Here is a 243,041-nt window from a genome sequence, read left to right as displayed (position 1 = left end):
CCCCCCCCCCCCTTGACTGCCCCCTCCAGAACCTCCCTGCCCCTTTTCCTGCCCCCTGGCCCCCTACCCCGCCACTCAGAACATGGTGTTGGGCTCTGTGCGGAGCCGGACACGTGGCTGCGCTCCCCAGCGCAACACACAACCCGGTCCCTGGCCCTGCACAGTGCTGCCCGAGCGGGGCGCGGGGCTGCAGGGGAGGAGCTGCCGAGGCTGATGCAAACGGCCCGGCCGGCTCAGAATGCGGGGGCGGGGAGGGAGGAGGAGCTCTACAGCTGCTCCGGAATCTAGCCCGGCAAGCTACAGGGGGAAGGGCTCTGGCTGCCAGAGCCCCAGGCGAGAGGCTGACTTTCCTGCAGCCCTCCCAGCCGCACCTCGCTCTGCCTGGGGGGAATCCCGGACATTTTGAGTGATTTACAAATTCCCCCCCGGACGCTATTTTTAACACAAAAAGGAGAACATGTCCGGGTAAATCTGGACGAATGGTAACCCTAATTAAACCCTCGTGGAGCCTGGATCATGCAGGAATGGTGCACATTTATCTGCCTTTGGCTTTGGTATCTGGCAAAACATTAGGGCCAGAAGAAAAATGTTGAATGCAATCTTTGCCCAACTGAGAATGGGGTTTCATTACTATCTGTTTTCCACGGGAAAAGATCAAGTTTGGCAGAATTTTCTGCTGCGGAAAATCTAAATGAAACATTTAATTTTGTCAACAAAAAACAAAACTCTTCTTTTCATTTGGGGTCAACCTTAATCTGTGCCATAGTGCCTCCTGGGAGTTGTAGTTCTGGGTCCCTGGTGCCCGTGTCCTATATGGGCCTTGTACCCTGGCTGGACTATAGACGTACAGAAACCTTTTATTTCAATGGACAGTGTCAAAATGAAACATTTCCATATTTCTGAATCAATGAGTTTTGGAAATGTTTCTTCCAAGGAAAGTTTCAATATTTCACCTTTTTGTCCCAATCTGGGATGAAAACAAGTATAGAAATATTAGAATTTTCCACGAGACGGAAAGTCCAGTTTTTAATCAGCGCTATGGAACGGTCACCCTTGTGTTTAGTATGATGAACACTAATTCTATTGTCTATCCTTCCCTCAGTTATCCAGTGCACTCCCTTAGCCTCAAGCAAAGCTTAATAAACCTAGAGAGCAATAGGTCTCACTTAGCCAATCATTTTGACTAAATTCAATGTGCAACTGGAACCGCATCAACCCAATGCTTGGACAATTCCCTCACCTCTTTTTTAGCGGGATCCACGCCTTCTGGAAGTTCATCCACTGTCTTGTTGATCAGCACCTCTCTGGGATAGGCTCCATTTCCATTGGTCACTGCCGAAACTACCGAAGGGGCATTGTTATTCTGATAGTTGCTAGTGCTGTTGACGTTGCTTTTGGGGTGTGGTTTATATGCAGGTGAAGTTCTCTCCGTTCTTGAACCAGCGGGGCTGGCAGGTTTACTGTCTGCGTTTCTCTTGTTCAGATTGGCATTGTTAAGATCCTGTGGGGTACAAGAAAGTCTGTCAGTACAGTAACATTGGGCAGGTGCAATAGATCTGTGGATGACTGTGATTTCCTGGGATGTTTATTCCTGCCAGGGGCAGGTGGGTCTTTTCTTAGTATGCGATAAGTTGGGTTAAAATATTAAAGGGGGGGGGGAATCATTGCTAAGGACCCTCAAGCTGTAGAGAGAACTTGTAGCCCATAATATTACTTAATATAGCAGCTTCCCATCAATCATCAGACATTACATCATGGCCTTGGAACCCAGATGCAACGGTGATTGTAAACTTTATAAATATCCAGTCAATACTGCTTACAGTAACCTGACTTCTTTACTAATGATGCCTTGGCAAAGGCCCGTGTGAGCCATAAAGGAAAAGGTCAGAAGTTTTCTAAATTGTCATGCTCATCTACTTCCTCTCCCCAAACTGTCGTCTCTCCCTGCACGGTTCAAAACTGGCTGTCCAGTAGCTTCTCCCTGCCCTCCTTCTAAGAGTCACACTGATCCAATCAGGGGATGTAAACAATACCATGTGACCAATCACGGCTAACCAATCCAGCTAAATTTTTTTGTTTTGCAGTAGCACCCAGGACCCCATAGTGCCAGGTGCTGTACAAATATAGAACAAGACCAACCCTGTGGAATCCATATATTTATCTTTGGTACTCGGCATCTCTTTGCCATCATTAATAGCAGTGTATAGTGCTGAGATTGCACTGCAAATACAAACTGCTCCACCAAAGATCCCTGCCCATTATTATTATTATTATTATTTGCATATGTAACTTATATAGCGGCTGTCCAGAAAGCCAAGCCATGCTGTCATATGCCTTTGTGCTGCTGTGGTTGAAGCCCATGGGAGCTATGTGTAGTACAGAAGGTGCAGATCATTATACCTATTTCACTGAGAGTTACACAAAGACACACAGGTCATACTTTGAGAACATACAATAACCTAGACACTGTGGCTTCACATTTCCTGCTCTAACCAGTGGTTTACATTATCAAACCCCAATAAAAATAAATAACATAACAAATGGAAGAAAGGGGAAATTGATACTAATGAGTATAAATGACATGTTAGAAACTGTAGAAAATTGATAAGGGAAGCAAAGGGACAGTAGGGCTAGGTCTACACTATCCGCCTGAATCGGCGGGTAGAAATCGATCTCTCGGGGATCGAATTATCGTGTCTCGTTGGGACGCGACAATTGATCCCCGAATCGACGCTCTTACTCCATCAGCGGAGGTGGGAGTTAGCGCCGTCGACGGGGAGCCGCGGAGATTGATTTTGCCGCCGTCCTCACAGCGGGGTAAGTCGGCTCCGATACATTGAATTCAGCTAGACTATTCACGTAGCTGAATTTGCGTATCTTAAATCGACCCCCCCCCCCCGTAGTGAAGACCTGCCCTAGGAGAAATCTATGGCCAGCAGAGTTAAGGCCAACAAGAAGAAGTTTTTAAAATATATTAGGAACAAAAAGAATCCTGACAATGATACAGGTCCATACAAGATGGAAATGGCACAATTATCACTAATAATTCAAAAAAGGCAGAAGTGTTCAAAATATTTCGGTTCTGTATTTGGGGGGAAAAAAAGATTATATACTCCCATCATCTGATGATGATAACACTCTTTCCATTCCGCTAGTATCTCTGGAAGATGTTAGACAAAAACTCTTACAGTTAGACATTTTAAAATCAGCAGGTCTGAATAACTTGCACCCAAGAATTTAAAAAGAACTAGCCAAGCAGCTCACTGGACCATCAATGCTGATTTTCAATAAGTCTTAGAGTACTAGGGAAGTGCAAGAAGATTGGAAGAATGCTAATGCTGAGCCAATGTTTGAAAATGGTAAACGGGATGACCCGGGTAAAATGCAGCCTGATATCAATCTCAGGCAAGATAATGGAGCAGCTGATGCATATAATTCTTAATAAAGAACTAAAGGAGGGTAATGTAATTAATACCAATCAACATGGATATCTTTTTTGATCAGATTACGTTTGGTTGATAATGGTAATAGCGTTGACATAATAGAATTCTGTAAGGCGTTTGAGTTGGTACCGCATGACATTTTGCTTAAAAGCTAGAATGATATGAAATTAACATGACACACATTAAATGGATTAAAATCTGACTAACTGATAGGTCTCAAAATGTAACTATAAATGGGGAATTGTCATTAAGTGGTTGTTTGTCCAGTGGGGTCTCGCAGGGATCGGTTCTTGGCCCTAGGTTATTTAACACTTTTATCAATGACCTGCAAGAAAACATAAAATTATTACTAATAATGTTTGCAGATGACACAAAAATTGGGGGAGTGGTAAATAACGAAGAGTACAAGTCACTGATTCAGAGCAATGCAGATCGCTTGGTAAACTGGGTGCAAGCAAACAGTATGCATTTTAATATGGTTAAATGTAAATGTATACATCTAGGAACAAAGACGGTAGGTTGTACTTATGAGATGGGGGACTATACGTGACTCTGAAAAAGATTCAGGGGTTATGGTGGATAATCAAGTGAACATGAACTCCCATTGTGACTCTGTGGCCAAAGAATCTGTTGCGATCCAGGGATATATAAATTAGGGAACCTTGAGTAGGAGTAGAGAGGTTATTTTACCTCTGTATTTGGCACTAGTGGAACTGCTTCTGGAATACTGTGTCCAGTTCTGGGGCCCACAATTCAAGAAGGATGTTGATAAATTGGACACGGTTCAGAGAAGAGCCGTGAGAATGATTAAAGATAGAAAACCTGTTTTATAGTGACTGACTCAAAGAGCTCAATCTATTCAGCTTAACAAAGAGAAGGTTAAGGGGTGACTTGATTACAGTCTATAGCTACCTATGTGGGGAACAAATATTTAATAATGAGCTCTTCAGTCTAGCAGAGAAAGGTGTAACTTGATCCAATGGCTGGAAGTTTATGCTGGACAAATTCAGACAGGAAACAAGGTGTAAATTTTCACGGTAAGAGTAATTAACCATTGAAATAATTTACCAAGGCTCGTGGTGGATTCTCCATCACTGACAATTTTAAAATCAAGATGGGATGTTTCTCTAAAAGATCTGCTCTAGGAATAGAGGGGAAAGTCTCTTGCCTGTGTTATACAGGAAGTCAGACTAGATGATCACAATGGTCCCTTCTGGCCTTGGCATCTAGGACTCTTTTGTTTACCTACAGCAACTGGTCCTTTTTACTCAGGTAATAGAAACAAGCTTTTAGCCGTGGTAGCACAGGTAAAATCTAGCTGTTCCAGCTACAAGTTCTGTGTCCACTCACCACTGCGATCTCTGATATAGCAGACACATCTCCTAAGCTATTCTTCATCTCCTCGTAGGACTTGCCATCCTAAAGGTAAAGAGAGTTATAAGAATCAGACTCAGCGAAAAGACCACTTTTATTTCAGTGAGCACGTTCAAACTGCGGTTACAACGTACTCCTGCTCCTCAAACCAGCATCTAGGTCAATACCACATGAGTTGGGATGCAGAATCCAGGGCCGGCTCCAGGCACCAGCTTGCCAAGCAGGTGCTTGGGGAGGCCACTCTGTGCTATTCGGCGGCAATTCGGCGGATGGTCCCTCACTCCCACTTGGAGCGAAGGACCTTCCGCCGAATTGCCGCCGCAGATCGCGATCACGGCGCTTTTTTTTTTTGCCCCTTGGGGCAGCAAAAACCCAGGAGCCGGCCCTGGCAGAATCCCAGGAACTGCGGCTGCAAGACAGGAACTACATGCAGCGTTGAGAGCTGCATCAGTCGCCAAGTGAATTAAGAGCTCAGGCTGCATCACTGGGTGCCATAGTATGGAGGGAAAGGCATGGTTCTTGTGTAGAATGCACTTTATACCCTGTGCTATGGCCTCCATTTATCTCCTGCCTATCTGTCAGGGGATGGGTGGGATCTGGGAACAAACACAGTGGCACAGGTCCTTGCACTGCCTCTGGGGGGTCCCCTGGGACCTGCTAGTTTTGGGATCCTAATCACCTGCCCCTTTTGCAAGGGTGGGCAAATCCAATCCCCATTGAAGAGAGAATTTGTAGTAATTCCCCTCAGTGCAGAATTGCAGCAATTCCCCATCCCCTGGACAGGAATAACCAGTGTAGGGGAACCACATGGCCCTGAAAGCCATAGGAATGCCAACTCTCATGGCATCTGGTGTTTTCCTTAAAGCCCCAGCTCCTGGAGTCATGGGATTATGTGAGAATCTCAGCTGTCATTTAAAAAACAAAGTTTTTAGCCTTTGTGGTTGCCAGGAAAAGCTTGAAAATATATGATTCCTAAAGACTCCAACACCAGAAGGCAAATAAAAAGAACCCAAGATTTATTACTTTTTACAATCTTATGATTTTTAAGCCAATCTCATGATTTTGAATGCTTGGGTTTAGCTGAAGCTATTTGTAGTTTCCCCCCATTTCACTTACCAATATCTTTTCAACACTACTAAATTTCACTTGCTATTTCTACTCCATGTGCACTCTATCGCCATCAGGTGGCTGGAGTCTGGCTTCACAACATTGGAGGGCAGTGTTTCAGCAAGATTGTGTTCAATTAATTAAAAAACCGAAACAATCTGCTTTTATGAAAACTTAAAAACACGACAACAGACAATCCTCTGAACAATCTAGATGTTGGGCCTAAATTGCTTGTCTTTAATGAGAGCTAGGCAAGTTTGGAGGATTTGGGGTTTTGATTAAAATATTCATATTTTCAACTATATATTCCCCCCCCCCCAAAAATTTGCATTTAATTGAAAAGCAATTTCTTAAAGCAACTGTTTCACTTAGTTCTATTTGTGATGCACCCCAAATGACATTCTCACTAATTTTTATGCTACATACAGTAGAGAATACGTAGACCCCTAGCTACTGATACTTCTATGCAATATATATATATTCATTCAGACAGACAAGATACACAGATTTCCCAGTAACTTACGCTCCACTTATACGGATCCCAAGCACTGAACCAGCCTGTGAAGGTGAGTGGTTCATAGCCTTGCTTCACCATTATTATTGGTGTTGCTAAATCTCTTCCAGCTGGATGGGTCTTCAGATAATCTTTGGCTGAGGAAATAGCCTCATTTCTTTCATATGTATTGGAGGTTTTGCCAATCCAAAGGAAAATCTACAGTGGGAGAAGGGAGAAGACAAGTGAATGGTAAGAACCACTGGAGATCTGGATGGTTAGTCTCCCTCCCTATTGATAATTGTGATAATTGGATATCAGAGCAAGGTACATGACTGGGGCAAAGCACAACGAACCCACTTTGTTGGTAGTTCACTGCACCGGTCAAATTATTTCCTGGAACCAAATTATATATTAAATGATGGTCTGGCAGGTGTCCTGAGAAGCATGTGTAGCACCATATAAGCGGGTACCATATAATGCTGGCCTCAGCAGCAAAGTGGGTTCCCAGATGGCACCGCTCAGGGCTAGAAAATATGCAGTGGGCTCATTCGTCAGTCACAAAAAATGCCGTTAGTCACTCTAGAGATGGGTCTAAACCAAGAACCAAGAAATCAGCCTCTTCGGGATGTCAGGTTCTGATTGGAATGGCTGGTTCTGAAACTGTCCTTGTGACTGATTCTGGATTGACTCTGAAGTCAGACGGGGCCTGTTTTCCTGCTCTCTACACAGCAGTAAGACTATGAGGAAACCACATAGGATTCCAAATGACTACATTGATTAACTATGTACAGACATACAAGGTCGAGCTACCTACGTACACTGTGGCTCTGGCAGGGGTCTGTTGTCTACAACTATAGAAGACTGGGAGGCTGCACTAGCAGGATACTATCTAATTCCTACACACCACATCCGACTTGGTTCTGAAACAGCAGACAGCCCGTGCGAGCAGCACTCTAGGGGTATGTCTACAATGCAGCTGGGAGTGAGCGTCCCAGCCTGGGTTGACAGACTCGCCCTAGGTCCTCTTGAGCTAGTAGACTAAAAACAGCAACATGGACGATGCAGCAATGGCTGGCCACTCACGTCCTAGCCCGCGCAGCCCCTGGTCCAAGCTCAGGTGGCTAGCCCAAACCACAGGCCATGCGGCAATGCTCACGCTGCTGTTTTTCTCTCGCTAGCTTGTACAGAATTAGTGAGTCTCATAGGCTTTAAGGTCAGACGGGACTGTCATGCTCATCTAGACTGACCTCCTGCACGTGGCAGGCCCCAGAACCACACCCCCCACGCCTGTAATACACCCAGAACCTCTGGCTGAGTTACTGAAGTCCTCAAATCCTGGCTTAAGACTTCAGGTTACAGAGAATTCACTATTTACACAAGTTTAAACCTGCAAGTGACCTGTGACCCATGCTGCAGAGGAAGGCAAAACCCCTCCAGGGTCTCTGCCAATCTGACCCGGCCGAAAATTCCTTCCCAACCCCAAATATGCCCATCAGTTAGACTCTGAGCATGTGGGCAAGACCCGGCAGCCAGCCACCAGGGAAAGAATTCTCTGTAGTAAATCAGAGCCCTCCCAATCTAGTGTCCTATCACTGGCTGTTGGAGATATTTGCGGCCAGCAGTCAGAGATCGGCTACATGCCCTTGTAGGCAGTCTCACATCATACCAGCTCCTCCATAAACTTACCAAGCTCAGTCTTGAAGCCAGTTAGGTGTTTTGCCCCCACTGCTCCCCTTGCAAGCTTGTTGATGTCTACTTGAGTCTACCTGCTCCCGTCCCAGCAGCAGTGGAGACATCCCCTAATGTCCAATGTCAAACCCAAATCCCAGCGCTGGTCTGGCCTAGAATTCAAACCTAATCTGGAGTCAGAGCTGAGTGCTGAGTTTTTAGTCCAACTCTACTCCCTTCTGTCCCCTAAAATTTGGGCCAGGCTTTGATCACTGACTGTAGCACATGGAAGAGGATTTGGGGGTGGGGCTAGCGCATCAGTGACACTAATTGCTTAGCAGTGTGACAAAGAGAACACGTTCCTGTACATGTGTTGGCAAAGCTTTGCCTATGGGGCACCAGAACCGTCACCCAGCCCCGCTGTGAATAGCTGCTTCTATAGGCTCACTGCAATCCCACAGTAGGCAGAGGATTCTCAGAATTGCACCGTAATTCCCTCCCTCCTGGCAGGGCACCTAGGAAGCTGCAAGAGCAACATCTCACCAAACCGCCAGAGCCTGAGCTCAGTGGAGCCGACACGTACTGCTTGGAGTGAGAGGTCAGTCTAGATGGTCTAGTGGACCCGTCTGGCCTTAAAATCTACTGGATTTTAGTACGGGCTTTGCCACTGATCTCAAGGAATCTGGGAGCTGAGCTCCCTCTGGCCCCTTTGAAAATCCCAGGCGTGGTGCCTGTTTCTTATCCGCCGAATGGGTCTAACGCTGTAATTTCTCTTCAGGGCAGTGTGGAAATGTGGTTAGAGCACTGCCCCGGGACCCAGGAGACCTGGGTTGTATTCCCAGCCTGCTGGCTGACTTTGGGCAAGTCACTTTGCCTCTCAATGCCTCAGTTTCCCCACCCGATCTTCTAATGAGACTGAGCTCCTCTGTAAAGCGCTTTGATATGTTGGCTAGAAAGTGTTGCAAAAGTGGCAGGTATTATTAATTACGCTGGCCTACATTACTGGGGTGTTGTATAAATATTGGCAAAGCACTTTGAGATCCTGGACGGAAGATGCTGTTCTGAATTTCATGCTGAATACTGTATTAAAATAAGTCAAGTCAACAAAAGTGCACAGCTCCCATTATGGGGGGAGAGGGGGAAGGGGAGAGAGAGGAGGGAATTCCACTGACCTCTTCCCAAGTATCTAGTAACATGACATCATCTTCATCCAAGTCATCCTGGCAGAAGCCCACCACTTCCGTCATGATAAACCGCCCTGTCTGGTTGGAGCACTCAAACAGGCGGGGCTGGTATCGGACAGTTGCCTCTTGGAATCTTGGCAGGACGAGAAGAACCAGGAAATGTGAAATCTTTTCCCATGTTTGAGTCCAACATGCATCGCAGACACTAGTTGTGGCCACTAGGGGTCAAACTTGTACATGGCAACACCCATCAGCTGTGTCGGGCGGGGGGGAGGAGGCGGAAGGAGTTGCTGGAATCTTTTTGGGAGTTGATCCCAAGGGTTCAGAACCCCTTTCACCCCCACCAAAAGTCAAAGCAAAATTCCACCCGAACCACCAAGATGTGCCTGCTTTCAAGTTGAAGCCACATGAACCCACCAGGTTTTAAATAGCTCCCGCGGAGCCCTGTTACCTTGCCCAGATTCCGCTTAGGTGGAATGGAGAGGTTAAGTTTGCTCCAAACAGGTTTAGCTTCCTGAAACTCCCAGGCAAACGTTTGTAACAGTCACAGCCCTTCTTCTCGAATCCGACAGAGGAACCCAAGCCTCAGACCAGTTCAGATCAGGATTTCAACCCCCGTTCCCTGAGAAGGGCCAGACCCAGTGCCCATTGGGATGAATGGAAGTCTTTGCATGGACTTCACTGGGCATTGGGTCACATCCAGAGCTTGGGGATGCTCTGTTCTGGGATTCCGTGTTGGCCCATTCTAGTGAGGGGGCCTAGTTTGGAAATCCTTACCCAGTCTTCCTGCAAAGACCTGACTCTCTGCTTAGTTACAGCCGTACAAGCCCACTGCAGCCCTTAAAGAATTACCTCTTGTCACTGGCATAGGGGGCTTTTCCTCCCAGTGCTGCCCAGAACTCCACCGGCTCTTGCCCCTCCAGAACGGTCTGCTTGTCCCGTTTGGAGACGATGTTGGCCACTATCTTCGCCATCTCTCTCTCATCCCCGCTGCAACCCTGCACAAGATTAGAGGGTTCAGGAGGGGCCTGGCAGAATAGACCTGTGAGCTGATGGTCTGTACATCACTTCCCTCTTCTGGAGAGAACTAGAGCTGCCCAAATGTTTGGGATTATTTCCCCCCTCCAGTGGCTGGGCCAATAAGGGGATTTGTTAATTCTGCAGGGAGAGATTCTTTCCTCTTGCACTTGGCAGAGATGTCAGTCGCTGTTATGACTGTCGTTTGCAGGCATCTAGGCCCAGACCCTCCAAGGCATTTAGGCACCTAACTCCCACCAATTTCTCAGTACCTTTGAGGATCTGGGCCCTAGGGACCGATTCTCCCAGTGGACCCATTGAAACTGATGGGACTACTCGCGTAACGAGGTACCAGTCGACAGGAGTGAGGATGGCGGAATTGTGCCTTGTATAAACATTGTGCAGTTCCTTTCATCCGCTCGCTTACCTTCCCACACCACAGGTAGCAGACCTGGTTGGTCGTGAGCAGGAAGACGTCGTTGGAGTTGAGGGAGGAGGCCCGGGCTGGCACCTCGATGGTTTTGGTGTTGATCTCATCAGTACCTCTCACTTGGAAGAGACGGACCACGGGCTCGGGCTCGTTATTCTGTGTGCGACTCGTGCCTCCCTACAAAAATCCAGATCGTGTCATGAGGTGTGATGGGTGCGAAAGCCCAAGAGGCCTCTGGTGAGAAGAGCAGACTCGGGTGTCTTGCCCTTAAAGCTGCCAGAATGGAGGGATCAAGGGTCCTATCCAAAGCCCACTGGACTCCCTGGGAGCCTCTCTGCTCCTTCAGCAATCTTTGGCCCAGGCCCCAAATCTCCCACCAGGAAGACAGCCAGCATGCTACATGCCTGCTGTGGGCATTTGCCAGTAACACAGGGGCAGGAATGGGGAAGGCCGAGGAGGGAGTCTCCAGCCTGCCTTGCAGAGCGGGAAGAAGCTGTTTCCCTGACTAAGCACCTTGTGCAGAAGACAGTGCCCCAAGCATGGTGCTCTGTGCTATAGGTCAGTGCAGGTGCTTTTTTCAAAGTGAAGCTGCTCATCTTTCCCTTGCCCCCTCCCTCTTGCTTTCCCTGGCCCTGTGCTATTGGCCATAGCCTGTTGTAAAACTAGGCAAATCTCTAGATGAGTTGATGTAGCCCCTGGAAGATCTCTCCGTACCCCTAGTTGAGAACCACTGAGCCACGACACAGACTTGCTGTGTAACCAGGGGCAAGCCGGCTAATGAGCTTCCAGCAAAGCCAAGCGTTAGGCCAGCACTGAGCAACCGCGGGCTCTCCCCGTGCCTCCATTTCATCTGTCACTTGTGACACAGGGCCCAGGAGCGCCAAGCAGGCTTAGCTGTAACTAGAGAACCTATGAAACAGGCTAACACTTCACAGGCACGTGGCAGGGACAAGGTTTGCAGGGGACCTTGAGGCTGGATCCTGGAAGATGCTGTCAGACAGCCTACGAACATTTGCTGTGATTTACAGCAATACGTCTTGTGTTTAATTCCGCAAAGCCTCCGGGGATAGAATTTGAATGCACGACACCGTACAAAATAATTAGAATCTAGAGATGGAAAAGATCTGAGGGCTTAATCTAGTCCAGTCTAGCCCCGTTCCCGATGAGATATTTACTAGTGCTTTGCTCAGCCTCGTTTGAAACGTGCCAGGTGGAGAGGGGAAGCATGCCCAGCGGTTTTTCAGTTCCCTGTGCTGTCACAGACTTCCTGCTTGTGACCTTGGGCAAGTCACTTAGCCTCTCTGCAAAATGAGGATAATAGCCCTGCCCTCCTCCTCACAGGGAGGTTGAGAGGTTAAATCCATTAACAACTGAGCAGGGCTCAGATATTATCTCAACAGGGGCTGAATAAGTTCCTACGACAGAAGTATGGATTTCCAGCACTTCTGTTTGGGCTGTGTCATAGTCTTCCAAGAGACCTGTCAGGCTATTTCAGTCTAAACAGTCCCATTCCTCCTGGGGATGCCCCCATCTACCATCCTAAACAGTTCCTCTTCCTTCCTGGTGTAAGCTCTGCCTACGCGGCGTGGTGCTCGGTCCCTCTCTTAGTGACGGCTAGGCCAGTTAGAAATCGATCAGCTGGTTGCAGGTTTGGCTAACGGAGGGGTGTCTTTCAGTTCCGGCAGCAGGGGCTCGTACACTAAGGTCCAGAGATCCCAGGTGTGACCCTCATCACCGACCACCCACCTAGGGGCATCAGCGTTCTGGAGTCAAAGTCGTTATTACCTCATAAATAATCAGGCTGCCCTTAAAGATGGCAAGGAAGTGCTGAGGTTCCCTGCCCATCGTCACTCGAACCTGCACCGGCTCGTTCCCGTATTTTTTGTCCAGCTCCACGGCGTTGAATGCGCAGGCAGTGATTTCATCCACGGACGCATGGCGGCCCTAGGATCGAAGGAGAGATACCTGGTATCGTCGGTCAGGAGATGCTAAGCGCATGGAATGTTTCATGGTTACAAACAGCCCCAGGCACTCAAACATAATGAGGCAGGACCCCAACAAGACATGAGATTTTAAAAATAATCCATGTGGAATTCTTTTGATTTGGTTTTTGGTCTTGGAGCCTTTAGGGTTCATGTTTTCATGAGGGATAGAAAATATTTTTTAAAAAAGTGAAAGCCGAGATTCCCGTTCCCGTGACTCACGCCCTGGGGCTGGGAAGAACATCATGAAGTATTGCAAGATTCGCTATCAAATCACGAGAGTCAGCAACACTGCCACTGCGGGTTATGGCAGTGGAGAAAAACCACAGGCCTGAGTCTCCGCTTCCTTGCATCTTGTATCATGTACCCCTCTGCAAAGCGAGGGTGCCTGCAGCCATTTCTGGGGTGGAGCGTGGCAGCCGGCCACACGCTCTGCATTCACTTGGCGCACAAGCAAAGAGTCACACAAGGTGCGAGGTCCACCGGATTTATGAAAAGTGTGCGCGCGTTGAGGAATGGTAATTCTTTTGGGCCAATCCTTGCTGTTGCTTTGACAAAATGGAGGTCATTCAAGTGAAACCCTCTGTCCCATCTGCCAGAGGAAAACATCTGTAGTCCTCTCAGGCCTGGGACAGTACAGAACATTTCCTGATGGACAGCATGGTGGCGAATGCTATACCTCCAAAGGGTAGCGTGCCCCACCCCTTTCCAAGCTCTACCATGCTTTTCAGCAGCCTTGGATTGTCTCAGGGCAGCAGTGTGTTTATGGCTTCCTTTCAGACAGCCTCCACTGGGCTCGCATTCTGAGGAACTGCAGTAGAAGCCAGTGCTGCCACTCGCAGCCTGATTCGATCAGACCCTTCAGTGCAGGGCCGGCTCTGGCTTTTTGGCCGCGCCAAGCGAAAAACAAACAAAAAAACAGCGATCTGTGCGCCGGAGCGTGGGTGCAGGGGGACCGGCTAGCGGGGGGAGGAGGGGAAAGGGGCGGGCGGGAGAGAGAGAGATGGGGGGCGGCCAGGGCTACAGCGGGGAGCTGTCACGTGGCCCCTCCCGCCACGCCGCCTGCCGCGAGGGCTCCATTCCGGTCGGTGGGGAGAGAAGGACGTGGGCTGCCCTACTGGGCTTGCTGCAGGGTACTCCCCTCCTCTGTGCTGATGCCCCCTACAGGGCGGCTGGAGCGGAACAATAAAAAAAAAAAGCGGCCGTGCCACCCTAGGATTGGACGGAATGCCGCCTCGAACAATCTGCCGCCCCAAGCACCAGCTTGCTTGGCTGGTGCCTGGAGCCGGCCCTGCTTCAGTGAAACATGCTAGTCCTCCATGTGGAAGGATGCAGAAGGTCCCACCACTGGCTCAACTGGGGTTCTAAAGAGCAGGACAGAGCCAAAGATGCTAGGCTTTCCAAAGAGCGAGTGAGCGTTTGGGGGTTGGGTTATTTTTGTATTTTCTTCAGTTCTGAGCTTCTGTCAATTATATCCAGCCCTTTCCTGCTTGCCTTTTACTTACTTGCCACATATAGATAATGTAATGAGTTCTGCCCGAGGTCAGGTACGTATAGAGGACCAGGTAACAATCTCCTCCGTAGAACTGCCCGTAAGTCCTGGGATCCACTGGTTGCATGTGCAGATCCTCAATCCTCCACACCTGCATAGAAACCGCCGGGTCAGAAAGGTGGATTTTGCATGTGCAAATGTGAGCGTGTGTAAATATACCCAAGCCACTTCTTCGGGGGCCCACTGAAGTTCAGGCCTGTAGGCTTTATATCAAATGCTCACTTCACCGCTGGATTACTCCAGTTTTGGCTGCGTGAGTCCACGGATTTCCTCAGCCCATTCTATCAGCGCGTTCTTGGCTGCTAACAATGCGCAGTGCCTTACCTTAGCTAGACGAGCAAACCTGCTGACTCCTTTGCATCACTGATGCAAAGACCATAGGGGAAGATGTCCCTCCTCCCCCCAAAGAATATCTGGGGGAGAGGGGATTTATAATAGCTCTTCTGAATAGTCACGGCATTCTGGGAGTTCGTTCTGGCTGCAGCCACACTGGCTTAGGGCAGATCTGCACAGCAGCTGTATGTAAAAATGGCCGAGGCTTGGAAATATGCCAAGGACTGCAACCCAGGTAAGAGAAACGTGATTTGGAAAGTGATTGCTCACCTCAACTTTCCCGGAGGCGTCATCTGCCATTCTCTGTTCTGCAGCTAGCTCTGGTCTGGCATGTAACTGAGAGACATCGAATTTCACTTGCTCCACCTTGGCTGTACACATACGAAGAATACATGTTAACCAAACCGTATGAACATACAGGTTAAGTACTGTAAAGTGCCCCATATTTACACACAATTATAACATACATGAGAAAAATCCTGGCTTGTAATGAGCTGAAAACCATCATATCATGAGTAAGTAGACAACAAATCCTGCATGTTGACAGGGGTTAGACTAGATGACCCTTGTGATCCCTTCTAAACCTATGGGTCTATGATTCAAAGTACATGTCTATTGTTAATGGAGCTTGGGTGGTCTATTGTTGACCTCCTAAGAGGCCAATAATAATAGAATTACTCAATCACATTGTATATTCAAAAAGTACACCCTGATTGGCTCCAATGAGTTCCATTCAAAGTATTATTCACCTAGAGTGACCAGGCGGCAATTGTGAAAAATTGGGACAGGGGGTGGGGGTGGGGGGAAATAGGCACCTATATAAATTAAAGTCCCAAATATCGGGACTGTACCTATAAAATTGGGACATTTGGTCACCCTATATTCACCTCCCAAACAAACAATTCATGATATTTCCTCCTTTTAAATGTTATTTTCAAAAGGAAAAATGGTTAAATTTCTGGAGGTAATGACGGGGGGAGGGGGGGTGCGGAGGGGAGATGGACAATGATGAAGACATCCAATATCTATGTAACTACGCATATTCACTTCACGTTTCTGTCAACATCCAGGTCTGTTGTCCCTCAGCTCAACATTTTCCCTTTTGGAACAATACGCCATAACATTCACCTCAGCAAAAGCCAGTGAGCCAAATTCTGCTCACGCTTATACTAGCGTAAATCCAGAACAAGCCCATTAACTTCAGTGGAGTCATAGATTTATGCCAGTATAAATGAAAGCAGATTTTCATCTAAAATCTGCTTATTAGATTCATAGTTACTGATTTCTGAAGTTAAAAGGGTTTTTTTTTTTGTAAATATTTGTGATTCGTTTCCTAACTGATTTCTTGATTGCCACAGTTTACATTTGACATGGCTGACGGTTTGGCCATTTTATTATGTAAGCGTACAGTATCAGCAATTTTTGTTATTGCTAAATTGCTGAATCCTTTCTATTTTACCAAAGAAGATGGAAGATACGTGGTTATGGAAGAATGGGCAATCAGGCTTTAAAGGTACTGAAGTTTGAAACAATCAGTGTACAAGATATTCTTTGGGCATCATTTTTCATAAGGAAAGCAGACAGAACTCAAAATCAATGACAATAAAGCACGCTAAATGTCAGCCACTGCTGGCTTGGAGGATTCACAGATTCCAAGGCCAGAAGGGACCATTGTGATCATCTGGTCTGGCCTCCTCTCTAACGCAGGCCAGAGACCTTCCCTCAAATAATTCCCAGAGCATCTCTTTCAAAAACATCCAATCTTGATTCTAAAATGATCAGTGATGGAGAAGCCACCATGACCCTACGTAAATTATTCCAATGGTTAATTACCCTCACTGTTAAAAACTTACGCCTTATTTCCAGTCTGAATTTCTCTAGCTACAACTTCCAGCTGTTGGATCATGGTAGACCTTTCTCTGCTAGACTGATGAGCTCATTATCAAATATTTGTTCCCCATGGAGGTACTTATTGGCTGTAATAAAGTCATCCCTTAACTTTCTCTTTGTTAAACTAAATAAATTGAGCTCCAGGAGTCTATAACTATAAGGCATGTTGTCTAATCCTTTAATTATTCTTATGGCTCTTCTCTGAACCCACTCCAATTTATCAGCATCATTCTTGATGATCTCACCAATCTTGCTAGTTGTGTAGACTTTGCCAAGCCCTTGAGTTTCCTCCTTTTCTGTCCACCTCTTGAAGAGCTGTTTAAACATTGCCGACTCTGCGCCGTCATTCACCACTTCCACGTTGGTGGTAGCAGAATAACCCTTGGCTTGGATAAAACCCTGTGGGGGGGATTCCAAAAGGACTTCACTTAGCACATACCAATCTCTGTACAGAAGTACAACTGGCCTGAATGTTGCCTGGACCTACACCAACCCCGCTGATCCAAATACCCCCAAAACCCTTAAGAGGTTTGGAATGTGAATCCCTGAGCTGGACCTAAATTTTGTAACTGGCCTTTATAATACAAGGCTGCACCAAAAATCCAGATCTAGACACCCACAAACTCTGAGATATACAATATCCAGGACTGCCCAGGGCAGCATGGGCCCATGTCTGGTTAGGAATGGCCCCCCTTTCTCCCTGCTTCATAGATATATAGCACTCCTGATGAGCCACCAGGAGTTGAGAGGAAGAATGATCCAGTGGTTTGGGTGTCAGCCTGGGGCTTGGTAGACCCAGGTTCAATTCTTTGCCCTACTACGGATTTCCTGTGTGACCTTGGGTGAGTCACTTAGCCTCTCTGTGCTGCAGTTCCTCATGTACTAACTTGTGTGAAAACTACAAACTGCCTTGTCTTCGGTAGGATTTCACTTCAAGTCAGCGAACTCATGAATACACCATCTTCCCCAGTGAAGACAAAGCCCTAAACCCCGTAGGCTACTTTGAAAATGTCAACTACAAATTCCCATTTAAGGCCTATTCTAAAACCCACTGAAGTCAGTGGAAAGACTCTTCGTGGACTGGGCTCTTAGGCACATAAATAAGTGGCCTCATCCCCCACAGCTCCCATTTAATTCATCCAAGCATGACAATGTTGGTTTAAGTCCATTATTACTGTATTGTCTTCAGTTAATATGCGAGAAAACAGGCCAGCTCCCATCAATCAATGCTCCATTGTAATGATCAGCAACGTCCAGGATAGCTCTTAGCTACTTCCCCTAACAGATTGTTTTAAATACAGGACTCACCACAGCTCGGCTGAATGCAGCTCTCTTTTCCTCCTTGCTGGAGTCTTTTCCTCTCCAAACATAGATCTTAAAACCACCTTGGTCTAAAATGTGACAGTCCTGAAGTGAAGCAAAGGAAATAGATAGATCAAAAATTCTGCTGGGGCCAGGTTTCTCCCCTTATCCAAAGTGTCACTTGCACTCATGTCTAGACTAGAAAATGTTGTGCCCCTTTTCCAGCAGTGGTTCAGGTGCACGGTTGCTAGCAGCCGCGTAAGACCTAGTATAGGCAGTTGCACTATTCCTGGAAAAGGGATGCAATGTTTTCTGCATTGGACCCAGCTCAAATTGATCCTTGGAGTATCTGACACTTGTTCCAAACCCAGCAATGAGTCCTTTGCACACAGCAGCAACCAATCCGTCAGTTCCCAAAAGCATGGGGGGAGAGAGACTAGAAATGCTGGCCCTGAAAGTTCAACCTTCAGCCCACTGTGCTAGATTAATGAGTGGTATTGATTTGTAGAGTGCCTGCTGGGAGCTAGAGGAGTACGAAGCCAGGCCTGACTTGGACCTGTCTTGCACCAGTGTAGGTCTGGAGTGACTTCCCTGAAGCCAGAGGAGTACAGTGGTGTAAAAGCAGTGCAACACCAGAACTAGGCTGTGCTAGACAGGGCCGGCTCCGGGCACCAGCACAGGAAGCAGATGCTTGGGGCAGCACGTCAGGGTCTTCGGCGGCAATTCAGCAGCGAGTCCCTCACTCCCTCTCGGAGGGAAGGACCGGCTGCCGAATTGCCGCCGAAGAATGAAGCGGCGCGGTAGAGCTGCTGCCAAAGTGCCGCCGATCTTGGCTTTATCTTTTTTTTCTTCTTCTCTGCTTGGGGCGGCAAAAAAGCTGGAGCTGGCCCTGATGCCAGATCAGAACTAGGCCATGTGACTCTGCCTCAAATCCCTGACAGTTTAACTGCATCCTGGCACCCTACCAGGTAACAGTGACGGAGAACTGAGCTGCTTGTTTTTGAAGGAAAAGAGAAACAACCCAGAAGAACGCAGAACCTTTTCATCAGTGCTTAATTTGTGCCAGGGCTTGTCAGGGCTGAGCCCTGGCACCTCTAGGCTTGGCAGTTTGTAGCCCCGGCACCTCTGGGCCTGGCAGTTCGTAGCCCCGGCACCTCTGGGCCTGGCAGTTCGTAGCCCCGGCACCTCTGGGCCTGCTGCATCAGTTATGAAAGTAAAAAAATTGCTTGAGCCCCGGCACCTCTTTCATTACAAATTAAGCACTATTTATCATTTCTACTCAGAGGTGACATATACATTAATCCACCCTCGATAACACCTTACGCTTCTACTGCAAGAAACAGAGGGAGGGAGGGAGGCGCGAACCCTGGTTAGTCAGAGGGGTTGGTGGCAGCTGACAGACATATTGGTTTCCCTCATGGTAACCCCCCGATCTTGCGGGCTGGTTTGTTTGAAGAAATTAGAGGGGACAAATTCACTATCATATTTTAGCCAGATCCTCCCTCATGTATACGAACATGAACTATTAACCATCTCTGTTCTGACAGTGCCTTGAGATACTTGACTGTTCCTTTAGTGACTGCCAAGGTCACATGTCCATGGGTGGTGAGGGCGGGCAGGTCACCATCTCTCATAGCGGCTTCAATCCACCTTCACCCATCAACCACCAAAAGCAGACCTCAGACAGCCGGTGGTTCCTGATAGTTTGAGATACGGAAGGTCTCTAAGGCCCAAGAGCCTCCAAGGTAGTTAGGCACCTAACTGCCATACTCCGCCTTCGTTATTATTTGTTTGATCATTTCACTTACAGGCTTCAGGCAAGGACCCAGGTACCACTATGCAGGTGCTGTGCAGGCAGGGGACAAGAAGTGACAGTTCTCATCACAAAGAGCTTACAACCTTAGCATCCCCCCCCTTATTTCCCCGCACCTTACCTCGTGCTGGAGGAGATCTTGTGTGAGGGGCCGGGTGGCTATCTCCTGCACCACCAAGTTGTCGTCCTTTTCGTAGACACTAGAGGAGGCAATGGGCAGAGAAAGATTCACAGAGGGCTGCGGGAGAAGGGACTCTCCTCTTGGGGGACACTCACTCATTCCCAGGGCTTGGGTTTGGAGGCCTAGCCCAGACTTACTGGTAGAGCCGGACGTTTGCTTTCTGCAGCTCATCGGCTTTCTCATCAGGCGTGGCGGTCCCGAGCGCCCCACGTCTCTCCCCGAGCACTGTTTTCATGATCTGCATGAGGTCCGGCGAGTCCTTCTCATTGTCAATTATGCCAATCTGGGCACGGCCGCCTCTCTCATCATCCCTGATGCTACGAGCCAGAGCCAGTCCCTGTAAGAGAGAGGTCCTGATTTAGCCAATGAAAGGACTCGCCTTTCACCTCTGTAGGTGCCGGGTCAAGACTGACTTTCAATGCTCACACAGGACATTTCAGTCCAATTTATTATCTTGGTCAATGCAGTCTGGCTGGGCAACCACAAAGGAGAATGGGGGCACGAGGCACCCAAACGATAACTCCCATGATGCACCACGGCAGCGTTTCCAAATGGAAACGTTTTGGTTTTTAACCAAATCTTTACATTCTCTGTAGAAAGACATTTTTTGGTGAAAAAAGCTATTGAGTTGAAAACCCAATTTTCCATTGAAAAACAGTTTAGACAGAACGTTTTCAAGCAGCCTTGGAATTCTAGCATCCAAGGAAATCTGGACATCACCTCTCACTGCAAACCCTCCTCCTGCTGCCACGTTTCTCATGCCTGGAAATCTGCCCTGCAGCCCCTTCTGCCCCATTGCTCCTTGGGGAACCTGCCTCCTCTCCACCTCTGCTGAAAGCATCAGCTGCTCGCCTTACCCTGACCATGCTGCTACCTTCTCCATGGTGTCCCCAAGGTAGGGTTACCATACGTCTGTATTTTCCCGGACACGTCCGGCTTTTTGGTTCTTAAATCGCCATCTGGGAGGAATTTTTAAATACCTAAACATCCAGGATTTTGCCATTATTATTTTTCCCCAAAGAAGAGTTGATCATTCGACAGAGCGCCCGCTTTTCCCCCCTAGCTCCCAGTGCATGCGCCGCAAAACAGCTGTTTTGCACGGCTGGGGCGGGGGGGGAGGAAGGGGAACGCGGTGCGCTTGGGGGAGGAGGCAGGGCTGGAGCGGGGATTTGGGGAAGGGGTTGGAATGGGGGGCGGGGAAGGGGTGGAGTTAGGGTGGGGCCAGGGACCCCCGTGGAATGTCCTCTTTTTTGAATGTTCAAATATGGTAACCCTACCCCAAGGCCCAGCTCTCAGGGTGCCACAACATGCAGAAAGATGCTGCCTGCCTTTTCATACATATAAAGGGGTGCCATGATTTCACCCACAACCTCAGGTATCTCCCCTATGTCCTCAGAACCTGGTTCATAATTGCCTCCTGGTTTTTGATGGCCTTCCATTGCATTGACAACCACAGAGAGGCAGTGTGTGGTCCAGTGGGACAGGACGCTGGACGGGAACTCAGGAATAGAACCTAATCCTCCCTAACACTACCATGGTCCTGCAAGATAATCATGGCCATGTCACATCACCCTCTGTGCCTCAGTTTCCCCATCTGTAAAATGGCGATAATGATACCGTTGTAAAATATTTTGAGATCTATGGAGGAAAGCTGATACATAAGAGCTTGGTATTCTTATTTCTACTTCTGCTTTTCTTCTGCTACTTTTTCTTCTGTCACTTTGCACTAGTCCACACTACCTTCTTTTAAAACAAATTTCCCCACCCCTGAGAACTCTAGTGTACATAAAGTTCCTGACTTTTTAAGCACTAGGTCACATAGACCTAAATGATGTCTAGAGAGGCTAAGTGAGTTGCTCAAGGCCACACAGAGAATCTACAGCAGAGCCAGGAACTGAACCTACATCCCCTGAACCTGTCCCATGCCATAACTGCAACACGATTCTTCCTCTCCTGTAGCAGCCGTTGATGGGACTATAGCCCTCTGATAGGGTTTTAACTACTCATCAGTGTATCACTCGTTTTGTGCCGGGGAGGCTGCTATTTTGCAATCATCAGTGGTCATATTTCTCTTCATTTTTCAGGCTTTCAAAATGCCCCAAATAAATCCAATGGCGTTTTCCGCACTGACCCTGGATTTCTCCGCAATGTTGCAGTCGGGACCATTCCACTGGATCAGCACTTTCCCCAGGTCCAACAGAAACACATCCCCCTTATTGAAGCTGTCCCATGAAAGCTCCACCTGTCACGAGATAACGAAACCGAGCGTGTTACTGGGGAACAGTGATCGTCAAGGAAAACTGGCTTCTGGGGAAGGAACTATACTCTGATATTAACAACATGCTTATTGTTCTCTGCAAAATCATTAAACTATTCATAACACGATCAGGGATTTATCATTTATTATCCTGCTTGAAGGGAGAGGAACACCAGGCATTTTTTAAAATTCAAGGAAGAATATGTGTGCGCACGCCCATGTGCAGATCTCCTTGTTCTTCTTTTAAAACTTCTAGTTTTCTGGTAACAGCAATAACCTCTGTGCAGGACACTGCATAGGAATAAATGATTGGCTGGGCCTACCGGCCAACAGCTTAGAATCATAGACTATCAGGGTTGGAAGAGACCTCCGGAGGTCATCTAGTCCAACCCCCTGCTCAAAGCAGGACCAACCCCAACTAAATCATCCCAGCCAGGGCTTTGTCTAGCTGGGCCTTAAAAACCTCTAAGGATGGAGATTTCACCACCTCTCCAGGTAACCCATTCCAGTGCTTCGCTACCCTCCTAATGAAATAGTTTTTCCTAATATCCAACCTAGACCTCCCTACTGCAACTTGAGACCATTGCTCCTTGTTCTGTCATCTGCCACGACTGAGAACAGCCTAGCTCCATCCTCTTTGAAACCCCCCTTCAGGTAGTTGAAGGCTGCTATCAAATCCCCCTCCCCCTCAACTCTTCTCTTCTGCAGACTAAATAAGCCCAGTTCCCTCAGCCTCTCCTCATAAGGCATGTGCCCCAGCCCCCTAATCATTTTTGTTGCTTTCCACTGGACTCTCTCCAACTTGTCCGCGATACTCCAGATGTGGCCTCACCAGTGCCGAATAGAGGGGAATAATCATTTCCCTCGATCTGCTGGCAATGCTCCTACTAATGCAGCCCAATATGCCATTCGCCTTCTTGGCAACAAGGGCACATTGTCAAGCTCATATCCAGCTTCTCTCTCTCTCTCTCTCTCTCTCTCTCTCTAGGGTAGCAAAACCCACTGTAAGTTATTGAACGTTGTTTATTCTGGTAGGCAGGGATTTTCAAACTGTGATGAACAATCAGTTGAGCAGAGTTGATCGGAAAATGGATTCCCCCCCCCCCACATGGAAAAGTTTCAGGACTAAGAGAAAGAGCACAGTCCCTGCACCAAGGAGCTTACAGTGGTGATGAGTAATAATGCTGGTGCTTTATATTCAGTGCTACAGTCCCAGGTGCTTCTGTATAACAGAGCAGGGGGCTTCTATCGCGCCCCTCCCCTAGGCCCCCCGTCTGGGAGGCTCATCTATTTAAGGGTACCACATATGCAAGCCAAGGTCTCGATCCTGCATAAAGCAGCGTCAGAAGCTCTGCGTGTACTGTGTGAGTTGGCACTGATGGAGCCAATGAGACTCCTAGCACAGCATAAGGGTAAGCCTGTGTGCAAGTCTCTGAAGGATCGGGGCCTAATATTAGCGCTGAGTGGGGGAGGGAAGGGACAGCCAGGGTTACAGCAATGCAGCGGTGCGGTGAGTCAGCTTAGACATGTGCATGTCTTGGCAATCCAATGCGGTCTTAAAAATACAATAATATTATTGAATAATATGTTAATCATACATAATGATACACGATATAATCATATGTAATAATTATTATTACAACCACCTGCAGCAGGCCCTAGAGAAATGCATATAAAAACCGGAACCATTTTTTCCTCCAGCTTCAGATGACAAGGCTGCTACAAGATCAAGTTCATAGTTGGCTCCGTTTTAGTTGTGTAAGAAATCCATGACTTCAGCTAGAAGGATTGCAAATCTGATTCGGCTTCCACTTATACCAGTGTCACTCCATTGTCTTCAACACTGAGTGACACTGGTGTAAAGACGACGAGAATCAGGCTCTGTGTTTGCAGCCATTGCTCAGAGGGCTTGATTTGCATCTCACACCGGTGTAAGGCGTAAGTCCACTGACATCTATGGTCAGCTGGTTCAAACTGATGCAGCACCATTGGCTTCATTGGAATCAAGGTGATTTACACCAGTTGAGGATTTGGTCCTATTGAGTTACATGGGTATAAAACCGAAGAGAGGTCAGAATCTAACCCAGATTTTCTCGCACTGGAAAGCCATATGGTATGCCAGACCATTAACCGACAGCATTGCTCCTATGACATTCACCATGAGTGACTAATACGAATCAAGCGCTTCTGCCCTTACCTCTGTGGCTGACACATGCTTCTTCCCCTTGACATGAAGGAGGCGTCTGATGTTGTACATATTGGTCTCCACGTGTTTGAATCCTGAAGCGACGCCTCCCTTCTTGTAGCTGTTGCGTAACAGGGAATCGAGGGTTAAAATTAGAGCAGGTAAGAAAATGAGGGTTTTCCCAGGAAAATGTCAAGTTTTTGGCAAAAAAAATCAAAATCTGAAATATCCAGAAGTTAGTTTTTGAAAATGCTGCCACAGTGCCTCAGGGGAGTTGTAGTTTGTGCTCCTCGTGCTCCCAGTCTCCTCGATAGGTCAGGTTCTCTGGTCAGGTTACATCTCCCATGATGCACCATGATTTTCCCTCTTGCATCATAAGCCTCACGTGGCTGTGGTGCATCATGGGAGGTGGAGTCTATATGGCGAACCTGGCCCATAGAGGAGAATGGAATTGTGATCACTTGAAGTGTCTCTCCCATAGGCACTGCAGAGGCATTTCGGAATTGAAATATTTCAGTTCCCAGGTGCACCGTTTTTTGATGAAAAAGCAAATTTTTCCCCAGACTCTTTTTGAAAATAGAAACCATTGTATTGAAAAATCTAATTTTCCATCGAAAAACAGTTTTGATGGAAAAATTTTGACCCCCCCCTAATTAAAACAACATTCTGCAAGGACTCAGGATGCCACCCTCCTCTCCGACGTAAGCTATTTGTGCTTGTGCTGTGGGACATGTGGATCACAATGTTTGACTGCAGGTCCTACTGTGACCCAAGAACCACTGAATGCCAAGGGTATATAAGGTACAAGGATCCCCTGGGTGCACTAGAAGAATGTCATGTAAGGTTTCCAATTAAACCCTGTGTCACACTGGTCGTCATAACCATTGTGAGGTGTACGTATGGATGTTGGGTAAGCAGTTATGTATATATACTGACAATTATGTACTTAAAGTCTGTGACAAAGGGACTGGTCACCAGAAAGGTGAAAAGCAGTTGTGGTTTTTTGCAGGCAAGAAATGTTTCTCTGTCTGTTTACATGTAAATTAAATATTGTCCAGTTCACATCCATTTACAGTCTGAGCAAAATTCTAATCAATAGTTTACGGAGGTTGCAGGAAAAAACAAACCCAGCCAGGGTTTATCCTGTTTTGAAGAAAGACAATGAACTTTTGAAACTCGATCTGGGGATGCAGATGAACCCTCCCTCCCCAGTTATTCCTTCAAACTGTGACGACAAGCCATCAGCAAACTTGATCTTATGAGAAAGCAGCACCTCAGTAAAACTGGTTGAAAATGCTGGGGAAAGGAATTAGGGGAAGCTACCCTGTAGGAGACAGGGAATGTCTGTTAAGTTAACTTTAGGCTCTGGAAAGCGTGTTATGATTTTTTTCTAGGCAATCATTTGTTTCCAATATTCTTACTTTCTCCCACTTGAATCTCTGTTCTTTGAAAAGTTTATCAATATATAGAGAGCTGTGTGTTAAGTAAATGGTGATGTTGAGTTGAATCTTGCAAGCTGGGCAGGGATGGTGTCCCTGGCCTCTGTTTGCCAGAAGCTGGGAATGGGCGACGGGATGGATCACTTGATGATTATCTGTTCTGTTCATTCCTCTGGGGCACCTGGCACTGGCCACTGCAGGAGACAGGATACTGGGCTAGATGGACCTTTGGTCTAACCCAGTAGGGCCATTCTTATGTTCTTATGTGTACTATTCCTTTGGGAGTAGCAAATCTGAGACTTGTATGAGTGCTCCATGGAACAGAGGCTGAGCACTCCAGCAGGATGGTCAGATGACTTGGAGGTTGGTATGTGCCTACTGCTAACCGGTACTGAGAGAGAGGGGCCTGGAGTGAAGTCTGGTGTTGCCAGGAACTAGTGGATTCAGGTTGCTAATACACAGCAACTGCTGGATGCTGGGACTGGACGACAGACGATGGATCACTTGATAACTGCCTTGTTCTGTTCATTCTCTTTGAAGCACCTGGCATTGGCCACTGTCAGAAGACCGGATACTGGGCTAGGTGGACCATTGGTCTGACCCAGTACGGCCGTTCTTATTTTGTTGACTGCTTCTCGTTTCTTCTTCTTAGTGTATGCGCAACGTGCCTCAGGATTCATCACCGAATTTGGTCCGCTGGTTGAACCATTAGCTTCCCTGGCTCAGGCCAGGTACCGTGGGGAGTGTGACTTGAACGCTGATCCATGCTCCCCGCTTCGTGCTAAGGGCAGGTGGTAGTGAGGTGCCTCGTGACACTGGGGTACCCTTGCCCCACACCTTTGTCACAAGGCATGATGTCATTAGTTCCTTCCAACACAACTTTATGATGAAGACACAGACGCATCCCAATTCCTGAGCTGTTTTCCTGGCTTGTGGGGTGCACCAGCAAAGAGAGGATGGGTGGCATCCTCTCGTGATCACCATGCATTTTGCACAATCGCACACCTCACATGCATGTATCAGGCCTTGCACTAAGTTTTAGCAATGTGCATGCCTGCGTTGGAAAGAAAAGATGTAGCTTTGGGGTTTTATAATAGTTCTAGCCCAGTTGGTAACACACCAGTAACATAATATTTCAACTTGGTCCACAAATTTAATAATGGTTAATAAAATGGGTGCAAAATGCTATCAGCAATGTGAGGGTGAATTCAGATTTCATAGCATTTTAGCCCAGCTTTGCACAGGTATGAATAACTACACAAGATATGAGGCAGTCCCGGAGAGAAAGGCTGGTCCAGTGGTCTAAATACATTAGAGATTGTAAAGCATTCATATACTCTGGTAATGGAGGTCACATAAGAGCCTAAAATAGAGTGACTCCAATGGAGTTACTCCTGATTACTGCCAATGTGAGATTAGAATCATGTCCTGTGCAGAGTTTGTTTTATGAAGGTCCTAACGATGTGTCCTGGTTGCCTGAAATGAGACTCAGGCCTGTGTGGGGTTTAATGAAGAGGAGGTTTTGGCCCATCCAATTTTTACCCTGCATGTACAGTAAAGATTCAAAGGATTTAGTAGAGATGGGTGCAATGTTTCCCATTCCAAAATAAAAAAATTGGGGAGAAAAATTTGAGGAAGGAGTTTATGAAAATTTCCCCTGATTTTGACCAACTATGAGGCTGGTCAACAATTTTCAGATTTTAAAATTGTAATGAATTTTTTTGAAAATTTGGGGAAAAAACAGGGAAAATTTAAAAAATAAGAATGTTTTTGACCAGACCTACAGCCTAGTCTGAGTGCTTGGGCCAGCTGGGCAGGCGCCATTTATTTCCACTCACATAATGCCACTTTTGAAGTAGCTTTTGAAGGCCTCGGACTCATGTCCCTCCACTTCTCGATGTTGCACTGGGCTTCCCCCAAGCATGTCATCCATCTGCGTGACGTAGAAGGCTGCAGCGCCCTGTTCATCCTGAGTTGAGTCCTTCCCGATCCAGTAGTGTAGGTCCGTGATGAAGCCATTTGAGGTCTTCTTGTTCTTGGAAAGACAAAAGCGGCATAAAGAGGAGGTCAGGGTGAGAGTCGTTGCACTGGGAGGGTTCACACAGTGGAACCATGCAGATCTGCTTAGACCTGCAATCCAGGAACCAGGCCAGCTTGAAAGCGTGATTGGCATCTTGTGAATAATACCTCTGGCAGAGGAGAACTGGTATAAACTAGAGAGCCGGCTCGCGGAGCCATTACTCAGGCAAAACTCCCCTGCAGGCAGTGAACGTTCCCCTGAGCAAGGGAAACAGGATTTACCCTTAATATTCTGCATGCAAAAACCTACCTGAGGTCAAGCTGTCCTTCTAGGGCCAAGCCCTGCACCACGGAAGCTCCTGGGAATTTTGCCAGTGATTTCAATGGGAGCAGGATTTGAGCCATAAAGAACGCCGGGAGGCCCTGATTCAGGAAAGCACTTAAACACATGCCTACCTTTTTAGCAAGTGCTTACTTGTTATGTCTCAGGTACATATATGGCCCCATTACCATAGTAACACAGCGCCTCAAAATCTTCACTCTATTTGTTCTCAACACTCCTGCTAGGTAGGGAGGTGCTATTACCCCCAGTTCATGGAGGCACAGACTAAGCGACTTGCCTACATTCACACAGGAAACCTGTGGCAGAACAACGCCTTGATCCCAGGCTTCCCATGCCCCAGACTAACACTAACCATAGGGTGACCAGATGTCCCGATTTTATAGGGACAGTCCCGATTTTGGGGGCTTTTTCTTATATAGGCGCCTATTACCCCCCACCCCCGTCCCGGTTTTTCTCATTTGCTGTCTGGTCACCCTAACTAACCACTAGACCCATCCTTTCCCAGATCAGGGCCTGAGTGCCACTACAAGCGAGCTGCCCTTACTCTCATGTTTGGTGAGTGTTCTATTGGTCATTTAATGAATGTTCCTACATGCGGTCAGAACCCTGCACAAAACGCTCACACGCATTGTGAGGATACAGTCTACAATTACACGATCACACACTGTTTTTCCCACAGGATCCCCAGCTCATCGAGTACAAGGTGACAGACTGACCATTACAAGGGCATCTGTAAATCTGGCATTTCCCCCCTAATTTTTTGAGTGATTGATTTTGCAGCCTAAATAACATTCACTGAATGCAATTTTTTGTACACAATATAGATCATAGGGCTCGATGTCTCTGCAGAAGAGAAGAGTGAGGGGGGATTTGATAGCAGCCTTCAACTACCTGAAGGGGGGTTCCAAAGAGGATGGAGCTCGGCTGTGCTCAGTGGTGGCAGATGACCGAACAAGGAGCAATGGTCTGAAGTTGCAGTGGGGGAGGTCCAACCCTAATCTTCTATGCTTCTATACACACAATGTTTTCACCCCTCAGCCAAAAGGCCGAGAATACACACAATGAATACAAAGTGACGACAAATGGTGTGTGAAACCCTGCTGACTCTCAAACACAGGTCTAGCTCCATGTGCGTTTGAGGTCCATACACCTCCCATTGTGATTCCTCTTGTGTGAAGCCAAATAGCCTAAAGAGAAAAGGCAAGCCCTCTGAAGGCAGGTGTTTTGTGAATGGTGCTGGGCATTTCTCATCACTATAATGATAAACTCCATCATCCACTGTGAAGGAAAACTAATAGAGACTCATTTTATAAAATGGTTTGAGACTAAATTCTGTTCATCTGTTTTGTTCTGTGGAAAGCACTCAGATAACGTTGGTGAGCACCGGTTTAAGAGCCCAAGCAGAGAAGAACTTGATTTCTTTCGATATAGCTGCTTAATGTGCAATGAAATCACTCCATGTAATGTGCAATCCTGCAAGCAGCTCAGAGCCTCATTGCTCTAGAGACAATCCGTACCTAAACAGTCCGCGACCTCCATATGTCAACGGGGAGCGCGCTCGGGGATCCATTTATCGCGTCTAGACAAGACGTGATAAATCGATCCCCGATAGATCGATTGCTACGCGCCGATCCGGCGGGTAGTGAAGACATACCCTTAGTCTACTGGCCGTGTGTATGTCTATACTCCAATTAAAAACCTGCGGCTGGCCTGTGCCAGCTGACTCGGGCTTGTGGGGCTCAGGCTAAGGGGCTGTTTAATTGCAGTGTAGACATTCGGGCCTATGCTGGAGCCTCGGCTCTAGGACCCTGCAAGGGAAGAGGGTCCCAAACGTCTATATCATTAAACAGCCCCTTAGCCTGAATCACCTGGCATGGGCCAGCCATGAGTGTCTCACTGCAGTGTAGACAAACTCTTCAGCACAACCCCACCTTTCCTCCCTCGCCCTGTCTAAGGGTTAAGTTCTGTCATCACCTCCTCACACAGAATTTCCATTCAAGTCAATGGCAGCTGGGGGCTTTCATTTCCGAGCACACACAGCTGTGCCCGAGACTCAGCCAACCTTGCTGTTTGCTTTCATAAAGCATCTGCTTGAGAAATATGACTAGCTGCAGGGCACGGCGGGCCTTCCCTTTTGTTAAAGATCCCAAGGGTGCCACCCTATGAGTCACTGAGCAGCAGGCAGGCTGTATTCAGGCAATGCCTGGCCTGGAAAGTGAAGCATGTCCCAGCATGAACAAGCCGATTCTTCTAATGCTGGAGTGACAAACACTCCTCCCCTGAATAAACCCTGGCTTAGTCCATGGGCAGCTGCATCAACCTGATGGGTGGGAAGAAGAGACCCATTTGAGTCCACCTCCAGCCCTGTATAAACCAAAGGAATAATTCTGCTTCCCCTCCATAAGGAAGGCAGGGCAGGATTTGGGGGTAACACGGCTCTGCCTGAGCACCCCATATACCAGTGCAATGTGGGCAGGACTTGGCCGAGAAGGGGTGGGTCTATGTCCCACTGACCATGCGGGTCTACCAGCAATTCCCCAGTCTGGAGGGTGGAAGACCTGAGCTGCAGGGGCTATGGAGGAAGGGGAGAATTTACACCCCCACCCACCCGCTTTAGGAAGTGTGATAAGCCCATCGAAGATGCTTTCGGCCCTTTGCAATGGTCGCTCGGGAGCACTGCTCCGAACAGCTGCCAAATGGAAAAGTGAACCCAAGCAGGCCTCTGAACCAGGGGCGCTAGAACAATGTGTAGAGAGGAGGGTGCTGAGAGAATTGAACCAAATTGTAAAGCCTGTGTATGATGGAAACCACTTCAAGACAGGGAGTGCAGCAGTACCCCCAGCTCCCCTAGTTCCAGCGCCTATGCTCTGAACCTGGAATGACCTATGCAAATGAAGAAGAGTTGGGGAGATATTAAAGAAGCCCCAATACAGCACATTCTCCTGGAAAATCACCCTGGGAACGCACGCCACTTCTGCTGCTGCAAGCCAGCTGCTCAGCCTCGGTTCTCAGACGTGCCTCAGCCGTTGGGGTAGCCTGGGTCAAATCGCAAGTGAGCCTGGCTCAAGTTCTGAGTGAACTCCTGAGCTCTTCTGACCCCCCCCCGTCCAGTTTTCTTACCACTACACAATACTGTGGTTACAGCACAGGACAGGATGCAGAAAACGTAGCTTCTATTCCCAGCTCTGCTGCTGACTGAGTGTGTGACCCTGGGCAAGTCTCTAAGGCCAAACTTTTGCAAAAACAACCAGTGATTTTGGCTGCCTGAATTTCTAGGAGCCCAACTTGAGACACCTTAGAGGGGCCCGATTCTCAAAAAAAGGGCTGATCACCTGACCCCTGAAAACCAGGTCCATTTTAAGGTACTCAAAACTGGGCACCCTTGGCACACCCAAAATCCAGTTAGTCAGTTTTCAAACTATAGGCCTTCACCTTAGTGCTCCCTGGAGGGAATAGTCTGCAGGAGCACGGAGTATGAGGGTTCTTTTCAAGAGGACAGAACAGAGATGATTGCCTCTTTCATGCATTTCCCCCCATTATTGCTTCTCTGGCCTTTCCTATACTGAATAGGCAACTTCCGGCGTTAAAATCAGGCTGTTGGTGGGATGGCGAATAAGTTATGTTTTACCATGGTGCTGCTGGACCCAGGCAAAGTAGTGACTTGAGCTCCAGTCCAAGGGAGGTTAATGAAATAGTGCAGAGCATTTCCAAACATAATGACATCTGCTTGGCTTACTTACATATAATATGATGTAACAGTCTCCTTCGAAAAAGCCCCCATAAGCCTTTTCGGGAACGGGAACCATTTTCATTTTCTGCAAGAAATCGGAGAAAGCAACAGTAAAAAAAATGCATGGACAAGATACAGCAGTGAGTTTGCTGGGGTAACAAATGGGGCATCACCCTTCTCCTCTGTATATTACCATAATTTGCCATTGACTTCAGTGGAGCCAGGCACTAAGCACCCAAGAGTCTTGCTCCCAGAGCCATCATGTCTTTCTGCTGTTTACAGTCTGTGCCATTGAGTTCACCTTTGCAGAAAGGCCATATTATAACTACACTGTTGGAAAGTCTGAGACTCCAGCACTTTCTAACCCCAGCCACCTACCCACACACCCCAGCAGGTCAAACACAATTCTTTGATGCTTCCAGACCAGCTGTTGTGCTCCAGACACAGGCTGGGTAAACCACGTGACAACAAAACACCTTTTAAAAATATTAGGCTCTAAGATTTTGCATAGTGCTAGCAACAGGTGCTGGGGATTCTAGTCACAGCATGTCTCTAATGTGCAGAGCAAGCCAAAGGACTTCAGCTCTGAACTGGAGGGCAAGAGGTCTCTATGACTCACGCCTTGGCCTCTGTTTCTAAGTTCTTACACAGCACCCATCACTATACGATCAGTGAGCAACTGCTGAAGTGTCCAACTAATGCGTTAGGTCCCCTAGCTGGGAAAATCCATCCCTAAATTTTCCAAGGATTAATAAAGATGGACTGCTAACAACTCCGTTTTAGCTGAAGCCCAGAAGTACAAGCTGAATTCTCCCTCTATGATTTAATGGACCTTTAAAATAGATCTATCTGTTTTGAGCCTCTGTTGAAGTACACCGCTTCCCTTTGGGGGCAGCGTGGTCTCGTGGGATGAGTGCTAGACAGGTATTTGGGACACCTGGGTTCTATTCCCGACTGTGCCCCTGAGTTGCTGTTGCTAAGTCGTTTAGCGCAAGGACTGTCTTATTATCTGTTTGTCCAGTGCTTAGCCCAGGGAGGCATCTGGGGAATGAATAAATAACAAAGCAACCTGATGCTCAGTATAGGACTCATCTTATCTATGATTATCAGCAGAGGTAAAGGTCTCCTACTGCTTCAAGCCTGGGCCAAATCCCATGTGATTCAACAGGCTTTGACTCAGGCCCTTAGTCCTTTAAATCATAGAATACCAGGGTTGGAAGGGACCTCAGGAGGTCATCTTGTCCAACCCCCTGCTCACAGCAGGACCAATCCCCAGACAGATTTTTACCCCACTTCCCTAAATGGTCCCCTCAAGGATTGAACTCATAACCCTGGGTTTAGCAGGCCAATGCGCAAACCACTGAGCTATCCTCAAGTGACAAAGCCTCATACTTTTACTGCTGAAAGACTTGAGTTCAAACCCTGCTGTTGGCCTGAGCAGCATCGAGGCTCACCATTACCAGAGGATTCGACTGCTGCATTTGACTTCTTAGGCCAGCGACAGCACAGAATGGAGCATTCCTGGCACCTACCCTAGCTAACACTGAAGAGACAGCGGGCTTCATAGAGGCAGAGAACTAGCGTTTGAAAGGTCAGTAAGCCACACGCCAAGAGCCCCGTTGTGTTCCCTCACTCAGATGAGCAGAGAACAGGCAGAATAGATTTCCGGGCTCCATTTGCATTTGCATGGAGTTTTCCAGTTCACTTCAAACAAGAATATGAAACCGGGCAAACTCACTGGGCTGAAATTCAGACCAATGATGTGTGGTTTATGACTCACTCGCTATTTATAGAGCGCAGTCCTGGGCTAGTTTGATTTCTGTGTGCTATGGGTGTAGGCAGACATTGACCGCGTACTCTGTACATACTGCACAGTATGTACACAAGGGCATATTACTGTAATTTCCCAGGCAAATGTTCTGGTTAGGTTTGTTCCAGATCAGGCCTTTTATTAACACAGTGCTAGACAATCAAGAGGGGACTGAAACTCAAGTTAGAAAGAAGGCACACATTTTTACAACTGCGAGGGTGATTCACCCTTAGACCAGGCTACCAAGGTTTCTCCATCTCTTGGAGTCTTCACAGCAAGACTGGATGTCCTTCTGGAAGAGTTTAGCCAAACACAAGTTACTGGGGTCAGTGCAGGAGTCACTGGGTGAAACTCTATGGCCTGTAGACAAGTTGACGCAACATACGGGGTTGCTTCTGGTCTTAAGATCTATGAATCAATGAACCACACGGGGTTCAAAACAACGATCAACGAGTAGGGGCGGCAGGTTTGTATAATTTTTGGTGATGCCCAAAACGGGTCAAGTCCGGCCCCCCCCCACACCTGCCTAAGGCTCTGGGAGGGAGTTTGGGTGCGGGAGGGGGTTTGGGGTGTGGGCTCTGGGCTGGGGCAGAGAGTTGGGGTGAAGGAGGGGGTGCAGGCTCTGGGAGGGAGTTTGGATGCGGGGGGGGGTGGGGGTGTGGGCGCTGGACGGGGGCAGGGGGTGGGGGTGGAGAAGGGGGTGCAGGGTGTGGGCTCTGGGAGGGAGTTTGGGTGTAGGAGGAGTGAAGGGTCAAGCTCTGGGAGGGAGTTTGGGTGCGGATTGGGGTGAAGGAGGGGGTGCAGGTTCTGGGAGGGAGTTTGGGTGTGGGGGGGGGTGGGGTGTGGGCTCTGGACTGGGGCAGGGGGTTGGGGTGGAGAAGGGGATGCAGGGTGTGGGCTCTGGGAGGGAGTTTGGGTGCAGGAGGCGTGCGGGTTCTAGAAGGGAGTTCGGGTGTGGGAGGGGGTTTGGGGTGCGGGCTCTGGGGTGGAGGAGGGGGTGCAGGGTGTGAGCTCTGGGAAGGAGTTTGGGTGTGGGGTGCTGGCTGGGGCAGGGGTGCAGGTTCTAGGAGGGAGTTTGGGTGCTGGGTGCAGGCTCTTGGCTGGGGCAGGGGGTTGGGGTGCAGGAGGGAGTGCGGGGGCAGGCTCTGGGAGGGAGTTTGGATGTGGGGTACAGGCTGGGGTGGGGGTGCGGGGCTTATCTCGGGCAGCTCTTGAAAATGACCCGCACACTGCTTTGGCAGTGACTCCGGCAGAGGGGCTGGGGGGTCTCCATGTGTCGCTGCCTGCAGGCACCACCCCCGCAGCTCCCATTGGCTGCAGTCCCCAGGCAATGGGAGCTGCGGAGTCGGTGCTCAGGGTGGGGGCAGCGCATGGAAAAACCCGCCCTCCCCCTGGCCTGGAGGGATGTGCCGGCCGCTTCTGGGAGTGGCGCGGAGCGAGGGCGGACAGGAAGCCGCCTTAGCCCCACTGTGCTGCCGGTGGTGGCGGCTGGGGGCCCCCGGGGCCCTTTTAAATCACCCGGGGGCGGCAGGCGGGGCCGGGAGACACTCGGGGGAGACGCACAGGCATGGCAGGCGTGGCTGGGGGAGAGACCCGGCCCTGAACATTGGTGGAGCTGGGCCCCTGGGCCCTGAATATTCCTGGAGCACGGGCACCCCGGTACCATATAACTGGCCGCCCTGTCAATGAGTATCTGAAAGGTGAGAGTAACGTATTCAGGGCAGTAACAAGTGTGTCTAACGAGAAGGAATGGAATGAAGTTCAGAAAGGAAGAACAGGGGTGAATACTAGGAGAAAGGGCCTGACAATGTGAGCCACTACGTATTCCATGTGGAAATGGTGGAGACCTCATTGCTTGGGACATTTTAAAGCCAAATGAATGAATAACTAGTAACTGCACTGTAGGGAGGGGGGCGCGGTGGTTGGACTGGATGACGTCATAGGCATTTCCATCTCTGATTTCTCTGATCTAAATCTCTCCTGCTCACAGTACGTAGCCTGGGAACTACGATCGTACTAAGGGTGGGGATGGGCGAGGCAGCGGAGGGATCAGTGCGTGTACATACTTCAGAGCGTTAGTTACACCTCCTGCTCCAAGCTGCCTCTTGAACCTCACAGCTCTGTGCCAGGGTGATCTGAGGGTCAAGGCAAGAGTCCATAGCTTCCAGCATTTGCCTGGGAACGTTTGAGTCAGTGGACAGCCCTGGCCTACTTTCAGTTTTGGTGGTGGGAGAGGGGGTTTAACAAGCAGCTTTGGTGGGCACTACAAGCTTGAGAACCCCTTCCAACATTACTTACACACACACACACACACACACACACACACACACACACACTCTCCCCTCCCACCCACCCCCCCATGGCTATACTGAGCTGCAGTTCACAGCAGTTCAAGCCGTGCATTTTTCTGGTGGCCCAACTGGTTTCCCCTCATACCAGCGTGTCCCTGGGGAACAGACTTGTTTTTAATGACAGCTCCCCTGGAAAGTGGCGCAATGCCACGTGCACAAACAGGGAAAGGCAATGACTCTCCATCATTCCCAATGGCAACTTCTTCACCAAGCAGGTCTCACTGCACAGTCCCTGCCAGCGAGAGTCACACGACAGTCTCTGCTCAGGTCCTTGGGCTCTGCCCTCTAAGCGTTGGGCTGGGCTCCTGTTTGGGGCACGCTCAGCAGCAGGCGGCCAGCTGTGGAACACACTTCTGGGGAAAACAGGCTGAGTCAGGCACTAGCCACGGCCACCTCTTTGGTCAGGACTCTCCGCCAGCTGCAGCATCTCCCTAGCACCTGTCTTACCGTCACGGCTGGCAACAGGCCGTTGGGACCAGTGCTAAACCACTAGTGCAGACGGGGCTCAGGCATATTTACAGTCACATCAGTGCTGCTGTGAACAACAGTATCTGCTCTGGATAGTCTTGTGGTCTCTGAAGAGCTGGGCTCAGTCCCTGACTCTGCCACTGACTCACTGCGGGACCTTGGGCAAGTCACTTAAATCCTCTATTTCTCAGCTGTGATGTGGGAATAGTAACGCTTCCTTTCTCCCAATCTTGGTCTTGTCTATTTAGATTGACAGCTGTACAAGGCGGGGCCTGTCTGTTACAGTGTGTATGTGCAGCACCTAGTGCAGTGGAGTCTCTGGATGCTCCTGTAATAAAGTATCAACTTTAGTCCCACAACATTCCTGTTTCCTAAGTCAGTATTATCTCTATTTTACAGATGGGGAAACTGAGGCCAAGAGCCGTCGCACGAGTTGCTGAATGTTACACACAGTGTGGGATAAAGCTGGGAATAGAATTTGGGTCTCCTGAGTCCTAGTCTTCCTTCGTCTTTAACTACAAGACCATCTTTCCTCTCTCACCTAAGCAATCTTCACAGCATCTCTTTCTTGTAAAACGCCCCCAGACCCTCCCCCCCGCCCCCCCATCTGCGAAGGATGCGCTCCTCTCCCGTACCTCTATGGTCCATATCTGCAGCCCCGGCTTTCTCTCGATAGTGGGGAGGCCCGTGTCAGTCTCCGTCATTCTGCTGGTTGAACTGAAGGGGAGAAAGACGAAGTGTACAATAACTATCCAGTTTGGTAAAACTCCAAGCCAAGTGGCAGCGAGGCTCCTAGAACGTGGATTCACCCATAAGAACAAAATTCACTGCAGACTTTTGCTGGCTTTAGCCATTCGAACAACAGACCATGGCTCTGACTCCCCACGACCTTGCACCTTGTGGTGTCATTTCAAATGAGGATAGATAAAATGCTGCCCCACACTCTGATTTGGCCCCATGTTACACATACTGAACAGGGCCAAAGGGTCAAACAAGATGCCAAGCACGACATGAGCCGGGGATCGTACCCACAAAAACACAACGAGGAGTTTGGAGCAGAACGTTGGCCCGTTACGCTTCTTAGCATGTATTGTACGGTGGAGCAGATGGGAGCTTCTGCTGTGCGCAAAACCCAGGAATCCCCCTCACACCCATTCTGCACTAACTCAACCTTCTTTTATGTGAGTAAAACAAACAGGCGATTCCCAGGCGACAGACAGGGTAACTTTCAAAGCTATGGGACCTGATCGTCAATGGGTGTAACTCGCCACAGCGCTATAGAATCCAATGGCGCTACACCAATTTACATCTGCTGAGGATCTGGCCCAAAGCTTGGACGGTAGGTTGGTGAGGCACAGATCCAAAGGGGGATAAATACCAGTGGGGACTGTGGTTCTCTTTAGGACAAAAGATAGCTCCAAGTCTTGCACTCTTATGATTATGTCCATGTATCAAACCTCTTTCATTCCAGAGGCTCCCCAGTGTATAGACCAGGGGTCGACAACCTTTCAGAAGTGCTGTGCCGAGTCTTCATTTATTCACTCTGATTTAAGGTTTTGCGTGCCAGTCATACATTTTAACAGTTTTAGAAGGTCTCTTTCTATAAGTCTATAATATAGAACTAAATTATTGTTGTATGTAAAGTAAATAAGGTTTTTAAAATGTTTAAGAAGCTTCATTTAAAATTAAATTAAAATGCAGAGCCCCCCGGACCGGTGGCCAGGACCCGGGTAGAGTGAGTGCCACTGAAAATCAGCTCACATGCCACCTTTGGCACGTGTGCCGCAGGTTGCCTACCCCGGTATAGACAGATGATTCACTTAATCCATCAGTGACATGCAGCCACCTCTGGGGTCTGACCCAACAGCTAATCAACCACTCACAACACTACAGAACAGCTTAAGCAGGAAGCCAACAGGGATACAAGAGCCAGTAGACACTGCAGAGGGAAGTTAGAATGCAATTTAGCCAGGGTACTGGGGCTAACCCCCCATTTATTTCAAGTAATACCTGAACCGGTACATTGTAACAAACCCAGACACCTGGGAGCTTTATTGTCATCACCATTGTTGTTCAGAACATCCTGGCAGCAGGAGGCAGAGAATGTAGATCCTCCTGCTCTGTAAGCACAGGCTACTACCACTTGAGTTAAAGCAAACTGTGTGGTATCAGTATAAGATCTATGACACGCAGGTGACCAGTTCTCAGTCTCTCCAGCAGATGGCAGTAGAATGCACATGCACCAGCCAGTTCATTACTGTCTTTACAATCTTTGGGACAAATTCTCCCCTCTGTTAAGTTACTGGGGTTGAACAGGAGTAACGCAGGATACAATGTGGCTCACTGACTCTCTCTTTTCATTCATATGCGAAAGCACTGTGATGGTATCATTCTCCGACTCCCAAATTGTGTTTGCTTACAACACAGTTAACTATTATATTAGTTTAAAAAAAAAATACCTTGATTGCGTTTTATTCTCTGCCTACCTTCCTGCCGAATGAAAGGCCTGCCTTGACTACAGCCAGCCAGTTCTGCCCCTTGGGTGTTTCCTGGTCTTTTGTTAAACTGCATGTATTATATATCAGAGCACAGAATATTGTTGTTGGATCTGAATTTGGCAGAGCATCAAATGTTTTCCATCATAGGCCACAGAGCTCACAGAACTCAGGTGTTTGGACAATATTCCCTTCTCTTTAGTAAAAGAGTTTGCTCAAAAGATGTCAGGCGTCAGCTGAGCTCGGATAATCAGCTTGAACTAGCACCCAAAAGCTCAGATGCTTATTAAAAACTATAATCCAAATCTCTGGTTTAAAACAGGGATTCTTAACCTTTACCACACCAAGAACCTCCCTTCCTAAACTGAGCCCCTCTATGATTCCCGGCTCCCCGTCCCTATTAAGACCAGAGCAGACACAACCCCCTGGTCTAGAAACTGTGATGAGATAGCAATCTTACTGAGGGTCAGCTGTTTTCACGAGATTTCAAGTATATTTCTGCTAGTTGCCAGGCTTGAAATACCATGAAAACAACCTTCTGTCCTGGGGCTTGTCTTCACTAGCAATTTAACATGAGTTGTAGCAAGTGTTCCCATTAACTCAACCCCCTGTCCAGACACAAAAGCCAGTTGCTCGTGTCTTGGCTATGCCACAAGCAGGAAGTGTGGAAACATTTATAAAGCTCTAGACTTTCTAGTGTTTCCCAAACTTGGGACGCTGCTTGTGCAGGGAAAGCCCCTGGCGGGCCGGGCTGGTTTGTTTACCTGCCGCGTCTGCAGGTCTGTCCGATCGCGGCTCCCAATGGCCGTGGTTCGCTGCTCCAGGCCAATGGGAGCTGCTGGAAGTGGCGGCCAGTACGTCTGTCGGCCTGCGCCGCTTCCAGCAGCTCCCATTGGCCTGGAGCAGCAAACCGTGGCACACGCCGCTTCCAGCGGCTCCCATTGGCCTGGAGCAGCGAACTGCGGCCAGTGGGAACCGCGATGGGCCGGACCTGATTGTGCGGGCGGGGGGGGGGGGGAAGAGGATTAACACAGCTCCTAGCAACGAAAAACAGTAGGGGGTAATGACCCCTGAGATTGTAAACAGCTCCTGAGCCATTCCACCCCCTGGGTGATTTGCATGAGTTTTGCAGCCTAAGAAATGCAGAAAGGGCTTTTGGGGGCATAGAAAGGCTGAGTGTGGGGAGACTCAGGGGCTGCCTTTTCATTCAGCAAAGAGACAGGACCTTCTGTCCAAGGAAAGGTGCCCCCCCAGCCTGGAGGAAAGGGATGCTGGCCTACCACACTCCTGCTGTGGAGCATGGGCAATTTCTGGTCTGTGGAGTGAGCATGTCCACCCTTTTCATGCTCTATGTTTTCTCCATATGCTGTTTTACCCTGACGAAATACGCTTTGCTGAGAAAGACCTGCAGGTTAACTGGGAACGGCCAGCACACCGTTCATAGCCCTTGGAGAGAAAGCAATGCACAGGGACTGGTTACGAGGCAGACTGGCTTGCTGGGGACACCACAATGTATGGTAGGGGCTGTGCAGCCTTAAACCCCCCCAGCAGAGTGGAGTGGGACATGGGTCCTTGCCCAGAGACAGGTGACTGCTGGAGGCTCTGACCAGACTGGACACTCCTGGCATGGACCATGGAGGAGGGATCCAGGCGCAGCTGTGACAGCTTCCTCACACGCATCTACAATCCGCACAGATGGGTGGTTTGTGTGAACACGTGTCCCGTAAATGCCACAGTGACAGTAGCAATGGCAGGACACAGGCGATAGAGGTTGAGGAAATGGACTGTATGGAGAAGAGGGGATGGCCTCCACAACCAGCTCCAGATTGCAAGGCAGGGGCTGGGAAGTTGAGCCACTCCCCCCTGAGCAGTGCCGGGACACCCACCAGCCAATAGCAGCTGTCCTTGGTCAATCCCAGCTCTTCTAAGAAGCACAGGGATCGTGCAAGCATTGAGGGACCAGCCATAAAAGGCAGAAGCAGAGAAGAGCAGGCCTCCTCTTGCTCCGCCCACCGAAAGCTTCAGCCACTTGGCCAAAAATCCTGTTTTAGCCTCGTTGTTCCACTGCCATTTGGCATAATGAGCGGCACTCACCACCCCACCTACATACCAACAACCCCTGCAGATCGTGGAGAATAAGTAAATTCAACAGAAAATTGCAGAACACTTCTGGGGGTGAGGCCGCAGACCCTGGAAACCTTAATGCTCCCCTGGCCACCGCCATGTTGGCCAACACACAGGGGATTGCATGGGCGACCTCCAGAACTAAAAGTCTGAGCGGCTACAGCTTGAGTTAAACAGCCCAAACTCCTTAGCTGTGGGCTGTAAAAACTGGTATCCTCTGCCGATCAGCACCGAGGGGGACCTGTAACGCACACATCTCAGTAGAGTACACTCCCATCATGCAACACCAGAACCGCAGCGGTACTCCTTGCTGTGTGTGTCAAATTCAGTGCCTCCATTGTGTGGGTGTGCAATTTTACTCCAGGAAGGAGCAGATGACTAACGTGTCAGGGTCACTCCCAAGAATGGTTAATAAATAACAGTTCAATGGACCTACACGCAGTCACTTTTTCATTTTGGGATGCATATTACTTGGTAAAAATATAGATTCAGTCTCAAATCCTGGCACATTCTCCGGGTTCATGGAAAGTTGGGGGAATGAAAAACCCAGAAAGGTATCCAGGCTTCATGTCAAACGCCAGAAGAACAGTCTGAATGGACGGCTACTTGGCTTTTCTGTATTCCAACAGCACTCGGACAACAAAAGCCCCAAACGAGATGACTCATGTGCTGTAAAAAGCCTTAGGAAACTATGACAGGCGTGTGCTTTCGGACAGGCTGTGCCAATTTGAAAGCCGGGATTATAGGTAATATTTGAGTTGGTTTTGGATATTCTAGTCTTCGGCTGTTCAACTGCTTATGCCCTGTCTATGCTGGTTGGGCCTATCCTACAAACACCTATATACGTTATGCACCTGAGCACTCCTACTGAAATCAGAACACACCTGTGCTGATGTCTAGTGAACCAGCCCCAGCCCGCGAGCACACTGCTGTCCAGAAGCACCACCCGCCCTCAAACCACCTTCTTTGCGCCTCGTCTGGCTTTTTGCATGTCCCAGAAGGAGACAAAGCAGCCTGCAGTCCAAATGGAAATGTTCAGCACAATGGACCAACAACGGGTTTGTCTGCTTTGGTCAATGTCGACTCCTGACTTGAACAACCATTCTTCCCCGAGGCTATTTTTTTTTTGCCTGAGCCCTTCAAAAAGCAGCAGATACACAAAATGGAGGATGGTTGACCGGGGTGGGAAAACAGAGGTACCTATATAATAGACACCTTTTGGGGACCTTATATCTTCTCCCACAGGCAATGCAAATACTCACGCCAAAGCACATTGAACCTCAACATACTCCCAAACCACAGTGCGATGTGAAGATTAAAGCTGGGCAAATAGACGTGTTTTGGGGGGTGGGGGGGGGAGAGAAGGGGTGCTTTGCAGTATTTGCCAGTATAGCATTTGTTTGAATGAAAACTACGGATGATGGTATTTGCGACGCATTTTACTGGCTTCCCAAAAACACTCCTATAAGGACGTCTTTGTACATAAGAATGTTTGAGGGGAAAGGTCAAAGTTGGAAATGTTCGTACAGATTGACACTAGGCATGCTAATGCGGCCATCCCGAGAATCTGGAGGAGGTTGGGCACCATCCTGTCAGAAAGCAGGAACCATACCACAGGACTTGGGTGGACCCCCCCCCCCCCATTGCACCAATAATGGGTTGTGAATACTTGTAGCAATAGCCCTGGCCAATAGCCTGTGATGGAGCCATTCTACAGGCTCAGAGATGTTGGCAGCCACTGTTCAGTAGTTTCAAAGAATGAACCAATGATTAACAGTCTGATCTAGTCTAGTCATGAGCAGACAAAGGGGCTCCAGGTGTCAAGTAACGAGTTTGCCAGGCTCTGGCAAGCAGTGACATTGTGTGGAGACACCATACCAGTAAGCATCAACACGTCCTGAAGCCAGCGAGGTAGAGCCCATGGTGGAGCACAGGCTGGAGCAAAGGTGGGATGAGAGCACTAGTGACAAGAAGAGAAGCAGCTGATCCTCTCCTCCTCTCTGCACCCTAGGGAAGGAGGCAGAGAGCCCACACTCTCCTTGGTTGGGGGTTCCTCCCCATGGCCACCCATGCTATCCTAGGCCCTTCTGCAGGCGGTGACATAGGCTCTCCTGATGTCAAAGCAGACAGAAGCAGCAGACGAAACTGGGGTGTGTTCAGAACAGGGACACATTTTTCTCTAGGCCTGAGAGCCACTGGCAAGAACACGTTTAAGAATCTGCCTTGTGCAAACTCTGTGTCAACATTTGCACTGGTGTGAGGACTCTCCAGGCCTTTTGCTGGGTGCATTGTTTTCAAATGCACAGAGAGATGAAGATTGACTTAACCTCTAATAAGGGTAGGGTAGCTGCCCCTTTGCGGGCTTCTAATGAAGAGATTATTGATTCAGTAACAGGATACAGATCAGTCCCAGGGGAGCAGCAAACACGCAGATGAATAAAGCTGCCAATTTATCATGAACACATTTTTCCTTTTCTCGATTCCTTATAATATATGGAGCTATATTCTCATAGAACTGGAAGGGACCCCGAAAGGTCATTGTGTCCAGCCCCCTGCCTTCACTAGCAGGACCAAATACTGATTTTGCTCCAGATCCCTAAGTGGCCCCCCTCAAGGATTGAATTTATAACCCTGGGTTTAGCAGGCCAATGCTCAAACCACTGAGCTATCCCTCCCCCTACTCTGCTGTAACGAACCGGTTTCTGCCTAAGTACCCTGACTGAATCTGGAGGCAGAACTACATGGCACATTACAGACTGGAAAAGTCACCCAAGTTATGCAGCAAGGAACACGACTGGATTCTTTTTAACTCCACTTCCTTGGAAGCCGTTCTGGTTAGAATCATTTCCAGCAGGGTCTTAGCAGAGCCGCAGCGCGCACAGCTTAGAGGAAAAGACTGTATCCCTCGACCACCTTGGTGAGATGTATTTTGTATATATGGTTACTGAGCCGAACGGACAAAGGTTATTGTCACCCAGGGCTGAGCCATTAGGGAGTGCAGTGGGTGGGAGGGAGGAAGAGAGCAAGTGCTTCCTGCTCACCGTGAATATACTGAGCCTCCTTCAGAATCTCAAGCACACGGAATCTAGACAAAGCGTTTGGCATCTGGCCACAGAGCCTAGTCCCTCTAAAACAAGGCATCACGGTCACAGTCAAAATAGAGGGCCTGATTTTTCAGCCCCTGCCAATCTCATTGCCTTCCCCTGGAGCTGCGTGCAGTGGCCCCGCTAAAGATCAGGCTGTTAAAAGAGAGCAGGTGACATATTCCCACTAGAAGCAAGGCTGGGAAAAGGATTTTGAGTTACCCGAGCATAACGTCCTACAAGGCATCTTCAAAAGGAAATGAGCCAAGTAACAAATAGGCAACAGCCAAGCTCTTTGCAGGCTGTATAAGATTTAACTTCATTTCTTTTATGCCGCTGGGGTTCTGCATTAAAATGAAATGCCATTTTGTACCACACAGATCTCCGCTCTGGGGTTCCCCCTTCTAAACCATTCGAGGCCCGATTTTCAAAAGTGGCTTTTAATTTGGGGCTCCTCGAGGTGGGCCCAATTTCGGCACCCAGCTTTTAGCTGTGGGTGTCTAGACAGAAAGCACCTAAATGGGTGGCCTGATTGTTAGAGATACCGAGCAGTCGCAGTGCCAGATTGCTCGGTTCCTCTGGGTGCCTAAATATCGACCTAGGTAGTTATCGTACCCCCGTGAATAACGACCATCCTCAAGTCTGCTCCCTTGATTTCACACAGCGGGCTGCAAGGACTGGGCCCATGCTGTTAGCTTTCAAATGGCAAACAGAGAGATTAATGTTTATTCCACCTCTCGAACTTAGCTCGGAATGAGTTAACCAGACATTCCAGAGACGAGGGCAGGCAGTTCTATAGGGCTGCCCCTTTTCTCGCTGAAGGGCTGGTGCATGGCTGAGGTCACAGGTGAAACGAGCTGGGACACTTGTGTTGAAATTTCCACCTGGCTCGTGACAGGGGGTCCGTCTCTGGCCGGGAGTCGCAGTATTAGTCAGGACTCAGGTGCACGGCAGTTGCTGCGGAGGGAAGCTCGCCCTTTGTCTGGTTACCATACCCTTGGATGCAGCGTGGTCACACACAACGCAAGTAGAAGCACGAATGGTGAAAGATAAGCAGCCGCCGACCAACCCGATCCAACTTCCGCTCCTTCCAGTCGCTTTCATGCAGCATGGGGAGGGATCTAAGCACTGAGTTTCCCAAAACAGAGCCAGACTTCAAGGTGATCTTCCCTTGGGAAAATATTACCAGCACCCTGCAGAGGCACAGTCCGTGCCAGCTGTGTGGTACACGTTTATCCTGTGGTCTCTGACCATGATGTAGGGAACATCCAGAGAGCTGCTGGCAACGGTGTCACCCCTCACCAATGCATATATCCTATTACTAACTGGGAGCTCTCTGTAAGCCATCGGCAGCATGTGGTACATATATTGCACCCCTCCGTGCCATATCCACAGAGGAGATGAGTTTGCTACAGCTCTCAGCGCATGGATTTAATCCTTTAGCTCAAAGCACAGTCTCCTGCCCTTAGCTCTGGGACTCCTGCATGCAACAGGTGGGGACAGTCGTTACACCTGCGTCTCTGCTCTCCTGGAGCCTGGTCCACCAGTGCAGAGCGCGCCACTCGCCTCCGTTACAGCAGCTGAGTTGTTATGGTCGTAGGTGCCGAGCTGGGGTGACAGCAACACCCTTTGCTGATTCAATGGCATGGCTTGCACGAGGCAAGAAGTGGGTGCAGAAGGCCTGGCCACGGCCCCTCCTCTCCTCTGGTACTAACCAGTGAAGCTGAATGAGCACAAGGGGGGTGGAATAAATTAACCCTCACAGAGGGATGGAGTCAGTGATGCTCCACCCAGAGCGAAGGGAGCAGGGAAGGAATGGGTCCTCCCTGAGGCAGCTGCACCTAGGAGCTCCAGTCACGTTGTTCTCGTTCGCGGTGGGGAGCAATTTATACTTTGCCCCTTACCCTGGGCTCAGCCTAGTGACCCAGTCTAGCCCATAAAGGTTGAGGTGTCTGAAACAGCCTGCCACCAGCACAGCTTTACAGGCAATGACCAGTTTGGGCCCAATGACAACAAGGGGGTATTTTGTTTCGCCCTGTACCTTGCAGGCCAAGCAGACCCAGTATCCTGTCCAAACACACGACTCTGCCCAAAAGGCTCCTGCCTGTGCATCGGCAGGACCGCAACACTGGGCGATGCAGAGAAGGAGCGTCTGGTCCAGGAGGACAGGATTAGCCCCACACACCAGTATTATTTCACCGCCCACTGGAATGCAGCCACCTCTGGGGCTGAACATGGCAGCTGTTCCCCTGATGTCCGCAGCACAATATAAGAATTTAGGAGAGGAAATGAAGATTCACGATGGAAAAAAGTCAGCCTCCACCAACAGCTCCTGCATAGTACTACGCACCGTGTAGCACACATTGCCTGGCAAAGACTGAATTTTAATGTTGATGCGTGTGCGTGCACCTATGGTTAAAATAGGATAGATACACTCACAGCTATAGCTATATGCCTGTACGCAGGGTGACCAGATGTCCCATTTTTAAAGGGACAGTTCTGTTTTTTGGGACTCTCTCTTATTTATGCACCTATTAGCCCCCACTCCCTGTCCCGTTTTCTCACAGTTGCTATCTGCTCACCCTACCTGTACGCATCTTATTTAAATGCTGATGAAACCTTTACAACACACATTCCCTACTGGGAGGTAGCTATAGATATCTAATGTCTAACTAACATAGCTCCATAGAATCCAGCTTCTAGGGAGGCATGTCTTGTATTATCTCTGGCTGCTTTCGTAAGAGCGGTTTTAAACACAGAAGAGGCAGAAGCCTAGACTTCGTGCTCATGACATGCCAGAGGAGCATTTTTAGGTTGGGGGGTGGGGGGGGGGTTGAAGCTCTAAACAACACATTCCACAGTAAAGACCCAGGACGGATGGCACTCAAGCATACAATTTAGCATCCCCTATATATCAAATCTCTTTGAGGTGGGCAGAGAGCAGCAGAGAAGCTTGTTATTACAGACAAAGTGCTGAGCCAGGAGAACGAGAGTGAGCATGGCCTTAGGAGAAAGAAGGGCAAAAAATCCCAGGAAGGGAAGTTGTTTTGAAGGCACTTGGCCTGAATAGTCCCGTACGGGCCAGGGAAGCAATCACATTGTTGTGTGCTGGAAACAAGACGTGCCTGTGAGCCGTGAAAATCACTGGTTTGCGTCTCCCATTTGCCATTAGCCCCATCTGCTCGGAGGGGTTATGGGAACCCACGGGATAGGGGGAGATGTGTTTTTGGGTGTGAGTGTCAGGTATGGATTCCTCTGTGATTGAGGGTGATGGAAGAGTGTGTATGTGAGTGGCTGTACTTGAGTGGGTAGTCAGGTCGGGAAGGGGATGTGAAAGCCTGGGATAAGAGACGCTCTCTAACTAGAATTGGGACCAAGCCATGAAGTTTGGATCCCAGTATGGATCTGAATGTCCCTGAAAGCCGGATTCAATGTTCCAGTTTGGGCTTCATCTCTAATGACAATCCAGAGCACTAAGAAGATCACTGCAAACACTGACGCGCGAGGGATACACTGTGCTCGTCTCTTGATGCGCTAACTCCCATAACCTGGGAGTGAGTGTTACCTTCCTGAGAGGGAGGAGTTTGCTGGGGCGAGGTGGCAGTGAGAGCCAGTAGAGAATCTATTAGGAAGCTGGCTATGATGCAATTGGGGGAACGCTCTGTGAGGAGATGAACACAGCAAGTTCTGCTGGGAAAATTAATGGATATTGAGAAGTCAGATTTTAGAGGGCTGCAAAATGTAATGGAGCAGTAGGACCAAATCTACACGACAATTACAGGTCCCCTGCTATTGTGTTTGCAGCATAAAGAAAAAGAGCCAAGCCACTTGCAACCTTCTGGCTTCGTTCCTTCCTCCACATGTAATGTTCTGTCTCATCAAGCACTACCTGAAAGTAGAGTTCTCCAAGGGCTTGTCTACACAGGAACACTCAGAAAAATGAATCCAAATACACTAAAGATGTGAATTTAAAGTGGATTGGTTAAACTGCATTAAACCGCCATGTGGACATTCTTATTCAGGCTAATTTGGTTTAGCTTCCAAAGTGAATTAAGCTAAAAATTTATTAATTCTGAATAAGAATGTCCACATGGGGGTTTAATGCAGATTAACCAATCCACACCTTAAATTCACACCTTTAGTTACTTTGGATTAATTTTTCTGAATATCCCCAAGTAGACAAACCCTAAGTTCCTGTACGTGATTACACAATAGCACCCCACTATGGGAACCTATTTATTGTAACACCCAATATGGCAGTTTATGACCTGGATGCTCCCTAGACTTGGTGAAAGCATGGCCCTCCCACTTTGGTAGCAGATAAGACCTTAATCGTGTCCCTGAACTGTGGTAAAATTTAGGACTGTCCACTTCATTGGACAGGAAGCTTCAGAAGTATGGCTTGAACACGGACACAATTCAGCTCCATTGCACCCAATGGGAGCTGGGCCGGCAACACTGGCTAGGCCCCCACCACACAAGACACAGCCCCCATCAGGAACCAGCTGCATTTGAACCAGGCCACCCAATGTGGTTAAGGGCGCAGCACAGATGGATGTTTAGGTGACCACTTCTCCGGATCCATGGAGTAAAAAGTGCTGCACTAGCAGGTCTGGAGACGGACACCCTCTCTCCACAGCACAGATATCACATGGGCAATAGCCACGCAACCTTCTTTTTACCACTGCTCCCCTCCTGCCTGGAACACTGCCTTCTTCTCTCCTCAGGTGCCTGCCTCAAAGCAAACCCGGTGGCTCTGCCTCAAAGCATGGCAGGAGGCCTCCATTCCCATTTGGGAAGCCTTGGCAACAGTTGCCACAAAGTCCTTCTTAGCAAATAATGTCATGAGACCTGCATCACTGCTGGAGGGAGGGGGGGGAAAGGGGGGAGGAAGGCAGCTTGTTTGTGCAAAGTCAAAACAGGCTCACCTGCCTTTGCCGAGTGCCAGCAGCAAGGCATGGAAATACAGGCAATGGTTTCTTGGTCTGGACTGGGCTCTCCGGCACCGCCCATGTTCTTTGAAAGCAAGAAGCATCCACCGTGCAGTGGATCCCAACTGGAAAGGCCTTGTAAAACCCCAAGTGAATGCTAGGAAGGAGGCTGCTCCTCCTAGCTGCGATCTCCTGCCACATCCTTTGCAAGGTCTGAGCCACCTCTAGCTACTCTGTGTACCGAGCGCAGAGAGCTTCATCACTGTGTAGCTCCACTCCCAATAGCGCAAGTTTGCTCCAGTTACCGTAGGGTTTGTTTGCATCTTTCGCCAGTATATTCCTTAAGGAATGCAAATCTCCCACAGATGCCAATTCACAGGGTTTCTCCTTCACATTATAAATTTCATGTCCCTAGGAGACGTGCCTAAGAAAAATACCAGCAAATAAGCCTGAAGCTAAACTCCATTACAAACCAATTTCTCCGTAGTGTAATTTGCCTCTTACATGAACCGGACGAACTTGGGAGGTAACAGAGTGCAAACAGATTACATACAGCACAGCCTTCGCTTGCTTTTAAGCAGCAAACTGCCTCGTATTCAGACTTTTTAACAGATCTATACTGATGAGGCCATGAGAATAGTGTTCTGTTGATCTAGACCATCCAGATCATTTTTTTTTTTTTGTTTGCCCTCTGGTGTAACAATGGGACGAAAAATTCTACTTTTAAACAAATTCCCACTCAGCAGAAAGTCAAATGAGGGGTGTCAAACCTAAGAGTCAATTATGTGTTGCATGAAAGTAAAAGCAAGTCTGGGGCAACAACCAGCCTATTTTTCCTCGGAGCAGAGTTGCCGATAGGCAGATTTGCCAGATTCTCAGAACTCTGAGACGAAAGATTTGTGTGTGCATGAAAATCTCAGCCCAGACACTTCAGTTGGGTAACTGGCGCTATCCTAATTACATCAGCTGAGGATCTGGCCCCATTTTTGTTTTAAAGACAACTGATAATACATTGACAGGGCTGTGTTCTGCCACGCAGTTGGAGTGCTCATGCAGCAGCTTCGGCATTTAGAAATGAAATGAAGAGGATTAAAAAAAAGGAGCTTACCTTGCTATAAAGTGCGAGGTCTCCTCAAAGTCTCTGCCTTCCCAGTTACACCCACAAGCTGTGTTCTCGCCCCTTCGGCACGCTAGCGTCAGACACTTTTGTTTGCTGCTCCGCCACCTCTGTCAGCAGGGAAACTGCAGAAATCGGTAATTTAATACTGTACTTAACTACAGGGAACCTCCTCCTAAGAGATCACACCCATTCCCTTCAATGAGACTTGCTAAGAGACAGACCCAGGAAGCCACGTGCTTCTACCCAAGATTTTCCGGGCTCACGGTCAGGGCTCAGGAGACACTGGTTTTCTGTAATATCCATGTTACAAATTCAATGGGCATTAATGATTACAAGCTGCTTTGCTAGAGAGCTGTTTTGTTGGTATTTTATAGAGTGGCTGCAGGATTCTTTTCACTGGTTTATGGAGGCAGTGGAATGTAGTGATGTTTGGATGACCTGGTCACATGACAGAGCATCAGACCATCCAACAAGGCTGACCTACTGTAAAATAACTTGCCAGGCCCCATCCCACTCAATTTCCCCATGTCCCAGCCACATCCCACCAGCCTGTAACTTCTCTCCTCAGTCCCTGGCACAAAAGCAGGGAATTGCTGGAGCTGATGGGAAGAAGCTCTGGCTGGCAACTTGTAGGTGGATCATTGAATAATTTAAATTGTAAACACCTATGTCCAGGGACCATGCTCAGTCTCATCCATGCAAAGTCAAAGGTGCTGCTGGAGGTCAATATTTAATATGATGGAAGGCAGCAGCATCCACTTAGACTCTCTCTATCTTACTCCCCCATTTGTAAAATGGAAATAGGACTGCCCTACCTCTCCGAAGTGTTGTGAGATCCATATGAGAGCCATATAAGCACCCTAAGGGCACACAGCTCTTAGAGACCGGTAACAAACCTACGGTCAAGCCATCCTACCTGTTACGCTTTCACTGATACAAAAACAACAAGGAGTCTGGTGGCACCTTAAAGACTAACAGATTTATTTGGGCATAAGCTTTCGTGAGTAAAAACCTCACTTCTTCGGATGCTTTCACTGATGTGTTCTTTGCAGTATTCCTAGCTGTTTAGAGTAACCCACACCCACCACTATGGGCCAGACCCTCAGCTAGTATGTATTGGCATGGCAGCAATGGAACTACATCGATCCAGACCATCTGAGGATCTCGCCCATAGAGGTTTATTTTTAAAGGTCATTTGAAAGACTGACACGTTTCAGAGACCATAGCACATAACTTCATAGAAACAGGAATTTATTTGCTAACCTGACCCCAAATTAATGCAAAGCTCCCAAGTGTCTGACTATTACATCTCATTTTCCATCCTGTAATGGCTCCAATTCGGTTGTGGGGGTTCTATCTTCAGCCCTTACAAAATAAGACCTGTAGAAATCTCCAAGCCAGGCCTTAATAACGTGGTTACATTATACCGGTGGTGGCGTACAGGGATGTGGGAAAGGCCTTTTGTTGTCACTAGAACGCACATTATCTATGAAACTTTAGACACCAGTACACTAATTTTTGGCCACAGCGTAACCTTCCTGTCGACTTTCACATAAAATAGCACAGGCTTTATTTTAAGTGGAACATTGGATATTCGTTTCTCAAAGTAGCCCCACATCTTTAAGTGGGACAGTGAAGAAAAGCCTGGTCTTGTGGTTGTCTCATAGGGCAGTAGATTTGGGTTCTATTTCTGGCTCTGTGACCTGGAGCAGTTGGGCCCAAATCTTCAAATGTGACCTCTGGTTTTAGGTAGACCAGTTTCTGGTTACCCTGCTTGGCACACACGGGGCAGATCTTCAGGAGTACAGAGCTCCTGTCAGCAATTGGTCAGTGGGTGTGTTACTGAGGCTGAGAGTTTTAGAGAGGCCGGCTCATTAGTTCAAGCGATGGAGACTCATACTTTTAGCTCCGGAGGTCACCAGTTCCGTCTCCAAAGTTGCAGTGGGGGAGGTTTAGGTTGGATATTAGGAAACACTTTTACACTAGGTGGGTGATGAAGCACTGGAATGGGTTTCGTAGGGAGGTGGTGGAATCTCCTTCCTTAGAGGTTTTTAAGGTCAGGCTTGACAAAGCCCTGGCTGGGATGATTTAGTTGGGGATTGGTTCTGCTTTGAGCAGGGGGTTGGACTAGATGACCTCCTGAGGTCCCTTCCAACCCTGATATTCTATGATTCTCTGGAAACAGCTGCTGTCCTGGAGTTCTTTTGTGTGAATGGATGACATGCTGGTAGGTAGCTGCCTCTGGCTGGCAATTGTGTTCCGGTTAATGGTTAACACGACTACATAAAATGAAACTGTCTTGAAATGAATAACGCACCCACAAGGCTATGGGCTGAATGCTCTATTGCCTAGACTCCTCGTTACCTTGATGTAATCCCATAGCTTGAGCAGCTCATAATACTATCATACAGAAGCTGCCTCACTTCATGCGACAGCACAGCTGTTTGCAGTTGTATCATGTGGCCGGGCTGGTGCTAGTAGTGGGTAATCATTAATACTTTACCTCCTGTGGCATCTTTCATGCAAGGAACTCAAAGTTCTTTTGCAAATATTAAGACTCCTGTGACTCCTCGCACCTGGCGAGGGAAGGAAATGCCCCACCCGAGCAGAGGCACAGAGGTTCAAGCCACATTGTCAGAAACTGACTCTGATTTTGGATGTCTTTGTATTTGGGTGTCCAGCTTGAGAAACTGAAGGCTTGATTTGCAGATCGGCTGAAGTACATGGGAGCAGTGGGGACTCAAGCGCCTCTAAAATCAGCCCCGATGGGGTCTACAGTTGAATACCCCAAAAACTGCAGCGCTCAAGGTTTTCAAAATTGAAGTTGCACAGTGAGTTAGGGGTAGAGGGCTGGGAATTCCTGACTCAGTCTCCTGCTCTAATCACTAGGCACTCACTCATCACACGGATGTTGCCTCAGAAATGACCGAGCTGACTTCAGATCCTTGAGAGGAAGCTAAGGTTGCCAGTTGCCCTATCAGAAGTTCTTAGGTTCAGCTGCATTTACTTCTTTGTGGGCTTTCCATCCCCCAAGCAGAACTCTCTGCATTCCAGAGTCCCGGGAGGGGGAGGAACTGGAACTGGTCCTGCCTGAATCTGTGCCTTCAAATGTTACTGGGAGTTACCTGCATAAGCCTGGGTACAGCAAACCCGCTAAGATCAAAGCTGGGGCCACCACACACAATTGCTGTTGCAATCAGACTCCCCTTGAGGGCCAGTCAATGTGGAGGAGAAGAAAGAAGGTGTATTGAACTAGGGTCACCATATGTCCGGATTTTCCCAGACATGTCCGGCTTTTTGGGCCTCAAATCCCCATCTGGGAGGAAATCCCAAAAAGCCGGACATGTCCGGGAAAATAGGGAGGGAGGGCCCCGGAGGTGCTCGGCCAGGGGTGCGGGGCCGGCTGTGCTCGGCCGGGAGTGCGGGGCCAGGGGTGCTCGGCCGAGGGCCGGGGCCGGCGGTGCTTGGCCGGGGGCTGGGGCCGGGGCCGGCCGGGGGTGCGGGGCCAGGCCGGGGCTGGGAGTACTGGGCCAGGGGCCGGCGCCCCAGGGCCCGAGCCGAGGCGGGCGGGAGACGCCGGGGCCAGAGCCTCTTGGCCTGGGCCAGCTGGCCGCCAGAGGGAGCCGCTCGGCCAGAGGGGCCGGACTGGGCCGTTCTACACCCCGCCCCAGCCCCAGCTTACCTGCTGCCTCCTTGTTTCAGGCTTCCCGCGAACATTTGATTCGCGGGAAGCAGGGGAGGGGGAGGAGCAGGGGCTGGAGCGTTCAGGGGAGGGGGCGGAGTTGGGGCAGGGCCGGGGCCCCGTGGAGTGTCCTTTTTTAAAATTAAAATATGGTAACCCTAATTGAACAGCACAGGAGGGCTTGCAAAGCTTTCAACAATGTATTTGATACCATCTAACTGGACAACTGAGGCTACAACGCCTAGTTGAGTGGAGTGCCCTGTGGGGGGCGGGGGATGCATTTTACTACAGAGACAGGCCCTGCGCAGTGGTCAGTGCTTAGCTAAGGAGTGAAGTGCTCTGCACCAGTGCAAAGCGTTCACTGAAAGCAGAAGGATCCGCTCCTGAGCTTGTCCTGTACCCCCCATTTTTTTTCCCCTTAGAGCATTCCCACCATTGTGGTTGTAGAGTCTGATCTGTGAGGAGCAAGATTGCAAACGGATGTCACACAGGAATGTGCAGGCTCCCATTGAAGACTTGGCAGGGCGCTTGGCTCTTTTTTCAAACCAGTTTTTCGTGTGTGTCTTCCTCAAAGTGTTTACAACCTTTAAGGAAAGTCACTTTCCATTCAGGTCTGTCCTTGTCTAAGTCTTCAGAGTTATCAGGATTCACGCTGCACGAGTTGAGATTCTGCTTAAGGGTGTTTGTGAGGTATTTCCGTTGATCTCGCCTACTGTGCTTTCCGAGTTTCAGCTTGCCAAAGAAAACACTTACCAAACACACAATGAGGGACATTAAACTAGAGGTAGAAGGTAGGAGCCATAGTATAGGGTAAACAGACAGCAACTGTGCAGCCAACGTGACAAAGGAGAGATGGAAAGAATTCTGGTTTCACTCCAATGTCCAAACTCGAAAGGAGTAAGATATTTCCTTGGGAAAGTTTCCATGTTAAGACCAATGAGGAAAAAAACAGACCCAAACCTTGGGAGAGAGGGGTGGAAGGTTGGCTCTGTGGGTAGGCCACTAGCCTGGACTTGGTTCATGTTCCAGTTCCACCACAGACTTCCTGTGTGACCTTGGGCAAGTCTCTTAGCCTCTCTGTGCCTCAATTCTCCATCTGTACAATGGGGATAATAGCCCTACTCTGCATCATACATTAAAAACGGTGAAGTGCTCTTATACTACAGTGATGGGGCCACATAAGCACCTTAGGCAGACAGCTAGACAGAGAGAGACCTTAGACAGATTCATGCACGTTGTTATATTTTAGGCAGAAAAGAGCAAATTCTTTAATGACTAAATGCTACATAGGAACTGATGGGCTACAGTTATACAGGGCCATAGAAACTGCCATACCAGAGCTAGCCTTGCAAATGGCTAAAAAAAAAAATCCAATGGTGGCCAACACAGGACACTAGAAGCAAACTTAACCCTCATTCTGTAATGCACCCAATTTTTCAATACTACCCCATGAAGGGGAAATTTTCTTCCTGACCCCAGTTGCCCTGAAGCATGATGGTTGCCATAACCTTTATGAGTTTCTTCCTAATTAATGTAACTGCACGGGCTATTCTTACACAGCTAATCCTCATATCCTGCATGCCTCAGGAAGGTAGTTTGTGCTACATGCACTGTAGGTGTGAATCCATGCTGCTGTGCTGCTCTCTACTTGCTCAGTGTTTACTCACTTGCACTCCAGCCAGATATTAACAGGTGCAGAGAGAAGCAGGAGATTCAGGCAGGGAGAACAATGTGGTGTTTGTAAATAATCCAGTTCTAGTTTTATATATAGCCAAATTGAGTCTGTGGGATTCAGGGTCCCGGAGCCTGCTCCCACTAAAGTCAAGGGGACTTTTACCCCAGGTCACTACATGAAAGCCAACATCAGACACATGGTCTCTTCTGCACTCCATTGGGAGTGAATGGGGAGCAGGGCATTGGAGTCCTTTCCTCCCATGGAAACCAGGGCTTGGGCATTCTGCGTCTTAACAGCCATTCACTGCAGAAGAGAGCTCTCCTGTGAGCCAGACCAGGTAGAAAATGCATGTTTGCTACAAGCCAGCTAGAATTCTCCATCATGCCAGCAGATGGGCCTGATTCTTGTGAAGAGCTCCTGGCAGGTACTGATGCCAGGGGGCCTTCAGGGCAATCAGAACTTGGCAGGGGTGAGAAGGGATTGAGGTGCTGCCCAGTGGCCTTCCAGGCAGCAGAGGCTAGAGGTCACTGTCTTGAATTTTGGGATGAGGAAGAGGCATTCCATACGCGGCGTCGGCACCAGATCTTGAGCATGCAGTGATTGGACTTGGTGCGAATCGATGTGGTCTCGCAGAGATCCGCCCTTCCTTCAGTTGCTCGTTATATTCTGAAGCGATGTCGCGTGTTCTTCCGCCAGGTTGCCAGGATGGACAAAACCAGCCCTGCATGCTATGCTCTCCAACTGTCCCCCGACGCACAGAGTGCATGCCCTGATCCTACCCGGCACCGCCTGCAGGGCTACCCTGGAGACTGGTGGATTTGCAGGATTGGGTCCGATCTAGGAACTTCACTCCATAATGCCTGGCACCATCAACCATTGTCACGCACGACGGCCCATAATAGGCTATATGCATTTGCTGAGGAGGAGGTGGTGGAGGAACATTCTGATCACAGTGACTGTTTTCTTTATTGATGTCAATGGAGCTACGACGTGTTAACCCCCGGAGGGTCTGGATCACTGACTGGTTATGACACAGGGTCTTTTGTGCCAAAGATTCCAAAGCCTGCTCCAGCCTTTACAAACGGATTGTACATTACACGCTGAAACGGAAATGCGGCCCGTTAAGGTGAGACAACAAACAGCCTTGAGGCCATGCTCAGCATCACCACACACAACAGTTCAGGATGGGCTGCGAAGGACACTTTGTCTGAAAAGGCAAAGCTGGGAAGAATGTAGTTACCTGACTAGAATTCAGCCAGATCAGGTTCGTAAACAACAAGATTTGTATGGGCTGTAGTATTCTAGAAAGGCCAAACTACACAGAGCTAGTGTTATTAGTAATAATATGACCTGGTTGAGATATCCCAACATGGCAAAGATGGTCCCTGTCCTGTAGAGTTTACAGTTTAAACAGGTCAGACAAAAGGTTGGGGAAAGGAAGTATCATTCCCATTGAATAGATGGCACACAGATTAAATGACCTGTCCAAGTTAACATGGGAAATTTGGAGCAAAAGCAGGAACTGATGCCAAATCTCTTAAGCACCAAGCCAACGCCTTAACCACAAGACCAACCTTCCTTTCTCACGGAGGGGTAGTTTATAGGTTATTTATAGCTTTCCCCTAGACACCCAGCACAGGCCGATCCTCTGTCCTCCGTGGACACAGCTGCTTCCCTGTGCTAGAGAAATATTTCACCCTTGAAGAGTTAAAAACGGGTCTGTGGTTCAGTAACAACATGTTCATGGACTTGACCTACTTTTGCAAACCCCCAAAATCGTTTAGGAGTTTCACAAAACCTCAAGCTGCAGGAGGGGCTCTCATCTCTAATGAAAACCTTATGAAAACCAGTAACTACATGTGCACAATGCTTAATTTATAATGGAAGAGGTGCCGGGGCTCAAGCAATTTTTTTTAAAACTTTCATAACTGACACGCCAGGCCCAGAGGTGCCGGGGCTATGAAGTGCCAGGCCCAGAGGTGCCGGGGCTCAGCCCTGGCACAAATTAAGCACCACATGTACACAGAATGCCAGCACATGGCACACTGTCATCAGATACTAGCCTTGTCATTTACAAGGCCCGCTGACTCTAGAGAGAAGAATACATTTTACAGCTATGGCCCCACTACCTGGGGGACTGATGAGCACTAGTCACTATTTAGTAGCTGCTATAACATAACCTGGCAAAGGCAAACAGCAGAATATCCCGTGAAGTTCACTAGAGTTACTGTAGTGCCATGCTGGTTTCGACTGTGGCAGTGCCCGGACATTCCTATTACGGTTCCTGAGATCCCTGCACTTCTGATCCCTTTGTGGCCTTCTTGAGGGCACTCCACTGAGGTCTCAGGCCTCTAGCCATCACCCTGGGGAGGAGTCCTGCAACCCTCTCCCTCTAGAGCAGAGATTTAGGCTGCAATTCACTGTGATTGCCTCGGCAAGTCTGACTTTAGTTCAGCACCTGTGGTCCTCTTCTCTCGGGCGCAATGACAGGGTTAAGCAGAGACCTGCCAGCCTTCCCACAGCCAAGTAATATGTATTCACAACAAAAGCTTTACAGAGAAAGCACACCTTAAAAACAACAAACAGTGTATACCTAGGTCTATCTTACCAGGCATCATCATCTTCCACATGAAAACCCTGCTTGGGATTAAGTACTTCAAACCCTTCCCACCTCTTGGGTGAAGGGTCATGTCAGGTCCCGGATGAAGGGACACTAAGGATCAATTTATATCCTTTTCCATTTTTTGTTTGCCAGTTTTCTTCAATCAGCTGAAAACAGTCTATGCAATTTCCCGGGGGGAGGCGGGGAAGGGAGGGGAGGCATCTCCAGACTTGTTTACCTGCCTATGGATTTTCATTAATTGCTCCCGGTGATTTTAGTTCTTGAAGGAAACTCCTGTAACTCCTCCCTGGAGCTAGAATACGATCCCTGGCCCATAGAGATACATATCACATGTATAAAGTGGATGCAATAGCCTTGAAGGTATTCCACATGTCCACAGCATCTGGCACAATACCATCTGAGGTCAGGGCCCCCTTGTGCTAGGCACTGTGCGCGCGCGTATACACACACACACACACACACACACACACAGTCAGACGATCCATGCCCCCAAAGAACTTGGGATTTAAATAGATAAGCCAGGCAAAAGGTGGGAGAAAAGTATTATCCCCATGTTGCAGATGGGGGGAACCGAAGCACATAGATTAAGTGACCTGACCAAGGAGTCAAAGTCTGTGCCAGAGACAGGAATTGAAGTCTGGTCTCCCAGGTGCCATCTCACGTAGTGCTTTAATCAGCCTTCCCCGCAGATCTAGTTCATCCATGGGGGGTTAGGAGCTGTGCTGCTGATGAGCACTATGGAAGTCCTTCAAATGGAGTAGAGTAATAGAATGAAAACAAAGAGGGCAAGAGAAAGACGCTGACTGACAGCTCATGGGGAGAGCTGGTTAGGATGCAGCCATAACAGAGGATGCTTGAGATGGCCCAGTGCCCCATGGGGGAGCTCAGTGATGGATGTACAAAGCCATTTCAAACCAAGGGGGACGTACCCGCGCCCGGGAACACAGGCTACGCAGAACCGCATCGGCACCTAACTCAAATTGCTGCAGGTCCAACGGCAGCGTTTGCTCTCAGCTGAGACAACATTGGCTCCCCTGCGCTCGGCAAGGTACCACAGACAGCAGCCATGCTGCCCTGCCGGCATCGCCAGGCATCCGGGCTGAGATTTTGTTCTTCCTTTCTTATCCTTTGGGGATGAGAAGAGAGGTCAGGAATGAAAACCAGAGTGTGGGATTGTATCTATTGTAAAGGAACGGTAATGCTGGTATTAAAGCCTCCGGTCACTCCCGGCAAGTGCAGCAGCGCAAGGTTTCCTGCACCGCCTGCCAACCTTCGGGTCTCTCAGTCAGAGGGGGATAAATAGCACTTCCCTGCCTCCCAGGGCTGAGGATAAATACACATTCAAGGGAGCAGGTGTGCTCAGATCCGCCAGCGACGGGAGCCAGCCATATTAGGACATTAAATACCCTGTAGGGGGCAGCAGCGCGGAGAACCAGAGCGCCCTGCAGGGCAGTCCTCTTCCTTCCCTCCCCACTGACCGGAGCGGAGTTCTTGTGGCAGGCAGCGACGCAGCGGGAGGGGCCACGTGGCAGCGCCCCTGCTGTAGCCCTGGCCGCCCCCTTCTCTCTCTCTCCCGCCTGCTCTCCCCCCCCAAGCCGGTCCCCCTGCACCCGCGCTCTGGCCGCAGGCTTTTTTTTTTTTGCTTGGGGTGGCCAAAAAGCCAGAGCCGGCCCTGGGTACAAGGCTCTGTTGCTTGTCTCCTGAGCCATCCCGCACTGAGGGGAGTGGGCGGGCATAGAGACGGCGTGCGCCTGCTCCTGCTGCAGAACCGAGGCGCTGCATACAGCTGCTTTGTTTGCAGAAGGAGACCAAGCCCTGATGCCGACTTGCGTAGAATTATTGTTCACAGGAATGTAGCTGTGAACGTGCCAACCAGGAAAGAGAAAAGCTGGGGAAATGCCACAAAATCCTCCCCCGCCCTGTTTTTCCTAGGCCCAGATCCTGAGAGGTACAGGGCACCTTCACGTCCCAGATTTCACCCAGACATACCCACTTGCCCTGCTACCCATAGGTAACGGATGCTTACCGCACTCCTGGAAGGCACTAGATACGTGGTGATGAGCCTGATAGAAGAGCCTCTATAGAACAGACTCGACACTCCTCCGTTCGGCAGAGATACGGAGGTTAGCTTGTTGCTGAACACCATGCGCATTTCTCTGCACTCTACAGAAGCTCTGAGCACTGCTGAGATGGCTCCACGCACATCTTATAGCCATCCCGTGTAGCAGGGCAGAGCCTGTTGTTCAGTGTTTCCATCACGAATACACAGCATTTATAGGAACATGGACTTGGATGTCCTAATAGGCCGTGACCTTCTCCAACGGATTATCTGCTTCAATGATTGAAGCAAAACAATAATGGAGATGACAGCTGGGAGTGTGCAGTTTGTGACATACACTAACCACCCCAGTTTGGTTTATGGCAGCGTTTCTCAAACTGGGGTCCACAGCCCGCACCCCTCACCCTCTCCCACACCCCAATCCCCTGCCCCAGCCCAGAGCCTGCACCCAAACTCCCTCTCAGAGCCTACACCCTGAACCCCCTCCCGCACTCAAACTCCCTCCTAGAGCCCGCACCCTGCACACCAACCCCCTGCCCCAGCCTGGTGAAAGTGAGTGAGGGTGAGGGATGGAGGGAGCGGGGATGGAGTGAGTGGGCTGCAGGAAGAGATGGGGCAGAGGTAAGACCTTGGGGGAAGGGGTGGAGCGGGGGCAGCGGCTAGGGCTGAGCATAGGGGCTTGGGGGGGTCCCTAAAAAAATTTTACATTAAAATGGGGGTCCTCGGGTGGCTAAAGTTTGAGAATCGCTGGTTTATGGGGTTACTGATGTTTCAATGCCTTGAGAATTAGTGTAAAAAGTTTTACAAGCAACATCCCTGACGTTCTGTCAGGTCTTAGCTACAAAATGCTGCATTCTGACTTCAGAGATAATAATGGGCTTCCATAACCTTTTTTTTAAGATGATGCTCAATTCTTGACAGAAAGCAGCAATGGAGCCTGGGTAAATATTTCCAAACGTCATGCAAAGTTACCTGAAATTGAAGGTCTTTCACATTTCAGGATGAACTTGAAAATGAGCCCAGTATTCTAGAAAGTTTCACAGGGTTTTGGAGGTGGAGTGGGGGCAGGGCCCCAGGGGCAGAGTGGGGGTGGGGCCTTGGGGGAAGGGTGAAGCCAGTGTGGGGCACCCATTGGCAAAACCAAAAGTCAGTGCCTATGGCTGGGACCATCACTGACTCTCATTCTGTGGATCAGCCACAGAGCAGTAACTCTAACTCACACTGACCAGTGGGTTATTTGAGCATCTCACAAATCACCAAGGCATGGTACCCTCAAGACTCCTGGGAGGTAGGGAGGTATTATCCCATTTTACAGAAGGGGACATGAGGCTAAGTAACATGCCCAAGGATACCCAGGAAGTCTGTGGTAAAACCAGGCGTTGAACCCAGGTCTTGGTCCAGTGCCTTCACCACTAGACCTTCCTTCCTCTCTCAAATGAAACACTGACAATTGAGGTGCAAGCTGGATTCTATTCCGGAGCCAATGGGCATTGAGTCTTGCCCTTGGATCAGCTCTTAAATGGCTCTAATAAAGAGGCTGTGAACTGGACTTTGGCCCACGTAAAACCCACATTGTTTTCTGCAGGCATCTTCTACTCAGTTTCAGATTTATATGCACAATTCCTTATCGGAGTCACTTCTGTTATTCCTCCGTGCAAATATTGACATTCTTATTGCTTGCAAGGGATTAACCAAAGTGGGGGGAGGGGTTGTCCCCTTAGCTAAAGTGCTATTTAGTGCGGTCTGATTGGAATGTTTAACACCGGGCACTGGAAACAACGTTTTTTGGTAAAAGAGTTGGATCGTTCTTCTAGGACGGGGTGGGGGGATTTCTTTACAGAAAGACCCTGTGCAATTTACAAAGAGCGAGAGTGTGTGTAATGAGTGCCTGGGAGAGGAGAAGAGACACTATCAACCTCCACTCAAGTATAAAGATTTCTGGCCACTGCCCCGCAGGCTTTATCTATGTCCCGCCCAGAACTGTTCTGAAATAACATCCTGTAAGAAAGGAAAGCAGCGCCAGCAGGAGGAAGATAAAAGGGTACAAGCAGGAATGTGGGAAGGGTGGTTCATTCTCACGTACAGTAGGGGCCAGTGGGGCCAGCCCTGTATTTCCCAATCACCAACCTGTAAGCACTATGAAACAACAGGACATGGTGCTACTGCTGACGGTTACCCCTGGGCAGCACTACAATGTGAGGTATCGGAAAAGAGGGCGTGCCCACGGCCACCACCGGTGCTGGGATCCCAGGCAGCATTCCCCGGCCACCCTGTACTGCATTATTGTGCTTGTAACATTCAGACGGTGCCCTTTTTTTTGGTTCAGAGAAAAATTCCTCAGCCCTGTAGCCCTATTCCCTAAGGGCCAGCAACACTGTCTGCGTCCAAGGCCTTCCCTCTGGCTCACATGCTCTAGGTTGCATGCCCTGCTGCGTTCCCCAGGTGAACAAGTGCCCTGCTGTTCTGGCTCTATTCTGTACATGTACATGCAGGAGGCAGAGAACTTTCTTAACAACTGGCCCACCCACCTGGAATTACTCCAGAAGCAATCAAGAGACCAGTGATGGGCAGTAGGAAAATCTGATCAGAACAGATGACTTTGCATCTCAGCAGCTTCAGAGCAAAATGCAATCACTTTTTTTTCGGGCCAAGTCTTCCCATAACAACACCAGCCCTCCATTCCCTGCAGATTTGAGTTAGCGAGGAAAAGGGAAGTGACCTTAACAGCTGCATTTTGTATGGAAAAGAGGGAGAAACTCTGCAGAATAATTTGCTATAGAAGCTGTTAAGGCTGAATCCCCACTCAGGCACTTTGAGTGCGGAAGATGGGGGACCGCAAGAATTATAAAAATTAATACTGGCCACTCCAGGCTTGTATTAAACTCCCAAGGTTACAGCTATTTTTTTTTTAAAACCTTGGCTTGGTAAACGCTGCCACCACCCAAATGCAAAAAAACCCCTTTGACCCAGGAAGGAGCACTTGGGAATTTCTCCCTGTGGGGTATCCTCAGTCCTTTCCCCCGCTCTCCGGGGAAAACTAAGAGGAAAACAAAGGAAATTAGCTGTTGCCACCAGCTAATTAAACAGCATAAGCACAAACCTCTTAGGACACAACAATTTAAATCCTGTTTTTAAAAAAGGTACATTTTATTAAAAACAAAAAGAAAGAAAATACATCTGGAACTTAGGCTTTTGCTAGATTTTAAAAGAGCAATTCCAAAAATTAAGCACCCAAAATAGCTTTCTTGGGGGTTCAGCTTAAAGGGTACAAGCAAACAAAAGCATCTGGAGTTAGCACAGAGGAGTACACAAGTCAAAATAAAGAAATAAACCTGATCATGTTTATCTAAACATTCCCTATCCCAATGATTCCTTCTAGGTATGGAAGATCATTTTTCATACCTGGTTCAAACCTTACACAGCATTTCTGCTTATAGCATTGCTGCTCCGTGTCCCTGCAGAACAGAGAGAACAACAGAAAAAGCGAAAGTTTCTTTCCCAATTTTAAGAAGTTCTAGCCCTCCCATTGGCTCTTTTGGTCAGGTGTCAACTTTTTTTCCCTTTACCTAGGGGACTTTTTAACCCTTTACAGGTTAGCAAGTAGAAAACAGCTATCAAGAGGGATTTTACAGCCAACTGGCTGGCTGGATGTCCATCAAAGGGAGCTACCCACCCCCTCTTTATTTATCACACGCCCCCCAAATTACAGACGGTGCTGGTCAGCCTGGTTCAGGTTGGGTCTACACCGGGTGGGATTTCTTCCTGGAGGTTTAGGAAACAGTTAATACGATACATGCACCTCTAATTTTACTAATACAGTAACTCCTCCCTTAAAGTCGTCCCGGTTAACGTTGTTTCGTTGTTACGTTGCTGATCAATTAGGGAACATGCTCGTTTAAAGTTGTGCAATGCTCCCTTCTAATGTCGTTTGGCAGCTGCCTGCTTTGTCCACCGCTTGCAGGAAGAGCAGACTGTTGCAGCTAGTGGTGGGGCCTTGGAACCAGGGTGGACAGGCAGCCCCCCTATCAATCAGCTCCCCGCTCCCCTAAGTTCCCTGTGCAGCAGCTGCCCAGCAGGCTAGCAATTGCAGCTATCCCTCCCCCCACTGCCATGTGCTGCTCCTGCCCTCTGCCTTGGACCTGCTCCCCGAGACTCCTGCTTGCTATGCAGGGAGGAGGAAGAGGGGGAGCTAATGTCAGGGTGCCCCCCTCCCCCCTGCTCCTGCACCCCGCTTACCCCATCTTCCATAGAGCAGGGGGGACACACGACAGGGCTCAGGATGGAGGGAGCTTGCTGGCAGCAGCTGCGGTCTCAGCAAGCTGATCTAATTAACAAGGCAGTGTACTTAAGAGTAGGGTCAGCATACTTAAAGGGGAAATGCACATCTCTCGCTCTCTCTCACACACAGCGTGTGTCTCTGTCTGCGATGCTGTCTCCCCTCCCTCCATTCCTATTGCCTTTTAGAGTGTGAGAATTAACCCTTGAGGGCTCAGCCAATTGCTAGTTCGTCATTTAACAGTAAGGCATTCCCTGGGAAATATCCCACCCTCTGACTCCTCCACCTCAACCAAGCTTCACAATCATCATCACTGTGTACCAGTATTAAATTGTTTGTTTAAAACTTTGTGTGTGTGTGTATAGTCTTTTGTCTGGTGAAAAAAAATTTCCCTGGAACCTAACCCCCACCATTTACATTAATTCTTACGGGGAAATTGGATTCGCTTAACATCGTTTCGCTTAAAGTCGCATTTTTCGGGAACACAACTACAATGTTAAGTGAGGAGTTACTGTAATTACATGACAAACTAAACAGTACTTTTTACATTTCAAGGACTACAATGACTTAGAATACAGGGACATTTTTACCTAGCTGATTTTGGGAAACCTTTCCGGGAGCGTGCATTAGCCACTTTGTTAGAGGCTCCTGAAATGTGTTGTGTTTTAAACATAAAGTTCTGAAGAGCTAAACTTTACCGGAGAAGTTTTTTGTCAGTCTCTTTGACTGTGTGAAGCCACTTCAGTGCAGCATGGTCAGTCTGCAGGTGGAACCGCTGTCCCCAGATGTATGGGCATAGCTTCTTCAGAGCATACACAATGGCGTAACTAATTTTTTTTTTTTTTTTTGGGAGACTGACCAGTGGCTTTTTTCTCTCAAAGTTTTTTGCTTAGAAACACGACAGGATGGAATTGTTGATTTGGTCCTTTTTGCATTAAAACTGCTTCAACACTATGCTTGGATGCATCTGTGGTTACGACGAATGGTTTGGTTGAAGTGTGGGACCCTTAGTACAGGGTGAGATGTAACCAGCTTAAGGTGGCCCTTAAAGGTTTTCTGACACTTCTTAGTCCACTGAACTGCATTTGGTTATTTATTTATTTTTTTTGGTCAGGTCTGTCAGTGAGGTGGCAATTTGTCTGTAATGTGGTACAAATTGTTGGTAATACCCGTCCAAGCCCAAGAAGGATTGGACCTGCTTTTTTGACTTAGGGACAGGCCAATTTTGGAAAGCATTTACCTTAGCCTGTAGGGGGTTGATAGTATCTTGACCCACCTGGTGTCCAAGGTACGTTACCCTGTTTAAGCCTATTTGACACTTTTTGGCCTTAACAGTTAATCCTGCCTCCCTTATGTGCCGTAAGACAGCTTGGAGGTGCTCCAGGTGTTTTGCCCATGAATCAGGGAATATAGCCACATTGTCAAGGTATGCGACTGCAAATTTTCCAAATCCAGCCAGAAAGTTATTTACCAATCTTTGGAAGGTGGTGGTTGCATTCTGTAGTCCGAAAGGGAGCACATTAAATTTATACAGCCCTACATGGGTGACGAAGGCTGACCTTTTCTTGGCTGGGTTATTTAGTGGCATTTGCCAGTATCCCTTAGTTAAGTCTAAGGTGGAGATGAACTGGGCACGTCCCAGTTTCTCCAATAGCTCATTTGTGCGTGGCATTGGATAGTTTTCTGGGCAAGTTACAGCATTTAGCTTACGATAGTCCACACAAAAGCGGATTTCCCCATCTGGTTTGGGAATCAGAACCACTGGAGAGGCCCATGCACTCTCAGAGGGGCGGATTACACCCAGTTGTAACATGTCCTTGATTTTCCTTTTTATTGCGGTTTTGGCTTGAGGAGCCATCTGGTAGGGTTGGGTTCTAATTGGGCGAGCATTACCTGTGCCAATGGAGTGGTCGCCCGTTCTGTCTGTCCTGGGGTGGCTGAAAACACTGGGGCAAAGCTGGTGCACAGTTTCTGGATTTGTTGTCACTGCTTACTCTCAAGAGTTACGGAAAAGCTCACCTCTTCTACACCACTGTTGCTTTTTCCTTCATAGTAGACTCCTTTAGGCCACCTAGTGTTGTCTTTCTTCTGGGCTGCAAACTGGAGAACCTTAAATTCTCGGGAATAAAAGGGCTTTAGAGAATTAACATGGTATACTTTCAGTTTTAGGGTAGAGTCTGCGAAAGCTATGAGGTAATTAACAGCTCCGAGGCGCTTTCGGGCCATAAATGGTCCCTCCCATGACACTTCCATCTTATTGGCCTGGAGCGCTTTCTGGACCATGACTCGGTCACCTACTCTGAAGGAACGCTCTCTGGCGTGTTTATCATACCAGGCTTTTTGCTCTTGTTGAGCAGCCTGTAGGCTTTTTTGAGCAAGGGCTAGAGAGTCTTTGAGGGTGGTTTGCAGGTTGGTTACAAAGTCCAAAATGTTAGTTCCTAGAGAAGATGTAACCCCCTCCCCAGTGCTGTTTCACCAGCTATAATGGTCCCTTAACTTCGTGGCTATAAATGAGTTTAAAGGGTGAAAATCCCAAACAGGGATGTGGTACAGCCCTGTAGGCAAAGAGCAACTGCTGCAGCACTAGGTCCCAATCACTGGAGTGCTCATTTACGAATTTACGTATCACGGCCCCCAAAGTCCCATTAAACTTTTTCACTTGGCCATTTGTTTGATGGTGGTAAGGGGTGGCAACCAAGTGGTTTACCCCATGAGCTTCCCAAAGATGTTTTATGGTCCCTGCCAGGAAGTTAGTTCCCGAATCTGTAAGGATGTCGAAGGGCCAACCTACCGTGGCAAAAAATGTTTGTCAATGCCTAGCTCACGCTTTTAGACCTGGTGTTGCTTAGAGCTACTATTTTTGGCCATCGGGTGGCAAAATCCATGAAAGTTAGTCTGTACACCTTTCCTCTGGGTGTCTTCTTAGGGAAAGGACCCAGAATATCCACAGCTACATGCTGAAATGGAACCTCAATGATGGGGAGTGGCTGGAGAGGGGCCTTGCCCTGCTCTTGGGGCTTTCCCACCCTCTGGCACACCTCACAAGACTGGACATAGGTAGAAACGTTCTTGCCCATCCCCTCCCAGTGCAATGACTGCCCCAAATGGTCCTTGGTCCTGTTCACCCCAGCATGGCCACCAGGGTGATCGTGGGCTAAGCTTAAGAGCTTTTCCCTATACTTACTTGGAACTATCAACTGTCTTTGAGGATGCCAGTCCTCCTTGTGCCCACCAGAAAGGGTCTCCTTGTATAAGAGTTTTCTTTTTATAACAAACCTGGACCTATTAGAAGAGCTGAGAGGCGGTGGGTTGTTCCGTGGCACCGTTTAAAGCTCCCTTGAGTTTCTCATTCGCTTCCTGTTCTGCCTGGAACTGCTCCCTCGATGCTGGAGACATTAGTTTCTTGCAGCGTTGTGGACTTGGGCTTGGTCCCACTGGAAGCGATGCAGGTGATGGGGTTGTTTCTGTTGACTGTGAACCGCTCTCCGCTGATGCACTAGGTGGTATTTCAGGGTCTGGTTGAGCCTCTTGCGCCAGTTGAGCGGCTGCTGCAGGGGCAGGCTCTGTGGCGCCCGTTGGTGCTGGCTCCCCTGACGCTGGGGAGGTTGCAAGCACGGGCTCTGGTGCTGACTGCTCCACCAGTGCCGATCCTGGGGCTGGTTCTGGCTGGGCCCCAGGATCTGGCTAGATCTATAACTGCTGCCATAGACTTTGGTCTGGGGTCTGGTTCCACCACCTCTGGCTGGGTCCCTGAAGGAGGCTCAGGAATGGAGTTAGGTGTGGAGGCTTGTTTAGCCTGGCTGCGGGTGACCATCCCCGTCCTTTTTGTTAGCCTCACATGGTTGGCTAAGTCTTCTCCCAGCAGCATGGGAATGGGATAATCGTTCTAGACTGCAAAAGTCCATATTCTTGACCAGCCCTTGTCCTGGACAGGCAATTTGGCTGTAGGCAAATTAAAAGAGTTGGCCTTAAAGGGTTGCACCGTCACTTGGGCCTCTGAGTCAATGAATTTGGGGTCGACCAGGGATTGGTGGATAGCTGACACCTGTGCTTCAGTGTCTCTCCACGGAGTAATTTTCCTGCCACCCCACATACAGTTTCCGTTCGCTCTGGGGGTATTTGCGAGGCATCTGGGCCTAAAGGCTCTTGGTGGGACTCCAGGGTGATGAGTTGCAGTCAGATGGTGCTCTTGGGGCAGTTGGCCTTCACATTCCACAGCTCATTACATTTAAAACATCGCCCAGCTGACTGTGGGCTGGGGTGAGGTGGGTGGTTGGAGAGTGGGATGGTGGGGCAAGAGGGCATTTGGGGTCTTCCTGGCTGTGTGGAGGGCTCCTCCTTGCAAGGTGGAGCTTTGGGCTGACCCCGATGGTGGGGTGCTGTCTTGGGTTGCCCCTTCTGGTATTCGCTCTGGTATCCAACTGCTACTAGCTTTCTTCTTTTCTGCCACCTCCACCTATTTGGTTTCGATTTCCCCTGCCTCAGTTACAGTTTTGGGCTTCCCATCTAGGATGGCCCTTTTGGTCAGGTGCCCACTTTTTTTTCTTTACCTGAGGGACTTTTTAACCCTTTACAGGTAAGCAAGCAGAGAACAGCTACCAAGAGGGATTTTACAGCTAACTGTCTGGCTGGGTGGCCATCAAAGAGAGCTACACCCCCCTTTATTTATCACAGAAGCAAACTCTTCCTGGGCCTAGAATGAAGCTACAAACACACACCCCCAATTCACATTGCAGCATTCCCCTATGGTCTAGCCCAGAGGTTCTCAAACTGTGATCTGCAGACCACCAGTGCTCCGTGAGCTCCATTCAGATGGTCCGTGGATAGTTCGCTCCATTCAGGTGGTCCGCGAGGATCGGTGGAAAGGGGCTGAGAAGGGGGTGGGGGGGATTTGGGACATGTAGGGCTGTGGCGGCCAGAGAAAGAGGCGACTTTCCCCAGTTTGAGGGCTGCGGCTGCTGGAGAAAGATGGCCCTCCTTCCCAGCCCCAGCTCTGCAGCTGCTGTAGCGGTGGCAGAGACCACCCCCCCTTCCCAGCCCCAGCTTGGGGGCTGCCGCAATGGGGGAGACAGGGCACATCCATTGCATTAGAAAGGTAAGACTACTGATATTAAAATATGAGTTGTGTGCTTTTATTTGCAGAACAAAAAACATTAATTATTTTTAAGTTTCTTTAATATAGCGCTTTTATACAAAGAGCTTTACAATAGTTAGCTAACGGTACAAACAACATTTGGAAAGATCATTAAGTGGTCTGCTGAGACCCTCAGCAATTTTCAAGTGGTCTATGAAAAAAAAAGTTTGAGAACCAGTGGTCTAGACACAGGACCTGGCAAACCCTCGCCATTCCTCTCCGGGTAGATTATTATACTGACCTACACCCTGAGAAGGCTTCCAAATCCCTCTGGTTTCAGGGAGGATCTGTATAAACAGGGATCTACTCCTCTTTGTCTAGAGACGTATTAGCAAGAATTCTTTCCACACCGTCTTGCCACCACCCACTGAAAAGGAACACACACGGAAATCAAGCTCCAGTCAACATTCTTGGTTCCAACCCCAAGAGATGCCTTCAGAACTTGCATTTCTAGTTTGACAGGTGACTCATGTTCCAAGCACATGGGTAAAACCCCATCTCTTTATGTATTCAAGTGGTGAAAAGCAGTGATCTTGAAAGATCTTGAAACCAGGACAGACTGGTTTCCACGTTTCAGGCCATAAGCATTAAGTGCGTTTATAGCAGAGTAGTTGGGACATCTGGATTCATGCAGTGTCAACTCAGATTGCCATGAAATCAATGAGACTTCCAACTGCTATTTTGCATGCTGACTCTATAGGAGGCGGACACTATGCAAGCTTTAGCTGTCCAAGTTTACTGGCATGGACAGACAGCTTGTTACTCGCTGCAGAACAAGGAACAACCTATCACTCCAGAACTGCTACTTCACGTATAAAGGTCGAAAATTTTCCATCTAACTGTTTTTCAACCCAAAGAAATTTTTATGAAAACTGTCGGCTTTCCACACACACACACACACACACACACACACACACACACACACACAAAGTTACTCACCTTTTCGTAACGGTTGTTCTTTGAGATGTGTTGTTCATGTCCATTCCAATCAGGTGTGTGTGCACCGTGTGCACGACAGCTGGGAAGATTTTTCCCCTAGCAGTATCCATAGGGTCAGTCTAGGCGCTCCCTAAAGTCGTGCCTTCATGGTGCTCAATGTGGGGCCCTGTCGATCCAACTCTCCCCCCGTTTCTTCTTGCCGGCTATTCCAGAGGAGTAGGAGGGTGGGTATTGGAATGGACGTGAACAACACATCTCGAAGAACAACAGTTATGAGAAGGTGAGTAACTGTTTTTCTTCTTCGAGTGCTTGTTCATGTCAATTCCAATCAGGTAACTCCCAAGCCTAAATTCAGGAGACGGAGTCAGAGTTGTCTATTGATTGGAGCACTGCTCATCTGAAGGCCGCATTGTCTCTGGCCACCTTGTATGAGAGAGAGAGAAGACTGACTGGCCCTCTGCGCCTGGATGGAAGGCAGAGATGGCGGCCAAGTGAACCCTTATTGATGACATGGACAGTCCCTGCTGCATGAGATGGAGAAGGTAGTCCATTCTGAGTGGAATAGAGGCAAGCATTGGGGACGAATGATGTTGCACTGACCAGACTGAAAATCTCTTCCACTTGGCAAGGTAGGTAGCTCTGGTGGAGGGTTTCCTACTGCCAAGGAGGACTTGTTTAACCTGGTCCAAGCAGGAAAGCTCCACCTGGGTTTAGCCATGGAGCTTCCACGCCGTGAGGTGCAACGACTCGAGGTTCGGGTGCTGGAGATGGCCACGATCCTGAGTTATCAAGTCTAGGAAAAGTGGCAAAGTGACTGGGGATTCCACGGACATATCAGGAGCAATGTGTACCAGTGTTGGCGGGGCCAGGCTGGGGCTATCAATGTTACCACCACTCGATCCCTCAGTATCTTGAGGAGCACCTCGTGAACGAGAGGGGTGGGCGGGAACGTGTCTAGGAGATGGCCTCCCCAGGGAAGGAGGAACGCGTCTGCTATGGAGCCCAGCCTGTGATTGAGGAAGGAGCAGAACTGCTGACGCTTCCTGTTGTGCCGTGTGGCAAAGAGGTCTACCGGGGGAAAGCCCCACTGATGGAAAATAGAGTTCAAGACGTCCGGACGTAGAGATCACTCGTGACTGTGGAACGACCTGTTGAGATAGTCCGCTAACTTGTTCTGTACCCCAGGGAGGTACGATGCTTGCAGGGGTATTGACTGCTCTACACAAAAGTCCCACAGCATGAGGGCTTCCTGGCGCAGGGGAGAGGAGTGTGCACTCCCGTTTGTTGATATATAACATCGCTGTGGTGTTGTCTGTCATCACTGATACACATCTCCCACTTAAGTGGGCTCGGGAAGTCTGGCATGCCAAGCACATTGCTCTCAGCTCTCTGACATGGATATGGAGAGCAAGCTCCACCTGAGACCAGAGGCCTTGTGTCCTGAGGTCTCTGAGATGCGCCCCCCAGCCCAAGTCTGATGCGTCTGTAACCAACGAAAGAGTCGACTGGGGGCTGGCGAAGGGGACCCCTGCACATATTAGCTGTGGGTCAAGCCACCACGGAAAGGAGTCGAGGACAGAGAGAGGTGGAGTAATGACCCTGTCCAAACTGTCCCAAAATGGCCAATACACTGAGGCTAGCCATGATTGGAGTGGCCGGCGTCTGAATCTGGAGTGTGGCACCACATAGGTACAAGCGGCCATGTGTCCCAGGAGCGTCAGGCAATTCCTTGCTGTGGTAGTGCGGAACTGCCGGAGATTCCGAATGATGTCGCCAGAGCCCGGAACCTCGATTCCGGTAGGTACGCCCTGGCTTGGGTCGAGTCCAGTAGCCCCTCTATGAACTCTTCCCTGTGTTCAGGAGAAGGCCCAGTTCATCGACCGTTGTCATAATGAATCCAACTTGTGCCTCCACTTGGGCCCTGGAGTGGCCCTTGATCAGCCAATCGTCGAGGTCCAGGAACACCTGTACCCGGCTCCTGCACAGAAATGGGGCCACGACTACCATGCATTTGGTAAATACTCGAGGCAACTTGCTAAAGATAAATATATATATATATATGCTGTTAGTTTTTGTAAGTACATCAGAAACAGGAGGTCTACAAAACAGGTACTGGGGCCACTAGATGACAAAGGTGTTCAAGGAGCACTCAAGGAAGACAAGGCCATAGGAGAAAAGCTAAATGAATTAGTTGCATCCATCTTCACTGAAGATGATGTGGGGGAGATTCCCACATCAGAGCTATTCTTTTTGGGTGACAACTCTGAAGTACTGTCCCAAACTGCTGTGCCAACAGAAGAGATTTTAGAACAAGTTAATAAACCAAACAGTAATAAATCACCAGGTCAGATGATATTCACCCGAGAGTTCTGAAGGAACTCAGATATGAAATGGCAGAATTACTCACTGTAGTATGTAACCTGTTACTAAAATCAGCCTCTGTAGCAGATGGCTGGAAGGTAGCTAGCGTAACACTGATTTTTAAAGAGGGCTCCAGAGGAGATCCTGGCAATTACAGGTTGGTAAGTCTAACTTCTGTACCAGGCAAATTGGCAGAAACTACAGTAAAGAAAAAAAATCATCAGGCATCTAGATAAACACGATTTGTTGGGGAAAAGTCAACACAGCTTTCGTAAAGGGAAATTATGCCTCACCAATCTAATAGACTTCTTTGAGGGAGTGAACCAACATCTAGTCAATATAGTGAACTTGGATTTTCAGAAAGCCTTTGATAAGGTTCCTCACCAAAGGCTCTTAAGGAAATTAAGTAACCATGGGATAAGAGGGAAGGTCCTCTCACAGATCAGTATCTGTTTGAAAGACAGGAAACAAAGGGTAGGAAGAAATACCAGGTTTCATAACAGAGACCCGTAGACAGTGGGGGGGCCCCAAGAATCTGTACTGGGACCTGTGCTTTTCAAAATATTCATTAATGTTCTGGAAAAAGGGGATGAACAGAGAAGTGGCACAGTTTGTAGACAATACAATTTATTAACATTCTTATAGTCAGAGCCGTCCCTAGGAGACGGCAAATTGTGGCGACCGCTCTGGGCCCTGCATTTTGGGGGGCCCACGGGCCGTCCTGAATGGGCAGCAGGTGAACCGCTGGCTGGGGGAGGCTAGCTCTCAGCCCCGTCCCTTCCACCCAAGGGAGCACACACTGGGAGAGCGCGCGGTGGTGCCACAGCCGCCTCAGCCCAGGGAAGGCGGGCGGTGTGTCCCCAGCCCCCTGGAGCCCAACAGCACCGCCAAAGCGGTGCCCTGTGAGGGGGGAGGGAGGAGCTGAGTGTGGGCGGGGCCACGCTTGGCTATTTGGGGAGGCACTGCCTCCCCCAGCCTCCCCATCCGCCCCCGGCACAGTCGGTCCCAGAAGTGACGTCACTTCTGCCCCGGGCCCTGCACTCCCATAGGGATGGCCCTGATTATAGTTAAGCCCAAAGCAGACTGCGAGCAATTACAGGAGTGATCTCACAAAACCAGTTGACTGGGCAACAAAATGGCATCTGAAATTCAACACTGATAAGTGCAAAGTAAAGCACATCGGAAACCAATAATCCCAACAATACCTATACAAGATCATTTCTACATTTGCTGTTACCACCCAAGAAAGATCTAGGAGTCACCATACATAGTTCTCTGAAAACATCTGCTCAATGAACAGCAATGGTCAAAAAGGCTAACGGTGTGTTAGTAACTATCAGGAATGGGATAGAGAGAAGATGACAAAATGTCACAATGCCACTCTATAAATCCATTGTGCACCCACACCTTGAATACTGTGTCCTCGCCTCAAAAAAGGATATAGTGGAAATGGAAGTGGTTCAGAGAAGGGAAAAGAGGATTAAGTGTATGGAATGGCTTCCATACGCGGAGAGACAAACGATTAAGGCTTTTCAGCTTAGAAAAGAGATGATTAAGGGGGGATGTGACAGGTCTATAAAATCATGCCTGGTGTGGGAAAAGTGATTAGAGGAGTGTTATTTACCTTTTTACACAATACAAAACCCGGGGTCACCCAATGAAATTATTAAGCAGCAGGATTAATACAAACAAGAGGAAGTTGTTCAAAGGAAGGTCTGAAAGCTAGAAGCCTCTGGTAACTGGCTGAGCCTTAATCAGTGGGCGGGGCATTCATACAGGCCAGGGCTTTATAAAGCAGCGCACAAGCGACCAGGGAGCTTTTGCGACCAGGGGCTGCTAACAGGGAGTTTCGCAAGGGAGTTTGGGAAGGGGGCGAGGGTCCCTCGCCGGTTCTATCTGTTTTCCCTTTATTCACCTTAAAACCTATAAACCAACTACATTCAAAACTTCTTGCTTAAACAACCCTTTCAGCGGACAGGGGGCTGCAGACAGGGGAGTTTGAGAGGGAGAGTGACAGAGGGAGGCTTACGATGGTTAGGAAGACCCGCAACACCTGTGCCAGCACTGCTTCTGTCTCCTCCACCTGCGCCTGTAGTCAGACAGAGCGCCTGAGCATGGATGCTTCTACCCAGATCCTGGTGTGATTTTGCAGGGACTGTAACTTTCAATTTCCACTTACTGATATCCAGGCTGGGGGGACCATCCAATGTGAAAGGTGCCTGCTGGTGGAATCTCTCAGGCAGCAGGTGGGAGAGCTACAGGAGGAGGTGGCTAGGTTGAAAAGCATCCGAATCCACGAGCAATTCCTGGACAGTGTCCATGTGGAGACAGCTGAGGTAGCTGTCCCAGTACACAGGACTGCTGATACACCACTGGTGGAGGAGGAGATGGCTCAGGGTGGACACTGGCAGCTGGTTACTTCTGGCAGCAGGCAGTGCTCCACCCCTGCTCCGAACCCTCCCGCCGTGGTAATAGATAACCGTTATGCTCTTCTTGATACAGGAGAGAAGGAATCACCCCCTGCAGTAAAGGAGAAGCCTCGTACCCCTAAGTCTGTGAAGTCTGTTGCCACCACTGCGAATAGGAAACGTAGGGTAGTGGTGGTCGGAGACTCTCTGCTGAGGGGGATGGAGGCGCCCATCTGTCGCCCTGATATTTCATATCGGGAGGTATGCTGCCTGCCGGGGGCCCGCATCCGAAATGTTACGGAGGCATTGTCGAGGATTATCCAACCCTCTGACTACTACCCCATGCTACTCATCCATGTGGGCACAAATGATACTGCGCAGTCTGACACTGAGCGGATCAAGAGTGACTACAGGGCTCTGGGAGTACGGGTGAAGGAGTTTGGAGCACAGGTGGTATTCTCTTCGATTCTTCCTGTCAAAGGTAGGAGCCCAGGCAGAGACAGATGCATCCTGGAGGTGAATGCCTGGCTGCGAAGATGGTGTCGCCAGGAGGTCTTTGGCTTCCTCCACCACGGGATGCTATTCGAGGAAGGACTGCTAGGCAGAGATGGCGTTCACCTTTCGAGGAGGGGAAAGACCCTATTTGGACACAGACTGACTAACCTAGTGAGGAGGGCTTTAAACTAGGTTCGATGGGGACAGGTGAGCAAAGCCAACAGCTAAGTGGGGAACATGGAGACCTGGGAGATGGGTCGGAAACAAGAGGGAGTGTGGGCTATAATGGCACAGAGAAAGGAGGGTCAGGACAAAACTGGGAGGAAAGATCAAACCAGTATCTTAGATGCCTATATACAAATGCGAGAAGTATGGGTAATAAGCAGGAAGAACTGGAAGTGCTAATAAATAAATACAACTATGACATTGTTGGCATCACTGAAACTTGGTGGGATAATACACATGATTGGAATGTTGGTGTGGATGGGTACAGCTTGCTCAGGAAGGATAGACAGGGGAAAAAGGGAGGAGGTGTTGCCTTATATATTAAAAATGTACACACTTGGACTGAGGTAGAGATGGACATAGGAGACGGAAGTGTTGAGAGTCTCTGGGTTAGGCTAAAAGGGGTAAAAAACAAGGGTGATGTCATGCTAGGAGTCTACTACAGGCCACCTAACTAGGTGGAAGAGGTGGATGAGGCTTTTTTTAAACAACTAACAAAATTATCCAAAGCCCAAGATTTGGTAGTGATGGGGGACTTCAACTATCCAGATATATGTTGGGAAAATAACACAGTGGGGCACAGACTATCCAACAAATTCTTGGACTGCATTGCAGACAACTTTTTATTTCAGAAGGTTGAAAAAGCTAGTGGGGGGAAGCTGTTCTAGACTTGATTTTAACAAATAGGGAGGAACTCATTGAGAATTTGAAAGTAGAAGGCAGCTTGGGTGAAAGTGATCATGAAATCATAGAGTTTGAAATTCTAAGGAAGGGTAGAAGGGAGTACAGCAAAATAGAGACAATGGATTTCAGGAAGGTGGATTTTGGTAAGCTCAGAGATCTGATAGGTAAGGTCCCATGGGAATCAAGACGGAGGTGAAAAACAACTGAGGAGAGTTGGCAGTTTTTCAAAGGGATCTATTAAGGGCCCAAAAGCAAGCTATTCCGCTGGTTAGGAAAGATAGAAAATGTGGCAAAAGACCACCTTGGCTTAACCACGAGATCTTGCATGATCTAAAAAATAAAAAGGACTCTCATAAAAAATGGAAACTAGGACAGATTACAAAGGATGAATATAGGCAAACAACACAGGACTGCAGGGGCAAGATTAGAAAGGCAAAGGCACAAAATGAGCTCAAACTAGCTACGGGAATAAAGGGAAACAAGAATACATTAGAAGCAAGAGGAAGACCAAAGACAGGGTAGGCCCACTGCTCAGAGAAGAGGGAGAAACAGTAACAGGAAACTTGGAAATGACAGAGATGCTTAATGACTACTTTGTTTCGGTCTTCACCGAGAAATCTGAAGGAATGCCTAAGATAGTGAATGCTAATGGGAAGGGGGTAGGTTTAGCAGATAAAATAAAAAAAGAACAAGTTAAAAATCACTTAGAAAAGTTAGATGCCTGCAAGTCACCAGGGCCTGATGAAATGCATCCTAGAATACTCAAGGAGCTAATAGAGGAGGTATCTGAGCCTCTAGCTATTATCTTTGGAAAATCATGGGAGACGGGAGAGATTCCAGAAGACTGGAAAAGGGCAAATATAGTGCCCATCTATAAAAAGGGAAATAAAAACAACCCAGGAAACTACAGACCAGTTAGTTTAACTTCTGTGCCAGTGTCAAACCAATCTGATAGCTTTCTTTGCTAGGATAACGAGCCTTGTGGATAAGGGTGAAGCTGTGGATGAGGTATACCTAGACTTTAATAAGGCATTTGATACGGTCTCACATGATATTCTTATTGATAAACTAGGCAAATACAAATTAGATGGGGCTACTATAAGGTGGGTGCATAACTGGCTGGATAACCGTACTCAGAGAGTTGTTATTAATGGTTCCCAATCCTGCTGGAAAGGCATAACAAGTGGGGTTCCGCAGGGGTCTGTTTTGGGACCGGCTCTGTTCAATATCTTCATTAACGACTTAGATATTGGCATAGAAAGTACGCTTATTAAGTTTGCAGATGATACCAAACTGGGAGGGATTGCAACTGCTTTGGAGGACAGGGTCATAATTCAAAATGATCTGGACAAATTGGAGAAATGGTCTGAGTTAAACAGGATGAAGTTTAACAAAGACAAATGCAAAGTGCTCCACTTAGGAAGGAAAAATCAGTTTCACACATACAGAATGGGAAGAGACTGTCTAGGAAGGAGTACGGCAGAAAGGGATCTAGGGGTTATAGTGGACCACAAGCTAAATATGAGCCAACAGTGTGATGCTGTTGCAAAAAAAGCAAACGTGATTCTGGGATGTATTAGCAGGTGTGTTGTGAGCAAGACATGAGAAGTCATTCTTCCGCTCTACTCTGCGCTGGTTAGGCCTCAACTGGAGTATTGTGTCCAGTTCTGGGCACCGCATTTCAAGAAAGATGTGGAGAAATTGGAAAGGGTCCAGAGAAAAGCAACAAGAATGATTAAAGGTCTTGAGAACATGACCTATGAAGGAAGGCTGAAAGAATTGGGTTTGTTTAGTTTGAAAAAGAGAAGACTGAGAGGGGACATGATAGCAGTTTTCAGGTATCTAAAAGGGTGTCATAAGGAGGAGGGAGAAAACTTGTTCACCTTAGTCTCTAAAGATAGAACAAGAAGCAATGGGCTTAAACTGCAGCAAGGGAGGTTTAGGTTGGACATTAGGAAAAAGTTCCTAATTATCAGGGTGGTTAAACACTGGAATAAATTGCTTAGGGAGGTTGTGGAATCTCCATCTCTGGAGATATTTAAGAGTAGGTTAGATAAATGTCTATCAGGGATGGTCTAGACAGTATTTGGTCCTGCCATGAGGGCAGGGGACTGGACTCGACCTCTCAAGGTCCCTTCCAGTCCTAGAATCTATGAATCTATAAGTACTTTTTCACACAATGTACAATTACCCTGTGGTGCTCCTTGCCAGGGGATGTCATGAAGGCCAAAAAGTATAACAGGTTCAAAAAAGAATTAGGTAAGTTCATGGAGGACTGGTCCATCAATGGCTATTAGCCAAGATGGTCACTGATGTAACCCCATGCTTGGAGCAACCCTAAACCTCTGGCTACCAGAAGTGACAGGGGCAGATCACTCCATAATTACTCTGTTCTGCACACTCCCCCAGAAGCTCTAGTACAAGCCACTGTCAGAGACAGGATACTGGGCAAGATGGACCATGGTCTGATTCAGCATGGCAGCTCTCATTTCTTACCTACATTACTCATTACAGTACATACAAAGAGAAAGCCTCCACCCCAACCCCCACCCCAGTTTTTGGACAGCTACATAAAATTCAAAAATTGGTAAAAAACCAACTTCCCAAAATGAAATGGAGTAAACTCCAAAATAGAGAAACCCTAAAATAGCTAATTGAAAAAAAAAAAAAAAAAAAAAAAAAAGAGGGGGAAATCAGGGGTGCAGAAAATTCATGAAAATTCAAAATTCAATAAGTTGGCAGTTTTTCAAATTTCAATATTTTGTCAACGTAAATTTGAAAGATTTTCAACCCAGCTCCATTTGTAAGACCTGCAGGGTGGGTACCTTGTCTTCTTTGCTGTCTCGAGTGCCAACCACACTGCTGACATGATTCAAACAAGAATGGTCTCCCCCCACATCTTTTCCAGTCATGGATTTCTCAACAGTACAGTAGGGGCCTTGGATTCCCAGTCTCATGCAAAACTTTTGGAATCCCTCACTGATATAACTGGACAGTGAACTGCAATGGATCTTTTCCAGGCTGCCAAGCCTCATGACAATGGCATGTGAGCGGTTTGCTTTTGGCACCCTGGAAGCACTTGGCTATTTCGAAATCTCTCATGTAGTAACTTGCTAGAAGCAAACACTCCTCCCTGTTCTACATAAACAGGACTACCATTTTGATGGTGACCAGGTGTTGCATGGGTGATGTGTTTTTCTATGGTGAGAGTTTTGTTTCTGCTACCATGTCACATTGAGATAATTATATAGGCCAGATCCTCCACTGGTGTTCATCTGCATAAACCTAAATCAAAAGTCCAGATCAGTTCTCATCTCACTGATTTCAATGGGACTATTTCTGTCGGTAAGGACTTGTAGGGTCAGGCTTTATATCTTCCTTTTGAAAGTGGCCTAGATTAATTCTTTTCAACATCCAGCATTTCATTTTGATGGGACTTCAGTGGGAGTAGAGTTCTGTGTATCTAAGATACTTATATGGCTCCCATTACTACGGTATCTGAGCACTCACCATCTTTAGCACATTTAGTGTAAGGTTCAGCAAATATCCTCAGTTTACAGATGGGGAACTGAGGCAGAGAGAGAGACGAAAGCCCAGATCCTCAAAGATATTGAGACACCTATCTCCCATTACAATCAACAGGAGTTAGGCACTTAACTAGGCCAAAGTGACTTGCCCAAGGTCACACAGGCAATATATGGCAGAGCAGGGGCTTGAACCCAGGTCTCCTGACCCACAGGATAGTGCTCTAACCATTTGGCCATCCTTCCTCCCAACTTAGGACCATATCAAGCATGTTAGAAAATCCTCACCCTTCATGTCTTGCTTATTTTTTCCTTTTAGATTCTTACCTCATCTCAGTAAGAGCATCAGAATGGCCATATTGGGTCAGACCAATGGTCCATCTAGTCCAGTGTCTTGTCTTTCCACAGTGGCCAGTGCCAGAGACTTCAGAGGGAATGAACAGAACAGGGCAATTTATCAAGTGATCCATCCTCTGTTGTCCAGATCCAGCTTCGGTTTAGGGGCATCCAGAGCTTGGGGTTGCATTCCTCACCATCTTGGCTAGTAGCCATTGATGGACCTTTCCTCAATGAACTTCTCATTCTTTTTGAACCCAGTTATAGTTTTGGCCTTCACAACATCCTCTGGCAACGAGTTCCACAGACTGACTCTTCCCCACACAGACTCATCTCTTCCCCACCTCCCTGAAAACTGAGGGAATGGAAAGCTAGGAGTTGGCCCTGCCTGCACAGAAAATCAACTAAGACTTAGACTGCAAGTCTATTTTCTTACACTCCCCACACCAAAACTTGCCTCAGCTACTGCCCTATGATCTTATCAACAGAACTTATTGGGTACACCAGACCACCATCCTGTGAACACCAGAGTCTGTTCAGTTTCTAGTGCATTGTATTTACTGGGGCGGTTGAACAAATAAAAAAAAAAAAAGCCAAAATATTCAGTAATTTTGAGTTTTAATTCTGAAATTTGGACTAAACATTTCAATGAAAAAAAAAACCAACCCTGAATTTTGGAACATTGCAGCCAGCTGTATTATTTATAGATTTCCCATAAGCTGAGAGTGGATTTGCACACAGCACCACTCGCGAAAGCATCCCAGTGCCTCAGAGACCCATTGCCCGTAGGTGAACATTGTTAATTAGTGAACTAACAAGCAATTAAAGCACACCAGGGCATTTTGTCACAAATGCTACTTGGTTCATTTATTTTGTGATTTAGTTTTAATTTAGACTTCAGAAGCTGCTAGTTGCATACACCATGTAAAAATAACAAAACCCTGATATTACTCAACTTGCCTATTATCCGCTACGTACCATCGCAGCTCACTGCTGCCTCTGCCGTTAAGCCCGTGAAATGAGAGGGCTAGTTTTTGTTTAGATTGTAAAGCGTGTGGTTGCAGAAACGGGGGTTAGCAGGCTTCTAGAGGGAGGATAGTTATGGTTGAAGCACTGGCCTGGGAATCAAGGGGCCCCGTTTTAGCTCCCTGCTCTGAAACAGGCTTCCGGTATGATTTGGGACAATCCCTCTATGCCTTTGTTTCCCCATGAATAAAACAGGGATATATTGATTGTTCCTGCTTTGAGCAGGGGGTTGGACTAGATGACCTCCTGAGGTCCCTTCCAACCCTGATATTCTATGATTCTATATTACTACTTCCCTACTCCCAAGGCCCCTTCACCCTGTGGTAAGGGACTCCCCCTCATGCATTACGTTTCTTATACGACTTTTTCTTACCTCCTTCCACTGCAAAGGGAAAGCGAGTTAGAAACATTTTTGATTTCACGCCCCATTGCATCAAGTAGCAAGCTGAGCCGCCTCTCACCACTCCCTGAGTGAAGCTTCGCAGCGGTTCAGTATCTGGGGACGTGCTCTTATGTGGGTTTATCAAACTGACTGTCTTCTGGCCGGGAGGGAGCGGGGGGGAAATTTTGGCATTTCTCTTCTTGTTATTTATGTCCGTTCATAATGAATCAACACTGATGTAGAGGACGCCAACCAAGATCAAACCTCCACTGCGCTGGGTGCTGTGCAGGCACCTCTTAAAGTCACACAGGAAGCCAGGAATTGAATCCAGATCTCCCAAGTCCCACTTCAATGCCTTAACCGCAAGACCACTGTCTCGCTCACAATGGGAAGGCCTGGAGAACTGAGGCTATCACCACATTCCGGGGTACAATCCAGACCAGTGAGGAGTTGTGTCACCACCTGCCCTGCAACCTCGGGGGGAATTGAGGCTATACTGTATTTTAACAGAATCAAGTCATTAAAATTCCATACATTGCCCTTTCACCCTTGACAGAGGCAGTTTCTATAAAAGGAAACTAATTTAGGCTCAGATATTTGATGGGAGAAAGTCTCTGACCTCCGTAAGAGAAGGAACAGACCCTTCGATGATTACCAGGGATTTACCTTCCCATGGATATTGCTCCAAGGGAGTGGGGCAATTCACTGACAGGCACACCCTTCTTGCACTGATGTCTTGAGACACCTGTAAACACGTCCTCCTCCCTCGCCCACACAGGTCACTCCCCCCTGATTTCCACCTACAGTAAAGGGAGTCCATATAAAACCAGCAGGGCAGCCTGTATAGAATAAGTTATTGCTACCCTTTGACTCTGGAATGCACAAACCTCCCTCTGTCAGCAGAATTAAAAATGAACAGATTCGTAAGGGTTAGAAAAATCTGCCAGCGCACTGAGCCGGTATTTGTGCACTCAAGCGCAGGAAAGGGCAATGGGACTGTGAGTTTACTGTCAATACTAGGCAAAGTCCCACCCCTATTTTGTTTGCTACCCCACCTTTGCCTGTTGCCTAGATGCATCTGTTTGGGAACACCCAGTTCAGAGGATTTGAAATGAAAACTGCCCAAGTTATACTGGTTGAGCCGCTAAGTATTCACTTTGTTAATGTTTAGCTTTAAGAGTAATGGGAACGCAGGGAGGAGCACGGCAAGAGACTTGGAGAGGATTGTCTGGGTTCTGTACAGCAGAGAACACTTGTCACCACTGAATACTTCCTAATAAGGACAGTGCAGTGTTCTCGGGACTAAAGGAATCCAGTTAAGGAGGAAGAGATTAGAAGAGCGACAGCAACTACTTAGGGTGTGGCTCTAAGCTCTCACATCGTCTTAACTCCACCTCTGGGAGAGATGGTAGCTATTTTGGCGAGAGATGCTCTAGTGCCACACCAGCACTTAGATCAGTATAACTACAGCACTCGGGGTGTGTGTGGATTATTCACACCCCTGAGCAACATGGTTGTACGGAAGTAATTCTGTAGTGTAGACCAGGGCTCAGTGATCACTAATTGGGGGTGAAGGGGAGGAAGAAACATTAATTATATATATTAGAGTAGCACCCAGAGGCATGAACTGAGATCAAGGCCCCATTGTAAATGTAAGGTGCTACAGTTCGGGAAGATCAAATGCACAAATACAGAATGGGGGATAACTGGCTTGGCGGCAGCACTGCTGAAAAGGATCTGGGAGTTGTGGTGGATCACAGCCTCAACAAGAGCAATGAGATGCTGGGGTAAAAAAAAAAAAAGAGCAAATGCAATTTTAGATTGCATTAACACAGGCATAGCAGGCAAGTCACGGGAGGTGATAGTACCGCTCCATTTGGCACTGGTCCCTCCTCAGCTGAAGTACTGTGTCCAATTTTGGTCACCAATGCATAGAAAGGATGTGGAGAAATGGAAAGGATGCAGAGGTGAGTGACAAAGATGATCAAAGGGATGTCATGTAAGGCATAAGAGCAAAGGCGGAGGGAACTGGCTATGTTCCGTTTGAAAAAGAAGAGTTTAAGGTGGTGGGGGGATATGACAGTGGTCTTCAAATAGCTGAAAGGCTGCCATAAAAAAGATGGAGTAATGTTCTCTCTTGCCAGAGAGGGCAGGACAAGGGGCAATGAGTTCAAACTACAGCACAACAGATTTAGATTAAATCTCAGGAAAAACGTCCTAACTGTAAGAACAGCAGGACAATGGAACAGATGCCTCGGGAGGTTGTGGAAGCTCCTTCACTGGAGGTTGTGAAAAGGCGGCTGGACAGCCAACTGTCTCAGATGGTTTAGACACAACAAATCCTGCATCTTGGCAGGGGGTTAGACTACATGACCCTTGTGGTCCCTTCTTACCCCATGGTTCTATGATTGTACCAGGTGTTTTACAAACAAATAGTGAGAGTGTCAGTGCCCTGTTTACAACTAAAAACAGGTCAGACAGACATAGGCACAGAGTTGCAGTAACTTGCCCAGGGTCACACTCCAGAGCCATGGCAGAGCTGGGGAATGGAATTGAGGTCTCCAAACTCCCAGTCCAGGGCTCCATCCACTTCTGTGAAAAATGTTGCCATGAACAATTTGTCTTATGAGCTAAGGGTGTGATGCTCCAGGCTCCAGAGGGCAGCACAGGTGAGTTTCAGAGTATGAAAAATGAGAGGAAGCCAACAAAAACCACCTAACATGTCAGCGGGATGTGCCCTGACCCAGTGATGTGCAAATTCTCTTGAAAACATTTTGCTCCTCCTTTTTGCCCCTTTTTTCTCCTCCATTCTTCTCATTTCCCTGCGCTATTGGGACCAACCTTTCACCTTTGGCTGCATGGAGCACAGGCCTTGGTGCTGGTGCCTCTGTTCTTCAGCTGAGATAGCTATGCAGGACAGAGGGTGGAGACGCCTGCAAAGGAGAAGTCTCCCAGCTGGGCTCTGCTCAGCCGCCAGGAGTGAACAACAGTGCTACAGCTCCTGCCAGTGCTCTCCGCACACATACACACGCACCAACTCATTCGCTGCTTCCCCTCTAGGGAATCATCTTTCCTCTTTGGGGCAGGGACTCTCTCTGTCTGTACATAGCACAATGGGACCCTGATCTTGCTTGCGGCACCAAGGTACTCCTGTAATACAAATAATTTAGTGGCTCCTATACCGAGCAGAGCTGCTAGTTGTTCTCCGGGTTGCCAGAGTGGACAGAGCCCAGCAATTCCAACTTCACCTTTGCCCCTGTTTCAACTCCCTGGGCCGGGTGAGGAGTAGACTGAGTGAGCGAGAATCGTGATCAGACCTGTAATGTCCCAGCTGAAAGCCTCGATCTTGCTGAATGGACCTGGAGATTTTTCACATGAAAGGAGGAGATCCTGTAAGCTTGGCCTGAAACATGCTCCTGCAGATAGTGAGTTTTCTGGCCTGGCTTATGCTCCAGGGTTTTTTCTATGTGTCTAGTCTTCATGGTGCAAAGTTTAAACATTACAAACCGAGTGCTGTGCAAAGAACTGCAGGGAAAGGGAAGAATTGAAGAAAAGGAATTAGGAGCTTTTAACATGTTATACACGTTGAAGATTGGCATTGCATTTTTGCAAAGATCTATCATTTATCCTTAGCTCTTTCAAAGTATTTCAGCCAAGTCCAAAAGGAATTACAATTTCCTTGCTTAGAAAGGTTAGGCACAAAACTTTTGGAGCGGGAAAAAAAAAGTGTCCATAGAAGAATGTGCAACTTAAATACATTAAAAAACTAAAATCTCTTCAAGAGATACTGATTCCTACTTTCCAAGTGCTGATTCTTCATGTTGCCTGAAAGATTTGATATTCCCACCTCTTTACAGATATTTGTCTGGCCCATTTGGTGAGGTCAAATTTTTGCTGGGGAAATGCAGAATTCATGAGTTAATGACTTACCTGGTAAATGAAAGAACTGCCTCAGGTATTGAGCCAGATCCCCCGCTGGTAGACCGATTTACACCAGCTGGGGATCTGTTGCCCTGAGCTTTTTTAAGATGTAGTGACATGGGGGGGGGGGGGGGGGGGGGAGAACAGCTCTTCAATTCACCTTAAAGACAAAACAATTAAATTGCACCATCTAGTGGGCGAACAAAAGTTCTGCATGAATAACTAGTTTAAGTCTCCTATCACTTTAAAATAGTGGTTGTCCTGAACTGTGTGTGCACTCATGTATACGCACGTCCTCACATGGCAATGATGTCCTTGTGATAAATTGCAGTCGTGCTAAATCACTATCACACACTTTTGACCATTTTACCTACTCTCTGTTCCCCAATCCATCTCCCCAGGATTTATTCTAACATTCCCACTCCATAGGAAGCTTGAAACGAATATTAAAAAACAAACAAACAAGCAAACCTGCCATAAGTGTTTCTTCCTCCCCCTAAAATTTAATTCCCTTTAAACAAAAATCACATGTGCCTAAGGCCCAGGACAGACAAGTGATAAAAATAATTTTAAAAATTAGTTCTATTATTTGTATTACCATAGTGCCTTGGAGTCCCGCCATGGACCAGGACCCCATTGTGCTAGGCACTGTACAAACGCAGAACCATCAAAGATGGTCCTTGACCCAAAGAGTTTACAATCTAAAGTAGCACCTACAGGCCCCAGCAAAGGTCAGGACCCCATTATGGTAGGTGCTGTACATACACACAGCAAGACACTTGCTTTCCTGAAGAGCTTATAGCCTAAGATAGCCAAAAGGGTGGAGGGGAAACTGAGGCACAGAGACAACGACAAGTCTCACAGCAGAGCTGGGAACAGAACCCAGTTGTCCTGAATCTCAGTCTGGTGCCCCACCCACTAGCTCTTTAATAGTGTTACAACTTAAGTCATCTTGTGGACTTCCTGGGCTAGAAACAAGCTTTCAACTTTTGGTAAAAAAGGATTTCTCTCACCCCCTCTGTGAAGAGAGACAGCATTTTCTCCACTAGCCATGAAATGACCTGAAACATCAGACACTAGATCTTGACATTTTTAGGACTAGAAAAAAATCTATTTTTAAAATCATTTTTACATGTTCTTGTGGCTCTCTGAGCTCTGCACAGTCGGACAGATTAACTAGGGCATCTAGCTTCACAGGTGGAGTGATACAAAAGACAGAGTCCGAATTCTTTCTTTTAAAACTAAAACATTCCTAAAACTGTTTCCCTGTGACAAATGAAGCACACGCAGAATATGTGATGGTGCAGTGACATCAAGGTTTCATCAGCATTCATTTGGGGTGACCTGCCTAATGTACTTGTGAACACGACCATTCCAACTGCATGCCGATAAAACCCTTTTCAATGCCACAAACACGATTACTCTCACATATATACATGTACTAATTTGTTTTTAGTCTTACCAGGTCACTCTTCCCAAGATCAAGATCGGAGAGTTGGGAGCTAGGTGATTCTTGGAGTTTGTGCTTTTCATCTCTGGAGGAGATCCTGGTGCTGGGTTCTCACCCTAGTTCATTGCTGAGACATGTCTACATAACAAGAACACATATTGTGGTAGTAACTAGTAACCCCAAATCAAGGATTGGGGCCAATTTGTGCTAGACTCTGTAGAGAAAAGTTGCACTATGCATCAATATGTAATTGATACAATCTACTGTCTACTCACTGGATTGCTACAGGAAGAACAGTGCAAGATGGGAAGCAAGATGCACTGAATTGTATGGGAAAGTAAGCACAGCTTGCATCAAAGCTCTCTTAAGCCAGTGTCTCATTTTAACAAGCAAAGAGCCAATTCATTTCTCCATGGCCATCATTCACCCACACCCATAAGCGGCTTTGGAAGCAGAAGGAATTGTTTTAATCACGTCTGTAAATCTTGCAGCAAAAAAGTGGGAGCTGAACTTGGCAGAGTTGCCAACAAGGAGCTTGTCCCCTGGTGCCTTAACATTGCTTAATTTACCTGAGCTAGCAGTCAAGATTATAAGGAGCACCAAATCCAACATAAAACAAATAAGAAATAAGAATGAGAAATTCTGTTACAAATGGAGCTCCAGAAGCCTTTGAAGGCAGAGAATTCTAGGGGTGGGTATACCAGGGATTTGTGCTTAGGCTCATTAACAGAAAGAGGTGCTATTCAGTTGGGGGATGGTTAGCTCAGTGGTTTGAGCATTGGCCTGCTAAACCCAGGGTTGTGAGCTCAATCCTTGAGGGGGCCACTTAGGAATCAGGGGGCAAAAATCAGTACTTGGTCCTGCTAGTGAAGGCAGGGGGCTGGACTCAATGACCTTTCAAGGTCCCTTCCAGCTCTAGGAGATAGGATATCGCCATTAATTTTTTTTTTAAATTTATTTATTCTTGGCTTCCACTTGTCACAAGCAGAGGGAAAACTCAGTGTGGATTATCAGGCATGAACAGGATAAAGACAGTATCTTATCTGCATTCTATACACACACATCAGTTTATGAATGTCCTGAGTTGAGGCATAAATTGATGGCCAAATTACAGTAAATTGCTCTTTAAACAAGTTTAGTCTGAATCACAAAATATCACAAATAAAGCAAACCTTTGTGAAATAATTAACTCTTGAATGGGCAGTCAGGGATTCCCCAGTGTAAAGCATTTAGCTCGGTGCTGGGAATTCCTGGCTCTTGTACAATCTTTGGAAAAATGAACTAATCAAGCCTAATTATCCAGAACAGTGGTTCTCAACACATATATGGCGGAAATGCTTCTGGCACAAGGGTGAATCACCCATCGGTCTTCAAGCAGGGCCTCGTCCAGAACTGCAAGAATATACTTGTTTTAAACTAGGTAACATGGAACACGCAAGCAGTTCTGTGTGCGCCATATAAATACTCCATATCTCTTTGTCCAGCATTTGCTTAAATTAAATTTGGATGACATTTATATACACCACCAAAATCGGAGGGGTAGTAAAGACCATCGATGACAGAGCAACACAGATTAGAGCTGTGGATGATACAAGCAGCACAGGTTCAAACAGTGTGTCTGTGATGGATTTTACCAAGCAAACATAGCCATCACCATAAAGCAAATTCAGCATGTAATCTAAATATTGCCCAAATTTTACTTTTTCATTGTAACTAAATGCTGCAGATGTGCAGGGAAAGTATGTGATCTGGAACATAGGAATTGCCACACAGATCACACCAGTGCTCTCACTCCTAACAGGGGATGGTACCTGTTCTTCAGAGGAAGGTGTGAGAAACGCTATAGTAGGTTGTTCTAGGACTACCTGCCCGCCGAAACAGTTTCCTAACAATTCCCATTAGTGGTTGTCTCAAGCCCTGAAAGAAGGAGGGTTTGTACTTGCACTAGTTGGAAAAAGACTGATTAAACTTTTTTGGAGGTCAGAATTTGCAGATTTGTCGAAATCAAAATGTTTTGCAGAGACCGCTCAATTTTGATGGAAGTTTCAGTGGAATCCAGGCAAGGTTTTGACAGAACTCTGCCTGCCTGGTGGTGCTCCATGCCTTTTTGGGGAGAATTTTTTAAATGTTGGGGTTTTGTTCGGAATCCAAATGAAATATTGAACTTCTCAATGAAATGGAATTTCCTATCTCCGCACACATCTAGTTTATATTCCTTCCCAAACGCTTTCTTGTTCTTTTCATATTTACTGTAAGAACTTTGGATGTTCTTGTTACCTGAATCAACATCTAATCCTTTTCTGAATCTTGCTAAGCTCCGGGCTCAATGACTGGAAGAGGAGATCATCTCTGCCCTAAGAATTGGTCCTAAGAAACGTGTGAGGAAACATTTTAAACCCTGGGCATAACAATGTTAACATCAGGAGCGTTATTCTGCAGCCATGAGCCAAAGCTCTTGATCTTAAACACAAGTCATTTTGTAGACAGTAAAGTGAAAAAGTCGGAGAAAAAATAAAATCTATCTATAAAATTTAAACTTACCATGCAGAGAGGGATGTCAAATGGCTACAGAAATGAACCAGGAGTCAGGAAAACAGGGTTCTATTCCTAATTGCAGTTGCTTGCTGTGTAACCGTGGGTAAACTACTTAACCTGTGTATGTCTAAGAGTTTAAAATGTTAATAATATGTATCACCCAAGCTGTACACACTTTCCTTGGAGGAAAGGTTCTACAGAAAGTTACTGTTTCTAATGAATCAGAGTAGATTGTTCAACCAGATTCAGTACATAATTTAATGAGATTTTTCTTAAACTATGGCAAATATTATAAAACCATTATTCAGGCAGCCGAATTGAGAGTCCTCCAAAAATAAGTTACATCTTTAAGACCTGAACAAGTTATAGTATGATCTCATCCAAGAGATCTAAATAGCAGGAACATCTGCCAGAGTCACCAGCAATTTATTCAGCAGAGTTCATCAGCTCTTGTCTGCACAAGCAGGTGCCAAGGTATTCGGTAAGAACTACTATACATGCTTTAAAAAATAGGGGGAAGGGGTGAGGGGGGGGGAATGGTGGTGAATGATTCTACCAATCTACAGAGGAACCACACACAGAGGGAATAAAGACCCTGACAGAAGAGAAAAATGATCAGTACTGAAGGGGAAAGTGGCAATAAGAGGACAGAATTTTTCTCAGAGAAGTATACATGCACAAGTATCTAAATTGTTAAAAACTTTTATTTGTGACAGTAAAGAAACCATTCAATACCTGATTGACAACACTTCTCTCGCCCCAAAACACTCACACTGTATATGTAGTGTTTCTCAAGTATTGCTGGATTGTTCATTGCATTAAAGTGTAAACAGCTCCATTATTAGACAAACAAGCAATATGTCCATTGCTTACTCTTCTTAAGTTCCCAGAAGAATTTTAACAAAAAGCCAGACAGCTGGATTTTTACAATAAAATATGAACAGAAAACCAACAGCTCTTTTTGCATAGTTAGCCTATAGAATTTCAAGCAATTCCCCAACCCAAGTCTTACCTGCCCTCCTCACCACACAAAGGCATATATCACAGCACCTTTGAAATCAGAGGCACAAACATTTTTTTCTTTTACAATAGGGCTGTGCGGTTCTGTGTTTTATTAGTAAAAAAAATTCTGTAAAACATAGGATTGTGTGTGTTTGTAAATTATATCGCTACAGACTTTTTACATTAAAATTTCAAAGCGGCAACCCCAGTACAAGCGAGTGTAATTTAGATATTTTATTGTCCCCCAATCACTCTAATCAAAATCATGCCGTGATAAAGTGATTGAACACACTGATAACCAAGCTCTTCAGGCGACGGGTTTCTTCCATGTATAACTTCACTGTTTTTAAAAAAGAAATTAAAGGTAAAAACAAGAAACAGTTTTTGTTTTTTTCCCAAAGCTACCTAAATGAATACAGTAGTATTGTACATTTGCTAAAATCTTCCATTCGAAACTTCCTGGTGTTTAACAAATATTCTGCGCACAGCCCTAGTTTACAGATGGCAATTTAATCATAACATTTTAGTTGAATTTCAAGAATTTATGGCACTCTGCCTTACTTTTTAAATTAAAAAAAATATATATATATCCCTATGCAGGCAAATAACCTTTTTTTTAATCCAACATAGAAAGGACAACGGAACTTCGGGCCAGGTAGCATTTTTTTAGCTGAACTGAATGATCCACTGGGAAAGACTTTTTAATAGTATTTAATTGTATTAATATCTGGGAATTATAATTGAAAGACAAGGTTTATAACAGTCTTGGTGACCCAGATGCAGCATGCACTAATGCACATGCAAATATGGAAGAACTTTGGGAAATAATTTGATTTTCGGTTTTGATTTTCAAAATCTCATTTAATTAAAGTAAAACCAAAATAATCATATTGCAATTTTTACAAACATTCTACTACTTCTTCTGGCATTATGTGTAGAACTATATTGCTTTGTTAAAATCTAGGTGCTTCAAATATATATAGTTATATATAAACCAAAAGAGCTTATAAAAATCTGGATTTTTTAAGTGTGGGAAAATAAAGTGCAAAAAAGGTATATATGATAGTTGCTCACATACTATAAAAAATCCAAACACTTAGGAAACCCAAAACTTGATCTTAAACAACCACCCCATTTGATGTCAGAAGGAATTGGGTATTATCCAAAAATATTCTCACATTCTAGAGTGAAACTTACCATGATTAGAACTCAAACAAAAATCATATATAAAATGCACTTACAATATTAGCATGGTTCAGAAATATTAGTATGTTATACCCCTGATTCTGTCATTTTTGAGAGCTGCGTGTTACTTTATATGCTTTATCAGTTGAAATTATGAAGCCAAATTTTTTCTGGAATTTTATGGATTACAAAAGCTCAAACTGCATTAAAACCGTACAGAAACAACATAAAGACAGTGATTGTATAGTATTAGTCATTAAAATGGTTTCAGATGTGGGAACAGAAGTTCAGTTGTCCATTACATGTTGATTTCAAAACAATACAAGTCACTTTAATATCAACATTCATTCACAGACATTTAAGGCAACTGGGTTCATGAAATCACTGCTTTTATAAATGTGAACAGCTAATGACATGGTTTGTCTTATCTACAACAGATCACAACTGTCTAAATGGGGTAATGTCTCATGAAGGGGTTATTCACTGTCTAATTGGTAAGACTGTTTGGTCTAATACTTGTGTGAAAATCTTTGAATTTTTTTCAGCCATTCTCATCACACCTGCACAATAAACTACAACCTGAATACTTCCCTGCAGACTGTATCTGAGGCACAGAGGTCACAAATACAGTTAAAAATACTGCTCAGAGAACAACTTTTTGGCAGTTTACGGTTTCATTACTCTGTATTCAAAAACAAAACTAAAGATCTTAAATTGAACGCAAATTTAATGGGCTAACCAGAATCCATACGTCCTTTTAAACCATCTAGATTTTTTTTTTTAAATGGTCAGAATTTAGTTCTGGCATAGAAACATACAGTACTAAGGTAATGACAACTGGTAAGAGAACAAAAAAGTGATGCTGTACAGACACAAATGTCATGGTACTGCTTAGAACACCCTCACTGTGAAACACTGTGAGCACAGTGCAAAGCTGCACTGCAAAGAGACAAGTCCTCTCTCAGTCTTATACTGCCCCTGTGATAATCTATTCCAAGCCTGTGTAGGCTGGCCCACCCTTTTAGGAATCAATTTATTAAGCTGCTTAGTAAATGTTTTAGCCAAGGATGACAATCTAGGTCAGCTTCTTGTAATTCCTATTGGTCATACCTGTAAAAAGGCAACTTGTATCTACCCTGCGGCATTTGACAGTAGGCTAATTAAAGCACCAAATTATTAGTTTAACTTTGCTTGATGCCTGCCAAATATGGCTAATTTGTATGACTAGATTTCTACTGGTGCAAAAATGGTTAAAAGGTGACCCGGAAAAGGAAAAAAAAGGGCTGTGCCTTTTTGCTTCAAAAGGCTTACAAACAAAAGTTACACGTGTTTTTAACATCAGAAATTCAGGTCTTGTCTACCCTGGATGAAGAACTAGTGTAATTATGACATCACAAATGAATGAAAACCAAGTGAACTGAGAAGACAGAATTTTTAGTGAGATTTTTATATTGTTTTTAACATTCTAAGTTAACACCTATTTAACTCCAAAGCCTAAAGAGTACGTTAGAGAAAGGAATTCTGAGTTAAACACGCCTCCAGCAGGGGTGATATGGCTCCCAATCTGCATCTGAGACGCTCAACAAGTGTTCAGCAAAAACCAGGAAAGATCAGTTAACATTCCTGACATTTCTAAGGAAAAACACAAGCAGGAAAAAAAAAAAAGCCCCCACTTTAAAATAAATTGGGCTCATGCCTCCGTTTTGCTTCTTTATGGTGCATAAAGGAGCAAAAGGCATTTTTCAAAGTCCTTTGCAGGTCACCTTTAACTGAGTTATCTGGTATGTCATATACCACAAGTTTACTACATAAGGGTGGGGTATATCACCTGCATTTCATTTATTGCCCAAATTTGCAGCTTACAGCAAATGTTTTTGTAGCGCAGGCACAGTGGCAAAGAACAGTATAGCAGCCGATGGTCAGCTCCATTTGGTGAGTATACAGTAGCAACAATTCAGAGAAAAAAATACTCTTAACAGCTCAGCACGCATCCAGCTTACCCAGATGGGTTTTTGTAACAAAAGAATTTAGATCAATAAATAGATTCTCCCTCCCTTCCCCCCCAATAGGTTTCTCATTATGATGTTTTAAAAAATTGGAGAGGCATGGCAGTTGTGCGCAAGCAGAGATAATAGAACTTGATCCATCTAACATCAAAGGTGCTTGAGATCTATTTCCCACCACATTTTTCCAATTCTATCATACTCTAATACCCAAACAACTGCAGATATGTTCAAACTGTGTCCAGCATGAGTAAGACCATAGTAACACAAACCTGTAACCAAAATCACCCCTCCCCAAACTCCTAAACCTTCTGAGCATGACAAAATGTAATTAATACTTAACATCACCATGGAGACAGGACCCCAGCTTATTTGTTTCAACTTTTTCCTTTGTTACCATATATTACAGTGCTCTATAAAAAATTCCTTTTTCCTTTTTAAAGCGTTTAGACAATACAAGACTAAAAGATGTCTGGAAATACACCTTATACAAAATGAACTTTTATCTTAAAATAACATTCAAAAAGGCACTTCATTCTGTAAGAAAAAAAATTCAGAGTCAGGTCAACTGCTCTAAGCAGAGGGTGAAACTGTCTGCATAGTGGGAGGGGGAGAAATTTGACTGCTGAAATACAACAAGCTTCTTTTTTTGGCATGTTTTAAGAAAAGCTGATCCAGTAAAACGTGTCCACTTACGAAAGTCATTAAAAGAGTCCCATTTAAAATAGCTTCTTTTTTTCTTTTTTAAAAAAAGTAGTCTGAACACGTGACCTTAGGATGTCAGGCTTCTGAAGGCTTACTAGCATCACTCATGATTGTCCTTCGTGTACAATGTAACAGGAAGATCAAGAGTAGCACTTCTGACAGGAGCAGCCTCCTCAAAGCTTAGTTTGAAAGAGCTGTGAGAGATGGAGAAAGAGTCTGTAGCAACTGCTATCAACCAGCAGCAGTCAGATTTAAGGGCTACCTGTTGCAAAGTTTGTGAAGCATACTGTAAACTTCTTCCTCTCTGCTTAGTCCTTCAAAGAAAGGAATAAGATCTAGCAGCTCTGTGTCCGTCATGTCATCAAACCAGGACTGCACAGGCACCTGAAACAGAGAAAGAAGAATAGAAGAAGCGTTGCTATATCAAGAACACATGCACGATTTCCATCTACCTCAGAATATTAGCTTATAGCACCTACTGGCAGGCATCCTACCTGCAGCTAATGACCATGATAAAGAAAAGTTACTCACCTGTAACTGAGGTTCAAGTACATTGCCAGTTCAGCCCCACATTCCTTAAGATATACTTGCACACCCACATCAAGACTGGAACCTCTGGAAAGCTAACTGCAGGCTCTTTCCAGATGTGGAATGTTCCAAGCAAGGTTACATGAGGCACGGCACATCTCCCCTTCAATGTCTTCTGCCTCCTTAGAATCCAGAATAGCCTGAAGTAGGGTGCAGACTATGACTCTACACCGATAATCTAGTTGGAAAAACTCCAATTACAGGTGAGTCTCTTTTCTTTCTCCTTAGCGTACTGTCTGTATAGATGCCTATGCATGGAGCAAGAAACCCTTACGGAAGTGTAATTGAGAAGGAAATATTTGAACAATAAATACCCAACTGCTCTGTACTGTACATCAGATTTTGAGGCAAGGTTCAGAGAATAATGCTTCATAAAGGTGCAGAGAGGGCTCTAGGGAAGAATTTTGTGTATTACCATTATGGGACCTTACTGAAGTAATGCATTAGAGTCGGTTTTGGAGCTAGTCTCATTCTCTGGTCCTCCAGAGACTGGAATTGCCACTAGCTTATAGCGCTTTTCCACACAGGATTTAATGACTCAGATAACTTCTTAGCACTGGATTTTATAACATCAAAAAGTGGTCTGGAGCTGGCTTTGATTTTTAACCATCAGCATGGATTAGATTTGAGGCTTCTGATCCTTGCATGCAGAGCTGGTAAACTGAAGCCTTATGTGGCACTAAACAAGTAATGTCTCTCACTCAAGCATCCAAGGCGTCAGGATTTGAGGGCCTGAGTTCGGAAATTCGATGTTTTAAGAAGCTTTCCTTAAACCTTCACTTTTTACCATATCGGCTAAAAGCTGCACTAAATCTAACAACTGGCAATAAAATAACCCTCAAAAACAAAGAAAATGCCTGATGAGCAACTTAATGTTTCAAGGGAACTAGAGGGAGCCCCAGCTTGCTAGGTGACTAGCAAGAGAAGTGTATGCGTGTATACTGAGAGTGGTGGTTGATGGAGAGGTCTCTGTTTGTGCAATCCCCAACTGCAAAAGCTTTCCAATGGGTTCCAGGCTTCATGTGAATTGCACATCCCAAAAGCAAGGATCTCTACTCTCAATCTCCAAAAGGAAATACGAAGAAATTCCTTGAGTGAGAAATATCTGTATTACTGGCATTTATACTATCACCAAAACCCACCCTCTTCCCTTCGCTTTATTTCTAAAGCTGGATAATTTGATTGACTGGTATTCCTAATCACAGAATGACCCATAACAGAAATTCTAATTAGCAGATAAGGAAAGGAGGGTTAGGAAGCAGCGTCAGGTCTGCCAATTCTCCCCAAATACAATCTTAATTCACAATAAAGGAAAATATATAAATAAAAAAACACAAAGACAGGTATTCAACTTGTGCCAGTAAAAATAGTTATTAGCTTGTCTATTAAAATAACTTCACTCATATGAAAAAGTCAGAGTACCCAAAGCAGTTCAAATAAGCCCCTCTTATTGTAATCACCATTAAACAAATAAAAATCATTTAAAGGTTTTGGGGTGAATATCCTCTCTTCTAACAGCCTGTACCGGGAGCGGTTATAAGGACATCACACCATTTGGTGTTTTTCTGCACAATTAGCAGTCCCTTCAGAAGATGCCCAAAGCTAAAAATTGAAGCAGAGCTAGGCATGAGAAAGATGAATTGGCAGAGTAGCGTGGAGAAGCTTGGCCTATATCTAACTACGTTATAGCTAGCACTAAAACCCGATCTTCTACTTAATGTTTCAGAGAATGACGATGCTGTTGACACTAGTTAACACTTTGAAAGTAAATTTGAGTACCGTATATATTCGTTCATAAGCCGAATTTTTTTTAGTAAAAAAGGGAAGCACCAGAGAAGGGGGTCGGCTTATGAACGGGTATAGAGAGGGAGTGGTAGGACACAGCCCCTCCCCCCAACAGAGGGAGCAAGGAGAGGCAGCACAGCCAGCAGAGACAAAAGGGAAGAGGCGGGGCCAGAGTCTCTCCGCTTCTGGCCACGCTGCTGTCCCCCTGCCTCCGAAGCAGCTGCAGCTCCGGGGCTGGCAGGCTGCAGCCGTGCCACTTGGCCCCACCCTCCAGAGCAGGCTGTGGCCGCGCTGCCCGGCCCGCTGGAGCACGCTGCAGCCGTGCCGCCCAGCCCAGCCCGCTGGAACGTGCTTCAGCCGCGCCGCCTGGTCTGGCCTGCTGGAGCAGGCTGCGGCCACGCTGCCCAGCCTGCCGGGGCAGCTCCAGCCAGGTCAGAGAGATCCTCCCTTGGCCCTCCCGATAAGGTAGGAAGGGATCGGATGGGGAGAGTGTGGGGGTCCTGGGCTAGGGGTGGGGTCATGTGGGGGGTGGTCACAGGGGTTACTTTCTTGACTCCAAGCTTCTCTCCCCCCCGCCCCAAAATTTTCCCCACCAGTTGCTGTCCCGGCCTGTCACGGTAAGCAGCTGGCATGCCGGGACACTTTGTTTACTTAGGTTTACCTTCGTGTCTGTGGACGCTTGAGGTAAACAAACCATCTCGGCCCACCAGCGGCTTATCCTGATGGCCCGGGAGCCAAAGTTTGCTGACCCCTGAATTATAGGGTCGGCTTATGAACGGGTTATAAAAAATTTCCATTTTTACTTATCCATCTTGGGGGGGTCGACTTATAAACGAACTGGCTTATGATCGAGTATATACGGTACTTAATATTGTTTGAATGTGGAATCCTGGCCATGGAAGACCAAAGAGAGAAAGTTATTCCTTGGGACTACTTACTGCATTTTCAGGATGGAAGATGTAAGACGCAGGAGAGTTATCCACTATAATAACTTTACTCAGCTCTCTTCCCAGTCGACTCAGATCCTTCACATAATTTCCTCTGTGGAAAACACAGGATTCTCGGAAGAGTCTTGCCCTGAACACACCCCAGCGATCCAACAAGTCTGCTACTGGATCCGCATACTTAAAGACAGAAGTTAATATGATTCAGAAGTTAAAAAAAAACTGAAATTGCATGCCTGTGGGTACAGCAATGTTTCCTAGAACTAAACATTAAGGACAATTATAGATAGAACTACAATCTGCTTTGCTTCATCTTTTTCTCCTTAACATTAATTTACGTGCTAGCAAAGCTAAAATTATTAATAAATTGATAACCGCACTGCAGTACAGTTATCTTTCAGAAAGAAAATAACTTGCGCTGTAAAGCTTGCTGTGATTTACTAATTATCTTAACACACCTCAACATGGGCTCTTTACATTTGTCCTTTAACTCCTAGAAGCCGATGAGTTCAGAGATCTCACTTAACACTACTGTAAAAAAATGCATGAAAAAGTAATGGTAAACCTAGAGCACACAATGCCACTTCTGCAGCTACTCGTACCAAGTTCAATTCCATGTACCTGTGAAGTCAAGGGTAATGAAGTAGGCATCTGACTTTGCCTAATTTATGATGTGCCTTTGTCAATAATGCATGTTGACTTGTGATGTCAGCAAAGGATTTGAAGATCCCCAAAACATGCACACTCCAGCTGTGAGCGGACAGGCAAAAATATTTAATAAAAATATCCATTTGTAACATTCCTTTGAATAATGCCAACACAGAAAGGAGTGCTACCTATCACACCTCAAAGATAATATAAGTACCATAGCATATGATGACAAGAATTTTGACTGAAGAATTGATAGTAATGGCCCAAGAAGGTGTGAGGGGAGAGACACTTGGGCCTGGTCCCCACTAAGTCCCCACTTCGGACTAAGGTACGCAAATTCAGCTACGTTATTAACGTAGCTGAATTCGAAGTACCTTAGTCCGAACTTACCGCGGGTCCAGACGCGGCAGGGAGGCTCCCCCGTCGATGCTGCGTACTCCTCTCGCCGAGCTGGAGTACCAGCGTCGACGGCGAGCACTTCCAGGATCGATTTATCGCGTCTTAACCAGACGCGATAAATCGATCCCAGAACATCAATTGCCTGCCGCCGGACCCTCTGGTAAGTGTAGACGTACTCCTAGACAGGAAACCAGATTGTAAGAGCGGATATCCTCGACAATTACAGTTAGCACAAATTCTTTGAAGGATATGATTGATCATTTGTTGGGCCTTTTCTAAATTGAACAACAAGCAAAACAGATCTTGCTGTCAATAAACCTTTCCTTTTATTAAGGCTATTTCAAGAGAACTAGTGCAAATCCCCTGCTTTGGAGCTTTTTGAACTTGACTGGACACAATATTGGTAAACACACAATCCTGCACTGACAAGAAGATGAACTAGAGGACTTAACAGGTCTTTCCCACTTCTAGAGTCTACGGAAAGCCACAAAAAGATTAGAATTTAACTTGAGTTACTAAACCAAAGATATTTAAATAAAAATAACTGAAAAAATTACCAATCAACTGATTTCACTTCAAAATCAAAACCACAAATACAAATCCACCGGAAATATTGCAGAACTAATGCTGCACTGTCCACTACAAAACTACTTACATAAGATGCTATTTCACCAAAGCTAAAAGGGCACAAAATATAGCTTTTCAGATGCTAAACAGATCAAGCTTTACGAAGAGCATTTAATAGTCTCAACCAAAATTATAACTGCACATCCACATCTCAGACATCTGTGTCCTACGTTTTCTGCACCAAAGTACTTTCTGAACTATTGGCTAATTACACAGCTTAGATACAGCATACCTTATTTCATGCCCAGCTTTAATATACTGCTTCATCTTGTACACTATTTGTTCTAATTTTCCACTATAACCATGGTAACTTGTAAGCCTTTCATATTGGCATCATGAGCAATGCATGGAGGCTACATTATGAGACAAGCCCATATGTGATATTGTTACCATGGAAACACTTACCCACACACTAGCAGACAAAGTACACACTGTCAGGCAAAGAAGCAGAAAAGGGGAAAAATTAAGATCATACCTAGTGAGGAAAACAATCATCCACAGAAAACCCAACCAAAATGTCCACTAACCAGCATTAAAAATACTAAAGAGAAGGAAGAGACGACGACAAACCTTGGCTAGACTGGCTGTGAAGAGTACACACTCAAAGAGCTCTCCCATCCTCTGGAGAAACTCATCCACATGTGGTCGTTTCAATACATAGACCTGAAATGACAATAACTGTTTAGGTCAAATGAGGCTTAAGCCAAAAAGGCTGGAGTTAGCCTAAAATTGATAGGTAGAACTAATATGTGACACAGGAGGCTCAGATGAAGGAAAAGGCTGATATAAGACAAAGCATAATATTAAATAATGAAATACTTGAACATATGTACTTGGTAGCTCCATGCTGACTACACACTGGTAATACTGTGCCCTGATGGAAAGATACACTCTTAAAATTGAAAAGACAGACAGACATGTAATGGGGCACCAAAGCAATAAGAACTGCGACCCCCATTTTAAAAGATATTTAGACATTGCTAGGCTCAGTGTTGCAGTGCCTAACTAATTTAGGAGACTAAATCTCATTTTCAAAAGAGATTTAGACACTTAGGAGCCAAAATCCCATTGACAGTTGATTAGATTTAGGTTCCTAAGTACCTAAACCCCTTTTGAAAAGGAGATCTAGGCTCCTAAACCAGCTAGGCATTGCTAACTGATCGTAGCAACTCCTCAATACCTTTAAAAACCTGGGCCTGAGCACCAGTAAGTAGCATGACTCTTTGATGCTTATGTTTCTTCAATTCTTGAACATTTCTTCAATTCTTGAGAGGAAACAACATCTGAGGGAAAGTTTTATCTTGTGTTGGGAGGAGCTTTGAAATGTATTGACTTCTTCCTTTTCTTCTGTAAATAAAATACTTCTCTTCAAATTTTGTTTCTGGATGTCAAATAACATACTCTATTGCTGTTTTTTATTGATTTTCCAAACCCATTAATAAAATACAAGCTTTCACCTCTTCACTGGAGAAATGAGTTTCCAGTGTATATTTTGAGTTGCACTGGGCATGTAAAAACTCTTCAGTTGAGGCTTTGTCATAAATACAGTAAATCATCTGGGTTTTCCTCTTTTCAGGCAGCAGTAGCTCCAGCAAAGGAGCCATGCTGCCATTTTGCAGCAAGAACCAGTTGTTTATTGCAATTGATACCATTACTAAATTTGTTAAGCACCAACAATGTGCTTGGTGTTCATATAAGATACCTAGATAAAGACAGTCCCAATCCAGGAAGTTTACAATTGGGCAAAAACAGTAAACTGGGGTGTGGGGGGGTGGGGGGGTTTAAATATTTACTTTAAACAATTATGTTGTTTATCTTGCTTGCTACCATTTGATAAAGGTTCTTGATAGAACTGAATTAGCAATTCCCACTTTAACAAGAAATCTACAATGCTGAAATTCTCTTAAATGCAAAAGCCCGGTAAATTAAATAGGTTTCTCCATCATAAGGTAAAACATGCAAAACTGAACTGGTTTAATGCCTTGTGTGTTATTTAAGGGACTATTACTGACTAACATATTATTTTCATTAGGTTAACAGTGATATTAAAAGGCAAAAGTGCAGTGAGCCCATACATAGACACAGTGAAAGAGAAAGATATGGAAACACCAGTTTGAACTTCATAATGTAAAAATTAAAAACAGGAAGGGACAGTGCATCATAAGGGCTTAAACGAGGGGTGAGCAAACTTTTTGGCCTGAGGGCCACATCGGGGTTCCGAAAGTGTATGGAGGGCAGGTGTCGTGTATTAAAATTACTCCCCATAGGAATGTGCTACTGGGGTCCCGGGGGACAGTCAGGGGACGGGGGCGGTTGGATAGGCATGGGAGTCCCGGGGGGGCCTGTAAGGGGGCGGGGGTGTGGATGGGGTTGGGGCAGTCAGGGGACAGGAAACAGGGGGATTGGATAGGGTGGGGTCCTGGAGGGGCAGTCAGGGGACAAGGAGCGGCTTGGAGGTTCTGAGGGGGGTAGTCAGGGGCAGGAAGTGGGAGGGGAATACACTACACCTGGGTAGGGAAGGCTGTGCCTCCTCAAACAGCCTGGACCCCGCCCCCTCCCCCTGACTGTCCCCCTCAGAGGAGGACACACTGTTTTTAACACACACCCCTCCCCATTTTCTCTCTCTCTCTCTCTCACACCCCCTCTGCCAGGAGGGGGCCAAGTTTGCAAACTCATGCCAGGGCTGAATAGGGAACTCAGTTGCTGCTGAATCCTGGCCTAGAGTATCACCTGCTGGATCTGGAGCAGGAACTGTGCTTTGTTCAGAGTTAGGAAGATTTCAGAGTTACGGACAACCTCCATTCCTGAGAGGTCTGTAACTCTGAGGTTCTACTGTATCCACAGATGAGAAGTTCTGTGCCTTAATAGTGCCTTTCCCTTTTAACAGTCACACCACAACAAAGAATCCCCCACCTCCACTCACGAGGTTACAAAAGTGTTTCCTCCTGTGGACTATGATTACAAAATCCAACCCAGGCATTTAAACTGTGGGTGCTTGCAATATAAAATGTTCTCCCGTATGCCAAGGCAGCCATATCTAACCTACAGTAAAACTGAATTTCTTGTATACAAACTCACTGATAAAGGTTGGTTGAAATAGAAATACAGTTTGAAATCAGTTCTTTTATGTTTCCTTTTCAGGGCTTCTGTGGCAGCCAGCAGGTAGTTGACCTGAACTGGAACGAGGCAGTGTCGCTCTAAGTGAAGCAGCCTCATATTATGACATGGCACTCCAGGCCTTCTCATGCCTCCCTAGTTCAGTTGTTTCTTCTTTTTTATGCCACCTGGGCACCTGCCACTAGATTTTCTCCTCATCACTCATTCAGATACCTGGTTATGTGTGCGAGTTCTTAGTCCTTCTACAGAACCACTTCCAATTTCTGGATAAGGCCTAACTGTTTCCTGCTTGCACACACACACTTCCTCAATGTTTTTCTAAACAAGGTTTCTGAGTGCTTGGCGGAGGGCAGGCATTCCCCTATAGAAGTTGCTTTCTGAAAAGTTACCACCAGGTTTTAGGGTGACCAGGTGTCCGGTCTTCGATCGGAACACCCGGTCGAAAAGGGACCCTGGTGGTTCTGGTCAGCATCGCCAACTGGGCCATTAAAGGTCTGGTCGGTGGTGCTGCAGGGCTAAGGCAGGCTAGTCCCTACCTGTCCTGGCACCGCGCTGCGCTCCGGAAGTGGCCAGCAGGTTCGGCTCCGGGGTTGGGGGAGGGGCGGAGGGCCACGGGGCTCCGAGCACCGGTTGCCGGCCAATGGGAGCTGGGGTGTGTGTGTGCGTTCCTGCAGCGGGCAAGAGCAGTATGTGGAGCCTCCTGCCTCCCCTGCCTACTAGCGTTGGACCTGCTGGACGCTTCTGAGGCACGCACAACATGGTGTCAGGACAGGCAAGCAGCCTGCCTTAGCTCCCCCGCTGCGCCGCTGCCCGGGAGCCCCCCAAGATAAGCCCGCACCCCAACCCTGAGCCCCAACCCCCTACCACAGCACTGAGCACACCCAAACCTGGAGTCCCCTCCTATACCCCAAAGCCCTCATCCCTGGCCCCAGCCCACAGCCATCACACACACAACCCAACCCCCTACCCCAGCCCTGATACACCCCAAACCCCCGATCCCTGGCCCCATCCCAGAGCCACCTCCAACACCCTGAACACCTCATCCCTGGCCCCACCCCAGAGCCCTCACCCTTTCCTGCACCCCAACCCCCTGCCTCAACCCGCAGCCCCCTCCTGCACTCTGAATCCTTCGCTCCCTCCCCAGCCCAGAGCCCGCTCCTGCACCCCAAACCCCTCATCCCCAGCCCCACCTCAGAGCCTGCACCTCCAGCTGGAGCCCTCACCCCCTCCTGCACCCCAAGCGCCTGCCCCAGCCCAGTGAAAGTGAGAGAGGGTGGGGGAGAGCAAGCCACCGAGGGAGGGGGAATGTAGTGAGGGGGATGGGGCCTCGTGGAAGCGGTGGGACAGGGCCTCATGGAAGGGGCAGGGCTAGGGTATTCGGTTTTGTGACATTAGAAAGTTGGCAACCCTATCAGGTGTTGGTAACAACTGCAAGTGTGTTGGTAATCCTCAACTACAAAATCCCTTGGTCTACTTCACATGAACCTTTTCTCCATTTGACAGTGTAGTTCTCTTCTCCTCTGCCTCCTTACATTCTCATTTAGTGTATTATTTTCTTTGCTTCGTTAGTTACTGGACTTGAATCTCAATGCTGCATGCTTATTTGTGGCTTGGCTTTTTTCTGTTATATGATGTCTTCATTTCAAGTCTCTAGACTGACTGACTCCTGACTTTTCTCTCAGATTTACATACTGTCTACAGGGCAGGGAAAAAAACATTTCTTTCATATCTGTACTTCTTGAGATGCATGTTTTGCTAATTACCACTCTCTTCTGGTAACTGTTTAAAGGGATATCAACCTATTAACCTTCTCTTGGACATTAAAATTTAAAAGATATTTCCAGGCTTTAGGCAAGGTCTTACAATACTGCATATATTTGTCAGTTTTTAGTTTAGAACTGTTACAGGTGGCATAACCCAAATTAAGTGCCACTGTTTTAGAGTATATTTATAGATACATTTTCTCTGTCATATGAAAGTGTCAATTTTGAAGAATAAAATATTTGTAAACAGAAGAGCAAGCTTTATTGTAATGTTAGAAATAGGACCATATAGTTGGTTTTTAAAACATTAGTTTTAGAATTTTGGAATCTTCATGCAATAGCAGAACACTCTGACCAAGACAACTCAAGCACCGGTAATCTTCATTTCACCGGGTATACATTTCCTATTAACAGAAAGGGGGGAAATAATGTGGATTCTTCAGTCTTCACATATCTGGTTCACTTTGTCGTGGTTGCCTCCCAGTGCAAGTAATCAAGAATAGGCCAATTAGATTGCACACAGCCTATCCTGGATTACTTGAACCAGGTCACAACCTTTTCCAGGAGAATAATTGAGGAACTCAGTCCTTTACGAAGAGAAAGTCTGTATTTAAAGTTGTTCCCCACTGAAAAAAATAATCACATACAGTATTCTAAATAAACTTCCAAAACACTGCTCTTATTTTCATTGGCTAAAAATTATTTTTTCTTTATTAATATACTGTTAAAACACTGAACAACCAATTGCCTTGTTCACTACAAAGTATGGCAACTTTAGAGCGAAGTCCTAGTAAGGAACAAGAACTCAGTCCAAAACCAGGCCAAAATCAAACTGTTGCTGGCTGCCTTTTTTTGCTCCTAAACATTCAAGTGTAAGACATGAATCCAATTAGGTAAGGCAACCTGGACAATGGACAAAGAACTACCTATACTAAGGATCCTTATACTCATCATATGTGGGGAATGGGGCTGTGTCACTGTCAACAGTTTCTTCTATAGGGACTGTATAAAGCAAGTTATCGAAAGCTACCGTACGGCTACCATACCAAAAGCTGTATGGTAGCTTTTGATAACTTGCTTTATACAGTCTCTATAGAAGAAACTGTTGACAGTGACACAGCCCCATTCCCCACATATGATGAGTATTGTCAAGTGCACAGAACATCCCAAAGAGCAACTCCAAACTTCTGAATCACTTCATTTAAAATGTTATCTACTTTTTACTAGCCAAATGAGTATACCCTACTGATGCTCTTGGGAACTAGAATTTAAACTTTCTAAATGCATGGCTTCTCAACCTTGGTGTCACAATCACCTGGTCCTTCCCATGCTATTTAACGGGAAGTGAGTTACAGGGAGAGAGGGTCCTGGTATGGAAAATGTCAAAGTTGCAGTATGGAAAAGGTTGAGAAACAACGATTTATTGTATTGCGTGGGCCCATCTCAAGCCTCGCTAAACCTCCTCAAAACAAACTTAATGAATTCAAACAAATGTGTTTCATTGACCTTGATTTCTGATGAATAATTTGGTAGGGCACAAGATTACTTTGCTTTGCTTTCTCAATTGGAGGGCCAGAAATTTTGGTGACTAGAAACTAGAGAAAAGGACCATGCTATTATCTAGCCAGTACAGCATCTGCTTGGATTGGAGTGGTACTCCTAGATATTTGTTCCCATAAACATGCTATGGTCTGTGCCACTGACAGGATAATCAAGCTCTTAGTGTGTCACTTGGAGATCACAATGTAAAGAGAACAACAGCTTGCTAGATGTGTTATATTGCTATACTTTCCAAGAGAATTCAAGGTATTTCATAGCCAAATGCACATTAATACATTATATACTGATATTTAAAGAAAATCAGAAAGAGATAAGTTGTTGTACTTGAAAGACATGCAATGTATTTCAGATAGGGCACTTCAGAAAATTACAGAACAGCACAAAAATGCAACTTTGGGTATGTCTACACTGCAATTAAACACCCGTGGCTGGCTCGTGACAGCTAACTTGGGCTATAAAATTGCAGTGCAGATGCTTAGGCTTGGGCCCAAGCTCTGGGACCCTTGTGTATGTTTAAACTACAATTAACTCACAGCTGGCCCCTGCCAGCTGACTCGGGCTTGGGCTAAAGGGCTGTTTCATTGCAGTGTAGACTTCCAGGCTTGCGCTGCAGCCTGAGCTCTGGGGACCTCCCACCTTGGAGAGTCCTAGACCCTGGGCTCCAGCCCGAGCCCAAAAGTCTACCCTGCAATGAAACAGTCACTTAGCCCAAGCCCTGCAAACCTGAGTCAGCCACAGGTTTTTAATTGCAATGTAGACATACCCTCTTCCATCATAGGGTCACCTAGGTCAGGCTCCAGACTGAGCCTGAACCCGCTACACTGCAATTTTATAGACCTGCAGCCAGAGCCCCATGAACCTGAGTCAGCTAACGAAGTCCAGCTGTGGGTGTTTAATTGCAGTGTACACATAACCTTTGTTTGTTTACATTGCAAAGAAAAACCAGCAGCACGGAGTCTTAGAGCCCGGGGCAACTGACTCGGACTTGTGGGCACAGGCTGTGGGGCTAAAAACAGCAGTATAGATGTCCCCATTTAGGCCAGAGCTCAGACTCCAAGACCCTCCCCCCTTGCCAGGTTCCAGCCCAAGCAGGACCATCTACACTGCTATTTTTAGCCCCATACCCTGAGCCCAGGCTTTCAGACTTGGTGCTGTGGGTTTTTCTTCGCAGTGTAGACGCTACCTAAAACAGAGCCCTTTAGTGTAAACTCAGGCAAGGTAATATTTTTTCAGACAACCTGCTGCTTGACAAATTTCTACTGCTTTCTGACACAGCAGATTAACTATTGTTTGTATAGCTTCCTAACATTTCAGAGCTTCTGTCATATTTAAAATGGGTATAAAATACTTCCCAATTGTTCAATGATCTTTCTGTTTTAAGGAGTTTATACATGATACAAGGATGACAGATTCGGACAAAACTAAGGAACCACCTGATGAAATTCTATGGCCTGTGCTATGCAAGAGGTCACACTAGATCATAAAGGTCCCTCTCATCCAGCCTTGACATCTATTAATCTGATTCCCCCCCCCAAATATTACTAGATAGACAATAGTTACATACTACTTTTCCCCCAGAGGTGATTACTTTTACATCACATGAACTGCACAGAATTCCTCTATACTGAGTACCATATCGCTCATCTTTTCTTCAAGGAAAGGAGCTGGAATTGAGTTGAATGAGGCTTCATGTGGCCCCTGCTCCAGATTAAATCCCTGGATCTGGGGATGATGGCCAATCAGCACTCCTCCCCCTCAACTGGCCAATAGGTGCTAGACACATCTCGGGGGACGGAGCTACTTGGTGTCACTCAGTGAGTGTCTCCCTCCCTCATTGCTAGGGTGTCTCCTTCCACTGCTAGCCCCATCAAGTTCACCCTCCCTATTGAGGCAAGTAGGTGGCTCCCCTCTGCCCCCAGATCTCAAATGCTTTACAATTAATTTTTTAACAATCTGGTAAGAATGGAAGTATTATCCCCATCTTACAAATGAAGAAATGGAAATTCATAGTGTTTAAAATTACTTGTCCAGTATAACACAGGAAGTCTCTGGAAGGTCCAATTACCCTTCATATTATTTATCATACACATGAAAAAAAACACACACCCTATGGACGCAGTTTTTTAGAACTGCACATGCATTCACCAGATCTTAGTGCTTAACTGCAGTAAGTTGTTGAAGAAGTTGGAAGGAGTGTAGTGAATGAAGAAGGGGACTGAACAGGCAACCTTAATTCTTGTATTTCTTCATTTCTGAGTGTTTGATTTTCAAACCTAACATTCTTTTAATGTATTTGTGTTTTGATATGTAATATTAATTGATATAATGGATACATACATATATAATGCCATCAAATTGTGCAATGTATGAGACTCTCTCATTGTTAACCTACTATGTTTCCTCCTACTGTTTATCACACTCACTCCTGACATCTTGCTTCAAAATTAGACTGTATACTCTTGGGGCAGACATTGTGTCTACCTGTGTGTTTGTACAGCTCCTAGCACAATGAAATCCTAATCCTTATGTGGGCCTTTGGACATGATCAAAATGCCAAAAAAAAAAAAAAAAAAAAAAAATCAAAAAATAAATATACATACTCCTGTCCCTTGTAAGTGAATGTAGTGCTGATGAAAGATTAATAATCCTAAAAACTGAAGTTCTCCACCACAGAATAGGCATACAATCACTGCTGGCGGAGGGACCACCATTCTAAAGGATATTTCAGTCCTTTGCCCATTTAATCTTTGGCCTCTAAGATGTTTAACAAGCGTGTCAAGTGGTGACAATTGTGTGGAAAGTTTTCGCAATGTTTACACTTCCATTTCAGGAATCAGACTAAGACTACCACCTTATTTTACAGGCTACTGAACAGTCTTCAGGTAAGTAGTGACACAACAATATTTGTGCAGGCAATAACTAAACTGATTACTCAAGACTGCTTGCAGTGGTGTTGTAACCATGTTGTCTCTACTATCCTGGGACCAAGATGGGTGAGGTAATATCTTTTATTGTTATTAAACAAAAATTCTGCTGGTGAAAGAGATGAGCTTTTGAGCTACACAGAGCTCTTCAGGTTGAATTATACTTATATACACACACACACACAACTAAATTATACACAGCTAAGAAATGTAATCAGTTATTTTTTACAATCTAGCATATAACCTGCTTTAACCAAAAGATATTTTAACCAATTAGCAGGCTCAATTCATCAGAATATTAGGATCCAAGTTTATAGTACCTAGTGCAGGCTAGTTTTAATAAAAACTGCAATGTTTGGGCTTGTCTGGAGGGAGAAACTTGTTTGGAGGGAGAAACTTATGACTATTATTTATTCAAAAGTATGAATTTATGACTGACTATTATTATTCAAAAGTGATTAGTGACTGAGTGCCTCCGTTTTTGGATGCCCAATCTGAGATACCTTTAAAGGGGCCTGATTTTCAGAGAGTATATGTTCACCATGTTTTGAAAATCAATCTCACTTAAGGTGTCTGAAGTAGAAGTCCCAAAAATGGAGGTACCCAAAATCACTAGTCACTTTTGAAAATGTTGTCCATATTATCCTAAACAGACTAGGCACTTGAAAGACAAAGAAGACTACAAGGAACCTTGGCTTGAAGAGCTTAAAATCTAAATACAGACAAAAGGTGAAGGGCGAGAGGAAGGAATATAAATGCATGAATGCTTGGCATACATCTTTAATTCTATTTTGCATAGTTTAGTATTTTTACAAAACGTTTGTTTATATGGAATTTCAATTTATAATCTGACTCTGTTGGTCTGTGCTTTTAGGGAATGATAAATGTCTTAGAAATAGGTGTTACCTGGACAGACAATGTTTGTAAATAAGACGTTAGATCACTTCATGCTTGGAGAAGCTTAGAATCCACAAGAGGAGTCAGAAATTGATATCAAAGTCCTGAGGAGAAGATTCTAGAAAGAGTTTTGAAGCAGTTAGAGGGACACTGGCAGTTAGACACAACTCATCAGGTAGGCCATTAACCAGCCTGAGAAGATGAAAATCTCCATTTTGGCAACTGTAAAACTATGTCAAATAACTGAAAATCATCATCTATTTTTTATATTAAAATATTCCCATATCTCTGACAATCCTTTAAAATTAAGAACCGACAGTAATAAATGATGAATAAAGACTAAGATTGAGGAAATATTCCAACACGCAGAAACCAAGGTCCAAAACACCAGGGCTACAATATAATGCAGTATGTCACCCAAAAAGCTTAAAGTGACTTTTTTCTGGAGTTATGATAACTGAACTGTATTAGTGCAATTATAGAACAACACACATTTACTCAAAGCAATGCCACATAAAACAAGAATGTGAGTTGCAATCCTGCTTCTTACAAGCATCAGGTGTGTTGTGACCAACAGACTAACTAGACAGCTGCTTTATTCTATATAGAAGTGAGAACATATCCTTTGCACACAGTAATTCAGCTTTTATTTTAGCCAAAGTTTGGCGATATCAATTCCCTCTGGAATTAGTCATTCCAAAATACTTGCTAAATTTCAGTTTAAGGATATTATTGGTTACTGAATAATGTGCTTAAAGTCAGATTATTTTTAGCTTTTAAAATAAGCAGAAGAGTTATATTTAACTAATTTTTGATGTCTAAGTTCCTGTTTGTCAAAACAATGAGCAACTGTATGCAGTACAAAGTAAATATAACATCATTACTGATAAAATCTGCAGATGACAAAGATTGGCAGAGTATTAAATAAGATGAGGCGACACAGTCATACAGAGCGATCTGGATTGTGCATTAATTCAGCCAAATGCCAAGTTATACATCTAGGAACAGAGAATAAGGCCATTCCTACAGAATGGGGAACTACATCCTGGAAAAGAGTGACTCTCAAAAAATCAAAGGGTCAGAGTGCACAAGATATTGGCCTGTGACATACAAGTCCCTTCTGGTCTTAAACTCTAATTTGTTCATAGATTCATAGAGCCCAATTTAACAGCAGTGCTTACCTGATGTATGGTTCCATCAATTTCAACCGGAACAATGAAGTCAGCATTACTAATTGGCTAGAAAGAATGACAACAAAGTAAGATAATATTTTCAAAAAACAAGTGTAAATACCATTACAGGGGGAGCTTTTCAAAGGCACCAACAGCAGTCAGGCTCCTAATTTCCACCAAAACTCCAAATATGAGCCTTTGGAAATCTCTCCCCCACAGTGAATATAAAAAGCTGGAAAAATTGCCTATTTTGATATTGAAAAGTAAAATCTTCATAGAGCATAGACTGAATAATACACTTCACAGCAATTTTTCAATATGCCTAAACTCAGATTTTGCATAGGGCCTGGGATTGTTTTACATAACGATGGTGAGAGAATGCAAAGTATGTCCCGGATTCAATAGTTTGATTTTAATATTTGTTTCTATTGTCTCATGATGGGGATTTGTCATTACACTACTGAACTACCATTTCTGATGAAGCTCTCCCCCTCATTCTAAAACACCCTTCCCTTCCCCCATCCTTCAGGTGTTCACGCTGCTCAAATATACTGAGGAAGTAAACAGGGAAAATGAGAAATATTCCCTCAGGAAGCTGTCTTCAAAAAGGAGCACACACACAAAAAAGTTTCTCTCTAGTTGCTGCTAAACACAAGCATCTGCAGCTATTTCATTGCAAAATTACTGTGATGTATTTTAAAGTATATTAATGCCTTTTATGTAATGTCTTTCATATTGGAGGGCCTCAACATATTTTTATGCTATCACAAACAACCTCCCCACTTAAAAGCAGCCAACCCCTGGGGTAGAATACACCTCTACCTTGATATAACGCTGTCCTCGGGAGCCAAAAAAAATCTTACTGCGTTATAAGTGAAACCGCGTTATATCGAACTCGCTTTGATCCACCAGAGTGTGCAGCCCCGCCCTGCCCCCCCTCAGAGCACTGCTTTACCGCGTTCTATCTGAATTTGTGTTATATCAGGTCGCGTTATATCAAGGTAGCGGTGTATTTGTGAAACAGAGCACACTGCCATAGAGCATTTTAGTGAAGAATACCACAATTAAAGGAAACTGCAGGAGGAATTTAAGTAGTTGGAATTCAATTATTCAAACAGGTAGTTGGCGTGAACATACAGAAACTGTTAACTTAACCCTTCTGAAAATTATCACGAGCTCTTCAGTGACCAGCAGCAGGCAAGGGCCTCATCTCAGATGAAAGGCAGCACAAAGCTCACCAGTACCACTGAGATGCACTGGAAAGAGTGCCAGCTACAGAATAACTACAGTCATTTACTTTAGCATTTGGTTTTCCCCTTACAGACTCCCATTGTCAACTCTGAAAATGAATGCAAGGGAGCACGAAACCTTTTCAGTATGTGCAAACCTCTGCTCTGGACAAGGGATTTTGATGTCAATTGTTGAGGAGATGATACACTCTTTCAAATGATTTTAAATTAATTGGCTAGAATAACCTGAAGAGAGATACATTTTATTTTCACTAAGGAACCACAGAATTCACAATTTAGGGAGCATTCGGTTAACACTGGTTTTTACATTGTGGATTGATAATGATTTCCTGCTACTTTTGTGGTGCCGTGCATCCTTTCTTGAATATTCTTCATTCCCCGCCCCCAGCTATTTTGGCCTCCCTCTGTAAATAATTTAATAGCTTTACAAAAAATTAGTATTTTTTCCCTCAAGAGCCCAAATTAGCTTCTACCTTGATAGAACACTAAGAAAATTCCCAAGTATAACTTCAGGAGTGACTACAAAAGTCAGGGTTTTGGCACTGAAGTCTGCAACAGTTTATAAATCTATACAATCCTACAATTTCAGCCTGACTTTGTATCATGACTGTATACATAACCATATATCCATATAAGGTCTTTTTAAATTCAACCAAGAAAAACTGTTTCCAGATTCAGACCACTAATCAACTATGGTTTACAACATCAAGTGTCTGGCACCTGAATATTTACTAGGATTAAAATAAAAGATTTATGTTTGTAATGAAAAATATAGTATAACCAAAATTAGAAGTAATACAAAGTTACTGGCACTTGCTCCTGGTAAGGAAACATACTAGTGGTGCTTAAAGATCTTCCTATAAAGCAAGATGTTTTATAATGCCTCAGATTTGCAGAACATGAAGGATGATCTCATTTCTGAGCCAATTTGAAACGGTCACTGCTCCTGTTCTAATGCTACATCCTACCTGAACAACAAACACACTCCAGGACAGAAATGTTTAAAGCTCTTCAAAATTCTGCTTCAAAATGACTGACTCACCAGCAATAGCCATGCACCACCCACCTTCCTGTAATGGAGGCTGAATGCTTAATATGCTGACTAGAGTAGAGGTGGTGACAAATTTATTTACTTAACCCCATGATACTGGGAGCAATCTTTTCTGGCACAGAACACAGTTCTTACTGGCACCAAGGATTTATTAATGTAATATTCACAATCTCTTCTAGCAGAATTATACACCCACCTAGCATACAGAGGCCATGAAATTCCATTTTCCACAGCTATGATTTCTAGACTCAACTGCAGCAGAATTTACATTTCAGAAAATGAAAGTCAGTTTTTCAGGACAGCAAGTTCTACATATGTTAAATACTGAACCCTGCTGGAATATTTAGCTACTGAAGTGACAGGACTGAGTGATCATTCAGTTAATGTCTTATTTCCCTAGAGACAGGCCTTTCTCTTGCAACAAGAAGTAGTCATTACTTTATCATTGGTCATTCTATCCTCCTTGTCCCCCACCACAACCAAAAAAACAGGAAAATAATTGTAGGAACTGGACGATGGAACAGCTCCCAAAGGAGGCAGTGTATTTGTCGTCTCTGGAGAGAGAGAGAGATTACGCAACAGATTTATCTGGAATGACAAACTAACTTTGAAAACTTTCTTGCAACAACACATAGTGATGGAGATTACTGAAAAGGCTCCTTTCAAGGTCTATCTGTTGGGGGGAGGAGGCGGGGAGGGGAAGGAAACAAACAAAAAAACACCACCATCCTATAAGGAAATGGTCTAACAGGGCACCTTTTTTCTATGAAGAGAGGTCTATATTGAATCAAGAAAATGACCCAATTACCAGAACATTAATGGGTGGCTTGTAAAACTAGTTAATATATTAAGAAAATTACTGTCTATAACATGTTCACTAACATTTATATGATCAAGTAGCAAAGACCACTTGAGAGTATATTTACCTTAAATGAACTGTGTACTAATGTTTCATCTAAATCGATGACCACACATTTCTTCCCATAGTCCAATACTGTCAGTTCTGGCAGGAGGTATTTAGCTGGTGGCTAAAGAAAAAAAAACAGCACAATGAAAAATGTAAATTTCTGCACATTAACCAGAGCTACACACTCCCAGCACTACTCACTAGCAGTTAGCAACAGGAAGTCACATATGTACAAGTCATAAGGTTGAATAGGTTTTTTCCTGCCAGTTTACAATACACAGCTGGAAATGAAAGCTCTCATGCAATACACAAACTGCTTTCTGTATTTTTATTTCTTGAATGAATATCAAATGCTTTGGAGATGAATTTAAACATTATAGATGAACATAGCAAAACAATTTTGGTAGCTAAAGTCAGTGGTAGAAACGGGACACAATTAGTAAGACTCACCTTTACTGACCTGCTTTCTCATGCCTCAGAATATGGGCTAGACTGCTGAAGTTTCATCTTGCTCTCCATTTCAGAGTCCAAAGCAGCAACTGGAAGCATAAACTTCTGGACACAGCATGCAAGGATGACTGTGAAACTTACATAAATTAATACTTCCATTTGCCACAATGCACACTGATATGAAATAACTGCATGGCAAGCCCCAATTCTGAAGTCAAATGAGATTACAGTGATGGTCATTTCCAGAACGGGGCTCTGAACTATTTCTAGTCAAGTGTTGAATTTAATGCTTTTGCATGGATTACATGTTCAGAATCACAAGAATAAAAATACAGTAAATGAAAGTTCCATCAAACTTAGCTCGGTTATAGCCAGTACCCATTAAAAAGGTGGGATTCAAAATATAATGGGGAGCTCCACAAACTTCCTCCTGCAGCAGTCTATAAATGGTGCAATATCTTGGGGAACACAGACTTCAGCTGGGGGAGGAGAAGGTAGAGTGGGCACAGTTTTGGGGCCCACTGCCTGACCTAGCATCCTGAGTTGCAACATTCGTTGTATTCTTCTTTGACTTTGGTACCAGGTGTCATCATTTACCACAGCAGCACTACGAAGGAACTGGAAGGGGAGGATGCATCTTTTGGATGCTTAAAAAAGCTGAGATACTGCTACGCTGCCACACTCTTAAGGACGTCTTTAATGTTTAAATGAATGGGTTTTAGTTCTGAAAGGGAGGGAAAATTGGGGTTGGGTATAAACTGCGGAGATGTTCAATATGGATAGGAAATTAAATATTTTAATGGGTTAGAGCCTATGGGTAGGGGGTTAAAAACAATACTGAAATCACAATAGGATAGGGGGAAGGGGGATGCCACCAACCCCAGTGTTTTAACTTTCCTCTCCTTTTGCATATACACCTCTACCCCAATATAACGCGACCCGATATAAGGCGGGTTCACATACAAGGCGGTAAAGCTCTGACACGCTGCTCTGAGCAGCGTGTTAAGGGTGCCAGGCCAGGCCGGGGGGTTTGATAAGAGGCAGAGGATATTGAGGGCTGTCAGGGGCTCCCCCCCACCGGGTCTGTGGGGCAGGAGCTGTGGGAGGGCACTTTTGGGGGCCCCGCAGTCCCAGAGTGGCCTGGAGGATTAGCGGGGGGCCGCGAGCAGCCCGCTCTGCTTCCCTCGCCACGGCCCCAGACGTGTCGCTCGGGGGAGGGGACTTGAGCAAGGGATCCCCCCGCCCTCCCCCCCCCGCACTCACCAGCAGCAGCGGAAGCGGAGCAGCCCGGCTCCCACCAGCTCCCAGCTGCAGCGTTCCGCTTCCCGCCACAGGTGAGTATGGGGGGCGTCCTTTCCCCAACCTCTCCGCACTCACCTGCGGCGGGAAGCGGACCGACGCGGCCCCAGCCCACTCTGCTTTCCTTGCCCTGGTCCCAGCCGTGTCGCTGGGGGGTGGCTGGAGAAAGGTCCTGCACTCACCTGCCTGGCAGGAAGTGAAGCGCCACGGCTGGGAGCTGGTGGAGTGGAGCCGACTGGGGCTGGGCTGCTCCGCTTCCCGCCGCTGGTGAATGCGGGGAGATTGGGGAAAGGACGCCCTCCACACTCACCTATGGCGGGAAGTGGTGCAGCCTGGCCCCAGGGAACAAGGAACGGGGGGGCAAAGCAAGTATGATATAACATGGTCTCACCTAGAACTCGGTGAGATTTTTTGTCTCCCGAGGACCGCGTTATATCGGGGTAGAGGTGTACTTCGTCTATCTAGATTGTAAGTTTATGGGACAGGGACAGTCTTTTTGTTCATGTTGGTATAGCACCTAGCACAATCAGATTCTGGTCTATTACTAGGGATCCAAAGCTCTCTGGCAATACTAAGAAAATAATGGGACTTTAGGTTAATCTTAATAAAAATAGTCGTTTATGGAGGTAGCCTCAGAGACCTGTGAAGTCACCATATTACACACCAGAGTAGGATGGCTATCTGAATGAGATTACATCTGAGTGCACTATAATAAAAAGAGTAGAGTATTCTGTATCAATCATTGCTTTATTTCTGGTGTTTGCCAGAGCGTGGCAAAATATTTTCCGTAATTTTTAAAATAATATTGTTTATAACCATCAATTAGAAATATGAAAAAAATTCTATTTTCTTATCACATTTTATTTCTATCAGAGCATTTCTCATATATGTAGGAAAAAGGTTCTCAGGCTCACGAAGAGCCCATATTGACTTTACCAATGGACAAATGAAAAATAATTCCCAAGTTAGGCTATGCAATTTTAAGTCATGAAGTCAAACACTTAAGTGCAACCTCTGTAAGAAGCCCAAATTTGTAAAAATTTGTGCAAATTCTCCCCAGTAAATTTTAGTTTTAATTCATTAACTAAGTGTTCTTAAAAGAAATACTTTTCAGATTTAAATAATATGACAATCTTCAGCTACTTTATGTATCCTGGGTAGGATTTTCAAAAGTGCTCAATGTTGATCTAACTCTGATTCTATGGAAGTCAATGACAGTTTCTTGATATATCAAAATTGAAAACCACTTAATCGTCTACTAATCTCTTATTTTCTTTTTAATTCTATTTGATACTTAGATTAGTGCTGAGTGAAACCAAGATAAAGCATTGTATTGCAGTTGATAAGGCCTGCACAGCGTGCGGACTGTCAGACAAGAAGTTATACATCGGATTTGACAATACCCAAACACAAGGAGGTCAGTTAAGCGTATAGTAAAAAGTTGCTTTACTGCTGGGGATATATTTATTATTTGTATTACAGAAACACCCAGAGGCTAAACCAGGGCCCAAGATTACTAGGCACTGTACAAACACAGAAGGCCAGTCCTTATTCCAAACAGCTTACAATCTAAATAGACAAGACAGGGAGGGGAAAAGTATTATCCCCATTTTACAAATGAGAAAATGAGGTACAGAGATTCAGTATCTTAGCTACAAGACCATCCTGCCTCTCAAGGTAGTACACTTTTTCATTTTAAGGAATGTTAGTATATTTTTTTCATTTAACAGTAGCCCTATGTGTATAAGCAGTTCAAAGTGCATCATCATAGGACTGGAAGGGACCTCGAGAGGTCATCTAGTCCAGTCCCCTGCACTCATGGCAGGACTATCCCAGACAGGAGTTTGTCTAACCTGCTCTTAAAAATCTCCAATGATGGAGATTCCACAACCTGCCTAGGCAATTTATTCCAGTGCTTAATCACCCTGACAGTTAGGAAGTTTTTCCTGATGTCCAACCAAAACCTCGCTTGCTGCAATTTGAGCCCATTGCTTCTTGTCCTATCCTTAGCGGTTAAGAACAACAATTTTTCTCCCTCCTTCTTGTAACAACCTTGGTTACGAGGTTACCTGGCAACATTAACTACATAGCAATTTCTTCTGCTACATGAAGAGTGTTTTTACTAACAGTGTAAAGGATCCAGAAGCACCATTAAGATGTAAATGACATGATACCACCAAGTGTTCCATTATACATGAAACAGGATCTAATTTTTTTTTAAAGATAGATAGATAGATAGCTCTATCTATAGAGGACCACCAAGAAAAAAAGTCATGAAAAGAATGCACTGTGTCCGTTTTTTTCAAAATTAAATATCTTAGGAAAAATATATGCTAATAGCATTCCCTGACCCTTAGTAATGAGTAGTACTGAATGAATATATTAGTCAGGTGGAATTTGGAACAGCCGAGGTGACTGCTGCAGACTAAAAACAAACCAGGGATTGTTACAAAGACTGACATTGCTATGTATGGCGCATTAATGGCATGATCAAAAAAATCCAGGACAAGACTAGCAGTACAATATGCATTATCACACAGAACCAATAACTGTTCCCTGGCAGCTGATCAAATCAAAACCAGGAAGGGAATGAAAATCTCTGAAAATATTACAGGACTCAAGGGCCTTAGACTGAAATAGGCTAACTGCCTTTGATTCTGGGCCAAGTAGTATTGTATTCCCTTCTCTCTCCATTTGAAGCTTTGCTTTCACTAAGCAGCAGTTATGAAGGGAACAAGTGCATCTCCATCCTTCTCTCTCCATTCAGTATATTCACATACCTGGTTAGCACCCAGAAATCTCCTGTCTCCTGCTACCTGGAGTTTTGCCTTAACTCAAGAAACACTACACACAAATCTGAGACTAAGCTTTCCCAAAGTTTGCCTTTATCTAGGGTTTTCCCTCTGCCTCAGCCCCTAGTTTCCTCTTCAGAGAAAGACTCCGGCCTCTCCTGTTCCTTGGTTGATGTTAATTGGAACCAACTTGCTAGTATGATGCAGCAGTAGATATTCTAGATCTAGAGAGTTCCAGCATCTGAGTGAATGGTGACTCAACAAAAGTGTTGCATTCTCAGACAGGGTCCTAGGACTTGCCATTTAGGTCTCTGCCACAAGGCATAATTAATCTGATCCTGCCTGAAAAGTAGAATACCTAAAGGGACCCCAAACATTCTCAATAGTTTGCATGTCTGAAAATCAGATGAAAGAAACAACTGGCTTTTGGTTCCTAGTTCATTAGGTCTTCACATGCAATGCCATTTCTGTGCGGACATCTAGCATGTGAAGGCTTTTCTCTCCTGCAGATCTGAAGGGGCATGGAAAATATGAATTACGAAGGAAAAGGTTTCACAATTCATGTGAAAACTAAATATCTTAAGTAGGAATTTAGTGTAAGAGTGACACCTAGGTGGTTTAAGGAATGTAAGAGATGTGTATATCCGACAGTAACTCATTTATGCTGACAACCAAGCCTTCTAACTGGAGCACTTTCTACCCAATTGTAGCAAAGCTTATATCAAGGAATAGGGAACGTTAATTTCTGTAGTATCAATTTTTAAATCCGTTCCAATAGATCTAAATGAAGACACTGGAGAAATTGCCTAGAAAAGTCATAATTAGTAGATAGTTCACCATAGTTAGTCAATTAAGGTAAAATATTTATGGTGATTAAAATCAGATCTCAAGCTCTATCTTTTTTTTTTTAAATCAAGCTTTTTAGTAATTAGAAAGTGTAACAAACAGTGGTCACCATTAATAAATCAACAGCGATTCACACTTACTACACAGCAATATTTTCCTAGAACAAAGTAGAAAAATAACTGGGTCTCAGACATCACTGTGTGGACACTGTGGATCAAATGTTGACGTTTTAAATACAAGCACCACAAGTACTTGCTGAGCCTTTTGTTCAATCAAGATGAAAACTTTATGCATATTACAGTAGACATTATGTCTTTAGAAGTTATTAAACTAGTCACCGTTCAGGGCTTATGCATTCATCTCAGGTTTCCATGCTGTTAATTAGCATAACAGCCTTCAAAAAGCAATGATCGATCAAAAGTGTCTCAAGTGAGTTGAATAAATACTACATTCTTTGACAGAGTAAGCAGGAATTCTGGTTTTCTGTTTGAAGTGTCAACAAATGGCAAGCAACCATTTTTCAGGAATTCACTATATAAAGTAACAACTAAGCCTCCACAAAATGACAAGGTTAAAAGTGAAATTCAATGGAATTCACATCTTGTTAATGCTAAGTGTTGTAAGTAAGTAATCCTTTCACTCTATTCTGTACTGATAAGGCCTCACTGGGAGTACTGTGTTCAGTTCTGGGCTTCACATTTCAGGAAAGATGTGAACAAATTGGAGACAGTCCAGAGGAGAGCAACAAAAATGAAAACATGACCTAGGAGGAAAGATGGAAAAAATTGGGTTTGTTTAGTCCGGTGAAGAGAAGACTGAGGGGGGACATGATACGAAAGATCTTGGAGTCATTGTGGATAGTTTTCTGAAAACATCCACTCAATGTGCAGCAGAAGTCAAAAAAGCTAACCATGTTGGGAATCATTAGGAAAGGGATAGATAAGAAAGAAAATATCATAATGCCTCTACATCAGCAGGTCTCAAACTGTGGGACGGGACCCCGAAGTGGGTCATGATCCCATTGTAATGGGGTCGCCAGGGCTGGCATTAGACTTGCTGGAGCCCAGGGCTGAAGCCCGAGCCCCATGGCCCCGGGCCAAAGCTCAAGGCCCACGGCCTGGGCCCGAAGCCCAAGGGCTTCAAGCCTTGGGTGTTGGGGCTTGGTTTTGGCCCCCCGTGCCCAGGGTGGTGTGGCTTGGGAGGGCTCAGGCTTCCGTCCCCTCTCTTGGGATTGTGTAGTCATTTTTGTTGTCAGAAGGGAGTCACGGTGCAATGAAGTTTGAGAACCCCTGCTCTATATAAATCCCTGGTACACCCACATCTTGTGCAGATCTTGTCACCCCATCTCAAAAAAGATGTATTAGAATTGGAACAGAATTGGTACAGAGAAGGGCAATACAATGATTAGGGGTATGGACTAGCTTCTGTATGAGGAGAGATTAAAAAGACAGAATTTTCAGCTTGTAAAAGAGCCAACTAAGGGGGGATATGACAGAGGTCTATAAAATCATGACTGGTGTGGAGAAAGTAAATAAAGTGTTATTTACCCCTTCACATAATACATGAACCAGGGGTCACCAAATGAAATTAATATGCACCATATTTAAACAAACAAAAGGAAGTACTTCTTCACACAATGCACAGTCAACCTGTGGAACTCTTTGCCTGGGGATGTTGTGAAGGTCAAAAGTATAACACGGTTAAAAAAAGAACTAGATAAGTTCATGGAGGATCGGTCCACCAATGGCCATTAGGCAGTATGGGCAGTGATGCAACACCATGCTCTGAATATCCCTAGCCTTTGTTTGCCAGAAGCTGGGAATGGATGACAGGGGATGGCTCATTTGATGATTCCCTGCTCTGTTCATCGCCGCTGAAGCACCTGGCACTGGCCACTGTCAGAAGACAGGATTCTGGGCTAGATGGACTATCGGTCTGACCCAGTATGGCCGTTCTTATAATAGTTTTTAAGTACATGGAAGGTTGTTACAAGGAGGAGGGTGAAAAATTGTTCTGGTTAACCTCTAAGGATAGGACAAGAAGCAATGGGCTTAAATCACAGCAAGGGAGGTTTAGGTTGGACATTAGAAAAATCTTCCTAACTGTCAGGGTAGTTAAGCACTGAAATGAATTGCCTAGGGACACTGTGGAATCTCCATCATTGGAGGTTTTTAAGAACAGGTCAGACAAACGCCTTTCAGCAATGGCCTAGTTATGGTGTAGTCCTGTCTTGAGTGCAAGGGACTGGACTGGAGGCCCCTTCCAGTTCTACATTTCTATCTACACTTCTATCTGCTCTATGGTAAAGTGTCTCTTTCCTGTTCATGCTCCCTCCACTTTACTGCTTGGGCATGCACAGCAGCAGCATGGTGAGTCGTCTTTTTAGTGCAGTTAAACACCATGTGTGAACACAGGATACAAACAAATGAGATTTTAAAAGTGACTTCAAACTTGTATTTAGCTCACTGCCAATGAAACCAATTTCTGCTGAAATGTATGGAGTCAGTTCAAACAAACCTGTAAACAAACCAAAATGTTTTTCCACCCCTAGAAGTTACAAAGCATGCAATTAGCCAAAAGTAAAGAAAAAAATGAATAAAGACAGAAGTGAAAATCAGATGCTCTGTGCATAAGATTTCACTTACATGGGGATTGGGAATATGATTTTCTGTGCCACTCACTTTCTAAATAATACTGGGATTCTGAGTGAATGAAAGAAATGGATACAGCAATTTGAAGTCTTAAACAACTACATAACCAGTGCTGTATATTCACCTGTGCTTTCACTCAAAGGAGACTACAGCCAACTGCTGAAACCACTATGATTCTGCTTTATTACTTAGAAAGAAAGACACTAGAAGAATCAAGTTGAGAGAAATCCAAGAAAGCAAGAATATTCTCAACTACCGTTAAAACAACACCTTTAATTTACTGAGGTACAAGGACTTCTCAGGACTCCATTTCACCTGGAAACTCTCTCTCTCTCAAACTAGTCTTCCGGGGGTGGGGGAACAAGCTCCTTTTTGTTTATTCACAGCACCATCAAAAATTACTAAAATCTGGTTACAATATTAGAAAAAAAATGAATTACTTTATTGCTGCTTAACACACACACCTCCCCTGCAAATTCAAATGTAATATTCTACAGTACACAGAAAGCAGAAATGCTCTCAGTAATACTTATTTTAATTTTTTTTAAAGCAGCAGTAGGCTCTTCTACAGGTGCTGATGAAAACTTGAAATCTGACAGGGATGTGATCTCTGGCTGACAGACATGCCTTTCTGGGGTTAGGAGAAAATCTGCAAATTTGCCATGTTCTGTGTGTTGAAATAAAACATACTTCATGAAGGTAAATTGTTTTTGACACAATAAAGCTAATGATCTGTCGATGTTTCACTGGTGTTGCGCACACATGCAAAAAGCAATTGGAAATTCTCACAGAACAGATCTCTCTAGATTTGTCACTAGATTTGTGCGTATGTGCTCAATAAAACTGAATGGATTTTCAATTTTAATATATAGGGACTTGTGTAATCTAGCGAGGTTCTTTTCAGAAACCTAAGAAATTAAAAAAATTAAAAATCTAACACACTAAATGATAAAATATGCAAAGTAAAGCATATAAAAGTTAAAAAACAAAATTAAGGTTGCTTAAGTAACTTTAGTTCTGTAGCCTCATGGTATATATTAGGGTACAACCTTGAGGTACATAATCACATGCTATTTCACCCAAAGGATATCTTCCTTATTCAGGCCCCAATTCAGCAAGCATTTAAGCATGTGCTTAAGACTCACTGACTTCAATGGGTCTTAAAGCAGATGCTTACATACTTTACAGATTGAACCTCGGGATTTCAGTGCTCAGGATGGATGGTGCATTCAGAGTAGAAAGGGGGGCATAAAAAAACCTTAACCCTGACCCTTTATATGTAGGTATTATGATTCAGTCTTTATTTACATGACCATATACCGATACTTTCCCACCATACTGGGATATTGTGAAGATAACTTCAGTAATGTTAAGAACATAAGAATAGCCATACTGGGTCAGACCAAAGGTCCATCCAGCCCAGTATCCTGTCTGCCGACAGTGGCCAATGCCAGGTGCCCCAGAGGAAATAACCTAACAGGTAATGATCAAGTGATCTCTCTCCTACCATCCATCTCCACCCTCTGATAAACAGAGGCTAGGGACACCATTCCTTACCCATCCTGGCTAATAGTTGTTAATGGACTTAACCTCCATGAATTTATCTAGATCTCTTTTAAACCCTGTTATAGTCCTAGCCTTCACAACCTCCACAGGCAAGGAGTTCCACAGACTGACTGTGCGCTGCGTGAAGAAGAACTTCCTTTCATTTGTTTTAAACCTGCTGCCCATTAATTTCATTTGGTGACCCCTAGTTCTTATATTATGGGAACAAGTAAATAACTTTTCCTTATTCACTTTCTCTACACCACTCATTTTATATACCTCTATCATATCCCTCCTTAGTCTCCTCTTTTCCAAGCTGAAAAGTCCTAGCGCCTCTTTAATCTCTCCTCATATGGGACTCATTCCAAACCCCTATTCATTTTAGTTGCCCTTCTCTGAACCTTTTCTAATGCCAGTATATCTTTTTTGAGATGAGGAGACCACATCTGTACGCAGTATTCAAGATGTGGGCGTACCATGGATTTATATAAGGGCAATAAGATACTCTCCGTCTTATTCTCTATCCCTTTTTTTAATGATTCCTAACATCCTCTTTGCTTTTTTGACTGCTGCTGCACCCTGTGTGGACATCTTCAGAGAACTATCCATGATGACTCCAAGATCTCTTTCCTGATTAGTTGTAGCTAATGTTTGAGAACTCTGATACTATAAGAGGGAATCTCATAGAAAACCCTATTAATAAAGAAAAAGTTCTTCCTTCAGAGCAGTGGTTAGGTGCTGCGCAGTGCAAGAAGCACGCCACATACCTAAACAATGAGAATATTGAACAGTTGCCTCATTTACTGAGCACCATCCACACTGAGCATCAAATTCACCACTTAATTCTGCTATTTCTTTAAAATTTGGAGAATATAGCTTTGAAATTTCTGAGTAATATTTTTATAGACTTACAAGGATATTCTTCTTAACAGGTAAATATGAACAGTGGTAGAATACTGTGCACAGTTTAACAAGTCTTGGATGTCTAATTTCTTATAAAAAGGGTTTGCTGTTTCTGTTAAGGTGTTTATATTTGGAATGAGTGTACTGAATGAGTTCAGAGCCGCAGTTAACAGCCAAGCTTTATTGCATTCCTCTGCCATTTGCAGTGTTGTGGTTATATTTTACTAATAGTAAAATCTCATCTTAAACTGTTAATGCTTTATTCCATTTACAGCTGAGTGCCATGCTTTGACATGGTAAGACAGCTACAGCACTGGTTTCTAGCTCTAATGGTTGTCAGTGCTGCTAAAAAGATGAGAACTGAAGTTGGAAGGGATGGGAAAGCAAGATAGTAATCTAGTAGTGAATGTTGCACACCACTAAAAGTTGATATTTTCAGGTTTCTAGTGATATACACCTTTCGCTTCTAGCCCTGATGATCTGAGAGATATCAAGTTTTAAAACTGTCACTGGTCCTTCAGGGCAATGCTTTTTTGGCACTGGTCCAGGACTACAAAATAGGAAGCAACGGTCCTGGAACAAGTATAATTTCTAACAATTTTTCAGCTCCAAGAACAGATGGTGATTAAGAGAAGAGATCTGTGTGGCTGAAATACTAATCTCGACACTATTAAGCTGCAGCATTAATGGGGTCCAAAGAGACATTGGTTTCACTGTTGGGCCTTAAGGAGCTGGGGTATAAAAGAAAAATAGGGGAATCGTCAGGGAAATAGTCCGATCTTCAGAGATTTAGGACACCTGAAGGAGAGGGAATATATCAGTGCCCCCACAGACTTGCATTAACATTGCTTTAAGAACTCTGCTGTGGCAAATCTCAATAAGGTACTGAAATGGTGAAGGAGTATTGGCACATACAGTGCTGAAAAGTATATCTGCAATTTAAAAAACATTAAAAAAACCCAAGTCCATATTAAAAGCAGTCTTTAAGAATTATTAATTCTTTGGCAAAAAAGCTTAAGTCCACACAACTTAAAATCCCCAGGTCAAAGAGTGTCAAATGTTTTTATTTGGTTTTGAATAACGCCAACCTGACAACTTGTATTCCAAGTTTGAACCAGGTGACAAACAGACCTACTAAGCCCAGAAAACTATGATTCATAACAAAACTACCATCTTAAACAACTACAGTAGCATGATTGGGGTTGCTGTAATACTCTTAAGTAGCTTGCACCAAGAAAACTAAAGCCTCATTTTACAGGATCTAATCTCCAACAGGCGAGCTTAAATAATTGGGGCATGTGGAAATAGAAGTTCATAGAATCATAGGGTTAGAAGGGACCACAAGGGTCATGTAGTTTAAGCCCCTGCCAAGATGCAGGATTTGTTGAGTCATATCCCTGCCCATTTAGTACCAGTGAGTTGCCTTTTGCCCCCAATATGACTGTTAAATAACTTCAGTGTATTGGCTTTTGAGTACCTCTTTATACATTTTCAAAGGGACAAAAATCAGAGTTAAGTTACATGATGGATAAATGCAGAGGACAGCTTTACAAAGCTGGACTGTCCTTTTGTTCCTATTAATTAGTTTTATCTGTATACCTTATAGGCACATTGAAGGTAATTTACCTCACGACTTTATACAACCTTACAGATTAGAAAACAAAAGTCTTATAACATGCAACACAGAGCAGATCCAGTCAACTCCAACATAATATAAAATGAACCAAAGCAAAAAACTATGAAAATTATTAAAATAAAAGGGATAAAAATACATACACTTGGTATGGGAATGACCTGCATCTGGTCACCCTGGGGGAAAAGAAAAAAAAATATCATTGTAAGGGCTTTTGAAAGGATGGAACAGAAAGATCTGAGACATTAAATTTGGCACTCAAACATTTTTAACAAAAAGGCTCCAAGTATTCAAGAACGCAACAAAAAATAATCAAACAGGTCCTTGCATTTTAGCTGCTAAAATGATTGGTTAGTATAACACAGTATTAGTGATTTTTTTTAGACCATAAACTGATAAATCCCGTGCTTTAATTAATAAGAGGAAGTAGGAAAACGTTTCCATGTTCACTTCAAGATTTCCTTTCTTCAAGTAATAAAGTCCACAGATTAGTTACAATGAGTACACCAGTCTGATTAAAGCTACTGGGCAGAACCAGTCTTGTCAGTCACTGGCAGCAGTGGAATGCCCTACCTCCTGAATTTCCCTCCAGTTGAGGTGACTTTCAGAATCAGGTTCATTCAAAACTACTTTCCTAAATTACAGATTGTGTTAAATATAGTTTAAGGAAACAGAATTTCTCCTACTGTAGAGCATGGTAAATTCCACCTCACAAACCTACAATCTTGGGTGTCAATTTCCATCTCTATTCTAGATGAGCCATCTGTTTCCAGATTGATCCTGATATGTGTGGATCCGATTGCTTGAAGAAAGGAAATTTTCAGGTAGTATAAATAAAAATTTTCCTATTCTTCTTTGCCCTAAGGTCCACAGATTGGTTACAATGTGATTTTCGTAGCAATGTGTATCCAGGGTGGGAAGCAGGACTGTCGTTTAAATATGGACATCCAAAATGAAATAGATTATATATAAATATTTCTTCTATTATCCTTTGGGCATTAAGGCATGGAGAATACTTCTGCTAAAAGAAGGAAATGGCATAATGACCAATATGCAGAGTTTGGTGAAGTAGGCCTTCTAGCAGATCTCAATTACAGGAGACATGACTACTTTGCCCTGAAATTGTCAGTGCTCCTAAGGATTGGACTACAATGCCTAACCGAAGGAGGAATATTTCTTGAATGCCATGACAGTTCTGAGGACTACCTGTCTTAATTAAAAGTACAATACTAGATCTCAGAGAAAGCTCTCGATTTCAAATAACTCATCTGATTGAATATGTAAGCCTTTGGGAGGCCTACCCTAGTTGGTAGGAAGTATACCACCACTTACTTCCAGGGTTCAATCTGGGTAATGCTGTAAGGAGCAGAATGAGGTTCCCAGGTTGTCCTCTATGACTGTGCAGGGTTGGAATAAGGTTGATGCCCCGAAGATGCATTTAATGTTGGAAGCTGTGTACAAAACTTCCTTGCCTTTAACATGTTGAGAACATTATACTACACACATTTGACCTTTTTGTTTGGGCACTCTTATACGTCACAATAAAGTCAAACTAGGGGAACTCAAGGCTATGTTTCACCGGTTGAACGTGGTAGTTAAAACTATGAACTTTGCATCGGCCAGTAGAATAAGTTCTATTTCTTGACTTCTTTTTTGGGATCCTTGAGAGCAGTAACTACTTCATCCAAGTATTCATTTTAAAATCTGTCTGGGCCAAGATAGAGGATTGGTCTCACAATAGAAGATCCTCCCTCTGAGACAGAGACATCCCAAAAGCCAGTGCTAGGTTAATCAATTCTGAGAGCCATAGCTTCTTCAGCCAGAAGTACAAAACAGAATCATAACCACACTTTAGCTCCTATTTTTTGTATAATCCTGGGAAGCAGTGAAAGGCGTGGAAAGACCTATAGTATGAACACTACCCAGCTTTGCATGAATATCTCACTGAGTCCAGACTGCAGGGTACTTTATTTACTGGTTCCAGATGCAAAGAGATCAATCACCAGCCCAACAAATTGACTCATGCTGATTAAGATATTTCTGGGTGCAACCACAACTTCGCTAAACTGACTTCTGCCATGTAAATCTTGGGGTTCCATCTCCTTGGTGAGCAGTGCACATAGAGATAAGAAACGTTGCTCAGCCCAGCACAGGAGAATTTCTCTTGGGCATGGAGCCGATCATGTTCTTCATAGTTATTCTTAAAACTCTATCAGACATGTTGACTGTCACAAGAATAGGTCTGTTATCCATTGAATAAGCAGTGCTCTGAGACCTCAGTGAATCATTATGTTCCACCTCTTTTCCATTCCCTGATCTGAAGCAGGAAAAGCCCTAGAAAAAAAAAATCTGATTTGCTGCAGTCGTCACCTATCGAAGCAGAGAATGTACAATTGGAGAAAGAACTCTGCCAATTAATGAGATTGGTGCAGAGGGTATACCAATTGTGTATTATGTGAACTGTGCATCACTTAAGCATGCCTGTGTATTAGATCACAATTCCTAATAGGCTCCGATAAGAATTGAATTTTTGTTTATGACACCACTTGTTTTTCATTATGACCATCTTCATAATCTGTTAATCTTCCTCTGACATGAGACCTTATATCTGACAGTATTCATCCTCAGCCCAGGGCTATGACTGACTCTCCTGGAATCATGTGTCTGTGTTTGTCCTGAATTCAAGATACACCAGGAAGTAAGAGTGTGTGTGTGTGTGTGTGTGTGTGTGTGTGTGTGTGTGTGTGTGTGTTTTTCAGGTTATTCCTCAACACTCTATACTATAGCCAGCTTCTGGAGAGAGGAGGAGAAGGTGAGGCCAGGCACGGCAACCTGCAATGGCAGCTGGGATCAAAAAAGCAACACTTTCCCAATTTTCCAGGTGTGGCAGGAAATCCCTATCCTTCTATTGTGTGTGTGTGTTTCAGGTTATTCCTCAACACTCTATACTATAGCCAGCTTCTGGAGAGAGGAGGAGAAGGTGAGGCCAGGCACGGCAACCTGCAATGGCAGCTGGGATCAAAAAAGCAACACTTTCCCAATTTTCCAGGTGTGGCAGGAAATCCCTATCCTTCTATTGTGTGTGTGTGTTTCAGGTTATTCCTCAACACTCTATACTATAGCCAGCTTCTGGAGAGAGGAGGAGAAGGTGAGGCCAGGCACGGCAACCTGCAATGGCAGCTGGGATCAAAAAAGCAACACTTTCCCAATTTTCCAGGTGTGGCAGGAAATCCCTATCCTTCTATTACACCTTCATAGGGTGCAGGAGAACAGATATACAGCCACAGCTTGTCTAGGGCAACTGCAGACCTCTTGGTATACTGAAACGACACTTGAGTACTTTTTTGCCTGGATTTTTTTTTCTTAAATATATGTTTTACTACTTGATTTTTTAGCTCTGATTTAGACTGCTGGCCTTCCTCCACTAAGGAAGAAGAATTTCCTTTGAGGGTGTATGTCTGTGCATGCCTTCAGGAATCAGCACATATCTAACATTTTTATCTATGACCTGGAAGAAAACATCAAATCATCACTGATAAAGTTTATAGATGACACAAAATTGGGGGAGTATAATGAAGAGAAGTCGCTGATTCAGAGCAATCTGGATTGTTTGGTAAACTGGGTGCAAGCAAACCATATGCATTTTAATATGATTAAGGGTAAATGTAGAAACAAAGAATGCAGGTTGTAGTTACAGGATGGGGAACTATCATAGAAAGCAGTGATTCTAAAAAAAGATTTGGGGGTCAAGGTGGACAAGTCAGCTGAACATGAGCTCCTAGTACAATGCTGTAGCTAGAAGGACTAATGTGATCCTTGGATGCATAAACAGGAAATCTCGAGTAGGAGTAGATAAGTTATTTTATCTCTATATTTGGCACTGGTGCCACTTCTGCAGGAGTACAGTCTTCAGTTGTGGTGTCCATAATTCCAGTCGGATGTTGATAAATTGGAGAGAGTTCAGAGAAGAGCCACAGGAATGATTAAAGGATTAGAAGACATGAGTTATACTGACAGAGTCAAGGAGTTCAATCTATTTAGCTCAACAAAGAGAAGACTAAGGGGTGACTTGATTATAGTCTAAGTACCTCCCTGCGGAGCAAATATTTAATAATGGGCTCTTCAATCTAGCAGAGAAAGGTAGACCATGATCCAACAGCTGAAACTTGAAGCCAAATTCAGAATAGAAATAAGCTGCACTGATCTGCCATGCTGCACTCTGTAAAGGTGAGGGAACCCAACACGGATGATTAATTCCTATGATGCACTTCATGAAGGTGTCCAGGAGAATCAAACACTAAGGATTGTCTGAGCTACTACACTCTGTGAAGGAGAGCAGGGGAAACAGCACTGATTATTCATTTATTTCCCTTTTGAGAATTTGTCCCCTTAAACCTGCTTCAAAAGGGGGAATGAAACTATGCTCAGGGATTGCTCTGAAAATAATTCACATGGCTAGTGATCTCTCTGTCCTATAAAAGGTTGGGTTTGTTTTTCTCCCCTCCCTCGTATGGACCCTTTCTGGGTCTCTCAAGGAAGGTACTGGCTTGGGGCTCAAGGATGGGCTCCCCAGAAGCTGTCCCCTCTCTATTGCATGGAATCTACATGGGCCAAATTGATCTGTTTCCCCTGGAGGTCTCAGCCTGGGATATGAGAAGTTCTGGGGAAGGAAGGCTGTTATATAGGTGGAAGCAGGGGGAGGGAGCTCTCTCCGGCATTAGCAGCATCTGTGTTGTGACAAGTGCCCTCCACCCATGACTCCTGGGGTAGTGGAAGTGGAGGAGGTGGCTGAGTCCCGCAATCCGGGGCATGGCTGCTGGTGCAGGCTACAGGGACTCAGGAGCAATCTTTACTCCTGGGGAATTCTGTGCCACTGCGCAATGAAGAATTTTGCAAAAATTAATGTTGTGTGCACAATTCCCGCCCCCCCTCAGAATAGGCTGCAGAGATGTTGGCTGCCTCTAGGGGCTGCTGGACCCAGCAGAGCCCAGTTTGCAAACAGAAGACAAGGCGAGTGGGAGAGAACTGGAGGGTTCCCAGCAGCTGCAGTTCTCAGCACTCTCTGAAGGAAGGAGGCGGCAGTGTCTTGGCTTAGGGGGCCCGTGGCTGGGCTCTGGGGGGAGAAAGGGGTGTGAGTGTCTGGGCTGGGGGAACCCCATGGCTGGACTCTGAGGATGAGGGAGCTATGAATGTTTGGCCCCCTGACTGGGTTCTGAAAGAAAGGGGACAGAGAAACAGGAACTGGGTTGTCATAGGGGTTTCTTTAACTCTACTCCTGGGGGAATTTGTTGTTGTTGTTGTGTCTGCATTGTTACAGACATACTTGCTGACCGGTATTTTGAAATAAATTACCAAAATAATTGAAACTGGTGTGATTATATAGTGTTATTTTGACAAATAAAATTTGCAGAATTTTAAAATATTGTGTGCAGAATTCCCCAAGGAGTAAATCTCCATCTGGTATGTTGCCCTTCTGGCTTCACCTCCATTCAGGAAGACTGGGGTGAGGGGCTGCTTGTCCCAGAGCCTGTTCTTCTCCAATTCTGCACACCTCCTTTCCTGCCAGGGGAGGGGGCCTAGGCTTGATGGACTTCATCTTGCCCAGCACAGCTGGCCTCTCCTACCTTGCCTGGGAGAAGGGGTCAAGTCAAATGGGATATTGCACTGTGACTGAAACAGCACTCTAGCCAGAGTCAGCTGAACTCCCCAATGACAGTTGATAAGGGGGGAGCATTCAAAAGACCCTCCGTTTTGCCTCTACAGCCGGGAGGAGTGGTTGAGTCTGTTTGCCATTGGGGAGGAAGAAAAAATGGAGGGAACTTCAAGAGGAACAGCGTTCTCTTGCTGCCATACTGACAGGTCCGGTTCAGCACCCAAGGTGCAAGCAGGATGATGTACCCATTGTAACAGATCTGTGGGCCATAGCACAAAGGTTTGTTCTGCATTAAGAGGCACTGTAGCTATATGGAGAAATAACAGAAAAAAGTTTGCATTATAATTTCAATAGTTTCAGCTGTACTGAAAATTAACTATTTTCAGACTGGACTGATCAGAACTCAATGTATAAGGCACACGTTGCAAAGACTGTTCTGAGCAGTATTTTTAAAAATAGCTTCATACTTTTTAGAGAGTATCTGATTTTTAAAGTTTTTTTTTTTTTTTTAATTAAAATGGAATAGTAATCACTGCTATAAAATTGTGATTATTCAATATGATTCTCAGCTCTGCACTTCTTCCAATCCTATGAACCGGTAAAGGGTCACTCAGGTAGCCAATCACAGCCGAACAATGCCAGACTGCAATGCTTGGTAAAATGCAACCATCACATTTGCTGTATGTTCTGAAAAATATTTTTCACAGAAAACCAAAAATATTAAACAGCAACAGAATTATTTAACACAAGAATGTTAGCAGATCTGTCTTATTTCACTTAGTTTTGGAGACCTATATTTTACAAAAATGTAGTTGTTGCTCTCCATTTTGCTTAATAACAAGCTGATAATGCTGAAACAGATGAAAAACTAATTCTTAAACCAATTAAAACTAAACCTATTAGGTCAATTTCAAGAATGTTCTTAACAGTTTTAGAACTGCTTACACTAAATTGCTATAAAATCACAATGCGCTTTCCCCATGTCTACTTCCTTCTCTTAATTTGTTTTTCTTATCTTTATCATTAGCATCCATATAGCAACAACCCTAAAAGACAGAAGGTGAAATACATAGACCATTTTATACTACAGCTCCTGGTAGGGACTAACTTCATGATTGCTTAACGCCCTTCTTCTGTTTTTCAGGGGAAATAGTGAGGTCAGAAAAGCTCTTGCCTGATAAAAATATGACTAGAGAGCTGCAAATTCAAAGCATTTTTTGAAAAACTGCATTATCCCATACAATGTGACACTGAGTGTTCAATTATTTATCACTCCAAATCATTTATGCAGTTATCAACTTTAAATTCTCTAACAGTGTTATTTCAAATTTAAAATAAAGGCAGCATATACACTGCCACTGCAACTAAGCTAGTATCTACAACACATTCATACAGCTTTCACTTATTTTCATCAAGGTTCAAGACCTCCATCTCCTTTCAATAACTTTACAGGCTTAGTTAAGTGGTTTAAGGATTTGACACTTTCTACTACCAAGTATTCTAAAGCTTTGTTGAAACTGGCCTTTTTACAAATTAAAATATGTTTGCCTCACTCTTTAGTCTATTCATAGTTATGAAAAATTTAATCCTTCCTAAGCATTCTTTTGATTGTTAATTATTCACTGAATACTTCTACTGAATTCACTGAAAACTGTTGTCTAATTTTAAAATGTGAACCTTGTGACATTTGTTTCTGACTATCTGAATTTGGATGAACATTCATTTCTGAATTTTACAAATTGGAGTCAACTGTTTAATATTAATATTATATTAATACAGATTAACATGAGGACGATATCTAGTATTTACATAGCATATGTGGTGGGTCCCTCAAGGCATAATGTACATCTGTCAGTTATCTGTAAAATATTATGCCTTATGAACATTTCTATTTTGGATAATTAGACTAAGAGTAATTATTCTATCCCATAAAAATTGAATGATAAGATATTTTCTAGAGAACTGAGGATACCACATACATTAAAAGGTGAGAGAATTACAAAATATTTAGGGGTAATTTACATTTTGAAGTTTTTGGCCATCAATCCAAAGAACTTGCATCATTTTATTAGTTTGGTCTCCCAATACAATACCACTGCTAAAACTCAAATATTTAACATTTATCTCTTTTCTCTGGATCTTTTTCTTCCTCTGGAATTTATTCTTTTTTTCCCACCCCTTATTTTGCCAATAATTTTCTCTCCGTGCATCCTTCCCACATCTTACTATTTTGTAAGGGACAGAACTTTGTTAACTCCCTGTTCCTCCCATATTACTATGTTTTTGCACACACTCCCTGCAGTGGACTGGAAGTCTGAGACTCTCCCTTTCTCATGGAAGGCTAGATTTTGCTCACTCCACAGTTAGTCAATAATGCAACTGCAGCTAGGCAAAGAGGTCTACTGGACAGAGATGCAATTCCGCCTCTTCTCCGGGTACAGCATACACACTGCAGTGCACCTAACCTACTGGTGCCATGGGGAATGGACCAAATTAAGTCTCAGACTAGTGTGCACTATTCCAATTCAACACTCCAACCCTCCACTTAGTTTCCCTGCCATCCAATCTGCTTATCCTTTCTTCCTTCCCCTAGATAGCTCCTGTGCCACTGCTCCAACATTTCAGAGTCCAAGAGGCATTTACAAAAGCAGAAAAGTGACATGAAACTGACATGAACTGTGTCAAGATTCTGAACTGGAGCTGTGCGAGAAGTGGAAGGGAAGGAATTCCTTTATTTCTACTGCTCTTGCCCACACCAGCAGCAAAGGCTCACCCCTATTCTTCTGAGGCTCCCATGCCTAAAGGAACAGATGGGAAGTTGCTCTGGATAACAGTATAATACAATTCTGCCATGAAGAGTTCTGAAAATATAGCATGGCTTTGGGGAAAAGATAGGACGCCTCTGATCCCCATGCCAAACAAACTAAGTCTTTGGTCATGCAAGGCAAGTTGCCTCCATGTTACCAGTTTAAAATATGTACAAAGTTATCATTATATGGATATGTAACCCTCTGGATTTCATAGCCACTGCTTTTTCATTTAAAGATTAGAAATGTTAAGGGCTTATTCAATTTAAATTACCCACTGTTCAATTACTATTTTAAACCTCAAAATAAGGTAGCACAACACAGCCTGCAACCTGGGAAAATAATCACTCTAAACTGACATCTCTGGGGTGGTCTCATGGCAGCACAATACCTATGAGGTGAGGTGGGATTGAAAGAATCAGAATGTGAATCTCTCCCTTGCCCTACCCCATGCTAGGAATGTCTCATATCACTCGAAAAGCTATTTCAACTGAAGCTCAAAGTAGTGCTAATTGGCTCCAGAAGGAACAATATCTAACCCTCTTTAGTTGGAGAACAACAATGGGGGTGAAGGAGGTGGATTGGGGGAAGGAAAAGTGAGAGTCCTTTTCCTATGACAACACAAGTCTAGATTTTTGGGTTCCTTGAGGTTTTATACAGGCCTGGTCCACACTTAAAAATTAGCTTGATTTAGGGCTGTGAAAAGCTTAGGGCTGTGAAAAATTTCACATTCTGTGTTGCAGTGAGGTCGACCTATTCCCCTGTGTAGAGGCAGCTACATTGACAAAAGAATTTTTCTGTTGACCTCGCTGCTGCCTCTTGGGAGAGATGGATTAACTTTATCACTGGAAAAACCTCTTCCATCGATGCAGAAAGTGTCTACATTACACTGCTACAGGAACACAGCTGCAGCCCCATAGCAACTGTAGTGCAGATATGTCCACATTGTTTGCATATACCGTTATTTTCTTCAGAGCTGCAGTACTAAAACCTTGTCTGAAATTATGATTACCTTTTTAAAGAAAAATGAAAGTATTTTAAATTGGTGTCTCGACAGGTGCTATTTGGTACTTTTTCAGGAAGTTCACACTATTTGAGTTACAGTAAAGTTGAGCCTTTCACATGGGAAACATACCATGTAATTTGAGACTGCCAATTTATTTACAAGGATCTAAAGACTAAAAAAAATGGTAGAAGTCACTGACCTTCTGAAGTCCTCCATTCTCCTCCACCAATGGAGGAAGAGTACTAGTGCTATTGGTGGATGGTGGTTCCACATTGTAGTCACGAAAACAGCAGAATAAGGTGCTAAAGATACTTCGACTCCTTTGCTTCTTCAAGCTGATATTACATTGGGACACTATAAAATGAGGGGAAAAGAAATCAAGCTGTAAGTTTTCCAGATATAAAATGGTTATATGTTATTTGAAAATTCCTGATGTTCATCAACTTTACCCTCACACTTTACACCATATCTTTCACTGTCAAACTTACACATAGAGGTCTGTATATACATATCAGGTTTGGCTCTCCACACAATCCAAACTCTTGTGATACCATACTGAGAGATCTTACTTTGATAGATGCTCTAGAAATACCTAAAACAGATACTGTGACCTATAGCCAGTAATTTGCTGCCAAAATCTGACTCTGAAATGGGACTCGGCTCTAAAACAGAATGTCATCAGAAGAAGTCAACTGATCTCTGGGCATATTTTGGGCAAAACACTTTACTGTTTGAGACAGAAACTCATTCCATATAGAATTTTTTTTTATTCTCCTGCTGCTTATGCCTTGACAGCTATGTTATAGAACATGAAAAGGCATAACAAACAAACAATTCTTGTAGCACAGAGAATTAAATGAAATGTCAGAAAGGAAGGCTGCCATTCCTATTGAGGAACAGATTTACATGGCCTTGTGTGCTGACCCAGGGTAACTGAAGCTGCAGCATAAGGGAGGCAGAGAAACATTTTTGAAAGATATAATAAAACATACAGACTATGAGCTATCACTCATTAGGTACACAAAGGACCTCCAGGAAGCCCAAATGCTTTCAGCCCATAGTTTTAGCAACTACCTTCTACTATTTCTCCTTTTCAAGGAGTAGGACAACCGTTATCCAAATATCCACTACAATCTTCAGTGCCAGGTTATCAGATACAAGTTAGAAAAGCAATCATTTTCTGAATTTCCTCAGGACTAATCCTGATGAAAATAAGTATTTAGAAATATTTTATTTTATTACTACTTGTGATCTGGATCAATACAATCTACATTACCTCTCCTGGAAAAATACCTCATACCACTCTCACACAATTTTATCTATTTCACTGCACAATTGTTAGTGACACTGAACATATAACATGGTAATATAATGTAAATCTAAAATATTATGTGCATTTTTAGGTAAAAACAAGGCTCTAATATAACTACCAACGTTAATGCAATCAGAGGATATTTATATAGCACATAAGAACAAAAATATGACAAGATTACTACTAGACACTCACATGTTTTGGATGCTGTTGTGAGACATGAGACCCTGACAATATTACCTTAAAATCACTTGAGAAGAGTAAACCATACATTATATGGGATCACAACCTGGGGGGGGGGGGGGGGGGGGAGAGCAGGACCACCTTGCCCTTCCCATTACATGGAGCAGAAGGGGTCCCAATAAGCAAAGGACTAATTACCCTCATTTTTTGATCCTGTTATAATTTAATAAAAATAATCTTTTAAGCAAAGTCTGAGCAAGCAACCATTTTATACCTACCCTCTTTTCAATTATAATACAGATTTAAATTAAAGGCACAGAGAACCACTTCAATCAGAAGCTGCTGACTTAAGGATTTCATTGGCTCCTAAACATTTTGCTGTGACAGATGGAATGAAAAAAGTCGTGACGCTATTTCTCTCTATTTCCTCTGCCCTTTCACAGGTGCAGGACTCCTGAAGGCCATGTATACACCACCACCACCCAGATCCAGAATAGCAATCAACATCTTAGATTTCAATTTTTACAGTGTCTCTTTTCTAAACACATTAGCTCAGCCTTGCAAAATTCTGATTGACTACTAAGAGTGATTTTTTTTTTTAACAAGTAACAATGAAATAAACTAGACATTTTATTTATCACCATGGTCAAGTGTGGGAAGTATTTTTTGTGGCTCGGCTGGTGGTCTATTTTCCTGACAATTTCATTAAATTTTATAAAAACACCTCAATAAAACAGTACATTTCACTTCATTCATTCCCCCCCTCAAAAATACTGTCCAACATATCTCAGACAGTTTTTCTCCTCATACATCAAAGTTTTAAATCTAATCAAAGCAACAGATCTAGCCAGAAAATGAAAATCCTTCAGAAAGATACAATAATATTAATCCACACTAAAAAGGAGCAACATAACTCTTTATCTAACACACAGGATACAAACACACAATAGCGGATAGAGATAAAGCATCACACTACACCCATCATAGAATTGAATGGTCTTTTAAATAAATTCATTGCTGTGTGAAAATAAAATAATTCTTTTAATGTTGAACAGTCATCATATAAATTATGTTTTCATAACATTTTCTCCTCCCTATCATTTGCAAAATTCTAGTACAGGTCTAAGAGTAATAATTCTCTCCCCAGTATTTCATTTGGTAAACATTTTCTCCCTTTTAAAAAGCCAGCAGCGGAACTCAACATGGTTACTTTTGGTTTATTGCCACGAAGTGGAAACACTCACACAGTATCTGAAAGCAAATCGATTTGTACATGTATATTCTCTTAAATCCAGGTTATGTTTAGCTAACATGGTACATTTTACATTAAGAGAAACTGAACTTATGTTGCTTAGGCAGTACTCTAAAAGTTCATACAGTGAAACGTTTATTTGTATAAAATTAATTTTATTTATTTACTTTGATTTATACACTAATAATGTTCTAAATGCTTCTGACATATTAAAAACCACAACTATAAATGAAGGACCACATTCTCAAAATTGTGTGAACATTTTTGATTGCACCCAATTTTCACACACACAATGCCTTGGGCCTAGGGCCCTACCAAATTCAAGGTCCATTTTGGTCAATTTCAGTCATAAGATTTTAAAAATCGTAAATTTCATGCTTTCAGCTATTTAAATCTGAAATTTCATGGTCTTGTAATTGTTCGGGTCCTGATCCAAAAAGGAGTGTGCGTGGGGGTGGGTGGGTGGGGTTGCAAGGTTATTGTAGGGAGGGTTGCAGTACTGCTACTCTTACTTCTACGCTGCTGCTGGCGGCGGGATTGCCTTCAGAGCTGAGCAGCTGGAAAGTGGCGGCTGCAGGCCGGGAGCCCAGCTCCGAAGGTAGAGCCGCCGCCAGCAGCAGCGTAGATGTAAGAATGGCATGGTATGGTATTGCCACCCTTACTTCTGCGTGGATGCTGGCAGGATGCTACCTTCAGAGCTGGGTGCCCAGACGGCTGCCTAGCTCTGAAGTCAGCGCAGAAGTAAGGGTGGCAATATCATGACCGCCCTAAAATAATCTGGGTTTTATATATTTTATAAATTATTTTATAAACTCCCTTTTGGGTCAGAACCCCCAATTTGAGAAACGCTGGTTTCCCCTGTGAAATCTGTATAGTATAAAGTAAAAGCACACAAAATACCAGATTTCATGGTCCATGATGCATTTTTCATGGCTGTAAATTTGGTAGGGCCTTACTCATGCCTACATGAATGTCATGAATTTGCATGCAGACACACTAACACTTGAAGGATTTCCACATGTGCACTTTTGAACATTTGGGCTAATGTTTATTAAAATGGACATTTCTGAAATGTTTTTCCCCCCCCCAAAGCAGATTCCTAGGAAAACACAGTGTCAGCAAATGTAACACACTTAATCTTGCTTTTCTTTTAGCTTACCAATCATGAGAACTCTTCTTTGTCTTAATACAAACCTCACTTTCCAAACATTTAAATATCAAACAAGTATCAAATCTGTATGGGGACTAAAGGTAGTTTACAGTCCCTTACATGCTACTCTCTTACACTCAGCGTCAGGAACAACATTGTCCACCTTGCATTTCGTTCCTTTTGCTTTCTCTTTGAATTCATAAATCTTGATTTGGAGGTCAAATGCTGATCTTAGCTACACCTGTGCAAATCTGAAATACCTACTTAGTTCTTCATTTTCCTCCTAAAAGCCCATTTCAACTTAGTTTTCCATTGTTTACTTGCACTCCTTTGCAGTCTGTTCTCACACTCCCCAGTCTCAGTCTCTATTTAAAAATCTGAAAATTTACATGGATTAGCATGTTACATAAAGTGACACTTATTTGTTTAAACACTACTTTTATTGCATCTTTCCTGTTTGTGCGCTCCATGGTTATTTCAGGTAGACCATGATCCTGCAAACAATTACATATGTGAATAGTCCCCATTTGAAGTTAATGGACCTGTGCATATAAAGTTATACAGATGCATAAATATTTGCAAGATTGGAGCCTTTTGATGTAAACTCCTCAGGGCAGTGACAATCTCTAAAAAGCATGACACAAATGTAAGGTGCTATATAAGTGTTTGTTCATTAGCTTCTCTTGCTGTTTAAAACAAGAAAAAGTTACATGGTCATTGAGCTTACTCTAGGAGTTTACTGAATGCAGGACTAAGCCTGCCCTGACCCAGGCCATGGCATTGCCAATGTTCCGCCAGGAGGCTTCGCCCTCCCTCCCCTTCTACCCTGAAGCCAGTGGGGGCTCAGCTCCAGCCGGCAGCCTGGAGCTTGGGCCTGCTGGCTGTCAGGGGCGGTGCTTCAGCCGGATGTGTGTGTGTGCACACGCATGTGTGTCTCTTGAGGCTCCTCAGGCCAGTGTGTATGTGGGGGGGGGGGGGCCCTCGGGGCTCCGGCATGCAGGGAAGGCAGGTTAGCCTCCCCAAAGGAGGGGTTCACCCGCTGCCCATGATTGAATGTAAAGGAGATATTAATGTGCCAAAAATGTCATTATCTGTGCTACAGCACTTTAGTCCTTGAGTCTCAGACACCAAAAACTGTGCATTCAGTCATGGTTCTGATTATTATTATTATCTATTATTTGTGTTATGGTAGCACCTTGGAGCCCTAGTCATGGACCATCGTGCTAAGTGCTGTACAAACACAGAACAGCAAGACAGTCCCTGCCCCAAAGAGCTTACAAAGCTAGACATAAGAGAAGAGAAACTGGATGGATAGACTGATGTGGGAGTACAAGGAATCAATAAGACAATACTGATCAGCAGGATAGACTGGATAGGCAACAGAGGCTTGCATTGTAGGCAAGAGTCAACCTTTCAATACTGAATGAAATAAGATGTAGGGTGGGGATAGGTCACAAAAGGCCTTGATAGTGAAAACAAGTAGCATGTGTTTGGTGGATAAAGAAGAGAGAGCCAGTGCAGGCACACAAAGAAATGGCTAATGTGACTAGTTAGGAAAGTGATCTTTCCAATAGCATTCTGAATGGGTATGAGCAGGGGAAAATTGCACTTGGCAAAGCCAGAGGAAAGGATGTTGCAGTAAGATGAAGAGAGCCTGGTTGAGAGTTTTAACTGCGTGGACGGACAGGGAAAGCCATATCTTAGAGATGTTATGTAAGAATCTGCAAGACAGACGTAGCCTGGACATGAGAATCTAGAGAAGGTTTAAGTTGAAAATGATACTCAGGTTACAGGCCTTAGTGACAGGCAGGATGGTGGCACTGTCCACAGTGACTGAAAAAGGAGGTAGTGGGAAGAGCTTGCGGGGGAGATTAAGAGCTCTGTTTTAGCCATGTTAAGCTTGAACTTACCACTAGACTTCAACAAGGAGATGGGGAGGGGGGGGGAGTGTGGGGGTGGGGGGGGGGGGGGGGGGGATGAGCTTTTTGTTTGGACAGGAAGGAGACAGGTAGATCTGCATATTGTTCAAATGCAGTTTAAATGTTGAGACATTAAGTTTATCAAAGTTTAAGGGATTGTCCTTCAATGCAGTGTCAGCTGAAAATACAAATTAGTGTTGCCCCTAACCTGACTCCTTTGCACACACAAAAATCTCTAGCTTGAGCTCAGTGGTGGTTTGCACTCCAGCTAGCTGATCTGACCGGATGCATGGCTTGAAGCTAGCAATGCAGTGGGGGTGCAGCTACAGGCTAGTTTGAATTGGCACAACTCATCAGCTGCCAATCCAGTCTTTCTGTGTAGCTTGAGTGTTTTGCAGTGTGGCCACTCTCACTCAAGTGGAATAACTTGAGCTAACTGTGAAGACAAGCCCTGCACCTGAAATATGGGGGGAGAGGGAGAGAGAGAGAGGAAATCTCTGCACAACACTAATTCAGGTACTCACAATGAGCTGACGGAGAAAACATGACTGAAAGTGACAGAGCTATAATTGCCTCTGTAATAAATAAACTTTAAAAATAAGGTGCATGGCCAGAAAAACAACGTGGAATACTTGACCCTCTGATGATTTATCAGATCTTCTAGTGTCTTGTTTATCCCAGAGTTCCTCTTAGGTAATTGCCAGCATTTGAATACAGAAGTATGACGTACCGGAAATTTCTTTCATATTAGTAATAATACAGACTTTGCTTGACAGCAGATGGACTGGAGTGCCAGTGAATATTTAAGACCTACATTTTCAAGTGAGACTAATAATTTTGGGTGTTTAGAAAGTGCTGAACATCATTCCTCTGAAAATCAGACCTCTGAGGCTCCCAAAAATCATTAGTCACTTTTGAAAATGTAGGCCTTAAGTTTCCATAGCAGCCATATATTTTAACTATTAGTAGCCTCTGACAGTATTTGCTTTTAACTTCCCAGGAGACACGTGGCCTATGCTTGCATACTGAGCTCTACATGGAAACTAATGTTAATAGTTTTCTATTGCAGATAATGATGTTTGTTTACCACTTTATCCTATTCAATATAAAACCTAACACTGCTACCATTCAACACATTCAGAAATCACAAAGTGAAAAAGTATCCAAACACTGAGCTGGAGAGCAACCCTCAAGAGACAAGTTTGAGATTTGAGTTCTGCCCTTTGATTTACACTTACCAAGAGTCTTCATTTTACAATAAGAAAATTTTCTACATTTCACCTGAAAAATGGGTGAACAGATTTTGTTCAAACCTTACCCAAAAAATCATCTTTTGACTGAGGGAAAAACAGGATATTTTCAGCCAAAAGGGTGAATATTTTCAGTGTTATAAGCAACAGTAAATAGGAGATAGTACTGAGAGCCCAGACGTCACCTCAAGCATAGTGTTCTCTACCAAGAAAACCACATGATTTGCTCATTCTAAATAAACGACAGGGTACAAAACTAAGTATTAAGAGTCCCAAACGCTTAAAAAAATCAAGTTAGGTCCCAAAAATCATGAGGTTAGCCTAAAAATCCTGAGGTTTTTAAATAAAATGAACCCAAATGTTTTTTTATCTCCTGGTTTCTAGGCTTTCAGGGTACACTCACGTCACATTTGTAAGCTTTTCTCTGCAATCATAAGAGCTAGAAAATTGCTTCTTTTTTTAAATGAAAGCAGAGATCTCATGTAATCTCTTGACTCCAGAAGTCAGACTTTAAGAAAAATACAGTAGACCTTCAGAGCTATGAACACCAGAATTATGAACTGACCCGTCAACCACATACCTCATTTGAAACTGGAAGTACACAATCAGTCAGCAGCGGAGACAAAAAAAGCAAACACGGTACAGTACTGTGTTAAATACAAACTACTAAAAAATAAAGGGAAAGCAGCATTTTTCTTCTCCATAGTAAAGTTTCAAAGCTGTATTAAGTCAGTGTTCAGTTGTAAACTTTTGAAAGAACAACCAGAACGTTTTGCTCAGAGTTGGGAACATTTCAGAGTTACAGACAACCTCCATTCCTGAGGTGTTCATAATTCTGAGGTTCTACTTTACTAAATATTATGCAAAAATCACAGGAGTTGACAACACTTCAAACGTCAAGTTGTTAGAAGCTGAATGGTTTGTCCTTTAAAGGTCAATTTCCCTCAGATGTGCATTAGGGATAATTGTAATCATCCTCTGTGTCATAATAATTTGGCGATTTGTACTGTAACTGTTCTCCAAACAGATACATTCACTAATTTATGTGCTATTCATAGGGATTTTATGCCTTATATACTTATTTGTTTTTTATGGGATTTTATGAGTGAAAGCTATTTCTTTTGGGTGTCTTACATGTAAACAGGGATGGTAATTCTACAGCTAAGTACATATATCTATAGTGCCTGTATTAGTCTTGTACATTGTGGGTACCTGGTTTCACTAGAGGGGACAGTTTGCTTGAGACCCCAATGGCAGTCTTTTGCTTCAAAGGAAATACTTTCGCTGCTGGAGTTATACTTGATCAAATTCATATGGCACAGTATTCCAGCTGTTTGCTGCATCTGTTTTTTTGTAAAGTGCTTAGGTTACATTTGTGGAACAGATAAAAAACTTTGGGACTGACTCAGTGTCAACATTTCCCTAAGACTTATAATTTATTTATTATGGGTGCTGGCTCTTATTTTAAAGAAAGAAGGAGAACAACTTGCTTTGGCTTCTTTTAAAGCAAATAGATCAGATTAGCAAAGAAAACAGGTCATTAGAAATATATTCTCAATGCTCTAAATAATGTTAGAAGCAGCTCTCAGCATGTGGACTTTAGAGAAGTGTTTTTCCAATTTCAGGAAATCATCAGTTGATGGAGCACAAGACTGGGACTTGGGAGACATGGATTCTATTCCTGGTTCTTCCACTGGGCTGCTGGGTGACCTTGGGCAAGTCACTTGACCCTTGTTGGCCTCAATTTCCCCATCTGTAAAATGGGGATACGGATACTTACCTCCTTCGTAAAGAGCTCTAACAGAGCTTTTCATTGTTCGATCTCAAAGTTAGGTATTATTATTATGGATTTCTGGATGGTGTGCCATATGATATTCAATTAGGATTATACTGGTGATCAATTTATATGCTGAAGAGTGAAGGCAATTTATGTGGTCATGCAACAACATTTTAAAGTTTTGTATGGTTTTCTTTGGCATGAATATGCGAAGTTATTTTAAAATGAGAGCATAAATATAAACATATATAATTAAAGATAGATCAGTGAGGGTGTGGAAGACCTACCTGCCTAAAACCTGCAACGAGTTATCCTGGGATTAGGTTTATTTGGCTATATGAAAAAATACCAGGTATCAGGGAAAGGAAAGAGAAAGATTGCTCAAAAAGACTCAAGTTAATATTTCGTATTGCAAATCCCTACTGTGGAGGAGGTAACGAAGAATAATTAAGAAAAGCACACACAGCCTGTGTTCTACATGTACATGCAGTAAGTTAATTATAACTCTCAATGACATACAAGTTTGTTGAAAGCCACCCTCTATGTTCATTACTCTTTTCAACTGGTATTAAAACAAAATGGGGGGGAGGGGGAATTAGCACAGATGGCATCAGAAGCAAAGCAAAGAAGAATGAAGTACTAAATGTGAATTTTGAAAAACCCAATAACTACGACTACAGTATCAATAACTTTTATCCTTCAGAGAGAATAATGTCTCTATTGCCATGCTTTTTGTAGTAAGGTAGAAAGATACCTTGAAGGGAGACAAAATGCTTAATATTAAAACAAAGGAAAAAAGAAATATACATGTAAGTTATGCAATGCTCCTCGCTCAGGTATTGGTTGATAGGGTAGCATGGCCCAGTGGTCAGGACTTAGGCCTCTGCTCTGCAGGGCGATTGTTGGTATGGGAGCCCGGGCCCTTCCACTCCACAGAGCTCTGACTCAGGGCCCTTTGAGGGCTACAAGTGATCTGACAGCCAGAGATGGTTAAGGCTGCCCTCCCTGTGCCACTTCCTATCACTCCCTTTGTGACTGTCTCAAAGTCACCATCTGAGCTAAAGTGGCATGAAGGATGTCTGCTCATCACAAGACACCTTCTGAGTGTAGCGTGGTAGTGCTTTCTCCCTCGGGCAGCAACTGCCTTTCTATGGTATAGCCCACCATCCTGGGCCAGATCAGTCCTAGGGATTTCCTCTGAAGGAGTCGTACAAACAAAACAAAGGGGAATTAACAAAACTAGGAGTCTATATGGGGTGGGGCGGGGGGAGGGAGGAATGCTTCCCTTAGACTGTCTCTGTAGCAGGTCCTCTCCTGACCTTTGGGCACTGTTGTGGGGCGAGATTCTGCCTTTTCCTCAGCTTTCCTTTGCTGGAACAGGTCTGCTTTCTTCCCTAGTCGGCTACCAAAAGAACTGTTCCCCTGCCCTTTAACAGCTCCTCCACTTGGAGCATTTTCTATAGGTATGGTGGGGCACGGCTGGCTGAGCCCAAAGCAGTTCTTTAACCCTTTAGCCCCTTGTTGCTCAGTGTGCAGTTTGTATACCCCATCACAGCTAACAGAAGAGAGACAGCAATGGTGAGGGTTAAAAAATGAACTGAAAGAAAACAAGCAAATAAGCACATAGGCAATTGTTTTACTGTACATTCTTAAAAGCTACTTTCTATAATGGGACATCCAAACTATCATCTACTTTTCGGGAAGGAAAGGTGGTTAGCTTGCTGCTTTTAAAGGAGAGTCTATGCAAATAAATCATTTCCAAAAGCAGAACAAGTTAGGTAATACACAGATACTACAGTACAAGCTGCCAAATAATTCACAGTCTTAATTGGTTTCAAAAGGATATTTAGTAAATCTAGTCTATTCCTCTGTATTATTTGAGATGTGATCTAATTACAATTGGACATTCCCTAATAAACTATCCCAACAGCCAAACTTCCTAAATACTCTGAATCATGTAACTCAGGCAATGAAAGAAACTGAAAATATACTTAGATATTTGCAAAAATAAAAAGCACCAGATTACCCAGAGGTCTATTTGAGACCGGATATTTTAAAATGAACCATTCATCATTCAAATGGAGCAATGCAAAAAGTTACTCAAAAATTACTGTCAAAATGTTCCTTTAAAGGTAAACACAGCTTTTCAGTTTTGATGCTACACCACTAGAGATATACGATTTCTAAATTAACCCTGTCAACAGCACTGTGTGATCTTACTAGAAAAATGCCATTTTAAACATGACAGGATTCAACCTGGAAATAGGTATACTGAAGAAAATTGGACACTCTGGTCTTTTATTTGATTGCAATGATTACACTAATATTTAAAAGGCAGAAACTAGTTTACAATATCAATTCCCACTTAAAATAATGGAATTTAATATAAGTCACAATTTATAATTACGAAGTGCATCTCATCGTGTGAGCCTTTCAGAGCTCAGCGCTTTTTTTTTTTAAAAAAAAAAAAAGCAATTTCCCTTGCCCATAAAACAGACTTCTCAGTTCCTCCGCAAAAGTCTGGGGCTAAGTTAAACACTCCAAGCAGCAGGTGGAGGCCAAACTAACAAACCGCATACTGACTTGCTTAAGCTCAGTATGATGCATTCCAGAGCAGTATTTCCAACTCTGGAACGAATGGTAATAAGTAAACAAATCCTAACTAAATGAACTTTAAAAATAAAGAAAACAAAATTCAATCCAAAAATCGAATGGGAATGTTCACAGGCTGGTTTCTAGGAGGCAAAAATCCCCAATTGCATTTCATCCATGCCCTAAAATTTTCCAAACCCCATACTGGAGCACACAGGAAACAGCTGGAGCTACCCAGAAACTTAGAGGGCATCTTCTCATCAGCCAGTTACTTTGTGCTTTATTTCCCTCATATCATATTTCCCTCATGCTCCGTCCCTGGTAATGGGATATGGGAAAGGAAGATACTAATTTTGAGGGACGTGGCTTGATCAAGATGAATCAGATTAAGAAGTAGAGGGATACTGTTAAACTGCAAAATATACGCCAAGCTCACCTCAATCACTTATTTTATATCCCTTTTCTCTATCTTCCATTCAGATGCTTGTCATGCTATTAGGAGAAAATAGCATAAACAGAAAATATGAACAGCAATGTCGTATATTAGAGAGGCCAACTGAAGAAGAGAAGAAGAGCTCTGTGCAAGCTCAAAAGCTTCTCTCTCTCACCAATAGAAATTGGTCCAACAAAAGATATTATCTCACCCACCTTTCCTCTCTAATATCCTGGGACAAATGTGGCTACAACACTACTGCATACAATGATGTGTATTAACAACAACATATGCATCCTTTTGGGAAAATATGGGCTTAAAAGTGTCTCCAATTGTCACCAGGCCATCACTTCTCCCCTGGCTCTAAAGCATGTGCTATCACACCCACTCTCAGTCAAGGAGGTTTATTTTCATAACAGAGGTTAAACAAACAGAACAGTCTTAACTTGATCCTTGACCCCAGGTTTCACAGCCTCCCCTCTCAGGGGTCTCTGGCACTCCCAACTCCTGGCAGCCTCCCGGCCTTAGCCAGCTCTGCTGCCTTCCAGGAGCTGCAGCCACAGGGCTGCTTCCTTGAGCCCCTGGCCCAGGGACCCACCACAGTACAGTAAAAGCTGTTTTATCCAGCATGTTGGAGAAATGGAGTGCGGGCTCTAGGAGAGAGCTTGGGTGCAGGAGGGGACTTGGAAGGGGGTGCAAGCAGCGACCTGTCCATGGTTCCCAGCCAATGAGAGCTGCATTGCTAGCAGGCAGGGCCGAGTGGGGGCAGCGTGCAAAGCCTCCACCTAGGAGCAGCCAGGACAGGTCACCAATTGTGGGGAACCTCCTGAGGTAAGTGGCCCCCGGATCCGGCACCCTCCACCCCCTCCCGAGCTTCCTCCTGCACCCAAACTCTCTCCTAGAGCCCATGCTCCACACCTCCTCCCACACCCCAATCTCCTGCCAGCCTCGCACCAACTGGACTATAAACCGGAATTTCAATGAAGATCATAAATGCCGGTTTATAGGGCTTTCTGGTTGGTGAAGTGCCAGATAAAACAGCTTTTACTGGAATTAGCTCTACTCCACTGTGGCTTTCCCTCCCTGGGGCTCAGCCTGCTCCAGTCCTTTCTTCCCACAAGGTGCCTACTAGCAGTCCTTTATAGGCCCAAATATAGCCCAGCCCTCTTTAATTAGCTGGATTGGGCTCACCTGCTTCAGTCCAGGGGCCCTAGGCTCAGTCTATCCATGGAGACCAGCTACCCTGTGACATAACAGAAAGCTATTGTAAGGTGGGCGCAAAACTGGTTGGAAAACCATTCCCAGAGAGTAGTTATCAGTAGTTCACAATCAAGCTGGAAGGGCATACTGAGTGGGGTTCTGCAGGGATCAGTTCTGGGCCTGGTTCTGTTCAATACCTTCATCAATGATTTAGATAATGGAATAGAGAGTACACTGATAAAGTTTGTGGATGGTACCAAGCTGGGAGGCGTTGCAAGTGTTTGAGGATAGGATTAACATTCAAAATGATCCAGACAAACTGGAGAAATGGTCTGAAGTAAACAGGATGAAATTCAACAGGGACAAATGCAAAGTACTCCACCCAGGAAGGAGCAATCAGTTGTACACATACAATATGGGAAATGACTGTCTAGGAAGGAGGGAATCTGGGGGTCATAATGGATCACAAACTAAATATGAGTCAACAGTGTAACACTGTTGCAAATAAATAATAATAATAATAATAATAATAGTGTGTCCAGTTCTGGGTGCCACATTTCAGGAAAGATGTGGATAAATTGGAGAAAGTCCAGAGAAGAGCAACAAAAATTATTAAAGGTCTAGAAAACATGACCTATGAGGAAAGACTGGAAGAATTGTGTTTGTTTAGCCTGGAGGACAGAAGACTGAGGGGGAACATGATAAAAGTTTTCAAGTACATAAAAGGCTGTTACAAGGAGGACGGAGAAAAATTGTTCTCCATAACCTCTGAGGATAGAACAGCCAGCCATGGGCTTAGAAAGGATGGTTTAAGTTGGACATTAGGAAAAACTTCCTGTCAGCACTGGAATAAATTACCTAGGGAGATTGTGGAATCTCCATCATGGACATTTTTAAGAGCAGGTTAGACAAACACCTGTCAGGGATGGTCTAGATAATACTTAGTCCTACCATGAATGCAGGGGACTGGACTAGATGACTTCTCAATGCCCTGCCAGTCCTATGATTCTATGAAAATGTGGCAACTATTTGCCTCATCCAAAAAGAAAGTTGGTACATAAATGGGTAAGTCCTTTTTTATTTAATACACCTCTACCCCGATATAACATGACCCTATATAACACGAATTCGAATATAACGCGGTAAAGCAGTGTTCCAGGGGGCTGGGCTGCGCACTCTGGCGGATCAAAGCAAGTTCAATACAACACGGTTTCACCTATAACACGGTAAGATTTTCTGGCTCCTGAGGACAGCGTTATATCGGGATAGAGGTGTATTTTTAAAACAACATTTGAAGAATTGTGGATAAAGGTGAACTTAAAACAGGAAAGCGAAGGAGAAGAGGATGGTAACACTGCACACACATATCAGCCACACATAGCACATATATAGTTTTTCATTTTCAAAACAGTCAACGTTACTTAACTAAGCTTTAGTAAAGGCATTACACATAAGGACAAAAAGCTCAACCTCAGTTGGACAAAGTCCTTCTAAGAGGTAGTGACACTGAATTTTCCACCATGAGTGGCACCAGCTCACAAACTTTTTGTTGGCTACCTGCAGGCTATCAATGCCATCCTACAACACGTCACTATTTGTAATGAAGACGGAAATGCATATATTAAATACCAATCTTACTAGGGAATACATCCATCAAGGGCCCAATCTTCTCTGTATCCACTGAGCTTGTGGTTCTTTAACATGACAGATCAATCTATTCAGGGTGGTCACCATCTGGCAAAGTAGCTGAAACTTCGAAATTCAATTCCTACAATCTGATTCATCTGGTGTCAATAACTGAACCAAAAGGCCCTTGGGTTCAACTACTCGAAGAAATGGACTACCTTCAAGTCGATCATTATGCCCCTGTTAACTGGCATACAGCTTTGCTTGCTCCTTACAGCTTTTTGCTGTTTTACAAGCCATGAAGGCTGCACTGTTACAATTCAGTCTCATGAGCTTGTACCTCTGAATACCATTTTCAGGTCAAAGAACAAGGTGTATAACAGCCCTCCATCTCCAGTGGACTATTCTATTTCTGATCCAGGAGGGAACTAGCATCCACCAGACCTAATACTAAGCAATAGTTGCCACAGGGAAGGTGTAGGAGTGGAAGACTGGGAAGAGAAGAGGCCCACAATATAGTATTAAAAAAAAAAAAGAGAGAGAGAGAGAGAGAGAGAGAGAGAGAATTAGAAGACACTAAGTTTCTCAGATCTGGCTCTGGTAGCACTCCAGCACAACACTGATTGCCTGAGGGATCTTCTGAACCCTCTTCTTTGGCTGAGTACTTGGAAGAGTACCTGCAGATGAACCACTGACTGAACAGGTTGAGTTCCTGACAAGCTATAGGAGACCCTGAAACATGGCTGGTTATGGGCTGCACTGATGTCTGTTTCCCAGAACAGAACTAAAAGAAGGAGGGCTAAGCCTGGCCTTCAAGGAGCTTTCTTAGGCTAAGGATCATATAAGCTTGAGACTATAAATTAGGGTGTTAAACAAAATCTTTAAGACCTCTGCAAGCAGCCTATCCTGCGAATCTCATGTTTACTCTATTCTTCACCACTGATTTTGAGTAGGCCTGGCTGAAAAAATAGGGAGACTAGTTCACAGAGTACCCTCACCTTTAACATGAAAGCTTACTGCTTTTGAATTCTAGGGGCTTACAATCCAATTTATGTTGACTGAGCTCTGAAGGCAGCTCTACTAAGACAAAAACGTTGTCTGTAAAACTAATAAAGGCACCTAGTGGTGGAATTACAGTATTTAACTTATAATAATGAAGTGTTAAAACTTTTGATGCACCAAGGAAAATGGGTATTTAGGAATATACCAAAAGTGAGATGGCTGATACTGCTTGAAACATCTTATTACGTTCCTGCTTTCTTTCCTCCTCAATCTGTAAGTCTATGAGCTGGAATGAAGCTCTGAAAACAATGCCATAGAGGGAAATGACTCCCAGAAATAGATATTCTGGAATTCAGGGACAGTCCTATATATGCTCACATCCCTCTTACACATCACTGAAGAAAGGATCTCAGGTATGTTCTCTTTTAAAACCTTAAATATTTGGAAATCTACATACATTTCACAGTGGGATTCATTTCAGGTATTCCCCTCTTCTGTGCAGACAGGCCTGCAGCAGTACAGCTTTTCTTGGCTTCAGGTGCTTTTGAATTTAACTAAGTGTAAGAGTCTGCAGGATTAGCTGGTTTTAGTGTAGGGAAACACTTTTTTTTTTTTATCTTCCCATGGGCAGTATGCACCTCCGTTTCATCTTGAGAAGATCTCTTCCGTAGAAATGGGTGCCAGGTTTTGTCAGCCCTTGGACAATCTCTTAATTACTCTTGCAGTATTTTAGAAACACTGAAGCATTTTTGGACAGTAGCCTGCTTCTCTTTGGTGTAATCCATCTTCCTATCTTCCTCCAGTATACCGTCAGGTATAGACAAACTTCATTACTATAAAAGGTCCTTTGGTATCCTAACTTACTAATTGGCCAACCATAGGGCTAGATAAGTGCCAAGATGAAAAATTAAAAAAGGTTTAAACAAATCTATTAGTTTTCTAAATAAGGGGCAGTCCAAGACTTGTTCATCTGCTGGACACAATCAACCCACTCCTGAAAAAGGGAGGTAGACCAAAATCATTGTCTGTTCCTAATTTGTTTGAGATTTTTTTGTTCCCTGCCTCACAGTCTGGGAGGTTAGCTGCTGCAGTGGATTAGAAATGCCCCAGGAAGAAAGCCAAAACACAGAAAATAATATTGATGCCATTCTTGAGAACTCAAGTATGTATCCATCCATGAATGAGATGCGACTATACAATATCCTTTTAGCTTGTGTCTAAGTAGTGGAATTATCTCAACCTCTTCTTTCTACAAGATACAGGTGCCACTACCACAATACATTACTCCCAAACAGCCAGTGGAAACAAGCTCTTGCTCATAGAAATTAGACATAGAAAAGACCATGGTTATTCCATTCCCTATGTCACTGCAAGACATAATCAGCTGGAAAATCAAGAGCCATAGCAGAGTAATGTTTTTGTGTCATTCACTGTGGAATCAATGTGTAATCTGTAAAGAGCCAGATGATATATATACACACGATACTTCACGGAGCCTATGGTTGTAAATAATGAAGGACAGTGAATTTTTTTTGTGGCGTTTCCTATAAAAATCTAAATATTTAAATAGATGCATCATTCCTTCATTTTAGAACAAGGATTTAGTTGCCCTGTTTGGAATTCTTCCCAGCACAGTGGTTTGGAATGGGAGTTTAACAGGAAATACTGTGCAGTCTGTGCATGCATTACATTCCTTTCCTGCCCTGAGAGAGTGGCCAACAAACAAACCTTTCTTCTAGTAAAAAAAAAAAAAAAAAAAAAAGACAGACTGCACAAAGTTCAACAGCAGATGTGGTCTATGAATCCAAACATCCTTTTCTGTTGAGAAAAAGAATTCAATGTATCTGCAATGTCAAAGAAGCATCACCATTTTGAGATGCTAAGTCAGTAAAGACTAGTTTTTTCATGATGCAAAAACCTCATTTGTATGTCTCCTCAGGGCCTTCTCCCATACACTATCTATAAAGGTGTCTTTTCAGAGCCTTCTATAATGATTTGTCAAATACTAGTAGAGACTGCCACAATCAAATACAGCTTGTAAGAAAAACGTAGCAGTACAAAAATAGTAAGAAAAATGAAAACTTTTTCTATGAACACTGAGTTTTACTCAGATTTTACTCAGTACTCTCAAGAAGGAGCAACATACAAGTTCTGGATTTTGTCCATTTCTTAAGTGCACAGTAAGGAACAGAATGAGATACATGGACCAAATGTTCAAGTTACTTTCTCTTTCAAATTGCCTCTAAATTGGTTTCTTAACTTCTGGAACAAATTAAATAATAATTTGTTAACTACTTGAGAGGAAAGATGAAGTAAAATAAATAAATGGGAATGAGTAGTACACAGGGTCAAAATACCAATACCTTTAGTCAGCGCTGACACCCTGCACCGCTGGAATGGGATTAGAGAAAGTCAGAACATGCTCAGAATGGCAGTGAAACAAATGTTTAAACAAACATGTATTTATAGAACAAAAATATGTATCTGATTTGCACTGCTTTACATCTGATTTAAATGAAAGACTGTGGGAAAGAAAAGGAAATGAGAGCTAACTCCTAGCTCAACTCTAAAGTGGTAAAAATATACTCTGCAATAGAAAGGTGACTTTGAAGTGGTTGCACAACCAGGCTAGCCAGAACTCTTCTCCCACACACCTCTTTTGAAATTTAATTTATACTTTGTTTTGTTTTTAGACTGAGGAGCCCTTATTACAATTCTGACTAGACACAAGGGTGAAAGAAACTAGAACCATCAGCACTCAAAATATTTAGTTATATTTTATATATGTCTACACATTAATACCTATGTATCTATTTCCTCCACAATACTAGTCCATCACATTTGCCTTAATTAGCTATGCTGTGAACTGGTACAAAGATGTCGAAATACTATAAAATATCTCTTCCCTCCATTCTATAAACGTTTTGCAATGTTTAAACCATTATACTAGCCAAGTGTCTTAAATATTTTTACTCAGCTGATGAAGCTGCATGCTGGAAGTGCAGTTCTATCTTAAAAAAAAAAAAAAAACTAAAAAAGCCAGCATGGGGTTCTGCATTCACCAGGTCTTACAGTTTTTCATATCAAATTTGTTCAGTTTATCAGAAAATATGTTTTCTTAACTGCCAAACCCACAAATGCAGACAAGGTTCTGAAAGTCAAGCTGAGCTCTTTCCATCTCACATAACAAATATACAAGTAGTTTACTCATCTGAACAGCATTTAGCGCCCACTTCTCAGCTTGAAAAATTCCGTACCAGTGGTCTAGGCCACCTGATCTGAGAGGATATACCCTCCTTTCCCTCCAACTGTCCCTCCCCAAATACTTATTCCACTCCTCAAACATACAAGCTTTAATTTATTTGTCCTGAATATAGCAATAAGGTACACTGCCATATAAACAAAGAGGCTATGATGGTAGTTCAGCTCTACGTGGCAATGAATTACAATCCTCTGATGGGGGATACCAAAGTTAAAACATTTAAGAACTATTAACTTTCCCACTTTTTTCCTCTCTGTTTAGAGGATAATCCTGGACTGAAGGACAGAATCTCTCCTTTTCCAATCTGATATTTGCTAGAGCAAAGGTGCTTCACTGCTACAAAATTCCCTTTATCAAGGAAGGTTAAGTTTCTCCACCCAGACTTACTGTTCCCTCAGTCTGTCTTCAGAGGATATTTTGGGACAAGCCAAAGATGAGAAGCCCTCATTTTGGAAAGAATCTTCAGTGGAAAATGTATGAGTTCAGATCCCTAACGTGATGCTATAATCACCTGATATTAAATTGGTCAATCCTCTACAGTTCTGTTCTGAAAGGAATGACACTGCTCTACTAAATCTTCCATTTATAGAACAGAGGTCAAACAGGGACATAGAGCTAGGCATCCTAAAAGGCCCTAACCAAGCTCCAATTAGAATTCAGGGTTATTGGACTTTTTTTTAAATTGTTAGGCGCTAGCATATCTCAGCTGCATTATAGTTAATCTTCCCCTATATCCCTACAGTTTCTTCTCATGAAATAACTAGTTTGGTTTGCTTTGTAGCGAGGCATAGGTCCAAAAAATGTTTCAAGTAACATGTTTTCTGTTTGGTGATGCCCATCAATTTATCCTTGTTATGATATCATCTTCAAAGAACATCTCAGTTTTATACAAAGGCAGAAACATGCATAGAGCTGTACAGATAGCAACTAGTGTTCCTTTCTCCAAATATCTTAATTTAATTTCACAAGTCTAACTTCAAGACTAGATCTACATTTCTTACAGAGTAAATATTCTGATTGGAATATTTTCTCTCTCCTTGTCACCCCCCCCCCCCCCACACACACACACACACTCCACTCCTAAGGAGCCAGAGGACACTCACTCAGAGGATACCATGAATTTAAATGTCTGTAACCGCTGTAGGTGTTGCCATTGTGATTCATGCCTTTGTGAGTTCTACATTAGATTGCTGTAATGTGCTCTACGCAATATTACCTCTGAAAACCACTCAGAAGTTGCTACTGATGCAGAATGAGGCTGATATTAGCTAGGAAAAACGCATTACATCAGTTCTTTGACAATTTCCGTATTTTTTTAGAACAAATTAAGGTGTTTGATTTCAATCTGTAACACCGTAAATGATCTGGGTCCTGGCTGAGAGATTGCTGCTTTTGCTATGAGCTGCCAGAGGAAGTGAGGTTAGTTGGACACTTGAAACAAAAGTCTTTACATATTTAATTGTGTGGCATTCTTAAGGAGGGTAACACAAATTAGTTTATCTGTTCTGATAGAGCCTGACTTCAGGGAGTGTTGGTTCTCTTTGGGGTTTGTCCCTTTTTGTCTGTGCATATATATGTTTTAAAATTATACACAGCCACTCAGACATGTAATTGAGTGCATTTTATAAAGCAAATAGCAAACATTTTAAAACCCTCTATTCTGACCTGCTTTTAAAAGGTGTTTTATTTTAAACAATCATTGAAAGAGAACACAATTGTTTATTATTATGCTAAGTACCTATCCCAAAAAGACAACATTCAGACATGAGCGAAAGCCATCTTATTCAAGTGTTGGAATACAAGATTACAGTAAAGAAAAGGCTACAATAAAATCCAGTGTGATTAAAAAAACAAAAAGCGGCTGTTTCCCTATTGAAAGGCTGCTCTAAGTCCAGAAGATGTGCAAGGAAATAGACTGGGGGAATGAGTGTATTCTACCTACTGGCAGAACAAAGTAAACCTAGTGGTCTCAGACTGCAAGAAAGCAGGACAGCTTATGTCGAGAGCTGTTAGAATGAGACACAGACCAACACAAAGTAACTGGTATGCTTAATTTTACAAACCTCAAGCCCAGGCCTTGGGAAAAAAGCATTTATTGAACATGTACTAAACAGAAGTAGATATGAAAGATTTTTGGAGGTGGTGGGAAATGAATAGCCTACCAGAAAGGCCCAGGGGGGACATCATTTTAAGAATCCCAGCTCTCCGTGACACCAACAGCGAAGAATGGAATGAGTGTTAAGACTTCACAGGGGTGCATTCTCTGGACTGTAGAATGCTGTGCCTCCCATATTAACTTTTGGCTAATAAGTGCCTGATAAATTTGAGGCGTCAACTCCTTTAAGTACAGGAGGGAAGGAGATTTCCCTGACTGCGGCAAGGAATGGATCTCCATTGCCCTACTTCAACCTCTTTTTTTTGGGTCCTCATCCCTCAGTGATTGCTTTTCCTAGTGCTCATGGCTTTCCCATGCAATAGCATGAAATTAACATATTTCTTAGCTTCCCTTGTACTACATTATTGCTTTATATATTTTCCCCCAAGAGCTTTCCTAGCTATAAATGTTCATTTTTCCATGTGGTTGCTCTCTGCTGTCTTTTTTATTGGGATACAGACTTCATGTTTTCCCTAGGCTTTCCTCAAACCTGATATGTAGGCTGCAAAACACTGCCATTATCACTTCATATTTCAGGAATGAGCAATCAAAGGGGAGCTTTTTTTAGCCCATCTACACATCAGGTGGGATTCCTCTGCTACAGCACAAGTCAGAGGAGTCTGACAGTGCAATCACTTGGTATCCTCCTTATACGATACTGCCACATTCATGAGTTCAAAAAATCATGCGAGAAAAAAATCATGGGTTTAAAAACAAAATTTATTTTAAGCCTAATTCACACGGTCTTTTGATGTAGGTTCCTTTTCACCCCCACCCAGGAGTGGCAAAAGCTCCCTAAAAGTGTGTGTGTGGTGGGGGTATTGACGCCTGAACTGTGGCCCCACCTCTCTGTGCCGCCTCTTCACCCGAGGCCTTTCTGCCATGCCGCCCCTGCCTCCCGCTTGCTCCTCTCCACTCCCTCCCCCCCAGTTCCAGCCCACCTACCCCCATCTTCCTGCTCACTTTTCTATCTCTCATCTCCACTTAGTGCTGCACAGGGAGAGGGGACATGTAAGAGCAGACCTTGAGCCAGCTCCATGCTTCTCCACTTGAAGCACAGGCTAACATTCCCATGGACAGTACAGGCAGCAGCAAGACACCTAGTAAAGCAGCAGTCTCTGCTGGTGGCAGCTGGAAATGGGACCAAAGCCTGAAACCTGGTCTCCCAACAGCAACCTCTGGGGCCTGCACTCAGAATTGCAGCAACCTTTACAGTTCACGCAGAAATCCTGGACTGTCAGGAAAGTCTCCTAAGATCACGAGTCAAGTCTAACAGCACAAAATCATTGCACCCAAAAATGTCACAAGACTTGGCAATTCTGTCTACACAGAAAGTATTAATTTCAGGGTGGAATGATTTAAATCATAGATTTTAATTTTGTTTTGTATTTGTATATTTTAGTTATTTTCCTAAAGGAGGAAGTGTCTCATTGCAGAAAGATACACTTCTCTCTCTCTCTCTCTCTCTAGATATATATATATATATATATACACACAAACACACACAAGCAATTATATAGCTTAACATTATATATACACACATACACATACACATACTTAAGCAAATTATATAGCTTAACATTTCAGATTCTTAATTTTTTACATTTTTATTAAATTATAAAATTAATTGCATTTTTATTTACTAGAATAATTTTTACATGCGTTTGGATGGAAATTGGCATTCAATTAAAATGCACAAAAACAACATTTTAAAAAATTTATTAGTTAAATAAAACTATCTTAAATGTGCTGGATATATGAAAAAAGTATTTAAAATGTTTTGCATTTAAAACTGACAGATTTATTAAACTAGTGAACTGAACTAATTGTTTCTGGTTACCATGTCCCTGAAGTTTTTAGAAGTAGCAGATCTCATCCTCACACACTGTTTTTATTCACAGACTGGAAGAGGAAAACAAGCTCTCCTGCTTTTTCAACTCCCAATCAGTTTCTCAACTTTGAATGAACAAGCTACTGAACTGATCTAGCTGAATAAACTGAAATAAAGAAAATACTATTTCTGCACCTGCAGAAGCAGCTTGTTGTGTGCAAAAACTGGTTTAGCACCTCAACAAACTCTGGTTACAGGAGCCTAGCCAGCAACTTCCACCAGTTCAGATGTATTGCTTTAATTTTTTTTTTTTTTGTATTTAATTTAAATTATTTTAGTAGATTATAGTAAATTTAGGCCTTAGTTTCAATTTTAAATATATTTTCAAAAGGATTTAACTTCAATCAAAAGAATTATTTAAATCAAATAAGGCTGATTTAAATAATCCAATTTTAAAAATATTTTTCAATGATTTTCATCCACCCCAATTAAACCTGTATATTAAGTGATGAATTTTTAAATTTCATTAAAATCTCATATTCTGAATTATTTTATAACCAATAGGCCTACTAGTGTTGCAAATTTTTCAGTTTGGTGCAAAACTTAACATTGCTGTGCAGCAGAGGCCAGGGGGCTCTGATGAGGATTTTAGGCCGTATATTGTAGCAAGATGCACACAGCCCTCTTTATTGTTGTACTCAAAGTTAAGAATGAGAGCAGGTCTACACTTCAAACGCTGCAGCTGTGCCTCCACAGCACTTCAGCAAAGATGCCACTATGCCGACAAGAGAGCTTCTCCCATCAGCATAGTTAATCCACCTCTGTGAGAGTTAGTAGCTATGTTGATGGGAGGGCTGTTACGCTGGAGGGTTAGGTCAGTATAACTGCTTTGGTCAGGAGTGTAGATTTTTCAAACCCGAGTGACGTAGTTATACCGATATAAGTTTATAGTGTAGACCTGGCCTATGCCAAAAAAGCAGTACAGCGCAGCAAGGCATGTTTTAATGATCTGCTAATATACACAGCAAATATGCTGTTGAAGCAGGAGGCCTCTCCCTAATGCTTTCAAAAACCCCTTTCCACAGGATGTGATTTAAAGGCCCAGTAGGAGATGTAATGTCATTTTTGAATGGCAGATGTAATAAGCCCATTTTAAAAGTTTAACACACCTAAATATTTATTATTGTCTATTGTAATCACTGGTCAAGTAACTGTTCATGGAGGAAGAGAAAAAAGCCAGAGATATGTCTGCCATTTCAAAATTGTGATTAATATTTTGATTTAGAGACTTTTCTTTCATCCCTGGTCAGTTGTGTAAGCAGCATCAAAGCACAATAAGGGCAAAATACCAAAATAAGCTCAGCTAAAGTGCTCAGTTGACTTGCTGCATTCCATGAATCCCGAGAACTCTCCACAGTAAAACATTTTATATGATATTGCTTTATATCAAAATACATAACCTCACAACTCTAATTAACCTACATTAACTTTATCTACAGTCAGTGACAGCAGCATTTCCAACCTAAACGTTACAGATATTTAATACTTAATATTTAGTACTTTTTTCAGCAACTGTCAAATCTTTCCAGCTGGTCCCTAAGAGGAAACCTCCAGAATGTTAATTCCCAGATCTTCTGACTCTGGATGTTGGGATTAAAGAATACCCAATCCTTTTCAACATCCTTGGACTTGTAGCATTCTCAATACAGAACAGGTTATACAGTGAATGTCAAGAGGATACTGTCAAAACTGAATCAACATGCATGACAGGAGGTTGCATCTGGCATGATAAAGAATAACAAGATTTACATAACTTTTAGGAATCCTTTTCCAAACTGGAAGGAACATATATGTATTATTAATTCCTGATAAATTCAGACAATCACATATGATGGAGAAAAAATTGTTTTCATTATACATAATAAGGCAGTTAAAAGGGGAGTGGGGGGGAGGGGAAATCTGACTTCAGTGAAGCTGTTCAAGGCACCAAAACGCTTCCTTTAGTACACAGCTGTTTTTGTTACACTGACAATTCAGTTGCAGGCAAAAACAGCTGCAAAACGTGCCTAATTGTGTTTCTCCAAGACACCCAGCACATCAAGCTCTTTTGACCTGTTAGAAATATCCTCAACTTTGGCCTCAGAGGACTGCAGAAGATTTAATACCAGCACTCAAGCTTCTACTGGGTGACAAGTAATGCAGGAGGTTAACCACTTAATAAGAAAATACTGTTTTATTCACAACTACGTACAATATCATTGCTTGCTTTTCTTGTTAATTAAATTATTAAATAATAATTGTTGCCAACACACTAGCTGTGAATGAAAACATCCCATTCTGCTTAATTCTGTACAGGAACAATCAATAGTATATAAAAGATACAAAATTTTAACTTAAAAGTGACCATATTTAAATAAAAAAAAAAATACCCATGCATCTACAGAAAGTTTATCTTATTGCAGAAAAAAGGAAAACCTATTTGGTTACAGATACGTCAATGTCACCAAAAATGGAGTAAATGAAGGACTAAATACTATCTGATCTAAAGGGTGAAACTCAAATCATCACCCACATAACTTTTGCAGTGTGTCATTACATTAATGTTCCTTAAAATCTAATATCGTAACACTTACCAATTAAGTTTGTAGGTCACTGCAACCAGTATTACTGTACCAAAGCAACTTTTTAACAAAATCCATCATTTATCTGAAACTCCTACTACTAAAGATGAGGCAAGATCTCTAATTCATTAATGTACAAAGTATCAGTGAAAATAAGACTAATGAAGTTAATAAAATACTGAAAAGACATTATGCAACAGGAACTATACTTGCCTTAAAGTTACCATCCTCAGAGCATTCCCAATAGTGGGTCTCAAGCTTTCTAAAAATCCACCACATGAATTAAGTAAAGAGCCACCACACCGTATCTCCTGCGTTAGAAAGCCCTGATGATGTGGGAATGGGCTCTGCCCCACAAAACATTCCTGCTCACCACTAAGGCAGCAGAGAATTGCAGACTTAGTACCAGACCAAAAGTGGTCCCTGTATCAATGAGTGCCAGATTCAATCTTTCTTACAATAATTCACAGAACTGGATTTCTACTATTCATGAAGAAGCTGGTATTATCCTTTCATTCATGGCATCAAAAAGCCAGCTCCAGCACAGAAGTATAGCACAGCTTCATCCATTGCGGAGGGAAGCTCTGTGTGTCTTACCACCATCATCGCTGGCAGCAAAGATCCTGACCATGCTCAGGAGAGACAAGGGTTCCTTTACCCCATGAAGCTGAGAATCTAGCCACATATGACTCTGAACCAGGGCACTTTGCTCCTTCTCTGCTCAGAAAGTCACTAAGAGCTGCTGTGGGTGCTCAGGCACTTTTGGATTTTAGGCCACTAATTTAAAGGTCATATTTAAGCACTTATGACCCTAACTTTAAATTCTTATTTTGAAAATGTTGATCTATGGCATTACAGTACAGCAGTCACCATTTGATTACAATAACCCACTTAAATTATTTCATGTTTCCCTCATTGCATTTTGAGAACAGAATCAAACTTTCCAGTTTGCAGTTAAGATTCTACTTCAGTTTTTTAGCAGGTGTTCATACCACAAAGACTTAACATGCAATGTAGGTCACACAAAATCCAATTGGTAAACAAGATCCAAGTGAGATGATGAAGTTATTTTGAACTGAAAATAGTATTGCAGCATAAGGAGTATTGAGTGTATACATCAAACCTTCACTGAGAAACAAAAATTTACACGTTAGTAGCTTTAACCCACCCTCCACAGTTATACATTTTTTCTATCCTTATAGATTTGAAAAGCCCTCTCAGCCTGAAGCTCCTGCCAAAGGGAGCACTGCTTGTAAGTATTATGTGCTGTATTACAATACATATGTATAGAGCAGCAGTTCTCAACGATGGGGTAGGCCTCCCAAGGGAGGCGCGTGAGTGTGTCAAGGGAGGTGTCAGTTGTGTCTCTTTTTGTTTATTAAAGAGCTCTGGCGGTCAGCTCCAGGTGGCTGGGACTCGTGCAGAAGGGCCATGCACACCCGGGAAGCAGGGATGAAGCAGACAGCTGGAGCCCCGCCACGCAGGCTCTTCCCCACCCCCACCCCCTCACCTAGAAGCAGTGGGGCTCCAGCTGTCAGCCCCGTGGTGGCAGCTGGAGCACAGAAGTAAAGGTGGCAATGGAGCGCTAACTCTGCTGTGAACATTGATATTGACAAATATCCTTTTCACATTGCCACTCTTACTTCTGTGATGCTGCTGGCACAGCGTTGCCTTCAAAGCTGGGCGCTCAACCAGCAGCCACTGCTCTCCACTCTGCCTTCAGAGCTGGGTGGCACTATATGTACCTGGGGGGCATAAACGACTACAGACAAAGAAGGAGGGCCTGATCAAATAAGTTTGAGAACTGCTGGTGTAGAGGGATTTCACTTTGTTCTGGGTGGCTACTGTCTGAGTGCCCCTTTTGAGGCAAAGCCTCTTAACGTCCACTCAGCTTCCCACCTTAGTATTCTCAAAATGGCATCTGTGTCGAAGACTTTATGCGCTAAAGGGTTTATTTCCCTGAAGTATCAAATCCCACAACCATTGGCTAAATGTGTGCCCCTGCCACCAACACTCCATGACTCACGATTCTTCCTCTCCGTGCCTGTCGACTGCCGGTTCAAGATGGTGGTATCACAGGGGTTAAAAATCAAACACATTACAATATAGGCATATTCACTGTAAGGAAAGATACAGAAGGAGAGCAACAGAAAGAGCTTGCAGTTTGATCCGTGCCCCAAGCTTTTAGCTACCTTTACACTTTATGAGGTAAATTGCCTAAGTTAGGCTACACAGACATTTCAAAATGCATAGAGATAAGGCATGTGTGTCTATTTTTAATCAGCTTCTGAACATTGTTAACGCCTTGGGTTCAAGCCACTTCTGAAAGTCTATTTTGTAGTGCATTTTGTGTTGATCTGGAGGAGTTTTAAAGAGACTTTATTACAAAGATGGCACTATTTTGGCGTGCATGTTGCAAGGCAGCTTTCCCAGGGCAGCTCCCTTCCCACTCCTGCACAAGCTGAGAGAGTTTGGGGGTGGGGTGCACACCCTGGTAAATAGTAACTATGTATATCTTCCCAGTTTTTCTACTGCTTTTTCTGCCTCTTGGAGACATGCTTCAGAATGACAGCCTCCAAAGCATGGACAGACTGCATAGGTGCACTGTAATTACTAACCTGCCCCCTGCTACTCCTCTCCCACAGCCAGTCCAATAACCAGTGCCCCAGCCAGCATTGGTACAGTGGCCCTATAGAAGAGCATTCCAAAATTAAAAAACTAAACTAACAAACCAACAACTTTTTATCACTGTTGGCATGGAGACTACTATTGCGACAATAAAACTTGTGCTGTTTGTCGGTTCTCTTGGCACCTGAAATGCCACAACCATTGTAAACAGGAAGGTTATCATCTGCTATGCCTCTTAAAAATCTCTGGATAAAGTGGGAGGCCGAGGAAGGAGATGTCAGCACATCTCAGCACAGGGCCCAGGAAACAGGAAAGAGGAGGAAAAGATTCTTGCAGCAGGCTGAGCAGCCTTTAAGGAAGTGCCTGGACTCAGAAGAGGACATGGAGGAAAGCTCATGATGAGCACTCCAATCTAGTCATGTCCTACATCCTGTGGAGAACACAAGGTACGGAGATCCTTACTTTAGTCCTAAAAATTTCAGGATGAAATCCATTTTTTAACCCCAAATGTTAGACTCTTCTTTTGCCACACTGCCTCCAGAACAAGAACAACCGTTTTAATCTCCACTACCTCCGCACATTTGAGAGTCCATCTATAGTATACAGATATGCGAGCACTTCAGGAATGTTCTGACACTGTTGTACAGGTTTTAAAATTGTACTGTTACACTGAATCAACACAAGTTTTCATTATGAAGAACTTGGCTGAAAAACGTCACTGAAGTTCTACTCCTCCCCCCTCCACATCATCATCTATTTCTAATAAAATATTTACACACACACACACTTCATTCATTTTCTTGGCTACAGTTTATTCATTTTCTATCCACCGCAGTGTTTCCCTGATCAGTTGGGGCACCTTGTAGATGCACCCTCTCTTGCTGTTCATAACATACATAAAGTCTCTCCATCTCTACATCCCAGTCATTAGTGACGATCTCTCCCTTGTTCTCACAGATGCTATACAAAACACAACAAGCACCTATCCCATGAGGCAGATATTGCTCATATTCATCTTGTCATGTCATGAGGCACCTCCACCTTCCCTTCAGTTTTCCAAACACCCACTGTCATTCTGCAGCTATTCACGGTATAGTGAAACTATCCTTTGTCCTGTCCAAACATCCTGTGAAAGGCTTCATAAGCTATGGCAGCAGAGGGTAAGCTGGGTTTTCCTGAATGACAGGAGTAATCACACCACCATTTAATGTCCACAGTGGTCCTGGGAGCAAAAGTTCCCTTTTTTATTGCAGTAAATAGGGGCAAATTCCTACAGATCCTGGCATCATGTACCTTGCTAGAGCACTCCACAGTAATGTTGATGAATCTTCCATGATCATCAACCTTGCCACACCATAGAAAAATACCCCTTTGGGCAAAGAATAGGTACATGGGTCCCATCACTAGCACCAATACAATTCAGGAACCCCATCCACACAAATTCATCAATAACCTCCTGTGCATTGCCAAGCTTTATGACCCAGCCTGCATCACCCTATCAATACCAGCACACAACTTCATGAGAACAGCCTCAACAGTTAAATTACCAACACCAAATTAGTTTGCTACTGATTAATAGCAATTGGTGTGGTAAACTTCCAGATTGTAATAGCCACATGCTTCTCCATGCTGAGGGGGACTCATGTTGGTGTTATGCCACTGCAGCTGTGGGGTGAATTCTGCAACGATTTCTAGGAAAGTGGCCTTAGTCATCTCAGGTCTGCATCACTATCTTTTCTCACCAGTCGGTGCTAGTTAGTTAAGACCAGAAGTGACACTCCAAGTGAAGCTGCTCCAGGAAAGGGTCATTCACAAGAAACGGCTTGATTTCACCCTCATCCTCCTCTTCCTCCACCTGTATTGCTGCAGCTGTCATCCAAAGCAAACCAGGTGGCAGGGCCAGGACATAGGTGGCTGTGTCATTAATTATCTGTTTCAGAAGAGTCATGTTCAAGCTACCGGGAATCAGGCCAGTTGAGCTAATCCGGACAGGGTCAGGGACTATTTGGGTCACCAGGATACTGGGAATCAGGCAGGTCAGAGACTATAGCACCAAGTGAAGGGTCCGGGCAGCAGCCAGGCATTGCCTGGTTGTGTGGACAACTTGCTGTGCCTCTTAAATAGGAAGCCCTGACCAATCAGAAGTCTTGGTGTTCCTCCAATCAGGGCCAAGAGAAGCCTCCCTGATGTAGCTTCAGATTTCATGGTCCCTCCACCCAGCTGATTGGTAGGGAGCCACTGGGCAAGAGCAGGGAGGTGACAGTCCACTGGGAACCCTGTGGACCTAGGTTCAAGACCTGTGGGGTCATGACACCAGGTGCATGACCGCCAATAAATGTGGAACAACCTCCACACGAGGATCAAGGGCCAAGATCAAGGTGTCTTCTCCATGCTGCCTTACAGCCATTCAAAAATGGTGCTGATCTGCAAAAGACAAATTAATTATGGGATGCCAGGAAAGGAATCGCAGGAGTTTAGCTTCTCCCCAAATTCCAGCAGGCATCCCACAGTCCACTACAGAAGAATCTAAGAGTTCATCGATCCTAGCAGAGGAACCCTGCACCATGGGCTATCTGCCTAGAATGCTGTGGAGCTAGTTTGAGAGAGTGCAGGGCTGTGCCATTGCAATGATTTACTAGAGAAGTAGCTTAAGCCAAAATACAAAACATATGTTGATGCCCTCTTTTGTTATGTTATTTGCATTAATTTTTGTAGAAAAATATTCTAAAATACACTTTCCTGTGTAGACAAGGCTTCAGCAAAACACTTGGAAGTCATGTGATGTTTAAGCTAATTTGCTACCTAAGATCCTTGAGGCTGTTTGATTCTTAACTGAGCAATAATGAACTGTTCTAAGGTCTTTACAAAGTCAATGACTATATAATAGAGAGCACAGAGCACTGATGAAGTTGTTTGATCCCCAACATGCCTTAAGTCTTCAGATCAAGCCCAGAATATGAAGCTGTGTTCCTCTAATTAACAGCTTTTCATAAATTAATGCCATGCAATGCCAGTGGTCAGTGCTACAAACCCACACTGAAATTCTGCCTTTTGTATTGCTTATAGCAGCCAAAGAGACTGCTGTTTGTTTATAATGTCGTTTGAATGTTTTGGTATTACCCATATAATTGGGCGATGCATGCTTTGAAAACGATGTACTTTGAAATGAACAAAACGAAGAGCCAGAGATTCCATGAAATCCATTAGGGACTTGGACCCAGATCCTCAAAAGGTATTTAGGTTCCTAACTTCCAGTGGAGCCTATATACCTTTGAAAATCTAAGTCTTAGCTATTGCCAATCTATTTGATGCAGAAGACACTCAGATACTAGAGTGATCAGTGGAAATACAAAACTCTTCAACAGATAATGCCAGATGATACTGCTCTGAGCCGATGGCAACCAAGACAGAACTAAAGTTCGTTCTTTGTTGAAAATCTTAGGGTCAAATGAGAAAATGGACTTGTGCATTGTTCTTTTCAAGACTTTACATAGATAGAAGAACAAAGAGAAAGGCAAGTTTGGTGGTTAAAGTGTTATCCTGGGACTTGGGAGACCTGAGTTCAACTCCCTGCTCTCCCACAGACTCCCTAGGTGCCTTGGGGACAGCCTCTCTGTGCCCCAGTTCAACTTCCCTACCTGACAGGAGTGTAGAGGACAGATACACTGAAAATGGTGAGGTGCTCAAATATGGCAGCCCCTTGCTGTAGTACAAGTACCTAAAATAGAATATACTTGCTTTTTCCCCGTTAACACTGACCAATTATCTATGGGATTTACCGTGCAATGTTTTCTCCAATGTACTGCAGTTCCCTCACTGAACTAAGAGCTACTGCTGTGATGAGCTATTTACTATTTAAGAATAAATAAAATCTTTATTTATTAGGTAATCTTTCCACAATCCATTGATGTTTTTAAGACACTTGTGCATTACTAGTTACCTGTTCTCTACCAGTAAGAAACTTACACAATATTTTCCAGTCAGCTACTCTAAACGTCTTGAAGTCTACTTTCCTGTGCATGCAACGTTCCAATTTTTCTTGAGTAAGTTCAGGCAACTGAATCAAATGGAATCTAAGTGAAATGACAGATGAACTTAACATGGAAAGCATAACTGAACAGGATATTCAGAATATCTGTTCTGTTTTACCTTCATCATAAACTGCAAACTAGCATGACTAGCAGACTGCATGCAGCTGTTTTAAAACAAATTTTAAAAATGAATTTTACTTTCCTTTCTACATAACACTAAATAGCTTGAAAGAATTTTCTGAATGACAAGCTAGAAAACCTTCTGAAAAAAGGAGCAAATGACAATTTCATACATGATCTCTTCACCTATTTTAACAGGCTCTGGTGCTAGCAAAAATAATTTTCAGAAATCTGTTCAGAAATTTGGCAAACAAGGGAAAAATTATTTATCTGCCCCAATCCTGTATACAAACAAAGGAAAGGTAATCCAGGGTCAGTCATGAAATTTTAAGTAATTTCATTAATGGGATAGATTGCTTCCTTTCATCAAAGCGCATTCTAAACAATAAAAATATATGGAGATATACCTCTCTCATAGAACTGGAAGGGACCCCGAAAGGTCATTGAGTCCAGCCCCCTGCCTTCACTAGCAGGACCAATTACTGATTTTGCCCCAGATCCCTAAGTGGCCCCCTCAAGGATTGAACTCACAACTGTGGGTTTAGCAGGCAAGACAAGACTATCCAGCTCTCCTGCAGAACTGAAATCCTAACAAATACAGTATTTAATTACAGAGAGCAATTATATACATCATTCATTGCTCAAATCCCACTCAAATCCAAATAAATTCCATTTCCTCCAACTTGAGTGACTACCAATGGTACAAACATTCAATAAGAGGTATCTTTAGGAGTACGAATAATAAAATATTTTTGCAACATCCATATAAACAAAATACATTTGCCTCCTTCATTTCTGTTTTAAAGAAAGCTTTCAGCTTTGTCTTCCTTCCATGAATCCATTTTAATAATGTATTAAAATAAAGGGCAGACATTTGATTTTTCAAGCCACCAGAAACAGTACAGTATGTGCCAGAATACTCCAGAAAAGATTCAGGTAGCCATCTGAATACTTTAAGGGTAAAATTGAAAGTCTAAAATTATACAATTCTGCTGTGAATGCACACTTTTCATTTTTAACATCCATTCCATGCCAATGTAGGTGCACCGGTCTGAAACCAATCTCTTCCATTCCTCTCTGTCATTTGCTCGGACATAGACCAGTGGTTCTCAACCTATTTACCATGGTGAGCCGCACATGCAGCTCTCTGTGTGTTATGTGGGCCGCATCCACACAATACATATATTACCTGTGTGGCCCTGAGGATGTCACAAGGGCTGCAGCTGTGTGCTGACTGGGCCGCAAGCGGCCTGCATGCCACAGGTTGAGAACCACTGAGAGAGACTATTCTTTTCTCTCTGCTAACAGGTTTCAGAGTAACAGCCGTGTTAGTCTGTATCCGCAAAAAGAAGAACAGGAGTACTTGTGGCACCTTAGAGACTAACAAATTTATTAGAGCATAAGCTTTCGTGGACTACAGCCCACTTCTTCGGATGCATATAGAATGGATAGAGAGCATGCTTTCTGTATGTGTGTATATATATCTCCTCAATATATGTTCCATTCTATATGCATCCGAAGAAGTGGGCTGTAGTCCACGAAAGCTTATGCTCTAATAAATTTGATAGTCTCTAAGGTGCCACAAGTACTCCTGTTCTTCTCTCTGCTAACAGTGGCTCTTAAGGTTTATCTTGGGTGCCCTTGGTTCCTCCCACAAGTTAGTTTCCACTTCACTACTTGACTTGGCAGTCTGGGTGTTGGCATCCGGAGCACATATCCAGCACTTCCTTTTCATACTGGTGAAAATGTGCTGCTGGTTGGTTATTTCTCAGGTCTCTTCATTGGCTCTGGGGAGGACGGGTGTGAGTGTCTGGGCTGGGGGGGTGCCCAGTGGCTGGGCTCTGGGCAGGAGGGATGTGGGTGTCTGGCCCCGTGGTTAGGCTCTGGGGGAAAGGGGACAGAGAAACAGAACTGGGTTGTCAGGGGTTTAACTCTCTACTCCTGGGGGAATCTTTTCTGTTGTCTATATTGTTAGAGACATAGCTGCTGACAGGTATTTGGAAATAAATTACCAAAATAATTGAAACCGGTGTGATTATATTGTTATTTTGACAAAATATGCAGAATTTTAACACAGTACGTGCAGAATTTTTCATTTTATGGTGCAGAATTTCCTCAGGAGTAGCTCTTACAGCCAGATGTTAGCATCAAGATTATGTTTGAATTGGAAATTCTCAGGGGTGTGTGTGTGTGTTTCCATACATGATTTGAGTTTAGTAAGTGCTGAGGATGCATTTTCTATTCTTGATGTCATCTCCTCCTTGAAGTCTCCGTTGGCTAATATGGTGCTGTCCAGGTAGATGAACTATTCTACTCTTGATATTTTTGCCTTCTAACTTGATGTTACTGCTTGACATCTGAGTTTCAAGGAAGTTTGTTTTAGCATAACTAACTGTGAGCTCCGCTTAGCTTGCTATTTTTACCAAGTCACCTGTCTTTGTTTGCAACTTGTTAGGAGTGTCCCTAAGTAATGCAATATCATCAGCAAAGTCTAGGTGTTTTAGGCATTTACCATCTACCTATGCTGTACTGGAGTTTGTGTTACTAATACACTTCTTCATTATCCAGGCTCTGGCAGCAGCAAACAACAGAGGAGGTAAAATGCAACCGTTTCATGCGAGTGTCCACACTGAGCCACTCTGGTGTCTGGCTGATCACCCTTACATATCACTTCACACTTATGTACATAGCCTTGATGATGACTTTAGCTGGGATTCCATAGGACTGAAGAATATTCCACAAAGTATATCTGGGCAGACTGTCAAACGTCTTTTGAAAAACCAATGGAATTGATGGAGACGAGCTTGCCATATTATACATTCTTCTATGATGGTCCCTACTGTGAATATCTGATCCACACAGGACCCTTGGGCTTGATTCAATTATTTAATTGTTCTTCTTTAATGCCTGGTCTAAACTAGGAATTTATATTGGTTTAGCTACATCTCTAAGGAGTGTGAAAAATTTACACCCAAGAGGTGTATCTATACTGACTATCGTCCAGCATAGCCAGTGCTAGGTCAATGAAAGCATTCTTCCGTCAATGCTACGGTCTCGGGAGATGCCCTCCTGTCAGCATAGGTAGTGTCTACACTGAAGTGCTGTAGCTGCATCTCTGTAGAGTTAAGTGTAAACATATCCTATCTAAGCTTTGCATCCACTGCCTCCTTCAACCTGAGAGAGACAAGGTGGGACAGGTAATATCTTTTATTGGACCAACTTCTGTGGCTGAAAGAAACAAGCTTTCGAGCTTACCCAGAGCTCTTCTTCAGGTCTGGGAAAGGTAATCAGAGTGTCACAGATGAATACAAAGTGGAACAGATTGTTTAGCAGAAGTCATTAACACATACTGTAAGAAACCATTCAAGGTGAAGTGGCCTATTAACATCTCTGCAGTCACAGGACAAAAATGGGGTGTTAGCGAGTTACAAATTGTTGTAATAAGCCATAAATCCAGTGTCTTTATTAAGGCCATGATTTTTAGTGTCTAGCAAAGTTATGAATTTGAGCTCCCAGGCTCATCTTTTGAATGTGCTGTGCAGGTGTCCTTTGAGGATGAGGACAGAGATCAGATATGGAGTATCATCCTGTGTAGTACCATACTGCAGGGAGCTTTCCCTACAGAGAATAAATGCAACTTTTCTCCAGTTGTTACAGTAAGATTATCCTTTTGGGGTATTTTGACAATGATTCCATGTTTCCACTGGTCAGGAGGAGTCCACGGGGGGAGGGATAGCTCAGTGGACTGAGCATTGGCCTGCTAAACCCAGGGTTGTGAGTTCAGTCCTTGAGGGGGCCATTTAGGGATCTGGGGCAAAAATCTGTCTGGGGACTGGTCCTGCTTTGAGCAGGGGGTTGGACTAGATGACCTCCTGAGGTCCCTTCCAACCCTGATATTCTATAATTTTTTCCCCCCAAACTTCATTGTGGAGCTGGCAGGGCTACAAGTATCACAGGTGATCCATTTCCCCATTTAACATACCACTGCTAAGCTAACATTATAAACATATATGGCCTTCCCATTTCCAAAGACATGCACTCCATTTCAATCACTGTATTACATACTAAAGATTTACACTGTGCTATGTTCCATTTTGAATGATATTTGCTCAGCACTGTGACAGTCTGTACCCCTAATATGCACCCCTTTTACAAGACTTTGTTAAATTTTGTATAAAGCACACTGTATAAGGTATCATTTGAAAACTCATGATTTGCTGATCATTGAAAAAAAATAGATGGCACTGTCACAGCCAAAGTTCTCAACGTTGGGCTTAAGAGAAATGTTGAACACATGCAGAGTACCCTGAAGCCTATTTCTGTCGCCTTGAACAAAATGCAGGGAAATAGCTGTTTTATTGCTGACGTTGTTGAAATTTGGAAGGAACTGAGTGAGATCTTAAAAAGAGAAATATGCAATGACAGAGTTAAATTACAAGCATTAAAAAAAACAAATGGGACAAGCACCATCTCCAGCTCATTTTGTTGCAAATATTCTCAATACTCGGTACCAGGGTCAAACCTTAACTGCTGAAGAAAAGGAGTTAGCTATAACATGGACATCCAGCAATCATCCCTCCTTAATGCCAACTATAATAAACTTCAGAACTAAAGGTGAACCATTCAAGAAATATATGTTTGCTGATGATATTTTGAAGAAAGTCACACCAGTGAACTGGTGGAAGTCACTTAAGCACTTGGATTCAGAGACTGTTGAAGTGAATCTCACTTTTAACAGCAGTAGCTTCTTCTGCCAGTGTAGAAAGAATATTTTTTTTCCTTTGGACAATTCATTCCAAATTGAGAAATCGTTTGGGACCTGAAAAAGCAGGAAAGCTTATTTTTCTTTTCCAGATTATGAACAAACAAGAAAATGAAGGTGAAGACGACTGAGTTAGCTGTAGAAGCCAATATTTAAATTTTCTCATGTTGGCCTGGCTGATGTAGTTGATTTAATTTTTGTGGTTTTTTTAAAATATTTCATTTAACTATTTTAGTTAAACAATTTTAACAAAAACAAACCTGATATTAAAAAAACTTGAATGTTTAACTAAATTCAAAAATTTATAAGCTTGTTCTGTTAAAATATTATGTTTGCTGTTAAAGAAAAAAATCCAGAATACATAACATTGTTGTTTTAGTAAAATAAAACAATTTAAATGTCTGTCTGGTGATGTTCTCCTCCTAATACAGCATGGCAAGAAAATCCTCCAAATATTAATGATTAACCTGTTGAATTGGAGATAGTTCACCTCCCAATGACTTCAATTCCCTTGAAATAACCAATCATTCATTTTCTGATATAGCTGTAAAACTAATCTGAAAAGTTTTCAAAATAAGTCACTTTAAAAATGTATAGTGTGTACCTTCTGTGACGGAGCAGGGCAGATTTGACCTGGGAATGTTGCAGGGGGGTTGCAGTGGGGATGTNAAGCCGGAACCAGCCAAAGTGGAGGTGATCAGAGACTGGCCCGCTCCTCAAACCAAAAAGCAGGTCCAAGCCTTTATTGGGATGGCAGGGTACTATCGGAGGTTCGTGCCCCACTTTAGCGCCATAGCCGCCCCCATCACTGAGCTGTGCAAGAAGGGGAAGCCAGACAAAGTGGTCTGGACCGAGGAGTGCCAGGAGGCTCTCCGGGCGCTGAAGGAGGCTCTGGTCAGTGGCCCAGTTCTGGCAAACCCAGACTTTGACAAGCCCTTTATGGTGTTCACCGACGCCTCAGACACAGGACTGGGGGCGGTGTTAATGCAGGAGGATGAAAAGGGGGAGAGACACCCCATCGTGTACCTGAGCAAGAAGTTACTACCCCGGGAGCAGAACTACGCGGCCATCGAGAAGGAATGCCTGGCCATGGTGTGGGCCCTCAAGAAACTAGAGCCATATCTCTTTGGGCGTCACTTCACCGTGCACACCGACCACTCTCCCCTGACCTGGCTGCACCAGATGAAAGGAGCCAACGCCAAGCTCCTGAGATGGAGCCTGCTCCTGCAGGATTATGACATGGACGTGGTCCATGTGAAGGGACGTGACAACCTGATAGCGGACGCGTTGTCCCGGAGAGGGAGCCCTGAACTTCCCCAGGTCACTGGTCAGAGTGACCCCGCTCAGTTCAGTCTCGAAGGGGGGAGAGATGTGACGGAGCAGGGAGCAGGGCAGATTTGACCTGGGAATGTTGCAGGGGGGTTGCAGTGGGGATGTGGGACTTCCCTTGAAGGAAGCTACCTGAGCTGTAACCTGAGCCAGGAACGGGGGTGGGGAGAATTAACACCTTCTGCCCGGGAGACTGAACAAAGGAGAGGAGCAGCGGGAGGAGTTTGGAGTTTAGTTTCGGTTGGGGCTGGGTGGTGCAACGCAGGGAACCCCAAGCTGGGGTCTAAGCTCCCTGAACCTCCCAGAGGGACCTAATTGAGGGGGTCTGGTCGTACCTACACGCTCTGCTTGAGACTGTGTTCCTGTCCTTAAATAAACCTTCTGCTTTACTGGCTGGCTGAGAGTCGCAGTGAATCTCGGGAAGAGGGGTGCAGGGCCCTAACTCCCCCACAATCCGCAACACCTTCTAAAAATGAAACCTACATCTATCTCTGAGTTGTGAAGAATATGCATGAAGTTTATAACAACCAACAAGAATGCACTTTTATGTAGAAATCCATGATTAAATCGAGTCTTCCTGCCTAGTGATTTAAATTATTTTGATTTAAATCAAATCCACCCTGTGATTCACCAATTCAGGGGAAAATGGTAAGAAAACATATAGTTCTCAAACTAAAAGCCATCCATTCCTTATTTCATTTTTTCAGTAACATCCATTTACCTACATTTCAAAATTGTCCTTAATTAGAATAATGATTTTACACAAAGAATTAACAGAACTTTTTAATGAACGATCATATAAGCAGCTCTCTTGCCCAACCTCTTTTTAAGATGTAAAAGCAGATTGCTTTTAGAACTGTTAAAATCATGATAAACTGCCAAACAATTTTATTAACTGGCCTTTGTCATCTAAACAACAGCTGTTTTCAGTGTAGTTAAAGGGCAACTTCACACAGATAGAGACTGCCCAAAATGTCAGTCTTATCCCAAGGCAGGAAGTCCACTCAGCAGTTGCTGGCAGATGCCAGAGTAAACTGAATATTCTAGGTTTGTCCAATTACTCTTTTTTCCTTTTGGCAAGTCTACAATGTTCATAAATGCTCTGTTTCCCCTACACAGGAAGTCAGGGCCTCAAATTTAATCCTGAACATTCAGTTCTGCTCTATTACAGCTATCACTACAGAAAGTATTCTCAAGCAGATAATCTGGTTTTTGCTTCCGCTGGTACTGCAATCGCTTATGAATTTCAGTACTGACTTTAGGAGGAGAAAAAGGTCTCTGATTATGCAGTTTGAACAGTATTACAGAATCCCAATGGAATTATCATGTGGCTAATAAACAGGGTAGTAGCAAGTTTTCCCCACCCCTCCCCCAGCTACTTAACCCCTCCCCAGGAAGAAGAAAGAAAGAAAAAAAAACAAAACACTTTTTTCCTGAGGGCAGGGGGGGTTAGAAAGATGAAAAAAGTTGAACAAAGATCACTAAACAATCATTCATCAAGCATAAAGAGACAAACATTGCTCAAAGTGAATTCGCTTTCTATTCTGCATGTAAAACACACCACCACAATAACCGAGACCCCAGTCTATTAACTAAGTTGGGCCTAACATTCTTTTGCATCTGCACTTAGACACACATTTTTACCAACTTATTTGCTTTCTCAGCACCTACCTACCACAAAGATTTGACCAAACCAATCTGAATGTACTAACATTCTTGACTCATGATAAACTGTCTGAACAGGACAGCAGATCCTTGATTCCATTGCCTTGGTTTTGCATGATTTTACTTCACAGTGTTCCACCATTTTGATGCAACAATCTAGGACAACCTCCTTTGCAAACAAATACGGTCTAGAAATCTGGATCTTCAATTTTAAATACTAGAAGGGCAGGAAGAATTCAAGATTATATTCCATGTTACATCATCTTCCTTCCTGTTGTGGATTCCACCTGTGGCCTTTGTATAATGGATTAGCATGTTGACCAAGCAATAGAAGGTTCTATAGCTTCTCTGTTTTTCAGTTTTGTCAATGTGTGGCTTTAGTTTATTAGACAAAGCCAAAGAAGAAGAGTGGATTCCAGAGTTTGGCCTTTCATTCCTTTATTCTAGCATTTGCACTAACAAGTCTCCTTTCCCTCAGCCATTCATAGGGAATTCCCTCGGTGAATTGGTTTACCTTCAGATTCAATGCCAGTCCCCAGAATCTGCTGCCCAACCTCTAAACCCTTGGCAGGATGCCACAGATGGGATTGGGTGAAAGTCTGATTATCTCTTCCCTCTGTCTTCTGGACCTATTTTAAATCAGATTGGACAGGCCTGTTACTACCCTGATTGCCCCTACATAGTGCCCTCACAGACCCTGTCCTCCAAGCTTCAGGTTCTTGCAGTGTAGCATTTATATATTTGCCCAATCATACTGGTTCTTCTCCAAAGCCAAGGTCCCCCTTCCCCAATTCCATCTTCCTGAACCTTATGCCCTAGAAGATGACAAAGGATATGTCTACAAAAAAACCCGCAGCTGGCCCATTGTGACACACTGTATCCCATATAACACCCCATGCCCCCAAATTCTACTCCTGGGGGAATTCTGTGCCAAAAAATTAAAAATTCTACACACAATATTTTAAAATTCTGCATATTTTATTTGTCAAAATAACACAATATAATCACATCAGTTTCAATTACTTTTGGTCATTTATTTCAAAATACCGGTCAGCAAGTATGTCTGCAACAATACAGACAACAAAAAAGATTCAGGAAATGTTTTTTGACAAATAGATTCCTTACTAGGCATATTAATACAGAACTTTGAATAATCATTCATTTAAATTACAGCACCCCTCAGAAGCAGTGCAAAGGCTCAGGGGAGTCAGGGGTAACATCATTGTCCTGTTAGTGTGTATCAATGTTGTATACGGGGTAATGCGATTTTGCTATATGATTGTTACTGAAATGTGTTGTAATTCTGGATAATACCCACAAGCCAATTTCTCAGAGACAAAGGCACGCTGGCTCGCCAGCAAAGTATTAGATCCATTACCTGTTGAATCGGACATTCAACAGATAGAGGGAAGGTATAGACAAACGAATTTACAATTCATATGAAGGACAGTTTGCAGAGAATGAACACCATGGAACTTCATGATCCCATGACCCAGCAAGGACTTTTCCAGTGAAAAGGGTCATGATATAAGGAGGAGGAAAAGAAAGACCTCTGGCCACCTCTCCTCCCCTCATCTCTCCAAACTGTAGCAAGACTGTCTTTCAAACTAAGAACCATCATTGAACTGGGAGGACTGGTCCTAACTGGAAGGCTTTCCAGTTAGCATGGACTACTGCAAGTTTTTGGGTGAGAGACACCTTTTTGCTTTATAATGGTATTTCGCTTGGTAACATTTAGGAATTAGATTGCGGTTTTGTCTTTTATTTCTTTTGTAACCAATACTGACTTTTATGCCTTAGCCACTTACAATTTAAATTCTATCTTTCTATAGTTAATAAACTTGTTTTATTGTCTTATTTAAACCAGTGTGTTTTGGTTGAAGTGTTTGGGCAATCTCCACTCAGGTTAACAAAGGCTAGAGCATAATAATTTTCTTTGATAAAATGACAAAGCTTGCTCTGTGCTGTAGTGTGCCAGACAGTGCAAAAAGCACAGTTCTGGGGTGCAAGACTGGGGCCAAGAATTTGTGGGCATTACACCTTGTATATAGTTCATGAGTGAATGAAAGAGCATTCATGTAACTTTGCTGGGTATGCCTTTACCATAGAACCATAGAATATCAGGGTTGGAAGGGACCTCAGGAGGTCATCTAGTCCAACCCCCTGCTCAAAACAGGCCCAATCCCCAGACAGATTTTTGCCCCAAATCCCTAAATGGCCCCCTCAAGGATTGAACTCACAACCCTGGGTTTAGCAGGCCAATGCTCAAACCACTGAGCTATCCCTCCCCCCCCCCCATGCCAATGGCTGTGTGAGCAGAGCCTGAAGAAGCTACTTTTCACTAGCAAAGCAGTGTGTAAGAGGCACCCTGGGCTGGAGAGTTAAGGAGACACAATGGTTCAACAGTCCAGATTGTACCCTGGGGGATGTCACACCTGTGCTAGCTGAATCAGATTCGTGGGACTTGGCTGCTTCATTGCTGTGTAGAATTCCGGGCTCAGGCAGGAGGGTCCTAGAGCCCAGGCACTAGCCCGAGCCTGGAAGTCTACACAGCAGTGAAACAGCCCATCAGCCCGAGCCTGCAAGCCCAAGTCGGCTGGCACAGGCAAGCTGTGGATTTTTCTTTGCTGTGTAGACATACCCATAGAGCAAGGTTTTGCCTGTAAGGCTGCAAGTACATTGGCTAGCAGCCACAAGCTCTCAATCAAGAAGCTTAATTGCTGGTCTGGATGATCTTTCCTAATTTGTGTATGTTCAGGCATAACACTTCAGAAGTTGTTTCTTACAAGAGGTCTGAGTTGATTTTAACTAGGTTAAATAGAGGGGCTTGAAATTTCCCTTCCTAAGTTTAGGTTTCAGCTATTCTGGCCTGATCAGTTTTTACTGTTATTTGTATTACCATTGCCATAAAGCCATCAGTTATTTCTTGCACATTACCCAGATTCACAGTCCTTTGTAGCAGGAGGTGATGAACAGCCCTGCACACTCGTATCACCACAACTCCCCAACCCCCACCTCCTCTGCGGTGGACTTTCCAACTCCAAACTGATTCACGACTGACCGGCAGCAGTCTGGAGTCGCCAGCTTCTGCACAGCAATTGCCACTCACTTTTCTACTGTGAGGGCAGCTCTCTCTCTGGTGTCCTTGAGCCGCAGGGCAGGGGCAAGCTCCACACACAATTCCAGGAAGGTGGCTTTGCGCATCCGAAAATTCTGCAGACACTGCTAATCATCCCATACATGTATCATGATGTGATCCCACCACTCAGTGCTTGTTTACTGAGTCCAGTACGGACGGTCCACCATGTTTCCCAGCTCACTTTCTGTTTCATGAAATACTATAGGACCAGCCGTGTTGCGTTCATAATACTCATGACTAGATGAGTCAGCAGTTCAGGATCCATGTCAGGCAGAGACAGTGGAAGCACAGTTTACAGGCGCTGTTCAAAAAGGCAGGAAATGAAGTCAGAAGCCATGGGAATGAGGAGATAGGAAGAACGGCATCATGGGACTGTGAGCACACTCCTACAATGCACTACAATCTGTTCCCAGATCTCTGAACGGCAGAGGGTGGAGAGTCACACAGTGGGACAGCTACCCATGATGCAACGCTCTCTCTGTTGATGCAAGAACACCGACTGTGGATGACCTCTGTTGACATAAGATGCATTGTGTGGACATGCGCAGCCAATGTAATTAAAGCGGCATATGATCGTTGACATGACTTAAGTCAACTTAACTCTAATGTAGATAAGGCCTTACGGATTCTCTCTCTAATTGTCACATCCTGACATGAGTGCCTCAAGAAGAGGCTTGCTTGCCCTGACACTTCCCCTGTATTTAACTATACTGGCTACACAGAGTGTCTCAATTCTAAGTCCCTGAAGAGGCAAAGCAGAGCTCAGGGAGTCAATGTCATTGGGGCGAAATATTTCCACATGTCTAACCACAAAGGACTCTCAGCAGCACCTGAACTTCAGTGTTTTGTGGGCCAGGAGACATGAGAAGCAAGAGTCCAGAAAAAAAACATAATGCAAGTTTGTTGCTCAACGCATCTCCGAAGTCAAATTGGCACCTTACTCAAAATACAATTGAGGCCCATACTGGTGAATAGTTCATAATTCAGTGGCCTTCTCTACATACATTTCTCTAAAATGTCCCCACTGTTGCAGCTCCACTAGTGGTAACGCATTTGTAGGCAGAGCACTAGGCTGCCACCAGCATTTTAATAAATGTTATATAAACTTACTCAGAACACGTCTACATCAGTGGAGACCCAGCATTTCTCAAATTGGGGGTCCTGACACAAAAAGGAGTTGTGGGGGAGGGTCACAAGATTATTTTAGGGGGATTGCGGTATTGCCATCCTTCTTCTGTGCTGCAATCAGAGCTCGATGGTCGGAGAGCGGCGACTGTTGGCCGGGCACCCCGCTCTGAAGGAGGCGCCCGGCCAGCAGCGGCGCAGAAGTAAGGGTGGCAATACCATACTATGCCATCCTTATTTCTGCGCTGCTGCTGGCTCTGCCTTCAGAGCTGGACTCCCAGCCAGCAGCCGCCACTCTCCAGCTGCCCAGCTCTGAAGGCAGCACCACCACCAGCAGCAGTGCAGAAGTAAAGGTAGCAGTACTGCAACCTCCCACACAACTTTTTGGGGGACCAGGACCCCTACAATTACACCACCATAAAATTTCAAATTTAAATATCTGAAATCATGAAATTTACTATTTTTAAAACCCTCTGACCGTGAAATTGACCAAAATGGACCGTGAATTTGGTGGGGCCCTAATTATGGTTCATTAGAAAGGCTCTCGATACACATACCACCACTGCTCATCCCAATATTTCTCAATGTAGATCCTCTTGAAATCGGGGGTGTCGACCAATACATTTGCTGCCTCTTGTACTCCCCTCCACAAGTAACTCAGTAAGTCAAGAAAGAATGAAAGGAGGAGGAGGAGGACGAAGAAATATGAGCATGAATCATAAAATACTGTTACTTGGAGGATTCCAGGGATTTGGAAGGATCTCTAGTGACACATTCTCCAGATACAAAAGAAAAAGTCTACTGACTTGCCTCAAAGATCCGAGTTTCCTCTCTATTTGTGGAGAAAATCACTAACAGCCATATTCCTCATTCTTCTAGGAGATGAATTAAAAAATCCCTATTTGTGTAAGAAATTGACACACAGTTGCAATTCAAGGTCATTTTTAACAACATAAAACTTTAGGGCAAAAAATCAGAACCTAATGTTCCCTATAAACTGCACGGCCAAACCTCAATCTTATCTATGCTGCCCAGGTAAGAAACTGTGACACTCATCTCCTCTGTGCAGCCCCAGCAGGTATATGGGGTGCCGTTTAAACACCTGCTGTATCCTGCTCACCGACCACCTTTCATGACAGGGCGCATGCAGGGGGAGTGGGAATGCTGCTGGTTTCGGGGACACGCTCAGCCCAATCAGGAGGTGACGGCAGCTCTGGGACACTCCCCACACACCACTCAAGCCTACACATACACACATCCATCCACTCACCCCTAGCCCCTGAACACCCACAGCTTGTAAGGAAGAGAGCGAAAAACCCCTCTGTATACATCCCTCCCACCCCCCACAACTCCCCTCACCCATTTTGTCCTGGGCAAGCATAAACTTGTGAGTGTAGTGCTCAGTGGAGTCTGTAACCTGTTCAGTACAAAGAAAATTTAAAGGGAACATTGCCAGAACCACAAAAATTCTCAAAATGTGTACACTTGTAAGCTGAAAAAAAGCAGTCTTTTATATGTATTGGTATTTGCTGGTATCAGCCCAACACATACCCCAAGCAAATTACTCCTTCCAGGAGCAAAAAGTCTGCACTGAGCAGTCATTCGTCATAGCCACTGGCAGGTCAAGGAGCATAAATATGTGGACTACATCCTGACACACATTCCATGCCAAAATGCCTCTCTGCAAACTCTTGAAGAACTTGAAGAGCAGCTAATCATTCAATTTTGAAGTAATCTAGAGTAGAACACTTCTACACTATGAACCTGTTGCTAGATGGGTTTATGCAGTGCCTGTCAGAATGTGGCCCAATGTCTGGCCCACCCCAATCACTGGTCTGGGAAGACATTAACCACTTTCGCTGATGATCAAAGCACACAAGGAACTAGGAGAATTATAATTAGAAGATCTGCATGATCTACTCCGAGTAGCATCTCATTTTGGAGCCTCAAGTGGGTAGAGGTGGATTTAATGAGGGCGCCTGAGAAGATACCACTATTTTCTCCCAATTCCAATTTGATCCCTGGTTTAAATTGTGTCCATAGCAGAGCCACGTATATACTAGGAAACAGATTAGACGTGCTCAGCCAACTCACATCACATACTTTAACGTTCTTTCAAAAGGACTCTCTCTACTTAACATTTTAAAGGAGATTTACACCAAGCACTTCTCAATGATTCATCAACAGGAATTTTAATCATCATTTTTGCCACAACAAAACTATTACTGACAATGGTTTTCCAGAAAAGAGCTCCCCCTGAATCAGCACTGAAAACTAAGTAGCAGCGTTAACTGGATAAAAAAAGTCTTCATTACCATATCAGAAAGCATGCTTTCTGATTAGATTTAGCTTACTGGTGTGGCAGACACACTCCTAGATGCTAATTTGCTGAGCTTGCCTACTAAAACATTTTTTTTTTTTTTTTAAAAAGATAACCAACACAACCACCCGATTTGGATAAGTAATTTTAATTATACATGGGTGACCAAGCATAATATATTGCAGAAGTGCACTAAAAATTCCTTAGTAAATCAAAAAATCCTCCCTACAAACATTTTGCAACAACTAAACATTGCTGATGTATGGAGTAACATAGATGTTTTATAAAAATGCTTTGAAGAAAGACGAGAGAGAGAGAGACAGAGTGAGTGAGTGAGTGAGTGTGTGTGTGTGTGTGTGTATATTGGTCTGCCAACTGGTAGCTATGTGTGGTGCTAGTTAAATGGCTATTTCACCTTTGGAGAAACAGCTTCTCCTTAGGTTGTGTACATCAGCCGTAAAGATAATGATCATCATAATCAAATTTGGATTTTTTCCTAAAAGACATACTCTACGAATTATTTTGGGGAGTTCTATGCTCTGTGTTACACAGAAAGTCAGACTAGATGATCACAATGGTTCCTTCTGGCCTTGGAATCTATTAATAGTTATAACACTACATGCTGCTATAAAAACTACCCACTGCAATCACTTGTCACCAACCTTTAGATTATATAGGTATGGTATCGTATTACAAATATTAAAAATATGTTAATCTAATACCAACCACAGAATCATAACAAAGAACTAATTTTGTAAGGAAAATATATGTAGAAATATGCCACTGATTCCATAGTAGGGTTGACTCCTACACAACGCAGGAAACTTATAAGCAGCACAATATCTTAACTCTTGGATAAGGTGAGTCTTTTGTAACTGGCTGTAGTAATGCAGTTTAACTAGAGCAAGGCAGAGCATTGTCTTCTTAAGAATTAATTAGTATTGCAGTAATAAAATGAAGGACACTGCAATAGAGGACTGTAAATTTAGGTCCAAAAGAATAAAAGTTTTATCAGCACTTTGTCAGGAAGGTAAGTTATCTACATGTCTATATATGTTTGAATAAATACTTTTGACTATTGTCTTAAACAGGTAAGGGAATCTTTAAAAAAGACCACATCTGTAATATCTGAAAACTTCTACTTTAAAGATTACTATTGAAACACTGAATATAAGGTAAATAAAAATTTAGGGGGTCTGTATTCTTGTGAGGTTTTTGGTTTAGGAGTTGATAGACTTGTAAGAAAAGGTGTACAACAGCAAAGATACTGACTCTGCTGTCACAACTTTAACACCTTTAAAGCATTATCTCTTATACCAACAATAATGCTTAAAATCCATATCCATAACAAGATTTTATTTGAACAATTGTTTCTGCAACCTGTGGATGACAATTTGCAACTAACGGATGGAGGTAGGAGAAAATATTTACCTTTAAGCTCCTAATCTTCACTACCATTCAGTTATGATGATATTGCTAATTAACTTTTTTGGGTGAGGCAAGTAGGTAGAAGGGAAGCACAATGTCAATAACACAGTAATTATTATGTCAATGACAAAATATCCCCATGCTGTTAGTCCAAGAAATAAAATTAAAGTCATTGATGAAAGATGTTGCTCCTTGCCTTTTTGGGAGCACATGACTCTTTGACAATGTAAAACGGGGTGACTAAAAAGAAAAATGATAAAGAGAATGTGGGGTTAAAGAAAGCCTTACATTAAAATACCCCAAATGACCTTAGTCCTGAGATATTATACCAGGAGTCTTTTTAAAATTACCTACCATAAAAAGTACATGTAGAAAACAAGGCAAAAGGACAAACGCCAAGCCCACATAAATACAGCTTTATATTGTGATACTGTCAGATCTCTCATACTAAGTAACGCTGGGTCACAACCTATACATGGATGGAAGACCTTAAAAAACACATCTAGATAATGCACAAAGTGGTATGACAGCAATTCATTAATCTGAATCACAGCTGAACCAATGCTTCATCATGGTGTTAGAGGGTCACTGTGCTATTGTCTTTTGGAGAAGTTCAAACAGAGGTCATCATGAATCCAAGGGAATTTTTTCAAGGGCAGTGGTATTAACTCTGACATCCTGGCCAATTTTAACTATCTCATCTAATTACAACCTAGTTAAATTCTGTAGTTTCAACAGGATGTTTTTTCCTTCCACATCTTAAACTACAAGAATGAGGGGGGATTTGATAGCTACTTTCAACTACCTGAAAGAGGGTTCCAAAGAGGATGGATCTAGACTGTTCTCAGTAGTACCAGATGACAGAACAAGGAGTAATGGTCTCAAGTTGCAGTGAGGGAGGTTTAGGTTGGATATTAAGAAAAACTTTTTCACTAGGAGGGTGGTGAAGCACTGGAATGGGTTACCTAGGGAGGTGGTGGAATCTCCTTCCTTAGAGGTTTTTAAGGTCAGGCTTCACAAAGCCCTTGCTGGAATGATTTAGTTGGGGATTGGTCCTGCTTTGAGTTGGGGATTGGACTAGATGACCTCCTGAGGTCCCTTCCAACCCTGCTAATTTATGATACTGTTAAAAACTGCTGTCAAAAAAGCTACTATATTTCACTCCAGAGAGAACTGTGTTTCAATGGTGAAAGCAGCAATTTTCAGGTAATGCTTACATTTCAACTTGTGCACTCTAGAATCTTTTAAGATGGACAATGATATAAACACAGATTAGTTTTTAACTGATATGGTCCCATGTGTGAAGAAAAGGATAGACACTGCATTTTCAGGGCTAAATTTGTCAACCAGCACTGAAAAGGAATATATTAACACAGACTATAAAGCAGCAAAAGAAGGACACAGATGCCCAGTTAGTGTCCCTATGTAGATCACCTTTAATGGATGGATTTGGGACAATGCATGACTATTTTCATTTATATTCTTTTCTTTTTTATAAAATACAACCTGAACTCCAACTATAGATATTAAGCAACACCAGCTATGCTGTAATGCGGCTTCCTGTCATGTAATAAGTGATAAAATGTTCAAAATCCACATACTGTAGCTCTTAAGCAAATGACAAGTCAATGACTGTTCTCTTTAACAACCCTATTATTTAAGTTCACTTCCTCCAGCCTTTCCTGAGGGACCATGTTTTCATACTGCCTGGGCTAATACCACAGCAATAGCAATCTCGTAAGTTCATGCTTCTACATCTGTCCTTGTCTTGTCTTCACCCTTACCATTTATTTATTTTTTCTAGCTGTTTTCTGAATAAGTCATTAGGAGAAAACTAAATCTATAAGAACCTAATGACAAACTTGATCAGAACACCAACCTTACATTGTCTCAGGAGCTAGAATGTCAAATTCCACTAACAAAACAACACTGAAAAACAGAAGAGGGGCAATATTTTCAGAAGAGATTTACATGCTTAGGCTCCAATTTCACTGACTTTGGTTCTTAAGTCTCTGTTGAAAATAATACCTAGGTGCTTTTGAAAATTTTACCTGAGCTCTGCATACACCTTACCACCCAAATACATCTAACAAGCCAAATTTGGCCTCCATTAAACCACTGAGGAAATCCAAGTGAACATATACATTCAAAGCTCTAACAAAATCCCTTTCCTTCCCACTGCACTACGTCTATAGCTACCGATTTTTAAAGGCAGTTTAGGAAACAAATATGACCTTGTGTTGAAAAAACAAAAATAAATGTGCAGATTAATGCACACACTTTTTTTTGTTTTTTAAAGAAAAACGTTCAAGTGAACTCTCAACTAGGACCAATTTTTCATAATTGTTTTAAGAAGATTCATTACACTCAAATCTTAATATAGTTACTATAAAGCAGAAAGACATAGCCAAACAATATCCAAAATATTAGTTAAAATGCAACTATGTAAATAAGTTCAGCAAATTTTACATACCTATACTTATTTATATGAGAACACATACTATATTAAGGCCACCAACACACAGTGAATTTTGTAAATACTAGCAGATCATTTTAAAGTGTTGAAATACCTTAAGAGGTTAAAGAAAAGCAACTTTTAACAAAAATTCCTACATCTGAAATTTAATTCATTATTAAAGCAGAGCAAAAAAAAATTTTTTAATATTCATTTGACACCATCTTCTGTACTGTCATTCTCCCTTTTATGTTTCTTTACACAGCATCAGAGGAGAGAAACTTTTTTATTTTAAAACTAGGACAGTGTGGTTGCCAAACCACAAAAACCGGCAAGTGGATTCAGGGGCAGGTGTAGCACATGAAAATTTTTTTTTTAATTGACTAGATTTTCAAGTTTAAGGGAGTTTTTCCTCCAAATTTTTAGTTTAGTTATTTTACTCGTCTTTTTTAATTTTGTGCTTACCATTACAGTATCAGCAAGTCTCCTTTTTCCAGGCCCTTGATATTCAGACACTGCAGCCACTTCAATCACCTTCAGGGTACACCATCAACAACAGAGTGTCATACCAAGCAGTAACCAATGGTTAATCAGGGGACATGTCTTCGTCACAGAGAAAAGGGGAAGGGTACATTAACTTTAGAAATTTGCTAAACGCTCTCTATTTTCTAAGCTAGCTGCAGACCTCATCCTTCATTTATCTTGTACTGTATCGATTTGACAGTAGGCAAAGATGTATCAAAGTATTACAGTATATAAGATATGTTTATTTAATCATACACAAGTGTTAGCACATGTTGTATTTATGGTTAGGTTTTCATCCTGCAGTCATCTATTTTACTTACAGTACTCTGAAGTACACTTTGAAATGGTAGACAGTGAAATTTTAGTAAGCTGTACATTCCACTGTGTAGTAGCAAGTGCCTATACTGTATTAAATATTATCTTGAGCTTACTTTTTAAGGGTTTAGTGCCTGTATATAAGCTTAACTAGCAGTTATCAAATCATGCATACTAGCAAAAAGAGAGCCAATATTCCAAAACATTACAACCTGAACAGTTACTTCAGTCCTTAATCTTATTAAAGAAGGTTTCATAGCAATATAAAGCCAACGTTGTGTAAACAATGTTTGTAGTTGTCCTTGCTATTAAACCTGGAAGTGGCCTTCAAAGAAAAAAAAAAAATGGGTTGAACCTTTCTTACTTCTTTATGAAGCAGGCTTGAAAAGCTTTTTTTAAAGAATGGACATTCAGATCTCACCTGCATAGAAATTCTCTAACTTTATCTATGCTAGGAATTTCTCTCCTAAAATGTATAATATTGCTACCACAGGTTAAGCTCCATCAGTTAGCAACAGTGGGAACTCTAACATAGAAGGGCATCAGCATTTTAATCACAGTATCATCCAGACTACCTCCTTTGAGCAGGGTTACATGACACTATATCAAAGTTTCTGACAGCAGCTGGTGGCCTATCTACACTAGAGATCTTAGTGTTGCTGTCATCAGTGCAGCCAAAATGATGTTAGCAAATGAGAAGACAGGACCTAAGCAGCTGAAGTTGAAAGTCAAGAACAATTGCTTAAGATGTATACAAACATACACATTAAGGACTTGTCTTCACTACTGGGGAGATTGACGCTGCTGCAATCGATGCAGCCAGTGTTGATTTAGTGGGTCTAGTGAAGACCTGCTAAATCGACAGCAAAGTGCTCTCCGGTCGACTCCAGTACTCCAGCTCCCCAAGAAGAGTAAGGTAAGTCGACCAGAGAGCGTCTCCCGGCAACGCAGACCAGTGAAGACACCGGGGTAAGTCGATCTAAGCTATGTCAACTAGTGAAGACAAGCCCTAAATATATACCAACAATAGTTAAATACCAATTTTACAGGGAATGTTACAGCTATTCTCTTTCCCACAGGTAAAGTAATTCAGAGCTTCAAAGTGTAACAATTAGGATGAAAGGAGAGGTTTCTCTTACATTTGTGTTACCTTTAACTATAAGGCTTAGTCTAATATGGCAAATATCCTTTCAGTTACTAACTGTATCCCATTAAAGATTTTTAATTGTTTTGTAGGCAAGCAGTAAAACAGCACATCATATACAAGGTAATTATATAGCAGTGTACAAGTGCGTGCTAGGTGTCTTACAAATAATGACACGTGCAGTCAGAGAGAAAGACACAAATAAAGAAAAGGTGCAATCAAAGAGAGTAAACGAACAAGTGGGATGCTGGAGGTTGAAAGATAGGTTTCTTGCTAACCATTGGTCCAGCAACCTTGGGAGTCCTAGGGTCTGACTGCACTGCAGTTAAAAACCCATGTCTGGCCTGTGCCAGATGTCTCAGGCTCCTGGGGCTTAGAGTAAGGGGCTGTTTAATTGCAGTGTGGACATTCGGGCTCAGGCACAAGCCCACACTTTAGAACCCTGCAAGAGCTTGGGCTGCAGCCAGATCTCAAATGTCTACTCCACAATTAAACAGCCCCTTAGCCCAAGCCAGTTGACACGGGTCAGCTGTGGATGTTTAATTGCACTGTAGATATATTCTTAGTGTACACAGGTTACCAGTATTTTAAATACAGTGTCATCTAATCCTGCTCAGAGCAATGTCAACACAGTGCTTAAAACAGCAGCAGCCCACTGGCACGTGGGCCCCCAATACTGCTTAACCTGTTTGAGATGAACCAGTGCCAACAACTTGGGGACATTTTTGTCAAATTTCCCCCACTCTAGACACTTTTGAACTCAGTGGCTTTATATTCTCAAGCTGCAATTCAGCATGGCTAAATAGAAAAGTTACATGTATGATCTACAGAATCCATGGGAAAGAAATCTTTACTGATGACAGAATTTTAAAGGTGGTACTTTGTAAAGACAGAAGACTCTGGAGAGCTAAGATTATTTTACTAGTCAAAACAGTTTTAAGTGCTTCAGTGTCACTTTTTGTCTTGTAGCCTTTTGCGTACTTTTGGCAAAATAGCTTTTTACGCCATTCAAAAGAGTCTTTCCATAGTTCAGTATGAAAATGTAATGGGCCACATATTCAAGAACTATAGGTAATGAAATGCTGGATTCTTTGGCTGATGAGATTAACAAGTAAATAGATGAAAATATGCTCATCTCTACAGTTGTTGGCAATGACTGCAGATGAAAGAAATACAGAGTAAAATTTTTATTGGCACTCACTTGACACAGACTATTGTTCCAAATATACATTATGGTCCTGTCCACACATGTTAGCACTGACATTTTTTAATACGTTTCTACTTGTTGCTACCATCAATTCAGTTCCAGCAGTGAGAACTCTAGAATGCACAAAGGACCAGAATCTACCAGGTTTTTAAGCACCACATCATTTAAAGCAGGGAGTGATGACAGTACTTAAAATGCTAGCACAAGGGTGGGCAAACTACGGCCCGAGGGCCGCATCCGGCCCTCCAGACGCTTTAATCTGGCCCTCGAGTTCCCACCAGGGAGCGGGGTTTGCCCTGCTCCAGAGCTCCAGCCGGGGAGCGGGGTCCGAGGCTTGCCCCGCTCCACGAGGCTCCTGGAAGCAGCAGCATGTCCCTGCTCCGGCTACTACGTGTAGGGGCAGCCAGGGGGCTCTGCACGCTGCCCCCCACCCCATGTGCCTCCCCCGCCCCATATGCCGCCCCCGCAGCTCCCATTGGCCAGGAACCGCAGCCCATGGGAGCTGCAGGGGCGGCGCGCAGAGCTGCCTGGCCGCACCTCCACATAGGACCTGGATGGGGGACATGCCGCTGCTTCTGGGATAAGTGCTTGAGATAAGTGCCGCCCAGAGCATGCACCCCTGACCCCCTCCCGTGCTCCAACCCCCTGCCCTAGCCCTGATCCCCCTCCTGCCCTTGAACCCCTCCACCTTCCTGCACCCCCAACCCCAGCCCTATCCCAGAGACCGCACCCCAAGCTGGAGCCCTCACCCACTCCCACACGCCAACCCCCAATTTTGTGAGCATTCATGGCCTGCCATACAATTTCCATACCAAGATATGGCCCTTGGGCCAACAAGTTTGCCCAACCCTGTGCTAGTGGCTGCCCTGAGCCTTGTCCCTTTTGCTATTCCCAGTGAAGATGCACTCGTGGTAGCAACTATGGGAATTTTTGGACAAAAGAATCCTATTGTAGATATCTCCCTTACAGTATAGCTGGCTCTAAACTTGGTTAGTATCACCACAGGGCTAAAACACTGTCAGCAACTCTGGAGGCTATGTTCTGTCACTTCCAGACCACAGCTGACAACCTGCAACTGGTTCAGCACATTTTTTGCAGTGTGGACAGACTTCCTAACCATATTTGTAAAACTCTTTGTGCATTAGGACATTCCAAAATATACTGCCCATGGCTGATGCCACTTTGTGCATATACTGTAGGCATGCTATCCTCCACTGAAACACTACAGAATAGCTGGCCATGCTTTCTCAAGATGCACTGATACAAAAGTGGTTACGCTACCATGGTTAGTGCTGATGCATATACATAGTTATGATGGTGGGGGGGAAAGTACCGTACAAACAAGCTAACCCTTTTATTTGCAACCAGTTAAGCTGACTGTATTTAACCTCTTGGAAGTGATACAGAAGAAAGTGTTACTGGACATTTGTCAAAGTTAAATCCCACTATAAAGTTGCTTAGCAATGCCTCCAGGTTAGTTCTTATGAGCACTCATGCTTATGATGCATTTCTTATTTGTAAAAATATCAAACTCTGACAAGTATTTTCTGTTTTAAATATTCTCCCAAATAATAATAAACTGAAAGATTCTCAGGATTTACTGGGTGAGCCATCCCAAACTAAAGTTTATGGCATGCATTGGGTTGCAACATATAATGCAGTGCATGCCATATTTAAAACTCTGATCTAATTATTGTTTTTACTATGAAGCCTGTCACCAAAGATAGTGGTTTGAAGAGAAGTTGTCCAGACAGATTTTGTAAAGACAACCTACATGCTTATGGATTTCTTGCCACCTATTATAGAGCTGTGCCTTGTTTTTCAAAACGCAGGCTCTGAACACTGCAAGTACAATATAGTTATCAGCAGGTCATTTTGCCAGGCCTAGAAAAAAGTTTAATTGGCAATTATCTTAGAGTAGGAGGCTTTCAAACGTATGAAATAAATGTTAGGTTGCCTTACATGATGAAATGGAAACAAGCTGCTTTTCTAAGGCACCCACTCTACATTGAAAGAGAAATATGGAATCCATAAAGTGGTTTTAACTAGCTATTTAACTGATCATTTAAAATGTAGGATCCCAGAGAATGACACTGAAGTTCTGTATGCATGTGTATACAGAATGAGAGATTACCAAACTAGGAAAACTCATTACAGGGGCTAATAAATTAGTTTCAAAAAGGAAAGTTTTGCAGATTTAAGTTTGCCTGCCATACTCATGCTGCCTCAGTTTACGAGCATAAGAACAGCCACATTGGGTCAGATCAGTGGTCCATCTAGTCCAGTGGTTCCCAAACTGGGGTTCACGAAATGTTACAAGGGGTTCTCGGTAAAAAAACTCCCTAATGGTGGACAGAGCTGTCCCTAGGGACCTCGGATAGCATGGGGCCAGCAGTCTGGAGCCCCTGGACTTCCAAGAGCTAAGCAGATCAAAGCAAGCATATCAATCACACTGAGGAGATTTAAACTTCAAGACTCCTTATAAGAAATGGAAAGGGAGGTGGATATCTTTTGCTGTTTTTAAAATTAAATAGGCAGCTAGTGTTGTTTTTAAAATTATTAGGAAGAACAAGTTTAAACTTTGTTATTACGTGCGTTGTTTGCCTGGACTGCTCAAGACCTGAATGCTTGTGTAGGAGGAACTCTTTGAATTGGCTTCTTAAATACTTTCCTGCTGTTTCACATCTGATACTCCTTGATGAAACATAGTAACCTTGCCTTATAACAGGCTTATTCAAAACGATACGAGCTATGAAAGTGAGATCTTGGCAGAGTGTAGCCGTTTTCATAATGTAATAAAAATACTGTCATGATAAATAATTAATAATAAATAATGTGTAATAAGCATATCATAAAAACAAATAGTGTATTTCGAAGATCACTGCTTTTATAATTTATAGTCAGGTAAAGGAGAAAATCCCTGGAAATATTCATTTTTAGGAGGGGGTTTACGAGACTTGACATTTTCGTGAAAGGAGTTCACAGGTAGTTAAAGTTTGGGAACCACTGATCTACTCCAATATTCTGTCTTCCAACAGTGGCTAACGACAGGTGCTTCAGAGGGAATGACAAAACAGGGCAATTATCGAATGATCCATCCCCTGTTGTCCACTCCCAGCTTCTGGCCGTTAGAGGCTAGGGCACCCAGAACCTGGTGCTGTATCCCTGATCATATTGGCTAACAGGCATTGAGGGACCTATCCTCCACAAACTTATCTAATTGTTTTTTGAGCCCCGTTATAGTTTTGGCCTTCACAACATCCCCCAGCAATGTGTTCCACAGATTGACAGCACTTTGTATGAAGAAGTATTTCCTTTTATTTATTTTAAACCTGCTGCCTATTAATTTCAATGTTATATGAAGGAGTAAATAACACTTCCTTATTCACTTTTTCCATACCATTCATGATTTTACAGACCTCTATAATATTCCCCAATTTAGTCATCTCTTTTCCAAGCTGAAAAGTACCAGTCTTTTTAATCTCTCCTCATATGGAAGCTGTTCCATACCCTTCATCGTTTTTGTTGCCCTTCTCTGTACCTTTTCCAATTCCAATACATCTTTTTTGAGATGGGGTCATCAGAACTGCACACAGTATTCAGGGTGTGCGTGTAGGATGGATTTATATAGTGGCATTACGATATTTTCTGTCTCCTTATCTATCCCTTCCCTAATGGTTCCTAACATTGTTAGCTTTTTTGACTGTCACTACACAGTGAACGGATGTGTACTATCCACAATAACTACCCACAATAAATCCAAGATCTCTTTCTTAAGTGGTAACAGCTAATTAAGACACCACCATTTTGTGAGTATAGTTAGGATTATGTTTTCCACAGTTTATTACTTTGCATTTATCAACATTGAATTTCACCTGCCATTTTGTTGCCAAGTCACCCAGTTTTGTGAGTTCCCTTTGTAACTCTTTGCAGTCATCTTTGGACTTAACTACCGTGAGTACATTTGTATCATCTGCAAATTTTACCACATCACTGTTTACCATTTTGTCCAGATCATTTATGAATATGTTGAACAGTACTGGTCCCAATACAGATCCTTGGAGAAAACCACAATTTACCTCTCTCCATTCTGAAAATTGACCATTTATTCCTATCCTATCCGTCCTATCGGTTACTATACATGAGGGAACCTTCTCTTACCTCATGACTGCTTACTTCGCTTAAGAGCCTGTGGTGAGAGACCTTGTTAAAGGCTTTCTGAAAGTCCACTGGATCATCCTTGTCCACATGTTTGTAGACCCCCCTCAAAGAATTCTAATAGTTTAGTGAGGTATGATTTCTCTTTACAAAAGCTATGTTGTGTGGAAGCAGAGAAAGAACTGACAGGAAGGGGATTGTGTTCATCTATGTGTTTGATAATTCTGTTCTACACTACAGTTTCAACCAATTTGCCTGGTACTGAAGTTAGGCTTACTGGCCTGTAATTGCCAGGATTGCCTCTGTGAAGGTTGTTGTACAAAATGAGAGAAACTTTAGCTCTCAAAACCTAATAAGAAGTTTTAAGAAATAGACTGGAACCATCTATGGTGAATGATCCAATTCCCATTCACTTTAGGGGCAAGATCATGCCAAAAATATTTTATTTTATTACAACCCTGAAGAGAGAGAGAAGAAAAAAAAAGGAGTCTTCTAGTAATCAGTAGGTGTTTAATACTACTGATACCTGGGTAATTAGAATGTTTTATATATCTTGTTTGTAAAATGTTTAGAAGATGTAAAGCACTTTTCCTCTTTATTTTTTCAAAATGTTTAAGACCAAATTAAATTTTAAAAAATCAGTATTTTACCATTACATTTCAGGTGGTCTCACGTATTTATCGGTCTAAGGTTATTACGAAGTTTTTGCCTAAATGTATCTGGCCATGACGCAGCTTAATTACATTTTGACCCATATTTTCTGTCATTGTAAGGCCACTGAACCAAGCCAAGAAATTTCTGAAATGAAACATACATCAGCCCTGACACCTTTTAATCTAGGACATTATCAGATTATATGAACGTTGTTCCCTAGACTATGGCATCCTCCTTTACACAAATTTCATAACAGAATGATATTTATTTTCTTTTGTGGGACTGGAATGCAAAACTACATATCCAAACTTTTCCATTAGTACTCTCTCCCTGAGTGGTAATTATTTACTATTTATTTAGAATGTTTTCCTTCCAATACTTTGTGGAGATTTGTTAGTTAATTTCCTTTTTACAGCCTATCTTCTTGTTAATGTTGTCCTGTTAAAAAAGGTGTACTTATTTTTAAAAAAAACTGATCTCGTTATGTTGTAGTTTCCTTACATGATTCCCCTGAACATATAATTTGTTTAACTACACAGTTTAAGTGCTAGCTGAATAAGCAAATTAAAAAATAGAGTTTAGCGAACTAGCAAAATTATCAGAAGTACTATTAAACAGTTTTGACAAAAAATAAACACATGACAAAAATTCAAGGACATGACTAAAAGTATCCAAACTCACATCTAACTAAGAAATAAACAAATGAATGGTCAGGTCATTTTTTAGCGTTGCACTTCCTGCATTTCTAGTACAGTACATATCGCAACCTTAACATGATACTGTTTGATTTTATTTTTCTAAATTTAACACATTTTCAGGAAGGACACTTGGAATGGAAATGCTAAAGGACAGCTTCCTGTTAGTCTCTTCTCCTCCTGTTTGCTTGTACTTGATCCTGTAAGTATGGAGCACCAACCTTGGAGTTATTGACCACAATCTCTTGTCATTGCTTTCAATGGCATTAGGTCCTTGTGGACTAGTGAAAAAAAGTACTATGTATTATCAAGGGTGGGAATGGGTTGGTTTTTATTTTTTAACTACTGAATTTTCCTTTTCTGATCATACAGTTTCAATATACTAATTATGGATAGTACTTTGCTACTAATGTGACTCTTTAGGAGGTGAAGCTCCCAATAGACAAGTGGTATCCGAGCACGTATACCCACCAGTATTATGCTCAAAGTGACACATTCAAGCTTTTTTTTTTTTTTTTAAATGGGAGTTAGAAGTGGGGTTTTTTAGGTACAATTACTCCCGCCCTGTTGATTTTTGAAGTTTTACAATCACAATTTCCTATTTTGTTTTAATGTTTATTCTCTATCTTGTTGCCATATGAAAGACACACACACAAGCAAAAACAGGAAAACTGAATAGCGATTCAAGGAAAACCATGAAAGCCACTAGACACTAAGGCTTTGTCTACACTATGAAGGGTTTGCTGGTAATACTATACTGGTAAACCCTTCTAATGGGAATACAATTTATACCAGCAAAAGAGTTCTTTGCTGGTGTAGGTTATGCAAGTTCCCCTTACAATAAAAGTCCTTAATTGTATCTATGCTGGGGCTGTTGCTGGCACAGCTATGTGGGTTACAGGTCTGATTTTTTTTTCATATTCTTAACCAACACAGTTATGCCAGCAAAATTTGTAAGTGTAGACCAGACCTAAATGAGTCTAATGCACCAAAAAAACCTGAAAAAAAATACAGAAAAACAACCTTTTCTATAATCTTTCACTTTTAGTAACCTGACGAGTTATTTTTAACAGTAGGAAATTTTAAATTACTACTGTCCTTTTAAAAGAATCTGTCTTAAATATAGGCCAACTTAGGTGTTTAATTTGTTGTCACACTTTCACAGTGAAAGACAAGGCTTTAGAATTTCAGGGGACAGGTTGCATTTAACTGTCAATTTAGTTACCACCATTAACTGGAAACAAAAACACACAAGTATAATCTCCAACCTACAATTAAGCAGGTCATTCTCGTCCTATGTTTCTCACTCCCTCACCCTCTTTATGACATCCCTCGATACAGGCTCCCTAGCCATTTTTAAATTCAATGCAAAATTAGAGTACCTTCCAAAAATGGAGGAAATTGGGAAGTGCTGAGAAAATGCAGGATTCCCACAACCTTGTACTCAGGTTAAATCTGAGTTTAAATGGAAACTAAAAACCCTCAGACCTATGTCAGGAAGTTGTTTACATCTTAACTGTAAAACAATTGATTCTGTGTAAAATTTTGTAAATCCCCAGAAGGGGATTTACAACATAGGTTAACAAATTTAATTAGCATGAGTGAAATGAATGGCACAGGAGACTGGTAACTGGAAACGGAACTTTTCATTCCTTACCCCATGTCTAAAATGAACAGTCATTTTCAGCTAATGACTATTAATAGCTTCCATCAAATAGCCTGAGGTTCAGTTCTCAGAAAACCAGTGTCCACATCACAAAAATAATCAGCACAAACAGCATACCCTGCCTGGCAATTTCAACAGAGGCCTATAACTGATTTAGCATAGAGACTGAACTTCTAGGAACACTGATATTATGGATCCAAACAACATTTTTTCTGATAAACTGTAGGTCATTGCAGAGGCTTCAGGGGAAGATACAATTCACCCAACTGTGCACTATACCAAAGGGAGACATTTTTGCCTGACTCCAGAGGATCATTGATTTATTCCTTGAAGTATGATTAATATAACCTGGTCATTTCATCCTAGTTAGTGTAACTGCAGACATTCATAAACATCAATTCTTTTTACCAATACCTAGTGATGTTTTGTAATGTTATGCTCTGGCACTGATTTACACAGGTTAATTGTATGCTGCATAAAACTATACTTCCTTTTACCTATTCCAAACATGTTGCCTTTTAATTCTAAATGCCTTGTTGTGTTATGGGAAAAACTGACAAGAGGCCCTATTTGGCCTCTTCAATACCAATTGTTATTTTGTGCCTCAATGATATCTCCTCTTATTTTTCTCCTTTCCTTTCCTAGGCTTTAATCTCAAATAGAATTCTTTCTAGGCTTTTAATCATTTTGTTGTTTTTTAAACCTCTTATTTCCATTATGTCTTGTCTTTCTTAAGGTGAAAGGACCAAAACTTCCCACATTGTTTGAGGAATGGACTATCAATGGATTTTACGACAGTATTACCTTATTTTCTGCATTATTCACTTCCTAATTTAATCCAATGGACTATCTGCTTTTTGGACTGCTGCTATACCTTAAGAAGATCTCTTCACTGAGCTGTCCACAAAGATGCCTCAACTAATCGAGAAACCACTGGTGTGTAATGAGTGAGTTTAACTGTTCCTTCCAATATGCAGTACAGCACACTTATCTACATTGAATTATCTACCATTGCTCGATACCCTCTACCAATTCCTCGATACCCTCGACCAATTCCTCAGATGTGTTGGTTGCTTCCATAAAATGTCTCTCAAACCTCCTTTCCCTTTAATTTAGGTAGCTGTACTCTTAGCAAGTTTTGCTATCTCACCCGTCCCTCCAAGTGGTTGGCATGATCCAGCAAAGCATCCTGCAGGATCAGGAATTAAAATGCTGAGTACCTTCCAGAGCCAAGCCCCTTCTGACCACCACTGGACACAGTACTAATACTTGGGACACCATACTATTAACCTCTCTCCACTAGAAAAATTGGCCATAACCATTTCCTATCTTGTGGACAGCTTTAAAATCTGTGATGGTCCTCATCACTCATCCTCAAAAAGGGTTTTTCAAAAACAAACTATGTCCTTCACTATTCGTTTATCCGCCACATTTACTATTCCACGGTATTTTAACTGGTTGGAAAAATAGGATCCCAAATGCTCATGCATTTCTGCATACCCATTGTAAGTGTGCAGATATCCTGATATGCAAATGCAAGTCTGCTCTGTGTGTCCACAAACTCTATGTGCACTTAATGCATTCCATGGATTCATGCTTGTGAAAATTCTTCACCATTTACTTTAACAGAAGTCATATTTTCTATCCTGGTTCTTTTACTATGGCAAATGACATGGCAGAGTCATGCCACTAAGAATACCTCAACAGCCCAACACTGTGGCATTTAATTTCAGAAAGGGGAACTATGCAAAAATGAGGAGGTTGGTTAAACAGAAATTAAAAGGTACAGTGACTAGAGGGAAATCCCTGCAAGCTGCATGGATACTTTTCAAAGACACCACAATAGAGGCCCAACTTCAATGTACACCCCAAATTAAAAAACACAGTAAAAACTAAAAAAGAGCCACCGTGGTTTAACAACCATGTAAAAGAAGCAGTGAAAGATAAAAAAGCATCTTTTAAAAAATGAAAGTCAAATCCTAGTGAGATACATAGAAAGAAGCATAAACACTGCCAAATTAAGTATAAAAATGTAATAAGAAAAGCCAAAAAGGAATTTGAAGAACAGCTAGCCAAAAACTCAAAACTTAAACGTTTTTTAAGTACACTAGAAGCAGGAAGCCTGCTAAACAACCAGTGGGGCCCCTGGACGATCAAGATACAAAAGGTTTCAGAGTAGCAGCCGTGTTAGTCTGTATCCGCAAAAAGAAGAACAGGAGTACTTGTGGGACCTTAGAGACTAACGAATTTATTAGAGCATAAGCTTTCGTGGAGTCCACGAAAGCTTATGCTCTAATAAATTTGTTAGTCTCTAAGGTGCCACAAGTACTCCTGTTCTTTTTGCAAGATACAAAAGGAGCACTTAAAGATGATAAAGTCATTGCAGAGAAACTAAATGAATTCTTTACTTCAGTCTTCACAGCTGAGGATGTTAGGGAGATTCCCAAACCTGAGCCGTCCCTTGTAGGTGACAAATCTGAGGAATTGTCACAAATTAAAGTGTCATTAGAGGAGGTTTTGGAATTAATTGATAAACTTAACAGTAACAAGTCATTGGGACTAGATGGCATTCACCCAAGAGTTCTGAAAGAATTCAAATGTGAAACTGTGGAACTATTAACTATGGTTTGTAACCTGTCCTTTAAATCAGCTTCTGTACCCAATGACTGGAAGATAGCTAATGTAACGCCAATATTTAAAAAGGGCTCTAGAGGTGATCCCAGCAATTACAGACCAGTAAGTCTAATGTCAGTACCGGGCAAATTAGTTGAAACAATAGTAAAAAATAAAATGGTCAGATACATAGGACATAAATTGTTGGGCAAAAGTTTCTGTTAGGGGAAATCATGTCTTACTAATTTATTAGAGTTCTTTGAAGGGGTCAACAAATATGTGGACAAGGGGGATCCAGTGGACTTAGTGTACTTAGATTTCCAGAAAGCCTTTGACAAGGTCCCTCACCAAAGGCTCTTATGTAAATTAAGTTTCATGGGATAAGAGAGAAGATCCTTTCATGGATTGAGAACTGGTTAAAAGACAGGGAACAAAGAGTAGGAATAAATGGTAAATTTTCAGAATGGAGAGAGGTAACTAGTGGTGTGCCCTAAGGGTTAGTCCTAGGACCAATCCTATTCAACTTATTCATAAATGATCTGGAGAAAGGGGTAAACAGTGAAGTGGCAAAGTTTGCGGACGATACTAAACTGCTCAAGATAGTTAAGACCAAAGCAGATTGTGAAGAACTTCAAAAAGATCTCACAAAACTAAGTGATTGGGCAACAAAATGGCAAATGAAATTTAATGTGGATAAATGTAAAGTAATGCACATTGGAAAACATAACCCCAACTATACATACAATATGATGGGGGCTAATTTAGCTACAACTAATCAGGAAAGAGATCTTGGAGCCATCGTGGATAGTTCTCTGAAGACGTCCACGCAGTGTGCAGCCGCAGTCAAAAAAGCAAACAGGATGTTCGGAATAATTAAAAACAGGATAGAGAATAAGGCGGAGAATATCTTATTGCTCTTATATAATCCATGGTATGCCCACATCTTGAATACTGCGTACAGATGTGGTCTCCTCATCTCAAAGAAGATATACTGGGCATTAGAAAAGGTTCAGAAAAGGGCAACTAAAACGATTAGGGGTTTGGAACGGGTCCCATATGAGGAGAGATTAAAGAGGCTAGGACTTTTCAGCTTGGAAAAGAGGAGACTAAGGGAGGATATGATAGAGGTATATAAAATCGTGAGTGGTGTGGACAAAGTGTTATTTACTTGTTCCCATAATATAAGAACTAGGGGCTACCAAATGAAATTAATGGGCAGCAGGTTTAAAACAAATAAAAGGAAGTTCTTCTTCACACAGTGCAACCTATGGCAGTCCTTGCCTGAGGAGGTTATGAAGTCTAGGTCTATAACAGGGTTTAAAAGAGAACTAGATAAATTCATGGAGGTTAAGTCCATTAATGGCTATTAGCCAGGACGGGTAAGGAATGGTGTCCCTAGCCTCTGTTTGTCAGAGGGTAGAACTGGGTGGCAGGAGAGAGATCACTTGATCATTGCCTGTTAGGTTCACTCCCTCTGGGGCACCTGGCATTGGCCACTGTCGGCAGACAGGATGCTGGGCTGGATGGACCCTTGTCTGACCCAGTATGGCCATTCTTATGCTCACTGACAACTACGAGACCTTAAACTGAGATCTATCTTCTCAGCACAATAAAGATCCCATGGTACTTTTAGTAAGATGAGGTACTTACTCCTATGCCCTTGACAAAATTCTCTCCTTCCCCCTGTTGTACAGCTCCCCTCGCCTGGCTGTTGGAAGTGAGGGGGAGATCACAGCTTTGCCTCACACCATCATAACAAAAACACTATTTACAGTTTCACTGCTGATTAATAGCTAGGAACAGCAGTCATGAAACTGAAAGATTGCTATCAAGTTTCATTTTGCTGCTTCTGGGAACACTGAAGGAGCGGGGGGAGAGGGGACAGGGGGAAGAGAGACAATCCTCCACTGTTGAGTCACACTGCCCAGAAAGTGGAAGAGCCTCTGAAGGAGCAGCAGAAGAATGAAACTGACAAGACTAATCAGTTTCACAGGTGCTATTAATAAGCTACTGAACCACCATGAAAATCATCTGAAATATGTTCAGTTTTACCATGCAACTACATGGGCTCAACTTTCTGGCTTATAGATGCCTATTACTAAGGTTTTGTTTTGAACATTTTTTTAATATATCTGTATCTATATTTCAGAGTAGCAGCCGTGTTAGTCTGTATCCGCAAAAAGAACAGGAGTACTTGTGGCACCTTAGAGACTAACAAATTTATTAGAGCATCCGAAGAAGTGGGCTGTAGCCCACAAAAGCTTATGCTTGAATATATTTGTTAGTCTCTAAGGTGCCCCAAGTACTCCTGTATCTATATTGTTTTTCCTGTTACGCCATCCATCTGTAGGGCTCTGTAATGTTATGTAAGATACCGAGTTTCATTCCTGCTCCTATTGCTCGCTGAAGCCTTGGGAACTCAAGCAATCAGCAGCACCAATACTGCCATGAGCTGGAGCCATGTCAGATCTCACAGGCATAGCAAAATGGTCTGGTCAGTAGCTGGACAAGACCTCCAAGATGAAAGAATATGGAATATTCATAATGTATCTTTTGTACACCACATTAGCTACTATTTCATCTTCTACATACCTCTTCCAGAAGTTTCAGTTTACCCTTTAAAAAATTATACATTATACATTCAGTAAATTTTGGCACATTGGACATTTTTCACCTGAGGGTGGGTCATCCCTGTGTTATGCAGAAGGTAGACTAGATGACGATTTCTGGCCTCCAAATCTACTTATAAAGACTTTGTAATTGTTAGGAAAGTGGCGGAGGTTCTTCAGGCTTGTTTGTTTTTTAAAAACTGAGGAAACGGTCTTGCTTTAAAAGAATTATCAGACTTTTGATTCACCCTCTATGTAAAGCATCTAATTATGTGGTATACTTAAAGATGCATTTTATTGCATCTGTTCTGTAGATAAAAGACATCAGTTTCCAGTGCTGTCAATCAATTACTCTTAAGAACCCTAAAAAAAAAAAAAAAAAACACTGCAGTAGTATGAACTGTGCTAAAATACTAGACACTCTATTGCATCATGTAAAAGCTACTTTAAGAAAATATTGAATAAGGCCTAAGAACACAGACAGCTGGAAATTTCACTGTAAACATTAATATTACATTATTCTATATAACTGGTACTGAAAGACACAGATTATTTAACATTCATTCTGATCTGCAAATATTTTGGATTGTCCTGTAACAAACAGATTTTAGTACCTGCAAAAACTATTGCCATGCAATGTTAAAATTGCACAGATAAAAATCTTAGGTCATCAAGAAATGTATAAGAAACTAAAACCTAAGCAACTAACATGGGAAAGAGGTTCAGACTACTTTTTGTTTGCAACTATTTAACTCTAACTCCTGGCAAATAAGTGGCCGAAAGCATTTTTGTGAATTTTTCTACAGCCCAAGCCCTCCATCTGAAAACTGAGATATCTTCCACCACTACAGTTCTCTGATACTCCAAGGATTGCTCCAGCAAAAGTGGAAAATACAAGATTTGTATTCCTGATATATCTAATGTAAAACAAGTTTATGGTTTTCTTAAAAGTATCTCAGGGTTCTTTATGCGGGACAAAGATATATCTAATGTAAAACAAGTTTATGGTTTTCTTAAAAGTATCTCAGGGTTCTTTATGCGGGACAAAGCAGCAAAAAGGGCTTTTTTTTTTTTTTTTTAAACTTGACTGTTTGAGCCTCCAGGTCAGCCGGTGCTACGTAAGGAGAAAGTATATAGTAATGTCATTAAATGGGAACAGCTTCATCAGGTTTCACAAAAAAAATCTTAGATGCCTATTGAGCAGACTCAAATGATTTTTACAGTAAACTTTCGCCCCACCCATACACCAAACAAACCACACACTCCTCAATGAGAATTTACGGCTTCATATTTCATATATTTTTATCATTCAGATTAGTGTTAGCACTAATGCAATGAGCAATTTCCATGCACACATGAATTACTTGGAAACGTATTTATGATGTTTATTAGTGTGAATCTCAGCACAGCTTAAAATGAGAAGGCTAAAATATAGTGCATGACAGATCACTGTGTTTTATTGACTCATATGAGAAATGTGTTTCAATTTGCATTTCTGAATGCCAGATTGACAAAATATAGTCCAAACTTGCTGTTTTTTAAGGCACGCATTTCTGAAAGCTTAAGTTAAATCACCACATTAAGGCAAGTCTGAATTCAAAGAGACCACCATTAAATAAAATGACAGTTTCACAGCCCTCAGATATGGCTTGAGTACCAGATATTTTTATAAACTATCATTCAGATCACCCAAATAATAATAATAATCATCATCATCCCAGTTTGTTGAGTTTTAACTGCAACTTTAAACTAAATCTTAGGTTACCACAGGTTATTACAGTGTATCTAGAATGTAAAACTTAATGTGCTCAGGTTTCATATAACAATTCCGTCACTACTGAACATTTTAGAATTTACCCTCTGTAATGAACCACATTCCAATGCAGAGCTAGAGGGGACTTCTACATTTTCTTAATGTTACTTTCTACTTCATGTTATTTAGTGTGTTTTGGTGAATATAAAAAAAATTGTTATATCGATACTTTATTTTAAAACAGTGTGTGTTCAAATGTTCATGAAGCACTAAAAATCCTATTGAAATCACAGTGATAAAGAGAAAATAAAATATTCCAAATATCAGACACTTTAAGTTGTGATTAAATCATGTTAACATTAAAATTCAAGAACACTGTACTTCAGTTCTACTCCAAATGTGAGCTTTTAGGTGAAGATCATTTGAAATGCTTATTACTTCAAATAAAAAAAGACCCGAAGAAGAGCTCTGTGTAGCTCAAAAACTTGTACCTTCCACCAACAGAAGTTGGTCCAAAAAAATATATTACCTCACCTACCTTGTCTCTCTTTCATATCCTGGGCCAAACACAGCTACAATGGTACTGCAAACGTATTGCCTCAAATGACAATGAACACTCTTTGTAAAAAAGGAGGGAAATGAAGCTTCTCAAGACTTTTATATTTTCATAAAGTACTAAGGGTTATACTTTATTCAAAATACGATTACTGGGTGTTCCAGGTCTGAAATTTTTTCAAAAAAGAATGGCTTTTACACATACAACAAAAGACATTCATGAAGACAACATGCAATAATTCCAAATGACTGAATGAGAGCTTTGATCATGGTCAAATTTTAGAACAAGTTAGGAAAGATGTGTCTGAACTGAGAAAATCAGCCAAACATCAAAGAGAATCTGGACAGCAATGTACTTACTAACTGGACTAGAATTTCATGCCACAGTTACATACACGTTAATTTATGACTATTTAAACAGCCTACACTCTCTGCATTGATGAAGATTAAAAAGAAATTCACAGATGCAAAATAAAGGCTATACACTTCCTTGGCTTAATTACACAATACATATCAATTAGCTTGTCTGCCCAGACGATATTCAATGCTAAAATCTATCATCACTGCTCTCTTTTCAAGACATGAAGCATTTAACTAGTATATCAAGAAGTAACTGATCAGTACATAAATATAAATCATTCAGTTAAAATAAGTGTGTCTACTTTCCATCTGTAACATGAAGATCTAAATTTTGAATAAAAACTAAGATAAGATCTGTCACCCACAGACAAGAAATTTTACTTTTCTTATTCTTATAAGTATTTCCATTTTAATTGCTAGCTACACCTTTTGTTGTTGTTTTGAGTTTACAAAAGGCAGAAATGTCAAGCTCCAGAGTTTCCCGCAAAGGGGAACATTTTAGCTTACTGAAAGTCTATCAGTTTGTTGGCTTTCTGCTTAAAAATATTTTTAAATAGCCATCCAATCTTTTAAATTTGCACAAGAGATTTATAATTCCAAGCACTGATTTATTTACACTTACATCAGCAAATACCAAAATTAGCTGAAAGTGTAACAACTTCTAGAAAATAAACTATTTCAGGACAAATATTAAATGAAATCATTAAAAATGTAGTTGTTACAACTTTCAGTAGTTGGCCTTCATTTTGACTGTCAGAACTAAATGTAGTGCACCATCATGTGGCAGTCAGTCACTGAATAATTCATATAAAAAAAGTCAACTTTTTTCATGGTTTTGATCCAATTATTAGAACTAAATATTTGTTAACTGTGCCACCGTAATACTGATAGTTAAAAAACTTTAATGGGACGTTCCATTACCATAGAAGCCAATTTTTTAAGGATTTTTTAATGCACTTTGGACTAGCAAGAAAATATTTTGACATTTTTAAGGCAGAATGTTTACATGAAGACAACTGCCCCCAGTGCCTATTAAGTAGGTCTTTATTTTGCTAGCCTGCATCATGGCACCTTGCAATGGTAAAATATATAGATATCAAACATTTTCAGAGTTTGAGCATAGATACTGTATACTAAATAGCTAAAAAATTGCTCCTGAAAACCCTATACGACAAGGTATATCCTAGAGCACATTTTCACCGCCAAAGCCTAAAATCATACAGGAAGTGGACAGAGTAAACTGAAGCATTAGAAACAGTGCTTTTATAATTACAGAACAATTTCATAAGACATTATGTACTAAAAACAAATTCTGGAACTGACTGCTTCAAGAGTTAAATCAGCATACATTAAAAACATACATGTTAGAAAACCACTGTATACACATCAATTTAACACAAACAAGTTATTGAAGATTAACCCTGACGCCCTGATTTATACAGCTGGGTTGCCGCCCACTAAAAGTTCGAGTTCCCCATAGCCCGATGTAAAGCGCACCTTAGGTTTAGGCTCTGCTTTAGCATACACCATCTTAAAGCTTTGCTTGAACTCTAAGGAATCCCCAAGTTACCAAGAAGCCTTCCCATAACCTGAAGTCACTAAAGTGAGGTGTGCAAATAACCTAAAGACAACCTACAAACCCCGAAAAATAGAAAATCCTCTAACCATACCAGATTTTAAGCATGGCCAGCATTTCCATTACAAAACCCAGCAGATAGGCGATTTACAACTCTTTACCTTAACCGTTTGCATAGGAATGACACTTGACAAAACCTCAGAGCATATATTATTTTGTTACAAATTTTGAAACAAATTCAATCTAAAATTCACGTAGGTAAAAATTCAGAGAAGCATTTTAAATAACAAAAATCCATTAAAAATGAAGTTTTAAAGACCAGTAACCTATATTGCAAGTTATAAAACCAAGAATTACCTTTTTCTAAAGCTGTAAAAATTCCCAGGTTTAAAAAACCACTACTATGCCGGTACACACTGGCTAATTTTCCATGATTTTTACTTTAAGATAGACTAGAATGAGTAATATATGAATATACAACATGCAAATACATACCACAGATAATATATAATCAAATACAGACTAATGAACCTGAAGACACTTATGTTTATTGCAAATGCATATATTTACTACAAGCTGTCAAGTTGTACTCTATCAGCTGTGTCTCCACTATTCTGTCTACTCTAAAATTCTCACTGCTGATAACACCAGTACACCTTCACCAGTAATAACAGCAATAATGGGAGCTCCAATATAAACAGGCCTCTGGGTGTCACTGATGTTTTAACTACTGTATCACCTAACCCTACTCCAAAGATGTCTGTGAGACCCTGTACAAAATGTCAATGACAAGTGCCTTGTATACAGTTACACACCCCAAACCAATCACTCCTACCACCAGTGGGAAATATTAGAAGTCTGCATACACAAGACCTCATAGTAAATGTGTCATTTCACAATTGGTTGCATGAGAGAAGAGTGATTGTAGCATTCCTATTCCAAAGGAGAAAATGCTCCTTTATAACAACCACCTCTAATGGCATGGATTAATTTCTTATATATCACTGTACTTTCCTACAAATAACCTTCCTGGTATGGGATGACAATCAGTGGTTGGGTGTGGAGTGTTTTGCTCTAAAACACTGTTGGAATGAAACAGGGACCGAGCCCTCTAGCTATTCAGAATTCCTTACCATTACAAGAACCTTCACACTTAGGGGAAAAAAAGGAAGAGTGCTGCAGGACACCAGAAAATGATGGATATTGATCACAGGGAAAGGGAATACTGAGTTATTTAATAAAAAGTAATAGTGCTGAATCTATTAACAGATGTTACTTTCATATATGCACATTTTTGTTCCTTTTGCCTTGTTTTTACCTACTGTACCAAAAAAAAAAAAAACCCCACACACCCCCGCATTTATACACACAATAACTTTTAAGATCTGTAATGCTCTCAAAAAAATTCCAAGGACCCTGGACTCTGTCTGTTAAAGACTGTCTTTTATTTATCCTGTAGTGCCTACCTCTGTATCACAACAGTCACTTAGCCACCCACAGTTCAAGACCCCTGCAACATCCTGGAAGGGCAGCGAGGGTGAGGACAACTGTCAACATCTTAACTTTTGAGGAGTGGAGGCTCCCCAGAGCAGGCTTTGTGGACCCTGTTTTGGGTCAGGGCACAATATAATCTTTGTGTGATGCTGTAAGCAGCCTATGATTGTATATTTACAGATCAGTTTTGCTTGACCACTTTCAGATGCTAAGTAGCCTCTGTTTCTTTTGCAGGGTCAAGGCAGAATCCTTCAACAGGATCTGAAGATAAATTTTCTGGTTTAAATTAAGGTTGGGAGAGTCACAACCCTCTTTCCCCCTCCAACGTCTCTCTGCCCTAGAATGAGATTTCAAAATTTTCTAACAAGCCAGACAGAGATGTTTCTTCCTAGAGAGCCTCCAGGGTGACAAAAACAAGGTTACAGAAGTTACACTAAAGAACCCTCTGGAGACACAATATATTTTATTTAAATCAAATCTAGTTAATGCTAAATTAAAATCATTTTATGAATTATCTAGACAAGCAGTGTCAGAGGCCATCACACAAATATTGGCTTCAACCTACACCCTATAAACAACCAAACACGCCTCCATTCCCAGTGCCTTGGAAGGATATTTATACTATCTGCGGAGTGTATATTATTATTGCATGCATCTTTACAGCGCCCATCACTTTAGTATAATCTGAAAGGAACGCTTACCTTTATCCTGAGTGCAGGACAGTATTTCCTCCTCTTTGGGGTTAGTCACCTGGGTGATAATGGACGGGTTGTCCATGGAAACAGAGTGCGATTTCACCTGGCTATTTCCCCTCCCAGAGGCAGGTTTGTGTGCGTTTGTTTTTAGGGATCGATAGGCAGATTTCTCTCCCAAAACTCCTTCAGGAACGAAGCCAGCCAGGAAAAAAAAAAAAAAAAAAAAAACACCAAAAAAAAAAAAAAACGCGCGCGCACAGGGGACCCCTCCTATAGTGCCGCTTCCTCCTCCTCCTCCAGTAGTAATTCCCAGTGGGGGGTGGGAGGAGAAGGAGGGAAATATCACCCCCACCAAAACAAAAACACGAACAAAAAATCCCGTATCACTCCCCCTCCGAATCACCACCCCTAGAACGCCCAAAATATATCACCCCCAAAAACACCCTGCCTAGGAAACCTCTCTACCCCCTAAAGCCCTGTACCACCCAGAAATATGTACCAACCCTCCCTAACCTGTATCGCCCCCAAATCAACCCAGCCCCCAACAATAAACGGATCCCCCTCTTCCTAACCTGTATCACCCCCACATCAACCCAGCCCCCAATAATAAACGGATCCCCCTCTTCCTAACCTGTATCACCCCCACATCAACCCAGCCCCCAATAATAAGCGGATCCCCCTCTTCCTAACCTGTATCACCCCCACATCAACCCAGCCCCCAATAATAAACGGATCCCCCTCTTCCTAACCTGTATCACCCCCACATCAACCCAGCCCCCAATAATAAGCGGACCCCCCTCCTCCTAACCTGTATCGCCCCCAAATCAACCCAGCCCCCCCAAACGGTCTGATCCTGCCCAGCTCCTAAATACCCTCGCCCCTCCCTCAGCCCCCGCCCGAGAGCCCACCCTCCCTACGAAACCTGTAAGACCCCCCCCCACGAGATCGCTACATGCCCCCCAAGGCCCGGAGCCAGAACCCGCCCCCGGAGCGCTCCCCCAGCCCGGGTCCCCGCCCGCCCCCCGCGGCAGCGTTGCGGGCTCCGCCGAGACACCAGCTCCAGGGGCAGGCGCCGCCACCACCGCCCGGTGAGGAGGAGGAGGAGGAGGAGGAGGAAGAACCGGGGTTGGGGGGGAGGCCGGGCCGGGCTCCAGTCCGGGTCTCCGCGCTGCGCCACCACTGCCGCCCGCCCGCCGCCGCCGCCGCGCTCAGAGCCTGTCAGTGCGCTCGCAGCGCGCCCCGCCTCCCGCCCCTCACAGCCAGGCCACAGGCGCCTCCCCCGCCCGCCGCTCCCCCGCCGCGCCGCCAACAGCGGGACGCTCCAACATGGAGATGGAGGCGGTGGCAGCAGCCTGGCCGGCCGAGCGAGCGAGCGAGCGGTAAACAACGGGGCGGGGCCTCCGCCGCCCGGCGGGAAACGCCCCGCTCCGGGGGCGGGACCAGCGCCGAGGGGCGGGGCTGGCACGGGAGGTGTGGTCGAGGGGCAAGCGACGTCCACAACTGGGCGTGGTGGTTCATTAGGGGCGGGGCTAACACGCCAGGGAGAGGGGTGTCACGCCATGGGCGGGATCAACTTTAAAAGTGGGCGTGGTTATTCCTTAGGGGGCAGGGTAATACACAAGAGGGGGTGGAGCTGTCCCACAAGGAGTGGGTCAACTTCAAAAGTAGGTGTGGTTATTCCTTAGGGGCGGGGCTAACCCACGAGGGTGGGGCTATCCCACAATGGGCAGGGTCAACCTCAACAGTGGGAGTGGCTATTCCTTAGGGGGTGGGGAGACACAGGAGGAACTAGCACACAAGTAGGATGACCAGATGTTCCGATTTTATAGGGACAGTCCCGATTTTGGGGGCTTTTCCTTATATAGGGACCTATTAGCCCCCACCCCCATCCCGATTTTTCACACTCACTCTCTGGTCACCTTACCCACAAGGGACCAGTCAACTTCAAAAGTGGGGGTGGTCATCAACTGGGGGCACTAACACCTGAGGGGGAGGGTCTATCCCACAAGGGTCAACTCCAAAAATGGGCTGTGCCATTTCATAGGGACCAACTCTCTCACACAAAGGGAGGGGTAACCTTCAAAAGTGGGAGTGGTTATTCTGTAGGAGGCAGAACTGACATTGATGAGGGGAGGGCCATCCCATAAGGGGAGGGGCTAACACATAGAAGTAGGAAGGGTTGTGCAGTAAGGGCGGGGAGGGGGCTAATACACATTAATAGGGGGGCTATCCAGTGGAGTGTGCTACAAATGGGAGGGGGCATCCCATAGGCAGTAACCAAAGCTATCACATTTGAAGGGAGGGAAGATCCCTGAGAGGAGTGGGGGGTGCTAACATAGGAAGGAGAGGGGATAACTCGGGGGTGGAAGGGCTACTCCAGACTGAGGACCTATACAAATGTGATGGAAGAGACTACCTTATTCCAGAAGGACACAGCTAGTCCACAGGGGTGGGATACTGACATCCACATTGTGGGACAGGAGTGGAGGGGCTAATAGCCAGAGGGCCGGTCTAATGCCCAGGAGTGGGAGGGGCTAACAATGAGGTTGAGTGGGCAGGGAGAGTTCAAAAGTCAGATGCCAGACCAAAACCACGACATAATCTCTTTTTAAAAACAATTTCATGATTTTGGGAGGTCAAACTAATGATTTTTGAACGTTGGGGGTCAGCATTACTGTGAAATTTTACAAAACAACTCGGCCTGAGGCAGACAGCTGGCATGGAAAATTTGAACCCAAACGGTTGAAGTTTGATCGAGTTATAAGCCACTGAAACCAGGGTCTTAGAATGCAAAGTGTTAAGCAGCCTTGCTGCCAGCCCTGCCTATAACAGTAAGTAAAGATGCCCATCACTTTTGTACCTTTTTATGCTTTCTGAAATAAAATAATTGGACCTCCTCAGAGGGATTATATTCATTTTGTTTGTTGTTTTGTTCAGTTTTTTTGTTTGGGCCGCCTCCCTGCCCCATTTCCCATTTTCCTCTGACTGTGACAGAGATGTTAAGACTACGTCTACACTACAGCCTGTGTCAGCAAAACTTAGGTCGCTCAGCGGTGTGAATATTCCACCACCCCGAGCGACATAAATTGCACCGACATAAGTGCTCGTGTGCACAAGTGCTATGTTGGTGGGAGAGCTTCTCCTGCCGACATAACTTATGCTGCTCGTGGAGGTAGTTTCTTTATGCCAACGGGAGAGGTGTTTTCCATCGGCATAGAGCGTCTTCAGCAGATGTGATGCAGTGGCTCAGCTGTATTGGTACAGTTACGCCACTGCAGCACTGTACGTATAGACATGGCCCGAGACAGTGTAGTCAAAGGCTTGGTCTACACTACAGTTAGGTCGACATAATGCAATTTATGTCAATCTAACTATGTCAGTTTGTACACTACAGTCTTGCTCCCGATGATGTAAGTGCCCTGCTACACCATCATAATAACTCCACCTCCACAAGAGGCATAGGGCTTATGTTGGTGTAGTTAGGGCAACGCATTGTCTGTGTAGACACTGCATTCCTTACATGGGCTGTTGTCTGTCTTGTCAAGAGCCCTGAAATTGACAAGAAGGCTGGCTCCTGGCTCTCCAGCTGGGATGCTGCCGGGTCTCTGCTCCAAGCCAGGCTGCCACTCAGGCTCCCGGCTTGGGCTGACGCCTGGGCTCCCCGCTCCCCACAAGGAGCTCTGCTGCCCCCTGGGGTCCTGGCTCCCTACTCCCTGCTGAGAGAATGGCAGCCGACTGGACTCTGAGTGCGGATCTCTCCGCTGGAGGCAAGAAGCCTGGGGCCAGCTGGGCTCCCGGTGGGGAGCTGTGCAGAGCTGGGAGCCCTGGCTCTCAACCCGTCCCCTCTCCACTGGCCCTCTTCAGTCTGTGGAAGCGCTCCTGATGAAGACGAGCACCATCGAGGGTAGTGTGGACATCAGCCACTGGAGTAATTACTGTGTTGGCTGTAAATTGACCTAACATAGGTTGATTTAAGATTGTAGTAACAGACATGCCCAAAGGCACAGAATGTTTGGAACTCACATCCACTCAGTAAAGTGGGAAGTGAGCAAATACCTCCTGGTTTAACATGTCCTGATTCTTGTATGTACATATATTTCAAAGGAGAATTATACTCCCATTTTGCTTTGGTGAGAACAGGGCCCCAATAGACTTGCATTAAGATGTTTTCTCATCATAATTTCTTGTAAGGTATCAGAATGGGGTTTTCAAGCAGTTGCATTGAAATTACAATTGCATCTCAACTACATCACATTTACCCCATGGAAGCATCATAAAATAAGGACGCTGTAACTTTGTATTGACACAGTTTCACTACTATAATCTGCCATTGTAATGACACTATTTAGAAAACAATGAATGAATTGCAATGAGATAATTAAGGGATAATCTCTGTTCCTTTGAAGTATACAAAGCAATAAACAGCTGCTGTAACTGATTAATAGCTGAAGTGAAGTTGAGACATTTAATCAATCTATCAAGCCATTTATTGCAAGAATACTGTAGTTTACATTAACTTCACAGCAGTTATGTTAATGAGATAAACTGCAGAATTTTCCTTTCCTTACAATATAGTACCACGGGATCTTAATCCTTCCCTCATGGAAGTCAAGTGTAAAATTCCCCTCGGGGGAGTAGGATGGGCCCTCATTGAGCTGATATCAGCAAAAGTAAATCCTTCCTTTTTAACATAGAACACTTTGCTACAAAACAAGCTTTTTCACATTTGAAAACATCCCATGGAATTGAAAGGGACATGATCTAGTGCCAAAGTAATAGCAGCTTTAAGCAGGGCTGCTTAAAGTCACATTCTGCTTCCCATGGGCCCCTAACAATAGCCAAAGCGCAGGTACTTTCTCTGTCTCTGCTTGCTACTCACATATCTCCTCTCCATACCTTATGCCAAAGGCTGGCAGCCTAGGGTGACTCAAGCAGCTCTGTGCTGATAGGGAAACCCCATTTAATTGAGTGTATTCCCCCAGGGCCATTTCTGCCCCCTTTACCCCATTCCAGTAAGAGATTTCAGCATTTCATCCATGATGCTATGAAAGTTCTTTTCCTGACCCAAGATACAATTACTTCAAGGACTGGTACCAAATAAAGATAAAGAAGTAAATAAATCAGTTTTGGTCTGGAGCTTTGCAGCACCAACACCCCCTCTTCTCCCCCCACACATCCAGGTGAAACTCTGATTTATTTGCCCAATTTCAGCTCATGATCTTAAATGGACAAGATCTTTATTTCCCCTTATATTTGCCTATGGGAGAAATATTTCTCCAACCAAAATGTATAGCTGATATCCTCCTGGCATCCATTGTAATTGCCCTCTGGATGTATAGGAATGGATTTGTTTTAGGACTGGTTTACACACAAACTTGCATTGGAAGTCTATGTGTAGACACTTTTATTTCAAAACAAGTGTCCACACCCAAACTAGCACCAAAATAACAGAAGGCATGAATTAATTAGTGATTTCAGAGAAAGTATGTGCGTAGACCAGCCTTTTAGATAATTAAAAATGCCCTCAGTGTTTGGGAGGGTGAGAGATGAAATACTCGAAGGATTGCAACATAACCAGCACTGTGATAAAGCTGAATAATGCTTAGAGCAATGGTTACCAACTTTTCTGGGCAACTGCTCGATTTATAACCGCTCGCACACACCACACCCATTCATCTGTTCCTGTCCTAACCTGTAATGAGCTTTTTGCAGTTGCAAGATGCGTTTTTTGGGATGCCAAAGCTGTATTGCAGGTTGAAACTTGCACAATCGGATGGGAGGCAAGCAGTAGCATAGCACTAGCTCTTGGTACAAAGGCTCCTCATTAAAATAGGAGAGGAGAGCTCCAAATACAAGTCATATAAGCGTGAAATACTGGTACCTCTATATGCAGCGTTGCTTGGCAAATGCTGGCTTTATGAGAGAAGACAAATCTCTCTTTTGAAGGACTTTAGTGCATTGAGATGTGTGCAGTAACTCTCAGGCATGCTGTGAAATGTTTTAAACGTGCATTGACTCTATAGGAATATGCTCGCGCTGAGTATTAAATAAAGCCTTGAATATTTAAGTACATCTGCCTAGGAACCAGGAATGGCTCTCTTGTAGATTTCAAGCTCCTCAAAACAGGACCTGCCCCCTTAATTTTCTACAAAAGGCCATAATAAGAATGGCCACAAACCTCCCTGCGTCTAGAACTAAATATAATACTCATTTCTTCTAGCTGGTTTTCCCATACCAAGTGTTTCTCTCCCACATACACCAAGGGGCTGTCTATATTAGCCTTATTTCCCACTACTGCTGCAACTCCACGGGTACCCTCTCCGTGAAGTCTAGTGTGAAGTCTGGTTGCTGACATTTGAACCATCTACATCTATTCCTGTTTAGTCTAGATAGCACAGGCTGTGTCTTCCCTAGGGAAAAAGACATATTTTTAATCAATATGAAGCAAATCCATATGAACTAACCCACGTTAATTAAAATAGGAATTTTGTCAACCAGCTAAAGTAAAATTACATCTGCCTTGTCTTCAGTAGGAGTGTAACATGGGTTAGTTTAAAATACTTTTTTTTCCCCTAGTGAAAACCAAGCCACAGTGGTTAACACTCTGGGGATTGCCAGAGCCATTTTCTACGGTAAGATTATGTCTTCACTGCAAAAAAGGTGTGTTTTTCACATTGAGACTAACCGGGTCAAGGTACTTTAGTTATTACATTCATGGAGCTAATCAAGGAAAACCTCAGGTTTAGTGTCGTCTTTGACTAGCTATATTGACAAAAAAACTACAGTGTCTTGTTTCCACTACAATTTTATATTGAGACAGCTACCTGGATGTGAAAAAAAAACCCACCTTTTTTGCATGGAAGACATAGGTTAGAGCACCTTCTACATCTAGGAATTTGGGACTTGCTAAGCTGAATCACACCCAAGGTCCACCTAGGCCAGGATCCTGTCTCTGAAAGTGACCAGTGCCAGACGCTTCAAAGGAACATGTAAGAACCCTGCAGTAGGTAGATGTGAGATAATCTGTCATCCCCAGATTAGGCCTCATCTTGGTCTCTAATGATTAGAGATTGGTTTAAATCTTGAAGCTTGAGGTTTACATCCTCTTCAGAATTTTGTTATTAATTATAATGCTGGATATTCTTGTTTGAGTGTAAAAAAGGACGCATACAAACAAACCTTAATTCAAACCAACATTTACTCCTCCCTGCAGAGATGGAAGAAAGAGAGATGTTATATCTTTTTTAACTATGGTGATGGAGAGCAATACAAGAACCAGGATGGGTAGATATACATGCTCTAGAAACAAATACTGTATAGATGCAGCCAACCACTCTCATAAGCCACTCCCAGAAACCCAGTACAAATGATAAAAATGCAAAAGTAAAATAAATATCAGCACAACATCCAAATACAATATTTAGCAATATAAAATAATTCCAACAATTACTCTAGGATTGTTACAGTAACTTTCATACCTATGTGTTTTGTGTTTTCACACACATCAGGGTTCATCAGCAGGATGTGAACCTACAATATTCAGCACAGACCTTTTCCACTTCAGCAACAGGAGTATCCAGACCACATCACACGATCCATTGTCTACAGCCAAGCTCTAAAATCTTGTCAATTGTTTGAAATGGGCCATCTTGATTATCACTACAAGAGTTTTTTGTTTCTCTTGCTGATAATAGCCCATCTTAATTGATTAGTCTCCTTAGAGTTGGTATGGCAACACCCATTTTTTCATGTTCTCTGTGTATATATATCTTCCTACTGTATTTTCCACTGCATGCATCCAATGAAGTGGGTTTTAGCCCACGAAAGCTTATGCCCAAATAAATTTGTTAGTCTCTAAGGTGCCACAAGTACTCCTGTTCTTTTTACTGTTGATTTAGATTATGGTGAGCACCCAAAATGTGCAAAGTGCTTTCCAAACATACAGGATGACAGTCCCTGCCTGGGAATCCTTACAATCTAAAAGACAGATGAAGGGTGGGGAAGTGGATGTGAAATACAAACAGAGACCTGGATTCAACAATGTACTTAAGCACATACCTAACTTAAAGCACATAAGTGAATTGCCCCATAGAAGTGGGGCTACTCATTATTAAGGGCAGGCACATTTTAAGGTTCCAAGCCCGATCAGGGCTAGAGTAACCAGGGTGATGAGAGGCACATGGCTTGTTAATTACAAGGTTTTGTTTTTAAGTTAAAGATACTGAATCCGGATGCAGCACGAAATATGAGGTCTGGGGGAAAGGAGCGTGCTACTGTAGAGGTGGGTAAACCTCCTTGCTACATGGTATAGGGAATCTGTGGGAAGGAGGAAATCTGCATTCAGAGGGATCATAGAGGTCAGGTTGGGCCCTGAATAAGGACTTCAGGTAGATTCTGCACACATTACATAGTACCTTCCTCAGGGCACAGGGCCGGCGCATCCCATTAGGCGACCTAGGCGGTTGTCTCAGGTGCTACAATTTGGGAGGCGGCGACTGCGGTGGTATTTCAGCGGTGGGACCTTCTGCCGCCTCTGTAGGGGGCGGCATTTCGGGGCGGGACCTTCCGCCGCCTAGGGCGGCAGAAAAGCTGGTGGCGCTCCTGTCAGGGCACCATTCCACTGAAACCAATAAGGTGACTTGTGAAATGGAGGAAAACTCAGTGCAAGCAGGGTAATGCAATTTCATATAATTTTGATCTTTAGGTTGAAAAGAGAGTTAGAAAACCCCCATACTGAAGATCTCTTTAATGTATTATTTTGTGCTACTCTTTGAGTGAACTATTATTCATGGTGGATAGGTATCTAATTAAAAAGAGTGGTTCTCAGAAGAAAATCATGCTGAGTATCAGAAAAATAAAATCAAAACAATTAAGATTTGCAGCGAGAATTCTAGCCAGTGCATTATTCTATAGCAATTCATTTCAAATTGTGTAGATAGCACTTAGGTGATTTTCTAGGCACTACGCCAAAACCTGAGAACACATTACTACATCATAATTCATAGCCTATCAGGCCTTATTGCTTAATTATGTGATGGCTTTTGAAAAATGAAGTGATGTGATTGGCTGAGGATGATGCTATGTCTATTAACTAGAGATGGATGAATACTGCAAAAATATTTGAAATAGAAGAAATTAATTCCCTTTGACGGTATTTGTAACCCACTTTTCTTTGCCTTTTTGGGAGCATTCACGTGAGGGAAGTTTTATTTGCAGGATGTTCGTGAAACAGGACAGTATCATGAATGCTTTTGTGAATTCGTGAGTACCCACGTTGGGAGGGTTTATAAAGGGTGACCAGATGTCCTGATTTTATAGGGACTGTCCCGATTTTGGGGTCTTTTTCTTATATAGGCTCCTATTACCCCCCACCCCACCCCCGTCCCGATTTTTCACCCTTGCTGTCTGATCACCCTAGGTTTATAGGGCAGAATGTAGAGGAAGAGGACTCAGCCTTGATGGGTAGAAGGGAAGGAAGTGGGAAGAAGAGTGAGGGGGTAGAATCCATGGAAAGAGAGACCGTCCTGAGCAGGTGTGAATTAGATGCTGTGGCTTGGAGGGAGAAAAAGAGTGTGATGGGGGAGGGGAGAGAAGAATGATGAGGCCAAGTAGAGGAAGACAGGAATGGGAGAGAGGTGATTATAGAAACCTCATTAACATCAGCATTTCAGTCTAGGCACTCACTCACACTCAGAAGGGTTCACTATCTGGTGAGACAGTCCTCAGCACCTGATCGCTGGAAAAATGCCGATAAAGTAGGTGGAGTTCTGAGTGGAGCAACAAAATGACTAAAGGGCAGTGCTTAATTTGTAATGAAAGAGATGCTGGGGCTCAAGAAATTAGGTGCTGCAGCTCAAGCAATTTTGCTACATTCATAACTGACACAGCAAGCCCTGGCACAAATTCAACACCGCTAAAGGGGCTGGGACTATGAGGGAAAACTAAATGAATTTGATAATATAGTGTATAGGAGGATTCCCATCCTCCTTGCCAATTGTTTATGTTGCTCTGTACACAACAAAAACAATAAGGCATGGGCACAACTGTGTCCTTGTGATGCTCGGTACCTCAAAGTAGCACCCTGGAACCCCCACATTCACCACTGTCATGTGACTGTGATATATTTTGTACAAAGTACTCTTTGTGAGGCATCACTTAAAAAGTCTTGATCTGTTGAACCGTAATAGCCTGTTGAACTGTATGTACTATCGCTGTATGTGAAGTTGTGAAGTGTTGCTACGGTATGTGTGTTACTGAAATATGTGGTGAGGTTGGGAATGCCCATAGCTGACCTTTCAGTTGGAACAAAGGAGCAGCCATCACTGGCCAGACAGGCGCTAATGGCCCATCAAGAAGAATCCACTCTCCAAGAGGCTCCTTGTACATACACAGTGGGGACTGCCTGACCAATGGGGACTGCCTGACCCCTACGTCACAACAAGGATCTTTCTAGCAGCTGGAAGAAGGTATTAAAAGAGAAACAGTGACATCATTACTTGGCCTCCTGCCCCACCTCATCTCAACACCTGGAAGATCCTCTGGAAGACCAAGACTTTGAACTAAGGAGATTGATCCGAGGCTGGAAGGGAGTTCAGTCTGAGTATTGAGAACTACAATTGCCTGTACAATCTATTAGGGTGACAGACTGTTTGATTCAAATCCTGCTTAGTCTGTTAAAGTTAGAATTTGGACTGCGTGTCAATTTTTATTTCTTAGGTGACCACTTTAGATCTCTATGCCTGCTACTTATAATCACTGATAGTCTATCTTTCTGTAGTTAATAAATCTGTTTTATATTTTACCTAAAACAGTGTGGTTTTGGTTGAAGGGTATGGGGAATCTCAGCTCAGATTACAAAGGCTGGTGAGTGTCTACTTTCCTATGAAGAAATGGCAAACTAATTAATGAGCTTGCACTGCCCAAGAGAGTCTTGAGCAGTGTAAGACGGTATATTTCTGGAGTGCAAGGCTGGGGTGATTGGCTGATACCTCTTTCTGTATGATTCATGAGTGGCTCAGGGAGCATTCACGTAATATGGGTGTGGGTCTCCACATGCTGGTGGCTGAGTGATCACAGTGCCGAGACGGGTCTTGCTGTTTGTCACTGGCATAGCTTTGAGAGAGACAATCCAGGGCTAAAGAATTAAGGGAGCACATTGGTCCCGCAGTTCCAGGTTGTGGCCTGGGGATCCTGTCACAGTCCCAAATAACCATGTTTGTTAAATATACACAAACATTCCTGGCCTGGCTGCATATCCTTTGTTCCTCTGGTTGGTTTCTGGCAATTTCTGGCACTAGTATGCTCACCAGTTATTTAAAGGGATAATACCGTCTTCCTATACCTTACAGATATAGTATCAAAGGGGTAGCCGTGTTAGTCTGAATCTGTAAATGCAGCAAAGGGTCCTGTGGCACCTTATAGACTAACAGACGTATTGGAGATGAGCTTTCGTGGGTGAATACCCAAGTCTTCGGATGCATGTATTCACCCACGAAAGCTCATGCTCCAATACGTCTGTTAGTCTATAAGGTGCCACAGGACTCTTTGCTGCTATTACAGATATATATATCTTGGCTAACTGACTATGAAGCAGAGACCATAATATGTATCTATAAATATCTGGTGGGCCTAAACGTCAAGGAAATGTATTATATAGGGCTGTACAAAGGGATGTATAAATAGGAGTGGAATTAAATTAATAAAAGGACAGTTTAGGTTAAATATCATGGCAATTCAGATTAAATAACAAGAAACACTTTGATTGTGTGATTAGTATTAATTATTATGATTGCAGCAGCATTTAGAAGTCTCAGCTAAGACCAGGGCCCCACTGTGCTCAGTGTGGTACAAAACACATAATATATGGAGATAAACCTATCTCATAGAGCTGGAAGGGACCCCAAAAGGTCATTGAGTCCAGCCCCTGCCTTCACTAGCAGGACCAAGTACTGATTTTTGCCCAAGATATCTAAGTGGCCCCCTCAAGGATTGAACTCACAACCCTGGGTTTAGCAGGCCAATACTCAAACCACTGAGCTATCCCTCTCCCCTAAAACTATTTCCTCATATTTATTTCCCCCCCATACTGTTCCTCACACCTTATAATACATGGTAGTATAGTAAGAAGCAGTCCATATCCTGAAAGACAAACCAAAGGGTGGGAGAAAGGAAATATTATCCCCATTTTACAGATGGAGATCTGAGGCCCAGAGAGATTAAGTGACTTGCCCTTGGTCACACAGGGAGTCTGTGACATGGATAGGAACTAAACCCATCTTTCCTGAGTCCCAGTCTGGTGCTATCCTTCCTTTCTCAAATGGGATTAAACCATTAACCTGGTCAAGGCACAAGAAAAAGTCCTGTGGGGAAAATCCTGCCCTGCTAGCCAGAGGATGGACTAGATCCATAATTTCCAGTTTTATGATTTATCTGTCACAAATATAAGTACTGGAATTCACCCAGTATTATGAACATACACAAAACAGGCTTGGTGTGTATTCTATTGTCATCAGGCGAGTGCAGTGTAAGGAAATAATAAACTCAGCACTTAATAAAGTACCAATTGTAAAACGTAACTGGTGCATTCAATCAGTGAGAAATCTGTGCTTGTTTATTTTGAAGATCGCATCGCAGCAGGGCGTCACTGAGCCTTTTTCAACCAAAAGCCCGTTCCAAGCCTCCAACTTAATGGCTGTCATTGCTGAGATTTCCAGCGCACAAAGACATATGGTTGTAAATGGAAGTAAGTAGATCATGGCCTTATTAGCTAGAGATGGTTATGCAGTCCTGTCAGAACTCCAAAATTCAAACAATGGGACAGTGTTGAGCTGGCTTTTGAGGCTGGTATCACATGTTAATTCAATTAATTGGGTCTTTAGCTCTCTGACGAGATCAACACATGAAATATAGGTGTCCCAACCCAATCAGATCCTGCCTCTCTGTCATCTGGAAAGCACGCCACAAATTATTTTCTTTGGAACACTCCACTGTGATAGGAAACATGTGGGCCTGACATTTGCAGCATGCTTTCCCCCCCACAAGACTAGTTTTTTTCTTGACAGTCAATATACAAATATATATTTTCCCCCATGGCCAGAGACAGAGAAGCAGTTTCCCCTGCATGCTTGCATTAAGCTTATTTGGAGGAGAAAATATACCACTAGGTACAAGTAGAACTTGTCTTCAAAGAACATAATTAAACTGGAAGACTGTGTTGCAATGTCCTGGTTCAATCAAGGTTGCAACATTTTGCCGCTTGTTAATTTGCCTACTTCTGCGCATAGCAGAAGTGTAATGTACTTGGCTCCCGTTTCTATGCCCAATAGACTTTAATTGTCTAGCATTATGGGTGAAATTCACCCCTGGCCAGAGGCCTATCGCAAGACCTGTACACCATTTAAGTGCACTAGCTTTTACTAGAGCTGGTTAATAATGAAGAGAACACGTTGACCAATCAGTTGGCAGATAAATGACTACTTCAATTTGCTGCTGTTTATGTGGTTGTGCTGTTCATTATTTGCAACTATTCACATGACCAGTGGTATTTGTGAACGTGTTTGCATCACTGGGAGGGATGACCCTTTAAGGGAGTTGGGTTTAGGCCCCCACCTATAACTAATGAGCTGTCTCCCATGTGATGGATCAGGTGACAGCCTGCTGGTCACCTGGTCCTCATATAAAAGTTCAGCAAGCAGCTTAGTTAAAAAGTGGAACCTGCAGAAGACTCTGGGTCAGGGGAAGGAACTTGGTTTATCTTTGAGTTATGCTGACTTTTTTTTAATTTAGAGAACTACAATTCAACCCTGAAGAGCTGAAGTCCTGCTGCTCTTGGGAGGCTATCTGGTGCACTGCTAGCAAGTTGGCCTACTGGCTTATGCTTTGCAAATCCTGGAATTTTTGGGAGTTTGCACTGGAAACACATTGTTTATTATTAGGCATTCATCATTCTCCTGTTAAGAGTTTCAGTCATCCTATCAGGGAGCAGCAAATGACATGTGACCAAACACAGGCCATAAACTAAATGAACAGTCTGAATGAGCCAGTCTGAAATATTTGTTGAAATTATCTGGAATCAGATAGTTGGAACCCACCCTTCCGTTGAGTGGTACCTTTCTCCACAAGTAGTCCCGCTGGTTTGTTTGGATTTTTAGTTTGACCAATACTGTTATTCAACCAGGGTGGATTTTGGTTTATAGCTTTACCTGCTGTCCTTGGGACACCATGTAGTCCAGCATACAAGCTAGTGCTTTCCACTACAAAAAAATGGCAACCCCATGACATTGATTGCTCCAGTACGTCTGTGGCTTTGTGTTCACTGCTAAAAAAAAAGAAGACGTATTACCATTGGTTAACCAGTGCACATTAACTATCCTGAGATGTACACCAATAAAATAGCATGACATTGCAAGGTTTATACTCTGATCTGGAGGAGGCATGGATTGCACCCTCAGCAAGTTTGCAGATGACACTAAACTGGGAGCAGTGGTAGATACGCTGGAGGGTAAGGATAGGATATAGGGGGACCTAGACAAATTAGAGGATTGGGCCAAAAGAAAACTGATGAGGTTCCACAAGGACAAATGCAGAGTCCTGCACTTAGGACGGAAGAATCCCATGCACTGCTACAGACTAGGGACCAAGTGGCTAGGCAGCAGTTCTGCAGAAAAGGACCTAGGGGTTACAGAGGACAAGAAGCTGGATATGAGTCAAGAGTGTGCCCTTGTTGCCAAAAAGGCTAACGGCATTTTGGGCTGTATAAGTAGGAGCATTGCCAGCAGATCGAGGGACGTGATCATTCCCCTCTATTCGGCATTGGTGAGGCCTCATCTGGAGTACTGTGTCCAGTTTTGGGCCCCCCACTACAAGAAGGATGTGGAAAAATTGGAAAGAGTCCAGCAGAGGGCAACAAAAATGATTAGGGGAGTGGAGCATTTATGAGGCGAGGCTGAGGGAACTGGGATTTTAGTTTGCAGAAGAGAAGAATGAGGGGGGATTTGATAGTTGCTTTCAACTACCTTAAAGGGGGTTCCAAAGAGGATGGATCTAGGCTGTTCTCAGTGGTACCAGATGACAGAACAAGGAGTAATGGTCTCAAGTTGCAGTGGGGGAGGTTTAGGTTGGATATTAGGAAAAACTTTTTCACTAGGAGGATGGTGAAGCACTGGATAGGTTACTTAGGGAGGTGGTGGAATCTCCTTCCTTAGAGGTTTTTAAGGCCTGGCTTGATAAAACCCTGGCTGGGATGATTTAGTTGGGGATTGGTCCTGCTTTGAGCAGGGGGTTGGACTAGATGACCTCCTGAGGTCCCTTCCAACCCTGATAGTCTATGATTCTATGATTCAACCTATCAACCGAAGCTTAAACTCTTCAGCTCTCTCATCAGTTTTTCTGTGTACTATGAAACACACTTCCCCAGTTCACTGGAAAGTGGAGCCCACATGATATCCATTATTTGCAATAGAATCCCCAAGTAATTCTCTACAAGTGATAATAGCAGCTGGTAGCACCGACTTCCCTTCAGTCATAGGAGGTGTCTTACATTTTGTAGTTCTGGACGGTGCCAAAGAATAAGCTGGTATTGTGTTTCCAGAAGCAGAAATGGATGAAGTTAGACCTTGCTTTTCTTTCCAAAACTGATATTTTTTTGGGACGGCAAGGGATGTTCTTCTAGAAATATTCAACTGTTGGAGGCCGGTTGAGTGCTCTAGGCTGGCAGTGCTGCCTAATGGTGACACTTTGGGCTATACTGCCTAGGAGTGAGAGTCCAAAGGCAGCTTTGCCTAGTGGCAATATTCCAGGGTAGTGTCACCCACTGGCAAGCGTCCAAAAGCCGCTCTATGTAGTGGTTACAGTTCAGGGGTAGCATTGCTGAGTAGCGAGAGAGGGGAAGGTAGAGGAACCTGGGCCTGCCCTACTCCACCAGGTTCTGACCCAGGGCCCTGTGAAACAGTGGACCCTGACACAGGGTTCAGGTCCCAATATTCCCAAGCGCGTTCCCCGGGTTGCTTCCGACCCTCGTTCCAGCCACTCCAGTGTTGTCTTGGGGTTGGACATGGGGTCCCTCTTGTGTTCCCTCCGATTCTTCTCCAGAGTCTGCTCCGCTGGCAACAGCAAGTTGTCCCCTTTGGTTGACTGGCTTCTTCTGGTGCGGACAGGAGGCTCGACCCCGGCAGCTTTCACGTCCCAGCAGCTTTCCAGCAGGAGACGGCAGCACCCAGCCACTCCCCTCCTCAGTCCCTTTTGAATGCTCCCTCCACTGGGAGCATGCCCAGCAGGGACAAGGGGGCGTGGCTTCTTGGGCCCAGAGCAGTTTAACCCTCGCCTCTCCATTGTGCGGTTGGTACACTGTCACATCAACTGATCTTTATCTTCATACTATGTTGGCTTTCTCAGGGCCAGATTCTGCCACCATTATATGCATTGGGTGGTACCTTACTCCTAAAATGAGCCCACTGAAGAAACAGGCACTATTTCCAGAGCATGGGATTACTCAACGTGAGTAAAGTTGGCAGAATCTGTCCCCCAAAAATACCTTGGAATTTGGTGGCTTCATGCTCTCACTGTCCAATATGTTTTGGCTGAGATTGTCTACGGGATTTAGGTACCCAACTTACACTGAAATAGAGCTGTGTTATGACTTTTGTGATCTGGATTCAGTCTCTTATCCCATGTGTGTAACGTGTGACATTTGATGGAGCCATATTTTTACTGTACAAGATCTTTCAGTACCTGATTCATCTCCCTTAACATCACATTTTGGGGGCAGCAGTGACCGTTGTTTCCTCTGATGCACTTCCACATTACCTTAAATCAGTCCATTTGTACAGGCAAGTCAATGCCCAAGATGAGAAAAAGAAGCACAAGATTTCACATCACTGGATCCCACGATCAGCAACGGCTGGTGCAGAGGAGGTACAGCTTGCTCTGGTTTTTTCCCATCAGATTACAGGCTGAGGCATCAGCCACATTGAGTGAGGGGGAGGGAAAGAGAAAAAGAGGAGGAAGAAAAGGCTCCATCTACAGATCAGTCATTTTTCCTTTCCCTTCTCCTTCCTGCCCTGCTCCCCTTCCACCAGCTTGTCTTGGTCTCTCCCTGCCTCCAGACCTTTAAATTTGGGTAGCGGAGAGGAGATGGGAACAGACCATCTAGAGCTGGAGGGTAGAGCTGGGCAGGAAATGTGGGTTTTCTCCTCCAGGGAAATCTTCATGAACCGCCTACTCCCTGCCAAAAAACAAACCAACCACAAAAACCCTAGAACGTTTTTTGGGTTTTCATTGAAAACCCTCAAAAATACACTGAAAATGTGCAATCAGTTTTGCAGCAAAACACTCCCAACGTTTAACTGAAAACGGACATTTCCCCCGGAAGTTTCCATTTTTGGACAAAAGCAGTTTTTCATCAAAAAATGTTTCGTCTGAAACATGTCAGCCAGGTCTGTTGTAGGACAGATGGGAAAAGGGGAGAACGGTGGAAAGAGAAAGAAGTAAGAAAAAAATCCAGCCCACAGAGAAACCTGCATTGCTTAAATGTAATGGGGTAGACTCTCAGCTGGTGCAAACTGGCATAATGCCATGGAATGCAACCAGCCAATCAACTGGAGTCAATGGAGCTATGCTAATTTACACTCACTGAGGATCTGGCCCATATATCTTAAGAGAAACAGACTAGTATGCAACTCCTCTAGTCTCCCATTACTTTTTTCTTTTTCATCCCAGCCCCCAGTCACGTGCCACATCCCACTCCTAAGCGACCAGAGGAGCTAGTGAACAGGAGCGGCTAACAGGGGAGTTTTGCAAGGGAGTCTACACGGGGAGTGTGTGTGTGGGGGGTACATACACTTAACATTCCTTAAACTTAAGCCAAAAAACACCCCCTGATAAAAACAAACAACAAAGGAACCAGCTGCAGGAGTAAAAAGAGAATGCAGGCAGAAGTCCAGCAACAAAGTGGGGGCCTCCCAATTTATTGCACCCAATGCAGCATGTATGATTACCTGCCCTATGGGCAGGTGGTGTATGTATGCATTCAGTGCCAGGAGCTCCTGGCCCTGAGAGACCATATACGGGCTTTGGAGAACAGAGTGGCTGCGCTGGAGGAACTGAGGGAGACAGAGAGGTACATAGATGAGACTTTCCGGGACACTGTAGAATGGTCCCACTCCCAGTCTGACAGCTGTTGTGCTGTTGAGGAGGATGAAAGTCTCAGGGAAAGAGAACATCCAACTGGAGCAGAGGGAAACGATCCCATAGTTGGGACCCTCCTCCCAGATGATGATATGGTATCCTCTCGCATTGAGGATACCTCTCTGGAAGAGGGAACTCCAGTTATTAGGAAGAGACAGGTATTAGTAATGGGCGATTCGATCATTAGAAACAAAGATAGCCGGGTTTGCGATGACCAGGAGAACCGCATGGTGACTTGCCTGCCTGGTGCGAAGGTTGCAGATCTCTTGAGACATCTAGATAGACTTATGTGTTGTGCTGGGGAGAAGCCAGTGGCCGTGGTACATGTAGCTATCAGTGACATGGGGAAGGATAGGAGAGAGATCCTGGGAGCCAAATTTAGGCTGCTAGGTAAGAGACTGAAGTCCAGGACCTCCATGGTAGCATTCTCTGAAATGCTTCCAGTTCCACGCACAGGCCAGTTAGACAGGCAGAACTGCAGGGTCTCAATGCATGGATGAGACGATGGTGTAGGGATGGGGGGTTAGATTTATTAGGAGTTGGGGAAACTTTTGGGAAAGGGGGAACCTATACAGAAAGGATGGGCTCCACCTAAACCAAAATGGAACCAGATTGCTGGTACTTAAAATTAAAAAGGTCGTAGAGCAGTTTTTAAACTAAGGGCTTGGGGAAAGCCGGCAGGTGCGGAGGAGCACGTGGTTCGTACAGACACATCCCTTAGGGGAGGATCTACTAACGGAGATTCTCTATGTCCTAGTAAGGAGGAGAGTATGGAAGATAATATACAGGTAGTGTAGGGGGAAAACTTTGGTGCTTAACATCATAGATGCGCCATCTTGCAATGCTCAAACAACAACTAGGAATCCATCTTCGCTGCCCTTCTTCCCCCTCCTCAGATATAGTTTCCTGCCCTTTCTACTGAAAGGTGGGAAACCAAGCAAACCATGTGACCTGTGACCTGCCCAATAACAGCAGGGCATATAATAGCTAGCACGTCAGAAGGAAGGGGCTGCCCTTCTGAGTGGCAGAGTCTGGAGGTGCCGCTGCTGCAACTGTTGGAAAGCACAGCAGACACCTCAGCTCTCTAGATTGCCTCAGAGGAGTACACTGAACACCGCACTCATTCATCTGGTTGCGGGATGGTAGTTCTCACTTGCATACAGAGAGTGTGTCACCAGCTGCTACTCTTCCACTGAGGACAAACACACACACACGATGTCGCAGGGGGAGTACAAGCCAAGTCATTGCCTGATCCTGAGGTCCACTCCTTACCTGTAGGTTCCATCTACCTGGATGGAGTCTGGAGCTGTCCTGTCATCGTGAGGGTCCTCAGAGCTTCAAGATATGGTAGTGGTCCATTGATCCTCCATCCTCTTACCTGGGTCCCGTCCTATGGGAGGGAACTTATCCTCAGTCACAGTCAGCATACTGCCAGTCCTCTACTGACCTTTATATCACCTGTTGTGGGGGTTCTTGCTTTACCTGTGTTCCTATTCATTTGGTTTATCTCTGGTTTACCTTGTTCAGAACTGTTGATGGTTTAATAAATACCTTGGTTGTTTACATCCACACATCCTTCTTGGTTTATCTTTTTTTTAAGGGGCTAACAACAAACCCTGATGATAGATGTGGGTAGGGGGACATTCCTCTAGACTGGTTCGACAGGTAGGATCTGATGAGAAACAGTCAAATGAAAAAAAGTCTCATTCAATTACATCATGTAATGGGAGACAGCTAAAAAGTGACAAGTTTTTAAAGTGATTATATACCAATGCTGGGAGTCTAAATAATAAGATGGGTGAACTAGAGTGACTCGTATTAAATGAGGATATTGATATAAGAAGCATCAAAGAAACTTGGTGGAATGAGGATAATCAATGGGACACAGTAATACCAGGGTACAAAATATATCAGAAGGACAGAACAGGTGGTGCTGGTGGGGGAGTGGCACTATATGTGAAAGCAAGCATAGAATCAAATGAAGTAAAAATCTTAAATGAACCAAACTGTACTATAGAATCTCTAGAGATAGTAATTCCATGCTTGAATAATAAGAATATAGCAGTAGGGATATATTACTGACCGCCTGACCAGGATGGTGATAGTGACGGTGAAATGCTCAGGGAGATTAGAGAGGCTATTAAAATAAAAAACTCAATAATAATGGGGGATTTCATATTGACTGGGTACATATCATCTCAGGATGGGATGCAGAGATAAAGTTTCTTGATACCTTAAATGACTGCTTCTTGGAGCAGCTAGTCCTGGAACCCACAGGAGGAGAGGGAGGCAATTCTTGATTTAGTCCTAAGTGGAAAACAGGATCAGGTCCAAGAGGTGAATATAGCTGGACCCCTTGGTAATAGTGACCATAATATAATTAAATTTAACATCCCTGTTAACACCACAATGGCCCAACACTGTAGCATTTAATTTCAGAAAGGGGAATTACACAAAAATGAGGAGATTATTTAAACAGAAATTAAAAGGTTCAGCATCAAAAGTAAAATCCCTGCAAGCTGCATGGCAACTTTTTAAAGACACCATAATAGAGGCTCAACTTAAATGTATACCCCAAATTAAAAAACATAGTAACAGAACCAAAAAGAGCCACCGTGGCTAAACAACAAAGTAAAAGAAGCAGTAAAAGGCAAAAAGGCATCCTTTAAAAAGTGGAAGTTAAATCCTAGTGAGGAAAATAGAAGGCATAAACTCTGGCAAATGAAGTGTAAAAATATAATTAGGAAGGCCAAAAAAGAATTTGAAGAACAGCTAGCCAAAGATTCAAAAAGTAATAGCAAATTATTTTTAAGTACATCAGAAGCAGGAAGCCTGCTAAACAACCAGTGGGGCCACTGGACGATCAATATGCTAACGGAGCACTCAAGAATGATAAGGCCATTGTGGAGAAACTAAATGAATTCTTTGCATTGGTCTTCACAGTTGAGGATGTGAGGGTGATTCCCAAACCTGAGCCATTCTTCTTAGGTCACAAATCTGAGGAACTGTCCCAGATTGAGGTGTCATTAGAGGAGGTTTTGGACAAACTGATAAACTAAAGAGTAATAAGTCACCAGGACCAGATGGTATTCACCCAAGGGTTCTGAAGGGACTCAAATGTGAAATTGCAGGACTACTGACTGTAGTCTGTAACCTATTCTTTAAATGACTGGAGGATAGCTAATGTGATGCCAATTTTTAAAAAGGGATCCAGAGGTGACCCTGGCAATTACAGGCCGGTAAGCCTGACGTCAGTACCAGGCAAACTGTTTGACACTATAGTAAAGAACAAAATTGTCAGACACATAGATGAACATAATTTGTTGGGGAATAGTCAACATGGTTTTTGTAAAGGGAAATCATGCCTCACCAATGTACTAGAATTCCTTGAGGGGGTCAACAAGCATGTGGACAAGGGGGATCCGGTAGATAGAGTGTATTAGATTTTCAGAAAGCCTTTGACAAGGTCCCTCATCAAAGGCTCTTAAGCAAAGTAAGCAGTCATGGGATAAGAGGGAAAGTTCTCTCACGGACTGGTAATTGTTTAAAAAATAGGAAACAAAGGGTTGGAATAAATGGTCAATTTTCAGAATGGAGAGAGGTAAATAGTGGTGTCCCCCAGGGATCTGTACTGGGCCAAGTCCTATTTAACATATTCATAAATGATCTGGAAAAAGGGGTAAACAGTGAGGTGGCAAAATCTGCAGATGATACAAAACTACTCAAGAGAGTTCAGTCCCAGACAGACTGCGAAGAGCTACAACAAAAGGATCTCTCAAAACTGGTGACTGGGCAACAAAATGGCAGATGAAATTCAATGTTGATACATGCAAAGTAATGAACATTGGAAAACATAATCTGTACTATACATATAAAATGGTGGGGTCTAAATTAGCTGTACCACTCAAGAAAGAGATCTGGGAGTTACAGTGGATAGTTCTCTGAAAACATCCACTCAATGTGCAGCGGCAGTCAAAAAAGCAAACAGAATGCTGGGAATCATCAAGAAAGGGATAGATAATGAGACAGAAAATATCATATTGCCCCTATATAAATCCATGGTACGCCCACAGCTTGAATACTGTGCGCAGATGTGGTTGCCCCATCTCAAAAAAAAATATATTGGAATTGGAAAAGGTTCAGAAAGGGGCAACAAAAATGATTAGGGGTATGGAACAGCTGCCAAATGAGGAGAGATTAATAAGACTGGGCTTTTCAGCTTGGAAAAGAGATGACTAAGGTGGGGATATGATAGAAGTCTATACAATTATGACTGCTGTGGAGAAAGTAAATAAGGAAGAAGAAGAACAGGCTGGACCCCACTGGCTAAGAACTCCTGGGCCAGATGAATTAACAAGACTGTTCTGCCTTGTCTCTGGGCTAAGTCCTGAGGTCTCTACTCAGTTTTTATTTGGCCTGTACTCAGCAAATGCCCAGTGACTTCAAGAATATTGCAGTATGTATAGGGCCTGCTGTTGAGAAACACTGAGCTCCCAGTCACTTCAGTTGTGAATCTGGGTGCTTAGTAGCAATTCTGAAAAAACTTAAGTCCAGAGTATATCTCTGTGAAGTGATCCCAAGGTGTTTTAGCAGTTATAGCGACTGCTCATTTGCTACTGAAGATGCAGCTCCTTCTGAGTTGGTGAGTAACCAAGCCACGTGTGCCCAGAATAATATCCGTGAAGCAGACAGGACCTCAGTTTAAGCATTCATGGCAGCCCAAACAGAGAAAAGGCACATCCATTCTGTCTTCTTATAAACAGAAAAGAGATGGCCCGCCTCTGTCAGGGACTTTATTTCAACTTGCTCAACAAAGCAGTGCAAAATATCCACAGTGCTCTTTGAAGCTGATTAAGATGCTCCTCAGAGACGTCTGCTTCAAAACCACTGTAAAAGGAGACAAACAAACAATGAAAAGTAGCTTCATTTGCTTATAAATGTCAGGAAAGGCCTGACTCCTCCTAGTTCTCTCTGCATTTGTGGAAGGGCAGGGTTTATTGACCCCTTTATTCCTAGCACGTCTTGTCCCAGACTAGGACTACATCCTAGCTGCCCTGGGAACTACGTTTCCCAACAATCCTGCTCCCCTTGGATCTCAGAGGGAGGTGAGGTGGGAACTATCCTGAGCAAGCTTTTTCCCTCATTGCAGAGGAGGAAAAGGGAATTTCAGCCCAACCTACTCATGGAACACTAGCCCCAGACCCTACAGCATGGACTGTGTCAAACTATAGACTGCTTCCCTTAGGCCACTTCCACCAGCTCAATTACCCTTTTCCCTCAGACTTTTTTCTTAAGCAGCAAACCTGGAATGGGGAAATTCAGGCCCAGGAGCATCATAAGCCTTAAAAGTCCTGTAGACCCAGTTACAGGGTTCATGGGAAACCCACACACAGGGCACTTAGCTTATCTACTATAGAAGGAAGAGGAGCTGAGTCTTCTGTGTTGGAATTTGAACTCTGCTTAGCTTAGCTCACTAGCAAAGGTAAGACACACCTTATTCCTACTGTTAAGTGGAGACATCATACAAGAAGTTCTTTCTTTATTGGCTTGGCGGAAGCACGTTGCACAAAGCTACTCCTTTTCAGTGCCTTTTCAGAGCAGTTGAGATGCTGGTTGATTGCATCAGGTTCTGAGATGGCAAATGCATCTACTTCAGAAACGAAGGATAAAATGTGTATATGGGTTCCAGACAGAAAACCCACAGACCCTGAATTGATTATACCAGCCCTACAAACAGTGAAAGCATGATTGATGCCGCTTGAATTGTAGCCCAGTGCCTTGATTGGCATTCTTGTTCAGTGACTTTTTAGTATTTGTTAAATTTAATTGATGATTAAATGTCTTTCTAAAGAACATTCTTCTAATTAAAAATCCCGGCTACATGGAAATTAATATTCACCATATATATGGCACAGAAGGATATGCGGTTACTGTAGAGAGAGAGAGAATAATTAGTAGCTGTAGGAGGAGAACATGGGAGGAAGATGATTAAGAATATGTAATGGAGGAAGTAGACTACAAGGAAATTAAACAGAGAAATTTATGAGCAAATAATTGACCTATGTGTAAATGCAATAATTCTCTCAGTCACTTGACATACAGTTAAGAGGCTTGACATACAGCCTCTTAGAACTTTTACCACCCTTTTAAACTAACTGGCCCTTAACTGTTGGCAATGACTTATTCCCTGGAGTTGTTATTTTCCTATTTTACATGATAACTATTTATTTGCCTAGTGCCATAAGTGCACGAGGCGAAGGAGAGAATGGGGCAAACCTAAATCTCACTTACATGCTTCTAAACTGGAGAAACTCCATTTACTTCCATGGACTCATTCCAAGGAAGTCCATGGAGTTACTTCCATATTTACACTGGCATAAACGAGATCAGGGTTTGGTCATTTGTGTCAAATGAATATGAGCTTCCCTTCCCCCAAAGGGAAAATAAAAAATACAGCCTAAGGTAGAGGTCTTCAAAGTCCCTCCGGGATTTGGATGCCCATTTAGGTGTCCCCTAAATGGCTTTATCTCATCCTAAAGATTGAAAAAAATCCAATTGCCTTCCATAGGAGCAAGCTGCTTTCAGCCACACTGGGGGAGGAGGGGGAAAGAGATGAGCTCTGCAAAGACATGGGCCAGGTCATCCCTTCCCCCCTCCTCCTCCCCTGAAGCTGGAAGCAGTTCCTGTCCCTTCCTTCCCACAAGGTGCCAAAACGCTGCTGCTGGCCACATTCTGGTGTAAACCCTGGCAGAAATCTGGGGCAGGGGGGCATGTGACCTTTCATGCCCCCCACCCATGTGTTGCCTCCAGAAGACGCGGTGCCAGGTACCAGGAGAGGTGGGTCTGTTCCAGGCATGGTGGGCGAAGAACCCCAGGCAAGGAGGCCTGGGTTGGTCAGACACCCCAAAGAGGTGTGTGTGTGTGTGTGTCACCCCTTCCCATGTGAACCCTAAAGCCTTAAAGATAAAAGGTAAATAAAAAGAATCCAACTCCACAGTATTTCTTTTTAACAGGGGCTCAGTCAGCGTAATGTTCATTTGACTGTTTATACGATTGATTGCCGTTGAACTCACTTGAATATGAGTCATTTTACCAGGTGTCCCGTATTCAGTATAGGAAAATATGTTCACCCTACCCAGAGCTGTCAGCCACCGAGCTCTGAGCCACCATGGGTAGCAGGGTCCCCAGAGCTGTCAGCCACTGGGGAGTGGAACCCCACAGCTGTAAGCCACCACCATGGTTGGTAGGGTCTGGAGCTGTCATTTCACACACACACCCCCAGCGGTCAGTACCCTCCACCCCCATATTTAGTAAAAGTCACAGACAGATCATGGGCTTCTGTGAATTTTTGTTTATTGCCCAATGCCCACCACCTGTCCATGACTTTTACTAAAAATAACAGTGACAAAACCATAACCTTAATGATAATGGCAGGACAAAATAGCTCGAAGAATATGCTCTCGTAGGAGATGATTCAAAACTGGGGTGAGTCTTTCCACTGACTCCAGTGGGCTTTGGATCAGGCCGTTAGGCCTTGGGACAAAAAGTGGAGTTTTTCTCTGATTTGATGTGGCCAGTCTTAAACCCATGCCCACAGAGGCAATGGACGTCTGACAGATTTGTTTGTCTTATGCATTCCAGAGCAAATGGACATTCCATTCAAGGCAGGACTTTACCACACCTCAGATGGGTAAGATCATTTGACCTTTGCTCTTTTGCCTTGTAACGCCACCTCAGGAATGCTGGATAATTACTTAGAAATGCATTTGCTTGTTCCTCTCACCCCTTCAGGACAGGATTCTTTACTGGTCTCTGAGTGGCTGGAGTCCCTATGCCTCTGCCTGAAGACACTTGTAAAGTGAGCTGATGCCGGTCTACAACTGCACTCGGGTTCATCAGGCAAGGGTGCTGCATCGGCAGTGATCACTCGATACAACAGGAATAAGATCACGATACAGTAGAACATTGTCACATGACAACAGCATGGCAGATTATTGTCACATGACCAGAGCGCCTTTCACCTTCAAACTAAGTCCCTTGGCTGAAGAAGTAAACGCAGTATCCTCAGGGGAGTCATTTCAGAAAAATTCAGGGGAGGGGGGCAAAGTTGTGTCAGTGTATAGAACATTCTATGTGATGATATTACATCCTGCAAAGTCAGAGGGGGTGGAATGGAAGATATAATGGAGCAAATAGACCTATGAAAAGTCAGTGGGTGGGATGCCCCCCTTGCCCCATAGCTAAGGCTACAATTTAGTCATGGAGGTCGCAGAAGTCACGGAATCCGTAACTTCCAGCAACCTCGATGACTCAGCCTGCAGTGGTCGGGAGCTGCAGCGTACCCCACTGCCTCTGGCGATACCCGCAGCTCCTAGCGCCCCCAGGCAGCAGGGAAATCCCAGATCTCCCATCCTCCACGGGTGGCGAGGACCACTGGAGCTGCCAGTGGTGGGGAAACCCCAAGCTCCTGGCCTCCACAGGTGGGGTAAAAGGGGAACCCTGAGCTCTCAGCCGCCAGGGCAGCAGGGGAACCCCGAGCTCCCGGCTACCGGGGGAACCCCCCGGAGCTGCAGGCAGCTCCTAGCCCCTGCACAGCTGCCTTGTGGGGACCCACAGATCCCCATTTTGTCAGCAAAGAGTCCTGTGGCACTTTATAGACTAACAGACGTATAGGAGCATGAGCTTTCGTGGGTGAATACCCACTTCTTCGGAGGCATTTTGTCAGGGGTATTTTTAGTAAAAGTCACAGACAGGTCATGTCTTCCATGAATTTTTCTTTTTTGCCTGTGATCTGTCCCTGACTTTTACTAAAAATATCCGTGACAAAATCTTAGCTTTCCCCATAGCAAATAATGCCCCTGACTATTCTGGGATGCTGTAGTCCACTGGCAAACATTCAGTGTATATTATCCACTTAGCACATAAAGCACTTCAAGAGCCCGACTCCCATTGAAAGTTGATGGGCCTCATGCTCCTAAATCCCTTAGGTTCTTTTGACAATTCCGCCATCGTCTTGCCTATTCTGATTATTGTGTGTGCTGGGGGTGGGGACGTCAGGCCATGGCCGTCTCCACTGGCTCAACACCAACTCTCCCATAGCACTTTTTGTAGAACAAGGGGTTTGGTTGAGTGTTCTGCCTTCCACTCAAGAGCCCCTCTCAGACTATGTCCAGCTCTGGAGTTTCTGACTCCTTTGGGGAGCCTGCGTTTCCCTCCCTCCTCGCTGTGGTGTGAATTTGGGTCCCAAAAAATACATGGATCTTGGGAGACCCTTCTGGAGCACTGAGCCCTGCAACGCAGGGGCTTTGTGCCTCCACATAGCTCCTCTTGTCCTCCTACTCCTGTGAGAGCCTGGCTCTGCATAGAAATGTGCTCTTATGAGCTCCCTGTGTTGAGATGTCTCCCTGACCCAAGCCACCCGGAAATCCCAGTGGTATTGAGAGAAGGAGAACTCCAAGAAAACCACGTATCCTTCACTGGCCCTGCCCCTGCCCCCAGACTTTCTCTATTATGAAACCATGACTGCACGGAGGACCCAGGAAGAAGCCTCCATGAGGTCTGGGGAGCTTGGACTGCCTCTTTCCACACACTCACCTCTGTCAAGACCTGCTTCTTTTTGGTCCCACCCACTCGTGGAGGAGGAATGATGCATTAGTCCATAATTTGTAAAGTGCTTTGGGATCCTTGAGGAAGAAAGGAGCTATATAAATACAATCTATCAGTACCAGTTACAGATAGGCCGGTAGGCACAGTTGATGTAGAGGGATCATGCATAATAGGAAACAATGACAGCACTGCTGTAATATCAGGTAAATAGGATACTCAGTAGATGCTACCAGAGTTGACCTGTGTCACCCACTCCCTATAACACCTTTCAGGCAGTCTGGGAGGGGGACGTTTCAGTCACCCGCACAAGGAGTTCTGCAAGTCCATGTGAATCTTTCCCATTGAGATAAAAAGGCCATGTGGACGCCGCTGACATAATGTATTCCTCTCTTCTGGGCAGACTGTATAACATAGCTGGCACAAAGCACTCGCTGCCTAGCCTGGTGCAATCTGGAATGATGCGTTTCCCCAGTGCAAGGAGAGTAATCACCAGCCTCAAATCCACAGTGATTACAGGGGAGGTGACGGAAGGATGAAGATACCTTCTAATCAATAGAGTGATATATTGTAGACACCAGCAATTCCTCCTCCTGACATTGTATGTGCTGTGTACAGTCACAGGAGGCCTCTCTAGGGACCACTGTATCCAGATTTTCAAGAGGGCTCCCTCAGCATGCTGGGTTGCTGAGCTGTCTTGAAAATCTGACCATGAGAGTCAAACCGGAAGCTGCTCGTTGTGCTCATGAAAATCCAGTCCTACTTGTGGGTGCTGAGCACTTGTAAATCTGTCCCTGGGCTCCTTTGAAACTCTGCATCACAGGGGCCTGGGGTTTGATTCTCCTCTTGTTTACGTGTGTTTTACAGCAGCAAAACCCCAATCAGCTTAAATGTGTTTATTCTTGATCTACAGCGGTGTAGGTGACAGGAGAATCAGATCCACTGTTAAATAGTTTATGCCCAAAATATAGATTCTGGCAGACCGAACAGGACTAATATTCACAGTCATGTTTTCATGGCTGTTTTAAAATACGTTTTAATGAAGAGTCTTGTGCCTGGATTTAAGCCAGTGACATGCTGCGTATATGTTAACAAGGGGCTCCCGGGATGCTTTCAGTCTTAGCCTGTGATAAGTCTTGTGCCCCCTTGCAGGGAGTGAGGAATCTGGAAAAGGCAGGGAAATCATCCCAACCCTCCATCAGTGTGGTGGCAGAATTTTAACCAGGGGCGCCTGGGAGCCTACCTTCCGCAGCATTCCTGTGAGGTGGACATTCCCCTCCCACGTAGGCAACCCAGCAGTACATTGGGCTAGTCCCTGAGACCCAGACAGTGAAACTGACTCTAAATCGAAGATGAAATTGACCATCTTAGTGTTAATTCTATAGCTTGGGAATTTTCCAATGGAAAATGCAGTTTTGCCAACATCAACGTTTTCCATGGGGAAAAAGAAAAAAAACCCCTCAGTTTCGCCCAACTTGATTGATTTTTATTTATTTATTTTTGGTTGGGAAAATCAAAATGAAATCTTTTATTTCCCGTCAGTTCGACCCATATCAGAATATTTCATTTTGTTGAACTGACACACTATGGGCCAAAACCAGATGTTGAAATAGCGGAATTTCCTGTGGGACGGAGATGCGATGTTTTGCTCAGCTCTAGTTATTTCTCAGGCAGAAATGACCTAAAGCAAACAAACAGCAAAAGTGGTACAAAGAGGTTGCTGCTGCTTTTTCGGTGCAGATGTGGAGGTCTGGCTGAGAGGCAGGTGCATATGGAGGTGGGTCTCCGCTTTCTCCCCTCCCACCTGGAGAGAGCTCCCTGGGGGAGAGAGGAGTAAAATCAGTTACCCAGAGAAGGAATGATTCGCTTGCATGCAGGCCCTTCAGCTGGTAAATTTATAAATATGTAAACCAGAGGCTCCATTCATGTGAGAGTAATTTACATTACAAAGGAAAATCAACACAGCTCCATTGATCTCTGTGGGACTACACCCCAGTTGAGGATCGGCTCTATAGGTGCATATATATCAGGGTTTCTCAAACATATCTCAGGGGTCGCCGCTTGTGTAGGGAAAGCCCCTGGCGGCGCGGGCCGAGGGACTTACTGGCCGCTGCTTCCAGCAGCTCCCATTGGCCTGGAGCAGCGATCCATGGCCAGCGGGCGCCGCGATCGGCCGGATCTGCGGCTCACACACCGGCCCACCAGGGGCTTTCCCTACACAAGCGGCGACCCCTGTTTGAGAAACCCTGATATATACAGTACTTTGACAAACCTGAGCCCACATAGGAATTTCACGGTAAGGCACATCATACCCGGTTGGAACATTATGATGACAAGAGATCTGACTGCTTCTAAAGCACAGGCCCTGCCACTTGAACTTAAAGAGAATCTCCTTTAATAGACAGCTGTATAGGCTGTATGCCACACAGCTGAACAGTTCTGATGCCAATCAGGAGAGGGCAGTGATAGGCATGCCCATTGCCTGTCCATTGCAGTAGAATACCACGGGGGTAGCAAGTCAGCTTTTGCTTTAAATTCCTGTTGTGCTGGGTTTCAGTCTTACCCTTATCACACAGTTACTAGCCTTTTCGTATCGATAACACCTTCCATCTGAAGCTCACAAAGCCCTTTGCAATTAAGTCTCCCAATATCCCTGTGAGCTAGGGAAGAATTCTCTCTTTTTTTTCAGGCAGGTGAAAATGAGACACTCTGATAGGCCGGGCCCTCCTCGGCAGTCACTCAGGCGGTTTGAAGGGCTTTCACCCTTTCAAAGATCTTGCTGGGTTTTTGGTTAGTCTTTGTGGGCGGCAGAGGCTTGTCAGCGGTTTCGCTCTCCGCTTCTCTGTAACAAGAGTCAGCCCCTTCTAAGGAGCGGCAGCAACTGCTTTCCTCCTGTTTGCTGCCCCTTCCTCTGACCAGCCTGCCTTTTTAAACTTGCCGCCTCCTGCTGGAACAGGTTCTGCCAGTGTGTCTATTTATTTGGGAATGAGCCCAGAGGGGCTCGTTAGCCTTCTCCTGATTGGGATGGGGGACGTGCCCCATCTCAGACACAGATTAATTGACTTGCCCCACATCAGACAGCGGATTAGTGGCAGATCTGCGAATGGGACCCAGGAGTCCTCTAACCCCTAGATACCCTACATCAATTGATAGAGAAGTTGTTATCCTAGCTGATTTGATTAATGTATTAGCATTTTGTTTGGCTCCTCCCAGATACTAGCACTTGAACAAAACAATCCATTAAGAAAATCCACGAATAAGTTATGCATTGATGCCTGGATGGGTAGAGCTATGCACAGACCTTTTCATCTCCCGAACATTGCTAGAAAACAGTGGATCTGCTGTACACTGTTAACACTGATGGGGCCAGATCCACAGAGCTAAGCCAGTTTACATCAGCTGAGGATATGGCCCATGCAGTTTGCAAGGGGCAGCTGATGTTGAGGAAGAATGTGGGGTGTCGGTGCACGGATTAGAGGGGTTCCCCGCCGTGTTGGAAGGTGGGGTTCCAGACTGCAGAGGCAGTGAGCTGCAGGCTGGAGCTTAGAGCAGTCTCTTGCTGCTGTATTATGCAATGTTTAAATACGACTTCTCTTTGCTGGAAGAACAAAGTCCATGGAGAATTTAGGGCATGGTTGTCTCTTGCTTTATGTGTCCATGTAAGACAGTAAGAGAGCGCACGCAAGGGAGCGAGAGGGTACGTGCCCCACTGGGGTCACTCACAGCACGGGAAGTGCAGCCTCCACAGACCTTCTCTCCCACCTTCCACGTGGTGTGAGTGGGACGCATGTGGGGGCAGGGACCCTTTGTTTCACACCCACCCCTCTCAATGCACCAGCCAGAAGAGCTGAGCTAGTGCAGAGTGGGAAGGTACCTGCTCTTGGGGATAATCCAGTAGCAAATTACTTTCCGCACTGGAGCAAGAGGGAAACCACAGCGGGATTGTCGCAGCACATTCCCGTCTCTTCTCCTGGGGCAGCATGGCATCACCCCAGCCCTTACTCGGGGCAGGTTGTTAGGTCACAATCGAGCTCTGAATCGATTGTTGCTTCTGGAGATGCTTCATCCCAAGAAATCACTGCTCCAGACAGAGCCCATGTTTTCATTCTAATAGGCTCGCTGTCTCCCTCTAGTGATTTATGGAGTCATCTACAGCCTTTAAGGTACAGAAACCCCTTTCAAAAAGCTTATGCCTTTAGCTCCCGAGGTCCCAGTTCAATGGTGATACTGACAATTCATCTAGCAGTACTGGGTATTGTGTTTCACAGATAGTATCCTAATGCCCCACAGTCACAGAAATGCAAACAGAACTGCTGAGCTCTCTCCCATCTGGGTTGACTCTGGGTTGCCCCAGTAGCCGACACTCCAGTGCAGGATGTGACTGTCAGCAGCTTGGACTGTCATTTTAGTCACTTCCTTATGTGCCCATTCTCTTGTTCCCTCCAGTTCTTTTAGCTCCTGCCTATCAAGTTGAGTTTGGCCCTGAGAATCCAACTTGCTGTTCAACGGAGGGACCAGTGAACCGGTTGTCAGGAGCAGGGATGAACCTAACACACCTGTCTAGGATGAATAGGTCCACTTGGTCTAGTTTTATGTGGGATTTAGTGCGGGTGAGAAGGGTCAGAATGACAGCCTCTCTCTCTGTCTGCAGATGAGTACAAGGGCTTGAAGACGGGGGTGGGGTGGAACCTTCTAGCATTTCTGGAGCTGTGTTCCCGCCTGGCCAAACATCTCTGGGCAAAGTCCTGACTTTAAGGTCAATTGCAAAACTCCCACTGACTTTTCAAGGGCCAGGATTTCATCTCTATGTCTGCAGCATTGGCTCAAAATATCATGAAAGCAGCCATTCTGAGCCAGATCATGACCCCCTTTATTCTCAATGGGGAGGAGTTATTCACCCAAGGGATCACATTCACTCCGAGCCTAGCCCTACCTAATTGTTATTTTACTTACAGTAGCCCCTGCTGTCTCCCATCATGCTAGACCCTGTGCAAATACAGAGTAGGAGTCCCTACGCTGCAGATCCTTTCAGGTAGTATTGCACTTCTGGTCTAAGCTAGAATCTACATCACCGAACCTGGGAAAGCTCTCGTGAGTGCTGATCGGAGAATAACGTCAACCGCCCTACCCAAGAATAATGCTGGGTTTGATTTAGTTCTGGGCAAAAATTCAAGAGTGCTCTTTTATTCTTTGAACGGGCTCCTGAATGGGAACAGTGGAGAATTTGGACGTGTAGGGATAATTTCCGCTCTGTCACACTGATGTGAATCTGGAATAATTGCACTGAAGTTCTTAATGCATGGCTGTGTTACAGGGGTGCTGTGAGGCGTAATTGATTAGCGTTTGTGATATGTTTTGACATGCTCCAGTAAGAACCGCAACAGGTAAAATTCAGCCCTGCACCGAGGACTAACACAAACACCACTGAAAAGCTCTGAAAAATGGGACATCAGGGGGGAGCAGACACAGGGGCGACTTTCACCCTTTAGAAGTACAAATGATTTATAACGAGGATGCTTATTGCTACGCTGGAGAAGTAAATACCATTTAAAAACCCAGGTGTGAGTACCGTGCCGTTAAACCAGCACCACAAATTCCTCGCTGCATTTCACGTAGGTCAACATACAGCACAACTTGTGCATCTTAGGGGGTCTAATAGTCCCAGTGGATATGGATTCTGTGTTGTGTAACTGACCACTGGCGCTGGCCCCATATGAGCATGGGGCCCTGTGCTGGGGAGCAATTTATCTTGTCAGGTGACATGAATGAAATGCAACAAGTGGTTTACAGTTCTCACACACCTAGTTTGTTTGTTTTTTAACTTTATTAAATTTTCCCTGTGATGCAATAAACATCATCATCCATATAAATCATTTGCCCTTTTATAGCGCCTCATCAGAGGATCGCAAAGTCCCCTGCAAACATGAATGAATGAATGAAGCCACACAAAACAACAGAGGGTCCTGTGGCACCTTTAAGACTAACAGAAGTATTGGGAGCATAAGCTTTCGTGGGTAAGAACCTCACTTCTTCAGATGCAAGCGAAGTGAGGTTCTTATCCATGAAAGCTTATGCTCCCAATACTTCTGTTAGTCTTAAAGGTGCCACAGGACCCTCTGTTGCTTTTTACAGATTCAGACTAACACGGCTACCCCTCTGATACTTGAATGTGGTCTGAGGCATTGTGAAGTTATGTTCAGATTTGATTTAAAATAAAAGTTAATGCTGCCAATTGACCTAACAGGAGGAGTTCTTCCTCTAAGCTAATTACTCCTGGTCAAGTCTGATGGCTTGTATGATACAAAGTAATATGGAACTAAAATTATGGTACATGTTTTGGCGTCTGGTCTTCCAATACTGTGTGTGTGTTTCTGTCAATGCCTGTAATTTATGTACACTGACATTAAAATATGATCCCTTAATGAGGCTTTCCTTCAGCAGTATTTCTGAAATTGACCTCACTGCATGCTTGCCCCAATTTTATGTTCCTGGGCATATTGCAGTTTATTGGGAGGGTAATTTCTTGACAAAAATGTGACTATCAAGAAGAAGTGGGCAAAACAATTGTGACGGGTTGGATCACAGAGACCCCCATGGGATTGCCACCTGATGTGCTGAGACTACCTCTGAGCCTGTTTTTCCTGGCAGCTTGGGACTTCAGTACCCTGTCTTGTTGAGACAGACACATTAGC

General features: G+C 43.9%; 2 protein-coding genes across 4 annotated transcripts in view; both read right to left on the bottom strand.

The window, feature by feature from the left end:
- The window catches only part of VILL (villin like), a 53,164-nt gene extending 2,699 nt beyond the window's left edge, over nt 1–50,465 (bottom strand). Inside the window, exons 1-19 of the mRNA XM_034759901.1 lie at nt 50,116–50,465; nt 37,010–37,091; nt 31,756–31,830; nt 27,492–27,688; nt 24,227–24,335; nt 21,904–22,014; nt 19,910–20,109; nt 19,713–19,791; nt 17,785–17,883; nt 16,722–16,875; nt 14,857–14,957; nt 14,207–14,344; nt 12,505–12,663; nt 10,717–10,896; nt 10,125–10,270; nt 9,261–9,405; nt 6,448–6,636; nt 4,794–4,862; nt 1,241–1,501 (exon numbers count right to left, since the gene is read on the bottom strand). Coding sequence (XP_034615792.1) covers nt 1,241–1,501; nt 4,794–4,862; nt 6,448–6,636; nt 9,261–9,405; nt 10,125–10,270; nt 10,717–10,896; nt 12,505–12,663; nt 14,207–14,344; nt 14,857–14,957; nt 16,722–16,875; nt 17,785–17,883; nt 19,713–19,791; nt 19,910–20,109; nt 21,904–22,014; nt 24,227–24,335; nt 27,492–27,688; nt 31,756–31,830; nt 37,010–37,078 — 2,481 coding nt within the window. The 5' untranslated portion in view covers nt 37,079–37,091; nt 50,116–50,465. The remainder of the gene's footprint in view (nt 1–1,240; nt 1,502–4,793; nt 4,863–6,447; nt 6,637–9,260; nt 9,406–10,124; nt 10,271–10,716; nt 10,897–12,504; nt 12,664–14,206; nt 14,345–14,856; nt 14,958–16,721; nt 16,876–17,784; nt 17,884–19,712; nt 19,792–19,909; nt 20,110–21,903; nt 22,015–24,226; nt 24,336–27,491; nt 27,689–31,755; nt 31,831–37,009; nt 37,092–50,115) is intronic.
- A 40,083-nt stretch (nt 50,466–90,548) lies between these two features.
- Nucleotides 90,549–209,052, bottom strand: CTDSPL (CTD small phosphatase like). 3 transcript variants are annotated; one of them, XR_004644374.1, is made up of 9 exons: nt 208,570–209,051; nt 136,177–136,331; nt 126,655–126,687; nt 114,412–114,513; nt 111,194–111,250; nt 100,322–100,414; nt 98,069–98,254; nt 95,289–95,523; nt 95,037–95,141 (listed from the first exon to the last, which is right to left on the bottom strand). XR_004644374.1 is itself a non-coding variant. In XM_034759899.1 (8 exons), exons 1-8 carry the CDS (start codon nt 208,643–208,645, stop codon nt 95,016–95,018), a joined length of 828 nt encoding a protein of 275 aa, XP_034615790.1. In that variant the 5' UTR covers nt 208,646–209,047; the 3' UTR covers nt 90,549–95,015. The 3 variants fall into 3 exon arrangements, 2 of the variants coding, with proteins under 2 accessions (XP_034615790.1, XP_034615791.1); XM_034759899.1 differs by lacking the exon at nt 95,289–95,523 and having other exon boundaries at nt 90,549–95,141; nt 208,570–209,047; XM_034759900.1 differs by lacking the exons at nt 95,289–95,523; nt 126,655–126,687 and having other exon boundaries at nt 90,549–95,141; nt 208,570–209,052.
- Nucleotides 209,053–243,041: the final 33,989 nt, after the last annotated feature.

The sequence above is a fragment of the Trachemys scripta genome, chromosome 2, assembly GCF_013100865.1.
Source record: "Trachemys scripta elegans isolate TJP31775 chromosome 2, CAS_Tse_1.0, whole genome shotgun sequence".
Lineage (NCBI taxonomy): Eukaryota > Metazoa > Chordata > Testudines > Emydidae > Trachemys > Trachemys scripta.
The sequence above is the reverse complement of the archived record's forward strand: the minus strand, read 5'-3'. Positions and strand labels throughout refer to the sequence as shown.

Coding starts and splice junctions, on each gene's coding strand:
- CTDSPL (XM_034759899.1), bottom strand. CDS start 208,645: ATGGACAACCCGTCCATTATCACCCAGGTGACTAACCCCAAAGAGGAG. Junction 136,332..208,569: donor GTCCTGCACTCAGGATAAAG/GTAAGCGTTCCT, acceptor CTCATTTTATAG/TGTCCCAATGTAATATCAGC. Junction 100,415..111,193: donor TTGATGGAACCATACATCAG/GTAAGCACTGCT, acceptor TTGTCATTTCAG/GTCTATGTATTGAAACGACC.